The sequence below is a fragment of the Emys orbicularis genome, chromosome 5, assembly GCF_028017835.1.
Source record: "Emys orbicularis isolate rEmyOrb1 chromosome 5, rEmyOrb1.hap1, whole genome shotgun sequence".
NCBI lineage: Eukaryota > Metazoa > Chordata > Testudines > Emydidae > Emys > Emys orbicularis.
In genome coordinates, this window is record NC_088687.1 from 72,504,418 (window position 1) to 72,776,086 (window position 271,669).

At 43.1% G+C, this 271,669-nt stretch overlaps 1 protein-coding gene across 1 annotated transcript; it reads right to left on the reverse strand.

Annotated features, from left to right (window-relative positions):
- Positions 1–8,358: 8,358 nt before the first annotated feature.
- SH3RF1 (SH3 domain containing ring finger 1) lies at positions 8,359–174,845 on the reverse strand. Its single transcript, XM_065405235.1, has 11 exons — positions 174,459–174,845; positions 93,920–94,195; positions 92,347–92,442; positions 78,909–79,211; positions 76,985–77,095; positions 58,544–58,698; positions 55,348–55,518; positions 54,902–55,161; positions 42,296–42,654; positions 32,323–32,663; positions 8,359–8,527 (listed from the first exon to the last, which is right to left on the reverse strand). Exons 1-11 carry the CDS (start codon positions 174,843–174,845, stop codon positions 8,359–8,361), a joined length of 2,628 nt encoding a protein of 875 aa, XP_065261307.1.
- Positions 174,846–271,669: the final 96,824 nt, after the last annotated feature.

Here is a 271,669-nt window from a genome sequence, read left to right on the forward strand (position 1 = left end):
CAGGCTGGGAAGAAAGGACAGTTACCTGTTCCGTAACTGGCGTTCTTCAAGATGTGTTGCTCAGGTGTATTCCACATTAGGTGTGCGTGCTCACCACGTGCACCGATGCTGGAAGTTTTTCCCTTAGCAGTACCCGTACCGGGGGAGCGCCGCTGCGACCCCTAGAGTGGCGCCTCTATAGCGCTATAAGGGGAGCTGCGCACTCCCCCCACCTCGGTTCCTTCTTGCCGGACAACTCCGACAGAGGGGAAGGAGGGCGGGTTGTGGAATACACCTGAGCAACACATCTCGAAGAACGCCAGTTACGGAACAGGTAACTGTCCTTTCTTCTTCGAGTGATTGCTCATGTGTATTCCACATTAGGTGACTCCAAGCTATATCTGATGGAGGCGGGTAGGAGTTTAAGGGTTTTCGGGATGCAGTACCGCCCTACCAAACCCAACGTCATCCCTCGCATGGGAAATGATCGCATAATGCGAAGAGAACGTGTGGACAGAGGACCACGTGGCAGCCCTACAGATGTCTAGGATCGGGACGTGGGTTACATAGGCAGCCGACGAGGCCTGAGCTCTCGTTGAATGTGCCCTGACGATCAGTGGCGGGGGAACCTTTGCCAGGTCATAGCACGTGCGTATGCACGAGGTGATCCAGCGGGAAAGGCGCTGGGTGGAAATTGGTTTCCCCCTCGTACGCTTGGCCGACGCAGTGAACAGTTGCGAGGATTTCCGGAATGGCTTGGTCCGGTCGAGGTAGAAGGCCAGCGCTCTACGCACATCGAGCGTGTGCAGGCGACGTTCCTCGTTGGAGGAATGGGGCTTAGGGCAGAGCACTGGGAGGAAAATGTCCTGTTCCATATGGAAGGCGGAGACCACCTTTGGAAGGAATGTGGGGTGTGGGCGGAGTTGGACCTTATCCTTGTGGAAGACCGTATATGGGGGTTCCGAGGTCAAAGCCCTGAGGTCTGAGACGTGTTGGGCTGATGTGATAGCTACAAGGAATGCTACCTTCCATGACTGGTGAGACCAGGATCACATGGCCAAGGGTTCAAAAGAAAGTCCCGTGAGACGGGATAACACTAGGTTTAGGTCCCATTGCAGAACGGGGGACCTAACGTATAGGAATGAATGATCCAGGCCTCTTAGAAAGCGGGAGGTCATAGTATGAGAAAAAACCGATTGACCGATATGGCCGCCAAGTGCACCCTGACAGAGGTGGGAGCTAGCCCTTGAGTCCTAACGGACAGGAGGTAATCAAGGATGATCTGGAGCGGTGCGGACAATGGGGAGGTACCCCGCTCCGCCGCCTACCTAGAGAATCTGGACCACTTTGCCAGGTACGTCCGCTGTGTGGACGGCTTTCTGCTTTCCAGCAGAACTCGTTTGACGTCCTCCGAACACCTCCCCTCCTCCTCATCTAACCATTGAGCAACCACGCTGTCAAGTGGAGCGTGGCTAGGTTGGGATGGAGGAGGCGGCCCCCTTCTTGGGAGAGGAGGTCCGGGCAAAGCGGCAGCCTCTGCGGGGGGGCCGCTAAGAGGTGCAAGAGGGTCCCGTACCAGTGTTGTCGGGCCCAATCTGGGGCTATGAGGATAACCCGCATCCTGTCTGTTTTTACTTTTTGCAGGACCTTGTCGATCAGGGGGAAGGGGAGGAAGGCATAGAAGAGTTGGCCTGACCACTGAAGGAGGAAGGCATCCGAGATCGCCCCCTTCCCCACTCCTCCCCTGGAGCAGAACTGGAGGCAGTGCCAGTTCTAATCGGTTGCAAAGAGGTCAACCCGGGGAATTCCCCACTCTCAAAAGAGGAGTGTGACCTCCGAGTGGAGCGATCACTCGTACTGGTGAGAGAAAACCCTGCTGAGACGATTGGCTCACACGTTGCGGACGCCGGGCAGGTGAAAGGCTCACAGGGAGATATTGTGGGCTATACAGAATTCCCATAGGCTCAGGGCTTCCAGGCATAGGGCGGAGGAATGAGTCCCGCCTTGCCTGTTGATGTAGTACATGGCAGCGGTGTTGTCCGTAAGGACTCTGACCACCTTCCCTTGAAGGTGCATGCTGAAGGCTATGCACGCAAACCGTATCGCCCTGAGCTCCCTGACATTTATGTGGAGGGACAAGTCCGAGGCCGACCATCTCCCTTGGGTTTGGACATTCCCTGTATGAGCTCCCCATCCCAGATCCGAGGCATCTGACACCAGGTCTAATGACGGGGAGGGTTCCCGGAAGGGGACCCCTTGCAGCATGTTGCTAGGGAGGGACCACCATTGTAGGGAGGCAACCACCTGGGGCGGTACCATGACGACCATGGCCAGCCCGTCTCGTGCCTGGGAGTACTGAGAGGCCAGCCAGAGCTGGAGGGGCCTCATTCTGAGCCTGGCATGGCAGACTACATACGTGCATGCCGCCATGTGCCCGAGTATCTGAAGGCACGCCCTTGCCGTTGTCACGGGGAAGGCCGTGACCAAGGCGATGAGGTCCCTGAGGGTCTCTAACCTGCCCAGAGGAAGAGAGGCTGTGGCCCTTAAGGAGTCCAGCATTGCCCCAATGAATTCTATACGCTGAACTGGGACTAACATAGCCCCAAGCCCACTCTTAACTACTCGAAAGACTACTAGAAGAAACTGTACCACTAAGGTCAACTATAGAAGCTGCAGCAAGGCTGGAGCAAGATGTTCCGACTACCTTCACTGGCGGCAAGAAGGAACTGAGGGTGGGGGGAGTGGGCAGCTCCCCTTATAGCGCTATAGAGGCGCCACTCTAGGGGTCGCAGCGGCGCTCCCCCAGTACGGGTACTGCTAAGGGAAAAACTTTGGGCACCGGTGCACGCGGCGAGCATGCACACCTAAAGTGGAATACACCTGAGCAATCACTCGAAGAAGAACCTTTGATTCTACTTCTCAGAGGTTGTTTTTAGAAATATATCCAATAAATAAAAGTAATAAAGAAGAGATGTGAGCAGATGGAGAGGTATATTTGAGACTCATCAACAGAGAAGTAGTAATGAACTATAAGAACAGATGAGGTCACTTGGTGAGGAAAGAGTACTCTTATGTGACCTTGGAACACATTGGGTTGGGCAAAATTTGGAAATGTGGCTCCTAGGTAGCTATGGAATCCTGCAGCAGATAGAGGAAGCTTTTCTTCTCTATGTATGAGGAACAGTTGTGGGTGTTATTTATTTAGGTTGAGCCCAAAGATAGAGTCCATCATCCATAGCCCATGACTATGCTATAAATAACCACTATAGTCACCTATTTTAAAATCCTCATGAAAGTTGACAGGAAATTAACCATAACAAAAAAATCACATTCACAAGTAACGTTAAAGGTTTAACTAACCACAAAAGCTGGAAAACTCAGTGCTGAAATTTTCATTCTCAATCTGACATGTTGTGTCTTAAGTAGTACAGGAAGTTCTCCAAACAGCAAGTGATCTTCTCTTAATCAAGTGCTGCATTTCCATGACTATGAAAGAAAGCTAGAGCAGCTACCTTATTTCTGACTTTCCTGATTTTAGGGAGATCATTGAATATACATTAAATAAGAAAACTAAATTCATCTGTAAAACCTGGTCTGTTCTACTAGGATAGTTATGTAAAGTTTCACCCTCTCATGACATCCTTAAATGCCATGTATAAAATAAATAATTTTAAGGCTTGAATTTTTATTTGCACAAAAATGACATTAGAGATTTATTAAGCACTAATGAGCCAAATGTGTTCCTAATGCAATATTTCACAGCAAGGGCTTGCTTTTGCTTCAGCTGCAAGAAAAGAAAAACTTAACATGTATTGTACATCCACTGTAAAGCCTAATTCCATATTCTTTTTGGTGATATAAATTAAGGAGGACTTTTTCTTTATTAAAAAAAATAGGGGCCGTGGCCTGGAGTTGATTACAACACACAAACCAAACACAAACCCTAGTCTGTGCCCACTTATTGCATGCCCCAATTAGTTTGGTTTATTTATCCCTTGAACTAATGTGGTATAATGTGCCTCTCGTGTTCAAATTATGCAAATAGGGTGGGGATCCACAGTAATTTATCAAATGCACCGGAGAGAAGGGGGAGAAAAGAACTTGTTTTTCTAAGACTAAGCAATTTATAAGACAAAAAACAACAACAACAACAAAACAGACAATATCTCAATTTGGTTCCAATGCAAAGAAATCAAACAGGAAGACTGTGCCGTATGTAGTGCAGCTCCCATATGGATCATGGTACTTAAATGGGAAGTAATATCCAAATATCTCAGAACAGCACTCTGAAACCCTCAAAGGTAAAAAGGAGCACTCATCATGAGTGAAGTCAAAGTGAACTGTTTGACATTAGGCAAGGCAATTTGGCCATCCTGAGACTACTCTGCATAAAAGAGAAGGAAAACAAAAAATGCTTATACTAAGCATCAGACCATTGCAGATTATGATACAGTTATTGCTGCAGGCAAAGGTAGGGCAGGCATATTGTTAATCTGTGGCATTGAGAGTAGACAGCTCATGGTAAAGCTTGGTGCTAAACCACAGCCAGACAGGGGGTTTGTATTGCACTTTGTTCAAGGAAATGCATACCATAGAATGCATATCATACCCCCTTCCCTTTACCCTCTCATCCTTCAAGCCATCCCTAAAACTGAGGTCCCCATCTCATGTTCTCTTCTAGCTCCTTCTCATTTGTCTCAACACCATTCCATCTTGCCTCTCTTCCCTCTTCTCTACTCATTCCCTCTCTACCTTTTCTCAACCAGTCTCTTACCATAGACAGTCCCTTTTACATTAAAACATACTCCTTTCCCCTCTACCCTGAATATAAAACAATCCCTCTCCATTTGCCTAAAGCGTATATTACATTTTAAGATCTGTATAGCTATTAAGTCATGTAAACAGAATTAGCAGTAACTATTAAATATGGGTTGAAATTCCATCCCATATTTGTAATTATCTGTACATTTTCAATGTCCAAAGGGCAGAACAGCATGCAAGGTAAACATTTGTCAAGTTGCGTGGGGGGATATTTATAGACAAAATTAGAAAGTGCATGCATACAGTCAGATTAAGACACTCAGAGCTGAATAGACTACTGATGAAGAGTGTGCATTGATTTCATTGAGTTGCACCTACTTACACCAGTGATTAATATTGCTCTGACTGTAAATAACATTCACTTCTCTGTAATAACATTGTGGTGATAAATTCATAACAAAGCAGACAAATCACATTATTTTGTCAGTATGATTTGGGTACATAATTTCTTCAAATGCTTCTAAAAATGGAGAGATATGCTGGTCTGACCTCCCTCATTCACACATATACAAAACAATGTTAACTTCCTCTTTTCTTGTGGTTTTAGACACTGAATTTTGCAATAAAGTCCAAAAGAATTCCTGCTGTTGTAATCTGAAAATGACTATCCAAATATACCAGACACTTATCCTTCCAGGGAAACACTTTACTATTCATATGTACCTGATGATACTCTGCCAGTCTTAAACTGATGTAATTAGACATGTTCAGCTTCACCTGGAAATCTTCTTGTGGTGAGATTATTGACAAAATCATCAATATGGAAAAGATCAATCAGGTCATCTAGTCCTCCCTGCTGCTACATCATTATATTTTTCTGAACTTCCCCTTGAAATGCATCTTATGGTATATGAATAATTTTTTTCTTTATAAACACACACATCCACCTGTGAATTCTGAAATTAAGTTTTGTTAGTTTTATTTGTAAACTTGTTATAAGTAATTTCTATTTAATTTTTGCATACACTTTCTGCTTAAGCTGTTTGCTAAGAAAATATTTATTAGGAATAGAAGCTTAACACAGTAAATCAATACTTAACATTTCCTGGACCACAAAGATAGACACACAATATTTTACAAAAATTCTTTATGGAATTACACAAAACATATGCACAGGGTTTGTCTGTTTTTACGCTGACTTAATCCCGAAAAACAAAAGCCAACCCTACAAAGATCACAAGAAAGGCATGATAAACTGCATTTTTAATCATTGTTGCACTGTTGTGTAACAAGCCCTTGTTACAAAACATTAATTTAGTGTCTTTAAAAAGTCAATAGAAAATGTATTTAATCTAACAGAACTAGTAACAGCTGATATTTTAACTGACTTTACACCTTATGAATAGAGGTACTTTAGTCACAAAGTATGGAGAGTAGAGAGCTAGAAAAAAAAAAAGGTTTTTTTTAAACCTTTAGTAGTCTTTTTTTTTTTTTAAATATAAAATGCACTAATTTCCCAAAATAAGAATATTTTGACACATTAGTGTCAATTTATGCTGATGAAAGCTGATGACAGCTTCTTCCTAACTAAAGTTCATTTCACAAAACCTTAATATATTACATGAATATTCAAGTAAATTATTTAAAAATATTTAAAAAGCACAAGAATTGAATTGTACAGTGTTTCATACAGATGGTTAGCTTAGGAATGTTGTCATTTCCAGCTATATATATTTATAGATATTTATTTTTAAGACCATCATGACACTACCTGATATTGCAAGAAATCCTTACGGTTAATGTTTATTATTCTTCCATTTGTAATTTATAACATTAAAATTTCAGTTGCATTTTAATCAGAAGTTATGCCAACGATTTAATTCATCACCAGCTAGTATATTCCTTTCTGTGTGTTGCACAACATAACATCACACTGCTGGCCCCACTTTGTGAGATGCTGAACATCCTCAACTTCCATTGACTTTTATGGGAATTGATGGTGTTTAGTACCTTACAAGTGAGAGCAATGAAACCATTATAATTAAGCAACAGTAAAAAAGACAAGCTCAGCTGGATGCTGTCCCAGCTATATGCTGTGGGTTCACCAGCATCAAACCTCTCACAAAACCCATAAAGAGTAAAAGTAGTGTTCTCCTTGCAGGATTTCTTCTTTATACCTATCATCTGGAGTGATGTAAAAATGTTTTATTATTGACTCAAACACTGGGCACCTACTGTGTTGAGAGTGAGTCACTCACTAGTCTTGGTCAGTGGATTTTGGACTACAACAGAATTCTGGTTTACTTAATATCCCCTGCAATGGGCAAATTCCAGAGCAAAATAACCCACAACAGGAAATTGGAATTAAAAATACAAATCATGCACAGTTTACATTACTGTGAGACTTCAGTAATACATGCAAGACAATGAAAAAGTCAGAATGTATCAAAGTAGCAACAGTTAAAAATTTAGCAAAGTTTTCACAGTGTCTCTTTACAGCCTTTTACTTTAACACAAGTGCATCACTTACCATCACTATTGCTCAAACATTTTAAAATGTCTCCTGGCCATGCAGATCACTTTGAAAAAAAAACAAAAAAAACCCAAAGCAAATTATATTTCTTAGGCATTTTTAGCCATTGAATACAACTTGAATTTTACTCAAATTTTCAACCCTAGGAAATAAGTCGCTGTTAGCAAACTAGAAGTGTTTCCCAAATATAATTTGTTCTACTGTTGAGCTTTAACATTCGTTTTATCTCAGTTACATCCTGAGAGTACTAAATGCCCAAAGAACTAGCCAAATATGCAAAGTTAAACTTTGTTCAGCTATCCAAATTCTTGGACAAACAGAACCTACAGGGAATTTCTTATTGGCATCCTCTCAATTTCTTCCTTCCCATCCTTCAGATTGTTGAGGTTTATTCAGTTGCACTGTTATGCCTTTGCCTTCCAGAAATGTTACACTGCTTGGGCAGTTATTAAGGAATAGAATTAGACTCAAGAACAACTGATATATTCTGTCCTAAGTAAAAAACCACACAATTCCATTTTTCCCCCCAGTTTGCAATTTCAGTTTGACACCACAACTCAACATTAACCCATAAAACAAAGACTAATTCCACTGTCATACACAGTGGGAAAAAAAGTCAGGAGGAAAAATGGGAGGCTCTATGTTAGAGATAATCACTCACTCATAAGGAGAGAATCCAGCTTCCCCTTAGCTACCATTTCATAAATTAATAATTTGTTAAAATCATAATCACAAGAATTTAGCTATTACACAAAATTCAAGTTTTAAAGAAAGAATAAATTAGTTACAGCCTTGTAAACAATGGTTCATTTGTGTAACATTTTTGAAGAAAAAAGAGTTCCCCTGTATAATAAATGAGACAGTACAAGGCACACATTACACTTAAGAATCCAAAGTGATAAAAATAGCAGATGCCTTCATCATCTTTGTTCGCTTGCAATTGTGCTATAGAACACTGGAGAAATATATATAATTTTGTTTATATTACAGTCATTTGAAAGTCTTCCATGACTGCACTCTTTTTGCTAATATATTTGTGCTATTTTATAGTGTAGTGTGATTTGCATCTGTTGAAAAGGATCTTCTCAGATGTTTTCTACAAAGCTGCCAGGGAAAAGGCCAGTTTTTCCATTTCGTTGCAGTGTGCCTTTGAACCAGCCATCCTCACGTTTTTTGTGTACAAAAACAATGTCCCCTTCCTTAAGTTCAAGTTCTGCTTCACTCTGAGGAGGATAGGAGACCACAACCCTGTATCTGTACAATAAAAAAGCATTTTAGTTTAGGATTTTTTACAAAATATTGCACTGTTTACAAAAAAGTTCCTATACATGTTACAACTTATCAGAACAGGAAGCTTCCTGGAACTACACCTCTACCCCGATATAACGCAACATGATATAACATGAATTCAGATATAACGCGGTAAAGCAGCATTCCGGGAGAGAGGGGGGGGCTGCACACTCCAGTGGATCAAAGCAAGTTCGATATAACGTGGTTTCACCTATAACGCGGTAAGATTTTTTGGCTCCCGAGGACAGCGTTATATCGGGGTAGAGGTGTAGTTACAGAGCTCATAAGAACTGAAAAATAAACGTATCCTGGACAGAAAATAACAGAATGTTAACATAAGGAATCCAAGTCAAATGTACATAAAATACCTCTTATGGTCTTTCATTAAGATCCCTGTAAAAATATATAAGGGGGTTATGACAGGCAATGGGAAAGAAATGTAAACACATTTTTGGATATATATGTGCTGTCTTCTTCCAGCTACAGTTACTTAACAATAATCAGACTTAAAAATTGCACAGCAGTAACTGTACTTCATTTTCCAATTGCATGATCATGTTGTGACATATTTTAAAAGAGTAACTAACAAGACATGTACTTGCTTGCATGTTTATTATTTTTGTCTTTCTAGATGATAAGATCTTCAGAGTAAGAAGCGTGCTACCTTATTTGTTTAGACAGTGCCTAGCATGTTTTGGGGCTACTGTAACACAAATAATAAATTATTACTGTACATAACGTGTAGATCAGCATTTTCCTCTGGCATATGGACTGTTGAAGATAAACATTTTCTTCAAATACCATAAGAAAAAAGCTCTAATTATCTCACTGTAATATAAAATTAATACTCTTACACTCACAAGTTACATACCAAATTAAAAACATTTCCTAAAACTCACTTTCTCCCAAATCTGTTTAAAGCACATATAGGACCATTCAGCCATCTTGGGCTATGTCTATACTATACATCACTGATAGCGGTATGTAACATATGTAAGGTGACCATATTTCCTACAGTAAAAATGGGACACCCCCTCCCCTGGGGCTGAGCATCCGAGCCCTGTGCTGCCTGCAGCTGGGGCTGCCCGCCCCCAAGCTCCATGACACCCGTGGCTAGGGCTGGACGTATGGCCACCCTAAGCATACTTGTAGCTACATGCTGCAGTGAAAGGCAGGGTGCATCCACATTGCGGAGTGGAGCTACATAAGTCAGTGAAAGACTCTGGCAGAGAGCAGACAGCAGGGGAGGGCTCCCGCAGGGTGGGGGGGGAGGCAGCAGGACACTACACTGCTAAAAACAGCAGTGTAGACAAGGAGGTACAGCTTGGGCAAGTGGAGAATCATGCAGGGTATGTTATCAGGTACTTACCCACACCCTTCTTACTCTTCTTGCCTAAGCTGTGCCTTGTGGTCTACGCTGTTATTTATACCTGTCTCAAAGGGGACTACGTGTGTATGTACGTTACACACTGCTGAAAGAAGTATGCAGTGTAGACATACCCTTACAGTAGTTCCAGTTCAAAAAGGCCTACAATTTAGATCTGTTACAACTTTGCAGACAGCTGTGCTTCTAATCTCTGTCAGTTTCACAGGACTGTTTTGTACTCCAACCCTATCTATACAATTCATGTCCTCATGTTAAAGTCAGATACAACTATAGCCCATCACTGAATGCAGAACTCTCAATCTTCCAGTTTAAAAATAGCTAAGTGCACTACTAGGCCATATGTTTGGCAAAAAGCATCTGGAATTTCCAGCAAAAATAAATAGAATTTGCAACCATAAAGACTATTAAATAGAAATACAATAATATGTTAAAGGTCTGACAAACAGAAAATGCCAAAATATTCAGAGTAAAGATGAAATACCTGCAACAACCCACCTTGTTATGTTTAATAGCCACAGCATAAGGACTAATTTGACAAGCAATACACTATATGCTACATCACTGTAAGAGAGAGACTCATGTTACCTGTATGCTATTTGTCTGAGTATATTTTATTCTTTTTTTAAAAAAGCTAAACAAAAAAGAAAAACCACTGAAGGAGCTTTATTATATATAAACTAAATATATGGATACAGTCAAAATATTCAGGGACATGTACCAGCACAGTAGACATTTTTTAAAGTCTTTTGGCAAAGTTTTACTGCTTTAAATAAAAACTTGTATGTGGTGAAGATCATATTAGGAATTAATCACTTGTCAAATTTTATTTATATACTGATTTAATAAATCAAAGCTATCTTTGAGTTATAGCAACCCAAAATGGTTCTGTTAGAACACTGCAGATTTATTGTATTAGTACTTGGATTATATAAAATTTGCCAAACCAATTTTGTGGTACAGTTTGGGAAAACAATTGCTTTGGATGCGACCACATATGCCATATTTGTAACTGGAGCACATTTTCATTGTTAAGTTATAACCCGCTGGCAAAACAGGCTTAAAATAGAAACTCTAATGAAGTTTTAACCAGAGCAAGATTACCAGGTGCAGCTAAGAGAAAGTTTCAGGGTGGATAAAAATCAATACTTTAAAAAAAATAAAAATAAAAATAAAAATAAATCAGATTTTTTTAAAATTTAAATCGGATTTTTTGATAAAATGCTTTTTGAGGAAAAAGCCTATCTAAAGATAGTTTTAATTAAGATACATTATACCTCAAAGATATCTCATCATGGAATAGGGATTATAAATTCTAATTCTATAGTATGAGACAATATATTCATGTAATGTGTAAGAAAAGTTTTATAAATGAGTTCCAATAGTTCATGGATTAGGGACCCAATCTCATGGAGTTCCAGGGGATTCTGTATAGATTATTTAGGTTATTTAGGAGATGCTTAGTTTTGCAGTTCTCAAACTGTGGATTTGTGTCTCCAGAGATAACAGCAAAAATGTTTTTAAACAAATAAATGAGGTGAGAAATAACAGACCTCAACGCTATCGTCCCTCTGCAAATTTGTGTACACAGAGTCAATCCCTTACCTCTCCCTAAAAGTGCAAAGTTTCAAAAAGTTCAATGAATAGAAGATCGTTGGGGGCGGAATAGATCTGGACAAGGAGAAGAAGTCTGGACCCAAATGTGAGAAGGGAGGGACAGGCAGTAGAAACAAAAGTGAAACTGTTTGAGCAGCATATTCCAGAAGTCTTGAGGTCTTTCTGAGTGTAGCCTTCATTGATTTGAGATCTACCATACCATTCTCTCACTAGAAGGGAAAACATATAATGGCAGCAGGCTGTAAAAGAGACCTAGTTTGGGAATATTTTAATGAAGTTCCTCTACCTGTGGGTAAAACAGGCATGCGTGCAAAATGCAAACAGTGCAACAAAGAAATGCAAGGCCTGGGTGCCCGACTGAAACTACATCCTGAGAAGTGTTCCTTCTCAGGAGGAAGCTACGTTGAAGATGATGAAAGGAACATGTCTGAACATGCAGGATCTTCAGGTTGATAAACTTTTTTGTTTCATACTTCTTTCTTAAGGACTGCCTGTCTTCCTTCTGGACTATTCTTGAATTCTCATGTTTGAGCAAAAAATATAGTAGTTACTCTATGGTACTATCATTTTAGATGCAGTTGTGATAAAAAATAAATAGCTGAAATAGGCAGATCTTCCTTTTACAATTTCACCTTTTAAGTAGTACTGAGCGTCAGTGAATGCAACGAGTAATACTAAATGAGCACTATGGTAATAATAATTAAATAACTGCATTGACTTATTTTGTTTAGGAGAATCCATCCTCAACATACAGGATTCTGAAGACTATCCGCCTTCAAGAGCACCACCATTTTCTATAGTTTCAGAGTTATCTGCCAATAATAATGTTTCAGTCACGTCTTGTATATCACATAGCCACAGTATATCACCTGTAGCAAAAAGAAAAAAAAAAATCTGCAAATGTATCCAAGATTAGAAGAATTTATTTAGAAGAGAGTGAAGAGAGTCCTAAGCTAATAACATACGGTTGCAGTGCTCATTTGATGCATCTCCTAGCCAAAGAATTCAGTGTTCCAGAAATAAAGATTAATGTTGTTAAAATTGCAAAATACTTCTGTAACAACCACTTAGCAGCAGCTGCTCTGAAAAAAGTGAGCGGAACCAAGATAACTCTCCCACAAGACGTGCGATGGAATTCAGTAGTGGACTGTTTTGAGTACTATATCTAGAACTGGCCTAATCTGATGACAGTTTGTGAACAAAATTGTGAAAAAACAGATGGCACTGCCACAGCCAAAGTTCTCAACATTGGCTTTAAGAAAAATGTTGAACACATGCTGAATACCCTGAAGCCTATTTCTGTAGCCTTGAACAAAATGCAGGGAAACAGATGTTTTATTGCTGACGCTGTTGAAATTTGGAAGGAACTGAGTGAGATCTTAAAAAGAGAAATATGCAATGAGAGAGTTAAATTACAAGCATTAAAAAAACGAAGGGGACAAGCACTATCTCCAGCTCATTTTCTTGCAAATATTCTCAATATTCGGTACCAGGGTCAAACCTTAACTGCTGAAGAAGAGGAGTTGGCTATGATATGGACATCCAGCAATCATCCCTCCATAATGCCAACTATAATAAACTTCAGAGCTAAGGGTGAACCATTCAAGAAATATATGTTTGCTGATGATATTTTAAAGAAAGTCACACCAGTGAACTGGTGGAAGTCACTTAAGCACTTGGATTCAGAGACAGTTGAAGTGATAATCTCACTTTTAACAGCAGTAGCTTCTGCCGGCGTAGAAAGAATATTTTCTTCCTTTGGACTAATTCATTCCAAATTGAGAAATCGTTTGGGACCTGAAAAAGCAGGAAAGCTTGTTTTTCTTTTCCAGATTATGAACAAACAGGAAAATGAAGGTGAAGACAACTGAGAGTATGTCTACACTACGAAATTAGGTCGAATTAATAGAAGCCGGTTTTATAGAAATCGGTTGTATATAGCTGATTGTGTGTCCTTACATAAAATGCTCTAAGTGCTCTAGTCGGCGGACCGCGTCCACAGTACCGAGGCTAGCGTCGACTTCCGGAGCATTGCACTATGGGTAGCTATCCCACAGTCCCCGCAGTCTCCGCTGCCCATTCGAATTCTGGGTTGAGATCCCAATGCCCGAATGATGCAAAACAGTGTCGCGGGGGGTTCTGGGTACATGTCGTCAGGCCCCTCCCCCTCCATCAGAGCAACGGCAGACAATAGATTCGCGCCTTTTTATCTGGGTTACCTGTGCTGACAACATACCACGGCAAGCATGGAGCCCGCTCAGCTCAGCTCACCGTCACCATATGTCATCTGGGTGCCGGCAGACGTGGGACTGCATTGCTACACAGCAGCAGCAGCTAACTGCCTTTTGGCGGTAGACGGTGCAGCATGACTGGTAGCCTTCATCGGCGATCTGGGTGCTGGCAGCCGTGGGGCTGGCAGCCGTAGGGCTGCATTGCACCAGCCTTTTGCCTTCTGGCAGTAGATGGTGTATTACGACTGGTAACTGTAGTCTTTTCCTATTACAAGTTGAATCATCGCACGTTAGCAGAGTCTTCCCTGAGCAGCAGATCGTGCAATAGGCCTGAAGGCCATCGTCATCATACAGGAAAAATGTGGCTATCAGTCTTAGTACACTAACTGCCAAGCGCCCAGTATTTGCTGCCAAGCACCCAGAAGATGCCGAGGGCTATCAGTCATGCTGCACCGTCGTCTTAAGATGTAAAAAATAGATTTGTTCTGTATTCATTTGCTTCCCCCTCCCTCCGTCAAATCAACGGCCTGCTAAACCCAGGCTTTTGAGTTCAATCTTTGGGGGGGGCCATTCTGTGTGACAGTTGTTTGTGTTTCTCCCTGATGCACAGCCACCTTTGTTGATTTTAATTCCCTGTACCTGTACGCCATGTCATCACTCGCCCCTCCCTCCCTCCCTCCCTCCCTCCCCTGGTCCGTCAGATACTAGTTTCGCGCCTTTTTTCAGACCAGACGCCATAGCTAGCACTGGGATCATGGAGCCCGCTCAGATCACCGCGGCAATTATGAGCACTATGAACAGCACGCGCATTGTCCTGGAGTATATGCAGAGCCAGAACATGCCAAAGCAAAACCAGGACCAGCCGAGGAGGCGATTGCAGCGCGGCGATGAGAGTGATGAGGAAATTGACATGGACATAGACCTCTCACAAGGCATAGGCCCCAGCAATGTGGAAATCATGGTGTTACTGGGGCAGGTTCATGCTGTGGAACGCCGATTCTGGGCCCGGGAAACAAGCACAGACTGGTTGGACCACATCGTGCTGCAGGTGTGGGACGATTCCCAGTGGCTGCGAAACTTTCGCATGCGTAAGGGCACTTTCATGGAACTTTGTGACTTGCTTTCCCCTGCCCTGAAGCGCCAGAATACCAGAATGAGAGCAGCCCTCACAGTTGAGAAGCGAGTGGCGATAGCCCTGTGGAAGCTTGCAACGCCAGACAGCTACCGGTCAGTCGGGAATCAATTTGGAGTGGGCAAATCTACTGTGGGGGCTGCTGTGATCCAAGTTGCCAGGGCAATGAAAGACCTGGTGATATCAAGGGTAGTGACTCTGGGAAACTTGCAGGCCATAGTGGATGGCTTTGCTGCAATGGGATTCCCAAACTGTGGTGGGGCGATAGACGGAACCCATATCCCTATCTTGTCACCGGAGCACCAAGCCACCGAGTACATAAACCGCAAGGGGTACTTTTCAATGCTGCTGCAAGCCCTGGTGGATCACAAGGGACATTTCACCAACATCAACGTGGGATGGCCGGGAAAGGTACATGATGCTCGCGTCTTCAGGCACTCTGGTCTGTTTCGAAAGCTGGAGGAAGGGACTTTCTTCCCGGACCAGAAAATAACCGTTGGGGATGTTGAAATGCCTATCGTGATCCTTGGGGACCCAGCCTACCCCTTAATGCCATGGCTCATGAAGCCGTACACAGGCAGCCTGACAGGAGTCAGGACCTGTTCAACTATAGGCTGAGCAAGTGCCGAATGGTGGTGGAATGTGCATTTGGACGTTTAAAAGCGCGCTGGCGCAGCTTACTGACTCACTCAGACCTTAGCGAAAAGAATATCCCCATTGTTATTGCTGCTTGCTGTGCGCTCCACAATATCTGTGAGAGTAAGGGGGAGACATTTATGGCGGGGTGGGAGGTTGAGGCAAATCGCCTGGCCGCTGATTACGCGCAGCCAGACACCAGGGCGGTTAGAAGAGCACAGCAGGGCGCGGTGCACATCAGAGAAGCTTTGAAAACGAGTTTTGTGACTGGCCAGGCTACGGTGTGAAACTTCTGTTTGTTTCTCCTTGATGAACCCTCCGCCCCCCCACCCGGTTCACTCTACTTCCCTGTAAGCCAACCACCCCACCCTCCCCTTCCCCCTTCGAGCACCGCTTGCAGAGGCAATAAAGTCATTGTTACTTCACATTCATGCATTCTTTATTAATTCATCACACAACTAGGGGGATAATTGCAAAGGTAGCCCGGGATGGGTGGGGGAGGAGGGAAGGAAAAGGACACACTGCCGTTTAAAACTTTAACTCTTATTGAAGGCCAGCCTTCTGATGCTAGGGCAATCATCTGGGGTGGAGTGACTGGGTGGCCGGAGGCCCCGCCACCGTGTTCTTGGGCGTCTGGGTGAGGAGGCTATGGAACTTGGGGAGGAGGGCTGTTGGTTACACGGGGCTGTAGTGGCGGTCTCTGCTCCTGCTGCCTTTCCTGCAGCTCAACCATACGCTGGAGCATATCAGTTTGATGCTCCAGCAGCCGGAGCATCGACTCTTGCCTTCTGTCTGCAAGCTGACGCCACCTATCATTTTCAGCCCGCGATTCAGCACGCCACCTCTCCTCTCGTTCATATTGTGCTTTTCTGTAATCAGTCATTGACTGCCTCCACGTATTCTGCTGTGCTCTGTCAGCGTGGCAGGACATCTGTAGCTCTGTGAACATGTCATCACGCGTCCTACGTTTTCTCTTTCTAATCTTCACTAGCCTCTGTGAAGGAGAAACATTTGCAGCTGGTGGAGGAGAAGGGAGAGGTGGTTAAAAAAGACACATTTTAGAGAACAATGGGTACACTCTTTCACGTTAAATTTTGCTGTTCACATTACACAGCACATGTGCTTTCGTTACAAGGTCGCATTTTTCCTCTTATATTGAGGGCCTGCCGGTTTGGTGTGAGAGATCACTCACGCAGTGCCAGGCCACAGATTTCAGCTTGCAGGCAGCCATGGTAAGACACAGTCTTTTGGCTTTTTTAACCTTCTTAACATGTGGGAATGGTTTCAAACAGTAGTGCTCTCATTTCCCATACCAAGCACCCGTTGGGTTGGCCATTTAAAATGGGTTTGCAATGTAAAAGGAGGGGCTGCGGTTTCAGGGTTAACATGCAGCACAAACCCAACTAACTCCCCTCCCCCACACACCCAATTCTCTGGGATGATCACTTCACCCCTCCCCCCCACCGCGTGGCTAACAGCGGGGAATATTTCTGTTCAGCAGAGCAGGAACGGGCACCTCTGAATGTCCCCTTAATAAAATTGCCCCATTTCAACCAGGTGACCGTGAATGATATCACTCTCCTGAGGATAACAAAGAGCGATAAGGAATGGATGTTGTCTGCATGCCAGCAAACACCGGGACCATACGCTGCCATGCTTTGTTATGCAATGATTCCAGACTACGTGCTACTGGCCTGGCGTGGTAAAGTGTCCTACCATGGCGGACGGGATAAGGCAGCCCACCCCAGAAACCTTTTGCAAAGGCTTTGGGAGTACATCCAGGAGAGTTTTCTGGAGATGTCCCTGGAGCATTTCCGCTCCATCCCCATACACGTTAACAGACTTTTCCAGTAGCTGTACTGGCCGCGATTGCCAGGGCAAATTAATCATTAATCATTAAACACGCTTGCTTTTAAACCATGTGTAATATTTACAAAGGTACACTCACCAGAGGTCCCCTGTGTGCCCTCAGGGTCTGGGAGCACGCCTTGGGTGAGTTCGGGGGTTACTGGTTCCAGGTCCAGGGTGATAAACATATCCTGGATGTTGGGGAAACCAGTTTCTCCGCTTCCTTGCGGCTGTGAGCTATCTACATTTTCTCCATCCTCATCTTCCTTGTACCCCGAACCCGCTTCCCTGTGTGTTTCTCCAGTGAAGGAGTCATAGCACACGGTTGGGGTAGTGGTGGCTGCACCCCCTAGAATGGCATGCAGCTCCGCGTAGAAGCGGCATGTTTGCGGCTCTGCCCCGGACCTTCCGTTTGCTTCTCTGGCTTTGTGGTAGGCTTGCCTTAGCTCCTTAATTTTCACGCGGCACTGCTGTGCGTCCCTGTTATGGCCTCTGTCCTTCATGGCCTTGGAGACCTTTTCTAATATTTTGCCATTTCGTTTACTGCTTCGGAGTTCAGCTAGCACTGATTCGTCTCCCCATATGGCGAGCAGATCCCGTACCTCCCGTTCCGTCCATGCTGGAGCTCTTTTGCGATCCTGGGACTCCATCATGGTTACCTGTGCTGATGAGCTCTGCGTGGTCACCTGTGCTCTCCACGCTGAGCAAACAGGAAATGAAATTCAAACGTTCGCGGGGCTTTTCCTGTCTACCTGGCCAGTGCATCTGAGTTGAGAGTGCTGTCCAGAGCGGTCACAATGAAGCACTGTGGGATAGCTCCCGGAGGCCAATAACGTCGAATTCCGTCCCCACTACCCCAATTCCGACCCCCTAAGGCCGATTTTATCGCTAATCCCCTCGTCGGAGGTGGAGTAAAGAAACCGGTTTAAAGGGCCCTTTAAGTCGAAAGAAAGGGCTTCGTCGTGTGAACGTGTCCAGGCTTAATTCGATTTAACGCGGCTAAAGTCGACCTAAACTCGTAGTGTAGACCAGGCCTGAGTTAGCTGCAGAAGCCAATATTTTAAGTTTCTCATGTTGACCTGCCTGATATAGTCAAATTAATTTTTGTGTTTTTTTAAATATTTAACTATTTTAGTTAAAAACAATTTTAACAAAAACAAACCTGATTTTAAAAAATTTGAATGTTTAACTAAATTCAAAAATTCATATGCTTGTTTTGTTAAAATATTATATGTTTGTTGTTGAAGAAAAAAACCCAGAATACATAACGTTGTTGTTTTAGTTAAATAAAACAATTTAAATATCTGTCTCGTGATGTTCTCCTCCTAATACAGCACGGCAAGAAAATCCTCCAAATATTAATGATTAACCTGTTGAATTGGACATAGTTCACCTTCCAATGACTTCATAAATATCTGCTTCAATTACCTTTGGTAAATGAAATAACCAAACAATCATTCATTTTCTGATATAGCTGTAAAACTAATCTGAAAAGTTTTCAAAATAAATCACTTTAAAAATGTACAGTGTGTACCTTCTAAAAATGAAACTTACATCTATCTCTGAGTTTTGAAGAATATGTATTAACGTTATAACAACCAACAAGAATGAACTTTTATGTAGAAATCCATGATTAAATTGAGTCTTCCTGACTAGTGATTTAAATCCACCCTGGAAAGTTTCATAAAGAAAAGTATTCAGTCAGGCTAAAAAGTACCACAGGTTTATGCATTACCTTTCACTTCTGTCAACTTGGGTTCAAATCATGGCTTATGACACTGTGACCCAGGAACCTCTTGCTGCCAACTGGCAGAGAGCACAGGGATGCGTAGAGTTTTACTGGGATCCCCTGGTTTGGATATATGCATAATAATTCACTAAAGGGTGGCATGTGAGGTCTTTACTGAGAGCTAGTAGCCCACTAGTCATGATAATAATTGCAAAATGTATGTAGAGATAATATTTAAGCAATTGTGTCTATATTGAAAACATGTTCTTAAGGCAGGTAATCAGATTATCTCCCTGTCTGGTCATTGTGTATTGTGTCCCCCAGTGCATGGCCCTACTTGCATTCTGAGACAGATGCTGATTAAGAGATTGCAAAATCTATAAGAAAGGAATATACAGGAAAAAACAACCTACAGGGGGCATCCTGCTTCTGAACAACAACAATGGATTGTTTGGAAATATATGTAGTGCAAACAGGAACCCTGGATTAGGGCTGTCGATTAATCACAGTTAACTCACGCGATTAAATAAAAAAAATTAATCATGATTACTCACAGTTTTAATCGCACTGTTAAACAATAGAATACCAATTCAAATTTATTACATATTTTGGATGTTTTTCTACATTTTCATATATATTGTATTCTGTGTTGTAATTGAAATCAAAGTGTATATTATTCTTGATTACATATATTTGCACTGTAAAAGATAAAAGAAATAGTATTTTTCAATTCACCGCATACAAGTACTGTAGTGCAATCTCTGTGTGGTGAAAGTGCAACTTACAAATGTAGATTTTTTTTGTTACATTTACCGGAGATAATGCTGCCCTCTTCTTATTTACAATGTCACCAGAATGTGAGAACAGGCATTTGCATGGCACTTTTGTAGCCGGCACTGCAAAGTATTTATGTGCCAGATATGCTAAACATTCATATGCCCCTTCATGCTTCAGCCACCATTCCAGAGAACATGCTTCCATGCTGATGATGCTTGTTAAAAAAATTATGCATTAATTAAATTTGTGACTGAACTCCGTGGGGGGAGAATTGTATGTGCCCTGCTCTGTTTTACCCACATTCTACCATATATTGCATGTTATAGCAGTCTTGGATAATGACCCACCACATGTTGTTCATTTTAAGAACACATTCACTGCAGATTTGACAAAATGCAAAGAAGGTACTAATCTGAGATAGCTACAGCACTCGACCCAAGGTTTAAGAATCTGAAGTGCCTTCCAAAATCTCAGAGTGACGAGGCGTGGAGCATGCTTTCAAAAGTATTAAAAGAGCAACACTGCGATGAGGAAACTACTGAACCCGAACCACCAAAAAAGAAAAATCAACCTGTGCAAGTACTTGTAATCAAAAATAAAGTGAGCACTGTACACTTTGTATTCTGTGTTGTAATTGAAATGAATATATTTGAAAATGTAGAAAACATCCAAAAATATTTAAATAAATGGTATTCTATTATTAACAGTGCGATTAATCGCAATTCATTTTTTTAATCATGCAATTAATCGTGATTAATTTTTTTAATCGCTTGACAGACCTACCCTGGATCTTTCACCAAGGAGGCAAGCTGAGAATGTGACTTTTCCCCATGAACAGAAGATCACAGCCAAGCCTGGCTGTAAAATTTTGGGAAGACTTTGGTTGTGCATTGCTCTATAAGACAAGAAAGTACCTAGTTAAGTAACTCTAGGTTCTAGAATGTGGGTTATGATTCTATTTTATATGTAATAATTTTTTCCAATACATCTACATGTCATCACTTGAATCTCTATACCTTGTTAAATAAACTTTTATTTGTTTTCACCATAAATGTATCTAAGTGTTGTGTGTTAAACAGACTGTGGTGTGAGGTGTAACTGGTATGCTGGGGTGGATTGCTTCTTGGAAGCAGCAAATCTGTAACTACTATAAGGCTTATAGTCGACACCCCTCAGCGACACAGTTATACCAACCTAACTCCTGGTATAGACAGTGCTATATTGCTGGGAGGGCTTTTCCCATTCACTAGAATCATAGAATATCAGGGTTGGAAGGGACCTCAGGAGGTCATCTAGGCTAATCCCCAGACATATTTTTGCCGCAGACCCCTAAACGGCCCCCTCAAGGATTGAACTCACAACCCTGGGTTTAGCAGGCCAATGCTCAAACCCCTGAGCTATCCCTCCCCCCATAAAAAGGTTATGTCAGGAGTGGGATTTGACATAGCTACCACCTCTTGGGGACGTGGAATTATCTATGCCAACAGGAGAAGCCTTCCTGTTCATTTATGTAGCATCTACAACCTTTTAAGTGTAGACAAGCCATGAGTGTCAACAGGGGCGGGACACTCCGGGGAGACACTCAGAAGGCTCAGGGGTTGGAATGTGTCTATCGCTAATCTGTAGAGAGATAGCCGGGCCTGCGTAGGCCTAGAGGGGTGGGCTTGTGTTGCCAGTGGCCAGTGAAGCTGGGGAGCTGACCCTCACCAGGAAGTCAAGGATTCCTCACGCTAAGGGCAGGTGGTAGTGAGGTACTTCACAACCCTGGGTACTCCTAGGAAGCATCACAGACATAACAAGAGAACATTTGTTTATGGACACATTTCCACTAGGGAAAATGATAAGCTGTAAGCTACTTCGCACGAATGGCAGGCTCTGCTCAAGTTAAATATTTAATCATCTATGAAATACTTGTTAATTTTTAAGACTTCTTGATGTCCAACTACACTGTGTCAACTGGTTCACCCCATCAGTTCGTTGTCAATTCCTTGAAGAAATTAATTACATTTGTTAAAAGTGATCTCCCCTTTGGAAAAGTATGTCTACTTTAATGTGTTTGAACCCTTCCAAGTGTTGTCCTAATGCCTGTCCCTGTTCAATAACTCTAAAATCTTTCCCAGTTTGAAAGCCAGAGTTACAGGTCTGTGGTACCCTGGGTCTCCATTGGTCCCTTTTTAAATTATGGCTGTTATATTAGTTTGCTTCCAGCCTGTGAATATCTCTTCTGTTGTGAATGAAGGGTCTGATGTGTTTTAATTCATTCTCTACTATAATTAGAATTTTGGAATATGAGCAATCTGGTCCTGGGACCTGACTTAATTTGCCCTTTAAACACTGTCCCCTGCTTCCCTTCCCAACCCGTTTCTTTGTTACATTTCCTTTCCTTCTTTTTTTTTTTTCTGACCCCCTTAGGGAAATTTATCTGTTTCTGGAATGTCTTCATCATTCTCTTAATCAGTCAATGATGAAAAATCTTTTAAACTTCCCAGAAACATGCAACCTGTCATACATTTCCCTTCAACGTCCCTAAAAGAGCTTGTTTCATTTCACAGTCTTCATGGCACTTTGTATTTGTGAAATATTTTTGTCTTCACAGTTTTTCTGTCCTCTTTTCATTTGCAATATTGACATTCCTGATCTTTTCTAAATCTCTACGGTCAGCATCATAAGAAAAAAAGAAATTTCTTGCATCTTTTCTCTCTACCGCCCAATTTATTACTGTGTTTCATTAGCCATAAAACATGGATCTACCTCCAAGCTAACTGTACCAGATTTTTTTGGCAATATTATCTGTACCCCTCTGTTTTCTGAATCAGTAATCTTATATCCAAATAGATAAATGTCCCACTTTCTCACATGCAAGAAAACAGGACAAAGATGATATTGCTATTATAAGTTAACATCATACAAATTTATTAAGCTTTATTTTCAATTCCCACCAACTGAGGCCAAAATCTTGGTTCTGCTAATTATTTGACACCCCTTCATGGCTCACCCCTGCCCCACTGTCTCGAATAACTTCCTCCCAATCAGTCCTTAAATGGGGTTCTTGACTCCCTCTATGGATATCAACTCCCCTCAGGAGCTGACTAATTCCTCAACAGTTTTCTACATTGTCAGACCTGCTCTTACATCCTTAGTGAAAACTGTTGCCAGCTAAGGTCGCTTTGTATGTTCAGAAAGTTGATGTCACACCAGTCATTTTGTGGCGAATAAAATGACTGGAGCCACTTTAATCACAGAACAAAATTACTGCTGTCCTGCACTGCATCTGGATGAAAGAGTTTGCTTGTATTATAATTTGGGATATGCAGTGACGTGTATTTGAGTTCAAGATCAGGCCTTTTTCACCACTGCAGGATCTGTGAGTTTGTAATTATAGTACTCTAAAACTTACTTAACCCATCCGTCCCATAAAAAAATTGGACACTGAAATTCCGCTTTAACTTTTAAAGAAAATATTGGCAAGTAACTAAAACAAAATTCTGCTGACTAAATTAAATTCTCTTTGTATTTATACCAGGGTACAACATGGCTTCCCTGAAATAAGCCTTGCTAAAACAGCAAGAAAACTATTTCGGGGATTCTGTTTTGTGGGTTTTTTTTAATAAGCAGGAAAATGATGCACCTGAAGGAACTGTGTTAGTCTGAGAGAAACAGCAGTGTACAGCATCGGTGAGGTACTTGTGCCTCACTCCCCGCCTTAAAGTGCAGCGGAGTGGAAAAAGGAGATTTATTACCCACAGTAAAGCCTGTGGACAGGGACACAGCACGGTCTAAAGCATTTCATTAGGAGACAGAAACTCCTGAATATCATTCCAAACTCTGTCACAAACTTGCAGCAAGGCTTGGCAAAGTCACTTAACCTCTTTGTGTCCCAAGGTTGGTCTACACTACAAAGTTAGGTCAGCTGAACTACATCACTCAGGGCTGTGAAAAAATTTCACACCCTGGGCAATGCAATTAAGCTGACCTAAGCTGCAGAGAAGACAGTGCTAGGTTGACAGAAGAATTCTTCCGTTTACCTAGCTACTGCCTTGTGAGGGAGGTAGATTTACTACAGTGACTGAAGAACCCCTTCTGTCACTGTAGTGTCTACACTGCAGCAGCGCAGCTGTGCCATGGAAGTGTTTCTAGTATAGACATACCTTCAATTCCTTCCAGATTTAAATGAAAGATACATGAAGGTGCATGTACCACTGACCTAATTAAGTGGGACCAATTTGTCTACCAAAGTAGACCAATTTGTCATTTTGAGGATTCATATGTGGAGCATCTGTGAAAGGGTTGGAGGGAAAAAACGGTTACTAGGGTAGGTCTTCACTACGGGGGGGGGGGTCGATATAAGATACGCCAATTCAGCTACGCGAATAGCGTAGCTGAATTCGACGTATCGGAGCCGACTTACCCTGCTGTGAGGACGGCGGCAAAATCGACCTCCGCGGCTCCCAGTCGACGGCGCTTACTCCCACCTCCGCTGGTGGAGTAAGAGCGTCGATTCGGGGATCGATTGTCGCGTCCCGACGAGACGCGATAATTCGATCCCCGAGAGATCAATTTCTACCCGCCGATTCAGGCGGGTAGTGTAGACCTAGCCTCACTTTCTCATAACTGTTGTTCTTCAAGATGTGTTGTTCATGTCCTTTCCAATCAGGTGTGTGCGCGCACGAAGGTGCACAGTACCCAGACGATTTTTCCCTGGCAGCAACCATAGGGTCTGTCTGGGCGCCCTCTGGAGTCGTGCCTTCATGGCGCTCAATATTGGACCAGGTTGAGGTCCCAGGATGGGACAGGCTGTTGGACGTGAGGGTACAGTCTGTCGAGTCCTTTTAAAAATCGGGTGACCACAGGATTAGCAAACACCGAGCGCCCCCCCCCCACCCGGACGGAAGGCCGATATGGCGGCTAAGTGCACCCTTATTGAAGACAACGAAAGCCCCTGCTGCTTCAGATGGAGGAGGTAGCCCAGAATGAGCAGCACTGTGTCAGAAGGTCTGGGAAGAGTGGAAGGGTGACCGGGGCTTCCACGGACAGGTCTAGGAGAGATGTGTACCAGTACTGATGGGGCATGCTGGAGCTATCAATATAACCTGTGTTCGTTCCCTCTGGATCTTGAGGAGTATCTTGTGAACGAGTGGTATGGGCGGAAAGGCATGTAGGAGACAACCTCCCAGTGGAGGAGAAACGCGTGCGCCCTGGAGCCTGGGCTATGATTCTGAAAGGAACAACTTTTTGTTGTGTTGCGTGGCGAATAGGTCTATCTGAAACATTGAAATCGTGACATCCAGGTGAAGGGATCACTTGTGGTCACGAAACGACCTGCTGAGGTGGTCTGCCAGCTCATTCTGTACCCCTCGGAGGTACGACGCTTGCAGGTGTATTGAATGTTCTACAGAGAAGTCCCACAGCATGAGGACTTCCTGGCACAGGGGAGAGGAGTGTGCACCCCCCGTTTGTTGATATAGAACATTGCCATGGTGTTGTCCATCATGACTGATAGACATTGTCCCATTAAGTATGCTCTCAGTTCTCTGACGTTGACGTGGCGAGCCAGATCCGCCTGAGACCAAAGACCTTGAGTCCTGTGTTCTCCTTGATGTGCTTCCCCAGCCCACGTCTGATGCATCCGTCCCTAGAGAGAGGGACAGCTGCGGACTGGCGAAGGGGATCCCGGAGCATACCTCCTGAGGGTCGAGCCACCACGGGAGGGAGTTGAGGACCGAGCGAGGTAGGGTCACTATCCTGTCCAGGCTGTCTTTAGCCAGGTGGTACACTGATGCCAGCCATGACTGAAGAGGTCGAAGTCTGAGTGGCATGCTGCACCACGTAGGTACAAGCCGCCATGTGGCCCAGAAGCTTCAGGCAGTTTCTTGCTGTGGTGGTGGGAAACTGTCTGAGGCCTCGAATGGTATCGGTCAGGGCCTGAAACCTGGCTTGAGGCAGATATGCCCTGGCCTGGGTCAAGTCCAATACTGCCCCTATAAACTCTATCCTCTGAACGGGGGACAGAGTGGACTTTGCTTTGTTTAAAAGGAGACCCAGGTTTACGAAGGTGGCTCTGATAAATTTGACCTGAGCCTCCACTTGGGTCTTGGAGCGGCCATTAATCAGCCATTCTTCAAGGTAAGGAAACACCTGAACCTGGTGCCTGTGCAGAAATGCAGCGACGACTGCCATACAGTTGGTGAAAACCCGAGGTGCTGCTGACAGGCCGAACGGGAGGACTGTGAATTGATAGTGGGTGTTGTTCACCACGAACCTGAGGTACTTCTTGTGGGGCTGAGTGATCGCAATATTAAAGTATGCATCTTACAAGTTGAGGGCGGCATACCAGTCTGCTGGATCCAATGAGGGAATGATGGAGGCCAGAGAGACCATGTGAAACTTGAGTTTCTTTATAAACTTGTTGAGTTCCTGCAGGTCCAGGATGGGCCTGAGGCCACCTTTGGCTTTCGGTATTAGGAAATACCGGGAGTAAAAACCATCGCCCCAGTGCTCCTGAGGAACCTCCTCCACTGCCGCTAGAGAGAGGAGCGACTGCACTTCCTGGATAAGGAGTTGTTAGTGAGAAGAGTCCCAGAAGAGGGACGGGAAAGGGGGGTAGAAGGGTGGGAGGCCACAGAATTGGATGGAGTATCCCCTCTCTACAGTGCCGAGCACCCATCGGTCTGAGGTAATAAGGGACCATGCACGGTAGAAAGGAGATAGTCAGGACAAGAAGGTAAGGCGGGGTGGATCCATTTCCAGGTGTGATACACCGTCCTTGACCATGCCTTCAACAGGCAGGCTTAGGTCCCGAAGATGGCTTTGGTTGTCCCAAGCCCTGGCCAGAAGGTTGACGCGGCCTTCTACTGCCACTTCCGTTCCACCTTCTGGAGCCATCCTGGTGGTTCTGCTGACCGAACCTCTGAATGGGCTGCGGCCGGAAGTGTCTCTGCTGAGTAGAAGGCATGCAGAGTCCCAGGGACCTGAGGGTGGCTCTGGAGTCCTTCAGGCTGTTTAGCTTTTTGTCTGTCTTTTCCGAAAACAGAGTCTCACCTTCGAAAGGCAGGTCCTGTATGGTTTGTTGGACCTCAAAGGGGAGACCTGAGACCTGGAGCCACGAGCACCTTCTCATGGCTACACCCCTGGCCATGACTCTAGTGGCAGCGTCTGCCCCATCAAGCGCTGCTTGCAGAGATGCCCTGGAGATCAATCTCCCCCGCTCAACCAAAGCCGAGAGTTCAGCCTGGGAGTCCGAGGGAAGTAACTCTGTAAAGGTAGCCAATGCCGAGCAGGTATTGTAGGCATACCTGCTGACGATGGCCTGTTGGTTGGAAATGCGGAGTTGCAGTCCCCCCGTGGTGCGTACTTTCTGCCCGAATAGGTCCAGTTTTTTTGTGTCCCTATTCTTGGGGTAAGGGCCCTGGAAACGCTGCCTCTCTCGCTGGTTAGCAGCGTCCACCTCCAGAGAGTCAGGTTGTGGGTGAGCGTATAGATGTTCATAGCCCTTGGAGGGCACAAAGTACTGCCGTTCATTGTGCTTGGCGGTAGGCGCCAGAGAGGCTGGGGTCTGCCACAGGGTCTTGGTCATGCCAGTGATAGTTTTGATTAGTGGTAAAGCGATACAGGAAGGGCCCAAAGTGGCCACGATGTCCACCATAGGGTCTGCATCATCTACAACTTCCTCCGCCTTAATGCCCAGACCCTGTGCGACCTGGCGCAGCAACTGCTGCTACACCCCGGAGTCTTTCAGAGCTGGGGCAATAGCAGCGTCTACAAGCGCCTCATCTGGGGAAGATGAGGAGGAGGAGGCCACCAAGGGAGGTGGTTGCTCGCTTCCATCCCTGTCGGAGGGATCACTTGAGCTGGTGGGGACAGTGGTGGGATGGTCTGGTCTCAGCGCCGTGAAAGGCGCAGGCACAGCCGTCGATGCCAGCCCCCACTCCAGTGCCGGCGGTGCTGTCTGATGGTGTGTCTGCGCCATGGTGGTAATCAACGTCAGTGCAGGCAGCGTCGATAATGGCGCCGGCGGCGTAGTTGGTGCCAAAGGCGCGGTTGGTGCCGTAACCTGAGCTGTTGACACCTCCGGAGTCGAGGACATTATCAAAGGCAGCACCGCAGTTGGCGCCGATGTCGGCAACAGTGCCACGGTTGCTGGCATCGACGCCGGAGGTAACTGCTCAGCCGCTGGACGTGGTGGGACAAAGGTTGCAGACGTGACTGAAGCAGCACCCAAGCGAGATCCTCGGCTCCGACCCTGAGCTTGGTGGAAAGCCCATGGAGTGCAGAAGGGCCACTGTGCTAGGTTCTGCCATTGAGGGGCCCACTGCATCGGCTGGGACCTCCTGTGGTGCCTTGAGCTTGATCTTCTGATCCTGCTGTAGTCGGAGCGGTACGAGTCCGACTCTGATTTGGAAGTCTCTGAATTCGAGGACCAGGGTGGCGCTGCACCTCTCAATATGGAGCGTCGGGAGCCTGGGGACCGACTGCGCTCCCTGGATGGAGGCGCTGGCGTCTGTGGTTGCCGAGGTGATGGGGAGCGGCGCGACATCATAACCAGCTTTCCCTTTGACTGCACAGTGTGGGATGGAGCCTGCAGTGACTACGCCTTCTCCTGCCTCGGGGGCGAGAGTGGTGCCAAGAGTCTGAGCAGGTCCTGTGCTGCCTCAAATGCTTCAGGAATGGACGAAAGCGGCAGGCTCTCCAAGGGGTTCGGCGAGTGGGATGGGCCTGGACTCAACTGCCTCACTTGGGCAGAAGTCGACGTGGCTGCTCCCTGAGTCTTGGAGCTGTGGCCCGACTGTGGTGCCACTGATGGCTGGTCTCTGGATCTAGGCAAAGGGGATCAGCCTCTTTCGACCCTCTTCTTCTTCTGCACTGGTGATTGGGACCAGTGCCGAAGGCTGGAGTGTCCCCGAGACGCTCCATGACAGTGCCTAAAGTCCTTGGCTGGGTCTTTCTTCGGCGCCTGGTCTCTTGAAGATGGCGCTGGCGTGCTAAAGAAGACGTGCTGATGGTGGGATCCCTGGCACTGGGGTCTGACTGCAGTCGAAGAGCTGCCTCCAGGAGGAGGATTTTAAACCGCTGCTCTCTCTTTCAGTGTTCTTGGTTGGAATTCACAGCAGTCTTTTTGGTGACCCTCGCCCAGACACCATAAACAGGAGATGTGTGTGGGGGTCATTTTTTGGCATTTGCACTGTCCTTGCAGGTCTTGAAGCCCGGGACTGTGGCATGCCCCAGTTGCAACAAATAAGGGGAAGAAATGGGGGGAAATCCCCATAAATGAAACTTACAACTGACTAACTAACTATACTAAACTACACTATCTGAATAAACAAGGTGAGTACAACAGGAATCGAACTGCTAAGTCATTTGTCAGAGCAAGAGCAAGGGAAGTTCCAGCAACTGTCACTGGCGGTAGGAAGGAACTGAGGGGGCGGCAGGACTCTACATTGAGCGCCATGAAGGCGTGACTCCAGGGGGCGCCCAGGCTGACCCTATCATTGCTGCTAGGGAAAAATCTTCTGGCTACTGTGCACATGCGTGTTCACACACCTGATTGGACTCAACATGAACAAGCACTCAAAGAAGTAGTCTCATTTCTGTCACTTCCTTCCCAGGGACAGCTAGGGATGCCAAAGCAAGCAGGGTTGTCTGCAAACCCTCACCATGTAGGTTTGATTTGGTTTGATGCCAAGTGTGCTGAACCACTTACTCTTTATGAATGCAATATTTAATTTCTCTCTCTCTAATTGTACAGTTGGTTGTTGTTGTTTTAAACCATTTCTTTCTGTAGGATAGATGGGAAAAGTTTCCTGGCGTAATTAAAGTGTATAGTCTTAGTGTATGTAAAAGCTATGGATTTACAGTGGGAGTTTATTACTGTGCCTTTAAGCAAGGCACATCTATTGGGAAATCTGATTAAAACATAAATAGTAACATTTTCAAAAAGGAGTCTAAGTCCCATTTATCAAAAGTGGCTATGGCTATGTCTACACTAGACATGTTACCACAGCACAACTACGTCACTGCAGCTACGTCACCGTAGACACTTGCTACAACAACGGAAGGGGTTTGTCCAACCTTGTAGTTAATCCATCCCCTCAAGAGGCAGTAGCTAAATTGACAGAAACATTCTTGCGTTGACCTATCGGAGTGTACATTAGACTTTGCAATGGCTTAACTAGGTCTCTTGAGGGAGTGAATTTTTCATACCTCTGAGCTATGTCGATATGTTGACCTAAGTTTTAGGCATAGACCTGGTCTGAGGCACTTAGGAGCATAACTTTGTAATGTAGACCAGGCCTAAGTCTCACTGAAAGTCTTGGGCACTTCTGATAATTTTACCCCAAAGCCTAGGTCTTTTTAAAACAGCTTGGCACCTGGGATTGGAATTGTAAACCAGAAGAAAGTATGATCTTGCTGGATATTCCACTGTTTATTACATTTTGGTTTTGTTTGTTTTATCTTCAAGAATACATTTTCTTCCTTTTTTGTTAAACATGTTATTGTATCAACAATTTAGTTCTCCCCAGTCATCCAGTTCTCCTCACAAGGTAACAATTTACCGACTTCACGGAGGGTTTAGAAAGTTTAATTAAAGCTTGTCAAATACTCTGAAGACTTCAAGTGCAATGTAAGCGATGTATTCTTATGAAATAGCGAACAAGTACCCTGACCTAGAGCAATGGAAACATCTGACTAGAGCAGCCAGAGAGAGGGAGAAATTAACCCTTCAAAAGAAGGGACAATGAGAAATCAGTATAAAGGTTGAAACTTCATTTAAAGTACATTTGATGAAAGATAATAAATGTATGATTGGAAGGGGCATGGTTTTGGGATAGCAGTTTAGTCTGGTACCAATTATAGAATAAGAGTACATAAGATTAGATAGGATCTTTCTAAAATGTGTTATTTAATGTAAATATTAATTTAAAAAAATGTTCAGCATTGTATTCCATGAGTTAGCTTTGAGAACAGAGGACAATGATGTTTTTGGAAAACCTGCATTTGGAGAACCACTTAGGCCCATGAAAAATATCTACTTGAGACATGGAATGAGTTTGGTGTGATTTTCAGATTAAGATACATTACTGTTCCATGTAGATTTAGGAGAAATTAGAATGAAAGGATGTGATTTTAAAACAGTTTAAAAATGTATCTATTTATATTCTAACAGAAAAATGTAAATCTACCTTTGAATCATGTATGAAATAGACATTTTTATGGATTCAAGTTACACAGAATAAATAATTACCTCTTCACAAATTTAACTGTGTGATTAAGACAGAAGCCAGACAACAGAAGAAATGGGAACTTGTAGACCACCAGGTAATGTGTATTGTTTTTAGTAGCCTACAATCAATGGGGCTCTGTGTAGACACAGTGGCATGCCCGCATGTAGTGAATTACAGGATCAGGTCAAAGCTTAAAATTATACACAGACAGTGAAGCATTTACTACCAAACATCAATTATTTCCCCCAACATTGGCTAACACCATTGGAGTTTGCATTAAGACAAGTTTTCATTCCTAGAACTATTAATCAAATACTGCAACTATATTATATTTTTTCTAGATGTTACAGAAATAGGTAGGTACGGGTGTCTCAAAGGAGAAGATACCCTATGTCACTGGTGCAATATTAGCACAAATAGTGTGAGGGAAATAAAAACGGACAGTATTCTAGCACTGGAAAAGCCTCTACTCACTTCATAGCCATTGGGTAATATTGAGACCCCAGAAGTGTGAAGCTATGGGGGTATATTGTGGTAAAGTGGAGGGCGTGAATTAAGAATGACAGGGATTCAGAGTAACTAGCGAGGATTTTCAGAATCTAGATAGTTTTGTGCATTTTTGGAGCTACTGCCCAGAGGAAGAGATTCAGAGTCACAGTAGTAGGACATTAGGGCAATGATAATACCTTGCAACAGCTTATTAACACGTTTCCGGCTTAAGTCTATTCACAAGCAAGGACCTGATCCCGCAAAGACTTATACTGAACTTTACGCACTATTAATAATGGGACTATTCATAGTGATAAAGTTAAGCATATACATAAGTTATCTGTCAAGGTTTTTATACTTTGCCCTCCACTATAGTATCTGAGTGCTTATAGGTCCCAGAATCTTTAAATAATGTAAAGAAAGTAAAAATATATATGTATTAGAGCCAGTTGATAAACTGAGAAAAAAATATCAAGATTTTTTTTTTAAACATCATTGGAATTTTTAAAAAAATCAAAACATTATGAATGGCTTTACAGTTTGTTAAAAATCCAGAAAAAAACCCCATGAAAACTGTCAAATTTTTTTGTTAAAATTTTCAAAATGTAAACAAAATTTTGAATAATTTCTGCCAGCTCTAATAAATATTGTTGAATGCTGCCGGTTCATCTCAGTTTAGCCATATGCGATGATTTACCTTTCACAAACAACAGGCCTGGATTCATTCTGGACTGAGCCCAATGAGGAACATGGCTGCCGGGGGGGAGGTGCTATAGGAATACTGGAATCCAAAGAACTTGTTTTCCGATGCAGAGTCTCCTGTGCTAGTGCTGCTGCAGAGATTTCATTGTCCACAGGACAGGATCCAGCTCTGCCATGGCTGACAGCTGATGGAACCTCAGGCCCTACTGCGCCCTGCAGGGCCATCTCTACAGCTGCTTGCTCAACCTCCAGAGTTGGTGATGATGGAGGTGACACTCGGGGCTTGCGTTTGGTAGATGCTCCAGAAAGCAACTTCAGCAAACCTTTTTTTTCTTTCTGTTAAGCAAAAATAAAGAGTATAAATTAAAGTCATTTTAAAACAAGAGATATTTGGAGGACAATGACGAGCTGAAATACAGTTTTTTAAAATATATGGTCATTTTGATCTCAGAGGACTGAGTTAACAAGGACAGATACTTTGAGACCTCCACAAAGTCATCATTTTGATTTAATCTAGCAAACTAAGTAGAGTTATAAATTGTTTCCATTAAATAAATGCCTTTGGCTGCAAAAATTACTAGAGAAAGAAATGTCTTTTTCTAATTTCTGCTGTAAGAATACAGTACTGGTTTTTTAGTAACCAAAAAGGAAAAACACTTATGCTGCAAAGGAATGTATGCACCTTCACTCAAGCAAGACCACAAATGGGCTAAACTCCTTCACTTAGCTGAGAAAAATAACCCAGTCAAGTAATCTGCACCACAGCCTGTAGTTTGTACGAGTGCCTCCAATTTTTCCTCCCTTATTCCCCATACAGGGGATCTCGAATGGTTAGCAGAATTTTGCCAGGAGGGGAATTGTTTGCGTTTTGTATCCTTGTTACAAGGAAGAACTGTAAACATTATTTTTACTTGCTCAGACAGAAACCCCTGAAGACTACAGAATCGTAGAAACGTAGAGATAGAAAGGACCTCAAGAAGTCATCAAGTGCAGCTTCTTGCTCTGAGGCAGGACCAAGTAAACCTAGACCATCCCTGACAGGTGCTTGTCCAATCTGTTCTTATATAATCTCCAATTACGGGGATTCCACAACCTCCCTTGGCAGCCTATTCCAGATCTTAACTACCCTTATAGTTAGAAAGTTTTACCTAAAATCTAACCTAAATCTCTCTTGCAGTAGATTAAGACCATTACTTCATGTCCTATGTTCAATGGACATGGAAAACAATTGATTACTATCCTCTTTATAACACTGGTCTACAATTTTTGATAAGTCGTCTGCTTCAGAGATAAAATGTGCTATTTATTATGTATTTTGATGTGCTGAATTCAAATATGACAATTAAAACAACTGATTGGCTACTGTTTCTAAGATATTTAAGTTTTTACATTTTATGTCTATGTATATTGTGTAGATAGTAGAGTTTTAATCATAAATTGTAAACTTAGGTCTTTTCATGTGTTTATGGTTGCTTTACATGATAATATTTCACCTGTCCTGTTTATGTAACACTTTAAAAATCAGCAAAAGGGTTATATAAATAAAATTTATTATGAAACAAAAGGCAAAAAACTATTCTGTACATAGTTTAGTCCTATTCAGTGTCTACTCGGTGCTTCTTGGCTTGTCTCTTGTATTCATTAAATGGAGCATCTCTTGTCACTGTCCAGCAATAGTCTGCAAGCATTGATGGGCTCCATTTGCCCTGATAGCGTTTCTCCATTGTTGCAATGTCCTGGTGAAATCGCTCGCCGTGCTCGTCGCTCACTGCTCCGCAGTTCGGTGGAAAAAAATCTAGATGAGAGTGCAAAAAATGTATCTTTAGTGACATGTTGCAACCAAGGCTTTTGTATGCCTTGAGGAGGTTTTCCACCAACAACCTGTAGTTGTCTGCCTTGTTGTTTCTGAGAAAATTTATTGCCACTAACTGGAAGGCTTTCCATGCCGTCTTTTCCTTGCCACGCAGTGCATGGTCAAATGCATCATTTCGAAGAAGTTCACGAATCTGAGGACCAACAAAGACACCTTCCTTTATCTTAGCTTCACTTAACCTTGGAAATTTTCCACCGAGGTACTTGAAAGCTGCTTGTGTTTTGTCAATGGCCTTGACAAAGTTCTTCATCAGACCCAGCTTGATGTGTAAGGGTGGTAACAAAATCTTCCTTGATTCAACAAGTGGTGGATGCTGAATACTTTTCCTCCCAGGCTCCAATGACTGTCGGAATGCCAATCTTTCTTGATGTAGTGGGAATCTCTTGCATGACTATCCCATTCGCAGAGAAAACAGCAGTACTTTGTGTATCCAGTCTGCAGACCAAGCAAGAGAGCAACAACCTTCAAATCGCCACAAAGCTGCCACTGATGTTGGTCATAGTTTATGCACCTCAAAAGTTGTTTCATGTTGTCATAGGTTTCTTTCATATGGACTGCATGACCAACTGGAATTGATGGCAAAACATTGCCATTATGCAGTAAAACAGCTTTAAGACTCGTCTTCGATGAATCAATGAACAGTCTCCACTCATCTGGATCGTGAACGATGTTGAGGGCTGCCATCACACCATCGATGTTGTTGCAGGCTACAAGATCACCTTCCATGAAGAAGAATGGGACAAGATCCTTTTGACGGTCACGGAACATGGAAACCCTAACATCACCTGCCAGGAGATTCCACTGCTGTAGTCTGGAGCCCAACAGCTCTGCCTTACTCTTGGGTAGTTCCAAATCCCTGACAAGGTCATTCAGTTCACCTTGTGTTATGAGGTGTGGTTCAGAGGAGGAGGATGGGAGAAAATGTGGGTCCTGTGACATTGATGGTTCAGGACCAGAAGTTTCATCCTCTTCCTCGTCTGACTCAAGTGAGAATGATTCCGGTGCATCAGGAACCGGCAGTCCTTCTCCGTGGGGTACTGGGCGTATAGCTGATGAAATGTTTGGATAATGCACAGTCCACTTTTTCTTCTTTGACACACCTTTCCCAACTGGAGGCACCATGCAGAAGTAACAATTGCTGGTATGATCTGTTGGCTCTCTCCAAATCATTGGCACTGCAAAAGGCAAAGATTTCCTTTTCCTGTTCAACCACTGGCGAAGATTTGTTGCACAAGTGTTGCAGCATATGTGTGGGGCCCACCTCTTGTCCTGATCTCCAATTTTGCAGCCAAAATAAAGGTGATAGGCTTTCTTAACCATAGTGGTTATACTGCGCTTTTGTGATGCAAAAGTCACTTCACCTCAAACATAGCAGAAGTTATCTGCACTGTTCACACAAGTACGAGGCATCTCTGCTCACTTTGGCTAAACAGAAATGTGTCCCTTTGCAAAATCAAACACTGACAAATAAGAGAGCACGACACTGTATGATTTCTAGAGCTGATATAGGGCAATTTGTTCAGCAGAGTGATGTAAGCTTCGTTATGGCTTACATTGCATCATCCATGACTTCTAGGAATAACATGATGCAATTCATATCATGTATGACGCAATACCAGCTTCAGATTGCATCATTCATTGTTTTGCCTAAAAAGCAAGTACTGTCCAAACCCAGTCATAGATTTATTCATAGATCCAGTCAAAGATGTATTTTATTCATTTCTGGTTTAAATTGAGATCCCTTCCCTTTATAACTCACTTATCCTCCGCCATTCCCAAGTCAAGGGTCGTATATACTGACCCAATAGCATATCTTGAAAACTAGAGCCAATCAACAATTTTAAGCATCATTTTCATTCTCAGTGACCCAGAATTAGTAAAGTTTGACTACATTTATTTCAGAAGCATTTTGGCTGTAGAGCAGTGTAACAGCCCTTAATATATCTGAAGACTAAGAGGTCTCCCCTCAGTCTTCTTTTCTACAAAAATAAACATGCACATTTTTTTTAACCTTTCTTGATTGGTCAGGTTTTCTAAACCTTTTCTCATATTGTTGCTCTCCTCTTGACTCTCTCCAATTTGTCCACATCTTTCCTAAGGCCTGGTCTACACTATGAGTTTAATTCGAATTTAGCAGCGTTAAATCGAATTAACCCTGCACCCGTCCACACAACGAAGCCATTTATTTCGAAATAAAGGGCTCTTAAAATCGATTTCTGTACTCCTCCCCGACGAGCGGAGTAGCGCCGAAATCGATATTGTCATTTCGAATTAGAGTTAGTGTGGCCGCAATTCGATGGTATTGGCCTCCGGGAGCTATCCCACAGTACACCATTGTGACCGCTCTGGACAGCAATCTGAACTCGGATGCACTGGCCAGGTAGACAGGAAAAGCCCCGCGAATATTTGAATTTCATTTCCTGTTTGCTCAGGGTGGAGAGCACAGGTGACCACAGAGAGCTCATCAGCACAGGTAACCATGCAGGCCGATAATCGAAAAGGAGCACCAGCATGGACCATACGGGAGGTATTGGATCTGATCGCTATATGGGGAGAGGATTCAGTGCTAGCAGAACTTCGTTCGAAAAGACAAAATGCCAAAACTTTTGAAAAAATCTCCAAGGGCATGATGGAGAGAGGCCACAATAGGGACTCAGAGCAGTGCCGCGTGAAAGTCAAGGAGCTCAGACAAGCCTATCAGAAAACAAAGGAGGCAAACGGTCGCTCCGGGTCAGAGCTGCAGACATGCCGCTTCTACGCTGAGCTGCATGCAATTCTGGGGGGGGCCGCCACCACTACCCCACCTCTGACCGTGGATTCCGAGGCAGGGGTAATCTCATCAGCCACACCTGAGGATTCTGCGGACAGGGAAGAGGAGGAGGACGAGCTTGCGGAGAGGACACAGCACTCCGTTCTCTCCAACAGCCAGGATCTTTTTCTCAGCCTGACTGAAGTACCCTCCCAAGCCAGTACCCAAGACCATGACCCCATGGAAGGGACCTCAGGTGAGTTTGCCTTTTAAAATATAAAACATGGTTTAAAAACAAGTGTTTTTTAATGATTAATTTGCCCTAAGGACTTGGGATGCATTCGGGGCCAGTACAGCTACTGGAAAAGTCTGTTAACGTGTCTGGGGATGGAGCGGAAATCCTCCAGGGACGTCTCCATGAAGCTCTCCTGGAGGTACTCCAAAAGCCTTTGCAGAAGGTTTCTGGGCAGTGCAGCCTTATTCCGTCCTCCATGGTAGGACACTTGACCACGCCATGCTAGTAGCAAGTAATCTGGTATCATTGCATGACAAAGCCTGGCAGCGTATGGTCCCGGTGTTTGCTGGCATTCAAGCAACATCCGTTCTTTATCTCGCTGTGTAATCCTCAGGAGAGTGATATCGCTCATGGTAACCTGGTTGAAATACGGGAATTTAATTAAGGGGACAGAGGTGGCCGTTCCTACTGGGCTGTTTGCCTGTGGCTGAAAAGAAATCCTTCCCTGCAGTTAGCCAAGCGCGGGGAGGGGGGGGGGGAGGGGAGGGAAGGGAAACGCTGAGCTTTTTGCGTTTGGCTAGCAGGGATCTTCCCTGATATCAGCCACGCGGTGGGGGGAGGGGTACAGCAATCATCCCAGATAATTCATGGGGGCGGGCGGGGGGGAGGGGTTAGTTTGGTTTCTGCAGGGATCTTCCCTGATACCAGCCACGCAGTGGGGGGAGGGATAAAGCGATCATCCCAGAGAATTGGATGGGGGGGGGGGTGTTAGTTTGTTTTCTGCTGCTGAAGGTTAACAGGAAAACCACAGCACTCAACGGGCTTTGCTTGGTATGTGGGAAAGGAGGGCGCAGAAGCCGAAAGACAATGGCTTACCATGGCCGCATGCAAGCCGAATTCTGTTGCCCGGACCTGCGTCTGTGATCTCTAACACCAAAGCCACAGGCACTCAATATTAAGATGCAAAATGCGACCTTGTACTGAAATCACATGTGCTATGTAATGTGAATAGTGTTGTTCACCGTGAAAGAGTATAAGCATTATTCTGTAAAATGTATCTTTTTAAAAACTTCTCTCCTTTTTTCCATCCCTCCAGCAGCTGCACATTTTTCAAGCCTCCCTCCTCTGTCCCGAAGGCTATCTCAGATAAGGCGGCGGAGAAAGAGGACGCGAGACGAGATGTTCTCGGAAATAATGGAATGCACCCGCAATGAAAGAGCTCATTTGAATGAGTGGAAGGACACGGTATCTAAGTACAAGAAAGATGCCAGTGAACGTGAGGTCATGAGGGACGCTCGAGATGAGAGGTGGCAGACTGCAACGCTGGGGCTGCTGTGTGATCAAACGGACATGCTCCGGCGTCTGGTGGAGCTTCAGGAACGGCAGCAGGATAACAGAGTGCCACTGCAGCCGCTGTATAACCTACCTCCCCCCTCACCATGTTCCATAGCCTTGTCACCCAGACGTGTAAGAACACGGGGGGGGGGGGGAGGCTCCGTGCACCCTCCCAGTCCACCTCAGTGGACAGCCCAACCAAAAGGCTGTCATTATATTGAATTTTTTCAGTGGCCTTTTACTTCCCTCCTATCCTCCTCCCAAACCCCACCCGGGCTACCTTGTCGGTTCTCTCCCTATGTTTATAATCAATTAATAAAGAATACATGATTTTTAAACGATAGTGACTTTATTTCCTTTAAAAGCAAGCTGTGATTTAAGGGGGGAGGGTGGTTTGCTTACAGGGAATGAGTCAATCAAGGGGGCGGGTTTTCAACAAACAGAACTTTCACACCGTAGCCTGGCCAGTCATGAAACTGGTTTTCAAAGCTTCTCTGATGCGCAGCGCTTCCTGGTGTGAGCTTCTAATCGCCCTGGTGTCTGGCTGCGCATAATCAGCAGCCAGGCGATTTGGCTCAGCCTCCCACCCCGCCATAAAGATCTCCCCCTTACTCTCACAGAGATTGTGAAGCACACAGCAAGCAGCAATAACAATGGGGATATTGGTTTGGCTGAGGTCTGACTGAGTCAGTAACGAGCACCAGCGACCTTTTAAACGCCCAAATGCACATTCTACCACCATTCTGCACTTGCTCAGCCTGTAGTTGAACAGCTCCTGACTCCTGTCCAGGCTGCCTGTGTATGGCTTCATGAGCCATGGCATTAAGGAGTAGGCTGGGTCCCCAAGGATAACTATAGGCATTTCAACATCCCCAACGGTTATTTTCTGGTCCGGGAAGTAAGTCCCTTGCTGCAGCCGTTTAAACAGAGTAGTGTTCCTGAAGACGCGAGCGTCATGAACCCTTCCCGGCCAGTCCACGTTGATGTTGGTGAAACATCCCTTGTGATCCACAAGTGCTTGCAGCATCATTGAAAAGTACCCCTTGCGGTTTACGTACTGGGTACCCTGGTGCTCCGGTGCCAAGATAGGGATATGGGTTCCATCTATCGCCCCACCACAGTTAGGGAATCCCATTGCAGCAAAGCCATCCACTATGACCTGCACATTTCCCAGAGTCACTACCTTTCGTAGCAGCAGCTCGGCGATTGCTTTGGCTACTTGCATCACAGCAGCCCCCACAGTAGATTTGCCCACTCCAGATTGATTCCTGACTGACCGGTAGCTGTCTGGCGTTGCAAGCTTCCACAGGGCTATCGCCACTTGCTTCTCAACTGTGAGGGCTGCTCTCATCTTGGTATTCTGGCGCTTCAGGGCAGGGGAAAGCAAGTCACAAAGTTCCATGAAAGTGCCCTTACGCATGCGAAAGTTTCGCAGCCACTGGGAATCGTCCCACACCTGCAACACTATGCGGTCCCACCAGTCTGTGCTTGTTTCCCGGGCCCAGAATCGGCGTTCCACAGCTATAACCTGCCCCATTAACAGCATGATCTCCAAAGCGCCGGGGCCTGCGGTTTGATAGAATTCCATGTCCATGTCCTCATCACTCTCGCCGCTGTGCTGCTGTAGCCTACTCCTCGCCGCCTGGTTTTGCAGGTTCTGGTTCAGCATAAACTGCACGATAACGCGTGAGGTGTTTACAATGTTCATGACTGCTGTCTTGAGCTGAGCGGGCTCCATGCTTGCCGTGGTAGGACATCTGCACTGTTCACCCAGGAAAAAGGCGCGAAACGGTTGTCTGACGCTGCTTCCCTGGAGAGAGGGGGAGGATATACCCAGAACCACCCGCGACAATGTTTTTGGCCCCATCAGGCATTGGTATCTCAACCCAGAATTCCAATGGGCGGAGGAGACTGCGGGAACTATGGGATAGCTACCCACAGTGCAACGCTCCGGAAATCAACGCTAACCCTGGTACATGGACGCACACTGCCGAATTAATGTGCTTAGTGTGGCCGCATACATTCGACTTTACACAATCTGTTTCCAAAATTCGAATTCTGTAAATTCGGATTAATCTCGTAATGTAGACATACCCTAAGTGTGCCACTCAGAACTGGACACAGTACTCCAGCTGAGGCTCACCAGGGCCAAGCAAAGCGAGACAATTACCTCCCATGTCTTAAATATGACACTCCTGTTACTGGACTAACTTCTGTTGGTGAGAGAGACAAGCTTTTGAGCTTACACAGAGCTCTTCTTCAGGTCTGGGAAACTAAGTCAAAATGTCATTGCTAAATGCAAGGTTTGAACATATTGTTTAGCATAAGTAATTAACACAACATAGCTACAACAACACTTTATACGGCACTCTTGTTAATACACCCCAGAACAAAGTTAGCCTTTTTTGCAACTGCATGACATTGTAGACTCGTTCCATTTGTGATCCACTATAACCCCCAGAGCCTTTTCAGCACTGATTTGTTCACAATGCTTTTGTATTTCTTCCCTTTTTAAAGAGTCTGGCAGTGATCTTCTTACATAAACCCTTTGACTGAATACGTTTAGATATGTATGAGAGAACCCCCAAAACAGTAGATGCTCAATAAAACTTCAGCCTAAAAGACATTTCAGTCTAATCGCAGTTGGCTGCAAATGAAGTAATTACATGAATGCAGAGTACCGGGTATCTCAATTTAAAGGTGAACAACAAAAATGATTAAGGGAAGCAGAGATTAGCCTGTGGGGAAATATTACAACTACTACTTATGTATAAGCTTGACAAAGCAGTACCTGTGAGGAAAAAGTTACAAGACAAATGTCTACAAATGTTTAACCTAGGAGTTAAAAGAAGTGGTCAAAAGGGGTATAAACTACAAATAATATACTACAGTTAAAAGGAAAACTTAGTATATTTTGCTTCAAATGCAGCCTAATAGCAAGATCAATTAGGCAGGAATAACCACTCCCATGGAGAAAGGTGAAAGCTTGACTTTAAAATTGAAAGTGGTACTGGAGAACACTGCAGGGAGCAATTCTGCACGGGGAAGAAAATGGATTAATTGAGAATCTACTCAACACAGAATCTGGAAGAGAGCCGTGCGCCTACGACTGACATTTTAGTTCACTACCTTTTTCTTGTTCAACAGTAATTAAACTTTTCATAAACTTCAATTTTCTCATTTAAGGTATTAACATAATGAGGGAAATGACTAATATTTCACAGGAAAAAAAAAACCTCTGACTTATTTTTTGAAGGAAATTGTACACACTAAATACATATTGATTTTTATTAAATATTAACTTTATTTTATTAGATTGAATAATTTATGTTCCCATAAATTCGTGTTTACAGGCTCACCTATCAACTTACAGAGGCCCACTGATTAGAGTTGCTGACCATGCAAGAGTCCCCTGAAGCATCCAGGAATCAGGTTACAGCTCCAGAAAGAAATACATGAAATATAAAGAATTCCAACAACAGAGCAACTGATCCCTCTGACCTGCAGCAATTCACTTTCCTAATCCTGTATTCTACTCTTTATCCCATAGCAACTCTGCTCCAATATTCACCCACCACCCTAAATTATTCTCACAAGTATGGACTTGTTCTAACATACAGCTATTCAAACGAATGCCCAACTTGCTCAATCTTCCATAAAAGCCCACTGTATGTTACTCCTAAAATCATATAAAGACATGAATATAAGTCTATTTAAAAAGTTCATGTGATAGAAGTGAGACACTGCCTGGGATGCAAATAGAATGCCACGCCCACCTTGCTATCCTTGTCTGGTTTACTGACTGCAGTATTCCCACCAGCTGCTAAAGCATTTTCAGGAGAAGCAGGAGCCCCAGGGTGAACACTCACAGCTCTCCCACTCAGGTCTCCATCCAAAGATGCAGAGGTGATGCTGGAAGAGTTTAAAGAAGCTGCTGCACAAGCCAGTGGAACATTTGATCGGTTGATATTCACAGCAGTGACATAAGCAGCAGCATTTGAAAGCTGAGGCTGGAGCTGCTGGGAAGCAACAGCATGGTGGGGAATGATCACAGCTGCAGGTATAAGGCATGCTGAACTTTGAGCCTGTATCGGCATCACTGCTGCTGTAGGTCTTTCTTGGCTGTGTACTGCAACTAAGATAAGGGGAGGAAATATCATTATCAAAGACATATACACACTGAGACATTAGTCACTGTGATATAACAACTTATTAAAAAAAGCTTCCCTCCCACCATCACCCCTCCAACCATGAAAACTGTAATAGTATATGTGGGTGTTATGACACAGATATCTCAACATTAGATTTACCAAACCAGAACAGAGAAAAAAATTACCTGTACCGAGACTGTTGTTCTAAAAGACGTGGGTGCAGATATATATTCCACTCACATGTGCATGTGCCCAGCATACCAAAGCCTGAGAGCTTTGTCTAGAAGTAACCGTTGGGGCAGCACACATGCTTTCTGGTGCCTCGTAGTGCCTCCCATGGCTATTTAAGGGCAGTGCCACCCTGACCCCCTCAGTACCTTTGCACCAACACAGAAGGGACAGAGGGTGGGTCATGGAATACGTTTGCACCCACATCTCAAAGAACAACAGTTATAGTACAGGTAAGTAACTGCTTTTTCTTCTGCAAGTGGTCGCCGATGTATATTCCACTCAGATGACTCAAGCAAAAACACCAGCAGGTGGGGTTTGGAGTATACTTAAAAATGACCATAGAACTGCCTTTCGAAACCTTGCACCTGATCTAGATGCAGTTATAATAGCACAGTGTGTGATGAAAGTATGCAGTGAACACCAGGTGGCAGCCCTGCAAATGTCCAATATAGATGTGTCATTGAGAAATGCAACTGAAGTTGCTTTGGCCCTGCTCAAATGAGCCACTGGTCTCTGTGGCAGTGTGGCTTGAGCTACCTCATATGCCACTGTAAATGCAAGAAGTAATCCATCTGGAGATGATCTGTGCCGAAATCACCTAACCTCCCGTCCAATCCACACAGGACACAAAAAGTTGAGGTGATGCACTGAATGGTTTAGTCCTTTACAGAAAGAACTCCAATGATCATCTCACATCCAGTGAATGAAGGTGCTGTTCATCTGCATTTGAATGAGGCTTAGGAAAAATATACTTAAGTATATTGTTTGCTTAAGGTAAAACAGTGAAACCACTTTAGACAAAAATTTGGGGTGTGGTCTTAAGGCCAACTTGTCTTTGAAAAACTGTGTATAGGGTAGCCCTGCCATTAGGGTCTGCAGTTCACTTACTCTTCTTGTGGACGTTATGGCAATAAGAAAGGCTGCCTTTTGACAGAGGAAGGAGACAGAACAAGTTGCTAAAGGCTCAGATGGGAGGTCCCATGAGGGCAGCCAGCACAGCGCTAAGCTCCCACAAGGGAACCATTTCTTTATAGGTGGGAAAAGACAGACAATACCTCTTAGAAATCTAAATACCATGGAATGAGGAAAAATTGAATTCCCTTGGATCGGAGGGTAGAATGCGAAACCACCGCTAAGTGGACCCTTCACTGAGCTGAGAGACAGACTTGAGGACTTAAGATCTAACAGGTAATCCAAAATGAATGCGGGCTAGCATCAGCTGGACTCCTTGAGTTAGTGCTCAAACTGAAAATGCTTCCACTTGGAAAATAGGTAGACCTAGTAGAGGGTTTTCTATTATTAAGTAGGACTCATTGAACTGGGTCTGAACATCTTCCTTCCTTCTCATCTAACCATACAGCATCCAAGAGGATGCATCAGTAGGTCAGGAAGAAGGGGAAGAGATCTGGGAGACTGAACAGATAGACTTTTAAGGTCGGAGAACCAACATTGTCTTGGCCAAGCTGGTACAACAAGAATCGGGTTAGCATGATCTAGCTTCAGTTTGTGAATAACTTGAGAGATGAGTGGGACTGGGAGGGAAGCATACACCAGGACTGATCTCCAATTCAAATCACAGATGTCAGTTAAAGATCTTGGATTGAGACTTGATCTGGAGCAAAACTGATGGCACTTCTTGTTGTCCCTTGTAGCAAACAGGTCAACAGACAGAATGCCCCATTCTCTGAAGATGCAGCTCCAAATGCTGCTCTTCAGAGACTACTTATGATTCTGGGAGAAATTCCTGCTGAGGTGATCAGCCATCTGATTCTGAGCCCCCAGTAAGTGTGTGGCTGGATAAGTGATGCCTTCTTTGATGCAAAAGAGTCAAAACTATATTGCTACCTGACAGCGCTGGATGAAGCAGGCTCCTCCCTGCTTGTTCACATAATACATTGTGGTGGTATTGTCCATAAGCAGGTGAACCACTGTGCCCTTGATCGAGCTCAAAAGGTCCAGCATGCATTGTAAATTGCTCAAACTCCAGGATGTTTATATGAAGGGAGCTTCCTATTTTGTCCACAAACCCTAACCTTTCAAAGTCTCTAGATGTGCTCCCCAAACTATTGTGGTGTAGGGTGACCAGATGAGAGGAAGAAAATATTGGGACACATGGGGGGGAGGGGGGTCATCGGCGGAGAAAAAAAAAAAAGGAGTACCGCGAAATATCAGGACAAATATTGGTCGGGACGCGGGACAAACGCCTAGATATCAGGACGGTCCCGATTTTATCAGGACGTCTGGTCCTGATGGGCAAATGAAACATCTTCACATGCATTGACATGATGTGCTCACCACTCTAGGGACTCAACGATCACCAGTGGCACTCAGACAAGCTTGTCTAATGACTGACAACTTGGGAAACAGACTAACTTCAGCAAGTATTGAAGAGAATGAAGACGCAATCTCACATGCTGGACTACTGCAGCCATATGATCTAGTAACAACAGACAAACATGAACCGTAGTTCAAGCGTGAGACTGGAGGGACAGACATAGGTGACGAATTGTCTGAAAACAATAGTTTGGTAGAAAAGTCATTGAACTCAGAGTCCAGTAGGGCTCCAGTGAACTCAATTATTTCTGCTGGAATTAATATTGACTTCCTTTTGTTCAAAATCAGCCCCAGTAAATCAAAGAGATGAAGTGTTAACTGGGCAGGAATGAGGACTAATGCAGTGTCCCAGGCCTCAGCTAGGCTATGCCTACTGTGAGGAGAGGCAGAGGCAAACCTTAAATTTTTAAACTTAACGAATTTCTGGGTTTTCCTTTGTAAAGAACATAAATAATATGAAGTAACATCAAATACTTACTTACGAGAATAATAAACTGTAAATTACCATCACAATAAAATAAATTTGTCAACACCACGCTGTGTCCCCCAAGAGGGAATCGGCTACTTCTCTCCCTGGCTGCAAAGTCTGAATTCACCTCTGGTGTCCCGACTTCACCTCTCTCCAGCCTGGCAACGTTTCTTCATTTGACACTACAAAGAGCCAGACCTCTTTCCAACGGTTCATCTGTGAAAGAGAGTTCTTCACCTGGAGAGCCACACCCACTGACCTACTGCACCCAAACTGCATTCCCTCTGTTAGCGTCCCAGTGGTCAATCTCACTGTTCATACACTCTAGGTCCCTTGTTGCCCGGCTCCTTGTTCTTGGCCCTTCTAGGTACTGGCAAATCCTCTTTTTACCCAGCTCTGCTCTCTTTTAACCTCCTTCTTCAACTGCCTTTCAGCTGCCTCTATGGCACTTTCTGAGTCTTCTCCCCAGCTCGAGCTGCCATCTCATTGGCTATCTCGCTTGCCAGGATAGCATTCTATGCTGCTGCATCATAGCTGCAGGCCCTAATACTACCCATCTTGGTTGAAACTGGAGCAGGTGCTAGTGCTAGGGCCTGGGTTACAACAGTTGTGCTTCAGACTTGTGCCTCAGTAACCAATCATCCAGGTAAGAAAAGACATGAATTCCTATCCTTCTGAGATAGGCTGTCACTACTGTCATGCATTCAGTAAACACACATGGGGCTGATGATAGTCCAAAGGGAAGAACTGTGTATTGATAATATTGACATGCTACTACAAATCTCAAACTTCCTGTTGCTTGGGAAAATTGCCACATGAAAGTAGGCATCCTAAAGACAGATGGCAGCAAACCAGTCATATGCTAATGTGGGGACAATTATAGCTAAGGTTACCACATGGAATCTGATATTTGATGTATGTGTTGAGGCCTTGAAGATCCAGAATGGGTCTCACCTCTCCCTTTGACTTGGGGATCAGGAAGTAATGAGTAGAAGCCCTTTCCCTGATTCTGAAGGGGATCTTCCTCTATAGCTTGTGAAACAAGAGTCTGGATCTGCAGAAGGAGCAGTGACTTGTGAGCGGGGTCTCTGGAAAAAAAAATGGGTCAGGATGGTGGGAAGCGGGGATAGACAGAAATTGGATGGCATACCCAATCCAAAGTGTTTAAGACCTGCTTGTCCATGGTTATTGCTTCCCAAGCACCGTAGAAGTGGGTGAGCCTGTCCCCAAATGGAGGAAATATCATGGGGATAATCACAACTGGAATACTGTCCTCAATAGGAGAGTCAAGTTAATTGCATGCCCAAAGCTGATGAAGAATAGGCCAGTTTGTTGAAATTTGAATCAGAAGACCTTCTCCTTTGTGAGTTATATCTCTTTCTAGAGAAATCCTGCTGTCTAGCCAGATAAGCAGACTGCCAGAAATACTGCTGCTATTGTTGCTGATCTCCATATTGCCATCTCTGACACTGGGTATAAACTCCCATTGAACGTAAAGTAGCCTGAGAGTCTTTAAAAGAATGTAATGTATGCAGGTTACTTACCTGTAACTGGAAGTTCTTCGAGATGTGTGGTCCTTATCTGTATTCCATATGTGGGTATGCATGTGCACCATGTACCCAACTCCAGAAATTCTAACAAGCTGTGTCCGCTGGCCTGCAAATGCACAGTTAATTTTGTGTCCCAGCCAAGGGCACAAGAGGTAGTGTGAGCCAATGTCTCTTCGGTTCTTCTGACCACGAATCCAATCGGATCCAAAACAGAGGGGATGGAGGGAGGGTAATGGAATACAGACAGGGACCATAAAGTTCAAAGAAGTTCCAGCTACAGGTAAATAACCTCCATTTTTTCTTCGAGTGCCGGTGCCTATGTGTATTCCACATATGGGTGATTGACAAGCAATGCTCAGACTGAAGGGCTATGTGAGGAAGCTTGCAGTACTGCAGTTCCCACTGGTGCATCCTGAATATGCACATAGTGTCTAGTGAATGTGTGGATGGCACTCCAAGTGGCTGCTGTTCATATACCTCCTATGGGTACATCCTGCAGGGAAGCTATAGAGATGGCATGTGCCCTCCTGTGTTAGAAGAAGGTGTATGTGCTAATCTGTATCACTTTATGATGCACCCACTTAGAGATTCTCTGAGAGGATATTGCTTGACTTTGCGGCCTTTCTGCTATGGTGAGAAAAAGTCTTGATTTTCTGATAGGTTTGGTCCTTGGCAGATAGAACACCAGGGCATATCTGAGGTTGAGGGAAGGAAGTATTTTCTCTTCAGCAAAAATGTGGGGTTTTGGGAAAAGGACAGATTAGTGGATACTTTGGTTAGCATGGAATTCAGAAATAACCTTGGGGAAGAATTTAGGACAGAGATGAAGGGATACCTTTTCCTTGTGGAAAAAGTGTATCAGGAGGGTCTACCATGAGGGCTCCCAAATCACTCACTCTCCTGGATGAAGTGATAGCAACTAAAAATGCAATTTTCATGGACAGCTGGGAGATGGAGCATGTCAGCTATTGTTCACACGGTGTTCTGGTGAGTGTTGACAGGATGAAATTGAGGTCCCATTGAGATGTAGGTTTGACCACTGGTGGAAAGGTCCTGAGCCCTTCATGAAGAGAGAGAGAGAGAGAGAGAGAGAGTGAGTGTGTGCGCGTGCGTACGTACGTACGTACGTACGTACGTACAGAACATCCATCCACTGGAGGCAGGAAGGCACTAATCACTGTGAGATGGACCCACAGGGAGCTAATGGAAAAGCCTGGGTTTTTAAGAGATAGGAGATCATCGAAAATGATCAGAATATTTGCAATGCCTGGAGAAGGCTTATTACGCTGCATCTAGATAGAGAAACATCTCCATTAAGTTAGACAGCAGGTCCAAGTTGAACCTTTCCTATTTTGGGAAAGAATAGCTTGAATGGGTGTCAAACAAGAGCATTCTACTTCCAATGCCCAACCAAACACCAGACCATGAAATACAGCGAGTCCAGATTGGGGTGTCTGATTTTAATCCCTGTTTCCCTGAGATCTGGAAATGGGAGGAGGTGACATTTTCAGGAGCTCTGGGAAGCAAAATTGCCTACGCCATTTGGTTTCTAGGAAAATGATAATGGCCCCGTCATGACAGACCTTTCTCAGGACCTGTGGTAGCAGGGGAATGGAAGGAAAGGCATATCTGAGATCATTTGTCCATGACAACAAGAGAGCGCCGTCTTGGGAGCCATTGCCCATAGGGGAAGTTTTTGTTCATTTGGGACACAAAGAAATCCCATTGAGGTGTACCCCACTGAGTGAATATTTCACTTGGGACATAGTGGTGAATCTCCCACTTTTGGTCTGCAGAGAAGTGCCTGCTCAGGTGGTCTATTAAAGGGTTCTGAGCACCTGGGAGGTATGTGGCTTAGGGCTTGTCTACACTGGCAAGTTTCTGCGCAGTAAAGCAGCTTTTTGTGCTCAAACCGCAAATATGCACACACTGCAAGCCACTTTGTGCACAGAAACTCCTCAGTTGCAGCACTGCAAAAAAACCACATCGACGAGAGTCATAAGGCTATTTGCACAGAGGCTCCAGTGCTCTATTGCCAGTGTAGACACTTGATTGCTTTCTACGCTGTAATTGGGCTCCGGAGCTGTCTCATAATGCCTCAAGTGACTGCTCTGCTCATTGTTTTGAACTTGGCTGCCCTGGAGACATGCACCCCTCCCCTTTCAAAGCACCGTTTCTGACGGACAGCCGTTGCATGCTGTGCTGATCTGCTCAGGGACACAAAGCAAACCATTAATGTTGAACACAGAGGCAGGTGTGTGTGTGTGTGTGTGTGTGTGTGTGTGTGTGTGTGTGTGTGTGAGTGTGTGTGTGTGTGTGTGTGTGTGTGTGTGTGTGTGTGATATTGCTGTGCAGAGAGCCCAGGGAAGGAGGCGGGGGCTGATGTCGGGGTTTCCCCCTCCCCCTGCCTCAGGATTGGTTGCTTCCTCCCGCTGTCTGAACTTACAAGACAGGATGCTGACACACTCTTTGTCCCCCAAAACACACTGTCTCTCTCCCCCCCCCTCCATACACACACACACACACACTCACTCCCTGTAGGGTGACCAGATAGCAAGTATGGAAAATCAGGACCGGGATGTGGGGGTAATAGGTGCCCATATAAGAAAAAGCCCCGAATATCAGGACTGTCCCTATAAAATCAGGACATCTGGTCAACCTAACTCCCTGTCACACACACTTCCTCCCCCACACTGCAGTTGAAAAGCAGCTGGCAATGTAGTAGGATGCCCATGGAACAATGGGATTGGGAAACCTGCATCATGTGATGCTGTGCCTGCCCCATGAGGCATTTCAAACTGTTCCCGCTAATGTGGATGCGCTCCAGCACCACAAGGAGCACAGCGTGGACACGCAACAGTGGTTTAATTCCAGCGTTTTAATAAAAGTGGTATAACTTGTGGCGCAGAAACTTGCCAGTGTAGACATAGTTAGATAGTGATATGGTTTCTCATGCACCAGTTCCAAAGCCTAATTGCTTTCAGGCAAAAGGGAAGAGATCTTGCTCTACCCTGTTTGCTTATGTAGAAGACCATGGGGATGTTGTCTAACATCACTTGGATATGATGTAAATGTGTAAGTGGAAGAAAGGTTCTGCAAGGCAGGTGGACTGCTCTCAGTTCTAGTATACTGATGTGCACTCTGGCCTCGTTGAGGGTCCTTATGCAATGTGGTTGTTCAGAAGGGAAGTGTCTGTTATGATGGTGACACTGGGACTAGGAGTGTTTAAGGGAACATCCATTCTTACTCTCTCTGGGTTTGATTAACAGGTGAGGGAGGTGATGAATCTGGTGGGAATGGTCACTTTTGTGTTGATATGATCTTTGGTGATAGACTGACCAGAGCCAGGGGTGTAGACATCATAGATGAAGCCTGGCGAACAGCTTCACATCCGAAGAAGTGGGTTGTAGCCCACGAAAGCTTATGCTCTAATAAATTTGTTAGTCTCTAAGGTGCCACAAGTACTCCTGTTATTTTTGCGGATACAGACTAACACGGCTGCTACTCTGAAAGCTTCACATGAGCGCACAAGACCATATGGCTTAAAAGCGAGAGGCATATTCTGATCATAGTTTTTGGTCTGTGAGTAATCTGTGCTTGCAGGATGCTGGAGTGTGTCATACCAATCTAGCCGGCTCCAGGATGACCAGTGCACTGTACTCTCATGGGAAGCCTTGGAGAAAGAGTCCTTGGGCTTAGGAGCTGCAGACTCTGCTCCTAAGCTCATGCTTGGAAGGATGCAGTACGTCTATTGGGTCCTATGTATGGAGGGTCTCCCTTGCCCAGTTCAGAATGGGGCCTCAGCCTTCTTCATAAGGTGTTTCCTTAGACAAAACTCACAAGTTTTGTGCGTTCTTGGTGGAAACAAGACACAAATACTGCACTTAGTAGAAATATGCATATCATCCAAGCCACAGAAGCAACATTGGTGATGGTTGCTCTCAGAGAAGAAGTGAGGGCAAGAGATACAATTCTTCAACCCCGGGACTCTGGGCATAGTCCCTAATTATGGGGAGGGAGTCCCCAGAATGGGGAAAAACAAGCCATACTAACGATAGTACACAGTTATATGGTAATATAAAAACTATGAAGTATAAAAACTGTTTACAAATCTATTTGCAGATTCTATCAAGAGAAAAAGCAGCAGAAATCTGTGGGCACAGGGATTCTGACTCAGGCCATGTGGCAGTAAGAAGGAACTGGCGAGGCATAGGACTGCATTGCCTCTTATGTCCTTGGTCGGGAGCACGAGGAGATCTACTGCGCATGTGTGGGCCAATGGACACTGCTTGTTAGAATTTCTGGACTTGGGTGCATGGCACAGATGCGTATCCATGTATGGAATACACACAGGGACCAGGACTCGGAGAACTCATTTGTTTTCTCATAAAACAAAAACTGATCTTCAAAAGGTAAGTCCTCTAAGCGTTGTTGGACCTCAGGAACTTTGCCAGAGCTAGCTGAGGCCATAATCCTAGAAGTGGTGTTCACCACATCCAGTGCTGACTGTAGTGACATCTTTGCCACTAGATGGCCTTCTGCAATGAAAGCTTTAAACAATTCCCTGAAGGATTTCTAGCAGCTTATCCATAAATTTGGATATAGCCTCCTAATTTACAAAATTATATTTTGATAACAGCACTTGCTGATTAGAAATGTGCATTTGTAAAGACACGGTTGAATTAATTTTCCTTCCCATTAAATCTAACCTCTTTGTCTTTAGGCATGGACTTATACCTCCCTTGTCACAGCCTCTCGCTTGATGCTGTAATGACAAGAGAGTTAGGGGCTGGAGGTGAGTGAAAGCACTTGAAACCCTGCAGAGGAACATAATACCTTTCATCAGTACACTTCGCTGTGGGCAGTAAGGGAGTTAGAGTATGCCACAAAGTCTTCATAGGTTCCAAAAGCACTTCATTTACAGAGAGAGAGCTACCCTTCCTGAAACTGACAGCTGGAGAAGGTCCACCAATGTATGGATGTTCTGCTGAACAAACTCAGCCTAAATGCCCTAGGCTGTAACCATTCACCTCAGGATATCTTGATACAACTTTAAATCCTCTGGCCCAGGAGAAGAGGATTGTGGAATCATTCAGTGAGGAGAAAAAGGAAGGAAGAGAAGATCATCAGCATCAGTCTGTCTGCAGTGTAGGTGGCTCAAAAGGGGAGACTACCAAAGGGACTGGTGACCTTGCCCTGGACTGAGCACATGATCAGGACTTCGCAGATTGAGGAACATCCCAAGGGTTCCAAAGAGGCTACTGAGGATAAGGATATGGCATTGGTGGCCAGCAGGAACTGGGCCAAGAGCCCCTATCCCTACTGCTGGAATAATGCCAATCTCAGTACTGATGGTGATCCCCAGGAAGTCTCAAATATTTTTGAGACTGGTACTTGGAAGGGAAAGGAGAGGTGGAAGATGTCCCCAAACTCAATCTTGAAGAACCTTCCCAGAGCCTGGTGGCAACGGAGGAGCCACTTCAGGTGGAGCAAGCAAACATCCAGCCTCTTCTGAAGCCCAATATGCAGGCCACATCAGTGCCAACACTAGGGTAGCTGGCATCTTGAGTACTGGTTGCGGCACTGCACATATGCTTGGCAATGGAATGGACTTTGGTACTGGAGATGAGGCTGGTACCAATACGTCAGGCTTGGTCTACACCGAAACCATCGTCAGTACTGAAGTCAGTACCTGCCATGATGAGCTTTTAAGTACCGAACAGAAGGCTGAACTCAGCTCTGCATGCTGAGTTTTAAATAGTACTGAAACAGTGCTGGCACAGGGAATACTCTGCAACCAGTCCAGCCAGTGCTTAGTATACAAAAGAAATCACCACAACTGAGTGCCCCTGAATTAATGGAGAGTCAGGAACAGAAAGGCAGAGCAAGTCTGATGCTGCCAGATATGCCAGTGGAACGGAAACAGTCAGTGCTGACATCACCAGATTCAATGAATGTCCCACAGACGATGTTGGAATCAGCAGTATGGTGTCCAATCGTCTTGGTACCAGAGAGGAGCTAGATAGCCTAACTCTGTCCTGTATTCTGAAGGAATCCCTGTGCCAGTCTACGCCTTTTAGTAGAGGAGGAGGAATCTCTCCAAGCTCTAGACTGGCCCAGATCCGTTTTGAGAGTCCTTCTCCTCAGAGGACCAGAGAAAGGAGAACAATTTCTCTTTCTCCTCAGAGAGGAATCAGAATCTGGCCACGCAACAACAACCTGTGCTGGTTCCAAAGTTCTCTGAGGGGCTGGACGATCTGTGGATGCACCCTTCCCCAAAACAGGCCTCATGCCCTGCTCCATAAGGTGTTGCTTCAGGTGCAGGTCTCTAGCCACCTGCATTCTCTTTCTGAGACTTACAAATGGGGCACTTCTGCAAGACACAAACACAGAGTGTGGGGCCACTATTAGGGATAGTCACCCCACATGATGGGCAGTGTTTCAAACCTGTTAAGGGCATCAAACCAGACTAAATCCTACTTAACTAAATTACTACTAACTAGCTAAATACTAAGGGTACATTAAAACTAGCTAAATACACAAGCTCACAGCAAAGCACCATGACAGTAAAGCATGAGACAGATACCACACAGAGCGCTTCAATTCAAGCAGCAGGGAGTGAGAAGGAACTGAAGGGGGTCTAGGTGGCACTGCCCGTAAATAGCCATGGGAGGGGCTATGAAGTCCAGAAAGCATGCGTGCTGCCCCTAAGTGTACTGCTAGGCAAAGTTCTCTGGCCTTGGCATGCTAGAGATTTGCACACCTTAGTGGAATACACATCTGCAACCACTTGAAGAAGAACTAATCCAAGCCCGGTACTCTACCCACTTGCATTGGCCAACATCTGAAATTTCATAGGAAGACTAATAACTGCACCTAGCAAAGCTGTACATGAAATAATCACACAGTGAACAAACCTAGCCACAGTGCAATCCTCCTAGTGGAGTGCAGCTTCCTTCCTTCAGTGTTCTGGAACTTGAAGTTCAGATAGACTTTTGAGGTTGGTTCACATTCTCCTCAAATACCAATCTGCTCTAGTATTTCTGCTACTAGTGACATTTTCAGGCTGCTTATTGGGATCCCTTTGCAACACTATGTAACCACAGCATCTAGTTCTTGATTCCCCTGTTCCCCCCCTTCTTTCAATTTGGGCAGACTGAGTCAACATTGTAGCAATTCGCTCTTACCTGGCTAAGACAGCCATGATTCACAAATCTGATACAGCTCTTCAAACACAGAAGAGCACCTAGGGTAGGAGCCAGATGTCTTTTCTCTCACTTAGGAAAGGAACGGTCACTAAATGATATGTATACTTTAATAGCTCTACTTTAATAGACCGTCTTTGCCTCCCAGCACCCCGACGTCTCCTGTAGTACTATGAAAGCTTCAACAGGGAAGTTTAGGAGAGACAGGGCCTGGCCTGGACTCTGCAGCACCAAATTTTTTTTATTACATTGGATTGGTTTTTCTGCCTTGCATTCATATGAGAACAATAAGTGACTCAGCAATTCCAGAAAGGTGTATTAGAGTTTCAGAAATTATCTGCCGCTTAAAAAAAAATAAAAATCCACATTATCTGACTGACCTCTTGCATCAGTAAATTTCACAGGCTGACTATGTTCGGTGTGAAGCACAAGTTCTTTTTACCTGTTCTAACAGCATTGCGAGCCTGGTTGACGGTCATTTGCCCCGACATATGCATAAGAACCTTGGTTGGTGGACTAGTTTGGATATGTGCTGCAGAAACGACAGCAGTTGGGACCACATTGGAATGGACTGTCATGCTGTTCCCCTGAAGTTTCTGTGATGTTCCACCAGCAGTGGAAGGGCTGACCATGGTCATCACTCGTGCTGTCTGGCCAGCAGTAGACATGGGGACTTTTGCTTGCGAAGCACTTGTCACTGTCCTGCCAAAATTAAAAAGCCCTTTGATTCAATTATTTAAAAAAAAAAAACCCAAAACATAAGTAGTTACTAAAAGGCGATGCTCTTCATATCATTACTGGTTTTAGGTTTAAGTATAACATACAAATCAATGTGAACAACTAGAAACAAAGTAAACTATTCAGACACTTGCTTAAAAAAAATCATACCTTGTGATTGGTGCCACATAATTGCCAGGGAAAACACCAATCTTGCTTGTATGCATGGAGGTTCCTTTGAACCAGCCATCTTGACAACGTTCAAAGACTAAAAACATCTCCCCCTTTCGCAGTTCCAGTTCATCCTCTTTTCGAGGACTGTATGGATATATGGCAATATACCTAGAAGAAAGGAAAGCACATGAATCTCTCTTTATCTAATGTTTCAACTAAGGCTGTCAATTAATCGCAGTTAACTCAAGCAATTTGCTCAAAAGTAATTAACTCAATTTAAAAAATTAATCGCGATTAATCGCAGTTTTAATCGCACTGTTAAACAATAATAGAATATCAATTGAAATTTATTATTAATATTTTGGATGTTTTTCTACATTTTCAAATATATTGATTTCAATTACAACACACAATTCAAAGTGTACAGTGCTCACTTTTTTAAATAAATATTTGAACTGTAAAAAACAAAAGAAATAATATTTTTCTATTCACCTCATACAAGTACTGTAGTGCAATCTCTTTATCGTGAAAGTGCAACTTACAAATGTAGATTTTTTTGTTGTTACATAACTGCACTCAAAAACAAAACAATGTAAAACTTTAGAGCCTACAAGTCCACTCAGTCCTACTTGTTCAGCCAATTGCTAAGACAAACAAGTTTGTTTACCTTTATAGGAGATAATGCTGCCCGCTTCTTATTTACTATGTACTATAAATATTATATTATATATAATACTATATATATTATATTTATATATTATATACTATTTCTTTTATCTTTTTTACAGTGCTAATATTTGTAATCAAAAATAATATAAAGTGAACACTGTACACTTTGTATTCTGTGTTGTACTTGAAATCAATATATTTGAAAATGTGGAAAATATCCCAAAATATTTAAATAAATGCTACTGTATTATTAACAGTGTGATTAAAACTGTGATTTCCATGTTTTTTTAATCTCATGATTAATTGCAATTATTTTTTTTAATTGTTTCACAGCCCTAGTTTAAACATAAAAAGGTACAAAATCACTTTCTTCCACTTTCCTGACTGGGTAAGAATTCAAAGTGAAGGGCAACAATTAAAGACTATAGCATGACAGGTGCTGGGATATCATAACCCCAAGAAATGCCCATGCCATCTAATGACACACCACCAATCATCTGTGGCAACTATAAAAAGAAGTGCTATTAAGGGAAAAGTATTATGTTAAATTTTTAATCAGTTATTATGTGTTCCCTGTTAGTGTATGTTATTAAAATTAATGTACATTAGAAATTAACTGAAAATACGAATTGTAAATTTTGTTATTTACTGTAGTTTCTTTTTCTGGGTTTCCTAGCCATTAAATTCTTCTCCACGCATTCCCCTCCCCCCCCCCGCCTCCCCACTTCTTTTCCTTTCTGTGAGTATTTATACTTGGGAATGAAAGACCAGATTCAGAAATAAACAAAATACTTCTGAATCAACTTTTTCTTTTTAAATCAGAGAACTGGGTCCCTACAGTGCAATTGAAGTGCTGGAGGGAGATGTGCTATGTTGCTGGAAGCTTACGCCTTCAGAGTGGCTGCTGTTTCACTTTTAAAACCCACTTGTTTTCCTCCTGAGAAGCTACAGCTTCATCAACCTTTTACCCCCAATCGGGGATATTGCAGATTATGTATTCCTCATGCCACCTGATCTTAAACCAAACTTTGCACCCTCGATAATCTGTATGTTATTCCCTGATAACCAGAAACTTCTATGCTCAAACTCTGTTCACTATTTTTTTAACATCATCTTAATAAAATTTTTAAAACTATGGAATCATGACTGGGGGAGGAAGGGAGGGAGGAGTGTCAGTCATGTCCTCTCCTTTTCTGCTTCTTTTTTTAAAGATGTATTTTACAACTTCCAAACTTTGCTTTTTGAAAATAAAAATAAAACAGATACTTCTACAATTCTGTGCTGGATATTATTAGGGACATTTCCCAGTACTGCAGGATTTCTTATTGCCATTTTAGAATGGGAGAAACTGTCCGCTCACCACCTTTCTTCTATGCTCTGCACCAGGATAAAATGAAGAGCAAGCTTTTTTTTGTTTGTTTTTTACTTTAAAATATGTGTGTTTATATCAGAACCATGGGAAATAATATCTACACATAGGTTATAGCATTTTTCAAAAATACAAAGGCCCCCTTTTGAAAAAGGGCCCATCACTGCATACACTGGCTGGGAAGTCAACAAATCTTTCCACTCTCATTCTCAGGGATAGACAAAAGAAAGGAAGGAGAAAAGGAGATTTTACAAAATGTTCTCAGTGTTGGCAAAATTGGTCCTATGTGCACTGACTAAATGAAGCGGGTATTTTTGTCCCCTTCCTTCCTATATCAAACCTTTACTGCTTCCACCGGTCCAGCAATTTGTGCAGTCCCTCACCTGCATAATCTACTTTTCCAGATTGCTCATACAATGAAATTTTCAGGAAGAGAGATGTTGTCAGGACCACATGTTATATATAAAATATTTTTCACCTGGCAATATTACTCCTATTTTATTGTATTGGATAACACTAGCTAGCAGCTTTCTGTCTTCGTTCCAAACTGCCACCCAGTAATTAACTTAACTGTAGAATCCTCATTCGAACTGCACTTGTAACCTGCACAGGCAGCCTGACAATGAGATGATAATATAACATGCCAAACAAGATACAATGCTTTCTGTGTTCTAGCATAAATTATTCTACATGGGGATGGTCTTTTGATTCCTTTCATAGTAGATGACATTGAAGAAACTCACTCAGGACATTGCCACTTGTGAATTAGGTAGTCCTCACCCCTAACTCAAGGAAAAGAAAAGTACATTCACTCTCTACATGATGAATATTCCATATATTTGTATTTTATCCACATAATACAATGCAGCAACATGCTATTATATTTACCTATGCTATAAATAGCCTTCAGCATGAAGACTGTTAGGGGAGATCACATATCAACTCCATTGTGTTGCTTTTGTTTCCTAATTATACACACTGCTTTCTGGGAATTTTAGCAGGACTCAGGCCAGCTGGGGAGTCATGAACATGTTCCAATTTATACCTGAAATGACTTGTCTTACTATATTTTCTTCTCCTCTTTCCCCTTCCCTTCACACCTCCCTTCTGCCCACTCCCCAAACTCACAACTGGTAACATTTCAATTTCACTTACACACTTGGTCGAGACTGTGGCCGTAAATGTGGTGTTTGGTCAGTTGTTCCTGATGCAGGCCTTTGTACTACTCCCGAAGAAGGCAGCCCTGAAGATGTTGAAGCAATGATTGTGGCAGACAAAAGAGGTGGTGGCGGAAGGGGGGGATTCATATTCTAGTATTAAAAGAATAAAAAGAGCAAGAGAAAATAGAGTGTGTTAAGATACTGAAAAAAGATCTTTAACAGTAAACTAGTTGAGCACAGCATTCTACCATCGGTTGGTAAGCCATAACTGGACAACTAGGTTTGTCTCTCTTTTTCCAGTTTAAGTTCTTGAATTCACCATAGCCAGTTAAGGAAACAGATAAGCAATTTCCCAGCACAGGGGAAGCTGAAAGTATTGTTTCTAATTATAACAAACAACATTTTCATGAGAATTCTTAACAAGAATCCAGAAGCCTTCCAAGAGGTAGGTTTTACATCCTACTGTTGAATAGACTTCAATCCCTGGTTGTTTTTGTCGCCTGAAGCTGAAATGCAATACACAATTCAGCTGCAGTTCACCCAAAACCACTCCTTCTAGTGGAAAATTCCCTTTGATGTGTGGGCTACAAAAAGCAAGACAATAGTAGACCACAGTCACTGTGCTATTGTTGCCACTTTCATTTATTCTTCTATTTAGAAGTGCCAGCTTTTGAAATTCAGTATTATCAAGACTGGTAATCTTTAACAAGCACACCAATGAAAAGCTGCAGTTCCTTTACAGGCAGATCCTAACGGGGGTTCTGCCTACAGGATTCCATTCCTTTTGAAAATCAATAGAGTAATTGTTACCTTCTGATCTATAAAACCTCAGATAATTCTTTAGGAGCCTGTGTACTGTCACTCTTGGGAAAACAGGCTCACAAAGGGGCACTGTCCCCCCCCCCAAACCCTCTTTCAACCATACCATGTAAGAACTCAAAACAACCCTGCCTCCCTCCTCCCAGTATATGATACAGAAAGCATAAACTATTTTTACCTATCAACTCTACTGTAAAACAATCCCTTAATTTCTAAACAAATTTCTGAACCATTCCATTGTTCATTCAGTTTTGAAGACCCCAAATTAAAAATATACATTGACAAAATGTATTGTATGCCTCTCTGTTCCAATACATCAGCACATAAATATAAATTGCTACCATGACATTCAGAATTAAAATTACATTCAATCAGATTTTTTGGCTGAACACTGATTTGTTAAGTTTCTTCTTTCACATTTTTCTAAGAAAATATTCCTACAAGATGCCGTAGCACCACACATAGTGAGATTATCATCATACTGCATTCAATGTATTAATAAAAGACAATCTTGCACTTTCAGTATTCAATAATGAACTACACGTTCATAGTTTTCAAAACCTAGCAGAAATGGTCACATATCATTCAGCCTTATAAGCACAATATAATTAAAATTTATTCCTCCAAAATGTTTAATAATGGTGTGATCCGTAAGGTAAGCTGTGAAACAGTTATACCTTATTTTCATTTAAATCTTCTTCTGATTATATATACAGCCTTGTGATTTCCAAATAAACCAACTGTACCCAAGACAGAACGTACATGACCTCCCAGAAGAATGTAATATGTGCTATGCTAGCAACAGCTATTTACATTGGCCAGATAATATACATTTAGGATTCTAGACCAGTGAAACAAAAAACCCCAAGGTTTTAAAAAATGTTTGGTACTGGATAACAAAACTATCAAAACTACTTTATATTATTTTTGTTGACAAAGTTATTTATAGTCCAGTTATATAAAGGACAAGAGATCATTTGGAATTTACAAATTCAGTTACTTTCTTAACACTTGAACTGTAACATCCACAGATGTTACAATACCACTGGCATGGAAGTGTATGGTGAGATATCTCTTGTACTTTTTTTGTTCTGTTAATATACTTAATTGCACACTAGTACCATAGTACAGAATCTCTGTTTTGTTTGTTTTTAAATAAAAACAGACCATGGAAAGTACTTTGCTGAAGAAGGTTAATGAAATGAAACTAATGGAGTTCAACACCTTAAGTAACTATGACAACAGTTAGACTGCTGGCATATTGACACAACTGCATATCACACTGACCAATATTGTCTCAGGCCTGGTCTATACTACAAAGTTACGCTGATATAGCTACATCACAAGAATTGCAGGGGTGGTGGGCACATGCTACACCGAAAAAGCCCAGGTGTAGACACAACTATGCTGAAAGAAGAGTGCTTCTGTCAGCAGAGCTAATGTTATTTGGGGAGATGGTATTACCATACTGATAGAAAAACATCTGTCAGCAGACACAGTATCTACAATAGAGGGCTATGCCAGCATAAGCTCCGGAGCATGGACATGGCCTCATTGTTTCCTTGTATCCCCTTTGTCTCCATCTGTTGTTTCTTGACTTAAACTGAAGGTAAATCTAGACTTATGGTGGAGTGTAGAGTACAGACATTGCATGCCCAGCTTGCACGGGTGTAAATAACAGTGTAGATGCTGAGGCATGGCTCAGAATAGATAAGTAGAGTGCCCTCCATGCTTGACTCTTAGGCAATATACCCTACATAGGTCTCTACAAGCCTAAGAAGTACATCAAACATCTACACATATTTTTAGCAATGTAATATCCCACTACCTCCCCACTGCTGGAACCTTTCCCTGCCATATTGAAAGGCTCTGGCAGCAAAGAAAGGCTCTGGTAGGGGGGTGGCAGCGGAGAAAGGCTCCAGCAGCAGGGAAAGGTTCAGGTCTAACAAAATTCCTAAACTATGACCTGAACTACTAACAAAAGCCACACTAATATAATCCCTCATCACTTCTGGTTGTTTTCCCCAGCCTACCAAAATTATCTTCCTTTTATAAAGACTAAACATCAGACAGCTAGCCTCTTATTTATGCCCCCTCCTGCAGAGTTATTCGTACCATTGAATCGGCTGGTTCGACATGAAGGAGATACAGAGCTAAATGTCATTAGCACACTAAAGCATGACAGTCTGTGCTTCCTTACCAGACAGCTTCATATTCAATCACACAAGCTGTGTGTGAGACCAGGATAGAATCCTGCAGTTCCCCCTTTGGGCTAACAAATACCTCTGATTTCCCTCAGAGTCCTCCAAAGTAAAACAATGTGCTACTATTTACTGCAAACTTGTTAACACCACTTCATGTTCAGCAGTATCAAAAGGCAGCAGCATGGACACTGCTGGATAGGAAATCATTGCCCAAACCCACCAATGTAGTTTCAGTTTTATACCAAAATCTAAAGGCAGAATGATCATGAGGCAACCAATATGACGGTGTCACATTACATTTCTCTTCCTCTACTACTTCTGAACGGAATTCTCTCACTCTACTAGTGCAAATTACCTCCTTCAAAACACCTGTTAACCATCTGCATTTTTCAGTGAAAACCATGGCAAGTATCTTTCTACTATTAGAAGTTATACCATACAAATTATACCTAAATTATTATTTTGTTGCTGTTAGTGTGGAGAGAGAGAACTCCTGTTGAATTATCATTCCAGGTACAACTTTTTTAAAACCATATTCTGAATTTCTTTTAGAAACAGTGAAATTATAGGTCTTGTAAATATAAAATTAAATTTTGCCCATGCAGTACAAGTAGTTTACAATGCATGTAGCTATTACTGCCATTTGAAAATTGTCTCATTCCTAATGCTTATCTCTAAGGATTTTCGCCCAAAGTCATAAATTTCACACCTCATAGAACTTTTGGCTTTGGTCAAAACAGCATCCACAACTGGAGTATTACAAAGGGAATAAGAATAGCAGTCCTGACATTCTTTGGACCATATGTGTGTATCACCTTCCAAGACAGGAGAGTGCAACCACTCAATCATAGTAGGGCCTTAAACATGAGCACAGCTACAAGATCCACAGGATCCTTAGCTCCAGGAACTCTCTCAGATTTGTCCTGGAGCCATTTGCTCCCCAGTTCAACCAAGAGGGCTTGTCATACCCTCCCTAGAAAATAAGAGTGCCTCTTATCCTATAGGGGATGGAACAAGACTAACTTTTTCTCCATTAGTCCCCACTGATATATGATAGATACATTGTTTCAGAGATTCTTTAAAGACAGACACTCTTGTTACTTAGAGGAGTTGGTTGGGATTTCCTGTTCTGACTCTTCAGTTCCTCCTCCTTTTTCTTCTCAGCTCAGTTTGTTGTAACATAAAAGGAGCTGTATTAAGTGAACTAAACCTTGTGCCATCTTTGGGTTAGTCCATAGCTAAAACAATAGCCACTACCTCTAAGTAACGTATCAGAAACACGAGCCTGAAATTACTGGGTTGTTTATGGTCATCACAGATGATAACCAGAAACACCAATCAAAGTGTAGCAAAAGTTTTGGGATTAAAGACTCCCTGTTGCGTTCAGATTCCCAAGCAATTTCCATAGTATTCAGAATCAAAGAGGAAAGTTAAAGGGAGAGCCTTAAAAAAAATCAATAAATAAAAATCAGTGAGCTAGTTCCCACTTCTAAATACAAAAAAATAAATTAAGACAGCAATGGTTAACAGGTTGTGAATGTCAAGAACCAACTGCACCTATCACTGATATTAATATTATCCAAGATACCAGGGAGGGTACCTTTCAGACTCATCAGTCCAGAGATGCATAAACATTGTTTACAGATACAAAATCTACCTTATGCAACTCCAAAACAGCCATCTGGAACTGTTAGGATCTGTCTAGCACACTATTACAAATAAGACAGGAGGTTATGAAGCAGGAGAGAAAGGGGAATTTTAAAAGAACTACAGTGCACTCTGTGATCATAGGCTGCTTGATGTGAAGAAGTGTCTATCATCATCTACAGTAAAAGAATACAAGGGCCACAAGACTGCAGCTTGTATACATAAAAAGAATAAAGCTGCCAGCTCACAGTTTCTTCTTACTGAAAATAAGGTAACAAGAAAAAAAACATTAAGAGTCAACAGACTTCAGTGCATACAGCTCAGGACTTCAAAGCAAACAGCAGAGAATAAATTCAGATTCCCCATAGGAATTACATGCCTTGCCTAATCAGGAACCTGGTCAAAAAGAAAGCACTACTAGAGGCTGTGAAAAAATGGTTACTCACCTTTGTAACTGTTGTTCTTTGAGATGTGTTGCTCATATCCATTCCAATTAGGTGTGCGCGCGCCGCGTGCACGATCGTCGGAGAATTTTCTACCCTAGCAACACCCGGTGGGTCAGCTGTGGAGCCCCCTGGAGTGGCGCCTTCATGGCGCTGGATACATACCCCAGCCGACCCAGCGCCTCCTCAGTTCCTTCTTGCCGGCTACTCCGACAGTGGGGAAGGGGGGCAGGTTTGGAATGGATATGAGCAACACATCTCGAAGAACAACAGTTACAAAGGTGAGTAACCGTTTTTTCTTCTTCGAGTGCTTGCTCATATCGATTCCAATTAGGTGACTACCAAGCCTACCTAGGCGGTGGGGTCGGAGTGAAACATCGCTGTGTGCAAAACCGCTGATCCGAATGCAGCATCGTCTCTGGACTGCTGTACAAGCGCATAGTGAGCGGCGAAGGTGTGGATCGATGACCAAACCGCCGCTCTACAAATGTCCTGGATCGGGACATGAGCCAGGAAGGCAGTCGAGGAGGCTTGGGCCCTCGTGGAGTGGGCGGTGAGGCGCGGCGTTGGGGCACCGGCCAGGTCGTAGCAAGCACGAATGCAGGACGTGATCCAAGAGGAGAGCTGCTGCGAGGAGACCGGTAAGCCTTTCATCCGGTCGGCCACTGCAACGAAGAGTTGCGTCATCTTCCTAAATGGTTTCGTACGCTCAATATAGAAAGCAAGGGCCCTGCGTACGTCCAAGGAGTGCATACGCTGGTCTTGACGGGTGGCGTGCGGCTTAGGATGGAAGACCGGGAGAAATATATCTTGGTTCACATGAAAAGCTGATACCACCTTGGGAAGAAAGGCAGGGTGGGGGCGAAGCTGCACCTTGTCTTTATGGAAGACTGTGTATGGAGGCTCAGACGTGAACGCCCTGATTTCAGAAACACGCCTTGCTGAAGTGATGGCTACAAGGAAGGCTGTCTTCCAAGATAGGTAAAGGAGTGAGAAGGTAGCCAATGGCTCGAACGGGGGCCCTGTGAGCTTGGAGAGAACCAGGTTAAGATCCCACGCGGGAACGGGTTGGCGTTGCTGTGGGTACAGTCGGTCTAAGCCCTTGAGGAATCTGATGACCATCGGGTTAGAGAAGACCGAGGAAGCGTGTTCTCCTGGGTGGAACGCCGATATAGTGGCCAGGTGAACCCTGACCGAAGATATCGCCAAGCCCTGCTGTTTTAGGGATAGGAGATATTCAAGTATAAGAGGAATAGACACCTGCAAGGGGGGCGTGTCCCGCTGCTCGCACCAACAGGAGAACCGTTTCCACTTGGCTAAGTAAGTGGTCCGTGTAGAGGGCTTTCTACTTCCCAGCAGAATCTGTTGCACGGAATGTGAGCATCGTAGCTCTGTCCGATTCAGCCATGGAGCATCCACGCTGTAAGGTGGAGCGATTGCAGGTCGGGGTGACAGAGTCGGCCGTGGTCCTGAGAGATCAAGTCTGGGCACAAGGGAAGCGTGATTGGAGTTTGTACCGACAGCTCCAGAAGCGTGGTGTACCAGTGCTGTCTTGGCCAAGCTGGAGCGACTAGAATCATACGTGCCTTGTCTCTGCGTAGCTTGAGCAGCACCCTGTGGACCAGTGGGAATGGAGGGAAAGCGTAGAACAGCTGGTCTCTCCACGATAGGAGGAAAGCATCCAACAGGGAGCCCGGAGATCACCCTTGGAGGGAGCAGAACACGTGGCACTTCCTGTTGGCTTGTGAGGCGAACAGGTCGACCTGGAGAAATCCCCACCTCTGGAAGATGGAATGGATGATATCCGGGCAAATTGACCACTCGTGTGTCTGGAAGGATCTGCTGAGATGGTCCGCTAGAGTGTTCTGGACTCCAGGGAGAAACGATGCCATGAGATGTATCGAGTGGGCAATGCAGAACTCCCACAGACGAATGGCCTCTTGGCATAGGAGAGACGACCGGGCTCCTCCTTGCTTGTTGATGTAGAACATGGCCGTGGTGTTGTCTGTGAGGACTGACACGCAACTGCCATGTAGGAGACTGAGAAATGCCTGACAGGCTAGGCGCACCGCCATCAGCTCTCGAACATTGCCTGTGGGATGCGGTCCACAGGCCCTGGGTATGGTGCTCCCCGAGGTGAGCGCCCCAACCTAGAGATGAAGCGTCCGTGACCAGGTGCAGGGAGGGTTGTGGGGCGTGAAATGGCACTCCTGCGCAAACCGCCTTGTGATCCAGCCACCAGGTGAGAGAGGTCAAGACCGAGTTCGGAACCGTGACCACCATGTTCAGGTTGTCCCGATAAGGATGGTACACCGACGATACCCAGGCCTGAAGTGGGCGAAGCCGAAGTCTGGCATGCCTGGTTACGTAAGTGCAAGAGTCCATGTGTCCCAACAGGCCGAGGCACGTCCTTATTGTGGTGATCGGGAAGACCTGGAGTCCGTGGATGATGTTTGTGATGGTGTGAAACCGAGTGTCTGGCAGAAGAGCTCGGGCAAGTCTGGAGTCTAAGACTGCCCCGATAAACTCTATTCTCTGGGTTGGCTCCAGAGTGGACTTTTCTTTGTTGAGTAGAATGCCTAACTCGTGGAATGTTTGTAGTATTATCTGGACGTGAGCTTGAACTTGCTCCCTGGTGTGGTCGCGCACCAGCCAGTCGTCTAGATACGGGAACACCTGTATCCTTTGTCGACGAAGGTATGCTGCCACGACAGCCATACATTTGGTGAACACTCTCGGAGCCGCGGACAAGCCGAAGGGAAGGACGGCAAATTGGTAATGCACATTGTTTACTACAAATCGAAGGAAGCGCCTGTGTGGGGGGGTAGATTGCTATATGAAAATATGCGTCCTTCATGTCGGGGGCAGCGTACCAGTCCCCAGGATCCAGGGAAGGGATGATGGTCCCCAAGGAGACCATGCGGAACTTCAACTTTACTATGAATTTGTTGAGTCCGCGTAAGTCTAAAATGGGTCGCAGATCCCCTTTTGCTTTGGGGATCAGGAAGTAGCGGGAGTAAAACCCCCTGCCCCTTAACTCTGGCGGAACCTTCTCTATGGCCCCCATAGAGAGGAGCCCAAAAACCTCCTGTGTAAGGAGATGCTCGTGAGAAGGGTCCCTGAAGAGGGACGGGGAGGGGGGGTGAGAGGGGGTGAACGAAGAAAACTGGAGAGCGTATTCCCTCTCCACCGTGCAAAGGACCCAACGGTCCGAGGTTATAAGGGACCAAGCACGGTGGAAACGGGAGAGGCGATCCCGAAAGAAAGGAAATGGATCCTGGGTAGTGGCTGGCACGCCGCTCTCGAGCGCACCTTCAAAAATTTTGCCTAGGTCCTGAAGGTGGTCTAGGAGGGCCATGGTTCTGACCGGGTTGGGGGCCGGTCGACCTCCGTCTACCACCTCGTCCCCGCCTTCTGGGGAAGTCCTGTCTCGGACGAGGAGGAGGAGGGTAGAACCTTTGTGGCTGGGGCCTAAAGGGCCTGCACTTGGGTCCTGGGACATGCATCCCCAGGGAGCGCATGATGGTTCTGGAGTCCTTGAGGCTCTGCAACCGAGAGTCCGTCTTGTCCGAGAACAACCCCTGGCCCTCGAACGGCAGATCTTGCAGGGTCTGCTGCAGTTCTGGCGGTAACCCTGAAACCTGGAGCCAGGAGACGCGTCTCATGGCTATCCCAGACGCTAGTGTCCTGGCGGCAGAGTCCGCTATGTCCAGGGAGGCCTGCAAAGAGGTCCTAGCCACCTTTTTACCTTCCTCCACTAGGGCCCCAAACTCTTCCCTCGAGTCCTGGGGGACCAACTCTTTAAATTTACCCATGGAATTCCATGACTTGTAATTGTACCGACTCAAGAGCGCCTGTTGGTTCGCGGCTCTGAGCTGGAGACCCCCCGCTGAGTAAACCTTGCACCCAAACAAATCGAAGCGTTTGGCGTCCTTCAATTTGGGCGCTGCCGCCTGCTGACCATGACGCTCTCTTGCGTTCACTGAGGAGACTACCAGTGAACACGGCGGAGGGTGTGTATAGAGGTACTCATGGTCTTTAGAGGGGACAAAGTACTTCCTCTCTACACCTCTGGCAGTGGGAGGGATGGAGGCCGGGGTTTGCCATATGGCATTAGCGTTAGCCTGGATCGTACGAATGATGGGCAATGCCACCTTGGTTGGGGCATCAGCTGAGAGGATGCTCACCACCGGGTCCTCCACCTCCACTATCTCCTCAGCCTGTAGGTCCATGTTCCGTGCCACCCTACGCAACAAGTCTTGGTGGGCACGGAGGTCTATTGGAGGTGGGCCTGAGGATGTTGTACCCGCCACCGCCTCATCTGGGGAGGATGAGGACGACGCCTCAGGGGGTAAAGGATCCATATGAGGGTCTGGCTCCAAGGGTCCCTGATGTGCAGGATCCCCTGCACCGGGGTCTGGGGCCTGAGTGGGAGTCGGCACTGGAGCCTCCATGCCCCCTGGGGGAGGACGGGAGATGGTGGCCTCAGGAACCCTGGGCTCAGAGTGTGCCGAGCGAGAGGCCGCTGGTGGAGCCCCTTGAGCTTGGTGATATGCCCATGGGGTCCAGAAAGACCAATGTGCAGGGTCCTGTCTAGGGTCCTCTGCACCCTCCTGCCAATGACCCAAGTCGTCTGCCGCCTGACCCTGAGCAGGGTATGCTGATCGGGAAGCTCCTTCCAATGAGCGAGACGCCGATCTTGAGGGCCAGGGCGGTGCCGAGCGTGGTTGCAGGGGCTCGTCCTGGTATGGTGCCGAGCGGTGCCCGTCCACAGGCGAGCGGTCTCTGCGCCGTGCCGGTGAGCGGTACCGGGATCGAGAATGGTGCCGATGGCCATGGCGGTACCGGGATCCAGATCTGGATCGCGAAGACGAAGACCGTCTGTAGACTCGGTGCCGGGAGCGGCCTCGCGAATGGGAGCGGCGCTCATACCGGTGCCGGGAACTGCGTCTGGACTCCGACCGGTACCGATGCTCAGGTCGGTGCCGAGAAGTAGACCAGTGCCGGGAGGAAGATCTGGGCTGCGAGTACGACCGGCGCCAAGATGAAGATCGGTGCCGGGACTGCGAGCAGCGTCGGGACCTGCTCCGAGACCGGGAGCGGTGCCGCGAGTCCACGCTCGGAGATGGAGGGCGTATAAGGGCAGGCTTGCCCCTGGATTGCACAGCACGAAGGGCATGCGGTGCCGCAGGCTGAGACGGCGCCGGCTCTGTGAGGGCGATGAGGTCTTTTGCCGTTGCAAAAGTCTCCGGTGTAGAAGGGAGACAAGGCTCAACCACAGGACGCAGCGGTGAGCCAGTTCGCACCGGACTCAACGGCCCTACACCCGGTGCCGGAGTCAACGGTGCTGACGATGCCTGCACCCTCAGGCACTCCAAAGCCGAATGCGGCTCTACCACCGGTGCGGGGGGAGCCAGTGCTTGCTGGACGGCAGCGTCCTGGGTCTTGCGGGGTCTTTTATGTCCCGGAGACAGGGAACGGCGCCGAGGGGCTTGCGGTGGATGCGGTGCCGAGGGAGGACGGTGCCGTGGGGCCTTATCCGCGTCTGCTCGCGGTGCAGTACCGGAGGGTGCCGCTGGGGTGCTGCGCACCGAGGCGCTCCGTGCCGGAACTTGGCGCGCCGAAGGAGGATCTGGGCTAAGTGCCGCCTCCATAAGGAGCTGCTTAAGTCTAAACTCCCGCTCCTTTTTGGTCCTGGGCCTGAAAGCCTTGCAGATCTTACACTTGTCCGTCTGGTGAGACTCCCCTAAACACTTCAGACAAGAGTCGTGAGGGTCTCCCGTTGGCATAGGCTTAGCACAGGTCACGCACGGCTTAAAGCCAGGAGCCTTGGGCATGAGCCCGGCTGCGCGCCGGGGGGAAAAAGGGGGGATAATAGCCTCCTTAACCCCAGCTAACTATTTATAACTACAAACTATTAACAACAAACTACTAATCTAAAGAATATAACCAACAACTATCTACAAGAACTAACAAGTAAAGCTAGGGAGAGTGGAGAACAGCTATGCCGCGCTCCACAGTTCCAACGACCGTCACTGGCGGTAAGAAGGAACTGAGGGGGCGCTGGGTCGGCTGGGGTATATATCCAGCGCCATGGAGGCGCCACTCCAAGGGGCTCCACAGCCGACCCACCGGGTGTTGCTAGGGTAGAAAATTCTCCGACGATCGTGCACGCGGTGCGCGCACACCTAATTGGAATCGATATGAGCAAGCACTCGAAGAAGAACCAATGATGTCTCTCCCCATCTGGGTTACACTTACTGCTGTGGTTTAACTCTTATGGGTATTGATGCCAAGGCCTTTGTCAGGCATTTTTGAAGAAACTCCAATATAACTAAAGAAACCGGGTAGTTTTAATGACTTTCACCAACAGCAAAATAAAGTGACTTGCATGTTTGGCAACAAACATGGAGCTACTGGATCTCATAGAATAAAGAAGAGTACTGGTTATGACAGAGGAAAAAACCTTAACACACAACTCTGACAAGTTTCTTGAAATCACAATGTTGAATCACACACTTCTTTTTGAGATTGGGTACCTGAGCCAAAAACAAGACCTACTAGTGGACATCTGCAACGTCTCATCTTGCATGGTACAGATGATTATGGTACTGACTTTGTCTGCCAGTTCTTACAGGTACCCTTGTGAAGGAGAGAAAGAGAAGAATAAAAAGCCCCAAAATTTCAAAGGCATGTTCTGGAATAGCTTGCAGAGAGTGGCAGTAGGTGCAATAGTAGGGCAGCATGGAATTAAAAAAAGATACTAACAAATCTAAGTAGAGACACCTATATCTGGATTTCTCTCCTGGAAGAACTGCTCTGCAGTACTGACTGCACAGTGACTTAAATTCACTGTGAAATGTTTTGTCTCAGAAGATACATTTTTTTATGTCGATAAGATAAAGCTGGATCCAAACACAGAAAACGCACACTAAGTGCCCCTTATCTGAGCTAGGCAACTACTGTTGTGTTGCCTGTACTCACTAGCACTGTCTTCCATATCAAGATGTCTCTAACAGCTGAAAGCACCTTCCTCAGAGTACAGGGCATGGACTAGAGACAAAACTACTAATGTTAGACATATTTACATCAGCAGGACTAGATAACTTGCATCCAAGAGTTCTAAAAGAGCAGGCCAGTAAGCTCTCTGACTGATATAGTTGATTTTTAATAAGTCTTGGAACACTGGGGAAGTTCCAGAGGACTGGAACAAAGCTAATGTTGTATCAATATTTTAAAAAGATAATCAGGATTACCCCACTTAATTATAGACTTGTCAGCCTGACTTCAGTTCCAGGCAAAACAATGCAACAGCTGATATGCAACTTGGTTAATAAAGAATTAAAGGAGGATAATATAACTCATGTCAACTAGTGTATGTTTAAGGAAAATAAATCTTGTCAAACTAAATTTGATATAATTTTAGATGAGACTATTTAATTTGGTCGATAATAGTGTTGATGTAGTATACTTAAAACTTCCGTAAAGCATTTGATTTGGTAAAAATATTTTGATTAAGAAACTGGAATGATACAAAATCAGCAAGGCACATATGAAATGGATTTAAAAACTGGCTGACAGCTCTCGAAATGTATTTGTAAATGGGGAGTCATCATTGAGTTGGTGTGTTTCTAGTAGGGTCCCACAGGGATCAGTAATGTTTTTATCAATGACCTGTCTCAACCTGTGCAAGACAGAGCTTATGCTTGTGGGCTGAGGGAAAAGTTCATAGCCACAGTGCAGTCTCCTTTGGTTGAGCCACAATCAAAAAATTCAGTCTGTAGTTTAGGAGTGCTCTTGGATTAAAGTGAATTAATTCTAAGATCTCACCTAATAGGATTTCTACCATCTCCAGGTGGTTAGAAGACTCAATCCCATCCTGCCAAATGAGGATGTGGCCTCAGTTATTCGCACCTTTGTTGCCTCTCAGCTGAACTACAGCAATGTGGGTATGGCGTCTTCACAACTCAGGAAACTCCAACTGCTACAGAATGCTGCAGTCTCCTCTCAGCAACACTAGCTACCGTGAACACATCAAATTTGTCCCCCACTCCCCACACTGGTTTCCCATAGAAAAATTAAGCAAGATCAAGACCACAGTCCTTATCTTTGAGACATTTTATGGAGTGGACAAAGGGTGCCTAAAAGATCGACTAAAGAAAGCTCTGGGATGAAGATCGTGGTTGACAACTACACTCCTCTGGCAAAACTGAACTCTCAACTATAAGGGTAAAGATTATCTGTGAAGGAGATTGAGCTATTTTGGAGGCTGGCCTAAGACTATGGAAAAAAGGGCCATCACAAACTTCATCACTTTCCGCGTGTCTTTGACCTCACCTTCTAAATTAATTTGATTTTAAAAAATAGTGATTAATCACAGTTTTAATTGCACTGTTAAACAATAATAGAATACCATTTATTTAAATATATTTTGATGTTTTCTACATTTTCAAATACATTGATTTCAATTACAACACAGAATACAAAGTGTACAGTGCTCACTTTATATTATTTTTTATTACAAATATTTGCCCTGTAAAAAAGATAAACAAAAGAAATAGTATTTTTCACCTAACCTCATACATGTACTGTAGTTACAATCATGAAAATGCAACTTACAAATGTAGAATTATTATTATTTTTTTTTACATAACCTCTTCTGAAATGGTGGCCAAAACATGAAGGGGCATACGAATGTTTAGCATATCTGGCACTTTGCAACGCCAGCTATAAAAATGCCATTCAAACACTTGTTCTCACTTTTAGGTGACACTGTAAATAAGAAGCGGGCAGCATTGTTTCAAGTAAATGTAAACAAACTTGTTTGTCTTAGCAACTGGCTTAACAAGAAGTAGGACTGAGTGGATTTGTAGGCTCTAAAGTTTTACATTGTTTTGTTTTTGAGTGCAGTTATGTAACAAAAAAAATATCTACATTTGTAAGGTTCATTTCCACGATAAAGAGATTGCACTACAGTACTTGTATGAGATGAACTGAAAAATACTATTTCTTTAAATTCAAAATGGGAAATGACTGCCTATGAAGGAGTACTGCGGAAAGAGATATGGAGGTCATAGTGGACAACAAGCTAAGTATGAGTCAACAGTGTAACGCTGTTGCAAAAAAACCAAACATCATTCTGGGATATATTAGCAGATGTTTTGTAAGCAAGGCACAAGATGTAATTCTTCCACTCTACTCTGTGCTGATTAGGCCTCAACTGGAGTACTGTGTCCAGTTCTGGGCGCCACATTTCAGGAAAGATGTGGACAACTTGGAGAGAGTCCAGAGAAGAGCAACAAAAATGCTTAAAGGTCTAGAAAACATGACCTATGAGGGAAGATTGAAAAAATTGGGTTTGTTTAGTCTGGAAAAGAGAAGACTGAGAGGGGACATGATAACTGTTTTCAAGTACATAGAAGGTTGTTACAAAGAGGAGGGAGAAAAATTATTCTTAACCTCTGAGGATAGGACAAGAAGCAATGGGCTAAAATTACAGCAAGGGAGGTTTAGGTTGGACATTAGGAAAAACTTCCTAACTGTCAGGGTGGTTAAGCACTGGAATAAATTGCCTTGGGAGGTTATAGAATCTCTATCATTGGAGATTTTTAAGAGCAGGTTAGACAAACACCTGTCAGGGATGGTCTAGATAATACTTAGTCCTGCCATGAGTGCAGGGGACTGGACTAGATGACCTCTCGAGGTCCCTTCCAGTCCTATGATTCTATTTATCTTTTTTACAGTGCAAATATTTGTAATTAAAATAATATAAAGTGAGCACTGTACACATTGTATTCTGTGTTGTAACTGAAATTAATATATTTGAAAATGTAGAAAACATCAAAAATATTTAAATAAATGGTATTCTATTATTAACAGTGCGGCTAAAACTGTGACTAGTCGGGATTAATTTTTTTAATCGAGTTAATTTGTTTTGGGTTCACTGTTTGAGTTAACTGTGACTTACAGCCCATATATCTATATCTATCTATATATTATAATCTTATAATACTATAGAATATAAAAATATTCCCAAAACAAAAACCCTCCACTGCATACACTTCTCCCTCTGGGAGAACAGATGAGAGAACAAAAGCATGACATATATTAATCATGTAACTTTATGCACTACTGGAAGGTGCTCAGATACTACAGTGATGAGAGTGGTGTAAGAATCTTCATAGAATAGAACAGAAGTAGTTAAAAGAATATTATTACTGGTAAAATTTGCAAATGATACAAAGATTGGGGACTGGTAAGTAATGAAGAGGATAGGCACTGGTTCAACATGATCTGGATCTCAACAATCAGCAATTTGTGTTTCAATATGGCCAAATATAAGATCTTACCTTTAGGAACAAAGAATGAAGACCATACTTACAGAATGGGGGGGGGGGGGGAGAGGGGGGCTATCATGGGAAGCAGTGACTTAAAAAGACTCGAGGATCATGTTGGATAATAAACTGAACATGAGCTCTCAATGCAACGCTATGACCAAAAGGACTAACGAGGTCCTTGGATGTACAAAGAAATATCAGATAAGAGTAGAGAGGTTATATTACCTCTGTATTTGGCACAGGTGCACCTACCATTGGAATACTGTGTCCAGTTCTGGTGTCCACAATTCAAGGATGTTGAAAAACTGGAAGAGCCATGAGAATAAGTAAAGGATTGGAAAACATGCCTTATAATGAGAGAAATGCAAGGAGCTGAATTTATTTAGCTTGTATGATGGAATATACTCTGTATTCACATCCTATATGCTACTGTAATAATCTTTGTACAAAGTATGCCTGTAGGTATCATTTGAAAACTCATAATCTGCTGGTCAGTATTGTCCTGGTAAAATATGTGTGGCAACACTGTACGTGAAGTTAAAAGATCCCCCTGTATGGTGTTATTAACACACGTTCCAAACCCCATAGCCCTGCCCAAACAGAAGCTGGCAAACCGATCTGTCCTAAACAAAGAAATGTGTGCTTGCCTTAATTTGCATTTAAGCAGTAAACAGAGTCATCAAGAAGGAAGGGAAGACAAAGGAAGTTCAAACAGGTGAAAAAAACAGCAGGGAATGAGACTCCTGGATCTCAGCTGGAAATTTTTTCAAGAGGGGGACTGAAACTATAAAAAGGAGGGACAAACATCCCATGGCACCTCTTTTTCTTTCCCTGCCCATCGCATTCACTGCACCTGAAGAGAAAAAGAAAGCAGCCACTGGACTCTGTGGGAGAGGTCCTGAGCTAAAGACTTTGGTCAGTAAGACTGCTGAAAGCATGTCATGAGAAAACTTTGCTTTGAATCTATATAGTTTCTTAAGCTAATGAATCTATATAGTTTCTTAAGCTAGGCACCAGTAAGTGTTTTATCTTTATTTTTCTTGTAACTATTTCTCACTTTTATGCCTCATTACTTTCACTTTAAATCTCTCTCTTTGTAGTTAATAAACTTGTTTTATTGTTTTATCTAATCCAGTGTGCTCAAACTGAGGTGCTGGGTGATGTCATTTGGAGTAACAAATTGTGGGCATATTATTCCCTTAAAGGAATAATGGACTTAATATATTTGTACTGTCCAGAAACGGGCTGGGCAGTACAGGACTATCATGGGGTGTATGTACCACATGCTAGCCCAGCAACCAAAGGGTTAATATAGGCACTGCTGATCAGCAGTCTGACAGCAGCTGGGAGAATAAAAGGGCTGGGAAGCAGAAGAGCGGGGAGGCTAACAGAGGAGGAGTGAGCAAACTGGAAAAAGGAATGTCTATGCTAGAGACATGCCCAGGGACAACACCCCTGAAAAGCGACCAACAGATTGAAGAGCCTACAGAGGCCTGAGGGAAGGTAGAAAGGAGCTCAGGGCACTGTCAGAGTTGGTGAATGCTGACTCTCCTTGTCTAGCTTGAAGGCCCTGAACTGGAACCCAGAGGAGTGGGTGGGCCTAAGTTCCATTACCAACCCCCATGATAGATCTGAGAACAGATGGAGTTTCCAGATTCCTGGACACCAAGAATGGACTGACAGCCCTGCTGAGCTGAGTGATCCAGAGCCATGCCCCGTTTGTCCAAGGGGACACTGTTGCACTGACCCTGCCTCATAAGGCCTTACATTTTTGGGGGAAAATATGGGACTGGGAGTGTGTTGGGGTCACCCTGCGATAATTTTTAAGGCTGGTAAGCGCCAAGGTGTGGATGGCTGGCTGCAGAACACTCACAGACATAGCTGGGAGTGACATACATGCTGGAGGCGGTTTGTGAACAGTCTAGGTTGGGGGCCACAGCAGTAAGACATTGTAAAGGGCACTGTAGGTTACAGGGCAGGAGTGATTCAGCTACTCATTAGTCTGGATTGTACCCTGGTATGTCACAACTTGTCAAAGAGAAGGTTAAGGGATAACTTAATCACAGTCTACAAGTGCCTACATAGGGAACAGAAAATTTAAAATAGAGACCTCTTCAATCTGTCAGACAAAGGTATAAAAAGATTCAATGGTTGGAAGTTGAAGATATACAAACTGAGACTAGAAATAATGTGCAAATTTTTAACAGAGAGGGTAATTAAACCATTGGAGCAACTGACAGGGGCTGTTATGGATTCTCCATCACTGGAAATTTTAAAATCAAAATTGGATATTTTTCTAACAGATATGCTCTAGTTCAACCACAGCTATTGGATTTGCAAAAGGAATTAAGTCAGGAAAGGTCTACAGCCTGTTTTATGCAGTGGTCAGACTAAATTATAAGAATGGTCCCTTTTGGCCTTAAAAACGGAATCTCTGAAAACAGGAGAGCTAACAGACTTTGCTGCAAATGCGACTATAGTATTTGATATTCAGAGAGGGCAGACAAGATAATCAAAATAGACTCATTTGATTTAGAAATAGAAGACCCAGGTACAGCAGATAGTTCACGGATTCTTCCATGATAGTTCTGGGTACTGAATGCAGGAAGGACAAAGATCGAGAAGTTGAGGATTCAAGCAAGTTGCTCTTCACGAGACATTTCTTGCCCCTTTTTCTTAGTTTATCTGCTTTCTGACTCATGTTGAGTAAAAATTTTGTTCTCTTGGGAAGGGGCAGGAGTATGCTTCTCATACTTAATCCATAGCAAGGCAGAGCAAGACTGGGGAATGAAAGGCATAGGATGCTGTTCAGGATCTTTAGTGCCAAACTTTTGCCATAGTTCAATGTATGCTACTGCCTATCACAGATTTAATCACATCAAACAACCCAGAAGTTTCTAACTAGTTTACCAGAATTGCAGAAAGGAGAACAACGATGGAGACAAAAGATGCACAAGGAGCCTCAGTTTTGTCAAATGCTACTTACGCCAAGAGCAGCTTGGTAGGTGACCTCAGATGGGAAGGTAAATGAAGGCCCAGTTGTAACCGGGCTGCTAGGGGGCGGGGTCACAATAATCCCTGTGGTACTGATATGAACCTGTCAAAAAAAAGAATGATGTCAGTTTTAGGTAGTTCCTAAAACAATAGATTGTCATGGTAGATTAACCTTTTGATTAATGTACTACCAGCACTCTTCTGTGAATACCATCATCAGCAACTTTAGCTTGTTACTTTGACTTTCTGATAGTAATTTACATAGAATATTTGTATTAGATGACACTGCTCATTTTTCAGGCTCTATATAAGCCAGAAATAATCTTTCAGAAAAATTGGGAGCTATACATGCAACTAACTGGGTAAAAAACACTATATGTTTATTTTTCTCTAAATAGCAGAGAGCAAATGAGTTTAAATATAAAACATTTAATTAGTTTGTAAACTTCATGTGAAATCCTCTCAGCATTTTATAGCTTTCATTAATATATTCTCCCCACAACTGTCAACTTTACAAGTACTGTAATACAGAAGACTGTTCATCAAACACAGTAGTGTGTAATCAAGACTTTAGAGCAGGGGCGGGCAAACTTTTTGGCCTGAGGGCCGCATCGGGTTTTGTAAATTGTATGGCGGGCCGGTTAGGGGAGGGGGTCGTAGCCCGGCCCCCGACCTCCTATCTGCCCCCCCCCCCCGGGACTCCTGCCCCATCCAACCCCCCCCCGTTCCCTGACGGCCCCGCTGGGACCCCTACCGCATCCACACACCCTCGCTCCTTGGCCCCTGACTGCCCCTGGCCCCCACCGCCCCATCCAACCCCTCCTCTCACTCCTGATGGTGCCCCCAGGACACCTGCCCCATCCAACCACCCCTTCTCCCTGTCCCCTGACTGCCCTCGGAACACCTGCCTCTGACTGCCCCCTGCCGCCCCATCCAACCCCCCCCTCCTTCCTGACTGCCCCCCCTCCCAGGACCCCTGCCCCCATTCAACCCCATCTCCCCCCCCCGACCACCATCCACACCCCCACCCTCTGACCACCACACCAAACTCCCCTGTCCTCTATCCAATCCCCCCTGCTCTCTGCCCCCTTACCGCGCTGCCTGGAGCACCGGTGGCTGGCGGCACTACAATCGTGCCGCCCAGCTAGAGCTGGGCCACGTTGCTGCCGCCACCACACACAGCACAGAGCAGCGGGTCAGGCCGGGCTCTGCAGCTGCGCTGCCCCAGGAGCTCACAGTCCCGCCACCCAGAGCATTGCGCCGGCGGCAGAGCGAGCAAGCTGAGGCTGCGGGGGAGGAGGGACAGCAGGGGAGGGGCTGTGGGTGAGCCTCCTGGGCCAGGAGCTCGGGGGCCAAGCAGGACAGTCCTGTGGGCCACATCCGGTTTGCCCACCCCTGCTTTAGAGGAACACTCGAGGTTTTTAAAAAATAGAATCAGATATAATCTAAAACTCTCCCTTATCAGTATCAGAAATGACATCAGAGATTGTTCAAAGTCCAAGAGTTTCTGTAGTCAAATTTATCTTTTACCATGTATGCTCTTTGTTAATTTTCAGTATTTTATTCAATTTGGAGAACAAAAATTAAACTGACTAGTCTAGTTTCTGGTTTCCATATATTATAATAAATCTGCTGATGGTTTTCTTTTATTTACAGAACTTCAACAGAATGCTTAAACTGAAAAACCTTTCTATTCACAACACAGTAGGCTTTGCAAACAAAAAACAAACAAACAAACAAACAATCTCCCCAAACCCCTGAATTTGGAGCCTAACCTAGTTGAAAACATCCCTTTACATATAATGTATTACATATGTTTAGTCTGAAAGGATCAGAAGCCTTTATTATGACAAAAATGCTTTAGAATATTCATTAAAATGTATGAAATGTTTTGTATTTAATTTCAGGTAGCTTACCTGAGAAGGAGCACTGCAGGAGAGGCCTGTCAGTTCACTTATACGGGCAGCCGCTGTGGGGTTACTGGAACTGATGAGGACAGGAGGACTAATTTCCATCGAGTGACGGTTTTGAGAAGACTGCGAGGACTTGTTGGACATGGTAAGGGAGGTAAAGGAGTGCCGTTTTTTGGTGTTCTTCTTTGTATCAGTGTGCTTTTGGACTGAATTGTTGTGGGATGCCCCCGAGGTACCTTCTCCAGAGTCAACAGCAGAACCTGAGGACTTATCCAACTCTATAAGCTGCTTGGCTGCTGTATTAAACTGCAAAACAACCAACACATTAAGAAACGATTTTAGAAATCTTTAATTTAAGAAAAATAATTAAGTAGTTGACTGGACAGAGGAAACACTTCTAGACTTTACTTTTATTCATAAATAAGAATCAAACTGAAAACTATGGAATTCAGAACTCTTTATGATGTACTAACTCACTCTATAACTAGATGTCCTACAGGTACAAGTCTTTCACTATAACCTACTTAAGTGAAGTTTGATATGGTCCCGGTGAATGTCCATTCCACAGTAAGACTTTTGAGCTTTTCCAAAGAGATGTGACACAAGCCTGAAGACCTAATGCTTTTGTGGTCACTTCTGCTAATGGATTTCACAACTCTTGCATGTTTGATTAGCATCAGCAGTAATAAAAGCAACAGACTTTTTGTTTTAATTTATCCATAATTTATCCATTAATATCTTGTCCATTATGATAAATTACATTATATTATGTAGGCAACTAAATCCTGTCTCTGCAATAAAGAAGTAAAGAATCTTAGGCATTTTAATCTTCTGACAGTCAGCAGATTAACACTAGATAAAATAAAATAAAATAAAATAAAATTTAGAAGGGTAAGAGTTTATTCTTCATAAAACCATGTTAACAACTGCCAGGAAATTCTATTTATAGCTTTAAACTGTTGTAAGAAACAGTGTAGGGAGACACATTCATTCATGAACTAAAGTACATCAATACAAGTAGACAGCAAGTGCTTCTTTAGACATATTAATCCACATTAAAAATAATGCCCATTTTTAACGTGAATAACCTCTATTTGGAAAATTTGTTTGTATTTTGCGGGGGAGGAGCGATTTTTTTCATGAAGAACCAATTAAGAACAATCAAGAGGAAAATATAGGATAGCTTACTAAGGAGTCACTGTTTTTTTAACCTCAGCATAGTCTTTTCTTTATTTACCTTAGCCATTTTCCTGGGAGTTATAAGACTCCTGCTATGTTTAGGGGAAGTTTAAAAAATGCTTTATTTCACCAAAACCTCACTATATAATTATTGTATTATTTGTATTCTGGCAGCCCCCACACTGAGCTAGGTGCTGTCCACACAAAGGAAGCCAGCCCATGCCCTGAACAGTTTACAATCTAAGAAGATAAGTACTATACAAAAGGTGGGAGACAGGGATAAAACATACTGTTAAAATAGTGTGCGCGTGTAAATGTGTGTACAAATATGCCCGTATTTGTATACATATACAGACTTCATTAACAAAAATTAACTATCCCCAACTGCCTTCTACTTTAGCCAGTATTAGTTGGCAAATTTCATGTAGACTTCATAATACAAATGGGTCTTCAACTGGGATTTGAAGGATCCGTTCAGGGAGGAAACTCAATGCCAGCGGGAGTGTGTAGAAAACCCCCCCACAAATGTGGGAGAAACAGACAAATGGGGGTAAAGGCTGGAATTGCCAGAGTAGTGGAGGATTGACATAAAAACAGACAAAAGCAGATAAGCAGGAAAGGGCAGAGTTGTGCAATGCCTGGAAGGCAAGGACAAAAGATTTGAACTTAATGCCATGGAAAGGGGAAGTCAGAGGAGGCATTCAAAAAGAGTGGGATGACGTGGCCAGTGCAATAATCCTGAAGATGATTTTAGTGTTTGGAATGGAGTAGAGAAGAGCAATATGAGTTTCACAGAAGGCACAGGATTAAACAACATGGTGGCAAACATTTCCAAGACCTGTGTATACTACAACTTCCCGTTGCTACCACTGGTGGTGAATTATACCTTTCGAAGACTGTTAGTGCAGGCAAGGCCAAAAATAACCTAGTGCAGTTCCTGTTCCATTGTAGAAAGAGACTAACCATAATGGTTATACACACAGCTCTGCCAATGAATTTTCAAAACCGTGCTCCTTATTTAGTATTGAGATTGAACATTTTATAAAAAGATTAAAACCATGTTTTTAAGACGCTAAGGGAAACATTTTATGCTAATTTATTATTGAGCTTTAAGTTGATTAAATTCCAGATATGTGGGCTGGAGGACACAAAGCAAGAAAAAAATGTTAACAAGAAGCTGAAGAAAATTGCTCTGACACTTGAATTCTCATGGTTCTATCCTGCAGACTGAATAAGTAGCTAGGCACTGTGAGGATTAGACATACTGCAGATTTGGTACTCCTATCCATTTTATTCTTCCATCTCAGATTAAAATTCTTCCTATCATTCACAAGAATATGCACATCCTAGCTCCTAGGAAAACATGTTTTACATAATGGCAACGACAGTTTAAGTTTCCATCCATTTCTATTCCCTGTCTGCAATGTATGTAATAAAGATTTTGTTCCCAGATGACCCAGAATTACAGAAAGAAAACCAATACTTCATTTACAAAGCAAGAATCACCTATTGGGGAAGAGCAATTAAATGAGTGAAAGGCTTACCCAAGGGTCTCAAAATCCACTGCGAAAAGCTCCCTCAGGTAACTGTTCCACTTAATTATGTTTGTTTACTTTCTGAAACTAATAATGCCTGCAGGATCTGCTTCCGCTATACACAGGGAACCCCAAATTAGAGAAAGATTTTGGCATGTTTATGTGATTAATCCAAGTTTAGTCAAGCATAAGGAATCTGCTGAACTCTCTTAGGCAGGGAAACAAACACGAAAGAGTATCAGAGGGGTAGCCGTGTTAGTCTGGATCTGTAAAAAGCAACAGAGAGTCCTGTGGCACCTTTAAGACTAACAGATGTATTGGAGCATAAGCTTTCATGGGTGAATACCCACTTCGTCAGACGCATGTAATGGAAATTTCCAGAGGCAGGTATAAATATGCAGGCAAGAATCAGTCTGGAGATAACGAGGTTAGTTCAATCAGGGAGTGTGAGGTCCTCTGCTAGCAGTTGAGGTGTGAACACCAAGGGAGGAGAAACTGCTTTTGTAGTTGGCTAGCCATTCACAGTCTTTGTTTAATCCTGATCTGATGGTGTCAAATTTGCAAATGAACTGAAGCTCAGCAGTTTCTCTTTGGAGTCTGGTCCTGAAGTTTTTTTGCTGTAAGATGGCTACCTTTACATCTGCTATCGTGTGGCCAGGGAGGTTGAAGTGTTCTCCTACAGGTTCTCCACACGAAAGAGTGGCATATAGGCTAAACAGTGGAATGCACTGCTTATTGGCCTTTCCTTCAAAAGGAACTGGAGACAGTAACAGTTGCAGAGTATAGTTGCTCATTTCTTCCTTGGGATAGGAAAGGGAGAGCTCATCAGATCTGCTCTCTTGTGTGCATGAGCTTCAGACACATCAGAGGATCAGTGAAGCATATATCCCCACCCCTAACTACAAAGCACAAGGAAATAAGCTGTACCACATTTATGTTCCATTTATTAGTTCCCTCTTCTCAACCTCAACTACCTGTCATCTACCACCCACAGCCCACCTTCAACCTGAATACTAATGGCACACGAACTCTGACTCAGCATTAGGCTGGGGCTAAGTCTCTCTCGGTCAAGGATCCTTGATTGTGAAATTCCCATACAGGCTACTTTTAGGGCACACTTCAAGACCCATTTATTTCACTTGGCTTATCTATTTGGAGGACACTCTTTTCAATGTGAATGTAAAGAAGGTTATTTAAAATGAATACTTCTCTTTAAATAAATTTGACATGTACCAGAGTATGATTTTTCCATTAAGAACATGAAGTGCTCTTTTTGAAAGCAATGAAAAACATTGACTTTTGCATAATTTTTCCATTGTACATTCCAGGCTGACAAGACAAGTGAAGGCAAGTTTATATAAAACGTTTCATTCAACTGTTCTTGATTTAATATTACTAGAAGAGACTCTAATTTCCCCCCCAACACTATAATTAAGACTACTTTGTCTAATGGTGATTGACAGCAAGTCTAGCCTAATAAATGCAAGATTTCAAAAAGTACTGAGTCAGGAATTCAAGCTCCCTAAAGGAATGGAGATAATTAAAAAATGAAACATGTTTTGAACTACTTTTTTTGATGGTTTGGGGCTAGGGCGGGAAGAAGAGGGTTAGTAAGGAACATGACTGATTTGGTAGGTAAATCTTGAGTTCTCACTGACTAAACTCACAAACTGAAGGATGGATGCAATGCTACGAAATTATACTATCTTCTTAAAATTCTACCAAAATGAACATTTCACTTGTATTGTTAATACTTGTATGTTTTGTGCATTTGGTATAGATTCCCTTTTTAAAAGACTACTGGTGGATTATTGTAAGAATGCTTGCCATTCATTCCACTGCAGTTTCAACAGGGTACTGCACATTACAGAAATTTGAAAATAATATTTTCCTCTCTATATGCCCTATAACTGAAAAGTGTTTCCCAAAAAGCTCTATACTCCATTATATGTGCCCACTTTACTTTCTAGCTGTTACTGGAGACTTAAAAAATCTTTAGATTTGGAGGAAAATGTATGTGGATTTCATTAATTGTTGAAGAAAGAAAGAAAGATCAAATGTGGAGTTTATTTAGGAATGTACATTGTACTCAGCACTATAGTCTATGCATACTGATTGGTCTTGACTGGATAACTTTGGTGTTCTGATTACTCTTCTGAATTGAAAGTTTTTTTATAAGAAGACATAAAATCAAAAAAGTTATGAAACTAAACACACAATTCTAGGCTCAAAAATAACTTTTCCCCTTCAATGTGCAAGAAAGTAGTTTAGTTGTTTTTAATGTGCAGTAAAGAGGAATCTGATATTAGTGGTCACCACATGTAGCAATTATTAAGCTACAATGAACAAATCTTACTTTTCAAAAGCCAGTGCTTACATTTACCTCTGTAGCAAGCAGTGATTTAAAAAAAAAAAAAAATTGGTGCAAGGTTCAAATTGAAATTTTTTTTGTTTTGTTTTCTTTGATGTTTTCAGAGGCAAGAAAGAATTTCAGTGCAATTTATCTACAGTTAAAAAATGTAACAGCTTGGGTGAGACCCAATTACAACATGACTGGACACCCTTGCCATTAAAACACTTCTCAGAATTGATTTACTCTTTGCTTTTATATCATAAGTTTAATTTTGCAAAATTAATCAGATATAAATGATCCAAAAGAGTGGAATAGAGTGCCCCAAATTTAACCATGTAACAACCATGTCTTCTAATACATTTACTGGTGAAAACTTGGTCCCATTATAGTCAACAGAAGTTTTTCCATTGACTTCAGTGGAGACAGGATTTCACCCTATGTCTGCACAATACGAACAAACCAATGGTGTTTATATAAATAAAAACAACAGAAATCCCATTATAGCACTAATTACACCTCAGTTATTGGTTTCAGACACTTGTTTGTAAAACTGGGTGCAAATAAAACCATTCCTATTTCTCCAAAAAGGACGTTGACTGAGCGAACAGCCTTTGTTGTGAAAGATGCCTAGGATCTGGAGGTTTTGACATTTTAAGCACAAAAGCAAATGTCCAAAAATATGTATTTATGTTGCATACATTAGTGTCTTGAAAGAAGCTGTTATATTCTGTCATAATATTAATAATATTAAAGTTTAACATAATTTTGTTTGTATCAATCACCTAAACCTTTTAAAGTGATATGAGAATTGTTATATAATCCAAGAAAAAAAGTAATTCAAGGTGAAGGCTAACAGCTTTCTGCACATCCCACTGCTCCTCATTATACCACATTTTGGATCAATTCATGCTGTAACATGCCATAGGCCAGAACCTGCAAGACCCTGAACATCTTCTGTGATATGTTCAGCATCCTCAACTCCCATCTGACTTTAGTTTGCTTACCATATAACAGTAATAATAATGATGAATATATAAAACACTCTCACAGAGACCGTCTGAGAACTGTGCAACAGTTAAAATAAAAGAAACAATTAAAACATCATAAAACAAATACTATGAAAACACAAGAGACAACTTTTTTTAAAAAGAGGGCAGGGCAAGGGAATGGCTAATACAAGGGACAAAAAATGCGATCAACATAGAAAAACCCACTGGGAAAGAAAAGTTTTCAATTATTTATAGACTAACAAATTTATTAGAGCATAAGCTTTCGTGGGCTACAACCCACTTCTTCGGATGCATATAGCTATATGCATCCGAAGAAGTGGGTTGTAGCCCACGAAAGCTTATGCTCTAATAAATTTGTTAGTCTCTAAGGTGCCACAAGTACTCCTGTTATTTTTGCGGATACAGACTAACACGGCTGCTACTCTGAAACCTGTCAATTATTTATGTAAGTTAGATAAGGGATGGGTGGAAGTAGATATCCAGGTACAGCAAATACCATATGCTAAAGGCCATCAGAAAGACTTTGTCATAAGCTGATCTGAGTGTGATGGTAGAAATTGACTGGTATTAGAGAAGACACACCCACCTGGCCAAAGCTCGTGGATATCTCTTGAATACAGACAGATAGACTTCTCAATTAGTGCAGGTTAAAGTTCATTATTTATTTGACAGAAAGGCTGAGAACACCTCAAAAGCAAATGTTAGGGAAAATACAAGTACTCAAATGTGCTAAGTTTGAAGTTTACAATTATGTAGTTAGATCTAAGATGCTCCTGGATATACAGTTCGTAGCTGTGGCCAAGATTTTCTATCTTTCATAGGCAGGAAGGTGATATCTTTTCTTTTGGATGGTCTCTTCACTACAATTATTGTTGTTTTTCCTCCCCTCAAGATCAGACTGCAACAACATACTCTGTGTGGAGTGACACATTAGAACTATTCAGAACTTAAACTAGTGTAGAATGTAGGAACCTACTTGTTACAGAAGGATAATCTTAGTTTCTTGGGGTTAAGGCACTGGACTGTGAAAAAACGATTACTCATCTTGTTCTTCGAGATGTGTTGTTCATGTCCATTCCAATCAGGTGTGTGCGCGCTCACGTGCACGGTAGCTGGAAGATTTTTCCCCTAGCAGCATCCGTTGGCCTGGGCGTCCCCTAGAGTCGCGCCTTCCTGGCGCTCAATATAGAGCCCTGTCGATCCGCCACCCCCTCAGTTCCTTCTTGCCAGCTACTCTGACAGAGGGGTAGGAGAGTGGGTATTGGAATGGACATGAACAACATATCTCAAAGAACAAGAGTTATGAGAAGTTGAGAAACTTTTTTTTCCCCCTTCGAATGCTTGTTCATGTCGATTCCAATCAGGTGACTCACAAGCCCAAATTTAGGTGGTGGGGTCGGAGTTGTCCACTGATTGGAGTACTGCTCGTTCGAAGGCCGCATCGTCTCTGACCTGCTGGATAATCGCATAGTGCATGGCGAAAGTATGGATGGAGGACCACGTCACTGCTCTGCAGATTTCCTAAGTGGGAACCTGCGCGTGGAACGCTTTTGATGAAGCCTGCGCCCTGGTGGAGTGCACAGTGATTGGAGGTCCGGGAACCCCTGCCAGGTTGTAGCACTCATGAATACAGGATGCTATCCATGACGAGTTGCGTTGTGACAATACCAGCAGACCTTTCATTCTGTCCACCACTGCCACGAATAACTGGACCGATTTTCTGAATGGTTTTGTTCCCTCGATGTAAAAGGCTAGTGACCTGCAGACATCCAGAGAGTAGAGTCTCTGTTCCCTGCTGCTGGAATGAGGCTTAGGGTAGAACACGGGGAGAAAAATGTCCTGGTTAATGTGAATCTGTGACACAACCTTTGGGAGGAAAGCAGGATGAGGTCTGAGCTGAACCTTATAGAACACAGTGTAGGGAGGCTCTGATGTTAGGGCCCTGAGCTCAGACACCCTCCTGGCTGATGTTATCGCTACCAGGAACGCCACCTTGTAAGAGAGGTACAGCAGGGACCATGTCACCAACGGTTCAAAGGGTGGTCCCATGAGCCTAGAGAGGACCAGGTTGAGGAGGTCCCAGGTGGGGACAGGCTGACGGACGTGAGGGTACAGTCTGTCGAGTCCTTTTAAAAATCCGCTGACCATAGGGTTAGTAAACACTGAGCGGCCCCTCGCACCCAGATGGCAGGCCGATATGGCGACTAAGTGCACCCTTACTGAATACAACGAAAGCCCTTGCTGCTTCAGATGGAGGAGGTAGTCCAAAATGAGCAGCACTGAGGCTAGCATCAGGGTCGAATGGCGCTGCGCCGACCAAATTGAAAATTTCTTCCACTTGGCAAGGTAGGTGGCTCTCGTAGAGGATTTCCTGCTGCCAAAGTGGACTGGTCTGACTTGGTCTGAAGAGGAAAGCTCCATCGAGTTCAACCATGGAGCTTCCACGCCATGAGGTGAAGTGAGTCAAGGTTCGGATGTTCAAGACAACCGTGATCTTGCGTCAGAAGGTCTGGGAAGAGTGGAAGGGTGACCAGGGATTCCACTGACATGTCTAGGAGAGATGTGTACCAGTGCTGTGAGGGACAATCTGGTGCTATCAGTATGACCTGAGCTCCTTCCCTCCAGATCTTGAGGAGTACCTTGTGAACAAGTGGTATGGATGGAAAGGTGTAAAAGAGATGGCCTCCCCATGAAAGGAGGAACGTGTCCACTCGGGAGCCCAGGCTGAGATTCTGGAAGGAGCAGAACTGCTGGCACTTCCTGTTGTGTCGCGTGGCAAATAGGTCTATCTGGGGAAAGCCCCACCTCTGGAAGATTGAGACCACGATGTCCGGGCGAAGGGACCACTCGTAGGCGTGAAACAACCTGCTGAGGTGATCCACCAGCTCTTTCTGTACCCCGGGGAGGTATGACGCTTCCAGGTGTATTGAATGTTTCACACAGAAGTCCCACAGCATGAGGGCTTCCTGGCACAGGGAAGAGGAGCATGCACCCCCAGTTTGTTGATATAGCACATTGCTGTTGTATTGTCCATCATAACTGATACACAATGTCCCATTAAGTGTTCACAGGAGGTCTGGCATGCCAGGCGCATCGCTTTCAGCTCTCTGACGTTGATGTGGAAAGCCAGGTCTGCCTGAGACCAGAGACCTTGGGTCCTGCGGTCTCCCAGATGAGCTCCCCGAGCCAAGTCTGATGCATCCGTCACTAGCGACTGAGACAGCTCTGGAGTGGCGAAGGGAACCTCTGAGCACACCTCCTGAGGGTTGAGCCACCACAGGAGGGAGTCGATGACTGGGCGAGGCAGGGTTATGATCCTGTCCAAGCTGTCCCGGCCTGGGCGATACACTGACGCGAACCACGACTGAAGGCCGCCTTTGGCTTTCGGTATAAGGAAATACCAGAAATAAAAACCCTCGCCCCTGTGCTCCTGAGGAATCTCCTCTACTGCCCTCAGAGATAGGAGCGACTGCACCTCCTGGATACAGAGCTGCTTGTGAGAAGGGTCCCTGAAGAGGGACATGGAAGGGCGGGAGGGCACGGAATTAGATGGAGTATCCCCTCTCTACCGTGCAAAGCATCCAACGGTCCGAGGTGATACGGGACCATGCATGGTAGAAAGGGGATAGTCGGGATGAGAAGGTAAGGTGGGGTGGATCCAGTTGGGGATCTGGTACACCATCCTTGACAGCACCTTCAAAAGGCCTGTTTTGGCCCAGAGGTTGGTTTAGGTTGGTCAGAGCCCTGGCCTGAGGACAGGTGAAGTTGCCTTCTGCCATTCCTGTTCCTCCTCCATGAGCTGTCCTGACGGTTCTGCAGATGGTAGAACCGTGGAGGAGGTTGTGGCCTAAAATGTTTATGCCGTGTAGCTGGAGTATGGAGGCCCAGCGATTTGAGAATGGCTCTTGAATCCTTCAGGCTCTGCAGCATTTTACCTGTCTTTTCGGAAAACAGACCTGAAAGGGAGGTTCTGAATCATTTGTTGGAGCTCCTATGGCAAGCCTGAGACTTGGAGCCAGGAGCCCCACCTCATAGCTATGCCTGTGGTCATCACACAAGTAGCTGCATCCTCTGCATCCGGTGCGGCTTTTAGCGAAGCCCTGGAAATGAGCTTCCCTTCCTCCATGAGAGCTGAAAACTTGGCGCAGGAGTCCTGCGGCAACAGCGCCGCAAAATTAGCCATTGCCCTGCATGTGTTGAAGCAGTACCTGCTGACAATGGCCTGCTGACTTGAAATGCGCAGTTGTAAGCCTCCAGCGGAGTAGACCTTTCTCCCATAAAGGTCAAGCCTTTTCGCCTCCTGATTCATCGGGGAGGGTCGATGGAAGCCCTGACGCTCACGTTGGTTGGCAGCATCGACCACAAGTGAGTCAGGTGTGGGATGCGTGTATAAATGCTGATAACCATTGGATGGCACAAAGTAGCGTCTTTCGTTGCTCTTAGCCATAGGGGGCAACAAGGCTGGGGTCTGCCACAGAGTTTTCGTGGTGTCAGAGATGATCTTTATGAGGGCCAGGGCAATAGGAGCAAGTCCAGAGGGGGCGAGGATGTCCACCATTGGATTTGCATCATCCACTACCTCCTCCGCCTGAATGCCCAGGCCCGGGGCAACCATTCACAACAATTGCTGCAGAACCCTGTTGTCCTCCTGGGCCGGGGCTGTCGCCGTGTCATCGGCGCTGATGTCATCCTCAACGCCGGAATGGCCGTTGGTGCCAGAGTCTACGCCAGTGCTGGAGTCGACGCTGTCGCCGGTGCCAGGGCTGCCAGGATCCCTGAGCCCGGTTGCGCCGGAGGCATCGAGATGATAGCACAGGGTGGTAATGGGTCTACCCCCGTGGTACTGGCGGGGGTACAAACAAGGCCGAGGCCTCTGACGTCACCCTGGAACGAGACCCTTGGCTGAGACCTTTGCTCTGATGAAAAGCCCAGGAAGTCCAAAAAGGCTATTGTGATGGGGGCTGCCACTGGGTCATGGTGCCGGGAGGTGGACCATCTGCTCCTACTCCTCCGGGACCGATAGGAGCCCGACTCCGAAGTGTCTGAAAACGATGACTTCGGGAGAGTGGCACTTCTAGGCACTGAGCTTTCGCGCCAAGGGCTCAGGGATCGGCATGGCTACTGAATGTGCTCCAGTGTCAGGAAGTGGCGTGCTGGGGTCGGAGATCGGCGGGCCATTATAGCAGGCTTTCCCCTTGAAGGAGCCTGGGGAATGACCGGTGCCAACAACCTGTCCCATCTGGAAGGAGAGAAAGGTGCCGAGAGGTGAAGCAGTTCTTGGGCCGCCTCAAATGCCTCGGGTGTCGAAGGGAGGTGTAGCTCATGGCTTGGGCTTGGCGAGCGAGGAGGGTCTGGACTCAACCGCCCTTCCACGAGGGCAGGAGTCAGCGCAACCGACACCAGCGGAGCAGCACTAGTGTGGCCTGACATGGTTCTCACAGCAGCAGACTCCTTAGGCCTAGCATGGGGAGCGTGAACCCTCTCCGGCCTCTTCTTCTTTTGTGGCACCGGCGATTGCGAACGGTGCCTGCGTGCGGCATGTGAGCTGTGAGTGGAGCCGGGACAGTGCCGTGAGTCCTTATCCTTACCCAGCACCAGTGCTCATGCTGATGGTGCTGGAGAGCTCTGCACTGAGGAGGAGGTACTCAGTGCAGGGTCTGTCGACCCAGGGTCGGACTGGGGGAGGAGTGCTGCCTCCATCAACAGGACCTTCAGGTGCTGCTCTCTATCTTTTATAGTCCTGGGCCGAAAGGTCTTACAAATGGCACAATGATCCTTCTGATGGCCCTCTCCTAAACACCTTAGACACGAGATGAGGATTGCTTCTGGGCATACTTGCTGCAGGCTTTGAAGCCTGGAGACCCCAGCATGCCCCGGTGTCGGGAGAGCGTAGGAGGGGATTCCTCCCCCCCCCACCCAAAAGGAAACTTATCTAACACTAACGAACTACTATCTATTAACGAACAATGGAAAACTAATGGAGAACAATGTAAGAAACTGCTAAATGCACCTGTCGAGGCAAGAGCACAGGAAAGTTCCAGCTAACCGTCACTGGCGGTAAGAAGGAACTGATGGGGTGGCGGGTCGACAGGGCTCTATATTGAGCGCCATGAAGGTACGACTCCAGGGGGCACCCAGGCTGACCTGACAGATGTTGCTAGGGGAAAAATCTTCCGGCTACCATGCACGCACACACCTGATTGGAATTGACATGAACAAGCACTCAAACAAGAACTAGGAGTTACATGGTGCTGCCATATTCTGTGTAACTTTATGTGAATTACTTAACCCATGCCTCAGTTTCCCTGTCTGTAAAATGGAGATAATACTCACAGGGGTATTGAGAAGCTAAGTTCTTGAATTAATGTGAACTGCTCAGATACTACAGTGGTGAGTACCATAGAAAAGCTAATGTATAAATAAATGAAATTAAGCAGTGACGTGGGCCCAATTCCCTGCTGAGTCACAGACTTCCTCTGTGTACTTGGGCACATCACTTAACCTCTCATTTCCGCATCTGTAATATGGGAATAACATTTCTTTTCTCCCACCCTCTGTCTGCTCTACGTAGACTGTAAGGTCTTCACAGCAAGGAGTATGTTTTATCATGTGTATATACCAGCTTAGCACAATGGGGTCTTAATGTCAGTTGAGATCTCCAGGCACTTCTGCAATACAAACAATGATTATTACACCAGTGCTCCATAGCCTGTACTGGTTGCATTATGATTTTTGGCTGGAATTTCAGGTGTTGGCTTTGTCCTATGAAGTCTTAACTGGTTTGGGCCTATATACCCAAGAAACCACCTCTCTCCCTGTTCAAACTTACCACATTTGCAACCAGCGACACTCTCAGCTCCAAGGTCTGAAAGAGAGATTTCAGGCTGTTTTACATAAAGGGTTCTCAACTTTGAAATTCACTCCCTTGTTTGGTCCACAATAGCCTAAATTTGCTGACCTTCAATGATGCTCATTTACTTAGGTGTGGTGGGGCATTAGGGAGAAAGGGAAGCTTATTTTATACCTGATTCATTCATTTTTTCTATTTTGTGAGCAAGTGTTGGTTGGGAAGGCGCCTCGCAGGACACACAAGAAGGCAAAGTCCCTGCCTCAAAGGGTTTACAATGTAATATTAAATGTGATATAATGAACAAAGGCAACAAACAGTAGGGAGAGAAAATGGTCAGGATGCGCATTCATTGCATCAGCAAGTTTATGAGGTTACTCAGTTTACTCATGTACATATATTGGATTAATATTATATGTTTTAGAATTATCGTCAGCATTTACAGTTTTAGAAAGACATATTTATTTTAAGTACTTTTCTTATGAGGCTTATTATAGGATGGCACAACTTTACTCACCTCAACATACGAAATGGGAAATATCCCTATCTTGTCAGCCAGCATTCCTTCAGCCCAATTTTCATCTACTCGGCGAATCACAGTCAGCACATCGTCCTGTACACACATGAAGTAATTGTAACTCCCAGCTCAAATTAAGCTATTCATTTAATTTCTCTCCACAACACAAGCATCATCAGACAAAGGGGTACATGAGGAAGAATTCTATAGAAGGAGCTTCATTTTCACAATGTGAACCTGAAGTTTTTGGAATTAAAATAATTTCCAGTAGAGCTTCCTCATCTTGGTTAAGTCCTGCACAACAGCCCAAGAACTAATCTCAGTCAGTTATTTTGGCTTCTCCTGAGCAAAAAACTGCCTGCTGTGCCAACTCTAGTGTATTCCATCAATCCCTGAATTGAGTCTCAAACTCTTCTTACTTATAAGCTAGCTTGTTGCCCTCTGTTCCTAGCTGTTGCTTTTCTATTCATGTAAGAACATTAGCAAACTTAGAAAACATAACTGACATCTCCATTGAAATACAGAGTTTTAGTTTTAAGCATGGTTGCAAAGAAGGTGTTATTTGCTCATTAAACTTATTTTGCCCTAGAAACATCATTAACTTACATTTCATTGAAAGACTCAGAAGTGCCAGGAAACACTTGCACTGATATAAAATTGAAGATTACAAACAATGCACACACTACTTAAAAATCAAAGCTGCAATGCAATATAATAACTAGGCTAATTATCCTTAGGAGCACTAACATTTTGTTCAGTAAAAGCTATTTTCTGTTCATATGTAGTTGCACCGGTCTCGTAAGAAGGAGAGCTCAATATTTAAGGCCTCCTACTTCTATAGTTTCAGGTGCCCTTTGCATTTTTAATAGTTGAGGGCTGTAAAGACATCTAACGAGTTCACATGTCTGATCTTGTAACATTTTTTGTGCTGTCAGGCAAAATTAATGTACTATAAATTTGTAGGCAACTGAAAAAACCAGCCCCAAGCTATGGTTGAGTGTCTTTTAAGAGTACTCTTCATAATCCTAGTATTCCTATTAAAATTTCACATCATTTCATACCTTTTAAGACAGAAAAATAACTCAAATAGGAACAAAAGGAATTGACTCTTTTCCAAAAGGCAATTTTTATCCTTATGTAGTGACACAAAGCTTGTGGTTAGTATTAAAAATGTCCTGGATTAAACGAAAACTTGACAATTAGTATGAACTCTGACAACTAAAAATAAGTGAAAGTTTCCTCTGGACTGGGAATGCTTAAAATTCACAATTCAGACTCTCTCTCAAATTCAGAATGTATATTAAAGCAGTTAAAAAAACTGCGCTCTCAATTTCGACAGTGAAATCCTGAGAGGGGAAACAATGTCTGTGGTTTAAGTGCGGAAAAGAAGTGCTATATATTGAAGAAATGTCCTGTGAACTTACATATCCTTGGCTTCTTAACATATCAGAGCTATAGAAGAATGTATAGGCAAGACTTTTAGAACAGAAACAATATAAGATATTCTAAGTCAATGAATAATTATTCAAAGAAAATCCTCTCTTTTTTAGAAGTCAGTTCTACATGTTTTTACCTTTGAAAATGGCAAACAGTCTTTGTCTGCTTCCTTGTCTTTCACTTCAAAGTCATAAAGTGCTTTGCACTGAGGCGGAGGTTGAGGTAAAGGTTTAATAATCTGAACGAAGTTGGTAGGAAAAAAGCCATGGATGCCATTGACTTCTCCGTGGTACCAATTTTCATCCACTTGCCGACGTAAAATGATGATGTCACCCTTATTGAATTTAAGATCTCCGGGTTCTTTTCCCTCATAGGTATACAATGCTTTGGCACACGGTAACTGAGGTATACCCTAAAGAAGAAAAATACTAAAATTAGTATTTTATCTGTACATAGGTGTGATAATGCTGTCCAAACATTTGAAAAGTGCTTTGAGATTGCTAGATTAAAAGAATTACACCTCTACCTCGATATAACGCGACCCGATATAACACGAATTCAGATATAACGCGGTAAAGCAGTGCTCCGGGGGAGCGGGGCTGCGCACTCCGGTGGATCAAAGCAAGTTCAATATAACGCGGTTTCACCTATAACACGGTAAGATTTTTTGGCTCCCGAGGACAGCGTTCTATCGAGGTAGAGGTGTATATAATAAAGCACAGTTTATTATCTACAATAAAACTATGGTCAATTTTTACACTACTGATTCTAACAGAATTTCAATATGCTAAGTTAAAGAGTTAAATGTTCTAGCATAATGAGTTTGAGGGAAAAATATAACTTATCCCTCAACAAAAATTGTGGTCAATATACAAATCATTTTTTTTGCAAGAATTCAGCACTAAAGCAGCTTGCAGTGAATCAGAGTCATTAACAGCCAGTACTCTGAAGATTAGAAATAATAATGAGTTTTCAAAGACTCAAAAAAACATAATTTGGCCAGAATTTTACAAAATAAATAAAGCAAGTATTTTTGTTTGCAGGCAACTAATGTGAATCTGTCCAGCACTAAAGCAGAACATTTAACATTAGATTTGTTACCCTGCAGCTGGATTTTCTTCTTCTTCTCTTGGTTGAATTCACACAGCAATTACGAATTTGATACGTTTCAGAGTAGCAGCCGTGATAGTCTGTATCCGCAAAAAGAACAGGAGTACTTGTAGCACCTTAGAGACTAACAAATTTATTTGAGCATAAGCTCTCGTGGGCTACAACCCACTTCCGATGAGCATCTGATGAAGTGGGTTGTAGCCCACGAAAGCTTATGCTCAAATAAATTTGTTAGTCTCTAAGGTGCCACAAGTACTCCTGTTCTTTTTGCAAATTTGATATGTATTCATTCTATACATTAAGAGTTTTTAAAAGCACGATTTTGTAACAGGAGACTTTTTTCAGGGCAAAATCCATTTGAACAGACAAAATCATAAATTCACTGGCATGCATAGTATAATAAAGGATGATATTTCAGACTTAGTTGTATTTCAGCATTATTGGGTTAATGCAAAAAAATGTGGAAAGCCTGCATGCACTTATCTGAAAAAAACTGTCACTAAACTGTCACTAACCTGGCTTCCCCACTCAAACCACTCCAAAATCTTTTTGAATTTCATAGACTTATAGAACTGAAGGGCTGCAAGGGGCCTTGAGAGGTCATCTAATCCTTTCCACTGTGCTGAGGGAGGACCCTGCAGACCTAGACCTGACAGGTGTTTGTTAACCTGTTCTTAAAAACCTCCAATGATGGGGATACCACAACCTCCCTTGATAACCCATTCCAGAGCTTAACTACTCTTATAGTTAGAAAGCTTTTTCTAATATCTAACCTATATCTCCCTTGCTGTAGACTAAGCCTGTTACTTCTTCTCCTACCTTCAGTGGGCCTGATAATTAATCACCATCCTCTTTATAACAGCCCTTAACATACCTGAAGACTGATCAGGTTCCCCCTCAGTCTTCTTTTCTCAAGACTAAACATGCCCAGTTTTTTTTTTTTTTTTTTTTTTTTTTTTACTTTTCCTTATAGGTCAGGTTTTTTCCAACTTTTCCATTGTTGTTGCTCTCCTCTGGACCCAACCTGTCCACATCCTTCTTAAAGTGTGGAGCCCAAAACTGAACACAGTACTCCAGCCAAGGCCTCACCAATGCTGAGTAGACACAAGAATGACCTCCCCATGTCTTAGATATGGCAATCATGTTAATACACTCCAGAATTATATTAGCCTTTTTCACATTGTTGACTCATACTCAATTTGTGAATCAGTATAATCCCCAAATCCTTTTTTAGAGCTTTGGACTTGTTCTCACTGTATGTATGTGAACTTGGAGAGTGAAATTACACATTTAGCTTTTGTTTTCAGCTCCCTCACATTTTTTTACATCAGTTTTCCCTCTCTTACTGAGAAACTCTTAAGACAGGTGACCATTCTGTGTCTATTCGTTGGATGATTTATGTAAAATTACCTCACCTGGAGAGCCATCCCTTGATACACTGTGCAGAGAAGGAATATTGTCACTTAACAGAGGCATTCCCTGATATAACAAACAACTTCATAATATCAATCAGAATTCAGAAGTTGCACATGGACAGTTTCCCCATATCATCACAACAACCATATTACAATTAAACAGAAACACAAAACCAAAAACACCCCCACCATGTCCAAAATACACTGAGATGCAATATTTAGAAACTCAGAAGAAAGCATTCTTGAATAGATCTTTCAAGAAATCTGAACACACCTAAACTGCAAAAATAGTTAATCTATGATAAATTAATTTACTATATTAAGGTTAATGCATATTCTTTGTACTCAGGTAGTTTGACCCAAGTATTAGTTTTCTCACTACTACTAATCACTGAAGAGTGTTTCTAAAATTCAAGTGGCAAATATTCCTCTCCTCCCCTATCTCGCCCCCCTCTGCCCTCCCACTCAACAGTGGTTGTGCTGAAATCATGTCTTGGTAATTGCAACTGACTCATTAATTTAACATTATTTAATTGGATTGCTCAGGATATTGGAACTATGAATCATATACTACAGAGTGTATCAAAGGCTAATGCAAATTAATCTGCAATCAAACATCTGGCTATGTTTTTTGTATGATGTTCCTTTTCAATGAAACTCAAAGACTTAGTGGGCCAGTTTGTACGTCAAGTTTCTCAAAAGGAGGTTTCCCACATTGGATAAAATGGATTCTACTCTATAATTTCAAAAAGAACAAAGTTCAATGAACTAAGTTCTTGTTCTCACTCAGACAGCCAGTGATTAAGGATAAATGGTTAAACGACTCGGAAGAGTAATAAAGCAAATGCCTTTTCCTTCTGTAACATCTGAAGGATAAAGTCAGAACAATTGGTTTTGATTGCACAGCACTATTCCTTTGAGTGTAATATATCAACGGCCCACCAGGGCACTATAACCAGATTCCTCTCATATGGATGATCTGAGATCCAAGTCACGGCTGAGGCCTTTTTGGCCTTTGCCTTTAACAACCTTTACGAACTGCTGCCTACCCTCTAAACTCTCAGAGGTTGTTCATCAGGCTACAGAGCTCTGAAGATCTGCTGAGCCAGAGTTTGCATTTCACTGAGTCTTTCACATGGCTAAACATGAAAGGAGGGCTTAAGAAAAAAAATCTCTGCAGTCTACCCATACGTTTGCAGCTGCCATTTACCCCTACCAGCAAAAAAGAAAATAGTCTTAAATGCATTTTAATTTTTTTTTTTTAAGATACTGTACCTAATACAGGTTTCTTACTGTTATTGCCTCAGGTTTTTTTAAAATAACAATATCTGAATTTCTACGCTATAGTTTATATTATACAAACTATTTTAATTATTTTTAACCAAGACAGTAAAATGGACATTACATGTACCCAAGCCTTTAAAGCAAAGGGAAAAAGAAGTAATCTAAGGCAATACATAACAAATACAAACAGAAACTTTACGACATCATAAAAAGACTCCTATCATATGCTATTTGTATTTGTTATGTATTGTCTGAGAGAGAGAGAGAGAATAAAATCTTGAATAGTAAAACCTCTCTGGCAGAGGCTCCCTCTCCAACCTCATATATTTTGTCTATAGAACCTACAGGTTCACAGATTTTCCACTTTTATATTTACCCCATCTTTCTTAAGTCATCTTATCTTTACCTTTACTCTTAGCTACCATTTTTAAATTGATAATTGGCAATTGTATGTTCCTTTTATAACCTTAAAGCAAGCTATACTCAAAACTTTGTCAGTATAATAATTAGAGGTGTGATTTTTATGGCATTTCTATATGGGCAAAATCCCCAGTGTAGGTGCAGTTATAACAAGATAAAACTGGTTTTGTCAGTATAGATTGTTTCACTTGGGGAAGCAGAATAAGCTATACTGGCAAAAGCAGCATTTTTCTGGTATAAGCTGTGTCTACAGTAGGAGGTTTTACCAGTATTGCTATTCCAGTAGAGCTATGCCAGCAAACCTTTTCTAGCATAGACCCGGCCTTAGTGGCTCCTTCCTATCCACACTATCTTGCTCAAGTAAACCTGAAACTTTGTCTCTAGCTCGGGGTGGGCAAACTTTTTGACCCGAGGGCCACATCTGGGTGGGGAAATTGCATGCAAAGCCATGAATGTAGGGCTGAGGCAGGGGGTTGGGGTGCGGGAGGGAGTGAGGGGTGTGGGATGGGATGCGGGACGGAGTGCGGTGTGCAGGAAGGGGCTCAGGGCAAGGGGTTCAGGTGCAGGAGGGGTGCTGGGTGTAAGAGGGGGCTCAGGGTTGGGGTGCAACGGGGGCTCAGGGCAGGAGGTTGAGGTGCAGGAGGGGTTCAGGGTGCGGGCTCCAGCCTGGCGCCGCTTACCTGGAGTGGCTCCAGGGTGGCAGCAGCGTGCAGCGGGGCTAAGGCTGGCTCCCTGCCTCCCCTGGCCCCACACTGCTCCCAGAAGTGGCCGGCACCACGTCCCTGCGGCCCCTGGGGATGGGGGGAGGCGGGGGGCAAAGGGTTCTGTGTGCTGCCCTTGCCTGCAGGTACCTCCCCCGAAGCTCCCATTGGCTGCAGTTCCCCGTTCCTGGCCAATGGGAGCTGCGGGGGGGGGGTGGTGCCTGCAGGCAAGGGCAGCACTTGGAGCCCTCTGCTCCCCTTCCCCCTCCCCCGGGGCCACAGGTACATGGCCGCTTCCAGGAGCGGCACGGGGCCCGCAGTGCCATAGGGCCCGCGGTGCCACGGGGGTGGCAATTCCACATGCCGTATCCAAAGCCTTATCCAAAGCCTGATCCCCTGCTCCAGCTCCTTCAACAAAATGCCTGACAAATAGTAGTGCTTTTCTTGAGCATTCTTACCACACCAGTCTTTTTTATCTACTCTGTTCTTGACTCAGATCTTCCACGTGCCTCCTCTTTCCATAACCTTGGACTGATCATTGACTTTAAACTTTTTCCTTCCCCATTTCCTATATGTGCAAGTGTGCCTATCACCATCTTAATACACTATTAATATACAAGTTGCCTATCAGCAACTTAATACACTATCAATCAACACCTCTGATAACTGACCAACGTAAGGTACCCTTCTCTGTGACTATTGTACGTCGTTTCTCTATGATCACCAAACAAAAATTTGGCAAAGAGTGGGGAAAAGTCATGAAAGGTTTGTGAATATTTTCCCCATGTTTTTAACCAGTTCTACAGAAATGTGTAGGAGTCTTAAGGAGTGCAAATTTCTTTGGACACTACTTTGATTACCGTTACTGTGTTTAACAGAAGTAACTCTATTAGCAAGTACAGAAAAAAAATGACTAGAAAATGGAGACTACTTGTCTTAATGAAAAAATAATTGTAAATCAGGTGAGACCTGGTTTGAAGCTCTAGGTTAATTTAATCAAAATTCGTATCTGTATGGCTATTTAAATTCTCAAATGGTGCACAGCAGTCAGTCATTTGTGGAAAGCCTAGTTTAGAAAAAAGTAGGAGGCAGCATAAGAAATAAACAAATAAAAACCAACCCCATTGGCCAGTTTTTTAAAGGAGCTGAGCTCCTGCAGCTCCAATCAATGAAAACTGTAGCTGACCGCTATCTTTGAAAATCAGGCATTGTTTATTATTACGCAGTTCAGATAAAGAAAAGTCTCAATGATTGCTGGTTAAAATTTCTGTGTAGGGCTGATGGGATTCTTAGTTCCACCTAACCTGATTCTTCAAAGTAAATAATAAAATTTCTCTATGTTTGTGTTCCAGTATACCACTGCATTTGACAACTTATACCACTAACTTTAAATGTAATGTGGATGTGACATACAGAAATGCTATTTCTTGGCCGCCATCACCTGACATGGCACAGGGTTACAAAAGTTAAATTCTCTCATCACATGACAGGCGTCAGCATCCATGGATTCCTGTGGCTAGATGACATTACAGGTCTGATTGCCACACACACACTATTATCAGTTAACTTGGCTCTTGATAGCGTCAGAGGAACTCCATGACATAGGATATCTAGGGGTTCCCTAACACAAGGATAGACACTCTCCCTGCAGATAAAAGGAACTGATTTCACTGAGTCAGGGATGCACTTTAATGGGGGGAATCATGGTCTGAAGTTGTGAGGTCAATTCTCCCTGTCCTGACTTACAGATGTGATATCTGCAGTGTAGCTAGGATATCAGTTTGCCAAAGCCCTGTGTTGTTCTGTTTGCCTCTGCTGCATCTGATATGCATGGAAAAGTCTTGCTACCATTTCTCCCTGGCTGGACTCAGAAAGGGAATGTCAGTCTACACTACAGACTTCAACTGGTGTAGCCACATCAGTTAGGGGGTGTGAAGAGGTATGATCCCATGCCAACATAGTTGTGTTGGCAGAACCCCCTAACATAGATGCCGTTATACCAACATTACTGAGTTTTTACTGTTTTGCTCATGGGAAGAGGTTTAACATACTGGTACAAAGCATAGCTCTGCCAGAATAACTGTGCCACACTAGGAGTGCTTTGCTGATATAGCACACTGGTAAAGTGCACCTAGTGTAGACATAGCCAAAGTTTGCCAAATACAATTATGAAAAAGCCTGTGGCCCAAAGGTGTTTTGGAAGTAAAAGTTAGCCATTAAAGATATGAAGGCATCTGAAGGCACTTCAGAATTTGCTACATGAAGGCTTAAGAATCAAACCTCCTATTTCACTAGGAGGGTAGTGAAGCACTGGAATGGGTTACCTAAGGAGGTGGTGGAATCTCCATCCATAGAGGTTTTTAAGGCCCACCTTGACAAAGCCCTGGCTGGGATGATTTAGTTGGGGTTGGTCCTGCTTTGAGCATGGGGTTTGACTAGATGACCTCCTGAGGTCTCTTCCAATCCTAATCTTCTATGATTCTATGAAAATGAGGGTATGGCTACTTGTCAAGCTGGAGGGGTAATTTCCAGGTCAAGTAGATGTATGCACACTAGTTTTGACTGAGCTAGTGCATTAAAAATAAAAGTGTAGCCATGGTGGCATAGGCAGCAGGATGGGCTACCTGCCCCAAGTACAATCCCACCAGGGAACCTAGCTACTTATTTGGGCAGCTAGCCTATCTCACGACCTTCGCCACCGTGGCTATGCTTCTGTTTTTAGCATACTACTTGAAGCAAAGCTATCGTGTGCACATCTCCCGAGCTGGAAATTACTGCTTCAAGTGTTGATGTACCCTGAACGTCATAGCAGTTTAGAGGAATGCTCAGTTATAGAAGCCTTTTACACTGTGGCCAGCTCAACAGCTTTCCACACTATAACTACATTTTTGTTTATTTAAAAATAAATAAATGAGCTTCCACAGAAGGCCAGCCTCACTGATTAGCCCACCAGAGAGCCAGATTTCTCCACTATATAAAGGATTCTGCAGTTTTGAGAGGCACAGAAACTTTTGGACACTTTCCACTAAAATCAGCCTCACAACCCACACCATACAAAGCAGAAAGATTGGGGCAGGGGAGTAGAACGGAAATAAGTTACATATCTCTCGTAATATTTTATTTCATTACTTTCACTTCTGCCAAATAAAATTACTATGGTCACTGTGCAAAAATTGCCCTTTAAAAGACCACCACCACTGGATCCAAAAATCACATTTTATACATGGTAAGGACTAAGCAGGAAATTTTCAAAGGCACAAAGGGGAGTTAGGTGCCTAAATCCCACTGATGTTTCAGTGGGGAAGCCAACGAGTTAGATGCTTAACTCCAATTTGTTAATTTGAAAAAGTGATCCCCAAATCACTACTTACTACAACATCCTTTTGCTTTGAAATACAATCCTTTACAAGAATATAAAAGCAACCCTAAAGCGTATTTTGAGTAGAGCTAAGGTCCTCAAACACTAACTCTTTTCAACAGCAAAGTATATTTGCTTTGAAAGTCTGTTACAGTGAAAGTCATAACTTGAGTCCAAGGATGGCCACTGCCATTCTGTCCAGTGTCACATAGGTGGGAGTAAAACTTGACCATAGCCTGTTATACCGCCTCACCCAGAACACCTGAAAATGAAGATTTCTTCCTGTACTGCCTCGATATGAAAACTATTGGGGAACTTCCTGGGGAGCAGCCACTTCGGTCCTTTGTACATTTGTACTGGCCCTGGTGTTTGCTCCAGTTGATACTTCTCTGCAGTCTGGGGGCACAGCCACCACACACAGCTTGTTGACATCATGTTGAAATTTGGTATAATTAATGGCTGTCTGAACTATACACCAACCTCCGGTCTGTATGCACACATGGCTCTGCCAGATCTTTGACGAGATGCCATTACTGTTACATCTGCTTGGAAAGTGGCAAGAGATGAAACCAACCTATTACAGCTAGTTAATTGATGCCCCATTCTCAGACAGAAAACAACAAGCTGCCCCAACTCAAAGGGCTGCTCATATTCTGGAGAGGAATCTCACTCCTGTAGCGTGGGCTGTTACACCACAGCTGATCACTCAACACCCCTTTGCTACGGCAGTTAACTCAATCATAAGCAAGAGTGCTACAGGCCCTTTACCATGCATGGATGATCAGTGTCTGTCATGCCTGGGATGTGAGCAGTCTGACCTAGCAGTCGGAGCAGGAGTCTGGAGTCAGGCTGGATCAGATACCAGGGGGTCAGAGTCCGAGACAGGCCAGAGGGCAAACCAGGAGTCATGTGTCAGGAGGCAAGCAGGGTCAGGTTACCAGGAGATCAGCACCAGGTAGTAGGAGCAGTTATTGCAGGGGGATTCAGTCCTAAGCAGAAAGAACCCAGTTGCACGGACAACTTCCTGTTCATGTGCTGAGTTTAAATAGGAGATGTGGACCATTCAGGACACCCAGTGAGTGTTCCATCAATCAGCTCAAGGAACTAGGTCATCTGTCAGAGTCCAGCTCCTATTGTGACAACAGTTAGTAGGTCATTGGGTGGCAGGTTGGAACTTACTAGCTTTGCAGGCATTATTACACTGTCACTGGCGAGCTGTGTGACCTCTAGTATGTCACCTAACCTCTCTGGGTTTTTCAAAAGTTGTCAATTTTGGTCTAACTCTGCATCCAAAGGAGTTAGTGGTAAAACCCCTACTGACATCTGTTTTGAAAATCTCATCCTCTCTCACTTTCCCCATTTATAAAATGGGAATCCACATATAAAAAATTGAAATAATACAAACTTATATCTCAGGAAAGGTGTGAAGCCTAAATCATTAATGTTTGCAAAGGGCTTTGAGTTGCTTGGATGGATACTTGGCAAAGCTATGAGCAACAGCTATTGTGTTGTTTGCACAATCAGAAAGACAGGGCTGCACTGGTTTTTCATTTAGCCTGCCCAGTGTGATCTATCTTACAACCAAAAGGGCCAGTAACAATTTTTGAAAGAAGTAGATCCAAGAATGATTTGAACGTGGAGATGGAAATGGTTGTATATAAAGCACAAAAAAATTTTGTTATATAAAACGAATACATCTAAATTAACAGTCTCTCAATGAACTGGAAAAGAGTCTGAAATTATCATACCAAGTGATTTGCCAGTGTGATTTATGTAATTACTGGATCATTCCAGCACCCACGATATTACCAACGACCAGAGGCTATTTTTCCATTTTGCACACACAAACATTTTCAAAGAAATGCAGTTGCACTGCAATAACCCTGCAAGTGCTACTAACAACTGTTCCTTCCACCACAAAGGTTCGGCAGGGAGTTAAATGCATCATTACTAATTTGCTGAGGATGATAAATACTGCCGTACATGTATCTAAGCATCATTCAATTTTTCTGGACAATTTTTACCTCCATACTAGAACTGCAAACTTTAAAAAACCTGACCACAGAAAGCGTACAAAGATTTTGAAATAATTATCATATAGGGAGGCCATAGTAGATTGTTTCCCAAAACCACTTCTTCCCTGCCCATCCCATAGCCTTCCTATTCATTTGTACATTTTTATTTTAGTTGCCACATGAACTAGAAATAATACATGCCTTCTATATCTGTTGTGAAGATCCCCTTCTACTACTGCCACAGCTCTCAGATACCCTATGTATTTCTGGCACTTGGTCTCCCTGTCAAAACCATCCATGCTAGCTTACAAACAGCTAAACAACTACTACATATATGGGATGCAAGCTACCCTCGCCCTAAAATCCAGATACGACTGTATCTTGAATGTTAGTCTTCACACAGAGACCTGAAAGTAATATTGCTGTGTCCTTATACATTTTTTTGTGATAAACCCTTCTGCTCTTCTGTCAGCTTTAGAATGTCAACTCCTTGAGGTAGAGGCAGGGCTGTCTGCTGAATGTATAGCCCAATGTCAGTGATCAATAAAAGAGTCACATGTTCAGTGTCTTCTATGATATAACTTTGCTAAGAGTGTAAGTTACATTAGGAAGACTTAACATAATTTTTTTCAATTTAAAAAACAACAAAACAGCTTTGCTGCCTGACACAAAGATTGGGTTTCAGACAAGCAACTTTAAATCGGCCTTGGGAAAGTGAAATGTCACTTTCTCAAACATGAACCCTTTGTGCTGACTGCACCCACTAGTCAGTCTAAGACCGGTGGGGGGCATCTGATGCTATACATTCACACTTGTTTCTTGCCACTGCTACAGTACGACACCTTGTCATGCACCATGCTGATTAGATCTCATTAATCACGGGACTGTTGCTGGAGCACGGAACCACCCTATAAGGGCTTTGTGAGCTCCCTTTTATTCCCACCTTCTAATGTTAGCCTTTATGGTATTAAAAAAAAAAAAAGGAGCAGAAGACTTAAATAGAGAGAGGAAATAAAGGTGAATTTATCTGTCCTCTGTATGATGGCTCCCTGCTCTAGTGGGGGTCCCCTGGTTGATGTGATCCAGCCACTACATATGTTGCAGAGATTCCCACCAGCTGTCACTTGAAATTGAAATCTGTGCTGCTGAGTATGTGGATTACAGCAGTATGGTGTTTTGTGAATGTCCTGTTGAATGAATATTTTTTCTTCACTATGACTTTGCTGAAGGTTATAATAAGGTCCATCTATGCAGATGGTAACTATTGAGGCCACTGTTCAGTTCATAGGGCAGATGGGCTGATAATATCCATAAACAAAGCACAGATTTATTTAATTCTATTTATACTGGGAGGGTGAGTGGGATAGAGTGGTGTCATGCCTATTTTACCAAGGTACTCACGGGACCACGGGATCTGTAGCTTAAAGAAGGATGGCTGATGGGACAGAAGATGGTGTTTCTGCAGCATAGTTGTCTTTGGCTGATTACCACTGATAAACTTCATAAAAATGCATTTTGTAAGAAGTAATTTGAAAGAGCTAGAGTTTGCTCCATGCATGAAAGGAGACAGAGTAAGTTCCAGGTGTAAGAAAATGTATGGAAAAAGGGCAAAGATGAGAGTGGCAGAAGAACTCAAAGATGTGGGTAGGCTGGAAGCTTAGGTAGATTCAAGTGAGAAAATGGAGGAGAAGGAAGACATGAGAGGAGATACAACCATGAGCAAACTCTCACAGAGCTTTAAATAACAATGTAAAGTTTGAACGTGATGCAAAAAGTAAGAGGAAGCCACTGGAAGTCTTTGAACAAGGGAGTGAATTGGTTCGAGTCGTGTGAAAAAAGGTCTCTGTAGTCTCTCTAACTTGCTGTTGCTGAGAGTGGGGGAAGAGGGGAGGTAGGGAGTAGGGTTGCCAACTTTGGTTGGATGAATTCCTGGAGATTTCATCACATGACATAATCTTTAATTAAAGATTATTCTTTAATTCCTGGAGACTCCCGGACAATCCTGGAGGATTGACAACCCTAGAAGGGAGGCCTACAGAAGAGGAGGTTGCAGTATTCCAAGGAACACTATCAAGGATGACAGGACAAAATTTTATCTACAGTAGCTTAAGCATTATATATTTTATTTTCCATTGTCTTTGAAAGTTAATTTATTCCCCTCAAAAGCCTGCAACAACCAAAATTAAAGGAACATTGTCAACTTGAAAAAAAATTGTTCTTGTCTGAATTTGCTTTTTAAAACCAAACTTTGTTATAAAATAACTGCTGAGATTTCAATAACTTAAAGAGGAAAAGTCTCCTCCGTTTCTTTACTGTGGGCAGAGTCATTTTTGCTATTTTATTAATGACCAGTTGCACTTCCTGCCTCTTACACTAGTATAACAATATTGTGACAGACTGACCATATCCCAAAATATACTGAACAAACTTTAGGGAATTAAGATCAGTTATTGATAGGGTCCTACCAAAATCACGGCCATGAAAAACATGTCACGGACCGTGAAATCAGACCTCCTCCTGTGAAATCTAGCTATTGGAGGAGACGGGAGGAGCAGAAATAAGGGTGCCTCAGCCTGGGGCTCCTACCGTGCCCCCAGCTCCAACTGCTAGTCCCCTCCAGCCTGGGAGGGCCAGGACTTACTCTCCCCCTGCACAGCTGCTTTCGGGGGGTAGATCAGACCCACCTTCAAAAACCTAGCCCAGCTGCAGGAAGCTCCGGGGTTGCTGCCCAGTCATGGAGCTTCCTGCAACCCCATTATGTTGCCAGAGATGGAGATGGGTCTGATCTCCTCCCCCTTCCAGTCCCCACCCCCGCTGCTGGGAGCACCCTGCAGCTGGAGTAGGTACCTAGAAGTGGGTCTGATCTCTGAAGTGGCCATGCAAGGGAAGTACCTCTGGGAACATCCTGCAGCTGCAGTTAGCTCCGGGGTTGCTGCCTTCAGAGCCCAGCTCTGAAGGCAGCACAGAAATGAGAGTGGCAATCCCTCGACCCCCCCTACAATAGCTTTTGGGGGGAAAAACCCCAACCACTTTTGGGTCAGGACCCTCATGGTTACACCACCATGAAATTTCACATGTAAACATCTGAAAACGTGAAATTGACTAATTTTCAGATCCTATAGCTGTGAAATTGACCAGAATGAACCCTGAATGTGATAAGGCCTTACCTATTGAGTCAAGTTCAACCTTACTGCATTAGGGTTTACACCTTTGGAGTAGAGTCTATTAAAAATACAATTGTGTATGTGTTATTATGGAATTGTATGTACCGTCTCTAGTAGGGAGGGGGGAATGCAGGGTCAGTTATCAGCCATTGAAGCCCCCTGGGGGAGATATGCATATACTAGTTCAAACTGGATTGTTCAGAGACCCACAAAGACAAGACTTTCGGATACAAAGCCTGAGTTTAGACTGATTCGTGGTCTTCTTCCTGATCCAGCAAATGGACAAGTCCATGGACAGCCACAATCCTTAGGGGAGGATTGCAAGGACCTAGCCTACTGGGGCCTCTTAAGACTGTGTGCTTCTTCTGAGCTGAAGCTCTGATGAACTGGTAACCATAAAGAAACCCCTAGTGGGGATGATGACTGGTAAGCTTATTAGAATATGTGCAGGTTCTTTTATTGTTTTTAATGTTTTCTCTGTCATGCTTTTTACCTTAAGAATAAAGGAGACGTGCATAGGAAGTGTTACATGATAACATATCTGTAGCAATCACTCTGTTATCAGTCTCTGAAGAGAAGAGAAGCACATCTGTTTAGGCAGACTGTCTTTGCTGGGAAATACACAGTGAAGGCAGGAAACTGTTCAGCCTGGAGATACCCTAGTCAGAAAGAAGAGAGATTTGTATCTCCACCCAGGAGAAGCAACAGCTGGGGAGCTGGAAGCCTGAGTGTGTGTCCCCTTGCTGGATCACTGAAGGAAAATACAGGTGCAGTTGCCCTTAGCTGTGACAAACATTGCTCACAAGATCACTGATCTAGGGGGCAAGGGGGAATATGTAAATTCTTTGCCAGACCGCCAGGTTAAGAGGGGGTTAACGAGAAAAATAGAAGGAAAGCTCTTGCTAATTCAAGTTTGGGATCCAGGAACATGCCTTTTTCTGGGACCCATGCCTGAGACTGGGAGTTACAGGAGCTTGGTAGTGATAGTCAGGGAAGTCCCAGTCTTTCCTCATGAGACATCTGCATGGAGACATGGTTGTGGGGTGGGATTGTCTTCATTCCCTTGGAGTCCCTCTTGGAACAAAGTTAACATTACAGTGAAGTACAGAGCTAGAAAAACCCACTTGCCTATTGTGGAGAGGAAAAGTTGCAAATTTTAGCTCTCATTACTTTATACATAAATGTACATACTCTATGTGCATAGAATAAATGACACGCTCCATTTGATATTTATTATTTCTTGTTCTTTGAATTCCCTATGCTTCAAAGTGAGAGACTGCTTGAAATAAAATTTTGTTTGAACACATTTTATGGTATTCTACTTCAAGCAGCTGGTTGGCCTTTTGAAAAGGCAACTAATTCTAACTGAATTACGTATTTCCCCTCAAATATACATTCCTGTGCACTCATTATAACAAAAGACTAGGTGAACACAGAAGAGTGTTATATTGACGTTTTTTCCTTGTGCAGAACAGTTCAAATTTGCACCTTACACGAAGGTCAGCCAGGCTGTAAAACCATTACTCCATTTCCAGGCTAAGATAATCCTTCTGTGGGAAGCTGCTAAAGCAGACTCAGATCTGGTACTGTATATTGAAACAGTGTACTACATTCCAGTCATTCTAATAAATCTTTCTTGCACTACTCAAAAGGGCATAATTGAGCCTGGGGATATTAGTGTGTGAGAACACAACTTAACTGTATAGGGCTCAGAGCATGCCATGGGCTCCTCATGTCTATAATGATATGACGACAACTCAGCCATCACTATCGTGTAACACTTTCAAAACGTAGCCTTTTTAATAATCAGTTTTTAAAAAGAAAAGGTTTGTTAATTTTATGCAAGAAGAAGGCAAAAACACTACTTTAAAAAAATCAGAAGTTTGGATTAACAAAAGGAATGATCAGCAAAAAAATGCTTTCTTGACCTCCAGGAAGGATTGTCAAAATATTTCCAAGTAAAAAACCCTGATTGATATCCCATTAATTTATTAAAATCCAAATAGTAATCTTGATTAAATACATTAATATTACAACACTCCATTACCTCAACTTGTAGTAACTTGCATCTGTTCACCATTCTCTCAGTAAAGTAATACTTCCTTTGAACCAGATTCTGCTCATTTTATGTTGATTAGTATCTTACTCCATGAACAATTCCAGTGATTTCAACGTACCACTCAACCTCATTAAGGCTGGCAGAATCTAGCTTTTATATTTTTCTTAAATATGTTGCCATTTTCTGGTCTGTCCAATAGGCTCAACTGGATCACGATGTTTATGTTTTACCATAACAGTTAGTTCAAATACTTCAGTCATGTCACTTAATTTTTCTCATCCTTGTAATGCTATAGCACAGGTCTGAGCAGGGGAGATGTGCACAGTGGGTAGATAAAGCAGAGGTAGGTACTGCAGAACACATCTGAACAGAAGTGTTATAAAACTTTTCCTACTTCCTTTCAAATTTTACCTGTTTCCAAACAAGATTTTCAGTGTCACATCTGAACAAGGGTAAAAAAGTGATGTGAAAAAGGAAGCTTACATTCAAGAGAAGGGCTTGTTGTCTGTTCCTGCTATAGAAAAATCACAAAAGCTTAGTTCCTGAGACAGCCTGCTCAGTTTGCACTGCTTACATAAATACTGATCCTACAGTTCATTTCAAATGCTGACATTTTTTGTAACTGCCTAATTTATGTAAACAGAACAGATCCACACTGCCACCAAAACTAGAAACTATTTTAACTACTTAAAAAAAAGTTTTTCACCAGCTATGTTTGTAGTACTCCTGAAAGAAGATGAATTTTTAAAAAGAACAATTAGTATGCAGTTCTAACAGATTAAATTTCTCTGTTTACAGATACTTTCATCTGGGATTTTCTTCTTTGATTAGACAGACAGCCTCATACTGCACTTAAATAGCCTCAAAATAGTAGACATTAATTATAATATGGTATTTCAGTCTTTCAACATCATCTGGACAAGTGCTTCCTCCTTTACACAAACACAAGTTCTCTCACTGCAGAAGGCAGTTCTTGTCATTTTTAGCATTTTGTCAGACAAGTTCTCCTAAAGGTTTCCCCCCCCCCCCATGCCATCAGAGAGTTTGGTGCTCTCTTCATAAAATAATTTACATCTGAAATATAGGTCACTGTTGCATTCAGAAGCTCCAAAATTATATTTACCAAACTGTACACTCTGTTCAAGAAATATTTAATACATTTTTATTCTCAAACTGTACACAGAAATAAGGATGAAGGGGGCAACTCTCTTCTTCTTGGCTGTGACCAAGGCACAAATGAGACATTGAACGGGAGAACCAACTAAAAGCATAATTTTTCCTGTTGCAATAGGCAGTTAAAAATATGATCCATCACACTTAATCTGTATTATCTTGTTCACAAAGCCAGATGTACTTATATTTTTCTTGTACTTGTTCATACAACAGAAAAAAGTTTATAACCCTAATGAATGACACTTGAGTGCTGTAGGTTCTGGTCAAGCGCAGCATGATGAAATGGTTTAATCAACAGTCTGTTTTTTCTTGGAAAAGGTTATTACAGCTTGTGCGTAACTATGAAACAAAGAGAGAAACAGGTTACTCACCCTAATGGAGTCTTTTTACCCTTTCAAAGGTGTTCCCTTAGCACTGAATGTCCTCTTAAGATGAAACATGATTGAACATACTTTGGGTATACACTCCTGTAGCCAGGGTGGTTTGGTCAAACAAAAACCTGTAGTGCGATTTAGAAGGGACCCTCCTCAGCACTGGAGACTGATAGATCTAGTAGAGGTGTTGACTGAGGAGTCGGGAAGTACACTGTCAATTACAAGGGGGGCATTCTGGAGCATCCAAATATTACTTATGATTGCCCAGATTTGTTCCTTTTGAATGGTGTGTATTTACCTATATTGGTTACAGTATTTAACTTACTCATATTATTTGGTTCCAGTAATAGCAGAAGGCTGTGTGTGTGGTGGGATGCCAACCAAACAGCTCCTGGTGAATGCTGATTTTGAAGAATGGAAATTTAATTGCTGTTTGAGTTTGGACAGAAGGTAGGGAGAGGTACTTCTCTCTCAGAATTGTGGGATTCGGTGTAGAGTGGGGATTGAAAGACTCACTAGCAGAGATGGGCTGGAGTCTATCTCCATGGTGGCTCTATCTTGATGCTGATGGAATAGGTCTTGTGGTTCAAACTGCGTATTGTTCCCTGGGTGGCCAGATAGCATCGCTATCTGGATAGCTCTTTTGACATGGGTGTCTGCTAATCAGAACAGATTGTAGCTCATGTTAAGGTGGAGCAGCTACAGTCACAATTTTCTGCAAAAACTCTTTCCCACCTTCATTTGTTTACATTGTTTTTTATTTATTAAAGTTATGACCTTTGTGCCATAAACTATTTTTAACTTGTGAGGGTGTTGGTTTTTGGTTTTTTTTTTTGTTGTTTGTGGGTTTTTTCGGGGGGGGGGGAGGGCAGGGAGGAGAATTCCCTGGACCATATAAACAGATACCACCCCTTATCCCCAGTTTGCTTGCTGGAAGGATAGATAGTGAGTTCATTAGCTTTCCTAAAAGGTATGGTCCTAAAAATGTTAATATTTCAGGATGCACAGAGCATACTCAATATGATTGTGTTTATATGGCTCCATTAGTAAGTCATTACTCATTCAGGGCTTTAGATTAATCTCAAAACGTAGTGATAATCTGACAATTTTAAGAAAAAATGGAACTGTGAAGTTTCAGTTTTACAAAGAACTTGTAACCTCTAAGAATGGTAAATTAAGCCCCCAGCTTTTCCATCCACATGATGACTAATTAAAATGTTTTGTATTTAGATATTTCATTTTACATGAGTCCCAGAAGGCTGAAAAATGGAACACCCCAGTGCTCTCAACACTTTCTGTGAAGCAATAAAATGTTTCTCACTACAGTAAGTAAACTCTGAAACTTTAAGAAAAGGTACCAGCACTGTATTCAGACCTCTTCTAAAACCTGTTCTCACCAGATAATGAAATGGCTTGAATAAAATGACTTACGACTAGAATGAACTAAGGACTAGAAAATTTTCTGAAGGAAACATTCTGACCCTGCATTGGAAGGAAGATGCCCAAACAGATTTTGTGCACCTTTAATTTTTCTGACTACTCTTCATAAGTGTCTATAAATTCTCATTGACAAATTCTAGCATTTGCACCTCTTGTCTTTGAATTTTCTAGGAAGCAGAGTATTAATTATCATTCTGACATTAATAGTGAGTGGACAGAACAGCTAGACCCTGAGAATTTGTTTGAGAAAACCACTTGTCTGAAGTACTTATTTCTAATTTGAAAAAAAAGTATTTAATTCTACTACCCAACTGTGATGCATGACAATGAGAGACTGAAGCTAAAACAGGTTAAGGACTAAAAGTTGAAGGCTCTTTATCCCTCTCTCTGAACTACTGATTCTACCAAAGTTTTTGGGATCTCCCTCAAAAACAGAACTGAGCAGTGCTACCTTAATCTCCTCTATTTACCCATGTGTTGTGCCAATACCAGCATGGACATGAACTGTACCTCATGATAGAGTACTCCTTGGTCCATGCCTGTGACCAGGACTCCTAAATGGGCTTAAGCTCCACACCCTATTTTAGTACCTCTCTTCAGAGCAAGAAAGCTTGTTTATTTCTTGGTTGGCTGTGTGAATTTCCTCAAAATAGTAAAAGATCAAAAGGATTTTAATTAAAAACAAGATTTATTAGAAAAAAGAAAATTATATTAAAATAAAAATAGATAAGGTAAATTGGGTAACACCTTTATTTAAATAAAACACAAATTTATAAATCAGTACTTTAATCAAGTATGCACTTAGATTACCATCTTCATTCTTAGATGTAAGTCCCTAAGGTGCTTTTGCCATCTCTCCTGAACACTGCAGCCTCTCAGAAGCCCAGCTCTACTGTCAATGGCTCACTTTCCCCTCTTGCAGTTTCTCCCCTCCTTGTTTTACTTTGAGCAGCTTTCAAGTAAAAGGTGTGATTTTGCCCATTAGCATTCCAGAGGTAAAAAATATCCTTTGTAATTAGCATACTAACAAAGGTATTTACACTATTTTGGGAGGGGATATAATCCACTTATCCATAACTATGGTTTGTTCTTACATTATTCAGTATTATATAAAAATTTTCTTAAGTGTTGTCAATCTCCTGTATACTTTACAGAGTTTAAGGCAAGGAAGTACCATTAGATCATCTAATCTGTATATGACAAGCCATTAAATTTCACTGAGTTACCCCCCCCCCCCCCCCGAATCCAGTAACTTGCATTTGGCTAAAGAATATCTTCCAGAAAGACATCCAGTCTTGATATGAAGACTCCACCACTTCCCTTTGCAGTTTGAGCCAATGGCTAAACAGCCTCACTGTGCTTTATTTCTGAATTGAATTTGTCTGGCTTCATTTTCTAGCCACTGGTTCTTGTCACACATTTCTCTGCTAAAGTGGAGAGCCCGTTATAACTCAGGGTACGTCTTCACTACCCGCCGTATTGGTGGGTAGCAATCGATTTATCCGGGATCGATATATCGCATCTCGTTAAGACGCGATATATCGATCCCCGAACGCGCTCACCGTCGACTCCGGAACTCCACCAGAGCGAGCGGCGGTAGCGCAGTCGACGGGGGAGCCGCGGCCATCGATCCCGCGCCGTCCGGACCCCAGGTAATTCGATCCAAGATACTTCGACTTCAGCTATGCTATTCGCGTAGCTGAAGTTGCGTATCTTGGATCAATCCCCCCCCCCCCCCAGTGTAGACCGGCCCTCAGTATTTACGTTCCATGAAGGTACTAATTCATTGTAACTGAGTCACTCCTCAATCTTCTTTTTGATATGATTAACAAGTTGAGTTCTTTATATCTCCCACTGTAAGGCATTTTTTCCAGCCCTTAAATAATTTTGGGGGCTCTTCTGTGCACCCTCTCCAGTTTTTCAACATCCTTTTTAAAATGTGAACACCAGAACTAGATGCAGTATTCCAGCCTCAGTCTTACCAGTGCCATGCACAGAGAATATTAACTCACTACTCCTACTCACAACTCCTCCATTTATATATCCAAGATCACATTAGCTCTTTTTGCCACAGCATCACAATGAAAACTCATGTTCAGTTGTTTGTCCACTCTGACCCCTAAAATCCTTTTAAGAGTCTCTTCTCTACAGGATACAGTCCCCCATTCTGTAGGTATAGCCTGTATTTCTTGTTCCTATATGCAAAACTTTGCATTTGGCTATATTAAACCATTTTCTGTTTGAAAGAGTACAGATTACCAAGTGATCCAGGTCACTCTGTAGGACTGCCCTGTCCTTACCATTATTTACCATTCCACCAATCTGTGTGTCATTCACAAATTTTATCAGCAGTTATTTTATATTTTGTTCCAGGTCACTGTGGAACATGTTGAATAGCATCAGACTTGGCACCCATCCCTGCAGAACCCTACCAGAAACATGCTCATGTGATGATTCCCCACCGATGACTATTTTCTTACTTTTTGAGATCCATTTATTGTTTGCTTTATTGATAGTGTACAGTGCTAATTATTAATCATTGGGTACTAAGTCAAATGTCTTACAAAAGTCTAAGTATATTACATCTACGCAGTTATCTTTATCAATCAAACTTGTAAACTCATCAAAGAATGAAGTCAGGTTTGTTTGACAAGATCTATTTTCCATAAAACCATTCTGTCTGGCATTAATTATATTCTTATCCTTTAATTCTTTATTAACTGAATCCCATATCGGCTTTCCCTTTATTCTGCCTGGGACCAACGTCAGACTAACTGGCCTATAGTTACCTAGATCATCCTGCTTCCCCATTCTGAATAGCAGCACCACATTAGCTTTCCTCCAATCTTCTGGAATTTCCACAGTATTGCAAGATTTATTAAAAATCATCAGTGAGCCACAGATCTCCTCAGCCAGCTTCTTTAGAAATCTTGGGTGAAACTTATTTGGTCCTCCAGATTTAAAAAAAAGGATTCCTAAATATATGCTGTTTAGCATCCTCCTTGGTTACTACTGACTGGGAAAAAGAACAGGAGTACTTGTGGCACCTTAGAGACTAACAAATTTATTTGAGCATAAGCTTTTGTGGGCTACAGCTCACTTCATCATCTTTATATACTAAGTATATGCTTTCCAAATATACAACACTTCTGCATTCCAGCATTGTCATTAACAACAATTTTACCATCTCCATCTAGTAACAGGCCTAAACCATTGCTAAGATATCTTTTGTTCCTAAATATTTATATTCCTTATTGTCCTAAGCCCTGCTGGCCGTGGATTTTCCCTGATATCTTAAGTTCCCCTTATCAATTTTCTATCCCTCATAACTTCTAATTTATTTTGATTACTATATTTCCCCCTTTTCCCCATTTGTTATATATTCAATTATTTAATACGTGTTCTAGAATCAACATTTCACTTGTCTGTAAATTGCAGCAAGAACTAAGATTATACCTGCCTATGTAGGATGAGACAAACTGTTTCTAAAGTATGCATCCACGTCACAGTTTCTTCAGGGACCTCAAAAACTATGAAGTTGCTAGACACATTCCTGATATCCTGTCTCAATACTGGTCAGGCATTAGTGTGATTTGGTTTGTGTTTCCCGGATTTACAGGTTTTAGGTGGGAAGCCTATGACAGATACAGAGGCAGCAGTGATAGTGACCCAAGCAGTGAAAGACACAATGAAGATGACTGGATGTGGAAGCTGTGGCATGTACATTATCCTGGAGGGGGTACCTGAAAAGAGTTTCGTCTGCATGACGTGCCGCCTGATAGAGTTGATGGAAGAAAAGATCCGAGGATTGGAGATGAAGGTGGAAACTCTGGTTGAGTTTAGAAGGGGGTTTGAGCAGATGATGGAACAAAGACATGAGGAGTCTGAAGGGAAAAGCTCAGACTTGCAGATGGAAGCAGGACCAAAGAACTCTGAGGGGAGACTGCTGGGTGAGGAAAGTGGACAGTGGAAGCATGTGACTAAGAGAACCAGGCAGAGGAAAAGATTGCTAGTGAAGGAGAAATAGAGCTCAGGAACAGGTTTGCGGAGTTGGAAAATAAAGAAGGGGCACAGCAGGTGGTCGCTGAAGGTGAGAGGGCAAGGAAGAAGAGAAGAGCAGCTAGTCCTATAGGAAGAGGGGAAGAGTCAATGGAGATACCACCACCAAATATGAGCCCCAGGAGGATACGGGATGGGTGGCGGACGATTGCAAGGGAGAATAGGAATCGAGAGGACTTGCAGCCAGAGGGAACAGGGGATAGACCGGAGAATCATCACCAGGAAAAGGCAGGTCTACGTGATTGGGGACTCCTCACTGAGAAGAATATACAGGCCTGTAATCAGAGCTGATCCAGAGAAGAGAAGGGTGTGCTGTCTGCCAGGTGCTAACATACGGGATGTGGACCTTAGGCTGAAGTGGATACTAACGGGAGCGGGAAAGAATCCACTGATTGTCCTTCATGTGGGAACAAATGATACGGCTAGATTCTCACTGGAACGTATCAAGGGAGACTATGCCAGGCTGGGGAAGATGCTTAAGGAAATCGAGGCTCAGGTGAGCTTCAGTGGGATTCTGCCTGTTCCTAGAGAAGGGCAACAAAAGTGTAACAAGATTATGATGATCAACAGATGGCTCAGGCAGTGGTACTATAAGGAGGGCTTTCAGATGTATGGCCACTGGGAGGCATTCATGGACAGAGGACTGTTCTCTTGGGATGGACTTCACCTGAGTAGGGAGGGAAATAGACTTCTAGGATGGAGGCTGGCACAACTGATTAAGAGAGCTTTAAACTAGGAATTGGGGGGGGGGAGATGGTTGGGAGATGTCCAGGTAATCTCCACGCTGGATTTTAACATTGAGAAGGAAGGAAATGAAGTAAGAAAGGATACAGCCGTGGGTAGGAGAATGGCCATAAGGAGGAAGGGTAGTGTAGATACCAGTCTAATAGGTGATACTGGAGGTAGAAGGACTGGGCCTAATCGGGTAAAGAATGTGAGCGAAGCCAAACAGCAAAAATCAAGATGTTTGTACACCAATGCGAGGACCCCAGGTAACAAAATGGAGGAACTAGAGTTACTGGTGCAGGAAGTGAAACCAGATATTATAGGGATAACAGAAACATGGTGGAATAGTAGTCATGACTGGAATACAGGTATCGAAGGGTATGTGCTATTTAGGAAAGACAGAAATAAAGGCAAAGGTGGTGGAGTAGCATTGTATATCAATGATGAGGTAGACTGTAAAGAAATAAGAAGGGATGGAATGGATAAGACAGAGTCTGTCTGGGCAAAAATTACATTGGGGAAGAAAGCTACTAGAGCCTCCCCTGGGATAGTGCTTGGGGTGTGCTATGGACCACCGGGATCTGATTTGGATATGGATAGAGACCTCTTTAAACGTTTTTAATGAAGTAAATACTAATGGGAATTGTGTGATCATGGGAGACTAACTTCCCAGATACAGACTGGAGGACAAGTGCTAGTAATAATAATAGGGCTCAGATTTTCCTGGATGTGATAGCTGATGGATTCCTTCACCAAGTAGTTGCTGAACCAACAAGAGAGATGCCATTTTAGATTTGGTTTTGGTGAGTAGTGAGGACCTCATAGAAGAAATGGTTGTAGGGGACAACCTTGGTTCGAGCGATCATGAGCTAATTCAGTTTAAACTAAATGGAAGGATAAACAAAAATAGATCTGTAACTAGGGTTTTTGATTTCAAAAGGGCTAACTTTAAAAAATTAAGGAAATTAGTTAGGGAAGTGGATTGGACTGACGAACTTGTGGATCTAAAGGTGGAGGAGGCCTGGAATTACTTCAAGTCAAAGCTGCAGAAACTATCAGAAGCCTGCATTCCAAGAAAGGGGAAAAAATTCATAGGCAGGAATTGTAGACCAAGCTGGATGAGCAAGCATCTCAGAGAGGTGATTACGAAAAAGCAGAAAGCCTACATGGAGTGGAAGATGGGAGTGATCAGCAAGGAAAGCTACCTTATTGAGGTCAGAACATGTAGGGATTAAGTGAGAAAGGCCAAAAGCCTTGTAGAGTTGGACCTTGCAAAGGGAATTAAAACCAATAGTAAAAGGTTCTATAGCCATATAAATAAGGAGAAAACAAAGAAAGAAGAAGTGGGACCGCTAAACACTGAGGATGGAGTGGAGGTTAAGGATAATCTAGGCATGGCCCAATATCTAAACAAATACTTTGCCTCAGTCTTTAATGAGGCTAATGAGGAACTTAGGGATAATGGTAGGATGACAAATGGGAATGAGGATATGGAGGTAGATATTACCACATCCGAGGTAGAAGCCAAACTCGAACAGCTTAATGGGACTAAATCGGGGGGCCCAGATAATCTTCATCCAAGAATATTAAAGGAACTGGCACATGAAATTGCTAGCCCATTAGCAAGAATTTTTAATGAATCTGTAAACTCAGGGGTTGTACCGTATGACTGGAGAATTGCTAATATAGTTCCTATTTTTAAGAAAGGGAAAAAAAGTGATCCGGGTAACTACAGGCCTGTTAGTTTGACATCTGTAGTATGGAAAAAATTTTGAAGGAGAAAGTACCGTATATACTCGTTCATAAGCCGTATATTTTTTGTAAAAAAGTGACGCATCAAAGAGCGGGGGTCGGCTTATAAACGGGTCTACGCCAAAATTTGATGATTTTAAACTCTATGGAATCATTGAATTGAATATCTAATACATTGTCGTTTTGTTTACCTGGAGCGTCTGCAGGCATGAAGCCCCTCAGCTCCCTGTGGCCCATTGGCTGGGAACGGCGAACCGCGGCCACAGGGAGCTGAGGGGCTCCATGCCTGCAGACGCTCCAAGTAAACAAAATGTCCCGACCCACCAGCGGCTTACCCTGACGGGCCAGGAGCCAAAGTTTGCCAACCCCTGAAATATAGGGTCGGCTTATGAAAGGGTCATACAGGTTTTTTTGCCATTTTTACTTATCCATCTTGGGGGGGGGGGTGTCAGATTATAAACGAACGGGCTAATGAACGAGTATATACGGTAGTTAAGGACATTGAGGTCAATGGTAATTGGGACAAAATACAACATGGTTTTACAAAAGGTAGATCGTGCCAAACCAACCTGATCTCCTTCTTTGAGAAGGTAACAGATCTTTTAGACAAAGGAAACACAGTGGATCTAATTTACCTCGATTTCAGTAAGGCATTTGATATGGTTCCACATATGGGGAATTATTAGCTAGTTGGTAAAGATGGGGATCAATATGAAAATTGAAAGGTGGATAAGGAACTGGTTAAAGGGGAGACTACAACGGGTGGTACTGAAAGGTGAACTGTCAGGCTGGAGGGAGGTTACTAGTGGAGTTCTTCAGGGATCGGTTTTGGGACCAATCTTATTTAATCCTTTTATTACTGACCTTGGCACAAAAAGTGGGAATGTACTAATAAAGTTTGCTGATGACACAAAACTGGGAGGTATTGCCAATTCAGAGAAGGACCGGGATATCATACAGGAAGATCTGGATGACCTTGTAGACTGGAATAATACTAATAGGATGAAATTTAACAGTGAAAAGTCCAAGGGATTAATAACAAGAATTTTTGTTATAAACTGGGGACGCATCAGTTGGAAGTAACAGAGAAGGAGAAGGACCTCGGAGTATTGGTTGATCACAGGATGACTATGAGCCACCAATGTGATATGGCCGTGAAAAAAAGCTAATGCAGTCTTGGGATGCATCAGGTGAGGTATTTCCAGTAGAGATAAGGAGGTGTTAGTACCGTTATACAAGGCACTGGTGAGACTTCATCTGGAATACTGTGTGCAGTTCTGGTCTCCCATGTTTAAGAAGGATGAATTCAAACTGGAACAGGTACAGAGAAGGGCTACTAGGATGATCCGAGGAATGGAAAACCTGTCTTATGAAAGGAGACTTTAAGAACTTGGCTTGTTTAGCCTAACCAAAAGAAGGCTGAGGGGAGATACGATTGCTCGCTATAAATAAATCAGAGGAATAAATACCAGGGAGGGAGAGGAATTATTTAAGCTCAGTACCAATGTGGACACAAGAATAAATGGATATAAACTGGCCATCAGGAAGTTTAGACTTGAAATTAGAGGAAGATTTCTAACCATCAGAGGAGTGAAGTTCTGGAACAGCCTTCTAAGGGGAGCAGTGGGGGCAAAAGACATATCTGGCTTCAAGAATAAGCTTGATAAATTTATGGAGGGGATGGTTTGATGGGATAGCCTAATTTTGGCAATTAATTGGTTTTTGACTATTAGCGGTAAATATGCCCAATGGCCTGTGATGGGATGTTAAATGGGGTGGGATCTGAGTTACTACAGAGAATTCTTTCCTGGGAGTCTGGCTGGTGAGTCTTGCTCACATGCTCAGAGTTTAACTGATCGCCATATTTGGGGTTGGGAAGGAATTTTCCTCCAGGGCAGATTGGAAGAGGCCCTGGGGGGTTTTCACCATCCTCTGCAGCGTGGGGCATGGGTCACTTGCTGGTGGATTCTCTGCACCGTAAAGTCTTTAAACCACAATTGGAGGACTTCAATAGCTCAGACATAGGTTAGGGGTTTGATACAGGGGTGGGTGGGTGAGATTCTGTGGCCTACGTTGTGCAGGAAGTCAGACTAGACAATCATAATGGTCCTTTCTGACCTTAAAGTCTATGATTCTACTTATCTTGCCTTTTTACTATAAATACAAATCTAAACTACAAAAATGCAGAGTATTACAACATTCTTCCTTCTCAAACCACCCAGGCATACAATTCCATACTTCTCATTAATCATCTACAAATTACAGCTTTAATTGTACAAATACATCAGATTACCTGAAAGAAATCAAACATTTTGTCCGAAACTTAAAGTCTTAGACATTAATTTAACAAATTAAACTTAGTTTAAATTTCCACATATGCTTATTAAATGACTAGCTTTGTGTAGAAGAGGCCAGACTTGGCAAGAGGATTTCTTCAATGCTCCTTGCATCTATATTTTTTAATCTGCTTCAAGCTTTCATCTGGGATTATTAAACACATGCTCTTTTCTTGCCTAATTTTTTGGTGCCTTTGTCACTAAGGAAATAGTTTATTAACATATCACTTGTAGCTGACTTTTTCAATGGAATTATTTGGGCACACTGACATTTTAACAGCTCAGATACTGTAGTACAACGCGCCCCTCCCCTCAAAATGGAGAGAGAACATTGTGAGGATGCAATTAAACTGTCTTGTGCTAGTAAAAATAACTTAGGTTTAAATGTTTTTTCTGAACAGAGCATTAACCAGTTAGAATAAAAGCTTTTCCAGATGTGTAGGATGAAGCATATTTTGGTTTTCATAATTCTGTCTACAGCCAATGCAAGCTTCAAGTGCCTCTGTATAAATGTTACTTGAACACAACAATTCCAGATATTCTTTCCAGATAATTCAATCACCTTTTATAACAGTTACCTGCAATTAGTCAAATACGTGTACTAAAACTATCTGCAGGTAATGCTGACAGACTACCAGTATACCCAATCACATAAAACTCTTCCATTTCGTAATGGAAAGACCAGACATGAATCTTAACTAATACTACTGTACAGAAGAAAAACATCCATCATAATAGAATACACTTATCAACCTAAATGCTCTACATTCGCTCAGAATTTCCTTGCTTTTGTCTTTTTAAATCAGAATATTCATTTTACTTTAACATAGTAAAGTTATAATAGTAATAAATTTAAAATAAACCTTTAGAGGGTGTTTCAAAAGTATCCAATTCTTTTAGTTTATAAGTATCATTATTAGTGTTCAAGTACACACTAATAGTGAACATTTCTGAACAGTTTGGATGATAACCCCCTGCTCTTTGATCATGACTATCAGAAAAAAATCCCATTTTGGATGAAAGCTTCCAATCCTTGGTATTTGGCCAAAAGGAAATTTTTTTCTTTGCTGTCTGAATTCTGCAAGAGAGAGAAGAGAACATTTTCCCCATTCAAAAAAAGTATGAATGTTTTACACACACATACTTCAATAAACATCTCAGCTTTGAAACCAGATCCATAACTACTCCTCATTGAAGAGTACAGTTGATCTGAGAGCCTCCACAGGTTGGAAGGCAGATCTAGATAGATCTTAGACCTGCAAGGTGCTGAGGGTCCATCAATACTCACTAAACTCAACAGGAGTTGAGGCATTCAGCATTTCACAGGATTAGGTCCTTAAAGAGGAGGAGGATTCTTGATGCATTAGAATATAATGAGTCCACCAGATCATTTATGGTACAAAATACACTATAACCACTCTACTCTATCAAGTTTTCTACAAATGTATCTGGAGGCTTTTAGATTTGCAGCTCATGTACCTGAGACTGTTCTTCTGAGATGTTATGTTCTATTAGGTCAGAGTGGTTACAGAATCCATGCAGCAAGTCCACATGCTAAAAACACCAGACAGACTATGATGGCCTTTTCTAAACTGTTACATTCTATTATGTTAGTGATGGTAGAGACTATGAGTAGAAAATCCACATACTTACAATTCTTCTGAAAATTGACTACTTCCTTGATTTCAAGCTCCTTCTTTAAAAATAGCACACACTCACCACTGCCCCCAAAAAACCCACACGGGACACAATCCTGCTTCTTCCACTGAAGTCAGTTGCCAAACATCCACTGACTTCAGTTGGAAAAGGATGGGGTCTATGGCTAACATTATGATCAAGCTTCCATTTTCATTTTTTTTTTAAAGTTGTTGAGTTATAGAGAAGGGTTTACTAAACTATTTGCTTTAAATTAGCCTAGAATTTTTGCACTTCTCTATTAAAACAGTATTTTTATTTTTTAATTTCATATTGTGCAAACAAAGTGATTGCAAGAATGAGAATGATACATTTTGGACTCAACCAATATTTGTACTGCCCACTAAACCTGTAAATAAAAATAATAATTCAAAAATGAGAGACCCTTAACTATAGTGGCAGACATGATTGCACTAATTAATGTGTAACAATACATTTTCTAATCTCTAATCCTTTGAAATCAGTCTAATAAAATGCACTTTGAAGAAAAAATAAGATTGAATATAACATTTTGACATAGGACTCTATTTGGCTGTGAAAAAAAGAAAGCAGAACTATTAAATTTTATCCTCTCACAGCCAAAGTAAATCAACATGTTGCCTTTAATCTAATTTTCTACTTCTTATAATTTATTCATATGTATATGGTCATACAACTAGATCTACTTGCAAACCTCAACGAGGCAATTTAAAAACTGAACTTTTGTCCTTTGAAGTGAAGGATAAGAAGATTTCTTATCTCTGTGTCTTTTTAAAAAAAATAAAAAGGTCTATAATGACATTATTTCAATAATAAGGATTTTACCTTCTGCAGATATTGGATATATGTTGAACTACAAGAAAATTTAATTACAATATAAATATGGGTGTATGAGATCCTCATGAATATAGACACAAATATGAGTCAATATCTCTCATTTCCTTTCTGTAAACAGTTCTTTTTCCTAGTCAATATAACTACAGATTATACTAGTGGTTTCCAAGATCTTCAGAACTCAGTTTCCTCTTAAATTACTGGCATAATTAGTACTAACATCTTTTAATAGCACTAACACCTTCTAATCTCTCTTTACACACCTTTCTGACTCAGTTTACAGATGGACAAGAGAAAAAAATACTTTAACTTATAAAAATACTAGTTTAATCCTCAAAGGCTGGCATTTTCTGCAATGTCTACTAAACAGATTCTTCATGAAGATATGTATATGTTCAGTAGTTAATTCATTCCAACAAGAGGCAAAGATGATTCTGCATGGGTCCATCTTATTACTGGCCCTTTAAAAATATTATCTGGTATTTGTTCAAAATTATAGTTTATTTCACTCTACGGAAATTACTTCTATTTCCACATGACTAGGTAGATTTAATCTTAATTAAGGAAATTAAATTATCTTGAAAAGGCAAACATAACCACAACAAACAATATTCCATGTCCAGTATATGAATTTCATTTAAAGTGAATGACAAATCAAATTTCTGATGATTTTAGCACATAATTATCATTATAAAATAACGGTTAGAAATTAATATGTTCCTTCCAAATGCTAGCCAAAACCAGGTCTCTCTGTCCTAGTTTCTTGCTCTTAGCGATGATGGGGTACAATGCTGCAGACACACAGCAGGTTGACCGAAGTGCAGCACTGACAGAAAGACCAATCAGATAGTGATCAGATAGCATCTGAGCAAACCAGGAAGGTGATCAGGGAAATTTAAGAATCTGACAGGATTACTGAAGACCTGATTTTGGTGAATTCAAGGTTGGAAAAAGGATAGAGGATATATATCTATATATATACACCCAGGAGAAGGGCTGGTGACAAGATGCATTGTAACAACAACAACATCATAAGACATTCAGTTATCTTTAGTTCTCTGCAACCTGAGAAAAAGAGGCATTAGTATGAGTTATCAAGCCAGTAAACTAATCACAGATCAGAAATCTGACTGCAGAATCAAACACAGATCACATAATAATTTGTTTTACTAACTGAAATGAGTTGGACTGACAAGTTTCCGGATCTGTGTGCGCCAGACAACTGGCCTGACTGTTCTTTAGACTGGATGACCCTTTATACAAAGAAAAAAAAAAAAAAAAAAACAATAACCAAGAAAGAAGTCCTTAATGTAATCTCACATCGTTCAGATACAGCAGTTGACTAATAGCATGAGAAGCTCCCTGTTTGGGGACGGGAGAAAAAAGGTACTATAGTAGGGTTGTTTCTTCACCCTATTGGTGGTGTTATTGGATCTGAAGTGAACAATTCTATAGGAAAGGAAGAAAAAAAAATCAGAAAAGCTAGCCTGCAACTTAACTAGCAAGACAAATTTAAATCTAACAAAACATGAATCAGTTTTCCACTTCTTTTTTCATGTCCAGGTTTTTCCCTCAAGTAAGTTATATACTGTATCTCACTCACTCTCACACACTAAGGTTGCAAAGTCAAGCACTTAAAATTAGGAAATATCAGAATTAAGGTTGTCTACGCAACTTTAATTCAGCCCCCTTGTCTATTTGCTTTATGATACAGTTTTTAACTACATAATCACATACTATTTTTTCCAAAAGGCCCCTGACTCATTCAGTGCACAGAATGGACTCTCTCATTTAACAAGCAGTTATTCAATTCAGAAGGGTTAATGAGATTCTTGAATGTACAAACAAGGCAATACTGAGGAAGAGTAGGCAGATTATACTTCTGTATTTGGTACTAGTGCGATCGCTACTGGAATACTGTGTCCAGTTTTGAATTCTAAAATCAAGAAGGTTGAAAAATTGGAGATGGTTCAGAGAAGAGCCACGAGAATAATTAAAGGACTGGAAAAAATGCCCTATAGAAAAAGACTCAAGCAGCTCAATCTATTTAATTTAACAAAGAGAAGGTTGTGAGGTGACTTGACCACATTTTTTAAGTACCTACATGGAGAACAAACCCCACTCCATAACAAAACATACAACATACAACACAACACAACACAACACAACATAAAATAGTGCCCGGATCTGGATCAGACACAGTCCATAACAGTCCAGAGCTGCAATTGCAGGCAAAATCCTGCTCATCTCTGGGCTAGAGCCCAGATAGAATCTTTGGGGAATGTAGCTGCTAAAATCTAAGAAGTCTCTATTGAACATATCCGAATTGCAGTTTTTAAAAAAATGTATAACTTGGCCAAATCTGGGTGAATTTTCATGGGAATGGCAAAAGATACTTCCCTCATGGAAATGCTAACCCACTACAAAATTGCAAGTCCCTGTGACAAAGCATAGGGGGCCCAGAGCATTTCAGAGAAAAGGTCACCAGATTTTTTTTTACATAGGAAAAACAACCTATTTTTTCCTAGCCCATTCTCAGGAATAGCTCAGTTGCTTTGGCTGAAGTTTATGGCTAAAGTGTGGTACAATTAAAGGCAAGTGAAAGGGGTCTTATAATAGAAACCATGAGGCAGCCTAAATAATACATAGTGCTACCAATTCCAACTATTATAAAGGCTGACTGCTGCAAGATATTATCATTCCAGCTTGCTTTTTGTAAGCTGTCATTCCTGTTTTGTAAGCTGTTGCTTCTTTAATATGTTTGATTTTACCAGAATGGCTGCTGAAATGTTTTAGTTTACTACTAATTAGATCTACTTCATTAAAGAAAAGGAAGAGGTATTTTGAAACAAACACACAAAATATAAAAATATGTTCATCATTATATTAGATACAACTTTAACCCTGAATTAAATGAAGGCCATAATTTTGAAGAGTGAGATTCTAATTCCATATTTTCAGCACCTCAATAAAAGTGATGAAAGGAAGTGCAGGTATAAAGCCCTTTAAAAAAAAAAAGGCCATTTTAATACAATTGCCTATATTAAAGGTTACTTGAAATTAAAGGTAAAAATTCCTAAAGAGTTTAATTGATTTAGGAGCCAAAGCCCCATTTTTAAATGTCTTAGGTAGTTAGAACCTAAGTTTCATTTAAAGACAACGGGACATAAAAGCTTAAGTCTCTTTTGAAAATGGGCCTTAAGTTCTTTTGGAAACTTTTTTTGGGGGAAAACAGGGAGGGGGGGCATATATTAACATGAAACAATATTTGGATCACAAGACACTGGCCTGTAGGAAGGCCACATTCGGCACTGCTGTCAGCTTCACCCATATAGTTACGTTTGTAAATAGATAAGATTGAAAAAATCTGTTTTGCAAATTTATTTTCTTGTGTTGGAAGCCCAACAGTGATCATGATAACAAGTATTAAAACATTATAAAAGAACATGGTCACACTAAATGGACCATTCAGATCCATTAGATCCAATATCTTCAAATTCTGACAGACTGTTTTGAAGTCTGACTATTACCAAGGATTACAGTATTTCTGAAGTTGGCAACTGTAAATGGGAAAGCTAATGCCTGTCAGCCTAGCTGTTTTATGCATACTGTTTATATATTAGCATTTCAAAGGATTTATTAATTAGAAATCAAAATTACCACCAGATGTTTAACTCATAGAAGCAACTGTGCCCGTTATTTGAAAACTGTCAGATTTCTGCCACCAAATCTAAAAAAAACGGATAAGTGCTTTGATAAAACACCTAATGTGATAGTAAATGCATAACTTACAATCACTTGAAAACTACTATTTTAAATAGGGTTGCCAACTTTCTACTCACACAATCCGAACACCCTTGCCCCGCCCCTTCTCCAAAGCCCCACCCCCACTCACTCCATCCCCCCTCCGTCACTCGCTCTCCCCACCCTCACTCACTCGCTCATTTTCAGTCTGGCTCAGGGGGCTGGGGTGCAAGAGGAGGTGAGGGCTCCGGCTGGGGGTGCGGACTCTGGGGTGGGGCCAGAAATGAGGAGTTCAGAGTGTAGGAGGGGGCTCCAGGCTGAGACAGTGGGTTGGGATGCAAGAGGGGGGGAGGGCTCCAGGATGGGGCCAGGGATGAGGGGTTGGGGTACAGGAGGGGGCTCCGGGCTGGGGGGTTCAGAGTGTGGGAGGGGGTTGAAGTGCGGGGGGGGGGAGTGAGGGCTCTGGCTGGAGGTGCAGACTCTGGGGTGGGGCTGGGGGTGAGGGGTTTGGGGTCCAAGAGGGTGCTCCAGGCTGGGACTGAGGGGTTCAGAGCGCGGGAGGGGGATTAGGGCTGGGGAAGCAGGTTGGGGCGCGGGGGGCGGGGGAGTGAGGGCTCCTGCTGGGGGTGCAGGCTCTGGGGTGGGGCTGGGGGATTTGGGGTGCAGGAGGGTGCTCTGGGCTGGGATCGAGGGGTTCGGAGGGTGGGAGTGGGATCAGGGCTGGGGCCCAGGAGGGGGTCAGCAGTGCAGGCTCCAGGCAGCGCTTACCTCAAGCAGCATGTCCCCACGCCAGCTCCTACGCAGAGGCACGGCCATGTGGCTAAGCGCACTGGCTGCCCTGTCCGCAGGTGCCGCTCCTGCAACTCCCATTGGCTGCAGTTCCCGGCCAATGGGAGCTGCGGGGGTGGCGCCTGGGGTGGGGGCAGTGTGTGGAGCCCCCTGGCTGCCCCTACACCTGGGAGCTGGAGGGGGGACATGCCGGCTGCTTCCCAGGAGCCGCGCAGTGCAGAGGCTAGGAGGGAGCCTGCCAGCCCCACTGCGTGGTGCCACCAACCTGACAGTCAACAGCCCGGTCAGCGGTGCTGATTGGAGCCGCCAGGATCCCTTTTAGACCGTGTGTTCCGGTCGAAAACCGGACACCTGGTCACCCTAATTTTAAATCACAGTGTATGCTTTAAAAATACTCAAACTTTATATATAAACATTTCCATTTTTATGTCACAGGCAATGCTATATAAAGTAATTTAGGGGAATATAAAGTACTAGTTTAAATAAAAACTATAGTTCAATGGTTTTTGTCCATTTAATTCATGAGGATGTTTATATATACTTTTAAAAAAAATTCAACAAAAAATAGTATCCTAATGCCATTAGTTAAAATAACCCTAATTACATATTACCCCAAACCAATTGTAATTTATGCCTACATGTCACCTGTTTTAAAAAGGGCAGCAGGGGACAAGGAAACAGATACCATATGTTGTTTAAAAAAAAAAGCTTCTGAACATTTTTCTTGTACAACAGACCATGAAAGCTCCACAAATAGCAGTAAGGTTCATTGAGTAGATATAAATTCTAAAGACTGTACTGAACTCTCCAGCTTCTCACCCACTCTATATTTTTGAGCATACAAAAATCAAAATAAAGTTAAGCTTTAAGACTTGTCCCATAATATCAGAATATAAACAGAACATTCACTGCTACAGGAACAAATAGCAGTACTTACTAAAATCCTGACATGCAACATACTATTAGCAATTTGATTGGAAAATGAGAAAAGGAATGACCTAGAAAGGGCCACTTTGCAAGGTGTGTACTGGGTGTCTTGCGGACACAAGAAGAAGACTGCATGCTTCGGTGTTTCACCTGGTGAGGATATACAGTTCTCCATTATTAGCTCTTAGAACAGTGTGTAGTTAATATACTATGCAAACCGCAATATGCAGGTCCAACATGGATAGCTTACCCTCATGTAAACGTTTCTAAGGTTCTGTAGATTTAACAGATGTGTTAATAGCTGAGTGCCTATTAATAGAGAAGCTCATTTAGCATTTTAATGGGGTTGGTTTTTGTTTTGTTCCATTTAGATTTACTTGTTACAGGAATCTAGGCTCTTAAGAAGAAAATATGCTCTTTTGTTGGCCTTCATTTTTCTCCAAGACAATAGCTGCTACTGTCCAGAGTTCAAATGACCTTTGCCCTGTCTCCTATTTTGTTTCCCTTAGGAATGTCATTCATCCTTTTGTAACATATTTCAACTCATTATTGCCTTATTTTCTTCTACCACTTTTGTTCTATTCTTTAAAAAAAGAAAATACTCTCTCTTAAAAGGCAAAGGAAATAGTTACTGTCTGACAGAATAGTCAATGACTTTAAATGCCTAACTTTGTTGATTTTTTACTCCAACTCAGCCTGAAACAATTTGACCACAAATCTACCACAAATATACAAAGTGAATTCAACTAGTGGTTTAACATGCCCGGTTTAAAAATAATAGAATATATCACATTAAAATATATAAAAAAAAAAACATTTAACAGAGAAAAATATTTCAATTTTTTCCTATCTCCATTAACATTCAATTATGTTTTTTGTAAGGAGGGGAAGAATATGTGACATGCCACATAAACACCCATTTTACTTAGAAACTATCAGTTTGTTTAAGACTTAAGCCGTCTCTACACAAAGAAGTGTTCACAAAATATTTCTATCATTGCTGACTAGTTCTTCAGCTGCACTGAGCTTGCAGAACAAGCAAGTTTAATCAGTACAGTACTGAAAAAAGCTTCCACAATCAGAGAACTCCTGCAGCAGGAATCCCAGTGTTCCTAACACTAATGTAGACGAGCCATGTTAGCAATGGTGGGTATTCTTTAATAATTCCCTAGAGTAGCCAGGCATATGACAGGCATTTAATATCCAGTTGCTTTGAAAATTTTACTTTAAAAGTACTTAAGTCCCATTGACTTTCAAATTTCATAAGTACTGTACATCTTAGATCACACACTGTAACCTTAATTCTACCCCCAGTGGATGCCAGCCTTCAATGACCCACTTGAGCTACACTTAGTGCACAACTCTTTACATAGTCTTTACTCAAACTACCCTTTCCCAACACAATCAACTACTACACACTGCATGTCCACTACTAATGCTGGGAGGTGGGGTGGACAAAATAATCTGTTAAAGCCATGTGGGCAGAATGGCAAAAAATGGGGTTAAGGTTGTGGCATATGGTACCTCTTTCCTTGGCCATGATCACCAGTACAAGAGTAGTTAAGAGGTTAATAAGAACATTTGCAAATATCAAGATTCGTATAGTATCTCAAACTGCAATATTCATAATTTAAAAGTTTTAAAGTCCCTGGAACCTTATGTATAAAAAGCATAACATGGAAACATACTGACTCTGACCTCTTTTAAGTGCATGTGCACTGAAGTGTTTAAAAATGAACATTCAGCATCCCCCTACCTACCAAAAAAATAAATAGAAATTCTTATGACAAAAGCATCAAAGCTGCACAAAATATATTGCTAGCTAGACAATGCTGTCCAGACTGCTAGATTTTACGTGCTGTCAAGAGAATATAAGCACAAGATCGGTCAACCAAACAAGATGGAATTTTAAAATCACTACAGGAAAAACATGTTTCTAGAGGAAATGGATCAAGAGGCACTGAAGGGATAGTTAAGAGTACATTTGTTTTTGTGAAGCAGTGTCCCTTGAAGCAACAATATTTCTTCCCTCCTTCTTTTAGTTCACCAAATACTTCCCCTAGTGTTTCATGGTAGCAAGTAAATTCTTTCTATTCCTTTTCCTCCTGTTTCCCTGCCTACAAAGGCCTGTTATTTCATGTTTCACTGCTGAAAATTGTCAGCAACAACATTAAACATTACTATTATCTTGTATGGGTTTTCTCACACACACTTATCTTATTTAGTGAAGTTATTTCCACACCATTCAAAGCTCCATGTTGCAGAAAACTGGTGTCCTTCCTTTCGGACTTTTCAAAAATATCTTTAAGAGCATATGGTAGGTTGAAAGTTGTGTTTGTTTCTTCTTTATCCTTTTTCTTTTCTGTTTCCTTCAATCTTGTGTAGGCAAAGTACCATTCACCATGGGCTTTGACTACTCAACTAGTTCAGTCTCAAATAACCTTGCTAGCGGGTTCCTGCTGTTAAGAAACTAAGATAGTTTTCACCAGTGGATTTTCTGATCAGATAATATTTTTGTTTTTAAAAATAATAAGGACAAAGATGAACTCAGGTAACCATTTAACAGTTCGCAGAATGGTATTTATCCTACTTTTCTTAACATTGCATTTTTTCCTCCTATTTAAAAACAATCAGTTCTCTTTTGCCTTCCTGTTGATTATTCAGGTAGGTAATCTCATCTACTTTCTCACATTTTCTCCTATCCATGAGACTGCAAAAAAAAAAAACCAAGAGAGCAAGCTAAAAAAGGGAAGTGGTTCCATTTACGCACAAACATTCTAACTACTGTGTTTGGGGGATGGGGGACTACACAAGACCTTGAGATTATTTTAGATTTAACCTTTTAGCTAAAATAATTTAAAGCCAAAGCCACTTCAGAATAGAAGCAGAGAATGGCCTAACAAACATCATATGCATCTTCTCTGCAGCTGAAGTGTCAGCAATAAAGAAACTGCTGTTCTGCAAGTCTTTCTTCTGGAAAACTGTTGCTGCATTTTAGTACTATGATATTAAATGTAATCCACTCTCTTTGAAGCTATTATTCACTTTCTGAGACTAACAGGCACATTAAAATATCTTTAAATTATAGCAACAGATTTTACATTGTAAACTTTATATTAAATTTTCAAGTTTTACCATAGACACATATCTATGAGCTAATGTGAGCTAATCAAGCATAAACTGTGTGTGGGTTGCATCTCCCCTTAAAACTAACAGTAAAGTCTTACTGGCTAGCCAGAATAAAGCTTAAATCCTTCAGGCATGAAGATCAAGAAAAAGTGTGCTCCTTTTGAATAATATTACATTTCACAAACTCTGTTACCGACTATATGCTACGGCTGTCTTCTGCCAGAAATGAATTATGTTTCACCTCCTCCTCCAGAAAATAATTTCTTTCCTCTGGTATTTATTTTTCAAAAAAATTAAGGTGGAGAGGGACTGCACAATCCCAAGCAGCAACCCACTGTTAGTCATTCTAAAATTCAGAAATTCACACCAAACAAATAATTAGAAGTTACCACTAGTAATTGCCCTCACTACCTTCCCACTTAATTTATTAGATTGCAAAATCTGCAAGCAATTAACGTGTTTTATCATCAATAAGCTATTCAAGGCAAGGACCATGCCTACCATAATGTCTAACAATAGAGGGCGTTTGGGTACTACTGAAATACAAATGAACAAACAATACAACTAAAACACAGCATTTCTACTTATGAAGAAATTTGACTATGGAACTGACTTCAGTTTGGCTTATTCACGTACTGAAGTTGGTTTCTTTTTTGGAGAAAGAAACTGTTCTGCTGGGCAGATGAATAAATATGATGTATTGTGTCATTCCAAACAATTCTACTATAGTTAAATGTTTAAAATTTGAATCCTGAAAAAATTAACTAACTTCAGTCCTGTCTACTAATTGTTCCAGATAACGAGTGAACAAATGGAACAAGACTAGCAAGCAAGCAGTCAGGCTACAAGAAAGTATTAGGAGGGCTATAAATTGCAAAATGTATATTTTATTATTTTTTTGTTTTAAACCCTGCCCTTCACTCTTGATTTACTTTATGATTTTAACTGAGAGGGAGTTTTTAATTTTCTGATTGCTTAAATTCACTAAATTAAAAAAAACCCACTGATTTCAGATAGGATACAGTTTTTATATTTTGGGGAGGAGGTTTGTTTTGTTTTTTGTACCTCAGTTTGCGGGAAAGTTTAAATACAACTTGATTTTAAACAAAATCAGAGTTGCTAATTAGATGTTGAAGCTCACGGTTTACATTTTCTGTAGCAAATTTTGCCTATAACAACTCAAAACATTGCTCTTTTCCCTATATATTCATAATTCCTAATAAGATTAATATCAGAAGCTAACAATTAGACCTCATCAGATTACCCAAAGCTTTATAAATTTTAGCACTATCATATGATTAACAGCAGAGAAAGAGGACGACATTTCCTGTGTTTGGCTTTTTCTGACAGCCTTTGTGGACAGAACTCAGAATAGCATCTCAAAGCACCACATCTGAATAGCAAAATGAGTGTCTAAGACAAAACATGCTAGACAATCAACCTGCTGTTCTTTCATAATGCTGTCACGGATTTGGATCCACTTTCAAAATCTGGATTCCACAGCAACGAAATCAGAAAATTCCCACAACTACTGCTTTCTATCTTCAATCATAAAAATGCAGCATTAAACTCTACATTAAACAGACTGTTAACCAAAATTTTGTTCAAAGTATAATAAGAGAATTCAAGAGGCATCCAACTTGAGAAATGATGCATATATGTGTTTTAAAAAGTGGATTTTTTATAACTGAAGATGACAGTACAATTGATGCACTGTCCTGACTGCTATAATTCGATTGTGTAAGCATTTCCACATTTAACTCCACATTCTGTTGCTTTCACCTTTTGCCTGGATTTTTTCTAGTCATGCTCTCAGCATAAAGGTTCAATTTTGTTAATTTGCTTTGGTTTTTGTTTGTGGGTGTGGTGGTTTTGTTTGTTTGTTTTTTGTCAGAGCAAACACACTTTGGCAGGCATTAAGTGTGGAAAAGAAATACTTTCACTATTATAAAAATAAATCTTGGTTGATTATGTTGTAAAACACTGTTAGTATCTAAACAACTGGGGCCAAACATTGCAATAATCCTCACTGAAGTGAAGTGCCTTTGAGTATTCTGGGGAATTGAGTTTGATTTAACTGAATCACGAGCCATTTAAACAAATCGCACTCGGCACACACAGTATGTTTTGCAAGGAATTCTCACTATGCTCATAAAATGCTCAGCTGAGGAAGGTCACTCTGAATGTACACACAGCTAATTTTAATAAATACTAACAAAAGGCACACAGTCAATAAGGGAAGGGGATTGCCAGCTCTTCTTGCAAAGTAGAAATGCTCAGCTCTTAAGGTTTGCAAGCAAATTATTCTCTCCTGAAGACTTGGTGAAGTATATATGGGGCTTCATCCTGCAGATCTTGAAAGTGCATGAGATGGTTTTAAAGTGGTGCTCACCAAATATTTCCACATTTGGATTTTTCCTATTTTTTTTCTTTATCTTAAAAATACTGTGTAACTTAGGAAATGCCATCCCAAATTAAATGAAGAAAATGTTAAGATTGTATAGCTAAACACTCAAAAGTCAGAAAATGAAATTATGGCTGCGTACACAAACTTGCCTCTGTCCCATAATTTAATAGTATGTGATCACATTATTTTTCAAACAATAGTAGAAATGGTTACTTACTGTAACTGTGGTTCTTCGAAATGTGATGCAAACATGTATTCCACTTAGGTGCGTGCATACTCAGAGCATCAGAGCTGAGCTGAAGAATTTTGTCTAGAAGTACCCATAGAGGGGCGGGGCTTTTGCCTCGCGGCCATAGCCCCACCCTTGGTTAAATGAGGAAGCGCAGCCCCGACCTCCCCCTCTGTTCGTGCGCACCAAACGCCCATAGACAAGACTCTGATGCAAAGGGGACAGAAGGTGGGTCGTGAAATACTCATCTGAATCACATCTTGAAGAACCATATAGTTACAGTAAGTAACCATTTCTTCTTTGAGTAGATGCAGCCGTTTATTCCACTTAGGTGACTCACAAGCAGTACCCATTGGAGGTGGGGGTCGGAATCTATTTAAACAAGCACTGCAGGACTGCCTTCCTAAAGTCTGTGTCAGCGCTGGATGCTGCAGTAACGGTAAAGTGGTTTGTAAAAGTATGTATCGACAACCATGTGACAACGCTAGAAATATCCAATATTGAGATGTCACTTAAGAACGCTATTGACGTAGCTTGTGCTATCATAGAATGAGCTCACACCCAGAGGGTGCAGCCACAGCTATTATGCATGCAGTCTGGATGCAGAAAGTTATCCACTTAGAGATCATCTGTGAGAAGACTTCCAGTCCTTTCATATGGTCTGCATTAGACACAAACAGAGGAAGCGAAGCCGAAAGGGTTTAGTCCTGTCCAGATAAAAGGCCAGATATCGTCTGACTTCTAATGTGTGAAGACACTGCTCCTCCAGTGATGAATGCGGCTTAAGGAAAAAACACAGGCAAATATAACGCCTGGTTTAAATGAAATTGAGAGATGACTTTAGACACAGATTTCGGGTGCAGCCACAATGTCACTTTGTCTTTGGAGAACTGCATGTATGAAAGCTCTGTCATTAAAACCCGCAACTCTCACAGTCTCCTCACAGATGTTATCACCACAGGAAATGCAGTTTTTTGATATGAGAGAGAGGAAAGGGACAGGATGCCAGAGGCTCAAACAGAGGTCTCATCAGCGCCACTAACCATTTTAAGGTTCCACAAGGGAACCAGTTTTCACACCAGTAGATGGAGACGAAGGATTCCCTTTAAAAATCTCGCCTCCATGGTACTCGAAAATACCAATCTTCCATGGATGGGTGGATAAAAAGCACAAGGCCTGACAACGGAAGATGCAGCAACTACTCCAAGATATCTTGGATACTGGCGAGCTTAAGAGTGCGACCTCTGTGACCGAGGAGCATCCCAAAGATTCCATGGAGATCACTAGGCATAAGGATAGGGCATTGGTGGCCAGTAGGCACCAGTCCAGGGGCCCCTGTCCCAACTGCTAAATGAGTGCCAATCCTGGTGCTCAGGGTACTCCATAAATGGCCCCTGATGTGGGTCAGGTGATGGAAAGCAGGAGGAGGAAGAGTCCGACCTCGACACCATGGAGCCTTGGTTTCCAGGGATAAAGGTGGAGCCAATCCTTAGGGGGCGAGTAACCAGTTTGATTCATCCGTCACCCAAAATAAAGAAGGGACTGGTATGGTGGAAATGGTACCACTGGGACCAAGTACACCTACATTGACCCTGAAAGTCAGCAAAGGCACCAAAGTAGCTGACGGTGCTGAAGTGGAGGGTGTGAGAGACACCATGGTAACATCAGTGGTACTGAATGCAACAGTGTTGAGGAGGTGGTCCCTTTCTCTGATCCCAGCAACAACCCTGCTTCCACAGACTGCAGAAGGGGAACACTGGGGTGCAGTCTCAATGGGCCCAAAGGTTCAGCAGCCCATCCAGCCAACAGTACAATGATGTAGCCCTGGCAGTTATGGATCAAGGGAGAGGTCGGGACGAAAAGGCAGAGACATAGCTGGCTGGTAAGCCGCTGGTGTGGAAACAGTCAGTGCCAGCATCATCCTCATCGGAACCAGACTCAACGGATGCCCCGGGGCCAGAACCAGAGTTGCTGGTACTTCTGTTATTCACTCCCTTCCTTATAATTAGTCACTTAAGTTTTATGTTTTATAGCTAAACCCAATTTACTGATCTGTTGTTATACATATTTTAACAGTATAATTACCTGCTTCATATACACATGGACTACTTTTAAGACCTGTTTCCAGTACTTTATTCACTTTATTGATTTCCTGGTTAAACTTTCACCCTGTGAAGCACATTTCACAGTTAATAAGTGAAACATAAATGAATTTAGTAAGCCTTTTCTAGAATATTGTATCCTTCGTGGAATCTATTTTTCTCTACCTAAACCTAAATTCATCATTTATATTGCAGTGGCACTAGAGATGCCATCACAGAATCATATAAGTGTGGGACTGGAAAGGACCTCAATAGGTTATCTAGTACAGTCCCCTGCACTCAACGCAGGACTACATAATAACTGGAGCATTCCTGACAGTTGTTTGCCTAACCTGTTCTTAAAAACCTCCAATGATGGAGATTGGACAACCTCTCTAGGCAATTTGTTCCAGTGCTTAACTACCCTGATAGTTAGGAAGTTTTTCCTAATGTCCAACCTAAACCTCCCTTGCTGCAATTTTAGCCCATTGCTTCTTGTCCTATCCTCAGAAGTTAAGGTAGCTGCCCTGCAGATCTCTTGGATTCGTGGCACCTGTGCCAGGAAGGCCGCTGATGATGCCTGTACCCTAGTCGAGTGTGCCATTATGCTCGCCGGTGGATGCACCTCCACCAGCTCATTGCAGTATCAGATGCAGGCCGTAATCCATGACAAAATCCTCTGAGTAGACACTGGACGACCTTTCATCTTTTCTGCCACCGCAACGAACAATTGTGCTGACTTACGGAACGGCTTTGTTCTCTCCAAATAGAAGGCCAGCGCCCTCCTGAGATCCCGGGTGTATAGTCTGCATTCCTCACCCGATGCATGAGGCTTTGGAAAGAAGGCGGGTAATATATGTCCTGACCAGTATGAAAATGGGCAACGACCTTGGGCAGAAATGCCAGGTGCAGACGCAGCTGGACCTTGTCTTTGTAGAAGACTGTATAGGGTGGCTCCGAAGTAAGTGACCTGATCTCAGACACCCTGCAGGCCAACGTTATCGCAACCAGGAACAAAACCTTCCAGGAGACAGCATGAAGCCAGAGGCTCAAAGGGAGAACCCATGAGCCTCAACAGCACAAGATTCAGGTCCCGGGAGGGACCGGATACCAGACGTGTGAATAGTGACACTCCAGACCTTTTAAAACCATGCCGTCATGGTGTGGGTGAAGATCAACCTGTCTTGGAACGGAGGCTGGAAAGCCAAAACGGCAGCCAGGTGGATCTTGATCCATGAGAGGGACAAATCCTGGAGTTTAAGGTGCAACCATAGAATGTCCTGCAGCAGGGCCTGCTCGGCCCAAATATGCCGTTCTGAGGCCCAGAGTGAACCTTTTCCATTTGGCCAGGTAGGCTGCCCTAGTGGAGGGTATAAGACCTGCTGAATACGGGCCGAGCATGCCCATTTGTCCGCGCTTAGCCATACAGTAGCCAAGCCATCAAGTGCAGTGCCGCCAGGTTCGGGTGCAAAAGGCTGCCATGGTTCTGGGACAGCAGATCTGGCCGAAGAGGCAGTTGCAGCGAGGCGGCTTTCAAAAAGCTCAGCAACGTGCCGAACCAGTTCTGGCGAGGCCAGGCGGGGACTATTAGGATAATCCTCGCACTGTCTTGCTTGACCGTCACAAGGACTCTGTGAATCAACGGCACTGGTGGGAAGGCATACACCAGTGCTCCTGACCATGGAATGAGGAAGGCGTCCTGTCCATTCCCCTGATCAAACAGAACATGTGGCATTTCCTGTTCTGCATGGACACAAACAGGTCCACCTGGGGAGTCCCCCACCTCTGGAAGATTATGCTGACCACCTCCAGATGGAGCGACCACTCGTGGTGAGACGAGAAGATCCTGCTGAGGTGATCCACCAAGACGTTCTTGGTTCCTGGTAGGTGCATGACTATCAGCTGAATGGCATGCCGCACACAAAAGTCCCAAAGTCAGATAGCTTCTTGACAAAGAGTCGAGGACCTGGCACCACCCTGCCTGTTGATGTAATACATTGCAGGGGTATTGTCCATCAGGACCTGCACAACCTTGCCCTTCAGGTGGGGCAAGAAAGGCCAAGCGAACTGCTCTGAACTCCCTGACATTGATATGGAGGGCCAGATTATCCCGCAGCCAGTGGCCCTAGGTGCTCAGCTTGCTCAAGTTGGCTCCCCATCCCAGGTCTGAGGCATCAGAGACCAGGGTCAGCGACAGGGACAGGGTCGCGAAGGGGACTCCCTTCAACACCGACCCTGAGTTCAACCACCAACCCAAGGGTGGAGGGATAGCTCAGTGGTTTGAGCATTGGCCTGCTAAACCCAGGGTTGAGAGTTCAATCCTTGAGGGGGCCACTTAGGGATCTGGGGCAAAATCAGTACTTGGTCCTGCTAGTGAAGGCAGGGGGCTGGACTCGATGACCTTTCAAGGTCCCTTCCAGTTCTAGGAGATGGGATATCTCCATTTAAAAATAAATAAATAAATAAATAAAAATAATAACGTGGTCCGGCATCCTGACTACCCGGTCCAGGTCGTGCCTGTTCAGACCAAAGCCAGCCACGCTTGCAGAGGCTGGAGATGGAGCCGAGCATGGCTGACAGGTGTGGGCCATGGTGAGCGGGCGGTCCCTTATATGGGAGATAAGGTCTGACATGACCTGAAAATGCACTTCCCAAAGGAAGGCCCTGGCTCGCATGGAGTCAAGGACTGCTCCAATGAACTCTATGTGCTGGATGGGCGTTAAGATGGATTTTTTTATGTTTATTAACAGGCCCAGATCGCAGCATATGGAACACACCAGATCGAGGCTGCTTTGCACTTGCTCTCAAAACTTGCCCTTGATAAGCCAGTCGTAGAAATACGGGAACACCTGGACCCCTCAGCGTCTCAGGTAAGCCGCCACTGGCACCATACATTTTGTGAACACCCTCGGGGCTGATGAGAGGCCAAAGGGCAGTGCCATGAATTGAAAATGGCATCCTCCCACTATGAAACGGAGGATGCGCCTGTGACCCGGGAATATGGAAACAAGCGTCTTTTAATTCGAGGGCAGCATAACAGTCTCCCAGATTAGTTTTCTCTCCCTTATCAAGAATTCCTACACAAATCACAGATAGGTGTTCAGTTTTTAAATTAACCAGTTTATTATTACACATACCCTCAAATGTACTACTGTTTATTCATTAACAGTTCCTTCATCTAATCTCACCAACATTTTAGATTACCTGACATAGTAAGATTACCACATTCTTTAGAAACAATATAACCTGATGATATTTACAAGCGGTATGGACTTTTGCTTTTGAATTAGTCTTATGTTATTTCATTTAGAAAAAGAGCCTAGTACACTTTGGATACAGTTCTGAATTCAAAATGAAAGGATCCTGGCAGTATTACAAAAAGTCCTTGCAATTACTCTATTTTCCTGAGCCCCATTCTGTGATGTATTGTTAGCTACATTTTATATATAAAACACAGTAGGAAAGGCAATCCAATATTTTACATGTACCAACCCAATTAAAGCAAAACTACAGAATTTTATTCTAAATAGTCAATCACAATGATTTTTAACCTTTTTTTAGAAAAAGGATTTGGAATTTAAAAAAAAATTAAAAAGTTCAATAAGATAAAAAGAACAGGAGTACTTGTGGCACCTTAGAGACTAACGAATTTATTTGAGCATAAGCTTTCGTGGGCTACAGCCTACTTCATCGGATGCATAAAATGGAACACACAGAGAGAAGATATTTATACATACAGAGAACATGAAAAGGTGGGAGTAGCCATACCAACTGTAAGAGGCCAATCAATTGAGATGAGCTATCATCAGCAGGAGAGAGAAAAAAACCTTTGAAGTGATAATCGAGATGACCCATAGAAGGTGTGAGGATATTTTAACGTATTTTAACATGAGGAAATACATTCAATTAGTGTAATGACCCAACCATTCCCAGTCTCTGTTCAAACCTAAGTTAATTGTATCTAATTTCCATATTAATTCAAGTTCAGCAGTCTCTCTTTGGAGTACGTTTTTGAAGTTTTTTTGTTGCAAAATAGCCACCTTCAGGTCTGTCACTGAGTGGTTAGAGAGATTGAAGTGTTCTCCCACTGGTTTTTTGAATGTTATGATTCCTGATGTCAGATTTGTGTCCCTTTATTCTTTTGCGTAGAGACTGTTCTGTTTGGCCAATGTATATGGCAGAGGGGCATTGCTGGATAAAAAATTGACTTTGGCTATATTTTTGAATTTAGGGCATGTTTTAGGAATATAGTTGATGTACTTCTTCCCCCCCACCCCCCATTGTCATCTTTGTTTCAGATTTTTTAAAAGACATCCTCTGAAATGCCTCTTAATTATTGTGTCTTTCCTTTTGGTTGAATAAACCGCTATTCTGCCCAAGAAACATAATGACAACCATTCTTTACAGACACCATGGAACTGGAATGTATTATGATGCATCTTAGAGGAAAAGGACAGTTCATTACAAAAAATGTATTTTTTTGTATTTTCATTGGACATTGTGTGTGTGTACGTACACATACACGTACAGATTGAGTTCAACAGCAACTTAGCGTTAATTACAGTTCTTTGTAGTCTTTATACAGTTTCTGGATTTTTCATCAGAACAACCAATTTTGTTTCTACATTTCCAATCCCCATCCCATTCTTGAGACATATTGTGCAGACAACACAATTAGGAAAACATCTTGATAGGTATTTGGGCTGTCCTCTTACCACTGCCTAGTTAATGTTTGCTTTTGATCAACACTATGGACAAGGCAAAAGAAGCCCCATGACTGAAAGCCACATTCTGTGTTCCATGGAACCACACACAGCAAGTTGATGCAGGACTGAAACCTTGCTGCAGTTGCCTTATTATAAGGTGAAGTCCTGACAGGGAATCTAAGCTGTTAGCTCTGAGGACAGGGGAAAGCATCCTAATGAGCAACTACACTAGAAAAAAATTAAATCCAAATAAATATATGAAAAGGCACCTACTCCAGGGTCTAGGTGCACGAGTACTTTATTAATACAATTAAAACTCTGCAACTTTAAATGATTAGTTCAACAGGAACTCAACCTGCCAGACACCTACAAAAACTCCTTTCCGCCCCTTCATCATCTGGAGGTATACCCTCAGCCTTCTCCAAAAACCCAGTCAAACAGATGTCTTTTGCAGTGTGCCTGGAAGGACACAAAGGGTTAGTCTACACTGGCAATGCGAAAGCGCTGCTGCGGCAGCACTTTAACGTGGCTTGTGTGGTCGTGGCAGAGAGCTCTCGCGGCACTCAAAAAAACCCACCTCCATGAGGGCTGCGGCTCCCAGTGCTGGTGCACTGTCTACACTGGCGCTTGACAGTGCTGAAACTTGCTGCGCTCAGGGGGGTGTTTTTTCACATCCCCGAGCGAAAAAGTTGCAGCACTGTAAACTGTCAGTGTAGACAAGCCCAAAATGTTGGCTATTTCAGACTTGTACTGAAACTCCACCAGTACTAGCAATGGAGGGAGTATTACTATAGAGCAGATGCCAATATGTTTTATCACTGTGCCATCTAGATTTGCTCTGATCAGTGTTAGGTAAAAATGCCAGTGGCTAGCCTACAACAATGCTCTGCTTCCACCATTGTTAGCCTGGTTATGACAATGGTGGGAGAATTATCAGAGTAAATACAGCCTTGCTGGAAATTGCTGCAATAACCATACTAATTATTCTAGAGTAGATAACATCCTAGGGAGTTCAAGCCAACCCATCAACCTTTTTTGTGTGTGCTCTACTTATCATTTACAATTCAAAAATCCAAACACTTAAATACGACAATAAAATAGTTGCCACCTGCAAAGCAAATTGCAACAAAGCCACGAGTTTAGAAACCACTGTGGCTAAGAATACACAAAATGTCACCCCCAGCTTTTTAGAAAACAGAAGATGTAATAAAAACAAGCAGCACACAAGGAGTCATTTGTAGAAAAAATGGTTACTCGCCTTTGGTAAATGTTGTTCTTCGAGGTGTGTTGTTCATGTCTATTCCAATCAGGTGTGTGCGCGCACATGTGCACGTTGGCTGGAAGAATTTTCCCCTTAGTAGCATCCGTTGGGTCGGCCTGGGCGCCCCCTGGAGTCACGCCCTCATGGCGCCTAATATGTAGCCCTGCCGACCTGCCACACCTTCAGTTCCTTCTTGCCGGCTACTCCGACAGAGGGGTACAAGGGTGGGTATTGGAATGGACATGAACAACACATCTCGAAGAACAACAGTTACGAAAGGTGAGTAACCGTTTTTTCTTCTTCAAGTACTTGTTCATGTTGATTCCAATCAGGTGACTCCCAAGCAAATTTAGGAGGTAGGGTCGGAGCTGTCCACGGATTGGAATACTGCTCTACCAAAGGCCGCATCATCTCTGGCCTGCCTAGTAATCGCATAGTGCGCGGTGAAAGCGTGTATCCATGAGCACGTCGCCACCCTGCAGATTTCTGGGTGGGGACTCGAGCCAGGAATGCTGATGATGAAGCGTGCGTCCTTGTAGTGTGCACCATTATTGGGGGCGCTGGAATCCCTGCTAGATTGTCGCACTCTGTAATGCAGGCCACAATCCATGATGAAATGCGCTGGGACGAAATAGGCTGACCCTTCATCCTGTCCGCTACTGCCACAAAGAGCTGTACTGACTTACTGAACGGTTTCGTCCTCTCGATGTAAAAGGCCAGCACTCCGGACGTCAAGAGTGTGGAGCCTCTGCTCTCTGATACTCAAATGAGGTATAGGGTAGAAAACTGGGAGGAAAATGTCTTGGTTGATGTGGAACTGCGACCCAACCTTCAGTAGGAAGGCTGGATTGGGTCTGAGCTGAACCTTGTCCTTAAAAAATACGGTGTAGGGCGGCTCCAACGTTAAGAGTCCTGAGCTCAGACACCCTCCGGGCTGAACTTATCGCCACCAGGAACATGACCTTGTAAGAAAGGTAGAAAAGGGAGCATGTTGCTAAAGGCTCAAAGGGATGCCTCATGAGCCTAGAGAGGACCAAGTTGAGGTCCCAAGCAGGAACCGGTTGGCGGACGTGCAGGTACAACCTGTCAAGGCCCTTCAGGAAGCAGCTGACCTTAGGGTTAGCAAAAACCAAATGTCCCTGTACCTCCTGACGGAAAGCCGAGATGGCAGCTAGGTGCACTCTTATAGAAGACAAGGAGAGACCTTCCTGCTTCAAGTGGAGAAGATAATCCAAAATCTGGGGCACTGAGGCTAGTGCCAGGGGCAAGTCACGCTGTGCTGACCAGATTGAAAATCTCTTCCACTTGACCAGGTACGTGGCCCTAGTGGAGGGTTTCCTACTGCTGAGAAGGACCTGTCTGACTTGTTCTGAACAGGAGAGCTCGAACAGATTCAGCCATGGAGCCTCCATGCTGTGAGATGGAGCGACTGCAGGTTCGGGTGCTGGAGACGCCCGTGATCTTGAGTGAGAAGGTCCAGGAAGAGCAGCAACGTAATCGGGGCTCCCACGGACATGTCTAGGAGAGATGTGTACCAATGCTGGCGCGGCCAGGCCAGTGCTATGAGAATGACTTGAGTACGGTCTCTGCGCATCTTGAGCAGGACCTTGTGGACGAGCGGGATGGGCGGGAAGGCGTATAGAAGCAGTCCCCCCCAATGGAGGAGGAACACGTCCGCTGTGGAGCCCGGACTGTGATTCTGGAAGGAGCAGAACAGCTGACACTTCCTGTTGCATCGCGTGGCGAAGAGGTCGATCAGAGGACAGCCCCATCTCTGGAAGACTGAACGCACAACGACCGAATGAAGGGACCACTCGTGGCTGTGAAATAACCTGCTGAGGCAGTCTGCCAGCTCGTTCTGGACCCCGGGAAGGTATGACACCTGTAGATCGACTAAGTGTTCTATACAAAAGTCTCATAGCCTGAGAGCTTCTTGGCACAGGGGAGAGGAGCGTGCACCCCTGTTTGTTGATATAGAACATCGCAGTTGTATTGTCCATCATGACTGATACACATCAACCTGCTAGATAAGGGCAGAATGACCGACACGCTAGGCGTACTGCCCTGAGCTCCCTGACATTGATATGAAGATGGAGATCTGTCTGCAACCAGAGGCCCTGAGTCCTGTGGTCCCCTAGATGAGCTCCTCATCCCAAATCTGATGCGTCCGTCACCAGCACTAGGGATGGCTGTAAAGCAGCGAAGGAAACTCCTGAGCATACCTGCTGAACGTCCGATCACTACCGGAGCGAGGCGAGGCTAGGGCGAGGCAGGGTCACGATCCTGTCCAAGCTGTCCCTGGCAGGTCTGTACACTGACGCAAGCCGCGGATGAAGCCTGAGTCTGGCGTGTCGTACCACATATGTACAGGCTGCCATGTGCCTGAGAAGCTTCAGGCAATTTCTCGCGGTGGTGGTGGGGAACTGCATGAGTCCCTGGATCATGGTGTTGAGGGCCTGGAATCTCGCCTGTGGGAGGAATGCTCTGGCTTGAGTTGAGTCCAGTACCGCCCCTATGGACTCTATCCTCTGGACTGGGGACAGAGTCAATTTGGCTTCGTTCAGTAGCAGGCCTAGATTCTCGAAGGTGGCTCTGCTAAATGCCACCTGAGCTTCCACCTGAGCCCTGGAGCGGTCTTTGATCAGCCAGTCATCGAGGTACGGAAACACCTGTACCTGATGTCTCTGCAGAAAGGCAGCGACGACTGCCATGCACTTGGTGAGTACTCGAGGTGCTGCTGACAGACCGAACGGTAGGACAGTAAATTGGTAATGGGAACCATTGATCACAAACCTGAGGAACTTTCTGTGGTTGTGCGCGACTGCTGTGTGAAAATACGTGCCCTTCAAGTTGAGGGCAGCATATGGGTCTGCTGGATCCAAGGAAGGGACGATGGAGCCCAGGGACATCATGCGGAACCTAAGTTTCCTCATGAACTTGTTGGGGTCGTGCAGGTCCAGGATAGGCCTGAGGCCGCCTTTGGCCTTCGGTATTAGGAAATAGCGGGAAACCCTCACCCCTGTGCTCCAGTGGAACCTCCTCCACTGCCCCTAGTGCTAGGAGTGACTGCACCTCCTGAATGAGAAGTTGCTTGTGAGAAGGGTCCCTGAAGAGGGACGGGGAAGGGGGGTGGAAGGGCGGGAAGGCACAGAATTGGATGGAGTATCCCCTCTCTACTGTGCGAAGCACCCTGTGGTCCAAGGTTATACAGGACCATACATGGTAGAAAGGGGACAGTTGGGAAGAAAAGGTAAGGTGGGGTACATCCAGTCTCTGATCTGGTGCGCCATCCTCAACCTCACCTTCAAAAGGCTGGTTTAGGGCCAGAGGGCGGTTTGGGCTGGCATTGATTAGTGGAGGGGTGTTGCTTCCTCCTGCCGCTCCAGTTCCTCCTCCGAGAACTGTCCTGGCAGTTCTGCTGCTGGAACCTTTGAGGAGGTTGTGGGCGGAAGTGTCTCTGCTGTGTGGCGGGGCTATGCAAGCCCAAGGATCTGAGGGTGGCTCAGGAGTCTTTTAGGCTGTGGAGCCGTTTGTCCGTCTTCTCTGAAAACAGAGTCTCACACTCAAACGGGAGGTCCTGAATGGTTTGCTGAACCTCGTAGGGCAACCCTTGCAGCCAGGCCCCCCGCTGCATAGCCACCCCTGTCGCCATCACTCTCGTGGCAGCGTCTGCAGCGTCTAAAGCTGCCTGGGAGGGGACCCGGGAGACTAAGTTCCCTTCTTCCATCAAGGCGGTGTACTCCGACCGAGAATCCAAAGGGATAAGCTCCGTGAACTTTGCCATTGCTGCACAGGTGTTATAAGAGTATCTGCTCACAATGGCCTGTTGGTTAGCAATACAGAGCTGCAAACCACCAGCAGAGTAGACCTTTCTACCCACAAGGTCTAGGCGTTTAGCGTCCCTATTCTTTGGGGAAGGACCTTGGAAGCCCTGTCTCTCCCGCTGCTTAGCCGCATCTACCACCAGTGAGCCCAGAGGCGGGTAGAAATACAGATGCTCAAAGCCTCTGGAGGGCACGAAATACCACCACTCATTGCATTTGGCAGTGGGTGGCAGGGATGCCGGCATCTGCCACAGGGTCTTAGTGGTGTCCACAACGTCTTTATGAGGGGCAATGCTACCCGTGAAGGTCCCGAGGGTGCTAGGATGTCCACCATGGGATCCGCCTCCTCTACCACCTCCTCAGCCTTGATGCCGAGACCCTGAGCAGCCCTGCAGAGCAACTGCTGTAGGACTCTGTTGTCCGACTCTGCTGTCCTCTAACGCAGGAGCTATGGCTGTCCCTGCCAATGCTTAGTTCGGCGATGAGGAGGAGGAAGCGTGTGTCGGTAGTGGAAGCTCCCTACCATCTGCCCCAGAGGGGTCACGTGACTCCCGTGGCAGCACTGGAGGAAGTGGTGCTGATGACGGTGCCGGGGCCATAGGCATCATAACAGGCGTCGGCATCAGTCTCACAGGAGGGAGCTGCGTCTACATGCTCACAGGAGCTGCCGGGGTCGGGGAGCCCAATGCCGACATCGATACTGGGGCCATAGTTGCCTGCATCAAGGTCGACATCGACAACGGTGCAGGCGTGGGAGACGGGTGCGTCGACGCCATGAAGGCCAGTGCCGAAGTTGGAGCCGACCACAGTGCCGCAGTTGACGATGGGGCCAGAAGCAAAGGCGTCGGGACCGTAGGCGCCGAGGGCAGATGCACAGTGGAAGGTGGTACGAAAGTAGCAAAGGCCACTGAAGATGTTTCTGAAGGTGGGCCCCGGGTTCCTCCTTGGCCCTGGTGATGAGCCCAGGGGGTCCAGAAGGGCCACTGAGGCGGGTTCTGCCACTGCGGAGGCCACGCCTGATGCTCTCTTCTGTCTCTACCGACCTCGCTCTATGACTTCTGCTCCTACCCGAGTGATAGGAGGAGTGGCCCACCTGGGGTCACACAACTCGTGGCTTAGCCGGAGAAGAATGATCATCAGGCTTTTTCTTCTTTTGAGGCACCGGCGAGTGGGAGTGGTGCCTACTGTCAGACGGGCCCCGTGAAGAGCCAGGGCGGTGCCAACCGTCCCTGGAGGACTCCTTCCTCAGCGCCAAACTCGCTGACAGTGCTGGGGCACTCTGCATCAAGGACGGTGCCGTAGGGGTCGGGTGTCTCGAGCCCGGGTCGGAGTGGGGGTGTAGGGCTGCCTCCATGAGGATCACCTTGAGCCGCTGTTCCCTTTCTTTAAGTGTTCTCGGGCAGAACTCGCAGCAAATCTTACAACAATCTTTCTGATGGGTCTCCCCCAGGCACTGTAGACATGACGAGTGCGGGTCACTTTTTGGTATGCGCTTGGCGCAGGCCACGCAGTTCTTGAAACCCGGGGACCACGGCATGCCACAGCGCCGGGACCGGAGTGTGGGGGGGGAGAAATCCCCAACAAACACTATTAGTACACAAACTGTACTAAACTAATACCTCGAACACTAACTATATACAACAGAACAGAGAAGAAACTTGCTAAGAAAGAGCCAAGGGAAGTTCCAGCCACTGTCACTGGCGGTAAGGAGGAATTGAAGGGGTGGCGGGTCGGCAGGGCTATATATTAGTCGCCATGAGGGTGCAACTCCAGGGGGCGCCCAGGCCGACCCGACGCATGCTGCCAAGGGAAAAATCTTCCTGCCAACGTGCACGTGCACGCGCACACACCTGATTGGAATCGACATGAACAAGCACTCTAAGAAGAACAGTTACAGTTCAACAGAATCATAATTCTGACTTTTTACCTTGATTTTGAATTCTCAACAACACTACAGTGTTTGTGTAGCTTTAGTTCTTTAATTTTCTTGGGTGTTAGAAACTAGCATTTGACTGTGCATGACCAATACATTTCAACGCAAGTTCTAGTATTCAGTTCAAACTGTTTGCCCTCTGCATGCACTGCAATCTAAAGGATTCAAAAATTAATATTCTATTTCTGGCACCCCAGCTGGTAGGATATACTTGACACTGGGCTGCTTCAGGTGACATCTTTAAAGCAGGAAAAGTAGAAATTTGAGTTGAAGAAAATGGCAGAGTAGGAAAACCTTGCCAGGATGCAGGAAAGATCAAGAGATGCGTATGGCTACATAGAGACACATACACTACTCCTGTGCATGTAAGCGCCTATAATCTGAGTGCAATTATAATTGCTAAGAGGATAATATAGCCACCATATTAACTTTCACTCATTCATCACTTTTTTAAATAGAACATTTTTTTTTCAAACTTAGTAAAAGATCAAGGGTTATAAACATAGCAAGTCTGAAGTTTTAAATCCAAAGTTACTGAGCTCAAAAGAAAATATTTTAATGAAAGTGCTTTAGCTAGTGAAAAGTCATCATTTATTCATGCGCTGATAAAAACAACTAAATGATTGGAATAATTTACCATGGGTCATACTGGAGTCTCCATCACTGACAAATTTTAAAATCAAGATTGGATGCTATACTCTCAGAATTTTGGGGGAGAAGTTCTCCAGCTTGTGTCAGACAGGAAGTAAGACTAGATGATCACAATGGTCCCTTCTGGCTTTGGAATCTATCAATTCTCTTCAAACTCAAAAAAAATATATAAAAAAATAAAAAAAATCCATCAGAAAAATGTTCATCCCAAAAGATGTTTCTAGAATACCACATTACTTACAGGGGCATAAACTGAAATTTTTCCATTAAAAACTCCCTCACAAACATGAACCAAATTTCAAACATTTTAAGTAACCAGAACCACACTTGTACAAATATTATTCTCTTATGCATTTCTTTATTTTTAAGTAAAAAACCCCCAGATATCTTCATTTACTAAGTATTCAATACTACGCTCACATTGAATGTGAACCTTTACCAAAAAAAAAAAAAAAGATCATGACACGGTCTTACAGAGATTTATGCGCGTGCACACACACACACACACACACACACACTCTCTCTCTCTCTCTCACACACACACACACACACACACACACACACACCCCTTCACATTTAGCCATCATCATCTTCTCCATTTTCCTCGTTACATTTATCACCAGGCTTGAGTTTTCCACGTGTGTTCTCCAGAGTAGGTACTGTGACACACTGTACCCCAAGTGACACCCTGCTCCCCATCTGTACCCCATGTTCAACACTTTTATATGGTTATGATATATTTTGTACAAAGCGTGCCTTGTGTCCTGTTAACATGTGTGTATCATCACTGTATATGGAGTTATGAGATTATATGTTTGTTACTGGAACATGCTGAGAGTCCGGGGAACACTCACAGACTAGGTCATTAAAGATAACAAAAGTATTGTAAACAAAGGCCTTGAATGTTATCCCTGAAGATGCTTCAAATGTCACATACACAGACGGTGCAAGCAAGAAATTTACAATTCACCTGAAAGACTCTTCAAATCTCATGTACCCCACAGACTGATTGTCCGCCCTCGGCAGGGGGTATTCTTCAAGGAGAGGAGGGAGTGTACAAAAATAAGAGACAATAGCTTCCCCATTACCTCTCCTCCCCCATCTCGACATATGGAAGCAAGACTGTTTGGAAAATAAAGAGAAGCATCATTGAACTATGGGAGGGATGGTCCTGGGCTGAAAGGAGACAGTATTGCAGCTTATGATGATGAGACAACCACTTTTGCTTTTAGAACTATTAGCCCTGGAAAAATTTAGGAAGTAGATTGCAATTTTATTTTTTTTCCCTTTTGTAACCAATTCTGACTTTTATGCCTTTATCAATTATAGTCACTTAAAATCTATCTTTTTCTAGTTAATAAACTTGTTTTAATGTTTTATCTAAAACAGTATGTTTTGGTTGGAGTATCTTGGAATTCTCTGTTCAGGTTGACAGAGACTGTGGCCTGATCATTTCCTTTGATAAAATGATGAACTAATTAATGAGCTTACTCTCATCAAGGGGGTCTTGAGCAGTGTAAGAGGCATATTTCTGGGGTGCCAGGCTGGTGCCCATTGATTTAATTTTTAAAAATCTGGAAACACCTCCATAACAAATGAGCTTGGATGATTATGTACAAACCTTTCTGATAGGTGTGAAGAGCTTTCTACAAAACTAAGAACACAACAGCTGATGTCTTCCTACCCAGACTGGTATCTCAAGACATTTTTGTGGATTCAAGAATCCACTGTAAAATATCTGACCCCTTCATTGTACCACCCCTGAAGTCTCTTCTATTTTTATTATATAACTGGGATCAACATACTTGAAGCCATAACTTTTCCTTGGGTTAAGACCAGTGCACATATACCAGGATCACAGGGAGGAAAGGAAAAACAACCCTTGTTAGTAACAGTAACTTTATAAGCAACTACAATAAACTAGTGTGTACAGCCTGTATAATAAAACATATTACGCGGACGGAATGATGTACGAATGTAATAGAGTCCTCAGAGGCCAGATGATCTAGTGGGTAATGCACCCAGTTTTCAGGCTCGCCTTCCACCAAGAAGGACATTCAGTCCAGTTCCTAACCCTTGTATGGGGCTTAGCTTTACCTCAGGGGTTTTCTATATCCTTATCCACTTGTTACTAGAGGAAGAGTGGGGTGGAAATGAGGCTTATGTCCCTCTGTAGCAAAGGCAGTTGGAAGGGGAGCCCAAGCCCTCCCACTCCATTGGGCTCAGCCCAGGGCCCTATGAGAGCCAACAATGTCCGGCACCTTAGAGTGCCCTTGGAGTTACTCCCCAGGTCACTTCCTACCATCCATCTCCCGTCATGGCTCCTAGTCCAATATAAGGCAACAACAACAACAACAAAAAGACAACCTTCAGCCCCAACTGGGTTCAACAGGTAGTCTTCCTCCTCACAAGTAGGCTCCTTTGGTACCCTTGTTCAGGAGCCCTCAAGGTAGGTCTGTCTTCTCCACAGCCTCTTCTAAGCTGAGTTGCTCTCTTTTAAGCTTGCTATCCAACTGGAGCATGCTCTGTAGGGGCAGTGCTACCTGAGCCCAGTATTGTCCTTTAACCCTTCGGGCCCAGTGTGGGGTTTATACATCCATCACAATGAGATAACATTGCATGAATTAAGCAGATCACATCAATTCACATACGCCACCAAGGACATTATACCATTCTTTCCTGAGTATTTTTCATATGTCTCATTCCAGGTCAAAGAAACTTTTACGTCATGTATACCATAAATTGTCTATAGCATGTGTCTTTTTCCTGAATATCTAACTCTCTCACACCACTGACTTGAAATGATCCCCAGAATCAACTAAGGTATGAGCACATTACTTTGCAGTTTATCAGTAAAAATTATAATATGGAATACCTGTATCAGAGTAAATATTTGAGGTCTTATTTACATGAGAAAGTTGGACTGGTTTAATTAAAGGTGTTATTTTACATCAATATAGTTAAACTGGTGCAAATCTTCTGTGAAGGGATTCTTAATTTGGTTTAAGACTGGCTTATTTCAGTTTAGCTTAATTCAGTTGGAAACAGGTTTAAAACCAATTTAAATTCAACTAGTGCAACTTTCTCTTGTAGACAAAGCTGGATAGTTCTGTTCTGAGAACATAATTTTGAAAGGATTGTGTATTAAAATATTCATAGAATCTTAAGACTGGAAGGGACCTCGAGAGGTCACCTAGTCCAGTCCCCTGCACTCATGGCAGGTCCAAGTATTATCTAGACCATCCCTGACAGGTGTTTGTCTAACCTGCTCTTAAAAATTTCCAATGATGGAGTTTCCACAACCTCCCTAGGCAATTTATTCCAGTGCTTAACCACCCCGACAGTTAGGAACTTTTTCCTAATGGCCAACCTAAGCCTCCCTTGCTGAAATTTAAGTCCATTGCTTCTTGTCCTGTCCTCAGAGATTAAGAAAAACAATTTTTCTCCCTCCTCCTTGTAACAACCTTTTACGTACTTAAAAACTATGATCATGACCCACCCCCCCCAGTCTTCTCTTTTCCAGACTAAACAAACCCAATTTTTTCACTCTTCCCTCACAGGTCATGTTTTCTAGACCTTTAATTATTTTTATTGCTCTTCTCTGGATTCTCTCCAATTTGTCCACATCCTTCCTGAAATGTGGCACCCAGAACTGGACACAATACTCCAGTTGAGGCCTAATCAGCGCAGAGTAGAGTGGAAGAATTACTTCATGTCTTGCTTACAACACTTCTGCTAATACATCCCAGAATGATGATTGCTTTTTTTGCAACAGAGTTACACTGTTGACTCATATTTAGCTTGTGGTCCACTATGACCCCCAGATCCCTTTCCTCAGTACTCCTTCCTAGGCAGTCATTTCCCATTTTGTATGTGTGTAACTGATTGTTCCTTCCGAAGTGGAGTACTTTGCATTTGTCCGTATTTCATACTATTTACTTCAGACGGTCCAGATCATTTTGAATTTTAATCCTATCCTCCAAAGCACTTGCAACCCTTTCTTTCTGTAAAGAAAAAGTAATAAATGCTAATGATTATTATTATTGCCATGAAGGATATTTAAGAAAAGTAACTCATTTTAAAACCTGTACTAAATTGTCAAGATATACAGAAGAGGAAAAGTTTATTGCTTGAATCAAGTTGTACCAAATACAAAGAAACAGACGGCCAACAGGTATTTAAAATAAGATATGGAACCTCAAACATCTCTCTCACTCTTTATTAGCATCACTCTGACATCTTTTGAAAGCACTTAATTCAAAGAAAAGAAAAAAATTCATAGGTCTTAGTACAACCCAGGGTACTGCTGTCCCTTGGTGTGAGGAGTCACCCAATATTCAGGGCCTTGCCAGGTTGTTTCCAATACAAGGAGGAATTGTTTATACGAGTCAAGTATATTCTTTGGTGCAATCTTATTTACAGAGGATGTATACAAAGTCCTGTTTCCCTGAACACAAAAGGAACAACAAGAGGAGGAAGTTTCCTTGCTCACAATTTCCAAGCCTGCCTTGCCAGCAAATCTTTGCCCTAAGAACCTCTGTTTCTGCTCCCTCTCAGGGTTATGTTCACAACTTCTTCTGTCCGCAGTCCCTTTTCTCTCTCTTTCTCCTGCTGATACATGGACACAGGTGCAACTAATCTATGCCCTACATTTTCAATGAGCCGCCAAGAGAAACCCCTCAGTTCACAAAGCTTGGCTTAGCTTCTGCTCAGGCTCCTGCCATGTTTGCTTGTGACTTGGGCAATGGCTCCTATTGTTCCAACTATCGCTACAAAAAGGGACATTTAACTATCCTTCCTTTACCCTAAATGAAGGGTGCTTAGTACACCCATAGACTTTAACAAGGTCAGTGATTCCTGGAAGTCATTGACACATCCAGCTTAACAGTATCATAACTTCCACAGTACACTTTGACAATGAATTGCAAAACTGCATTTCTACTTCTAATGCTATAAGACCTATATGAAGAAATATAAATGCAATGGGTATTTATATAAGACCCTCTTGGATGGATTGCTTCAAGTAAAATCTAACATGCTGAATAGAAAAATTAGTCAAATTATGTTTTAAACAAAATTCAGTATACTTCAAATGCCAAGTTCATTCATTTAGTATTGCTACAAAATATCCATATTCATTTACCTGTATAAAACTCAACTGTCATAGCTGAAAAGAAAACCATGACTTCGGCAGCAGCTGAACACACAACTTAAACAGCAGTGGTTGAGAGTGCACCTAAAACAACTGTATCACAATGCTATTGATGACACTTCCACTTGAACTCCTTGAACTCTGCAATTGCAGTTTGATGGTCTGTCATTCTTATAATACAACGGGTTTTTACTAAAGGAGAAATATATATTTTACCAATAGTTTCATAACCTTGACTCTAGCATTTATCTATCTACACCTTTTTCACAAAATTAAAAATGGGGAAAGCTAGTATTTTTAAGCAAACCCATTTATGCTCAAAATGTTGGAAAATTAGTAGAGCCAGTTTGCTTTGAGCTTACCTTAAATAATAACTCTTACAAATATCTACTAACATTCCAGCTTTGTGGACAGTAGGAATCCAATAGTAGGATCCAAATTTTCAGCAAATGGAGCCCAATATTTTTTGTTCCCAACTGCACCCAGTAACATTTGAAGTAGATGATGTTTAAAGGGAAAGAATCCATGGCATTTCTAAATGAGATTGCAGCAAATATGCAGGCCCAGGGGGCATAGTCATCTGTTTAAGCATGACGCTGCTTTTTCAACACGATTAGACATCTAACTGCTTCCCCAAACAGAATCAATCAAAACAATTCATTAGGATTTGTTTTAAAAGCATGGTTTGTACTATTTGGTTCTCCTTTTCCTATGGCTCAAATTGCCAAAGGCAGACTTATTAGCAAATGTTTTTAGCAAATGTTTTTCAAAGTTAAAGACGGCCACAAAATACTGCTATGTAGAAATACTTTAAAAGTGTAAGGTATGCCTAACAGTTATTATATATAATATCCGTATTAGTATTACTAGGGCCCTACCAAATGAACGGCCATGAAAAACGCGTCACGGACCGTGAAATCTGGTCTTTTGTATGCTTTTACCCTATACTATAGAGATTTCACAGGGGAGACCAGCATTTCTCAAATTGGGGGTCCTCACCCAAAAGGGAGTTGCAGGAGGGTCACAAGGTTATTTTAGGGAGGTCGCAGTATTGCCACCTTTACCTCTGCACTGCCTTCAGAGCTGGGCGGCTGGAGAGTGGCGGCTGTTGGCCAAGAGTTCAGCTCTGAAGGCAGCACAGTGCCAGCAGCAGTGTAGAAGTAAGAGTGGCAATACCATACCATGACACCCTTACTTCTGCGCTGCTGTTGGCAGCGGCTCTACCTTTAGAGCTGGGCTCCCACCCAGCGACCGCCACTCTCCAGCTGCCCAGCTCTGAAGGCAGCACCGCCACCAGCAGCAGTGCAGAAATAAGGGTAGCAGAGCCGCAATCCCCCTACAATAACCTTGCAACCCCCACCCCACAAACACACACAATTCCTTTTTGAGTCAGGATCTCTACCATTACAACATCGTGAAATTTCAGATTTAAATAGCTGATGATATGAAATTTATGATTTTAAAAATCCTATGACAGTGAAATTGACCAAAATGTGAATTTGGTAGGGCCCTAATTATTAGCCCTGTTTGAGCCACTAATATTTATTAATATAACCAAATTTAGGGTCCAGTCCTCCAAGTTGACCCTACTGCACCTATGTGCAGTCACACTGAAATCAGCAGTGCTTCATATAGATGCAGGAGTCAGGTCTTCCTGTGTGTATTAATTCACAGAATTGAGCCTTCGAGTACCACAAATTCAAATTCTCTCTCCTAATGCAAGTGTAAAAATGGTGTTAATAATAATAATAAAAGAAATAAAAATAATTTTATTCTTATTTAGAGTTGCCTATCCCAGCTCTGCCACAGTTAGCAACAGTAGTAGTCTCAAGCCTGGATAAAAGAGGAGGGTTCTGCAGTTGGGTTTGCAACCCACTCAGATAAAACCTTACTGCAACAGACAGTTCAGTTAAACCAATACTTGAAGACAGTAGGTGCAAATGGGGCTCAAAACCATGTATGACAGTGAAAGCCAAAAGGAAGCTGAGGTCTCTAGATATGGAATCCTGATGATCAAACCTGTAACAAGAATAGGCATGTGGAATGTATATATTTTGTATAGTACAGGAAAGTTGGCACAGATCACATAAGAAATTAAAAAATACTATATAAACATACTTGGCAACAGTGAGACAGATGAACAGGGAGTGGCAAGATGATGCTACAATCTTATAAGCAGGAGGAAGAATGCACAAAAGATGTTTAGGAATTATGCTGGATAATATCACACAGCAAAGACTCTGTTGGCTTGGGAGCCAAAGAACAACAGAACACTATCACCCAGGCTGCAAACAAGATATGTCAAATGCTACAATAATCCAAGCATATGCACCAACAAATGCAGCATGCAACAATGAAAAGCATACATTCTACAAGCAGGTGTAGCAAGTATTGGATGATGTGCCCAACCATAACATCAAGCTGATAATAGGTGAGTTCAATGCCATGTTACAACTTAAACTCAAAAATATGAGGATATCAGACAAAACGAGTGTTATAGCATTAGAGAAGTTCAAGGACAAAGAAAAGAAGTGCAAATCAGATTCCAGATTGCACTTAACAATCGTTCCAGCGTTTTATAGGACCAAGCTGATGAAAGTCTGGAAGAAAGATGGTCAATGATAGTCAAGACAGCAGAGGAAAAAGTGGACCACTGAAGAGGGTGAAAGAAAGATTCATGGATTGCATCTGAAACATGGACAGCAACCGATGAGTGGAAAGACAAAAAGGGAACAGTGCAAGACAGGCAGTTAGAGACAGATGTAAGATACAGAGAAAAGGACAAAAATAAAAATTAGATGCAGGCAAAATAGAAATGTCTGGTTCAGGTGAAGGCTGCAAAGTCAGAAGCAGCAACACAGAGGAGAAATTTGAAGCAGCTATAGTGAAAGACCTCACAGAAAGAATAAGACACAGCTGATGACTATCAGGAACTCTCATGGACAGATGCTGAAAATGCATGAAAAGCCAGATGATGGAAAGAACATTTCTATTCCATATTAAATTGTCTAGAGCCAATGATCATGTGCAGGTTCTAGAGAAATGTCAATGCTAAGTTAAAAATATGAGAGGGACCAGTAACATCCGACAAAATTAAAGACGACATCAAAATCCTCAAACAGGGGAAATCTCCTGGGGTTGACAGAATTCAAGCAGACATACCAAAAGCTGGAGGTGAAATTCTGATTGAGCAGCTAACAAATTTCTGTAATAAAATATGGGTGAAAGAACAAATGCCATAGGACTGGAAAGGTGGCACTGCCAAAAAAGAGTGATCTTAGGGTTTGTCTTCACTACTGGGGTAAGTCTATCCAAGTTACTCTACTCCAGCTACGTGAATAATGTAGCTGGAGTCGACATAACTTAGGTCAACTTACCCCGGTGTCTTCACGGCGCTGCGTTGACGGGAGACGCTGTCCGGTTGACTTACTTTACTCTTCTCGGAGAGGTGGAGTACTGGGGTCAACCGAAGAGCGCTCTGCCATCGATTTATCAGGTCTTCACTAAAGCTGTTAAATTGACACTCACTGCATCGATTGCAGCAGCCTTGTTTTCCCAGTAGTGAAGACAAGCCCTTAAGTGCCCTAACTGAAGAGGTATTGTACTGCTAACAATCCTGGACAAAGTATTGGCTACCGTTACGCTGAATAGAATAAAGAAGGTAGTGGATGAAATATTACCAGAACAAACAGGGTTCCATACAGGTACATAATGTTGTTTCCTATTTAAATACATAGGACAAATTATTAAATAATTATAAATAAAAAATACTGGTTGTATAAGAAAAAATGTGTATGCTAACTGTTTGTTTTTCCCCTAACCAGCTAAAATTAACTTTGGTCTAGTTTTCCCCCTTCCCTCTCTTTTTTTGTGTGTGTTAACTAGGGGTGTGCACCATGATGCAATCACGGAGGTGTGATTTTTTTCATTTTTGCCTTAAAAAACAACCAGCTTTAATCGTACGTTATGCATAAAAATGAGAGAGAAGGTTTATTTACCTCACTAAATAAAAGGATATATACCATGAGCCATAATTAAAAATAAGTTTGCAACTAGGCTCTTCTTTCTGGGTGCAGAGACAGCAGTATGAAAAAAAGAAAAACATTGCTTAAAAACAGGTATGTAAAGGACAGTAAAGGAAGTAAAGGACAGACAGCAGGAGCACATGTGTTTCAGAACATAAAATGTTGATCAATGTGCAGTTTGTGTAACAGACCACCCTGAACCTTTTGAAAGCTTTAACTTTCATGTAAAATTTTGAGCTATTTTCAGACCCATATCCAATCCTATGTTCAGTGAGATGTACAATTCTGTGTACAAATGCCAAAGACTCTCTCTTCCAATTGTACTAGTCACTCAAGTGGTTCTTATGAAAATATTTCCATTTATTTGTAAAAGTGTATTAGGGATGTAAAACGTTAATCGGTAAAGCATTAGGCCCCCAGCCCTGCCGACCCACCTCAGCCCCTCTCCCTTTAATTGGTTATCCGTTTAAACTATTACAATTCTGTTTAAACGGTTAACTTTTAAAACGATATTTACATCGCTAAAGTGTATGGAATTGTACAAACCACATTCCTGGGAAATTTAATCCTCGAAAGACAGGTCTCCCATACAGTGTTTCATAGAAAGTTGAGCTGCAGTGAGCTAAACTGGAAATGCAGTGAAAATACTCCTGCAAGTATGCTTAGAGAACCTAGGCCACAACCTCCATTTTATTTTTATGTAGGACTAGATTCAAATGTACATTCTCTAAAGTTGTGACTCTCTCCAGTAAGCCATAAGGAATGTTTCCATCCTTGTATGGCCACTGCAGAGTGCAAAGTGACCTGGGAGAAAGAAAAACTGATTCAAGATAATGTGGAAGCAGGATGCTAGAAAATGTTACAAAGCCAGGGTCATCATTTAATGCATGTTTTCCTCACTTCTTTGGGTATCCTTTTCACAATAATAAAATCCAAGTTAATGCAAGCAACTTCAAGGTGCCTAGAACTACATTGTATTGTCTCTTCATTCTATGCATTACATAAAGTACGTTTGAGCTGCTTTTTAGATGAAATCCAACTAGAACATAACCTATGGCTGCTGTAAGAGTTATATAAATGATTTCCAATAGTACTTTACATTTTTGTAACACCTTTCAGCAAAGAATTTCAAAGCACTTTAAGGATTAATTCATTTAATTCTCTATATACCTTCAAGGAGAACTCTTCACCTTCCTCACAAGGGAAATGCAGAGGTTTAAAAGTACATAGAATATTATACAATATTTTAAAACAGGAAGATTACTGCACATAATTAAATATAATGGGGGAATCTAGCTAGTCATTTGAGTATAAGTTAACTAGAGTTAACTCATATTGTTGTAATCTACTATCCACCTAACTCTGCCCCTTCAGTCTTCCTATAAGATTTTGATTCCTGGCTCTCTTCTTCTTGCAGTCTCCTATACTAATCCTCGGTGACCTCACCTCCATGTTGATGATACATCTGGCCCCTTATCTGCCAGATTCCTTGCCCTCACCTCTTTACTTGACCTACAGCCCTGGTTCAATACTTCCAATCACCACAAGGGCCATTCATTTGACTTGGTCTTCACCAAGTATTTCTCTCTCTTTCTCTCCAATTTCTCCGTTGCTGAGTTCTCCCTCTCCAACTGTAACTGGATCATTTTCAGCATTGCTCATCAGCCCCTCCACCTTCCCTGCAGTAACTCTACTTTTCCAAGACTGACAATCCATCAACATTGATAACTTTGTTTGCTCTCAGCCCTCTCCTCCATTTCTTCCATCGAAATGGTTGTTGATTCTCTTCATGCTTTACTCTTCTGAGACCTTAACTCTTTTCTCTCCCATCACAAGGTCCACCCTACCACCACTTAGCCTTGGCTCACTCCCAACATAGGCTTCCTCCACTCCTACTTTCACTCTGCAAGAGCATCTCTTGTGGAAGTCCCCTGACCAGACTGACTTCCTCCACTACAAATTAATTCTCTCATTCTTCAGTTCTGCAGTATACCTAGCTAAATAACTAACTCAACTGAATCCCATCCCCACATTCCCACTTTTTCACCAACTCTTAACTCACTCCTCCAATGCTCCCCTGCCCTGTCTGCACAGGATCCCATCAGTTTCTTCCAAGAGAAAATTGTCAAAATATACTGTGACCTTCCCCCTTTACCTACTACAACTCTCTCCTCCTCCCCACTTGTCATAGATACAGAAGTTTCTTGATTGCTCTACTCTTCTAACCCCATCAATTGCCCCAGTGATCCCATCCTATCCCCTGATCTCTCTCATGTCCACACTTATCCCTTTCCTTATTCTTCTTCTTGACCTCTTACTTTCCACTGGTACTAAACAAACATGTTTTCATCTCTTCCATATTAAAAATACCCATCCTTCACCTCACTTGCCTCTTCAACTGCCACCCATCTCCTTTCTCCCTTTCATCTTTAAACTCATTTAATGTGTTGTCTACAGTTGCTGTCTGGAGTTCTTCTCCAATTGCATCCTAGACCTTTTCCAATCCAGCTTCTGCTCCTTGCACTGCCTTGAAGCCACTTTCGCCAAAGTCTCTAATGACCTATTCTAGCCAAATCTTCTTCCTCCTTCACCAGTCGGCCACCTTCGACACTGTCAAAAATGCTCTTCTCTTCTTGAAATCTTGTCCTTCCTTGGCTTCCATGACACTGTCTTCTGATTCTCCTCTTCCCTCTCTGTAACTGCTCCTTTAGCATGCCATTTGAAGGACCCTCCTCAAACCCTGCCCCCAACTTTCTGTGGAGGTTCTACAGGGTTCTGTCCTTGGTCCTCTTCTCTCCCCCAACTACACATTATCTTTGGGTAATCTAATCCATAAATACAAATTCAACCATGTTTGGCTGAAGATACACACCCACAATTGGTCAATTCAGTCCGTAGTCCAAGAGTACCCTTCGATTTCTTGCTGATGCTGAGTTCCCACATAGCAACATGGACAAGTAACTCTTTTGTACCAGCTCTGATTGACTAGGAGACTCCATTCCTTATTTCGAACAATGTTTTCACTATTAGGTTTTGCAAAATTTTATTTCTAAAGAACCTACATTTTGGACAAAATCTGATCTGAGTGTGCCCCTTTAGTGAGCACAATATACATGTATATATATGCAAAGCTACAGATCTGACCAATTATGATCACTAAAGAGATAATTAGGTTAGATTAGATGGAGTAAGAAAAGTGATGTAAGTGACAAATAGCAGGCCAAAAGCAAGTATGATATGTTGCTTAGCATAACTAAGTCCTAGTTTGACATGAGTAGCTTGATATAAAAAACTAAGTGGAGAGTGACAGCAAGTCACAAGATTAAGATTAGTCATAGGAAAGTTGATTGGTATGAAGGGTGAAACCGCAAATAAAGGTTACTGGTATTTTAGGATAAGCTTAGGGAATAAGTATAACCAAAATTATAGATATTAACCACAAATACCATGGCAATTATTTGATGTAAATGCTAATAAATTGGATGTAAATAATTAATTAACCTACAGAAATTGGGGAAGCTCAACAAAAGCTGAGTGTGGACGTTCAGATAAGGAGAAAAGATCTGAAAACCTCATGAATATGTATAAAATACAGGGGGCATCAATGTAACACATTATAAAAGATGTTACCCAGCCTGTGTGCTGAGAGACACACCACGATGATGACTATCTACTAATATTTGAAACTTTATCACCCTCCTACTTTGGAGTTTCCCCAAGGGATGATCTGAGTAATCCAAGTACAGGACATTCTATATTCGCTCTCTCTGATTTGCTATATTGCAGTGCGCATGATTGTGTTTGTCTTGTTAGCAAAATGCTAAATTATAGTTAACTTTAACTTGTTGGTCTTGTAAATGAAACTGCTAATAAAAACACTGAATTGTTTCTTGTGTGCTCCTCAAAGTCCACATTCTAATGACAACCTCATATTGTAGCCGATCTGGGGCTGAACATTCTTCTCAGACCACTGCAAACTAAATAAAAGTTAACCTTAAAACTACAGATTAGGCTACAGATCCTAGGTTTCATATCTTTCATCTTTCTGTAGCACAATAATCCTTAACAACATGCTGAGTCATTGGTCAGGCACTAACTTTAACCCCTTATCTACACTAACCTTTTCATTCACATTTTCCCCTATTCCAGCACCATGAGAAGTATCTCTGGTGGGAGCTCTAGTGTGGAAAAGGTACCAGTGACTGCCAGCATTTTTACCCATTGTGTCATCTAGACTTCCTCTAAACAGGGTTAAACACTACACTGATACAAAACCACTGACACCTGGTCTATACCACAACTTCCACCATTGCTATCACTGGTAAAATGATAAATTTTAAGAAAAATATCACCATAGGGACTCCAGAAAGCAGCCTACAGAGTCAACATCTTTTCCTGTAGCACAACATTGTAGCATGGCTAAAGGCTTGTTAACTTACAAAGGTTATGCATTTAAAACTTGCTTTAAGTTAAAAAGGGTGTTTTTTTTTTTAAATGGCTTAACTGTGCTAGTATGGATAGGGATTCACAGACTCCTCTAAAGACCTACCACCACTCCAGTAACATTAGAGCCACAGGATTCGCCCGATTGTTTGTATGTGGAAAGAAAAGAAAAAGAAGGCATGCAATAGTATGGCATTTTTATTTAAATATTGAGAGAGAGAGAGATGCCCACCAGATGAAGTTGATTTTATTTTATTATTTGCAAACTCAAAGATCCAGTGTAAAAGCTACATCTACTTCAAAACCATATTACTATCCTAGTACCTTTGTCTTTACTGTGTTTATTTAAAATAAGCTTCTAGAACAGCTATGCCCTACTTATGTCAAATTAGATACTCATCTGATATTCTTTGAATACCTTTTTTATCCTTAGACTTCCTTGATAAAAAAAACAAAACTAAAACTGTCTCAACTTTTCAGTTTTTCTACACCAGATATAAATAGGAAAATGCATCTTATACTGTGTGTACTTAAACAATCAAGTTAGTATATTGGTGAGAAATAACTGGGAGCTGTTGTTTCAAATTATTCAATATTGATGTTCTTACATCTATGCTTAAACAAGAGGACCAGTCTCCTTTCCTTTATATAAAAAAATTGGAAGTCTTGTAGTAGTGAATAGGGTTTTTTTAGAGAATATTTGTGAATTTATGGTTCACAGAACCTGCACAAAATGGCTTTAATTATTGAAAAAGCTTTTAATATACATTTTAAACTTCTTTTGGGGGATGTGACAAATGGAATGTGAAGGGTGCAGCATCCATTTCCCTCTTATAAAAAGGAACAACATACCCAGAGCAAAGTGACCTCACCTGTAAGAAATGAATCAGTGACATAGAACAAAGGTGGTTTCTCCTACAAAAGAACACCATCTGTACAGAAAACTGCTCCATTGCTCTTGAATGCTTCAGGTATATGCAGCCCAGTGGACATTTTTACTGTCTTAGGCTTGGTTTGTTTTTATTTTTAGCAGCAGATTAAAAATCTGGGTAACTACAAAGAGAGAAAGGCACATCTATTTATTTCTAAATATTCTTCAAATTATGACCTTTTATCAAAATGTACTTATGCATAACAAAAATGTCTGTATTGGAGATTATTCAACTTTACTTCACACGTCTGCATGAGTAATGAATGTGGTATATTGTATGTGAACTCTCAACTTTAGAGTCTAAAGAATCACACACATTTATAAAGTGCAAAGGGCAGACAAACACATGCCAACTAAGAGCTCATATATCAAAATAAACCCATTTTCATATTTTAAAGTCATATTCAACCTTTCAGCTGATTAGATATAGTCAAAGCACCTTTTCAAACATTATCAATGCATCATGTGAAAAAAGTCTTATGGCCATTTTGGAAGCACTTGCAAGATGTATGCTGTTTCAATTTTCAGACTACACAAATGTCTATTTTTTGCGGATATAAACAGTTGATCTAAATCTGAAAACCCATGACTTAAACAAGAATTGGTTTTCTTTAGTACTGCTAAAAGTATGTACATAGATTTCCACAATAATTTAACTTCTGATAATAGTGTTGCAGTCATGAGTCATGCCATGAGTGCTGCAGTCACAAGTTGCTTGAGGAAGATGGGTGAGTGGCCATTTTATTTTCTACACTCTACAGTATCAGACGTTCACCCTCTAGAGATTAGTATATTCTGATAATTGGACTGGATAATTCCAAAGCTCCTAGAAAACCAATTTCTATTTAACCAATAACTATTTTGAGAGATTCACATCCTGTCAAACAGGATAGGTTTCCCCTTGAAGAGAAAGTCAGGCATAACAAACAAACAAAAAAAGAACAGGATGAAGAAACAAAATATGCAATACAGACAAAAATATTAAACAACGTTAACTCTATACAGCGCTTTTCATCCATACAACAGTTGACACCACCCTCTAAATTTTACTGGGAGGCTCCCATATCCATCTACTGAAACACCAAGAAACAAAAACATACTCTGCTTATTTTATCAATTATTAATAATGTTTATTGTGTTAGAGCATAAGGACCACCATACATGGGTCCCCATTGTACTAGGATCTGTACAAACACAGAATAGCAAACAGTACCTTTCCAAAGAGCTTACAGGTTGAATAGACAAGAAACACAAGGTAGAAAAAAAGAAATAACATAACAGATTGAACAACGTGATGACAGCAACCTTCATGTTATTTCTATGATTTTTTAAATGTATTTATTTTGGTGGGTTTAGTTAGGAGGGGATAAAACTAAATGAAAAGTGAAGAGAGAGGGGAAATTGAAAGGAAGGGGATGAAGGGGACAGGGCAAGGAAGAAAAGTGTAAGAGGGGGCAAGTTAAGAGTAAAGGTAAAGTTAAGAGAGAGTTGATACAAACAGCCAATCAGCACAGGGCAGAGAAAGTTCAGTCAAAACTGTAGAAAGTTTTCTGAATGTCTGAAGGTCTCTGCTTTGGCTGCTTCTGCAGCTCCTCTTAAAAAGGTGGTTTCTGGATAGTTCCTCTTTGCAGTTTTTTTCCAAGGCCACATGGGGGTAAGGGTTGAGGCACCACCCAGGACCCAGAGTGTGTGTGTTGGGGGGGGGGGGGGTGTCTCCCTTGCACAATTCTGGGTGCGGTGGCATAGATGGCATTGGGTAAGCACCATTTTTCTCCCTCACCCCCAGTGCATCAGTCTCTGCTTTGGTTGCTTCTGCCACTGCTCCTACAGCTATACACATTTTGAAATAAGAGGTACCAAACAAAAGCTACACACCACACATAAAATAACTCACTCAATTACATGACTAACTGGTATTTTACCAGTCTCTTGTCAATCCAGGTATTTTAATAGTGCCTAAATTCTATGGTAATAAGCAAAAACACAGAAAGGTTATTTTTACAAAATGTCCCTTTCATGGATATGTTTAAAGTATAACTTTTAAATCTCCTTTTTGATAGTGACACTTTTTTTCTGAATGTTCAAAACTTTTTGTACAGAGCAGTAACCACACTTGCCAATTTATTGCACCTGCTTTTACCAAAAATACTATTTCATGTCAGTCTAAACTATTTCCTGTTTCACAGAAGCTCTTGATATAGTCTCGAGAGATAGAGAAATACTAAGATAATGAATAAGACAGCCAGTGAGATGTGCTTGTTCAGGCAACAGAATCTGTCCAGTGATATCCAGAAAAACAATTTATCAACAACAAAGATATAATGTTTTTGAATATAACGTACACAGTATGTTATTTTCAAACAAAATAACCTGCATTGTGAAGTTACGCTAAAAAATTACTTCAGAACTTAACTGTCTTCTAAATGATTGGGTAACACTAATTATTCAGCTGTTTCAACAAGAAAGTACTAATTAAGACTAGCAGACGGTTCAAGTTTGCTATCAAGAGTCAAAATATATGAATAAAACCTTTCTGTATTAGCAGTAGCATTCATAGTACACCTCTACCTCGATATAACGCGACCCGATATAACATGAATTCGGATATAACACGGTAAAGCAGCGCTCCGGGGGGGGCGGGGCTGTGCACTCCGGTGGATCAAAGCAAGTTCGATATAATGCGGTTTCACCTATAATGCGGTAAGATTTTTTGGCTCCTGAGGACATTATATCGGGGTAGAGGTGTATATATTTTTTCTTTATTCATTTTCAAAAAAACAATGATCTATCACTACTAGTACTGCAGTCAGACACAAATTTCTCAAGCCAAAAAATATAGTAGCTTCTAAAGATTAAAAAAAAAAAAAAAAAAAAAAAGTCTGCCTCTCCCTTGCTGAGCTATTTATCTAATTTACTATTAATTGTCCAAAACCAATGTGAAATCCCTCCAATGATTTAACACAAGCCATAGGACAATCCTTGGCACAGAAAATGTACTGTGAACATCTCTCTGAAGCAATCTGTAAATTACACTGAAATTTAATCTGAACATTGAATGTGTGAACTGTGTTTACTAACGTAGTGCCCAGTGGCCCCAATTTGGAAAGTAAGATGCAATCCCTGCCCCACAAAGCATAACAAGCTAAACAATGAGTCAGACAATAGAAGTATTATTCCTATTTATAGATGAGAAACAGAGGCACAAAGAAACCTGAGTACTTGTGCAAGGTTATAAAGGAAGTATGTGTCAGACCAAGGAATTGAATCTAGAAGTTCTGAATGCCAGTCCACTGGCATAGCATAAAGATCATTTCCCTCTCCTCCTCCTTTGCATAGTTATTTAGAAAACACACAGTGACAACACAAGAGACAGTTGATTAATCTGCTACATATACCACTGTCACTAAAGTATAATCGAATATAACATGACGAAGAATTGTTATACAGAAACAGTTAAAATATTATCTTACTCAATTTCAGAATTCATAAATACCTAACAAGCAACCTTAAGAGAAATATACTGTTTTTACTCTTTTTAAGAGCATGTGAGAAAGAAAAGTAGGCATATATTGGTAAACAGAATCTTGTCAAATGTTCTGTAATTTTCATTTCTGAATGTTTATGTACATCTGTCACAGCCTCCTTTAAATTATAACTTGGACACACTGCAGCTTTGTCCCTACCCCATCATACACCCCGCACATTCTAAAACACACACACACACACACACTATGAACACCCAAATTATTTAGGCTGCAAAGTCACACACTCAAAAGTTAGGAAATACCAAATTTATGGTTGCTTGTGTAACCTAAACTCTGTCCTGTTGCGGAACCAAAATCTGCACTGAATGAGGCAAGTGTCCTGTGGAAAAACATTGTATATAATCTTGCAATTGAAGACTATCATAATGCATGTGTGCTTGGGGAGGCGGGGGGATTAATGTTGCATGAACAACCAGAAATCAGGCATTTCCTAAATTTCAAGCACTTTGCCACCTAAACAACATTATTTTAATGTAGTTTTTTTAATGTGATTTCCTAGGATATTCTTTTTAAAAGAAATAGGCAAAAACAAATTATATTATGTACAATATAACCTCCCCTCCTCCCTGCAAACTTGTGTCATTATCAGGGTTTGACGCCTGGGCATTCAGAATAGTCATCTACCACAGGACCAAGGTGGACAAAAATCAATGATTTAAAAAAAATAAATAAAAAAAAATAAAAGATTTTTTTGATAAAATGCTTTTTGAGGAAAAAACCTATCCAAAGATAGTTTTAATTAAGATACATTATAGCTCAAACATATCTCATCATGGAATAGGGATTATAAATTCAGAGATGCTTAGTTTTGCAGTTCTCAGACTGTGGATTTGTGTCTCCAGAGATAACATGCTTGTTAATAGCAAAAATGTTTTTAAATAAATAAATATATATAGAGAGAGGTAAGAAATAACAGACCTCAACCCTATTGTCCCTCTGCAAATTTGTGTGCACAGAGTCAATCCCTTACCTCTCTCTAAAAGTGCAAAGTTTCAAAAAGTTCAATGAATAGAAGACTGTTGGGGGCTGAATAGATCTGGACAAGGAGAAGAAGTCTGGAGATAAATGTGAGAAGGGAGGGACAGGCAGTAGAAACAAAAGTGAAACTGTTTGAGCAGCATAGTCCAGAAGTCTTGAGGTCTTTCTGAGTGTAGCCTTCATTGATTTGAGATCTATCATACCATTTTCTCACTAGAAGGGAAAACCTATAATGGCAACAGGCAAGAAATATATGTTTGCTGATGATGTTTTAAAGGAAGTCACGCCAGTGAACTGGTGGAAGTCCCTTAAACACTTGGGCTTGGTCTACACTTACCCCCCAATTCGAACTAAGGTACGCAACTTCAGCTACGTGAATAACGTAGCTGAAGTTCGAAGTACCTTAGTTCGAACTTACCTCGGTCCACACGCGGCAGGCAGGCTCCCCCGTCGACGCCGCGGTACTCCTCTCGTCTAGCTGGAGTACCGCAGTCGACGGCGATCACTTCCTGGTTCGACTTATCCCGTCCAGACAAGACGCGATAAGTCGAACCCAGAACTTCGATTCCCAGCCGCCGAACTAGCGGCTGGGTGTAGACATACCCTTGGATTCAGAGACAGTTGAAGTGATAATCTCACTTTTAACAGCAGTAGCTTCTTCTGCCAGTGTAGAAAGAATATTTTCTTCCTTTGGACTAATTCATTCCAAATTGAGAAATTATTTGGAACCTGAAAAAGCAGGAAAGCTTGTTTTTCTTTTCCAGATTATGAACAAACAGGAAAATGAAGGTGAAGACGACTGAGTTAGCTGCAGAAGCCAATATTTTAAGTTTCTCATGTTGACCTGGCTGACATAGTCAATTTAATTTTTGTGGTTTTTTAAAAAAAATTTCATTTAACTATTTTAGTTAAAAACAATTTTAACAAAAACAAACCTGATTTTAAAAAACTAAATTCAAAAATGCATATGCTGTTTTGTTAAAATGTTATATGTTTGCTGTTGAAGAAAAAAATCCAGAATATATAACATTGTTGTTTTAGTTAAATAAAACAATTTAAAAATCTGTCTCGTGATGTTCTCCTCCTAATACAGCATGGCAAGAAAATCCTCCAAATCATAGAATCATAGAATATCAGGGTTGGAAGGGACCTCAAGAGGTCATCTAGTCCAACCCCCTGCTCAAAGCAGGACTGCTCAAATAATGATTAACCTGTTGAACTAGAGATAGCTCACCTCCCAATGACTTCATAAATATCTGCTTCAATTACCTTTGCAAAGTAAATGAAATAACCAAACAATCATTCATTTTCTGATATAGCTGTAAAACTAATCTGAAACGTTTTCAAAATAAGTCACTTACAAATGTATAGTGTATACCTTCTAAAAATGAAACCTAAATCTATCTCTGAGTTGTGAAGAATATGTATTAAGGTTATAACAACAAGAATGCACTTTTATGTAGAAATCCATGTTTAAATCAAGTCTTCCTGAGTAGTGATTTAAATCATGATTTAAATCAAATCCATCCTGCACAGGACTAAATTATATTAGCTGGCAGAATAAGAAAGCGGTTATACAGGAAGGAGGGGTGCATGGTTTGCTGGTGTCGTGTACTGAGTGCAACTAGCTGTCAGGGAAGCCCAGACTGGCCCGCACACCCTGAGTCTTTCCTCCCGACCTCCCAGAAAGCGAAGGGCTCCCTCACTATGTGGTGCCCCCAGAGGGGGAAATGGGGATGCTGGGCCGTGTGCCATTCCCAGAGAGTGTGATTGGGAGGGAGATCCTCGCCTCACTCTCCTCCCTCCCTTGCAGCTCCAGCAGCTCCCAGGCATTCTCAGTGTAGCATGTGCTGCTGATGCTTTGGCAATGGTATGGGCCCAGCACTTCAGAATGTTTGTGTTCATTATTATTTTAGCATGCTGCCAAAATTTTCCTGAAGAACACAAGAGAGAACGGAAATGATAGGGTTTAATTTAATACTTTATAGCTCAGCTAAACCTGAATGAAACTTAATGGGACAAACAAAAGGTACTTCTGCATCTAAGAGCTTTACTGCTGGTGAAATTCAAAGAGTTGCTGCAAATAACTGTGACGTCAGAACGTGTCAAAAAAAAAAAATTTCCCTAAGAACAGAAATCTACAGGCAACTAAACATAGGAGATCACGAACAGATCTTCCAACAACAGCATTTTCATTGCCTGCTAGTTTTCAGAATGTTCCTTGTCCCACAATATGGAGAATACAAAGACCAGTGCTCCCAGACTGCCATGCAGATACCCCTCCATTTTCAAATAAAACAGCACCTTTTCTGTTGGCTACAGGGTAAATGTTACTCACAGGCATGTGATATGTTATAGTGGAAATATAGCAACAAACTTTAGCTAAGGCTATAGTCTCCACCAGGAAAATGGTTAAAATAGAAATACCTTGGAGAATGAAGAAAGGAGCGTGTGTACATATGTATTATGCATACAAAAATTCAAGAAACTTTTTTAAAATTATATAAAGTGAAAAAATGTTTTTGAAGTGTTTATATTCCCTGAAACATCTCCAGTCCTTCCCAACTGCTGCTATAAAGACCAGTTTCAGATTCTTGCAAATGAAAACTAACTAAAAACTGTTGATAGACTTCTTAACAATCTGCAACTGTTCTCAAAATTATGTTCGTATCATGAATCTTGTAGAAGCTCAGTACATTTTTTTTGCTTATTGCACAATGTGTTCATATACACAAAAAGAATGCAGTACACAGCACTGTGTAATAAAAGGGCTAGCAATTCCACAGCCACTGACACAGTTCAGGAATTCATGCAACAGTACATGACATACCTTTTCTGAAAAATAAAACATCTTCTGAAAGGGCATGTATTGGTTTAATATTTCCTTAAGGTACAAGCGGAATGTTTTATGACTTGGCAATCCTCACCTACATTCACTTCATTTAATTTAAGAGCAACATTCGTTTATTAGTTCCCCTTTAGCAAAATTTCATAGCTCAACAAATCTACTGATTCTGCCACTCATCTTGAAAGCCTCTTCTACACCCAATGTCCAGTAAAGAAACCATCTGATACATTTGTAGCGCAGCCACCCCTATTTTACAGTTCTTAACACAACTGCTGCATTCAGCTTAAAATTGTAGCAACAAAAATTGCCATTTCCTATTTTTTGTTGATAGATTTTCTGCGCTCTCTCACTCTACTTTTGTTCTTTAATTCTTTTGATGAAGAAGTTAGGTAGCTGCTCCCTTCACAAAACAAGCACCTGATTTTCATGTTCCTCCCCTCCACCAAAAGAGTCTCGACAGGCCGGAATGGGTAAGTGGTTGTGGGTCACCCTTCCCCACCCCCACACCAAAGATAAAACAGGAATGTCTATATTATGGCCTTAGATCTCTGGAAAAAGATGTGCGCAGCATATTGTAAATGTTCAAGTCTGCTGTTAATGTTCATTCAATGTCAGTTAACTACATGAGGGAACCACATGGCCACAATTCTACTGGCACATGGTATAACATAACTAATAAACTGATGCAACATGCCATATGTTATCAGTTTCTGCTCTGCACAACATGGAAACACAAATGTTGCACATCATCAGAATACTGTAGTACATTTAAACCTAGAGAATTCAAAAGGGAATATTCAATATTAATTTTCCCATAAACCTGAGAAGTTATGAAGAGTACCTGAATAAGTTCACAGCACATTTATATTTCATCAATCTTACATTTTTAAAAAGGTAATAATTTCTATAAAGTATGTGTTTAGAAAGCTCTAAAGGATAACACGTACTGAAATTATACTGGTATTTTGTATTTTTGCAATTGAAGATTTTTGCTAGCTGCTGGAGGTAATGTTAAATTGCTATGGGGGTTCTGGGAGAGGTTGAGGGCCTTTTTGTAACTGCTATTATTTCTTCACAAAGTTCAGTTTTTAAACAAAAATTGATGTACCCTTTTGGATATTTTTACCCCATCAATATCTGCACTTATTACTGACATACTCAATACAAGTCATTAGACCAGGGGTTCTCAAACTGGGGGTTGGGACCCCTCAGGGGGTCGTGAGGTTATTATATGGGGAGTCGCAAGCTGTCAGCCTCCAACCCAAAGCCCACTTTACATCCAGCATTTATAATGGTGGTGTTAAACATATAAAAAAGTGTTTTTAATTTATAAGGGGGGGGTCGCATTGAGAGGCTTGCTATGTGAAAGGGGTCACCAGTACAAAAGTTTGAGAACCACTGCATTAGACACTTTACAGAGAATGACATGACAAATTACTTTTTTAAATTTCTAAAGAAAATTGTAGTGTGAATATTAGAATATAAAGGCCAAAATATAAAACCTGGTGGAAGAATCCATACATTTTATATTCTCGACACAGTTTGACGTATGTGATGTACATAAGTGGCATCTGAGAAATACCAGTAATTCAGGTAAGCAGTAATTATTTAAGTTATCCAGTGCAAGTCATTGATTCCTTAGCCACAAAGAAAAGTAAATATATAGATGTTTTACCTGAGGTAAAGAATAGCTCTCTAAAATTAATACTTGCATCTCTTTCTTCAACTTCATCAGGCCATTTCTCAAAATACAATGCATTCTTCAAACAGGTAAAGCACTTAAATTATTAAGCCAATTTCATTTCATACCCAGAAGCTCTGCATGTACAAGTTTCATTAAATGTGCCACAAAAGCTTTTAAAAGAAGCTAATCTGGTCTGTCATTAGATAAAACAAAGATGGGTCAAATCAGCTCATAAAATGATCTCAATTTCTGGTTCTAGAAAAAATCATAATAAATGAAGCTATTGAAGTTTTGAGTATAAGGCATGAAAGAGTCTACAAGTTGAATGAATCCCAAGAAGAAACAGAAGCAAAAGGTACGAGCCAATAAGCTCAATTCTCAGTGCACGGATTTCATACATAAAAAACAAGTTAAAATATTATCATACAGAGATATTAAATACGATAATCAAGAGAATTTTCCATGTACTCACCAATACAACACTTCCTAATAATTGAACTTTAGCTAATCTATCTACTTTACTGAAAACGAAACAGAAAACTTGCATGAATATGATCCTTATGGTACTAATCAAAAGTAAAATAATGAAAAAAAAATCAAAAGGAAGTAGCCAACCCATTAAGTGACAGAACAATTTATGAAAGATAGTTAGAAAATCTGCCTTTTTAAAAATAAAGTGAAAAAGTAGAGAGAAATTATCAACCACCACCAATTCTAGGGTTCTGAGATAGAGGTGAAATCCTAGCTCCACTAAAGTCAATGGCAAAATCCCCATTGACTTCAATGAGGCAAGAATTTCCCCCTAAGAGCTAAACAACCATTATAGAAAATTTATGAAAATCTGATTGCAATACTTGTTCTTACAGAAAAATCAATAGAACATAGAGCAACCTAGAATAAAATCAATTTCTAGTGTTAGAGTTAACGAGTAGCAAACAATTTAAAATATTCTTAGCAAAACTGAATAATTGTTCATTATGCAACCAATCAATTCATACAAACTGTCTTGTTCAAGTTATTTAGCTTCCTCTTTAGTGTCAATGGGAATATTAAGGGCCTGTGCTGGTTTTCTTCCCCCTGAACTACTTTAAATTCAACAATTAAGAGTTTTAAACTGAAAAATGCATCCTACCTTTTGGCTATAAACATTTTCCCCAGCAATCAGTAACTAGCAATATAAATAAATGAAGACTAAAGCCAAGAGTATATAATATAAGAATGTGATAAATATTGACCTTTTCCCTGGAAATGTGCTAGCAACAGTCGCTCAAAGCTTTTGTTACACAGAAAAATTGGTTTAAATCATAACTGTGAATGAACAGATACTATTTTGCTTTTGCAGAGGACCCATTTGATTGCCCTTTTTTAACCCCTGAAGCAACAAATGTTGTTATTCAACTGTTCTGAAAGAGTCTAGAAAGAGATATAATTGCAACAACAACAAAACAAACTGCTACCTGTAGGTATGACTTATCATTTATAGTGGATACTTACCCTAACAGGGGGACTCCGTGCTTGTACTCTTTGCTGCTGTCCACCTTGCGAGCTCTGTGGGTCTTTTGAACCACAAGTAGCAACAGTGCTGCTCTGGGCTCTTAATGCATTTGTGCAACTAGTCCCACCACCAGTGCCAGGTTTCCAGGGCCTTTGCTTGATGCCATCCAGTAGTCTAACCAGTAGAATATTACTGGGAAGTTCATCAACACTGCAATCAACTAAAGTCCTACATTCTGGGCAACGAAGCTCATTTCGAGAACTCACGATGCCCAGCAAACAACGTTTGCAAAATGTGTGTTGGCAAGGCAAGACTTTTGCAGAAGCATCAAGACGTTCTAAGCAAACAGGACACTCCAACAGATCCAACAAAGCCGATTCATCCATTTTTATCTAATTTACCAAAAAATAAACTTTTGCAAAATTCATATCTGTTCTGAGTACTTAAAGGGACTCATGTTACATCCATGCCTCTTCAGACTTTGCTCTGAAATTGTTTAGAAAACAAAGAAAAAGAACAAAGCATTAATAATCTGGAAAAAATAATTAGCTTTTTTAAAATGAGTCCACAAAAATATTTCCTCTAACAAGATTTCTGCACTAAGCAACATGAAAAATTAAAAGATCTCCAGTCTAATTCAAGACAAATCCCTACAGATATTCAGTTTGTGGATAAATGTTTAATAATAATTTAAAACATATAGCTAAAAGTTTTCTGTAAATATGAACAATTTATGAAAGGCAATAACAACAGAGAATTATCTCTGGTCATCATAGTGGCAATCTTATCTACATTAGTGAGCTACTTAGCTCAAGCATGGTGATCAAGAGTAACAATTAAGGTTTTAAACTGCAGTTCTGTCTGCTTTTAACTGCTAACTATCTTCAATATTCTTAAACCATTTTAGAGTTTAATAAGTTTGTCCTTGTAGGATAGATTAATAAATGACTGTGGAAAACACACTTAATAGACAAATTTATATTTTTTACAATTTGTTTATTATTAGACAGATCTGCCCTTTCCATAATGAAAACAAACAAAAGAGAATAAAAATAAGACTGATTCTGCAAGCTGTTCTACAGGACTAAAGAGTCCACCACCAGAGAGTAGTTAGCAGGGTCAGGTGTAAGTCTAGAATGAGCTAAAAAAAAATCTAAGTTGTCAAGTTTTTGAGAAGCAAAAGAGGAAGGGTTTTGTTTTGTTTTTTGTTTGTTTGTTTGAGCATTTTAGTCTTGAAAACAGAAACTAATTCACAAGCTTTTAAGTTTACTGAAGAAGTTGACAAAATGATAGATTGCAGTGCTGGTATTATATCCAAGAAGTGCCACAAAACTATTACCAAAATAATTTTATGGTGTATTGAGTGCTGGAATACTGGTAGTAAAACATGAATGCAATGTATCCAGTAACAGGAGCAAAGGCAACATGCCACCACCAGGAAGCTCACCAAGGACACTCAACAAGAAAATCACTTATTTCGCTCATAATCCTTCACTGCTACATACATATATAATATGTATACATAGAGATTTACACTCTCTCTCTCCCTCCTCTCCCCTCCTCCCAAACTTTTTGAGTGGCTAGCTGGTCACAGAAAGCTTCCAGTAACTGATGCTAAGAAACACAGCTGTTTGGTGTAATACTACTAGACACATAATATAGGTTTTTATTATTTGCATGGGGCTTCTCTAGAGTTCACTGTGAGGCTAGCGGGAGAGAGAGACACAAAACGGACACACACAATCTGTCTCAGGAACAGAGTTAAAAATTACTTTCAAAATTTATTTCAGGCCTGGAGAATATTCACTTTTCATACAAGACATATGAGTATAGGATATATTACATACATCTGCACATACAACATTAATAACCTTATTCTCTGGATTTTGTTATGAAAGTTATAGTTACTTAGATATTTCCGGAGATAAAATATATTTTATTACACACATATACATGGCAGGAACGCTATATATTTGGCACATATTTGTGCATGTGTACCTCTGTTCCATGTATGGGGGAGGATACATAGTGGGGAGGAGAGGTGATACACCCTGGCGGGGGGGGGGGAGAACACTCTTGGCAAGTGACATTGTTTCTGTGGAGGAAGGACACACTTGGGGGAGCAATATATCACTGCCTGTGGATGGCAGATACACTGCCTCCTGTCTCTGAGGGCATGTGGTGATGTATCCGGGGGGGGGGGGGGGCGCTGATACCTTCTATCAGGAGGAGTGATATTGTATCCATGTATGGGGGGGGGGGGTGTGCATGAGTGGCATGAGGGTGCATCCCTGTCTGGGGTATATGGGTGTGACTGGGTTGGGGAGGGGGACGGGACGGACATCGTATCCCTATGGGAGGGAAAGGACACTGTGTCTAGGCGGAGGCAGTGTATCCCTGTCTAGGAAGGAGGTGACAGTCCGGGTGGGGTGGAACTGTACTCACATCTGGAAAGGGGCATCACAGGGTCCCTGGGAGACAGTACTCCACCAGCGTCTGGGGAGGGGGTGACAGATCCAGGGAGGGGGTGGCAGCGCTAGGGACTCGGGGGTGTGGTGGCACCGCACCCCGTCTGGGGAGAGGGTGACACGGACTCGGGGGGGTGGCACCGTCTGGGAGAGGGGCGACAGTCCCTAGGGCCGCTGTCCCAGAGGGTGAGGCTGTCACACCACCTGGGGGCTCCGCAGGGCCCTCTCCGCCCTCTCTCAGGGGCCCTGCAGGGAGCTGGGCTCAGCTGCACCGCCAGCCGGACCCCTCCGATCCAGACCCTCCCGCCGCGGCGAGCGGGGCAGGGGCGCCGTCACTCACCATTTCGCTGCAGCGCTCCCCTCTTTGTTCCCGGGAGTAGCCGCCGCCGCCGCGCTCTCCCCGCTTGTCTCTCTCCCGACGCGGCACCGAGGAGCCTCCTCCTCACCCCCTCCCCGAGCGGGACTGACGCGGGGGGCGGCACCGCAACGCCCCGCAGAGAGAGCCGGGCTCGGGGCTGGAGGAGGCGGCCCTGGGGGTGGAGCCCGCCCCGCCCGGCGAGCTGGCGGAGCCGACTCCGCCTGGTACCCCGGGGGGTGGGGGGTAAGAGCAACAAGCGGGGAACTAGGCACCAGACCCCGGCTCCAAAGCCCCCCAGCCCTTCACACCGGCGCAGCCCCGCTCCCGCCACGCCAGGTACCGCCTGGGGAAACCAACCGCCGCGTACAGTCAGTGCAGAGCCTGAGCAGCGAGCGCCCCCGGCCCTGCGCCCCGCAGGTAAAACTCCCGCCTCGCCCAGGCGCACAGCTCAGGCGGCCTCCCACCCCGCCCATCTCGGGAGCGAGCCCCGGAACTAGGGGAAGGTGGGAGAGGCTCGGTACAACGCTACAGCCGCGCTCAGGGGCTGAGCCGCTCCGTGCCGGAAGGGAGGCACTTTCCACTCCAGTAACCAAGCGGGAGGTAGACACGGCCTCGGGGAATGAGCAATGAAAAGCCTTTTCCCGCTAACGCAGTGAGGCAAGCTGCTGAGAGACAGTATTGTGGTGGGTACTAACCTGCCACTCAGTCAGAAAATGACAATAGCAAAGGAACTCACGGAACAAAACCCCAACCCCTGATACAGTCAGGCAGCATGTGGCAACCTGCTAGTGCGACAGGTTGGACACACTACCTAACCTAAGAGCACTGTGAAAGCTGGCTAGGGCAGTTCCCTTAAATGCCCAGCTACCTTCAGACATTTACCTGTGATAAAGTTACTACACCTGGAACTGGGACTTCAGCCTGAACTGCTGATAGGAACGGGAGGATTAGGGTGATACCTGGGAAACTAGGATGAGGTTAGGGAGTCCGTGGGAGGCGTTCCAGCCCGAGGGAAGGTTTATGGCACCAACCTCTGAAACAAGATACTGTCTCCTCTTTACCTCTCTGCATCAGTCTGGATAATAAAGACAAGTGTATCACAAAGAGATAAACCCCAGTGTGTGTGCACGTCTGTCAGTAAGGAAAAATAAAATGGAATTTTTTAAATTAATGTTACTAGGTTAAATAACCTGAGGTTAAATAAACTCTCCATATTGTGTATTTCCTCCAACACACACCTCACACTCTAAACACATTGAGGATTCAGAATGCTGAGTGGTTCTCTCACAGGAAGCTTGCCTGTAAAATATTTCTAAACAATTAACTATAACCAAAATAAAAAAGGAAACAAAGTTTGAGGCTTCCATAAAATCAGATATCACGTGAAAACAGAAAAGCATTGATTTTTTTAAACCAAAACAAGAACATGAAGATTGTGATATGAAGGAGGAGATTCCAAGTTTTAAATTACTGTGATTGCCTCGATGCAATAAGGAACCCCCCCCAGGGACCTATTGTGCCTAGGTTTGGGAGATATATCTTTAATTTTTTTGTTAGTTTTTATTGGCTTCTGGTGCAACCTTAAAATTTAAATGTATTTTTGCAAGTCAGTTTCATAGGGTTCCCCGCCCCGCCCCCCCCAAAATCACATCCGACAATTCCTAGGACTTTTTTAATTGCCTTTTACACAAAATATTTAGTTACCCAATACTCAAATGACAGGAAACAATGATTACTGTAACATTTCTGAATACACACAATAATACTGAATAGAACACATTTAATTTTGTTATTATAAATGCTAAACACCATGTACATGTACACTATTAATTAAAAAACACCTACAGATGCTCCCCAAGTTACGTAAACCCAACGTACACAAATCTGAGTTTACGGAAAAAGTTCCATAAGCTAGAAATAGGAGGTTTTGTAGGTTTTTTGTGCAATGGTCAGAAATACGTTTCCGACTTACGCAAAATTCAAGTTACGCAAGGCGTTCCGGAACGCTTGCGTAAGTCGGGGAGCGTCTGTATTCAATTGTTATTGTGCTAAACTAGATCAAACAGTGGGGTCTTGTCCATAACTGGGGCTCCGAGGTACAACTGTAATAAATATAAGCAATAATAATATAGAAGAGCAGAATAAACAACACATTTAGGAATATTCTATCTCACCATTGTTTCTCCTCCTGTCCCACCACCATAACAAAAAAGGAAGAGGATCATCAACAGATTAAAATATTGGCTCCTATTATATCTGCTATAATGAAGTGCATCCCACAATCAGACTTCTTTATCAACCATAACTTTCTCAAAAGATCCTTTTCAAGGTAAAATGTTGAATAGTACCATCGTACTGAGCTTTCTTAGTATTTAATAGTTTGTAGGCAACATAGCTGCAGTTTTGTAAACAGTTTGTTATTGCAATAAGGACATTGATGTTCAGGAAGGCATGCAAGAGAAGTGAGGTGAAAGTTCAGAGAAGCAGGAAGGAGGATCTCCTATTTATTTGTTTGTATCAGGACTGTTGCTCCAATACATTATAAGTAAAGTATCTAAAATATTAACACATCTTGATATATTAGCTAAAGTTATAAAGAGCCTCACACAGAAGAGCTGTCATACATAAAGATAATACAATAATTCATGAACAGCAGTTATGCAAGAGATAATTTTCAAACAAATGTACGGAATGAACTGGCTAGTGTGTGTACCACTGCCCTCTGTTGGACAAATTGCACAATTCAGACCTGCTGGTGTCAATAGAAGCACTCCAGGTTGATAACCAAGTATAGATGACAGTGGCATTTGGATCATTGTATTTATGTATTACACAGTCTGTATAATTCCCACCTTCTGTCCAAAGCAGTCAGCCACTCTCCTTTCGTTCTGTCATTTCTACTCTGATGGATGAAGAGGCTGCTTATTGTGTTAAGAACTTTGTTTTGGAAGCACTTGGGCATGTGAATATGAGTGGTATTGCAGTGATTGTAAGGGGACATTGTAAGTTATTAGTATTATGCCTTTTGGTAGCAGATTTTGGAGCATGGCAAGTCAATTTTACATTTGGAACAGAAATCAGTGACGAAGCATCAAGTATATTTATGTAATTTGTGTATTGACAAAATGTGCTCAAGTCTTGTTTCCTTAAACAGAGATGGTAATAAACTACACCCAGACAACTCCCATTCACAGAAACCTCACATAAGGCACTACTACCCTGTTCCATGGAGAGCAGCCTCTGTCTCTCTCCAGAACTCTCAAACAAATCAAGACAAATCCAACTGCTTAAACACATTCTTTGTCCCTTTTCTTCCCTCAGCTGAGACAAGAGATTCTTTCCCTCTGCCTCCAAGCTGTGGAAATAGTTCCCACTGAGTACTGTTGTAATAATTGGTCCTACAAATTTACCGTAATTGTGAGCTCAACAGTAAAAAGTAAGTGAAAGTTTATAAGCCCTATAATAACAAATATTGATGGTAAAGGGTATGAAAGGGAGACCGACTTAATTAGTCCAAACAAAAAGGCCTACTGATATAACTCAAGGACTGTGTTAATGCCATGCATGGTAAACAAGAAAAGGGGAACCAGACATCAGTGAACCAAATTTCATGCATCAGAAACTAGGCCTAATTGGTGAACAAAATAATGAGGGGATGGGCTATTCTGCCTCATGTTTAATGGTGTTTGCGCCAGGATACTGAGCAGACTGAGGTCTCTCAATTCCAAACCCCAAACCTTATTTAACACTATTTAATCTTGGACAGTGATTGAGTTACATTAACACATTTGACCCACATATTCCATTTAAGTCAATACATCAGTGCAGAAGAAGCAGATTTTACTCCAAGTACACTTTCTGGTTGCCAAAAAGAAGGGTGGGTGGAGGCCAATTCTTGATCTCAGAATGCTGATTATCTTCATCATGGTGCAGAAATTCAAGATGGCAACATTCACAGATACTATTCTATTCCTGAATCTGGGAGACTATTTTGAGATCTGTGACCTTCAAGAAGCATACTTACATATCATGCTACATCTCTCTCACAAGAGATTCCTATGCTTTGTCATTGGTTAGGAGTCGAACCACTATCAGTATCAAGTCCTTCTTTTTGACTCTCTACCACCCCTACAATGTTTACAAAAGTTATCACGATAGTTGCTATACAGCTTTACCAATGGGAAGTAATCATTTTCTCCTATCTCAGCAATTGGTGTTCCTACATCAAAGTTCAAACAGCAGTAAAGAACACTGTCTCTCTCACATGCTCAGCCTTCAACTCAATACTGCAAAGTCCTCCCTCTTACCTCTGCAATGGATAGAGTTTATAGGGGCCATTCTCTACACCACGACATCCAGAACCTATCTATGAGAGGACAGATTTCTCATTCAAACACAGTTAGTCGCACAAGTTCAAGTGAGCCCACAGATCACTGCCAGATGGTGCCTGCAGCTGCTCGTGCATGTGACAGCATTTACCTTCACATTACATGCCCACTTTTACCTACAGTGCTTCCAAGCCTGGCTTAGGACAGTTTATACTCCCAACAAAGACAGCCTGAAAAAATTACTCTCTGCTCCCAGCCTCGTGCTAGATCTCTCTTGACTGGTGGAAGAATCTGGACAAGGTGTGCTCAGGAATTCCCTTCAACTATCCCATTTCAGACTCGTCTCTCCTAGGATGGGGAGCACATTGACAGTATAATGCTATCCAGGACAGATGGTCCACCAGGAGTCTGTCCTACATTCTGGAGCTCAGAGCCAGGAGATACACTTGCCGCCATATCCGATCCTGTGATGGAAAGTCAACCCACCTGCATAATGAGAGACAACAGGGCCAGTATGTACTGCATAAATCGACAAGGCTAAGCGAGATCCCCTTCCTCTGTTCAAATGCAATCAGGTTATAGAATTGGTGCATAGCCCATTGAATCCTTATTATTTGCCTGGCCTCTAAAATACTATAGCTGATGACCTCAGCAGTCACTTCACTCAAGATCACAAGTGGATATTTGACAGATTCATTCTCAGGCAAATATTGCTTACCTGGTGTTTTCCAAACATACACCACCTCACCAGCACTATCAACCGGAAATGTGCAAAATTCTTGTCAAGGGGATGTCTTGGTCACCATTCCTGGGGAAGGGGGGTTGACTTTCTCCTATCTTGATTAAGAAGTCTCCTAGATGCCTTCCCTCCAACGCTGCTAATCCTCATGGTTCTAAACAAAATTAGACAGGACAAAGCCTTGGTCATCTTTATCACACCAATATGGCTAAAACAAGTGTAGTTTGTTTACCTACTTTACCTCTTCTCCCAGCCAGCCATCAATCTCCTGCTGATGCCCAGTCTCTTCACTCAGGATTCGGGGAATGTTTGTGACCCCACCCAACCTGAACACACTATGACTCAGAGCTTGGATGGCTCTCAGGGTTAGGACTCTCCTGTTCTAGAGAATTCAAGAAGTCCTGTTGAACAAGAAGAGAATCCACCAAGAAAACTTACCTTCCGAAATAGAAAAGATTTTACCACTGGTGTAATCACCATTGCCTATTTCCTTTCAACTCTCCTATCTTGGAGGTACTAGAACAGTGGTTCTCAACCTTTCCAGACTCCTGTACCGCTTTGAGGAGTCTGATTTGTCTTGTGTACCAACTTTCACCTCACTTAAAAACTACTTGCTTACAAAATCAGAGAATAATACAAAAGTGTCACAGCACACGGTTACTGAAAAATTGCTTACTTTCTCATTTTACCATATAATTATAAAATAAATCAATTGGAACATAAATATTGTTCTTACATTTCAGTGAATAGTATATAAAGCAGTATAAACAAGTCATTGCCTGTATGAAATGTTAGTTTGTACAGACTTCGCTAGTGCTTTTTCTGTAGTCTGTTGTAAAACTAGGCAAATATCTAGATGAGTTGATATACCCCCTGGAAGACCTCTGCATACCCCTAGGGGTACATGTACCCCTGATTGAGAACCACTGTTCTAAAATATCTTTTCATTCTGAAGCAAGGAGTCTCTCTTTGACCTCCACTAAAGTTCACCCAGTAGCATTCATAGCATTTCATTCTCCCTTAGAAAGTTTCTTGCTATTTGCTCACCCTACAACTTCCAGATTCATCAAATTGTCATTGAACCTCTTCCTGAATGTCAGAGAACCCACTGCAACTTGCAAATTGAACTTAGTTCTTAATTTTCGGATGAAACCTCCCTTTGAACACTAGCTACTTGTATCCTTTTAAACCTTTTAATGAAAATTGAATTTTTAGTGGCAATTACCTCTTCTTAAAGAGTTAAGGGATGACTGCCCCTTTCCATGGTCTTCTTCAAGGATAAGGTATCCCTTGAATCACACCTATGGTTCTTACCCAGAGTTATCTTGGACTTGCATATCAATCAGACAATTCATCTGATAGTTTTCCACCCTAAACTTCATCAGACTAGGGTGGATGCTGCCTTTCACACCCTAAATGTTAGTAGAGTGCTAAAATATTATTGGGACAGAACTAAATCTTTTTGAGTTTCTCCAAGGCTATTTGTGTCCATCGCACACAGAGTTAAAGGGACACCAATTTCCACCCAGAGACTTTCTAAGTGGGTGTTTGGCTGCATCCTCTCCTGCTATGCAGCTGGTAAACTGCCATGCCCTTCTAGGGTCATAGCCCATACTACCAGAGCTCAGTCCACATCTGTTGCCCTTTTGAAATCTGCAAAGCTGCCACATGGGCTTCAGTTCACACCTTCTTGAGGCACTAGGCCTTAGTGCATACCTCTAGAGTTGACGCTACCTTTAGTTCTGCAAACAGTTCTAGATCCATCTCCTTCAGAGCATACTGCTCAGGGGTCACCACAAGCGAGCACCCATAGGGAAACTACTCAAAGAAGAAGGGATTATTCTCCTTGGCCAGTAACTGGAGTTCTTTGAGATGCATCGCCCTGTGGGTGCTCCGCTACCCACCCTCCTTCAGAGTCTCATCTCCATCAGACTGTGCCATAGAGAAGGAACCGCGTCCATTGCAGCCCTATATGCCCTCATTGCAGGGCATGAGGATAGCTAGAGCGCATGCATGGGCCAAATGTGCTCTGCTGCCGAAAACCTCTGATCAAAGGTGCATGCACACCTCAAGTGGAGAACCTATAGGAACAAACATCTCAAAGAATTCCAGTTACTCTACAAGGTGAGTAAGCGCTCCTTCCTAGTTATGATAGTTTACTTGTGTGTTATGCAATGAGCTATTTGGATGTATAGGGTGACACAGTCTGTGCCTTAAAAAGACCTTAAAAATCTATGAAGACAGCGGGTAGCAGAAAGGAATACAGAATACAAGTAAGTGGACAGGGTGGTGACTGGCATATTGGGCTAATTCTGCTTTAAAAAAAAAAAAAATTATATATAATTTTTTTTTTTTTATATATATATATATATACACATACACACACACACACCCCCCCCCTCTATCCCGATATAATGCTGTCCTCGGGAGCCAAATCTTACCGTGTTATAGGTGAAACTGCATTATATCAAACTTGCTTTGATCCGCCGGAGTGTGCAGCCCTGCCCCCCCGGAGCACTACTTTAACTGCGTTATATCCAAATTCGTGTTATATCAGGTCGCGTTATATCGGGGTAGAGGTGTATATATAAATATTTATCCCCAGCTGCCATTAATTCCTTTTCTGTTCTGTTAACTGCCACTATTATTGTTAGTTTAAAAAGAATAGACTATTGCCTTTACATTTTTAGTCATAAAAAAAAAAAAAAAAACCTTTCCCTGTTTATTAAGGAAATAATGACTGACTTAAGCTCAAAGAAGCTAGGAAATTCAGTGTCAAGATTTCAAAGGAACTCTTCAGTCAGGGAAAAAATGCATGTAGCTCACATCATTATGCCTCCTATGGAGGGAGCATTATTTTATTTTATTATTATGTCTGTTGGGACATATTTGTATATTTAATTTACTGTTGGACCAGATTGAGGAATCTATTAAGATAGTTATTGTGATAATTAAATTAGATAAGGGTCCCCAGAGCATGAAAAGGGCATGTAAATTTCACAAATGTCCAAAAAAAAAAAAAAAAAAAAAGGAGAATACCACAATACTGGATGCTGCTCCAAACCAGTAGGAAAATAGAGTTAGAAACTGTGGCAGGGGCTAGAAAATAAAACTAATATTGTGTTAACCTAAACACTCACTCAGTAATGAGCCATCCCAGCAATCGGATGACAAAACAAGAGTAAACTTCCAGGCTATAATTTCCTTTTAGTACCTTAATTTCTTATTTTCACAAGAGATTTGAACAGGCAGACACCTGTTTTGACCATAAATAGAGTTACATAGCATTGAACAAGGTAGTTGTAGCCAGAACACCAGGTCTTCTGGGACACTAAAAAAGGGACAGGCCATAACTTACTTTTGGTACTTTTATTTTTCATTTCCAAAAAGGTTTTTGCTAGGCTATGAAGTGTTCTGAAAACATATATTAGAAATCCTTCGATACAGATCCATTTGTGCTGCTGCAATCACTGTTCAGAAGGGGCTTAGCATGTTATGGGTGCTGTGGGAGTCTTAACTCAGACTTTCCATGACTTTTGTGTGTTCAAGACAGAAACAATGCTATTTTAATATAGTTTTCTGTATTTATTTGGCAAATGCTCGTGTCAATTTAATAATATTTAAAAGCACAAAATTTGCTTCCCATAGGACATGTCAAGAGGTGATGTTTTCCTGAGCAAGGAAGGGAGAGGGGTTGAAACCATGGCCTTCCCGCATGCTGCTTTTAATTTTTTTCTTCATCTGACTACCGCTGAGCCAGTCACTGTTTCCCAAGCTTGCATTAGAAAGGGAGAGCAAGAGAACGTGAAAGTGATACAGTAAGGGATGGGAGCCAGAGACGGAGAGTTGGCCTCCCTGCTGTTCCAGTTAATATTCCTTTTTTTTCCTGGTTGACTAATTCTATGCCCAATAAATAGTAAAACTTGAGTCACAGAAAGTGTGTTCATTAGAAAATCTATTCTCCAACTAAAAAACTAAGGATCAAACTTATTTTCCTAGTACACCCGAAATCCCACATTCTTATTATAAAAAAATAATTTGCACTTCTGCAATGTTTTCTGTCCAAAGATCAGAAAGCATGTTACAAACATTGGTATGCATAGCTATCCCAAACAAGGTGAGCACAGATCAGACCCTTGGGTTTTTAGGACACTAAAAACCAATCAGGTTCTTAAAAGAAGAACTTTATTATAAAGAAAAAAGTAAAAGAAGCACCTCTGTAAAATCAGGATAGAAGGTCATTTTACAGGGTAATAAAAAGATTTAAAACACAGAGGATTCCCCTCTAGGCTCAACTTCAAAGTTACAAAACAGAAATAAACCTCCCTCTTAGCACAGGGAAAATTCACAAGGTAAAATGAAAGATAATCTAACATTTCCTTGCTATTACTTACAGTTTCTGTAATTTTAGATGTATCATTTCAGTAGGAGCTGGGTTACCTGCTTGGTCTCTCTCTTTGTCCCAAGAGGGAACAAAAACAAAGAGCACAAACAAAACCTCCTCCCCTCAACCCCAATTTGAAAGTATCTTCTTTCCCCATTGGTCCTTCTGGTCAGGTGCCAACTAGGTTAATTGAACTGATTAACCCCTTACAGGTAAGTGATTCTGTACCTCTGGCCGGGAGGGATTTGACATTACTGCATACATAAATATAAAGGGAAGGGTAACCTTTATGAAACCTACCTTTCATAACTGTTGTTCTTCGAGATGTGTTGCTCATGTCCATTCCGTTTTAGGTGTGCATGTGCCTCCGAGCACAGTCGTCAGAGATTTTTGCTCTCCTGATGTCCAGAGAGTGCAATCTACGCTCCTCTTCAGACTTATGAAGCTTTGGGAAGAAGACTGGCAAGAATATGTCCTGGCTCACGTGAAACAACCTTGGGTAGGAAAGCTGGGTGCAGCTGCAGGTGGACTTTGTCCTTGAAAAACACCATATAGGGTGGCTCCAAGGTAAGCGCCCTAATCTCAGAGACCCTACGAGCAGATGTTATTGCTACCAGGAATGACACCTTCCAGGAGAGAAGAAGAAAACAGGAAGCCAATGGCTCGAATGGGGCACCCATGAGCTGTGCCAGCACTAGATTCAGGTCTCAAGGAGGGATGGGGTCCTGGACATGGGGATAGAGTCACTCAGACCCTTCAAGAACCGGACTGTCATGTCGTGAGTGAAGACCAAGCTGCCCTGGACTGGAGGGTGAAAGACTGATATAATGGCCAAGTGGACCTTAATTGATGAAAGGGATAAGCCCTGGAGCTTAAGATGTAGAAGGTAGTCCAGGATTGATTGCAGCGAGGCCTGCTCAGGCCTAATACCCTGGTCCAAGGCCCAGCACATGAACCGTTTCCATTTGGCCAGGGAGGTTGCCCTGGTAGAGGGCTTCCTGCTGCCTGACAGTACCTGGGACATGGGCCGAGCACTCTTGCTCTTCTGCATTTAACCATGTGGCAGCCAAGCCAGCAGGTGCAGCACCACCAGGTTCAGGTGCAGAAGACTACCGTGGTTCTGGGACAGCAAATCTGGCCAGAGAAGCAGCTGCAGCGGGGCCACCACCAAGAGGTCCAGCAGTGTGCCAAACCAGTGCTGGCGAGGCCAAACTGGGGCTATTAGGATTACCTTTGCCCTGTCCTGTTTGATCTTCATGAGCACTCTGTCTATTAACGGCACCAGCGGGAAGGTATACATCAGAGCCCCCGACCACAGGAATAATGAAGGCATCTGACAGGGTGCCTCTGTTGATCCCCCAAATCAAGCAAAATGCGTGGGATTTCCTGTTCTGACAAGTCGCAAACAAGTCCACTGAGGAGTTCCCCACCTTTGGAAGATCACACTGACTACATCGGGATAGAGTGACCATTCATGGCAAGACGAGAAGGTCCTGCTGAGGTGATCTGCTAGTATGTTCCTGGTCCCCGGGAGGCCACGAGATGAATGGCATGCTGCACACAGAAGTCCCAGAGCTGGAGAGCTTTCTGGCAAAGGGCTGTCAATCTGGCTCCGCACTGCTTGTTGATATAAAACATTGCAGCAGTGTTGTCCATCAGGACTTGTACCACCTTGCCCTTCAAGTGGGACCAGAAAGCGCGGCAGGCCAAACGAACTGCTCTGAGCTCCCTGATATTTATGTGGCGGGAGCGACTGTCCCATGATCAGCGACCTTGCATGCTGAGCTCAACCTCAAGCCCAGGCCCAAGGCATCGCCAACCAGGGTCAGCAACAAGGCCAGGGCCGTGAAGGGAACCTCCTCCAACACTGATTTGGGGTCCAACTACCATTCCAGTGACAACCGGATGTGGTCCGGCATCTGATTACCAGGTCTAGATCATGCCTGTTGCAGGTGTAGACCTGACGTCAGCTACACTTGCGGCAGCCGGAGATGGAGCCGGGCATGACGGACCACGTAAGTACAAGCTGCCATGTGACCTAACCACCTCAGGCAGGAGCGGGCGGTAGTGAGTGGGTGGCCCCTTATATGGGAGATCTAGTCCAACATGGCTCGGAAATGGGCCTCCAGAAGGAAGGCTCTTGCCTGCGTGGAGTTGAGGACCGCCCCTATGAACTCTATCCCTTGCACCAGTTTCTTTTAGTTTACTAATAGGCCCAGGTCGTGACAGGTAGAAGACACCAGATCAAGACTTCTCTGCACTTGATCCTGTGATCTGCCCTTGATGAGCCAATCATCGAGATAAGGATAGACTTGGACCCCTCAACATCTCCAGTAAGCAGCTACCGGGGCCATGTATTTTGTGGCCAATGAGAGACCAAAGGGCAGTGCCATAAATTGGAAACGATGCTGGCCCACCATAAAACAGAGAAACGTCTGTGTCCTTGGAAGAGGGAAATACAAAATCAAGTGTCTTTCAAGTCAAGAGCAGTGTACCAGTCTCCTGGATCCAGGGAGGGAATGACGGAGACCAGGGAGACCATGCGGAACTTCAACTTTTTGAGATATTTGTTGAGTCGCCACAGGTCCAGAATGGGTCTTAGGCCCTCTTTTGCTTTTGGGATTAGAAAATAGCAGGAGTAGAGCCTTTTCCCCTCATTTCACAAGGGTCCTCCTCTCCTCCCCCAACTGCAGGAGGTTGTTGACCTCCTGAACGAGGAGTTACTCGTGAGAATGGTCCCTGAAGAGGGACAGGGAAGGGGGATGGGGTGGGGTGAGGTGTGGCCAAGAATTGTAGAGTGTAGCCCAGAAATACAATTTCTAGTACCCAATGGTCAGAGGTGACCCATGACCAGGCCGAACAGTAGGGACGAAGACGGTTGAGAAAAGAATGAGGCGCTTCTGGACCCCGTGATGTTTTGCCAGGCCAAGTTGTGTGGGTGAGTGGGAGGAGGAAGGGCGGCGACAACTAAAACTCGTGTCCCTATCCCTTCTCCTTTCAGACCCCTGTTAAGATTGCCACAGCCTTGGCGATGGGAGTGGCCAGAACTGCTTCCTTGCTGACTGAGGCATATGGAGACCCAGCAAGCGGAAGGTGGCCCAAGTGTCCTTTAGCCCATACAGCCTCGCATCTTTCCAACCCCATCAAACGGGAGGTCCTAGATTGAGGACTGCATCTCCTGGGACAAGCCCTCAGTCTCAGGCCAAGAACTGCACCTCATGACCACTGCTGAAGCGACCAGCCTGGCCGTCGAATCAGCTACATCCCACACCATTTGGAGGGAGCACTGTGCCTCTGTAATACCCTCCTAAATAATGGCCCCAAATTCTTGGGCTAAGTCCTGGGGTAGGGAGTCCCATAAGTTAAAGTTATATCTCCCCAAAAGAGCCTAGTGGTTTGCGACCCTGAACTGAAGGCTGGCCGTGGAATAAAATTTCCTTCAAAAAATCCTCTTGGCCTCATTGCTGCTGGCGGTAACTCTGACTTCAGAGCTGGGCTCCCGGCCAGCAGCCACGACTCTCAAGCTGCCCAGCTCTGAAGGCAGGGCCGCTGCCAGCAGCAGTACTGCAACCCCCCCTACAATAACCTTGTGACCACCCCACAACTCCTTTTTGGGCCAGGATCCCTACAATTATACCATGAAATTTCAGATTTAAATAGGTGAAATCATGGAATTTACCATTTTTAAAATCCTATGACCGTGAAATTAACCAAGCTCAAGAGTCCCAGTCTTTTTAATCCCTGTTCAATACCCCTAATCATTTTTGTTGCCCTTCTCTGCACCTTTTCCAATTCCAATATACCTTTCTAGAGATGGGGCAACCAGATATGCACACAGTATTCAAGATGTGGGTGTACCAAGGATTTATATAGAGGCATTATGACATTTTCTGTCTTGTCATCTATCCCTTTCAGCAGCTGAATGTACACCAAAAAGATAGGATGCAGCATACCCAGAAACTTGAGAAGTAGGAGGGTAATTTTGAAACTCAGAAAAGGTGATTGTAGGATGTGTGTATCATTTGAAAATGGTTTACATTAGGAACATGCTTACAGCATCTTATTCCTTAGAGGAAAAATAAACGTTTATAGCTTATCTTAAGGTATTTATATTATCATCATATCTAAGTGCATCACATTTGTCAGTGTATAGAAATACATTCCATGTGTAGTACGGAATATTAGCATCTCCATTTACAGATGGGGAACTGAGACACAAAGTTTAAGACTCAGATTTTAAAGCTATTTAGGTGTTGCTGTGCTTAGTATCACAAATCCAACTGATTTAGAAGCCTAAATCTCATTTTCAAAAGGGATTTTGGTGTTTAGGATTCTAAATTCCATCATCAAAACAGTTGTTATACCATTATACAAATAGGTAAACATTATGGCAAAGAGGTTGACTGAGCAGTGCAAGCTACCATAACAATGAGTGAGTGATAGAGCAAGAAATGGACCCATTACCCACAAATTGAACTATTTTCAGGTTTAGTGTAAAGGAGAAGGTTGTATGTGCTTGCAATGCTGTCTAAACAGGTTACCAGCTCTGTGACGCAGACAGACCAGCTCAGATGAGAGCAACAGGACAATTCACTTATGTATGTATATCAAACAAATGCTAAAAGGTCATATGTTCAAGCCAATTCACTTGTTAGAATAGAACAAAGGGGGATGTTATCACATTACAATTTACTTGACAGGTGCCCAGTAATTACATTTGTTTAAATGCATGAAAGCTAGTGAAATGGTAATGTTATTGTCTTCACCAATCTGTTTCCTGTGATTGCTATCCTGTACTTAATTAGATTTAAATTGAAATATGTGTTAGCGTTTAGATGTAAATGTACTTGATATGTAACACTGCATGAAAACTAATGAAGAATTGTTTCTGGCTATCACATTGTGTTTATATTATGTTTACCCATGCAAGATTGGAGTGTTGGAAATGTAAATGAAGAAGGTTGCTGACTTCAAAGCAAGAGCCATTGTTTCATTCAATGGGGTTCACAGTCCCAGTCTGAATTTCCTAATCTTCATCAGCAAAGGAAGCACCCAGATGGGTCAAGAGGCTTGTCAGCTTGCCTTATGTGAGCCTGATCTATAAATACTGATTCAATTGAATGATTCTGCATCTCTGGACTGATGAATTCTGACAGGGTGGAATTCTGAGTGGTTGGACCAAGATCCCTAGAGCCATTCTAGGTAACCCTGAGAGACTATTGAAAACCCCGCAAATTACTACCCCTCTGCCTTCATATTGGACTTACAAAGTTTGATTCACCTGTAATGTATTTTAGCTGCTTTAACCTTTCAATAACTCATTTCTTTTTCTTAACTAATAAATCTTTAGTTTAGTTTATTAAAGGAATTGACTTCAGCATTGTCTTTGGGGAGATCTGGAGGATTCTCTGCACCTTGAGGTCTTTAAACCAGTATTTGAGGACTTCAATAACTCAGGCATATGTTAGGGATTTGTTACAGGAATGGGTGGGTGAGATTCTGTGGCTTGCGTTGTGCAGGAGGTCAGACTAGATGATCATAATGGTCCCTTCTGACCTTAAGGTCTATGAGATCTGAAGTATACCTTGACCTGGGGTAAGTGACTGGCTCTCTTGGGCTGGGAGTAACCAAATGTGTGATGGTTTTTGCTTTTAATAACCTTTCATAATTAAGTCCAGTTTGTCTGAATGGTAATATAGGCTGAAGTGTCTGGGGACTGACTGTGGATCCATGGTAAGCTAGTATAATGATCCAGGAGCATACAGTTGTTGCTGGTTTGATTAAATCTAATTATAGAATATACCTCCAGTTTGGGGGTGTCTACCCTGTTTTCTGAGAGTCTGACCTGAAATTGTCTCAGCTGTGACCCGTTCTGGACATCCTGACAATGTTAAGTAAGTTAAGTTGCATGCTATTTTTCACACCTGGGTGGTGGGTTACGTGCATATTTTCCTTATGCAAAATGCATCTTTGTTTTCCTTTCAGTGCTCAGCTCATGGCCCATCTTTAAGCAATACAAACACATGGTAGCAGTGGAGGTGGAGACTGGCACTTTTCAATACAATACCAGGGATGTAAGATGACAAACAGGATTACTGGTAAGAGACTGCTTCCCCCCCCCCCCCCACCCCCTGACCACTATGGTGTGGTTCAGAATTATATAAGATTGTACCTGATCACACAGCAAGGGTCTGTATCTATGGATTCCATGGGTACTGTTCCATGGGAACTACGGCTACTGCTGTTTAGTGGCAAACATGAACACTTCTGCTGGAGTGTTGAATACCGTGATACAGTTCATGGGCAGTACTTTAACTTCCTTTTCTGTGACCCAGCTGTTTAACAGAGACAAGCAAGTTTTAGTTTTTGTTAGCATTTTATTCCCATGAATGATCAACTATGCTACTTCTAAGAATGTACTGGAAATGAACAACTGGCCTTTGAGTTGGACCCCAGCCATAAGGGCATAGCTAGTTTAGCAGGAAATTACATCAATTTAATAGTTGGATTCATTTTAAATGCCTTGGAGGCACTTTAGTATGAGAGATGAGGGTGTTTAAAAGTATCTGAGGAACAGCTAAGTAGGATGCTTTGTGTCCTCTCTAATCACTAAATACTTTAGACACTTCTGCTTTGGGAATATAACTCCCTCAAATGCAGAACATTCCTCTGTGTTAGTCTTGACCTCTGACACTATCTGCTAACCGTAGAGCTTTTATGAAGGAAGCCTGAAGCAACTATCTATACTAGTCCCAGTGTTTCAATATCATCCTTAAAAAGACAAGAAAATGCATTTCTAACATGACTGTGGGGAAGGATCTAAAAGCAAGAATGGCTATCCTGTTTAACATGTTCATGAAATGTGATTTAAGCTAATGTTTTAAGCCACAAATCACCTACAATTAAATAATCTATCTTACCAAAATTATAGTAATTTTATTGAGGCTATTTCATTTACTAGATGTATTTTTTGATTCTTGGAAATCATGACAAGTTCAATTCAGCAATTATGATTAAGTGGTCTTACCTCCATCCCTGTATGAACATTTTAGGTTCTACTTCAATGATTTCGACAGTTCAGAGTAGTAGTATTTTCCCCTTACTTTCCTCTTCCCTTGTTCATACATATTTGCATGATCTCCATGCAGCATCCCCTAGTTCCATAATATATGGGGGCAGGACAGCATTCTGCTTATATATGCTGTCCCTATCTCAGAGTTGCCCAATTTGGGAGAACTGCATCAAATATAGTATTGTGTTTATTGGCACCCAGATGGTGTAAGAGAAGTTAAAATGTGTACCAGTAAGCTAAGCACTGCATGTTTGTAGAAGCATGTTGTTTAATATCAGCCACAACATTATTCAGTTTTAATTATAACAGGTTTCTTTGACCACTGCAAAATGTGTTTTCTCTTCTGTGTTACAGCCTTAATGGACTATATTTTAAAAAATTACAATGAAGTGTACCAAAGTACAGTATATTGCATGCTTAATTTAAAGCAAGTATTAGGAATACTTTAATTACAAAACTAACCAAGGGCAAAGGGTATCATCTGAGCACCGTGACAGGAGCTTTAGCAGCTCAATTACAGTTAAAGTTCCTCTAGAAGCTTTTTAATATAGTGGATCATTTCTCTTGCAAACAAGCATGGAAAACATCCCTGCCAGAAGTCTGACTATGATCAAAAATTTCCATCACCAGTGTCCAAGGTTCGTTTGTAAATTTTAGAAGGAAGGCAGTTGAGAACATCCATATAGAGCAAACATACAATATGCAGGCAGAGTAGGGAGAGAGCCAGCCTAAAGGGGCATGAGAAGCTAGAACATGAATTATTGACAAATGGTGTTATACATTACAGGAATACAAAACCTTGTAAAGAACACTGTAAATTTGATGTGTGGATTTTGTTTTCGTTAACTGACTTCTTATCATAAAAGCTCTGAAACTTTGGCTGGCTACTTTGAATCTGATCAGATTATCTGGCAACATGTATCACTAGTATTTATGTGTGTATGTATATTATATAGAAACTTGCCTTTCAAAGTATATTTTAAATTTTAATTCTAAATTATTAGAATACCACCTAGAGGCTCCAACCAAGATCAGAGATCCCAATGTGCTGTGCTTAGATATAGTAAGAGACAGTCCCTACAAACTGAGGAGGAATGGAAAGTTTCTTACCTGATAATTTTCTTTCTCCTAGCAACATCTCCCACAATTCTGATACATATGGGCTATTCCTTTCCTGTCTGCAGTTTCTGGAGGTGATTCAAAGTTGCAGCACACCCTATGCTAGCTATGACCCCTTCCACTGCTTGCTACCAGATGATTCATTCCAAAGCAGTGAAAAAACTCTTAGAAAATGATTAGCAACAATAATACTAAGTACATACAGTAGGCCACTGCCTATGTGATAAAAATAAAATGCTGCCCCATGGCTGTGAAGCCATTCAGGCCGGATACAATTGTGGGAGATGCTGCTAGCAGAAAGGAAATTAGCTGGTAAGAAATTTTCCATTCTGCAGCCCAGGGTCTTTCCCACAATTCTAGTATACATGAGAAGTAGCAAGCAGTGAACAGGTGTAGGGAGGGATAAAAAAAATGAACATAAGTTCTAGAAAAAATGAACAGTAAGGTGGCAAAAGCTGTAGACAATACAAAATTACTCAAGATAGTGAAGTCCAAAACTGACTGCAAAGAGTCACAAAGGGTTCTCACTAAATGGGAAGAGACTGTCTAGGAAGGAGTACGTCAGAAAGGGATCTAGGGGTTATAGTGGACCACAAGCGAAATATGAGTCAACAGTGTGATGCTGTTGCAAAAAAAAGCAAACATAATGCTGGGATGCATTAACAGGTGTGTTGTGAGCAAGACACAAGAAGTCATTCCTCCGCTCTACTCTGCGCTAGTTAGGCCTCAACTGGAATATTGTGTCCAGTTCTGGGCACCGCATTTCAAGAAAAGATGTGGAGAAATTGGAGAGGGTACAGAGAAGAGCAACAAGAATGATTAAAGGTCTAGAGAACATGACCTATGAAGGAAGGCTGAAAGAATTGGGTTTGTTTAGTTTGGAAAAGAGAAGACAGAGGGGACATGATAGCAGTTTTCAGGTATCTAAAAGGGTGTCATAAGGAGGAGGGAGAAAACTTGTTCATCTTAGCCTCTAAGGATAGAACAAGAAGCAATGGGCTTAAACTGCAGCAAGGGAGGTTTAGGTTGGACATTAGGAAAAAGTTCTTAACTGTCAGGGTGGTTAAACACTGGAATAAATTGCCTAGGGAGGTTGTGGAATCTCCATCTCTGGAGATATTTAAGAGTAGGTTAGATAAATGTCTATCAGGGATGGTCTAGACAGTATTTGGTCCTGCCATGGACTCGATGACCTCTCAAGGTCCCTTCCAGCCCTAGAATCTATGAATGAATCTATGAATCTGCTCAATGTGTAATAGCAGTAGAAAAAAAGCTAACAATGTTAGGAACCATTAGGAAAGGAATAGATAATAAGACAGAAAATATCTTAATACCACTATATAAATCACCCACACTTTGAATACTATGTGCAGTTCTGGTAACCCTATCTCAAAAAATATTTATTAGAATTGGAAAAGATACAGACAATGGCAACAAAAATTGGGGGCATAGAAGATTAAAAAGACTGGGACTATTCATTTCCGAAGAGAGTCAACTAAGTGGGGGGGGGGGGGGGGGGGGGTTATGATAGAGGTCTATAAAATCATGAATGGTGTGGAAAAAGTGAATAGGGAAATGTTATTTACTCCTTCACATAACTTAATCAAGTAGCCCCTATTTCTTGTGTTCACAGGCAGCAGATTTAAAACAAACATAAGGAAGTACTTCTTCACACAATGCAGAGTCAACTTGTGGAACTCACTGCCAGGGGATGTTGTGAAGGCCAAAAGTATAACTGGGGTCAAAAAAAGAATTAGATAAGTTCATGGAGGATAGGTCCATTAGTAGTTCTTAGCCAAGATGGTCAGGGATGCAACCCCTTGTTCTAAATGTTCCTAAACCTCCACTTTCCAGAAGCTGGGAATGGACAACAAAGGATGGATCACTTGAAATTGCCCTGTTTTGTTCATTTCCTCTGACGAATCTGGCACAGGATACTGGATTAGATGGACCACAGTTATGACCCAGTATGGCCATTATTTTCTTGAGATATCAGGAAGGAACACACACCCCTTTTTGAACTGCTGAAATGGCAAAGTTATGTTACCACCTGCAGCACCTTCCTAGCAAAGAGGCCTTGGTGGAAACAGGAAGTCCGTCTTATAATGTATGACAGTGGTGTTAGCCAAATGACTGCTCTGCAGATTTCTGCAGTGGAAGCACACACTCTTTTGGCCCATGAGGTTGCCAGGGATCATGCACCTTGACTCCTTCTTGAATAGGTGCACTGGATAGCTTGCATGCCTCAACAGTGCATAGTCTGTTTCATCTAGTAAGGGATAGCTTGGATACTGTAAGCCCTTAGCACCTCAAGATGAAAGGAAATGAACAGGGAGCCATTTTGGATTCTGTATGCTTGTTATAAGTTTTCAGTGCTCTTCTGACATCTAGAGTGTGCCACTGCTTCTTGGTTGGGGCTCTGGTGCTGGACAGAATGAAGGCAGTCAGAAGCTCAAGGGCATCGATGGGTGGTTAAGGCTTTCAACATCAGTGATAGGTCACACTTAGGGAAGATCTGCAATCTGGCCAGTCTGATTGCTCTGAGAAATCTGGATACCTGAGCATTCTGACAAGGAGTCAGAGGATCCTGCAAATAGTACACTTCTGAGGACAGATATTTGGCATGCTATAGTGCTGGGCTGAAGGCCCTTATCCGCATCTTCCTGATGGAAGTCTGGAGTGGTCAGAATCCCAGGAGCCCTTGGATCTGTGATGCGCGCTTTGCACAACAAACTGAACTTGGTCCCCATGGAGGAGTAGGTTTTTTGCATGACAATTCTCCTGGAGGAGAGCAGAGTCCTGATCACATTGAAAGATAGGCCAAGTGTAGCTAATGCTTTCCTTTCAGTAGCCAGGCTGTCACTTGAAGCCTATCTGCATCTGACTGAGGAGTGAGACTTGGGAAAATAATGTCTGGTCTTGTCAGAAGCTAAAATTGTGCTTCCAGATTCAGTTTTATCAGATCAGAAAACCACTCTCTCCTTGGTCGATATAGAATTACCACTGTCACCCTTGCTTCTTCTCACATTATCTTTTGGACCATCTTCCCTAGGAAAGGGAAGGGGGGGAATGCGTACAGAGGGACTTTTGGTTATCTGTGCAGTAGAGCATCTGTCCTTATGGACTTGGTGTCTGCTTCCCAAATGAAGAATTTTGACTGTTTTTCATTCTTGTGATTGGCAAAGAGGTCAACTGAGGGGAGACAGCAACAGAGGGTCCTGTGGCACCTTTAAGACTAACAGAAGTATTGGGAGCATAAGCTTTCGTGGGTAAGAACCTCACTTCTTCAGATGGCATCTGAAGAAGTGAGGTTCTTACCCACGAAAGCTTATGCTCCCAATACTTCTGTTAGTCTTAAAGGTGCCACAGGACCCTCTGTTGCTTTTTACAGATTCAGACTAACACGGCTACCCCTCTGAGGGGAGACAATGTCTGAAAGACAGAATGAAGACTTCCTGGTTCAAGCATAATTTTGAATAGTTGACTTTGCATCTGCAGAGCCAGCCTGCCATTTGGTTCATCTCTCTTTTCACATGTATTGTCTTTAGGAAGTGAGAGTCTTGTCTGCCCATTCCATTGTCTCCATCGCTTCTCCATGTAGAGCTACCTTCCTTGTACCCACTTTTTGGTTGTTTATGTATGCAACCAAGGGGCCATGTTGCATAGCTGGACCAAGATGCCTTCTAGGGAGCTCTGGAATCTCAGTAGAGATAGTTTGATAATTGTGAGCTCCAAGAGCTTGATGCTATGGTTCTTGCCCTGGAGCTCTAGCTACCTTACATCATTCTGGGTCCCAAGAAGGGCTCACCCTCCCTTCAGACAGGTGTCTGTTGTGAGAACCTGCAGGACTAGAGGGCATATGGGAAGACCGCTGCTGACATTCTCTGGGACTGTCCATCATCTTAGGGGATTCAGCACATGGTTGGGAACTAGTACCTGGTCTTGCATTTGCTCCAGGGAATGGTCCCATACTCCCAGAATAGAGACCTGGAGACACCTGATATGTGACCTCTCCCATGTGTGAAATCAGCAGGCCCAGTTTTTAGAGATACTGAGCTATGGTTGGCCTCATGGATTTGTCCAGCATGGATATCAGATCCTGGATTTTCTGGAATCTGTCTAGTGATGGGTAGATATGTCACCAAAGTATCTACCTCCACTACCAGGTGAATGAAGTTTATGAAGGGTAATCAAGGAGCTTTTCCTAGAGTTATTGCAAAGCCATGTGCTTGGAGGCAATCCAGAGTCTGGTTGTGGCACTGCATACTGTGGCCTGTGAGCTGTGCCCTGCTGTGACTACCACCAGCTAGTTAAGGCTCGGGGTATGATAGGTGGATCAGAAAGAAGAGTCTTTGTTACACTAAAGATTTTGTTGGTTTGGAGGAAAATTCATCTCGGTTTTCTTGGAAGCTTCTACTCCAGATTTTTCTGCCCTGGTGTTGGTAGCAACCAATGGATTGCTGTGCTGGGTTTAACAGAGGATTGAGGCCTCTCTGCAGTCTCAGGCTACATCTACACTACAGGGGGGGGTCGATTTAAGATATGCAAATTCAACTACGCGAATAGCTTAGCTGAATTCGATGTATCAGATCCGACTTACCCTGTTGTGAGGACGGCGGCAAAATCGACTGCCGCGGCTCCCAGTCGACGGCGCTTACTCCCACCTCTGCTGGTGGAGTAAGCGCGTCGATTCGGGGATCGATTGTCGCGTCCTGACGAGACGCGATAAGTCGATCCCCAAGAGATCGATTTCTACCCGCCGATTCAGGCGGGTAGTGTAGACCTAGCCTCAGCTATTGATTTCTCTAATGTTTCCCTCAATAGTTCCTCACCCATAAGTTTGGATGCACTAGATATCCAGAGAGGCTGAATGATTGCTATTCATAGGTGTAACATGACATCATTGTAGCCACCAAGTTAGAATCCATTACTTGTCACAAATCACATCAATGGTTTCACCAAGACAAGGCCCAAGACATCTCACTTCAAGCAAGGGTCATATTCCTAGATATGTTTACCCCAAAGTAAGCTTTCCCACTAAGTATATGAAAAAAACTTTGCTCTGAACAGATATTGCTGAGGCTTTGAAATTGCTGTGCAGTGAATCATCACTCTTATGGTCTATGGTGTCTTGGAAAGAAGTCCCCTTCTGAAGGTATGACTGTCTTTCACTGGTGGAGCTACTGTTGCACTAACCTTAGGCTCCCAAAAATTTATGGAATTTCTTTGTTTATATAACATTTTAATTTAACATTTGGTTTAATCAGGTGTCCCTATTTGGATCTTATGATGCCCTCAAAGGAGACAACAGGAAAACAGCTCATAATAATGCAGGAGGAAAAATATTTTATTATTAATATTAATACATTCCTTGCAGCCCACTGACTGATATTGTCTTGGAAAAGTTCGGTAGGTGGTGATGGTGGTTGTTGCATGTGTGATACGTCTTTCCCTGGCTGCATACAGGAAGAGATAGTATACAATTCAGCCTCGTCTGGAGGCCACGTAACCGAGGACTCAACTGTGAAAGTAGCTTGTTAATGCTCCCAGGAGCCTGAAAGGCTACCTGCTTGCTTCCCCAGGCTGGCTAAAACCCACTGTAGGAGTAACCTACTATTACTTGGAGCTTTACTCAGGAAATCAGGATCATTTTGAACATGGAAAGGGATTTATCATTCACCCCTCTGTAATCTCATGAAGGTGCAGCTCCATGGGGAGTGAATCCTCACGAGCCTCCATTCTGATCACAGGCTGCTTGAAGTGCACAAGGCTTTAGAGTGGAGTCAGCAGGTGGTGGGAGGGCGGAGGGGTGACAGAGCTCCTTTCCCTGGCAGCCCAAGAGTTTATGATTGATTATCAAGAGGCACAATTCCCATTCTTCTGCTGCCTCAAATCTTACCCCTTTCCCTGGCATAGCAACAGTCTTTGGACTGCAGGCCAGACAAACTCAATTTTCATTAGGCTGCAGTGTCACAGGCTTTTCTGCATGCCCAGACATGCTACAGGGTGAGGGTGGGGTGGTGACTGCTGAGAAAGACACTCTGTAGGAAATAAACCCTTGCAACTCAGGGCCAGAAGGCAAAGGTGAAGGGGTTTAACCCCTGATTTTCACCCCACTTGCTCATTAACAATAGTAATAACGGCCTCACAAAGGATGCACTTGCTTTTGCCTTTTTGGGACCCGGACTCTCCAGGTTTTGCAGGAAGCCCTGTGCCCTAGCAGAGATAGGGGCGGCTGGGTGAAGATTGGGCTTTTTTTTTTTTTTTTTTTTAAATCTTCTGCTGAGCTTGAGTAAGCCGCTTCAGACACAGAGCTCCTTTTGATTTTTTTCCCCAGCAATTGCAGAAACAGGGCAGGGGAGCTTGCCAGGGAGGTACTGCACCAGAGGCTTCGGGTGTCTGTAACCACCATGCTGATGTGATCCCTGACCAGGAGGAGGCAAAGAGGCTTGAAACACAAGCAAAACACTAACTGCCCCCAAAATGGTTAAAAATAACATCTAAAAGAGAAGGACGGGAGCAAACTGAACCACCACTGGACTACCGCGGTGGACGAAGAAGATCTGGCAGCTAGCAGGAGAAGACATGGCTAACACAGGCTGAGCTGCATCTTTGAACTATCACAGGAAACTGCATGCAGGAGGGGAATAGCCGACATCAAAGTAATGGGAGATGCTAGAGAGATTGGTGATCAGCAATTATTTAATTTCTCTGGTAACTGAAGTTAGTTGGCATTATACTTCTAAGATCAGATGTGCAATAATTAACCAAGGTTTTATTGTTTAACAAATGCTTCTGAGGAGCCTCAATCCCGCACACTTTAATTACAATGAGAACATTTGATTTCAGAAAGGCACTAGAAAGAATGAAACTATATTGTTGATCTCACTACAGCATTTGGTATAATTTCAAAAACTCAGAAATTGTATAATCTACCCACCTAAATTAATCCATGTTGATTTTAAGAGTGGCTGTGGAAGATTCATTAATGATAAGACCTCAGCACAGGAAATTATAAAGTGAGGAAACGCAAACTTCAGGGCTAGGACTACTTTTGTTCTCTATTAATCTAGAGGGAGATGTAAAGTTAAGCCATGAATACATTTTTCCAGCACCACTAGAATCTGAGGGTCAGCAAATACAGAATACAACCAAACTGCAAAATAAGAGTAAGAATAGTGGGCTGCATGCAACAGTATTAATTTTAAAACAAATGGATGTAGCATGATGCAAATAAGAAAGGATTTAAATTTAGCAAATTATGACAGAATAGTGGCTTTCCAAACTAGTTTGGTGAGTGTGTTACCACACATAACAGGCAGCATGGGAGAAGGTGCAAGGGTGCTTGTGGGAGAAGTAAAAAACATGCTATCAAGTACTGGCATAGCAGAGAAGGCAGAATAACCTAAGGCATAAAAATGGGTAAGTAGGGAGAAGAGATGTGAAGAGCTTGAATGGTAATATCAAGAAACTTGAACTTGAGATGGTGAAAGGGGGACCCAGTGGAGGGACTCAAAAGAGGTGACAAAATAATGTGCCCGGAAGATATTTTAGCAGCAATGTTTTAAAAGGACGTGAGTTGGGAGCAAAATCCATGTTAGGAAAGCCTGAGATGAGGCGACTGTAGAAGTCAAGGTGAAGATGAGAACCTGGACAAGGTTTTAGGTGTGGATAAAGCAAAAAGGCAGGATCGTGAAGACACTGCAGGAAGAAGCCTGGATGTCTGAGGCTTGAGAGAGTGTGGAACTGAAGATATCACCCAGTTTTATTTGGGAAAAGTACAATGCTTGGTGTGGACAGAAAAGCATAGCTATTAGAATGCAGTTCGGACAACCTGGCATCAGATCCATCAACATCTTAGTTCCAACAGTAGCTACAGTGCAAGCCACTGCAAAAGCAGTGAACTTGCATTTTCTACTGGCAAGTGTGTCTTCAACAGCAAGATGTATTTACAGGGAAGTATATTACAGATTTCATAGTAGAGAGAAACAACTGAGTCAACTATCCAAAGCCACTTCTCTCCCCTCCCCCTCCCGCCCCCAAAAAACAAATTGTCATTGTAATTGTTTTCTGTTGAGTCACAGAAGGCAGGCAGTGGGTATGTTTGTATTATCTGAAAAATCTTTTAACTCACATTATTTCAAAAATTAAGAAAGAGGATAGCGTAATGATCTCAACCTCTGGTTTGAAATACCTAGGCTTTTTGGAAACATTGGTTGAAATCCTAACAGGAGAGAATCAGCCCTTTCATTCTTTAGTGGTAGATAAAGGAGTTTCCTGCAGTTCACTGTATGTGGAAGTCTTTTAGATAAGGTCTTATGACATAGGTCCTAACTCCTCTGCATAGGCAATGAAGATCTCAATACCTTTTTGGGGGCTGGGTTGGGGGAGGGGCATGTAAAAGTAGGGATTTCTCAAAGTTGTTGGCCCAAGTTTTCACCCCCCAGACAGTCGAACAATGTAAAGTACAGCACTTGGAAGCTGCTGTTAGATGTAGTGGCATTTCAGTGGTATTGCCAGTGTATAGTTTGTAAAGAGGTTATAAATTAAAGTTCTTTACAATTAGTAGACATTAAAAAACCATAAAACATTTTGCACAAAATAATATTGTCCAGAATTTCACATGGTGCTTTACATTTTGTCCAATCTCATACAGAAGTAGTAAAGCATCCCTTTTTGGCTTATAGCATCGATTATTAATGTAACAATTCTTTATGCCCAATGTAAACAGAAAATGAGGATTTGGGATATTTTGTTTTTAAATCCCTTTACTGTAGTATTTTCTTAAAAAGTAGAAATGGAGGATTTGTAACTTGATGATTTCCTTTCTAGAGCTGACCATTTCACTCTTCTGTGAGTCTAGGGCTGTGTCTATAAATACTGAAGTCAGTTTAATGGGGCTATGGACGTTTTTCCGTAACTGGTGTTCTTCGGGATGTGTTGCTCATGGCCACTCAACTTAGGTGCGTGTGCTCACCATATGCACCGGTGCCAGAAGTTTTTCCCTCAGCAGTATCCATAGGAGGACTGGCTCTGGCTCCCCCTGGAGTGGTGCGCATATGCCGCAGCATATAGGGCACCACCAGCCCCCTCCACGCTCAGTTCCTTCTTGCTAGAAACTCTGACAGTGGGGAAGGAGGGCGGGTTGTGGAATGGACATGAGCAACACATCTCTAAGAACACCAGTTACAGAAAAAAATAACTGTCTTTTCTTGTTCAAGTGATTGCTCATGTCCATTCAACTTAGGTGACTCCAAGCAGTACCCATGGAGGTGAGTAAGGAGTTCACGGACATGAAGATTGCAACACAGCTCTGCTGAACCAAGCATTGTCCTTGGCCTCCTGAGTGATGGCATAGTGGGCCATGAATGCGTGCATGGAGGACCACGTTGCGGCTTTACAGATGTCCGGGATTGGAATGTGTGCCAAGCGGCCGCCGAGGATGCCTGCGCTCTAGTCAAGTGGGCTCTAATGATCGGCAGTGGCGGGGTCCTTGCCAGCTCGTAAAAAGCCCTTATGGCAAGAGGTGATCCAGTTAGAAATCCTCTGCGTGAACACCAGGAGGCCTTTCATCCTATCAGCTTTAGAGATGAAAAGCTGATTCGACCTATGGAAAGGCTTTGTCTGATCTAGATAGAAAGCCAGGGTCCTTCTTATGTCCAAAGCATGGAGGCGTCTCTCTTCACTAGCCTCATGGGGCTTAGGGCAGAAGACCGGAAGGAAGATGTCCTGGCACATGTGGAAAGTGGACACCACCTTGGGAAGGAAGGCCGGGTGGGGCCAGAGCTGGACCTTGTCCTTATAGAAGACCGAGTACAGCGGTTCTGAGGTCAGGACACGCAGCACGGAAACTCGCCTTGCCGATGTCACTGCCACCAGGAAAGCTATCTTCCATGATAGGTGAGATAGGGAGTGCGAGGCCAACGACTCAAAGGGCGGGCCTGTGAGCCTAGACAGAACCAAGTTGAGATCCCACTGAGGGACCAAACTTGAGGAAAAAGTCTCTCGAGACCTCTGAGGAACCTGACAGTCATGTCATGGGAGAACACGGTCTGCCCCTGGACGGGTAGATTAAAGGCGGAGTTGGCCGCCAGATGCACCTTGATAGAGGAGTGTGCCAGGCCCTCGTTCCTCAAATGAAGCAGGTAGTTTAAGATCGACTGCACCAAAGAATGCAAAGGGGAGATGCCCCGTTCGGTTGCCCAGTGGGAAAACTTCGTCCACTTTGCCAGGTAGGTCTGTCTAGTGGAGGGTTTTGTACTTCCCAGGAGGACCTGCTGGACCCCCTCCGAACAGGTCCATTCCTCAGGGTTCAGCCACGCAGTATCCACAACGCAAGGTGGAGAGACGCGAGGATGGGGTGCAAGAGGTGACCGTGGTCCTGTGACAGCAGGTATGGTCAGTCCGGCAGGGGCCACGGGGGGACCGCTGCCAAGCTCAATAGCATGCCAAACCAATGTTGGCGCGGCCACCCTGGAGCGATCATGATAACCCGCATCTTGTCCCTCTTGATTTTTGCTAGGATCTTGCTGATGAGCAGAATCAGAGGGAACACGTACATCAGGCTTCCTGCCCACGGCAGGAGGAAGGCATCGGAGAGGGAGCCCTTGCTCAGACCCTATCTGGAGCAGAACTGGTGGCACTTCCTGTTCTGCCTGGTGGCAAACAAATCCTCTTGGGGAGTTCCCCACCTCTGGAAGGTCGTGCTGGCTACCTGCAAGTGGCGCACCCACTCGTGGTGAGAGGAGAAGTCCCTGCTTCGGTGATCTGCTAGCATGTTCCTGGCACCCGGAAGGTGACACGCTTCTAGATGGATTGCGTGGCTGATGCAGAATTCCCAGAGACGGAGTGCATCTTGGCAGAGGGCCGAGGATCGTGCTCCGCCTTGCCTGTTGATGTAGAACATCAAGGCTGTGTTGTCTGTGAGGACTCTGACCACTTTGCCCAATAGGTGAGGTAGGAAGACTGCGCATGCGCTGTGCACCACCCTGAGCTCTTTGACATTTATGTGTAGCGTTGATTCCCCTGGGGACCACATACCTTGGGTTTGGAGGGTGCCGAGGTGTGCCCCCCAGCTGAGGTCCGCGGCATCCGAAACCAACTCAACTGAGTGAGGAGTGCTGATGAAGGAAACGCCTTCCAGGATTTTCCCGGGGTCGGCCCACCATCGCAGCAAGGTAAGTATCATTGCAGGGATGGTAACCACCTTCTCAAGGTGGTCCCTGGACTGGGAGTAGACCGTTGCCAGCTATTGCTTCAGGCATCGCATATGTACATGCTGCCATGTGACCTAGTAGGTGCAGGCAAACCTGGACGTGGTCAGGGGAAATGCGGAGACTTCCGCGATAAGGTCAGTCAGTCTCCTGAATCTCTCCAGTGGCAGGGATGCTCTGGCAGAGGTTGAGTCGAGCACCGCTCTGATGAAGTCTATCCTCTGTACCGGAACCAACGTGGATTTTTTGTCGTTCACCAACAGGCCAAGGCAAAGGCACATGGCCAGTAGCACCACAACATCCCCTTGGACCTGGAGTTGCCCTTGACAAGCCAGTCGTCAGGGACAGGTAGATCTGGATACCCCCGACATCTGAGGTAAGCCACCACCATCCATGTGCACTTGGTAAATACCCGCGGTGCTGTCAGTAGGCCAAACGGAAGGACCGTGAACTGACGGTGGTCGGGACGTACTGTGAACCAGAGGAAGCATCTGTGTCCCTCGAAGATGGCAATGTGAAAGTACACATCTTTCAGACCGAGGGCGGCATACCAGTCTCCCAGATCCAGGGAGGGGATGATAGAGGCCAGGGAGACCATGCGGAACTTCATTTTCACTGAGGAGCAGTTCAAGCCCCACAGGTCTACTATGGGCCGCAGACCACCCTTGGCTTTGGAGATTAAAAAGTATCAGGAATAGAATCCCTTGTTCCTGTACTCCACAGGAACTACCTCCACTGCACCCAGCTGCAGTAGACCCTCTACCTCCTGCGTGAAAAGATTCTCATGAGAAGGGTCCCTGAAGAGGGATGGGGAGGTGGGTTGGGAAGGGGGGGGGTAGAAAGTAACTGAAGAGTGTAACCCTGTGCCACCATATTGAGGACCCATCAGTTCGATGTTATAGACGCCCACACAGGGAGTAAGGAAGAAAGGTGATTGGTAAATAGAGGGGAGGAAGAATCTGGGAAACAGTCCGTTAGGTCACCCTCGGGTGTAACCTCAAAACAGGCGCTTGCCTGTCTGCTTACTGCGGGTCGAGCCCGACTAGGATGTAGATGGGGGTTGGTGGCCAGGGCGCCTCTTGTAGCCCCTGGATTTTTTGGTGGGGAAGCTCCTGGCATGGGCAGCTCCCCTGGTTGTGAGGCTGCTACAGCTTAAACCGCTTGCGGGAAGGGCCGGGGACGTACAGGCACAGTGTTTTCAGGATCGTGCGGGAATCTTTCAAGCCATGGAGTTTATTGTCCGTCTGTTCTGTGAACAGGGCCTGCCTGTCAAAAGGGAGGTGTTGCATTGACTGCTGAGCCTCTGAGGAAAGACCAGAGAGGAGCAGCCAACCAGATGGCCGATGCCATGGTATGGGCAGTGGTGTCCGCCGTGTCTGACGCTGCCTAGAGAGCTGCTCTGGCTGCAGTCGAGCTGTCATCCAGGATCGCCCGGAACTCCTTCCTAGAAGCCTCAGGAAGGGCGCTCTCCAACTTGGTCATGGCCTGCCACATATTAAAATCATAGCAGCCTAGTAGGGCCTGAGGGTTGGCCACCGGCAACTGTTGACTGGAGGATGAATAAACTTTATGCCCACACAAGTCTAGTCTCCTGGAGTCTTCACTCTTAGGGGTAGCCCCAGATTGACCGTGTCTCTCCCTGTAGTTGACTTGCTCTACCACTAAGGAATTGGGAGCAGGATGGGTATAAACGTATTCATGACCCTTGAATGGCATGAAGTACTTGCGCTCTGCCCTATTGGAGATTGGAGGAAAGGAGGAGGGGGTTTGCCAGAGGGCCTTTGTAATCTTTGCAACCCCCTTATGTAGGGGCAAAGCTACCCTGGCCGGGGCTACGGGGCAGAGAACATCAAAGAGGGAGTCCGCGGGCTCCTCTAACTCCTCCACCTGGAGGCCCAGCTTGGCGGCGACCCTCTAACAGCTCCTGATGTGCCTTAGCATCATCCTGGGGAACCGGTGGAGGGTTCTCCTGTCTGGCGATGACAAGGAGGAAGCCAGTACCAAGAGGTCCTCCACAAGCAGAGATGGTCCGGCGGCTTGCTCGCCCACTTCCTCCTGTGCCTGTAGCTGGAGGGGGGCAGGAGAGGGAGGTAGCCGATCTCTCCAAAGCTCTGGATACCGAGCAGGAGGCCTGAGTGAATCCCCATTGGTTTCCTGGGTACCACTGTGCCAGCCACGTAGCCGGCTGTGGTGCTGTCAATGTAGGTATTGGAGCTTGTCCTGCAGCTAGGGAACCTCACTCTGAACCTGAGCTAGATCCCGAGTGGTAGCTCCCCTGTGACCAAGACTGGGCTGAGTAGTGGCTCTGTCCCAATCAGTACTGGCCACTCCTCCCGGAGTTGGATCTGGCTGACCTCGAAGAGTGCCTGGACCGGCGGATCCGCAATGGCCCCGGGCCAGCGATCTACGCCTCACGCTTAATGTGGAGTGGGACCGGGAACCAGAGCGGGCTTGGTGTCATGAAGATGCAGCTGCATGCAGTGACGCCGCCCTGGGGGATTGGCGACGGTACCGTCGGTCCCTTGACCTGTCCCTGGAGTGGTACCAGTGCTGTGGAGATTCTGGGCGCCAACTCCGAAACTCCTGCTGCAGGGCACATGCCTCCAGATGTCTGCACCTGGTTACCGGCGAGCCACACCTCGAGCCTATCATTGTCAGACACGTGTCGGCTGCAAGAGGGCGATCGTTGGCCAGACCTCCCCTGCAAAGGGAAGCGTTGCCGTAGAGGTGGAGATTGTGGTGGACCAAATGCAGGTTTACACCATGACCGGGGCCCCGCAGGGGCCAGAGTGGGCAGCACCAGGAGGGACAATCTCTCGTGCCACTTGGAGCGTCTCCAGCTTGGATAGTACCCGGGACCAGAGGCTCTGACAATATGTCCTGAATCAGAACGCCTTTGCCTGGTAGATTGATGGTCCCCATGCTGGAAGCAGTCGTGGAGAACTCTCTTTCTGCTGCTCTTAAAAGTTTCTTTGCATACGAAGCACCTCTTGGCTTTCAGCTTGCTAGGTTTGGCCTACTCTGCTCTGGTGGGGGAAAGGAGTGAAGAAATTGAGGAAAGAAGCTCAAAACTCAGTTTGCAGTAAATAGGAATTTTGAGTGCACAGGGCTTAAGGATCAGACCCACAGTGGACTAATTTTTTATTTTTATTTTTTTCTACAATGGAAAGTCATTGCAAAATTAGATCCTCAACAAGCGATCTTTTCCCTTAAATAATTTTAGGCTCAGAACTTACTGGGACTTAAAGAGTGTTTCTTTAAATAAATTGCCATAACTTACATTCAAAATACTACACATGCTATGGACAACCTCCTCTTATAATTGCCTGGGGTTTTATGTTAATTGCCAACCAAGTATTTAAACAATTGACATAAAAATTTCATTATTCTACACAGACTGAAATCTGCAAACATTGGTATTGATCCTCTTCTAGTGTACAAATAGACAGATTAATAGTTTTTAAAATGTGGAGAGATTGATTTTTCCCACACTTGAATAATATTCTTATTTGCTATTTCATGCAAACTTAAATTAGCTCTTGAGGGATTTAGGAGAACTCAGAATTGGTTGGAAGGCCTTAAGATTATTCTCTTTTTTAAATGTGAAAAATATGCATGTATTCTGCACAAACAGTTAACTGATAAAAGTACTATCATCTTAAAAGCTTGTATTCCACTCAGTATGGCCAAACTTACTTCCTACTCTTATAGGAAGCAAGCCATGCCTAGTGTAGGTTGTGTGTGAGAAGTAACACACATTTAAGTGAAATTCTGGTTCCACTGAAGTCAATAGCAAAATTTCCGTTGACGTCACTGGGCTAGGATTTCATCTCAGGAATTTTGTGGAAGTTCAAGATTCTAGAACAAAAGCATCCAACAGCCAATTTGATGTATATTTGTGGTCTAAATGGCATATTCAGAAGAATCTGGGATTTTTTTTTAAATCTTGTTTCTAAACAATTACAAAGATAACGTTGAAAATATGAACTAGAACCAGTGTCAAAGAGTGCATCTGAGTCTGCAGACAGCTTGAAACAATGAATTTAAAAGGTGCGAGTTCCCCCATTCCCAATTAATTTTTTTGTACAGTTATCTCTATAGACATTTGAAATGTCAAGCTTAACTGCTTCACTGTTGATCATTTTAGTTGACAAAATGGGGAAGAGGAAGAGAATAAAGCCTGGAGGGAAGAACAGAGTTGTTGCAGAAAGTGAAATGCAGAGGGAATAAAAAAAAAACATGTAGTGAAGACAAAGGGTATGTCTACACTACGAGAGTAGTTCGATTTTACTTAAATTGAATTAGTGGAACTGATATTACAAAGTCGAACGTGTGTATCCACACTAAGAACAGTAATTCGACTGTGTGAGTCCACACTAACGGGGCAAGCGTCGACATTGGAAGCGGTGCACTGTGGGCAGTTATCCCACAGTTCCCACAGTCCCCGCTGCCCATTGGAATTCTGGGTCGAGCCCCCAATGCCTGCTGGGGGAAAAAATGTGTCGAGGGTGGTTTTGGGTAACTGCCGTCATTCAACCGTCACTCCCACCCTCCCTCCCTGAAAGCGCTGGCGGGCAACCAGTTCGCGCACTTTTCTGGTGAGTGACAGCGCAGACGCCACAGCACTGCGAGCATGGAGCCCGCTGCGACGATCACTGCAGTTATGGCCGTTGTCAACACCTCGCACCTTATCATCCACCTTTTTCAGAGGCAGATGCTGAGAAATCGGGCGAGGAGGCTACGGCAGCGCGGTGAGGACGTTAAGTCTAAGAGTGGCACAGACCTCTCGCAAAGCACGGGACCCCGCGCCGTGGATATCATGGTGGCAATGGGTCATGTTGATGCTGTGGAACGGCGATTCTGGGCCCGGGAAACAAGCACGGACTGGTGGGACCGCATAGTGCTGCAGGTCTGGGATGAATCACAGTGGCTGCGAAACTTTCGCATGCGTAAGGGAACTTCCCTGGAACTTTGTGAGTTGCTGTCCCCTGCCCTGAAGTGCAAGGACACCCGGATGCGAGCAGCCCTGACTGTCCAGAAGCGAGTGGCCATAGCCCTCTGGAAGCTTGCAACGCCAGACAGCTACCGGTCAGTCGCGAACCACTTTGGCGTGGGCAAATCTACCGTGGGGGTTGCTGTGATGCAAGTAGCCAACGCAATCATTGAGCTACTGCTCTCAAAGGTAGTGACCCTGGGAAACGTGCAGGTCATCATAGATGGCTTCACCGCGATGGGATTCCCAAACTGCGGTGGGGCTATAGATGGAACTCACATCCCTATCCTGGGACCGGACCACCAGGCCAGCCAGTACATTAACAGAAAGGGCTACTTTTTAATGGTCCTGCAAGCACTGGTGGACCATAGGGGACATTTTACCAACATCAACGTCGGATGGCCGGGTAAGGTTCATGACGCTCGTGTTTTCAGGAACTCTGGTCTGTTTAGACGGCTGCAGGAAGGTATTTACTTCCCGGACCACAAAGTAACTGTTGGGGATGTGGAGATGCCTATAGTGATCCTCGGGGACCCAGCCTACCCGCTAATGCCCTGGCTCATGAAGCCCTATACAGGCGCCCTGGACACTGAAAAAGAACTCTTCGACTACCGGCTGAGCAAGTGCAGAATGGTGGTGGAGTGTGCTTTTGGACGTCTCAAGGGGAGATGGAGAAGCTTACTGACTTGCTCTGATCTCAGCGAAACCAATATCCCCATTGTTATTGCAGCTTGCTGTGTGCTCCACAATCTCTGTGAGAGCAAGGGGGAGACGTTTATGGCGGGGTGGGAGGTTGAGGCACATCGCCTGGCTGCTGATTTCGCCCAGCCAGACAGCCGGGCGATTAGAAGAGCCCAGCGGGACGCGCTGTGCATCCAGGAGGCTTTGAAAGCTAGGTTCCACAGTGAGCAGGGTAACCTGTGACTATTAAGTTTGTTTAAAGAGAAGCTGAACCTGCCCCCGTTTCTTTACCCAGTTAATGTTGACTGTCCTCTCCAGTTACATACCCCCTTCACCCCGTTTCCCCCCTTCCAACACACCTTTAAAAATAAAATAAATGGAACTTTGTTCATTAACACTGTTTTCTTTATTAAGGGTTTCGTGGTAAAGGGTTGAAACTGGGACGCAGACTGTGGTGGGGAGCGGGCGTAGTGATGGAAAGAACGCTTCTAAACTCGAGGAATGACAGGCTCCTGCTCCTAGAGCGGTCCACAGTGGTGGACTGGTTGTTTCAACGGAGCCTGCCACCCCTCCTTTTCGGGACTCTGTGTGTGGGGGCTATGTGACTTTGTGGTGGGGGAGGACGGTTACAGATCCCCTGCTGCATGGCTCTGTCATCCAGGCTAAGGACCGCTGCATAAGATCTGTAAGCGCCCTCCCCCGCCACAAACTCACATAGCCCCCCCACACAGAACATGAAAACCACCTCCCAGACTGACCAGGGTGCCTAGTGACTGCAATGTGTGTGTGACCTGCTGCTGAACCTGCCCCCGTGTCTGTACCCTGGTAAAGGTGACTGTCCTCTCCAATTACCAACCCCCTTTCCCCCCTTCAAACACACTCTCCTCTAAAAGAACCTGACGGAAACAGTAATTAAAAGAAACGTATTTTTTATTAACAACTACACAGGTAGGGGATGACACTGGGACGGGGGCTTGGGTGAGGTGCTTTTGGAGTGAAGGAAAGGACTTATCAAAACTTTGGGAATGAGAGCCGTCTGGTACTTGAGCAGTCTGCAGGGTGGAGTGACTGTTTTCACGGCCCCTGCCGCCCCTCCTTCTTGGGACTTTGGGTGAGGTGGGGGGATGAGACTTTGTGGCGGGGGAGGGCGGTTAGAGAGAGACTGCAGCGGGGCTCTGACCTCCTGCCTCCGGTCCTGCAGAACATCTACAAGGCGCCAGAGCGTGTCCGTTTGCTCCCTCATTAGTCCAAGCAGCGTTTGAGTCGCCTGCTGGTCTTCCTGCCGCCACCTGTCCTCCCGTTTGCTGTGTGATCGCTGGTATTGCGACATGTTCTCCCTCCACTGGGTCTGCTGTGCCGCCTCAGCTCGGGAGCAGCCCATAAGTTCGGAGAACATCTCGTCCTGTGTCCTTCTCTTTCGGTGCCTAATCTGCGCCAGCCTCTGGGAGGGGGATGCCGGGGTAGGTCGGGAGATACTCGCAGCTGTGGGATGGGAAAAAGGGAGTGAATTCCTCACAAAGATACATTTTTGTGAACAATGAACATAGCCTTTCTCTGTGAACAAGACCATGCACAGCACCTATCACATGCGCACTCAGGACAAGGTCGAATTTTCGGCCTTCCCATTCACTGCCTGGGGTCTTGGAGCACAGATCACACAAGCGGGGCAGGACAGCGGAATTCGGGTAGCAGGCGGACATGGTAAGCCGTAGACTTTTGGCTGCTGAAAGCTTAATTTATAGCAGTGCCCTCCTTTCACGTTCAAAGCAATGCCCCTAGCGTTGGCCAGTTCCTGCTGCCGGCAATCCGGCCAGCATGAACTCTGCCCCTGTCCCACCCCTCTCGCGGCTGTCCCCGGGAAAGATCCCTGTATGCTGCCCCTGTCCCACCTCCACCGCGTGGCTGTAAACCGCCGGTTACAGTTATGTAAAGGAACAGACAATCAGTCCCAATACTAACATTCCCCTAATTTAAAGCAGGTCACCATGAGTGATATCACTCTGATGAGGATTTCGGACACTGAGAAAGACCGCATGCTGCGTGAATGCCAGCAAAAACCGGGGCCATATGCGGCCATGCTGTGCGAGGCACTGATCCCGGAGTACTTGCTGATAGCCTGGCGCGGAAAAGTTTCCTACCATGGAGGACGCAATAAGACCGCTCTCCCCAGGAACCTCATGCAAAGGCTTTCAAATTACCTCCAGGAGAGCTTCGTGGAGATGTCCCAGGAGGATTTCTGCTCTATCCCCGGACATATTGACCTAATTTTCCAGTAGCTGCACTGGCAAGGACTAAAAAGTAGAGCGCCTAGGGCAAACTAATCATGAAAAACCGGACATTTTGAGATACTTTTGCAGTCGTTGCACTGGCAAGGACTAAAAAGTTAAGCGCCTAGGGCAAAGTAATCTTGAAAAACCCATTGTTAATATTCCATTCCTGTTCTGTTCAAAATAAACGTTTACATGTTTAAAACACTTACCGACTGATCCTTCCCCTGATTCAGTGTCACGGTTAAAGCCTTGGGAGGGTTGGTAGGGGATCTCCGTGACGGTGATGAAAAGATCCTGGATGTCGGGGAAATCAGCGTTGTAAGCGCTGTCGACTGCCTCGTCCTCCTCATCTCCTTCCTCATCTTCCCCGTCCGTGAACATCTCCGAGGAAGCGGCCATCGACAATACCCCATCGTCAGAGTCCACGGTCAGTGGTGGGGTAGTGGTGGCGGCCGCACCTAAAATGGAATGCAGTGCCTCGTAGAAACAGCATGTCTGGGGCTGGGATCCGGAGCGTCCGTTTGCCGCTTTGGTCTTCTGGTAGCCTTGTCTCAGGTCCTTGATTTTCACGCGGCACTGCGATGCATCCCGGCTGTATCCTCTCTCTGTCATGGCTTTGGAGATCTTCTCGTAGATCTTCGCATTCCGTTTTTTCGATCGCAGCTCTGAAAGCACGGACTCATCGCCCCACACAGCGATCAGATCCAAGACTTCCCGATCAGTCCATGCTGGGGCCCTCTTTCTATTCTGCGATTGCATGGTCACCTCTGCTGGAGAGCTCTGCATCGTTGCCAGTGCTGCTGAGCTCGCCACGATGTCCAAACAGGAAATGAGATTCAAACTGGCCAGACAGGAAAAGGAATTCAAATTTTCCCGGGGCATTTCCTATGTGGCTGGTCAGAGCATCGGAGCTCAGACTGCTGTCCAGAGCGTCAACAGAGTGGTGCACTGTGGGATAGCTCCCGGAGCTATTAGCGTCGAATTCCATCCACACCTACCCTAATTCGACATGGCCATGTCGAATTTAGCGCTACTCCCCTCGTCAGGGAGGAGTACAGAAATCAATTTAAAGAGACCTCTATGTCGAACTAAATAGCTTCGTTGTGTGGACGGGTGCAGGGTTAATTCGATTTAACACTGCTAAATTCGACAACCTCCTAGTGTAGACCAGGCCAAAGAGAAACACAGAAAAGATGGGGAAAGAAGAGAAACACAAGAAAGGAAGAGCATGGATCGTAAAGGTGAAGTTAGTATTGTCTGATTCAGTAGAAAAATTAAGGTACTGAATAAATAATAACTGAAAGTTTAGGTAATACATCACAACCATTTACCTCTGATCTTTGTACAAATCTCCCACTGACATCAGTGGGATCTGATCACTGTGGATTCCTAAATTTATAACTCAGCTAAGGGAACAATGGATTTTGACCCTCTTCCTCCAATTAATTTGACACTCTGGTTCTAAAACATGTAAAGAAACAAACAATTCCACAGAAGCAAAAAGTATTTAACATTGTTTTACCCCCTACCCCCTGCAATGGGCAAGAAAGGAATTTTTAATAGTAATAATACCATAAAAATAAACAGTTATACAAAAATCAAGTATTTATTTATGAAGATTAGAAATAATGTACACATTAACTTTCACTTAGTGCTAAAATAATTTGACTTTTAAATTATTCCAACTGAGATTGCTATTACTCAGGGTTTGAAAATCCATCTCTCTCCAATAGGGTAACTGAAAATTATAAGTTTCATTTGATCTGTAATACTTGACCTGTTGTACACACAGACTAGTAACACTTTCTAGTCATTGTCTCTGGGGGGAAAAAACCACACCTTATTTTGCCAGTATGGTGCTCCCTCTGACAGAGGAACAGAGTACAGGGAAAATCTAGGTTTATATTGTCCTGGGAAATCACACAACAAATCATCAGTGTCAAAATGACAACAGTAACACGGTATTTAAGTTTTTAACACAGATAAATTATCCCATTTTGTTTTTCTCTGTGTGGCAGGAGGGGGGGAAAAGAGCAGCCTTAACTTTTGCACAGCTTTATAGTTAGAGAAGGTAGCAAAATTTGAAGTAGTAATGTCTCTGCTAGAAAGATTATGGCAGAAACTCTCCAGTTCCAAATGAATTCCATTACTCCTTTGAAAAAAAAAATTAACTTTTTTCAATGATATGATAAAGACCAGTTTGCCTCAATTTGAAAAAACTATTAAGATAGTTTAGGTGACACTGGTTAAAAAGTGACAAATTGAAACTTCAACATGCTACCAGTTTTATTCTAAAAAATGTGAAATATTCAAACTTGGGCCACTGATACAATGTGATTATTTAAATACAGTCTAACTGGTCTACTGAAAATGAAATACAATCTTTAGTAGGGATAAATAGAATTATTTTTAGTGTGTAAGTGAAGAGCTAGAAGCAGGTATTTTCAAAACATGGTAATCCTTTTAACTCCTTACACCTAACAGCCAACAGTTAATATGGCAAGGCCTCTATTACATGATAAATCTATCTTGATTTAAAAAAACAAACATCTTCTGGGCCATCCTCTGTATACTTTGGTTGAAATTTTTAAGATAAAGTGTAATTTCTGCAGCACGTAACTTTAAAAATGAGGAAACATAAAAGGAAATACATAAACATCTCATCTGAAATATAGGCATGTTTTTCCATCTTCATGCAATCAGCATGCTTTTCTTATGTCTCCCACTTTCCTGCTCCTTATTCAGTTATTACATTTTCCATTGTAACTCGCAATTCTGCTGTACAGAATCCAGACACCTACATATCACACTTCCCGAGTCAGATTTATTCATCATTATCTGAGGAGAGGGGGAAAAAAGACAAGTTTAGCAGATTCAGTAAAACTTAATAAGATAAATAGTTAAGTAAGCAACCATATATGATAAAAATTCTATTACAAAATAAGATTGAAATGAACTTTAATTTTTTTTTTTTTTTTTTTTTTTAAAACAGATTTCAAAACAACACTGAAAGCACTATGCATACAAGCCTGTAAAGCAAAAAACATTACATCTTTACTGGACTAATAAACTTCTTAAGATTCTTGCATTCTATATGGCCTGTTCAACTTAAGCTGTTATCACAATGAAATCCTTTCACTACTAAGAAAGGAGAGATTACTCACCCTGTGTAGTAATTGGAGTTCTTCAAGATGCATGTCCCTATGGGTATTGCACTTCAAATGTGCACATGCCCTTGAGCCTTTGATAGGAAATTTTTGGTAGTAGTGCCCATTAAGCCAACACATGTGCCCTTCACATCCTTGTGCCCCCAAACCGAGGATATAAAGCATTGCATGGGCAAACCGGCCTCAGTTCCTTCTCTATCACAAAGCTCCACTAGGGATGATATGAATCAAAGGGGAAGGAGGAGGGGTAGTGGAGCACCACTTGGCGGACACATCTTGAAGAACTCTAGTTATTGCACAAGGTAAGTAATCGCTCCTTCTTCTATTACATCCCTATGGGTGCTCCACTTCAGGTGACTCCAGTACAGTACCTCCCTAAGGAGGAGGGAGCTTCGGGGCAGAGTTCAGGACTGAAGAGACAATTGCATTGATCCTGCAGCATCTGATCTAGCAGTATTACCCAAAACCATAGTGCACCTACTTTCTCCAAGCATATGTCCAGGTTTCAGCCCTGCAGATTTCAGCAACTGGAACATATTTGAGAAGCTACGGATGTAGACTGTCATCTTGTAGAATGAGCTATCACTCTAGGGGAAGGTTGAGCATCAGCCAACTCATACCAAGTTATATAAATATAACCAGAGATCCATCTTGAGAGACTCTGCATGGAGACTGGCGATCACTGAAATCTGTCTGCAATAGACACAAAAAACCTAGGAGATTTTTCTAAAGTGTCTAGTTCTATCCAGGTAAAAGGCTAACAGCCTCCTCACATTTAAGGTATGGAAAGAAGTTTCTTATCTAGTCTGATGTGGCTTGGGAAAGTAACTGGAAGGTGAATGGCCTGATTAATATGAAATTCAGAAGAAACCTTAGATAAAAATGTTTTGGATGGAGTCAAAGTAACACCTTTTTGTAGAGAACTCTGTGAATAGAGGGTTTTCCATTAGAGCCCCCAGTTCCCTGACCCTAAGGGCAGAGGTGATGGCCACCAAGAAGGCTGTCTTCACAGGTAAGAAGGAGCACATAGCTAGTAACTCGAAAGGATGTTTCATGAGGCAATTAACAACAAGAATCTCTAGCTGGTGGGCTGAGATTCACTAGACCTCTCAGAAATCTCACTATGATGGGATCGATGAAGATCGAAAAACCTTCTAATGGAGAGTGAAAAGCTGGAATTGCTGCTAAGTGAACCCTGATGGAACTCTCAAAAAATACCAGTCTTTTCAATTCTAACAAGTAATCCGAGACTCTGGAAAGATAAGAATGGGCAGGTGAAAGCTTTCACCTATTACACCAAAGATATGTCCATTTCTGGAGGTAATTATGGCTTATAGATTCCTTTCTACTATTCATTAATACCTGTTGCACTTCTAATGAACAGGAAATCTCTAACCTTGAGAACCACTGAGAAGCCATGCAAGGAGCCGCAGAACCTCCAGGTTGGGATGAAGTGTCTGACCAGCATTCTGAGACAACAGATGGGTAAGAGGTAAGTTGGATGAGATAAGGATACCAAACCTGTCTTAGCCAAGGTGGAGCAATCAAAATGATTACCATGCGGTCTTGCTTGATCTTGTTGAGAACCTTTAGAAGCAATGGTGGTGATGGTGGATGCGCTTAAAAAGAGGCCTCCCTGTTCATGAAATGAGACTGGCATCTCCTAGAGATTAAGGCTCAAAACCTGCCCTGGAACAGAATTTGTTGCACTTCGTATTGGCTGCTGGGGCAAAAAGATGGACCTCTGGGAATCCCCAAGCTAAGAATAGTCTTTTGAGGACTTAGGTGTCTAGCTCCCATTTGTAATTTATGGAGCAATGTCTGCAGAGGTCATTCACCATGGTGTTTTTATACCGGGCAGTTCAGCTGAGATGGACTATATTGTTGGCTATGCACCAATTCCAGAGTTTTATCACTTTGGTGCAGAGAGAGGGGAATGTGTCTCTCCCTGACAATAGATATAATACATGCAGGCCATGCTGTCTGTCATTATCTTGATTGAATTGGCTCTTATTAGAAGGAGAAAATGAATATTTCTGACTGCTCTCAACTCCAGAAAGTTGATGCGGAAGAGCTGTTCTTGCAGTGACCATTTGCCCTGAATTGTGTGGGGTCCCAGCTGTGTCCCGTATCTCAAGAATAATGCATCTGATGTTATCATGACAGTAGAGCGATTTTGGATAAATGTGGCTCTGGCACGGATATTCACAGGGTCTTCCCATCAGTTGAGTGACTGCAGAATCCACTGGGTAACAAATACAAGCTTGTCCAGACTGTGCTTGTTCAGTCTGTAGACCATCCAAAGCCATCACTGGAGACACCGAAGATGTAACCTGGCATGCTGAAATACAAAATACAAGCTGCTATGTGCCCCAGCAGTTGAAGACAGTTTCTTACCAACAATTGGGGAATGCACTGAAGTCTTGAGATGAGATTCTTGAGGGTGAGAAATCTGTTGGAAGGGAGACAAGCCCTGCCTGCCAACACATCCAGAAAACCTTCGATAAAATTTAGACACTGAAGTGGTATCAAAATGGACTTCTTGAGATTGACCTGGAGGCCTAGGCTGCAGAATTGGGATTGTATCACCTGTACCGCTGATAATACTTTCCGATAAGGTCTGCCTTGAACAACTAATTGCCTGGATAGGAGAAGATGATTATGTCTCCATGATGAAGGTGTACGGCTGACTGCTATAACCTTTGAGAATATCCTTGGGGCCAAGGAGAGGCCAAAAAGGAGCACCTGGTACTGGTAATGGTCATGGTTCAACAGGAATAGAAGAAACCTCTTGTAAGAAGGTTGGAATGCCACATGAAAATATATTCCTGTAGGCTGAAAGTCATAAACCAACCTCCAAAATCTAGAGAGGAAATTATGCCTGCAAGGGTCACAATCCTGAATTATTTTGTTTCACATATTTGTTCAGATGTCTGAGGTCTAGCATTGGTCTCCATCCTCTGTTCTTTTTGGAAACCAGAACGTACTTTGAGTAGAATCCCTTTCCCTTGTGCTACACAGGAACCGGTTTTATGGCTCCTAAACACAGAAGAGAGGCAATCTCTTGTGTCAACAATTAATCATGAGATAGGTAGCTGAAAAGGGATGGGGTGGCGGGCAAGGGATGGAATTGAAATGAAATGGTGTAACCAGATGTTATGGTTTCCAATATCTATTTGTCCGATGTTATGTTCTCTCATGCAGCTTAAAATTGAGAAAGACGGTATCCAAAAGGGGGATTGACTGTAGGACGGAATAGCAGTAAGACCTGTTGACTAATCGGTTGAGACTCCAGTCCAAGCCATCAAAACTGGTGCTTAGAATATGCGAATGGTGGGACGAAGTAGCTGTGGCAGAAGCTGGCTTCTTCGAATATCTAGGTCTCTTGGTTGGTAACTCAGGTGGCCTATGGAAGTTAGAAAAATGGTGTAGAAGAGACCTCTGAAATCTTGAGACATGCTAAACCTTCTTTTGTTCACAGGTGTATAGATCCCGAGGGATTTGAGCATGGTCCTTAAGTCCCTCAGAGGGTGAAGAAAGTCAGTGGTAGACTTGGCAAATAGTTTGGTGGCTGTCAAAAGGAATGTCTTCAACAGTACTCTGAACCTCACTAGGGAAACCCAACAGCTGCCACCAAGATTCTCATCGCATCACAGTCATGGTGGTTATGAACTGTGCTGCAGCATAAGCAGCATCTAAGGAGGCATGTCTGTAATTATATTTTTGCCAAAAGTTGACCTTCCTGATGCTCAGCTGGAAAGTGTTGAATAAGAGAATTAAACTTGTAGTTTAAATAATCATATTTTGACATAAACACCTGGTGGTTTGCAACCTGAAACTGTAATGTGGCCGAGGAGTAAGACTTACAACCAAAGGGGTCAAGTCTCTTGTGGTCTTTGGAGTAAAGGGCAAACTTAGAATTGTATTGCCTACCTTATCCATTGATGGCCTCCACTACCAAAAGGTATAGGGCAGAAAATAAAAACTCAGAATCCTTGAGTGGGACATAGTACGTTTTAGCTGCATATTTACAAGTAGGTGGTGTGGTAACTGAAGTCTGCCAGATAATCTTAGTAGGCTCTGGCAAAGTTCATTGACAAGGGCGGTCACCCACATATAGGCTGAGCTGTGCAAAACATCCAGGAGTTTATGGTTAGAATTCTGGACCTCCTCCAATGGAATCTGAAGCATATTGGCAACATATTTCATCAGCTGAAGTCATCCGCCATGGAAGATAGTGAAGGCATGATGGCTTCATCAGGCAATGACGACAAAATATTAATAGCAGGTGTCACCTCTTTGTCAGCCCTTGCCTCCTGCTCCTCAAAAGTCTCCCCTCCCGTTTGGGAAGGTGAGAGAGGAGGTTGAGAAGAATGACATTGTGTATGCTCCCTTTGGAAGTGAGTAGATGCTGACCTAAACTGGAAGAGGTAAATTGCCAGAGGATCCCAACAAGGCCACTGAGGGAGGGTCCAAAGGGCATAGGGAAAGATATCAACCACTGGTCATACTCAGAGGGTAGGAGTTGAGGTCTTGTTTCTTCCATAGAGTCGGTACATATGGGCAAATTATGCCTCCTAGAATATACAGAACCCTTTACTAAAATTTAAGAGTCAGAGTCCTCCTCAACATATTCAGGGGGAGGTGAGAACAGGTGGGTGGGTGGATGTGGGGTGTGAGTGTGAGTGTGAGTAAAATGGCCTCAATGACAGATGTGGAGTTGGTGATTCAGCAGATTGTTGTACTCCAAGATGACCGGTTCGGTTAAGTAACAGAGATTCTGGCTTAGTGGAGACATGGAGGTTTTTAGCATATCTAAACTCTTTTGGCACCAGTGGTATATAGATAAGAATTAGATGATGAAGGCCACCTTCGGTACCGATGGTACAGAACCCATATGCCTGATTTGACCCAGATCTCTCTCATACTCCATTGGTACCGATGCAGAAGTACAGGATGATGGTATAGGTATCAAAGGGATAACAGTCTGATAACACAAATCTCTTTCAGGCAGAACCTCTAGTAGCCTGGGTTCGGCTATTTATTTCTTCATCTCCCTCATTTCTGCTCTGATCCATATATGCTCCAGAGCTAAATAACCAACTTTACCTTTAGGAGCATATCTGTGATTAGCTACAAAAGGAATGTTCATAGTAATCAAAAATGTTCAATGTGAGAAATCTGATAAATTTCCTTAGCTACTATTTGCTGTAAGGATTAATTTTTTTCAATATCCTTTGTGAATTTTAATTTTAATCCAAGTAATTAATGCAATAATGAGTTTAAAACTGTTTGTTTTAGAAAAAATATTATTAATGTCAGAGACTACTACAAATGAGATTATCCAGGTAGGAGAATATAATACAGAAATAGTATGCAATTGCAGTAAAGTGTTAAGAACATTACCTTCCTGATAGGCTCCATCTGCCATCACTAAATGAAGAATCTTGGCATACAGATGTTTATATTCATTTCCCAGAATATTCTGAACTATTGTTGAACAAATATCAATATTCTCGTCTTCATCTTCATGTATTGCCTATAAGAGTAGACAATGCAAGTGGTCCAATTTAAAATTTGAAGTGATCATAAAGTGAAACAATTTACAAATTTATAAAAAGAATCGTGGATTAGCACAAAACATTTATCTTTTAGGTCACATAGAATGAAATTTTCTGTATTAGCATTAATATGCTGAACAGAATACAAAGAGGAATGTTCATAAATTCTAGTCACATAACACTATGCAGCAATAAGCAACTCAAGGTAGATTGATCTATTTTTCACTTAGAGCACTCCACAAACCTTTATTTTATCATAAACTTCAATGAATTTATCAAAGCCTATTTCCCGCTCCAGATTATATCTCAACTCTTCCAAATGGCTGAAGACACTGTCATATGCTTCACATTCACTGGCAATATCCCCATCACTGTTGTCTAGGAAAAGAAAATACAACAGGAGAAAATTCAAAGTTTAATCCCAGTTCAGTTCTGAATATATTGCTTCCATGTACCTGAACTTTTGAAGTCCACCCAGACCTTTGAATCAAATTGAAGGCAGTTCACCTCAAGAGTGTGCCACATGCTACCACACATTCACAACAGCACTGAGACACTAATTAAAAGCAGTAATAGACCCTTTCTCCTTTGGATGGTCTGAAGAAACTGTGAGGAAAGAAGGTGAATGAATGTGGCTCTGTGGAACCAATACAGTCGGAGTGATGTTATGTAGCTGTCTTCTCCATACACCCCACGCTGTAGATTAACCAGCAGTAACAATTCACAACAATTCAATAAAACAGCTGTCCCAAAGCAGACATCTGACTTAATCTTGGCACTGATACAGAATTGCTGGGTAAAGTTCCACGTAACCACTCCATAAATTTCAAAGATGGGTCTAAAACACCATGGTAGGTTGCAAAAGCCTACAAAACAAGTCCTTAATCTGGCATCTAATCTTCCATCTGCAGATAAAGATTTGATATAAAGAATTATCTGTTTGGATTCCTTCTGTGCTAACGTAGGTGCTTCTCGAACCACAATAAATTTAGGTGGCTTCTGGGAAGACCCAGTCGTAATTTAGGTAACTCCCAAATTCTCACTTCACATCCTGATTTGGTAGCAAAATTAGCCCATGTGTGCCCTAGTGTGTAGGGAAGAAAAACAGATGGACTTTGCACATAGTGAAGACAAGTCATGTTTTTAAACTTGTTAGCTGGTCATGGTCAACCCAAGTGGGAGCTTAGAATGAACCACAACCAGATAAAATATATATTTTTAAAGTATTATTTGCCTGGCCTGCACAAGATAGAAATTATTATTTTAAATCCTGTTAGCCAACACATTTTAAAAACAATTTATTTTTTGAGTCGAGAGATAACCTAAGAGAATTAGCGTACGAGAGATGAGCTATTAAGCACGAGTGAGCTTCCAAGCCTTATTAAGGAATTTCTTTACATTAAGGACACCAAGATAATACCTCATCTACGGAAAACCACATGCTATCTGGTCAGAAACCAACAATTCAGAGACCTTTCAACAGGAGTAGGAAACAGGAACAGCAAATGTGTCTTCACTTTCTCTATTGCTCTGTACACGTTAAGCAGCATTTTTATATACAGTAGAACCTCAGAGTTATGAACACCTCAGGAATGAAGGTTGTTCGTAACTCTGAACAAAATGTTATGGTTGTTTTCAAAAGTTTACAACTGAACATTGACTTAATACAGCTTTGAAACTTTACTATACAGAAGAAAAATGCTGCTTCCAATGAAACAAGCAGAGGATCAGTTTCCTTCCCTTTTTTTAGTAGTTTATGTTTAACACAGTACTATACTGTATTTGCTTTTTTTTTTTTTTCGTCTCTGCTGCTGCCTGATTGCATACTTCCGGTTCCAAATGAGGTGTGTGGTTGACCAGTCAGTTCGTAACGCTGAGGTTCTACTCTAACAGATTAATAAAATGTACCCATCCACTGATTTAGGCAGAACATATACAATCTTTATCATTAAGGGATGATTTTCAAAGATGGGTACCTAATTGTCCTAAGTCTCCCCCTAAAACAACATGCATGCAACCCTTGGGTTCACTTCTGACAACAGCTCAGAGATCTGTGCAACATGGTGGATGGACTTCGAGAGGAGATTTGTGTTTCCAATTTAATGTAGGGAGCACATACCTATTATTGTGCATTTTTTAAAATTGCCAATAGAAACCCGGCAGTACCGTCATAAAGCTTACATTAACAAATTTTGCAAAGTAGGTAGCATTGTCTAGTAGTTAAAACCCAGAAATCTCAACTTCCAGGACCAAATTTTAATTGCCAGTTCTACCACTAACGCTTTCCATGACTGTGGTAAATTACAGTCTTGACCAAATTACAAGCTTAATCCAGTATTGCCAACCTAAAGTGTTCAAAAATCATAAGCTTACCTTCAAATCATGACATCTTTAAAGCACTATATTATACGGGGTTTTTTTGCCCTCTGGATTTTGAGCATGTAGGAGTTGTGTTTTCAAGCTTTTCTCTGTATCATAAGGTCTAAAAAACTTTTTTTTTTTTCATTAAAAATGAAAGCTAAGATTCTCATGAAATAATGCCCCAGCTCCTGGAGTCATGTTAAGAAGACACCAATAGTGAGAGACTTGTGATAAAAATTCAAGAGTGTGCAACACTTAATTACCTGTAAAATGGGGATATCTATAGAGACAAGTGGGAACTAGGAGGAGAAAAGAAGTAGTAGTTTGTGAGGCTCATTTAATTTCTAGAAAAGCCTTTGAGATCTCTCATAAAAAGGTACTAATTATAAATCGAAGTAGTATACTACAAGGACATCACATATCTTTGGTTTGTTGAGACGTACCCTACATCAATCCAAGAATGATAGAGATCTATACAACCTCATTTCTTGAATACGGTTATGCTTTTACACTTACATAAATTATACTATATTCCCACACAACGTAGAACTCATTAAAATTCATTAATTTATTCTGACCACTTTCTAAATTTTCATGTTTGCCTTTTTAAGCAGTACTAAAATATTCAGCTTTTAACCAGAATTTTAGAACCTAAAGTGTAAGATTAAGACTTTAGCACAGCATTTTATGCTGCTATCATCACATCCTAAAAGCAGCAAGGTAATGGGATTTTCTGAAACTTACTAAATCATATTTTCAGTTCCACTGCATTAATAGATATTTCTAGTAATGGCAAGGTTGAAAAATCTCATGTCTCTTGTATGCTTTATCCTAATGCAGCTTCTCATTTACTCCAGTCACACCAGCTAATATTCCCTGTTCACATTTATGTGACACAATCATACACAGTAGGTGGAAAAAGATTATGTGAGCAGTACATAGTCTTGGACCTTTCCTGAAGGTAACAGTTCTAGATAACAAAGTTACTTCATACTCTTTTGTAATCACTGTCCACCGAAGACTAAACATTTCCCTTCAACACTGGTTATATGCTATGACCCTAAATAAAATCTAATCATAATATGATTTTTCCAAGTTTTGCAATAAAATTAAGCTTAATTCTGTATAATGTCTTTTATACAGACTGTATGCTAAAGCCCTTCATAGAATTGTTACTGAATTCTGTATTTATATCACTAACATCAGTAAGAGAAATTACAAGTAACAAAGTTTATACCTGACTGCCATTCTTCATTAAGTACACTTTCACTGCTGGGGTTGTTGTCATCCTCATCATCCAGCTCTGTACCATTTGTTATGCGTGCTGCAGTATCTGCCTTTAAGGTTGACAACTCCTCTTCACTGAATTCCTCACTAGGCTGCTCCCTAAGTAACTGTTCCATCGAGGCCTGAAGCGCCCGCAAGTCTGTATCTGCCTCACCAAATGTACTGGGAGAAGAGAAATATACACAAATAATATATAAAGGTAACACCATCCAGACAGTTCTCAAGTTCCCCTAAATCTGAACCAAAATGTTTAGGCATATTCTTTGAAAGAGGGTGATATTTCCCCTCCTTATCTTAGGTAGAAAGGTCATTCCAAACCTTATACTTGTGTGGCAGTTAGACTATGACACTGGCAAATGATACATTACCATTTTTTCTTAAAGAAAACATCTTGCATTCACTTAGACTGATGGGCTCTCTCTCTTTTGCAGCTTGAATACAATGAATAGCAAGAGCCTGCCCTTTGAGCTGGGAGCAGTCATGGCAGAATTCCCATTCTGAGACATCTGAGAGGATCATCTTGCAGATGGAGCATTGCTAGGTCTTTGGGTTGCTCCATTTGGCCTGTCCCACACCACAATGAAGTGTGTGGGAGAAGAAGGGAAACAGCTCGGCATTAGTTCTGTCTCATGAATAAAGCCCTTAAGTTTTGGGCCACTAAGCAGAAGGAGAGTGGGGGGGAAAAAAGGTTTCTCTCACTGCTGCCCCCAAATTAAGATAGCAATGGATAAAGCAGGATTGCTGTACCACTGCTCAGTTTGTTTGCTGGAGTGAGAAACTGGGGTAAGGATGAAAGGGAAGCAAACAAGTCCTAGAGCCCCATGGACAATGTGAATTGCCTCTGACATTTTCAGAAATAGAAGGGCAAACCAGCTGTCTCTCGCTGAGGAAGAAGCCAGGATACAGAGTTACACTTATCCTGAGTGAACCTTCACTGTAATAGTACAACTTAATTTGCCATGGTGGTAAGGTACCTGATAAGCAGTGACAGTACCACATCTGTTTTCTATACCTATATAATACACTACAAAACACCCCAGTCTTGGAAGAATACATTTAGACTGTAAAATATATAGAAGTAATTAAATTTAGAAGCAGCTCATGACAGTAACTTATTGAACCGTTTTTAAATTGTAAGAGACTTAGCAGAATATTTTCCACAAGTCTTCAGCCTCTGGTGGTATTTTATGCTTTGCCATAACTTATGTTCAAACTGAAGTTTCATTGAAACAATTTGATACATTTGGTTTTCTTGAAGACAGTGTTCCCCACAGCTAAAAGGCCAGCACATTCGTTTCCCCAGAACGCACCCACTGTCCCCAATTAGGAATGCAGCTTGGCTATGTTTATTCTATTACTATTTGTACCACCTAGGAGCCTTAGTCACAGGATCCCACTGTGCTAGGCACTGTACACACTGAACAAAAAGATGGCCCCAGTATAAGACAAGTGTGATGATCTGTACTTCGGGGGAACACCCTACACCCCCATGTTCATCCTTGTAAAATGATTGTGTGGTATCCAATGCAAAATTTGTCATGTCGGGTGTCTTCAGACGGCTCATGATGCACTGAGCATTATTGTTACAGTAATGTTATAGGTTATAATTTCATGTATGTAGTTATGAGGCTGAAAACGTATCCTCATGGCTTAAAATAAGCCCAGGCAAAAACTCTCCAAGAGCGGAGAGGCAGTTCACACCTCATCAGGGCAGGTATGGGACAAACCCAGCCCAGCCTCACAGGAACAAAAGGGTGCTGGCTTAGGCAGCAACAAAAGACTCTCGAGGGAGTCACCCCCCTTCCTTTGGTCAGTTTGGAAATGCAATGAGGTAAAGCTCACCAGACTCTGAAAGGGGGAGGGGGCAAAGCCAAGAGGGAAGAAAGGACATGATAAAAGGGGAGACATTTGCCATGCTCTCTTTCTCTTCCACCTACATCTACAGACACCACACCAAGTGACTGAAGTGCTGATCAAAGGGGAGAGCTTGGCTGAAGAGCAACCAGCATCTAAATTTGTAAGGGCATTGAAGGTGTTAAGATCAGCTTAGAATGTGTTTTGCTTTTATTTCATTTGACCAAATCTGACTTGTTATGCTTTGACTTATAATCACTTAAAATCTATCTTTGTAGTTAATACATTTGTTTGTTTATTCTACCTGAAACAGTGCATTTGGTTTGAAGCGTGATAGAGACTCCCCTTGGGATAACAAGCCTGGTGCATATTAATTTCTTTGTTAAACTGACAAACTCATATAAACTTGCAGAGTCCAGCGGGCATAACTGGACACTGCAAGACGGAGGTTCCTAGGGTTGTGTCTGGGACCGGAGGTACTGGCTAATGTCATTCAGTTGCACAATCCAAGGAGCAGCTTACATGCCAGAGGCTGAGCATGAACATCCCGGGAGTGGGAGTTCTCACAGCAGAGCAGGGTAAGGCTGGCTCCCAGAGTCAAGGACTGGAGTGACCTAGCAGATCACTAGTCCAGATAACACCAGAGGGAAACGTCACAACAAGACACAACAGATAGAGAATACAAGGAAACAATATTGGTCAGCATGATAGGCAGTGGTCTCAGCACACCAGCATCCTAACTATTAAGTTTTTTGTAGGAGTCACAGCAAAGGAGGATTCTGAGGTAACTTTGCAGATGTTTACATCCAAGCATGGAGAGGCAGCATGGGAGAAAGCACAAAGGTGCTTATTTGAAAATTTAACAAGTGGGACAATTGAAGGCAGGAGGCAACATCTTGATAGGGAATGAAAAATGATAGGCAGAGTGGAAATAGGCTGTGAAGGGCCTTGTAAGTGAAGACAAACCCTGTATAACTGATCAGGTGGTGAGACACAAAAAGTTATCTTTAAAAATTGGAAGTCAAATTCTACTGAGAAAAATAGAAAGGAACAAACTCTGGCAAGTCAAATGTAAACATATAATTAGACAAGCCAAAAAAGAATTTGAAGAGCAACTAGCAAAAGATACAAAAACTAACAGCAAAAATATTTGTAAGTACATCAGAAGCAGGAAGACTACCAAACAATAAGTGGAGCCATTAAAGGAGCACACAAGGAAGACAAGACCATTGTGGAGAAGCTAAATTAATTCTTTGCATCAGTCTTCACTGCAGAGGATGTGAAGGAGATTCCCATATCTGAGCCATTCTTTTTAAGTGACTAATCTGAGGAACTGTTGCAGATTGAGTTGTTGGTGGTGGTTTTGGAACAAATTGATAAAATTAAACAGAAATAAGTCACCAGGACCACATGGTATTCACCTAAGAGTTCTGAAGGAACTCAAATATGATACTGCAGAGCTACTTACTATGGTATGTAACCTACCACTTAATTCAGCCTCTATACCAGATGTAATGTCTATTTTTTAAGAAAGGCTCCCGATGTGACCCTGGAAATTACAGGCCAGTAAGACTAATTTCAGTACCAGGCAAATTGGTTTAAACTATCAAATAAATTATCAGACTAATAGCTGAACATGATTGTTGGTACTCCTGGAGAAAATCTGTGCCACTATGGTGCAGCAGAAAAATGCTCCCTCCCCACAAATTCCCTTTGCTTCCTTGCAGAAAATGATTCCTGTGAGGAAGCAAAGAGAAACTGCACCAGTACTCAACTCACCCCTCCTCAGCAGCTCAAACTAGGGTTGCCAGATGTCCAGTTTTCAACCAGAACACCCGGAAAAGGGACCCTGGCGGCTCCTGTCAGCATCGCTGACCGGGCCGATAAATGTCCGGTTGCAGTGAAGGCAGGCTCCCTACCTGGCTCCACACCACTCCTGGAAGAGGTGACATATCCCTCTGGCTCCTAGGTGCAGGGATAGCCAGGGAGGCTCCCACCGCGAGCACTGGCTCCGAAGCTCCCATTGGCTGGGAATGTGACCAATGGGAGCTGCGTCTATGGCTGGGGGTGGTGCGCAGAGCCCCTTCGTCGCCCCTGCACTTAGGAGCAGAAGGGACATGTCGCCACTTTCAGGAACTGCCGGAGGTGAGCACCACCCGGAGCCCGAACCCCCTCCTGTGCCCCAATCCCCTGCCCAGCCCCGTACTGCACCCAAGCTCCCTACCGGAGCCCGCACCCCAACCCCTTGCCCCAGCCTGAACTCCAAATCCCTCGGCCCCAGGCCAGAGTCCCTTCCTTCACTCCAACCTCCTGCCCAATAAGAAGGAGTGAGTGAGGATGGAGTGAGCGATGGGCGGGGCCTCGGGGAAGGGGCGTGGCTGGGGCATTCAGTTTTCTGCAAACAAAGTTGGCATCCCTAGCACAGACGTGTCTGTTCGGGCAGCTGGGGAAGAGAGGTAAATCACTCGGGCGGGGAGGGGTCTGGTCCTGGTCATCCAGGGACATTACCAGCTGGGGGGTGTGGGGGAGAGGGAGGAAGAGGACGACAGAGATGGAGTTCCCCCTCCCTCTCCTCCTTCCCTGCATGGAACAGACGGGGCTGGTCAGATCAAGCCCCAGAAACTTTCCCTGGCTGCAGGAAGCTTGGCACCGCCAGGGGAGGAGGGGGCGGAGGAGAAGGATGACAGTAGGAGGCTCAGCATTGGGATCGGGGGGGAGGGGGGGCGAACAGCTTCTTGTACAGTGACCCCTCCCCCACCTGCGCACCCAGAACCCCTCCCCCCAAGCTCCCTCCACATCAGGAGCCCCCCCCACCCAGAAACCCCTCGCACCCCCTCTGCATCAGGAGCCCCCCTCACTCAGAACCCCCCTACCAAGCCCCCCAAATCCTCACCCCACGAGCCTCAGCCCCTGCATCAGGAGCTCCCCATACCCAGGACCCCCCCACTGAGTCCCAACCAGCTATACCATGACCACCCTCAGCCCCACTCCCCCAGCTCCCCCCCCACACTGAGCCCCAACCACCTTCACCTGGACTCCCCAGCAGAGTCCTATTCCGCCTCCACCCAGACCCCCCCACCCAGACTGTGCCACACAGAACCCTGGTACTCTTGAGGGAATTCTGCACCAAAAAAATTGAACAAATTTAAAATTCTGCATATTTTAATTGTCAAAACAACAGAAACAACAATATAATCACACCATTTTCAATTATTTTGGTAATTTATTTCAAAATACTTGTCAGCAAATAATTGAAAATGGCATGATTACATTGTGTTATTTTGACAAATTCAATATGCAGAATTTTAAAATATTGTGGCAGAATTTTAATTTTTTGGCACAGAATTCCCTCAGGAGTATTGTTGGGGAACAGTCAACATGGATTTTGTAAAGGGAAATCATGCCTCATCAATCTGTTAGAATTCTTTGATGGTGTCAACAAACGTGGACAAGGGTAATTTAGTGGCTATTGGGTACTTGGACTTTCTGAAAGTCCTTCACAAGGTCCCTCACCAAAGGCTCTTAAGCAAAGTAAGCAGTCATAAGATAAGAAAGAAGGTCATCTTTGGATCAGTAATTGGTTACAAGACAGGAAACAGTAGGAATAAATGGTCAGTTTTCATAGAGGAAAGAGGTAAACAGTGGGGTTCCCCCCAAAGATCTGGACTGGGACCAGTGCTGTTCAGCATATTCAGAAATGATCTGGAAAAAGGGGTAAACAGGTGGCAAAATTTGCAGAGGATACTAAATTACTTAACTATCTTAAGTCCAAAGCAGACTGTGAAGAATTACAAAGGGATCTCACAAAACTGGGTGACCGGATAAGAAAATAGCAGATGTGCAAATTAATGCACACTGGAAAAAATAATCCCAGCTATACATACAAAGTGATGGGGTCTAAATTAACTGTTACCACTCAAGAAAAAGATCTTGGAGTCATTGCGGATAGTTCTCTGGAAACATCTGCTCAATGTGCAGCAGGAGTGAAAAAAAAGCTAACAATGTTAGTATGTATTCATTTCCTAATAGTTTCTAAAACAGAAAATATGCCATATTCAATGGTATACCCACACCTTGAAAAGGGCATGCAATTTTGCTCACCTCCACTCAAAAAAGATATGTTAGAATTGGGAAAGGTACAGAGAAGGGGTAGGGGAGAAAGATTAGGGGTATCGAACAGCTTCCATATAAGGAGAGATTAAAAAGACAAACTGTTCAACTTGGAAAACAGATGACTAAGGGGAGGGGGGGTTTATTATGGAGGTGTATAAAGTCATGATATGATGTTGAGAAAGCGAATAAGGAAGTGTTATTTATCCCTTTACATAACACAAAAATCAGGGTTCACTCAATGAAATTAATAGGCAGCAAGTTTAAAAGAAACAAAAGGAATTACTTCTTTACACAACACACAGTCAACCTGTGGAACTCATTGCCAGGAGATGTTGTAAAGGCCAAAAGTATTACTGGGTTAAAAAAAGAATTAGACAATTTCATGGAAGATAAGTCCATCAATGGCTATTAGCCAAGATGGTCAGGGACAACTCCATGTTGTGTGTGTCCCCCTAAGCTTCTGACTACCAGAAACCAGGACTGGCAACAGGATAGATCACTCCATTGCACTGTTCAATTCATTCCCTCTGAAGCATCTAGCATTGGGCTAGATGGACCATTAGTCTGATGCAGTATGGCTGTTCTTATGCAACAGAGAAGGGGGAGAGACAAGGTAGCGATGCAAAGAGAAGGCGTGACACAGTAGAAGCAATGGGGAAGGATAATCTTTTCAGCAGCATTCTGGATGCATATGCGTGGGGCAAGATTGCATTTGTCAAAACCACAGTAAACGATGTTGCAGTAATCAAAACACAAGATGATGAGAAACCTAGATGAGATTTTTGGCTCTGTAGGTGGAGAGGAAAGGCTGCATCTTAAATACATTGTGCAGAAAGAATCAACAAGATTTAGACATAACGTGAGCGGACCTACAAAGAGATCCATGTCAAAGATGACACCTAGGTTATCGACCTGAGTGATAGACGGGCAGCTGGTGTTGTCCACGGTGATCAAGAAAGGAAGTTGCAGATAGAATTGCAGTGGGAGGGTTGGGAGGAGAAGAGATTAAAAACCTCTGTTTCAGCCATGTTCTGTTTGAGCTGACAACTAGATATCCACTAGGAGAGGACAAAGAGACAGGCAAAGATTATAGTTTGGACAGAAGGCGACAGGTCTGGAATAGAGAGGTAGATCCATGAATCTTCCACATAGAAATGGTAGTTGAATTTTGTGTTTGCAGATAAGATTACCCAGAGATAAGGTGTAGAGGGAGCAGAGGAGACGACCAAGGACAGAGCTGTATAGGCGATCCTTCAAAGGACATGCTAAAGGAGCAATTAGACAGATCGGAGAAGAACAAGGAGAGGACAGAGCCATGGAAATCAATGGAAGACAAGATTTCAAGAAGAACATGGTCAATTATGTCAAAGGTGGTTGCCAGGTCAAAGAGAACAAGGATGGAGTACTGGGTTCTGAACTTCAACTAGAAAGGAGTAATTAGTGTCAACAAGAGTTTGGTTTTAGTGACATGCAAGGGGCCTGAAAAGCATCTAGGAATGAACTAGAGGAGATGAACTCCAGAAAACAGTTGCTGACAGTGCATTCAATGAGCTTAGAGATGAAAGGAAAAAAGATGGAGTGGTAGTTGGAGAGGCAAGAGGTGTTAAGGGTAGGGTTTTGGTTTTTGTTTAAGATGGGAGAGACTAAAACGTACCTCTCTTTTTTATGCAGTGTTGTTGTAGCCATGTTAGTCCCAGGATATTAGAGATACAAGGTGTGTGAGGTTATATCTTTTATTGGACCAATTTCTGACAAGGTTTTGAGCTACACAGAGCTCTTCCTCATGTCTGGGAAAGGTATTTAGCTGAGACCCCCTGGGTAAAAGGTTGAACAGATAGAATTTGTGCTAATGACTTATGCTAAACTAAGGGACCATTCAAGGACCACTTCACCTAACTACTTATGCTAAACTACCTGTTCCACCTGGTACTTAGGCGTGACACTCTAAGTACCTTTTCCAGACATGAGGAAGAGCTCTGTGTAGCTCGAAACCTTCTCTTTCACGAACAGAAGTTGGTCCAATAAAAGAGATAAAATAGAAGTATAGGTGGATGAGGTTAATAGTTATTTTCTAGTGTATTTCAGTTAAATGAAGAGGTCTTTATATTTTTTGCAGTAGTTGATAAATATTTTATGCTTACATGTCTTCAGAATCAGAATGCCCTTCTTTGACATGCTCATCGTCCATATCCTCTATTTCAAGGTTGTCTTGATGTTGTACATCTGCTACAATGGGAACATCAACTAGTGTTCTGTACAACTTGGAAAGATCTGGGAGTGAACATGTTCTTAACATCTGAAAAGGTCATAAAAAACTTCAGATTAGGATATTCAACAACTAACAAGAAACAGAACTGGAAATTAAAGATCAAATCAAAATAGGAATACCTGTTTTGATGCCCTATTTAAAATATTATATAAAAAAAAAACTCTACACAGTTAGTAAACTAAGTATGGAACATATGAGACTGCATGTTTTGCCTTTCCACTAAAATGGGAAAATGTTCCTTAAGTGTTGAGAAGGTCTGAGAAACTCAGAACACATGTAAACTGATTAATATTCTTTTTATATAAGAGACTGTTCATTCTCTCGCTAATTATCTTTTTAAAAAATAAGAACTTTACTGAGGTAAAAATCTAATTACATTGGACAAATGATATATACATATATTAGGTCAAGTACAGACATTTCCTAAAAAAGTCATTATCAGCTCACTACCATCTTAAAACCACCTCCACAAAACAAATTTCTCAATTAACTTATTAAAACCACCTTGTATAATTAAAATTGGAAGAATTTTTTTAAATGTCAGTTTATTTTGCACTATCTGTGGTGTTTAAGCGGAGCGATGCAAAAGCAAATAAACACAAGTCAATTCAGTTTTTTTAATAGTACATTTCAAGTCAGTTTCATTTAAGTCAGGTTCTCATTCAAGTCAGGTTCTCATTGACAGCAGTGTTTTGGAATGTTAGTGGTAAACAAAGAATATTTATTTGTTTAAAAACATTGATTTTATTGTCAACAGAAATTTAAAAAAAATAGAACAAAGTAATTGTTTGCTCTGTGCTCAAACAAGAAGGATATGGTTCTGATAATTAGGTTTCTAGAAACCATACTGTACATTACACACATTCTTGTTGAAACAAAAGAGGAGGTTACTCACCCTGTGCAGTAACTGACGTTCTTCGAGATGAGTGTCCCTGTGGGTGCTCCACTCCAGGTGTTGGTGCGTCCCTGCGCCTTTGCGCGGAGATTTTTGTAGCAGGACTCGTACCGGCCACGCATGCGCAGAGGCTGCCCCCCCGCTGTGAGTCTAGCTTAATAGTACGCATGCGTGGCCGGTCTCCTCAGTTCCTTCTCTACAACGTAGGCTACCCCAACTCCGAAGTAGAGGGGAGGAGGGTGGGTAGTAGAGCACCCACAGGGACACTCATCTCGAAGAACGTCAGTTACTGCACAGGGTGAGTAACCGCCTCTTAGAGAGAGAGATGTTCCTGTGGGTGCTCCACTCCAGGTGACTTAAAAGCAGTGTGTCTCAAGGAGGTAGGGACTTCGGCTCGGATAGGAATACCGTAGATATACGTTTGGGCAGGGCGGTACTATCAGAGAGAGGGCCTTGAGTAAGGGCATAATGTTTAACAAATGTGTGTTCAGAGGACCAAGTGGCTGCTTTACAGATGTCAGCCAGGGGAACTTTGCGTAAGAAAGCTACAGAGGCAGCCAGAGATCTAGTGGAGTGAGTTCTGATGCCGTCTGGAGATGTAACCTTCTTCATCTGATAGCACAATCGGATGCACTGAGAAATCCAGTTTGAAAGTCTCTGGGTGGAAATAGGAGTCCCTTTGGAACGCTCCGTGATGGAGACAAAGAGTCTAGAAGAATTTCTAAAAGGTTTGGTTCTATCCAAATAGAAGGACAAGGCCCTGCGTACATCTAATGTGTGCATTGTGGCTTCGAACGAGTTGGCACGTGGTTTCGGAAAAAAGGTTGGTAGGTGTATCGGCTCATTAATGTGGAATGATGAATGCACCTTTGGAAGAAATTTAGGGTGCAATCTGAGGGTAACCATGTCCTTGAAAAATAGCGTATATGGTGGGTCTGCCATAAGAGCTGCTATTTCTCCATCCCGTCTGGCAGAGGTAATTGCCACTAAAAATGCTGTTTTTATCAAAAGGTTTAAAAGGGAGCACGTGGCTAGGGGTTCAAATGGTTGTTGAGTTAGGCAAGATAGTACTAAATGAAGGTCCCATGGAATGGTAGGTGGTTTAATGTCTGGGTATAGGGCTTGGAGTCCCTTGAGGAAACGCTTGGTGATTGGATGAGCAAAAACAGAGGTATCATCAATTTTGCCATGAAAGGTTGTAATAAGCAGCTAAATGGACTCTGACGGAGCTGAAAGAAAGGCCAGATCGCTTAAGGTCCAATAGGTAGTCACGTATGAGCGAGAGAGATACCGATGTGGGACAAAGTTGTTAAGCTGAACACCAATGTGTGAATCATTTCCACTTTCGTAGATAAGTGGTGCGAGTAGATTGTGTTCTGCTATGTAGGAGCACTCTTTGAACTTGTTCAGAGCAATCTAGTTCACTTTGGGAGAACCATGTAGGAACCATGCTTTGGAGGTGAAGCATGGACAGGTTGGGGTGGAGAAATCGGCCGTGTTGTTGTGATAGGAGGTTCGGGATGAGAGGCAACGAGATTGGTGGTCAAATAGACATTCTGGTGAGGAACAGAAACCACGGTTGTCTGGGCCACGCCGGGGCAATCAGGATGACCTTGGCACGGTCTGTTCTTATTTTTATCAGGACCCTGTTGAGAACCGGTATCGGGGGAAATGCAGAGAGTAAGTTTCGGTGCCAGGGGATCATGAATGCGTCTCCCAGGGAATGTTTGTCCAGTCCCGCTCTGGAGCAAAAATTGGGACATTTCGTGTTTTTCGCAGTTGCATAAAGGTCTATGGTTGGGTGACCCCATATGCGGACTATGTTGTGAATGGTTTTCTCGTCTATCTCCCATTCGTGATCCCAGGGAAAGCGTCTGCTTAGTTCGTCCGCTGTGGTGTTCATCACTCCGGGAAGATAGGCAGCTGATACCCGGATGTTGTTCGCAAGGCACCAATTCCAGAGCTTCATAGCCTCTGTGCAAAGCAAGTGGGAGCGAGCTCCTTCCTACCTGTTTACATAGAACATGCATGCAATGTTGTCTGTCATTATGCGTACATGGTGATTCCTGATTAGTGGGAGGAAGTGACGGTACGCATTGCGTATAGCTCGAAGTTCTAGGACATTTATGTGCAGAGAGGTTTCGGTTGAAGACCATAGCCCCTGGACTGTGTGGTGAGACATGCGTGCACCCCAGCCTGTCAGAGATGCATCGGTAGTCATTATGAGGGATGGAGCCTCTTGAAGAAAGGGAACTCCAGAGCAGAGGTTGGAGTGAACTGTCCACCACAGTAGAGAATCTTTGACTCGGAAAGGTATGGAGAGTCTTGTTTAGAACGTGCACATTCGGTCTGTAAACCGTGCCCAACCACGCTTGGAAGCACATCATGTAGAGTCGTGCATTTTGGACCACGAAAGTGCACCAGGCCATGTGACCCAGTATTTGTAGACAGTCTCGGACAGTCACCTGGGGACCGTTGCGAAGTTTCGTGGCCAGTAGGCTTATGGAGCTGAAGCGGTCGGGTGGGAGATATGCCAATCCCGTCCTGGAGTCGAGATATGCTCCTATGAACTCCAGATGTTGGGTGGGGCATAATGTGGATTTGTTTTTGTTTATTTGCAGGCTTAGAGATAGGAAACAAGCGACGGTAAGCCGCGTGGATCGGAGAGCTTCGTCGAACGTTGAGGCTTTGAGGAGGCAATCGTCGAGGTAAGGAAATATTACGACCCCTTGTTTCCTGAGGCGGGCAGTGACTACGGCTAGGATCTTGGAAAAAACACGGGGGGCCGTGGACAGTCCGAAGGGGAGAACCCTGTATTGGAAATGTGTTGAGCCAAGGGTAAAACGTAGGAAGCGTCTGTGGGCCGGGTGTATAGTCACATGAAAATAGGCGTCCTGTAGGTCGAGGGCTGAAAACCAATCGCCCTGCTCCAGCGCTGGGATTATGGTGGTGAGAGTAACCATCTTGAACTTTTGCTTTTTGACAAATTTGTTGAGCCGCCTGAGGTCGAGGATTGGTCGCCATCCCCCAGTTTTCTTTTCTGTTAAGAAATAATGGGAGTAAAAACCCTTCCCTTTGTGTCATTCTAATTTCTATTGCTCCCAGTTGAAGGAGATGTTGCACTTCTTGGCGGAGTAGTTGCTCGTGAGAAGGGTCCCTGAAGAGGGATGGGGAGGGTGAGTGGGTGGGAGGCAAGGAGAGGAAGGGGACGGCGTATCCAATTGTAACGACCTCTATAACCCACTTGTTGGAGGTAATGTTCTGCCATTGATGGGAGAATGGTCATAGGCATAGGCGGTGTCCAAAAATAGGTGTGCTGGCTGAAGTGGGAACGCTGTTTTCTAAACCCTTGACTAAGGCTTCAAATCTGCTTATTAGTTGGAGGGGGTTGAGGCGCCCCCGCAGAATTGGGACGACGACGCTGGAATCTCGGTCTCTGGCGTTGCTATTGTTGCTCCTGTGCTCTATGGAAGTGTTGTGTATATGCGGGGTAGCGTGGGCGTTGGTAAGGTTGATATCTATATTGTCGTCTCCTGGTCGTAGGTGTCTGGAGAACTAAGGACCGGAGTGTTGCCCTTGAGTCCTTCATTGAGTGAAGCACGTCGTTCGTGGTGGAAGCGAAAAGTTTTTCACCGTCAAAGGGAAGATCTTCAATGGTACTCTGGACCTCTCAAGGAAAGAGAGAGGAAGAGAGCCAGGAACCTCGGCGCATGACCACTGCTGTGGCGGTCGATCTTGCTGCAGTATTGGCTACATCGAGGGCTGCTTGAAGAGCAGTACGTGATAGGATTTGTCCCTCGGAAACCAGAGCTGTGAATTGTTGTTTTTTTCTGTTCTGGGATGTCATCAATAAAGTCCATGAATTTATTATAGTTTCTGTGGTCATATTTTGCAAGAACTGCAGTATAATTCGCTATACGAAATTGTAACGTTGAGGTTGCATACACTTTACAACCAAAGAGGTCCAAGCGTTTACTTTCCTTGTTGGCCAGGGTGGAGCGGGAATACTGTTGTTTGGTCCTTTGGTTCGCTGCGTCTACCACCAATGAGTTTGGCGCTGGATGGGTAAAAAGGAATTCAGAACCCTTAGAAGGGATGAAGTACTTCCGGTCCGCTTATTTACAGGTAGGTAGGCTTGTAGCTGGAGTCTGCCAGATGGACTTAGCAGGTTCTAAAAGGGCTACGTTGATTGGTAATGGAACCCTAGAGGAAGAAGAGGGCTGTAGGATGTCCATTAACTCATGCTGTTGTTCAGGGACTTCCTCCAAGTTAATTCTCAAGTCACTGGCAACTCTTTTAAAAAGATCTTGGAATTTTGCGTAGTCATCCGATGGTGTTGGAGGAGGGGGAAGTAAGGCTTCCTCAGGCGTTACCTCCAGCTCTACTGTAATAGGAGCAGGACTTGGTTGATCCTGCAAGTGTGACGGTGCTGCCTGGTGTCTTGTGTCATTGGCAGATTCATCAGGTGGTGGTGCTAGACCGGTGTTGCACCTGGTTGAGGTGGAGTAGCGCGTGTGTTCTTGAGGGTACAATGCCCATGGTGCCCAATATTGCCATGGTGGTGGGTAGGGCATAGGTGGTGCCATCCAGGGGTTCACCCCCCAGGGGGCAGGATCCTGAGAATAGGATGAGGTAATTTTTCTATAACCTCTGTTGACTGGGGTCTGGGGATGGGAGTCTTGATACGGTGACAAATCCCCCTGTGGTTCAGTTTCCTCCTCACTGGAGGAAGGCTGTTCAGATCCTGACTCAGCCATTGGAGAGAAATAGGTATTCAGCAGGGGAGACTGCGGGATAGGTGATACAAACAGATCTCTTGCCTGAGTAAATTGAAGCGCTGAGGCTCCTGTGTGAGGTGAAGGCTGTGCAGGAGGAAGTTGCAGTGAGGGACCATTCCTATGAGCCGGGGTTTTGATTCTTGGCTCACTGCCAATCAGCTCCGCAGGTGCCGGTGCCAGGAGGGCAGCATCAGTCTGTAGGGGGTCAGGCAGGTTGTGGAATGTCGGCACCGCATCCGTCGCGGTGCCGAACGGTGCCAGAAGAGAGGCAGGCAGCTGGAAGCCTAAAGCCTCGGCACCGGAGCTTCGCGCCGCAGCCTCAGGCGGGTTTCACGCGGTGCCAGAGGAGCCCGGCTCATCAAAGGTGCTCAGGTGGGGAAGCACAGGCAGGGAAACTGTTGATCTGCCTTAAAAAATCTTGTGCCTCATAACCTTCTTTGGTGCAGAAGGTTGCCCTTTTTTGTATATTTTTTTAGCTTCTTTGAGGCGAGAGGGCTGTGTTGGGCAGCGGAGCTGGAATCAGCGCCTGGGTCCAGAGATTTTTGAAGGAGGAGCAGTTTGAGTCTAAACTCCCTGTCCTTCCGTGCCCTGGAACTAAGTTTGCTGCAGTGGGCACATCTTTGGGGAATGTGGGCTTCCCCCAAACATTGTAAGTGGCCATCTGACAGAGGGATAGCCTCCTTGCATGTAGAACAGCGCTTGAAGCCTGTGGAGCCAGGCATGTCCGAAGCGGCTGCGGCTGACAGGAACAAAATATATATATATTTTTTGTAATAGATAGAAGTGGTAACTAACTATACTAACAACAAACTAACAAAAAACTAACTAACTAGAAGGCAATTGTAACTAGATGAAAGGATTTCTAAACGAGTCTGCTGAGCTCCATCTCAGGCCGGGGACGGTAGAGAAGGAACTGAGGAGACCGGCCATGCATGCGTACTATTAAGCTAGACTCAGGGTGCGGGGGCAGCCTCTGCGCATGTGTGGCCGGTACGAGTACTGCTACAAAAATCTCCGAGCAAAGGCACAGGGACGCACCAACACCTGGAGTGGAGCACCCACAGGGACATCTCTCGAAGAAGAACTCTAAGGCCTACACTATGAAGTTTACCAGAAAAATGGCATTCTGAAAATACAGCCTTGAAATATATCAACACAATTTTGAATCCTCCTGACAAAACCCTGAACTTTTGCTGGTCAAGTTAAACCAGTTCCCCAAGTGACATAAGTACCATTCTATCAGCACAATGACAGTGTGAATGCTGAAGTAGACGTACCAGCAGTACAGTACTCCAGCAACAAGCCCACAATGCAACTGTTTCCACTGCAGTGACCACTCTGATCAAAGAAGTCTGCTGCCCTGGAGTCATAATGACCAGAAGCAACCCCCCTTGTAGGCCTGAGACCTGATCAACACCCCCCACCCCAATATTAAACCAGTCTTGGGTGAAACTGAAAAAAGGAACGTTCTGATGCTGATAAAGTACCCCCACCTCAGGAATGTTCCTAACGAGACTTATAACCACCAAGGTTGTAAAAACGCTGGGAAATTAGGGAGGATACAGAAAGACTCAACAAATGGTAAGATAAGCTCTGATCAGCGTTTTATGCTGACCATCTGGACAAAGGAGACATGGAAGGTAAGTGCAACAGGGACAAGTTTCAATGCCAGGCAAATGGGAAGGAGCTACAGCAGGCTTACCAGGAGACAAAGGAGGGCAACAAAAAGTCTGGAACTGCTCCCAAGAATTGCTGCTATTATGTGGAGCTCAATGCCATTCTGAGGAGGGATTCCTATTATTGACAACAGACACCCATGAGCTCCAGAGGAAGGCACCCCAGAACTGCAGAATAAAAAGGAGCTCACTGAGGAGGGGGACATGGATGATGCACGGGGGATGTGGACGGTACGCAGCCAACTGAGAGCCAGAAGCTCTGACGCCCAGATAGCGAACTAAATCACTGAGGAAGAGGACTCAGAAAGACAGCATTTTTTACTCCCATTTATGTGGCTCTTTAAAAACAAACCATCCAACCAATGAACCACTTTCTCAAGAGCACCAAACATTCCCCCACTCCCTCAAATGGTAGCTGACTGCAGGCAGGCAGGCAGGCAAAGGAATTATATTTTAAAGTAACCAGTTTATTTTAAGAGCATGAACTAGCTGTACTAGGCAAAACCAACAGAATGAAAATGGGGGGCCCAACTTCATTTGAATGTGCAGCTATTTGTCTTTTCACCTCCATGTTGAGCTGACATTCCAAAGGATACGCATTGCAATTGTAGCCATGTTGATCCCAGGATATTAGAGAGACAAGGTGGGTGACGTAACATCTTTTATTGGACCAATTTCTGTTGGCGAGAAAGTTTTCGAGCCACAAAGCTCTTCTTCAGGTCTGGGAAAGGTACTCCAAGCGTTACAGCTAAATGCAAGGTGGAACAGATTGCTAACTACTTATGCTAAACACGTATTCTAAGGGACCATTCAAGACAATGGACAACCCTCAGATATTCCACCCCAAACACTTTGCCAAACTCAAACATTTCATCCTCACCCATAACAACTTTACATTCAAACAAACAACATTTTGTCTAAACCAAACAAACTACGTTTTGTCCAAACCATAAATATAGCCATGGGTGCTAGGATGGGTCCCCAATATGCCAATCTCTTCATGGACCACCTTGAAAAAGAATTTCTGAACAAATGCACCAAAAACCAATGACATACCTAAGACACATTGCTGATATTTTCCTCCTCTGGACAGACTGCGTAAACGCCTTCATAGATGTTCAACAATCACCAGCTAGCTATTAAACTCTCTCTGGAACACTCTCAAACTAGCACCAACTTCCTGGACACTACAATCAGCTTCAATAAAGGAACTCTACCGACAACCATATGCAAGAAACCCACAGATCACCACATCTACCTTCACAGATCCAGTAACTACCCCGCATCCTCCCAAGAAATCAGTTATCTATAGCCAGGCACTCAGATATCACAGAATACGCTTGGAGGAGGACCTCCAGGATATATACCTTAACACACACAAAACCACCTTCACCAAACAAGGACACTCCACCAGAAAAGTAGACTGCATCATGGAACAGGCCACCCAAATACTGCAAGAGAACCTGCTTCAAAAGAGAAATAAACCCCCCTCCAATCACAGACCCCCTAGTTGATACCTACTACCCCACACTGGAACCCATATGGGGTATTAAACAACTACAACCCATACTCGACCCCATCCTGAAATAAAGGTTTCCTGAACCCCCACTATGGCCTTTAAACAACCCCCCCCCCCCCCGCCAACCTCACCAAGCTCATCAGAAGCAAGCTCCCCACAGACCAACTCAAAGGAGCACCAGACCCTGACACAAAAACAGATGCAAAACCTTTAGCCATATCTCCATTGCTACAATGACCAACACCCCACATAACACACCTTTCAAAATCCCTGGATCCTATTCATGCCTATCACAACATGTGGTATATCTCATCCAGTGCCCGAAATGTCTCAACTATGTGGGTGAAACCAGACAATCACTACGCTTTTGAATGAACTCTCAGAGGAAAACGATAAAAGACAAAAAACACCCCATCACCTGTAGGTGAACACTTTTCACAAAGTGATCACTCTATATCTGACCTATCAGTCCACATCCTCAAAGGAAACCTGAACAACACTTTCAGAAGATGAGCCTAGGAGCTGAAATTCATAACTCTGCTAGACACCAAAAATCATGGACTGAACAGACACACTGGATTTAGGGTTTATTACAACAATCTGCAACCCACTAACCCCCTCTTTTTGTCTTATGACTGCAGAGGTATTAACGAGCCACTGTACCTTGAATAGTCCCTTAGAATATGTGCTAACTACTCTGCTAAACAATCTGTTCCACCTTGTGTGGGGGAATAGGCCCGGCTGGCCTCCCTTGCACCGATCAGAACATCGGTGAAGACTCGTCATATAGGTGCGCCCTGCAGGCCACAAGCCTGAACTAGGCTAAGTGACACAGACTCCTGCCAAACTCGGTCAAGGGTCATGACCAGCGGGGGGGGTGGGGGGTGGAGGGGGCAAGGAGGGAAAGAATAAAAAGCCCCAGCAGCAGCACTAATGAAATATGTCCATGGCTGATGAAATATAATAACCGCTTGTGTGAAGCAATAGGTAACTTTAGCTGAATGCAAACTAACTAAATGCAGCTTCTCCTTTGGGTGATCTGTGACCCCCACCGTGATTCCAGCTAAATGCAAGGTAGCCAATCATGGTTCTCTTCTGGGTGCTCTGTGACCTCCCTGAATTTCTAGCTAAATACAAACTGACTAATTAGATACCTTCTTTAGGCGTCCTGTCAACCCCTCCCTGGTACACTGACCATAACGCCCCGGAAGGTACCATGCACTCTTCCGAGAATGTACCCTAGCTGGTGCCAAGTTTTGACTGCATCAGGCTTCTCGAGAAGCCCCCCACCCAATATGCACCCAATTCTCGGAAGAATAATGAGGAAGGTACCGAAAAAAGGGAACAGACCCCAACTCTTTTATTTTCCTATTGATGTATAATTTGTACTATGTTTGCGGTTTGTAAGAATAAAAGCAACCTGCGAGCTGTGATCGTGGGTGTAGTTTCTGACTGCAACCCCCAACGCGTTGGTATGTATTGCAATAAACTGGCCTCAGGCTTGAGTCTGTGAACTAAAATCAATGCATAGATGACCTTTTCCACAACACTTGCGTTTAGCTGTGATGCTCAGAGTATCTTTCCCGAATCTGAAGAAGAGCTCTGTGTGCCTCGAAAGCTTGTCTCTCTCATCAACAAAAGTTGGGTGGGTCTAATAAAAAAATATTACCTCACCCACCTTGTCATTCCAAAGGGCAGTGATACAGCGCTGACAATAGAGGATCGTTAAATCAGGACGTCCTCAATTCAAATAAAAACATCCTAGACAACAGGCTGGCTCCCACCCCGAGGAACCATTTGTCAGTGAAGAGGTTACCTGTAAGGGTTTGATCACTGGAGGAAGCTGATCAAGGAGTCACCTAACAGAGGGGACTGGAAAATATGAAAGAGCAGGGGTTGTTCTACTTTGGGGTCTTTGACATATATTCAGGGTTTTTGTTGTTTTCTAAATGATCTGTATTTTCTTGTGCTTTCTCTCAAGTAAAGAGCAATGATGTTTTAGAATCCTATATACAGACTGTACACATGTGCATGTTATGTGCTAAACCTACCTCGGGCCCCTAAAGAGTTAACCTATGAATCCAGGATGCCTATAAGGGTGGAGTTCTGCGAAGGGGTATCTAAAAGGATGCACAAACTATGGGGAAGTCTGAGAAGTCAGCACTGGGTCCAGGGGCTAGGTGGTTGGACCATGAAGCCTCAGCTCTCAGGAGGAGTGTGTGTGAAGGAACTGCTGAGACTGTTGACATCACCAGGAGTGGAACCTTTGGAGTGGTTGGTCAGGGTGACAGCTGGAGAGTGGAGCTCAAGAGAGGGCAATCTGGGAATTGTAACAGGGCAGTCACAGGGAACTGGGAGTTGGAGGACCAGACAAAAGGTCTAGCTAGATTTACCTGAGAAGTGGGCTAACTAAAGAAAAGTTAGACCTCTGCGGAGGGAGCCTGAAGAGATCTCAGCTTGGTGTCCTTATCCCCAGATACTTCCCACAAAGGCAGATCATGGTGGCCTTTGGAGGGGAGATACTCCTCAGAGAAGGTGAAGGATTCCCAAAGTCATCCCAGTAACTCAACAACAAGGCTTGGTACTGAGAGGTGACATCAGACAAGTTATGGCACACTACGTATGTATATTTGTAAATAAATAAAAAGCTCAAGATAGACTTACATAGACAGGGTAAGATGAGCGGTTTATGTGTATAGAACTATTTTTAAGGCTTCCACTTCCATGTTATATTATATTTGTTCTTACTTAATAAATAAGAATTTATTTTCACTAAATCTAAGCCTCAGCCTGATATGTTGTATTAAGTTATTGAGACACCTGAATGTTGCTTCTTGAAGTGACATTATGTAATAAATTACCACATGCTAGAGTGTAATCTCTTGAGTTTCCAGTCCCTGGGGAGAAAAGGCTAACACCTTTTAACTCTAAGTCTAAAAGAGACAAGGTGAGAGTATTGGATGGTGGCAGCAAATGTACCAGATAAAGTGTCACCAAGTACATGCGTCAGCTGTCCTCCAGAGGGGATCAGGTAATCTCAGGGTGCTAGACAGAAAGCTGCAACCCGAGAGTGTTCCTAAACACCCCAAGCCTAGGGGCAGTACCTGGACACTGTTCAGACTCTGGAGCTTTAAAGCATATGGGGATTCAACATTTGGATTCCCTCAACATTCTGGAGGGAAAGCTCAACTAGATCTGTGACCTGTATTCCTAATGATTTGAGCTTCATGTACATTCCCTGATCACCCAATGTCATGTCAGTACAACATCCATGGTGATCCACCAGTACTTGTAAAACCATGGAAAAGTAGCCTTTTCTCTTTCTCTACTTAGAAAGAAGAGTGTGGGTGGAAGGGCAGGGCACTGATTCAGGGAATTAATCTATTATTTCCTGCAATTGCCCAGAGTCACAACGTTGTGCAGTAGGACACGCTTAAATGGCCTCGCACACCTGGGTGACAACCACTCCCATCATAGGTTTTCCAACACCAAACTGATTTCTCACTGATCAACAGCAATCTAAGGTTACAAGCTTCCAGAGAGTGATTCCCACCTATTTCTTCACTGTCAGAGCAGCTCTTGTTTTGGTGTGTCTGCACTGCAGTGCTGGGAGTTGTTTACCAAGCTCACCCAAGAACCTGGCCTTCCACATCCAAAAGTTCTGAAGCCACTACTGGTCATCCCCAGTTTGCACCATGATTCGATCCCATCACTCAGTGCTCGTTTCACAGGGCCACAACCAGTGCTCCACCATGTGCATCTGGGAAGTAATACCTGCAGCAGCTCACCAGTTTCACTGTTTATATCATCCACTCCTCCTCAGTAATCTCAATATCCCAGCTACACAGCTGGCTACACAGTTGTGGGTCCGCAAATACAAAAAGAGCTCCAACAATCTGTGCAGCTTCTGAGAGTGACATAGCTGAGATTGAAAATCCAGTGTGAAGAAGTAGATTATGGGATGGACAAGAGGGAATTTGAACATTTCTCAGGGAATTGCGGGAGTTAAAGTACACTGAAGAAATTTCCCAAAAGGTGGTGCACTGGTCAGTAGTGTTCGGGACACCAGAATGCGTACCCATAGTACCACAACCAGCTGATGTAACCTGGTGCTGTGAGGAGAGATTGCACCAGCTAAGGCAGCCAAATATTCATAGATTCTAAGACTGGAAGGGACCTCGAGAGGTCATCGAGTCCAGTCCCCTGCCCTCATGAATGCTCTCTTCTTAAAGAGCTAGGTCTGTAGCTATATACTGGCAGAACTTTTCCCAATAAAACTTTCTAGTGTAGATAAGCTCTGGAAAAGATAAGATTTAGTTTAATAAAAGGTAACATTACTGTGTACTTGCCTTTGGATTGTTTGCATCAAACAGGCCAGTAGAGAGCCCAATCAGTAATGAACTTTTGCCTTTCCTTTTTGCTGGCGATACAGATCGTGAACGAGGTGGAAAAGGCTCTTCCAGTGAAGACTGAGCTGACAGAACTGGTGAGGTTGTTGGTATGGCTTGTGGTTGTGGCACCTTCTGGAAAAAGGGTTCAGGTTGCATAGAGTCACTGAGACAAGTGTCTGGGGGTGGTGAGAGAAATAAGGTTACAAATCCATGTAGACAAAAACTCCAAGCCTCTGAGCAACTGGCAACAAGGGTTGAATTAGGATAGTCCAATTATATCATAAAAAGAGTCATATCAGCTAATTTCTACATTTGAGATTCACTTGCTTTAATATATTGTTTTAATTTAAATGGTCAAAAATGTTTATGCTAGGCAATGCAATTCAAGTTTCGCCCCTCCTTTATTTACCAAGACCTTTAAAAACATAGATGCAAAATATTACTAAGTTGCAGTATAAAGATTTTTATTAATCAATATTCAACTTTTGAAAATTGTGTAAGTTGGCCATATGCAAAGAAATAGTTTACAACGTATACTCTGTTGTCATGTTTTTACTTGGTTTCACACTGCTTAACTGTATCTTACAAAACTAAGGTGGTTCATTTTCATTAGTGTAAGGTATATTTGTGAAGGGTATACTGCTTATAGTTTATTACAGAGAAGCTCCCATAAGGAGTTACTGCAAGAAAGTTTTGACCAACCACATTTAATTTGTAAATTACTATATAAAATCTTGTACATTATGTTAAAACCTTAAAGCACAAAAAGTCTAATATATATAGTCTGATGAAATTTAGAAGTGTAATTAGTTGACAGAGTATTTTATCACAATACAAATCTTAATATAGAAACAATCATGTAAAATACTATACATGTTCTGAAATATTCATTTTATGTCAGGGATACCGAATCATCCCTAAAATGTGTGGATAGTGAGAACATATTTGTTTAATAGTATTAACTGTTGCAGCACAGTCCACTCATTCTGATAGTTTTATTTCTACTTTGTCCTGTTCTAGTCTTGTATGCAATATATTATAAGACAAATACCCATTATGGGAAATGTGGAACTAGCTATTAAAAATACAATATTTTGTGTTTGTGTGCGCACCATATAAATTGGAGCCCTAAATTTCATAGGAGCAAAGAATTTCCTTAAAGCTTCCTCTATCCTGGATCTATAAAGGTTTTATTATTATTACTACTACTACTACTTATTATTTTATAGTGGCATAAGTGTACCTGTGCTTCATAGAAGACACTAAAAAGACAGGCCACTTCCCTGAGCAGCTTACTAGATGAAGAAATATAAAAAAATATTTCCAAATCTATGTTTACTCTACCTCCACTAAAAAACACCTAAAGACTTTTTGGGTTTTTTGTTTGTTTTTTCTCTGGTTTTTGTTTGTTTGAAAAATGCAACAGAAACCTCCGTTCTCCCCAAGAGTTTACCAATTTCTGCTGAAATAACCCAGGACGGAGGATGTCCCCTTCAACAGAATGCCAAAGCACAGTGGAAGAAGATACATACACCCCACCTTAACACTAGAAATCCAGATCTAGACAGTCATGCTCCAAGAATGGATGGCATTAGCCATGTAGGGGATGTGCTTAAGAGCATCCAAGTGATACACTAGATAGCCTCCGATAATGTGACTTGTGAAGCCTTGTCTGCAAATTCAACCTGTTCTCCCCAGATGGATGCCCCAGAGCAGGAAACTGATACAAGCATAGAGTGCCAAAATTACCCTGTAGTACCGCTGCCTCTGCTGTCATGGTGGGGACATGTACAACTCCACCTCAGATCAGCATGGATGAATTGAGTGCACAAGGTCAAACCTCATTTGATGGAGGCATTTGCCAAAATAAATAAATAAAGCAGCAACTTGGCCATAAGGGAAGACAAATTAACTCTGTAATTCTTAAAAGGCCCAATCTTAGAGTCTTAATCCTTGCTTATGCTAACTCCCACTGAAGTCAATGGAAGTTGACTCCTAAATTTGTGGGATTTTTAACGGAGAATTTCAGAAATGAGCCCATGGCTGTAAAGAAGTTCTACATCACTGCAGACCTCTGAATTGCATAATGCCCTTAGTGTACCATTCAGTCAAGGAATAGGTTTGTATGTATGAATCAGACACTGCAGTTTCCCTTTTTTCAAAATTGGAACAACTGCTTCAGATAAAAGTCTTAAAGTGATCATCTTCCCGGTGGCTTCTCTTTTGTTTGCTTATATGAAAAAAATATTAGGACAATTAAGAAGAGCAGATATAAAAAACCTGCTTTGATGCTACAGGCATAGCAGATTGTTAACATTCCCCTTTCACCCATTTATTTCTTCCTCTTTGTTTGGATTTAGTCTTTACATTTCATGATACTGACTATCCCTTAGTTGTCTATACATCCCTCCTGCTCCAATTTCTTTAAGTCCCTATGCAGTTGAAATCTTTTGTCCTGTTTATTTGCTACTTTTCCAATTTTGGTGTCATCTGCAAATCTGATTTACACCAACAAGAACACCTAACAAAAGAAGACCTGCAGCAAATCCCAAGGAGACAGAAAGGTGCTTGAGATTTTCAAACTAGTCGGACAAAGGCAATGCAAACCCTAAGAGAGTCCCGGACTGCATTACAGTTTACAGGGCTGTCGTTCTCATAGGCTGACAGCCCCTTCAACATGAAAGGAAGAGTCTGTAGACACCCGGTGAACCCTTGTAGAAGAAATTCTTCTAGCAACTACAGAGAAGGAAGGTTATAATCAGCTAGCAATACTTGAAATTATTAGTAGTTATCCAAGCTAGAGATAAGTATCTTTTTCTAACTTCAGGTCAACAGTGCTTTTACTAATATCTAATGTACAGTGATAAAATCATGGAAAGTATTTTCTGAAAAGAAAAACAATGGCACTTTTTTGGGAAGAAAAAAAGTTTGTTGATTGGGAAGTCCAAGATTTGGCTTTCTTAATCTATCAGCAGAATCCACTTATGAACTTTCTAGAACTACAGAGTGAAAGTGGCAATAGGACAGAACAGATTTGTCTTTTGGATTTAAAAGGTAATACCAATATACTGTATAACCAATGCTACTATTTAAAAAAAAAATTTAGTTGTCTGCTCACTGACCAGCAGAAACTTCATCATGCGGTTGCGCATTATGTGGCATTTCCTTCTCCAAAGCTGCTTCATCACCACCACCATCTTTCTGACAGGCAGTATCTTCCTGTGGCCTACAATTTAAAATCACCATTAATGCAATTCATCTACAGAGAAAATCAGCCAGCCATCAAGGGTAGGTCTACACAGGGATAAAAGCCCTATTACATGGCCGCAGCTGAGTCAGATCTGCTGATTCAGACTCATGTGCTAAAAATTGCTGTGTAGATGTTCGGGTTCGGGCTCTGGTACCCTCCACCCTCACAAGCTCCCAGAGCTCTGGCTCCAGCCCAGCTCAAAATGTCTAGACAGCAATTTTTGATCCCCAGAGCCAGAGTCAGCTGATCCAGGCTAGCCATGGGTTTTTTATCCAGGTGTAGATATACCCCACATTAACAAGACAATTAGAAGCATCAGCACTAAAGCCAAGTATAACATTTTAATTAAGTGAAATATGTAAAGTACTAGTCCGTCAAAACCTAGCTATGGTTTTGAATGGCTCTACAGACAGCGACCAAGAAAAAAAAAGTGAAAATTGTTACTTACTCATTCTCCGTTATTGCTTCCCTTTCTTTAACCCACACATCATGAACAGTGATGATAAATTGGTCACTTTTGCACTTATTTTTTTCAGTTTCTTCCAATATTTCTTCTTCCAAATCATCCAGCTCTAAAGTAAATAAAATCATGATCACAACTAAAGAGCATCACAGTCAGATGCTCAAATGAAAGAAAAGAAAAAAAATCACAAAAATATTTCTTGTCTGAAAAGGTTACATTTACATTCTTGGAGGTTCAGTGACTTCTGGACTTTAACCGAAGACACTTTTGCAGCCCCAAAAGGCACTGCTTTCCAGTAGGTTCCCAAAGCACAGCAGTGCCAGGGTGCCCAACCCACAACTGGGAATATGGAGAGGCCACCTCCAAGGAAAACTCCGCATTTCCTTAATTCTATCCCCAGTATCTCAATTTAACATTACCTACAAGTTTTTGGCATTTAATGTATTAGAACTGTAATAGGACATACTAACTTATTGGTATACATCAAAGTTTTGGCAATTTTTTATTTAAAAAAAGTAATAATCAATTACATTATTTTTAATTCCTTACTGATTAAGACAATGTTTATATTATTTAGAATTAGTAATGAAAATCATACCATCTAGCACAACAGGCCTGGATGGCACTTGGGTGGCATCAAATGCTTGTGACTCCTCTGGTATTGTCCTTTCAGATTCTAGGATACCAACAACTGGAGCTGAAGATTTCTTTCCAATACAAGAAGCAATTTTTACTTCGCTGTTTTCTTTCATTGTTAAGGGCTGAGAACCTTCTTCAGGAACTTCTATAGTATCAAATAATACAAATTTATTATACAATTTTAAAAAGTGAGTGTTATCTGTTTTGGTAATGATAAAGGGTAAACTGTAGAGTTGATAAGCATTTTAAATATAAGCAACTACCCGTACCAAGAGTAAGGAAAACACCGTGTTTACAAACTTTTAAAAAATCATAAAGAGGAAAGGTGAATCTACTATGCTTTAAAAATAGTAACGGGTTTATTTATTACTATTTTCATAATTGCAGGGAAATAAAAAAAACTGTATTTGCCCATAAATGGAACAACTTGCTCTATTAAGTCTGTATGCTTTGGACTAATATAAAATACTATTTTGCAGTATTACAAGTTTTACCAAAGGAATCTTTTTACCTAATCTAAGGAACTGTAAGAGTACAAAGGTTGGAAACATACATGAATTCACATATCCCTGAAAGGATGAAAAGAGATCACAAAAGACACAAAACTGACATTGTTACAAATGACTTTTATGTAAGATGATAATATGATTTATGTGCCTTAATATTATGCCGAATGAATTTTCTGCTTACTTGATTAGGCGAGAATAACTATTGGTATTTAATGATCTACCCAGCACAACTGCAAAAGACAATTAATTGTTGTCAAATCCTAATTCTTAAGATTTATTAAACTTTTACAACCTTAATACACCAATGTACCATTCCAAAAAGTTAGACATATTCAGTTCATTTTAGAGCATGGGATTACATTTAAGAGTTGAAAATTCCAGTACAATTACACTGATTTGTGTCTCTCTGCCAAGACAGCATGGTCCACTGTCTCAGTGGAGAATCACAAGGAAAGAAATTAACAGTAGATGTTGAAACACTATCAGCATCTGGAAGCAGAAGCGGCGAGGGGGGGGGGGGGCGGAAATAAAAATAAAAAGCCAGAGGCCAAAGAACAGAGGGGAAAGATATTAATCCTATCAGAGATAGCTGCTTTGGAAGTGCCAGGATTGATAGGTGAGGAGCTCAATACATTTATCTAATATTAGAACACAAGCGTGCCAAGATACGGGTTTTAAAGAATGACTCCTACTTTTTTGTCCAAACTATTCCACTTTGCCAGACGTCTAATCCTGAATTGAGAGAGACAAGAAGATTATGGTGCTAAATAATAATAGATTTTTATTTGTCCAATGGAGGCTATTCATTTAAACAACAACCAAAAAAACCCCACAGGTCCAGATAGTCTAATATTTTGAAGCAACTTCAAATTTGCTTCAACAAAATTAAATTTCCCGCCTTTCACAGTCCTTTTTAGCATCCTGTTTCTCTGTCAAGTTTCATTTTGTTTCTTTGTATTTATCACAATTGATATATGAGAGTGGGAATGAGGGAGAAGATGAAAGAGGAAGGAACAAACAGGGACAGAATAAATTTCTATTGCTAGGAAGGAGTCCTCAACACAAAAGCAAGTGGTCCGTATTGAACAACAGCTGCTGAAAAGAATTCTGCTGAATAGTGGACTTACGCTCTTGTTAATTAAAATACTACCTGAAAAATAAGTGGCAGTTACTTACCTGTAACTGGAAGTTCTTAGAGATGTGTGTTCCTTATCTGTATTCCCACTGGGGGTTATGCATGCACACCATGCACCTGGAGTCAGAGAATTTGAAACTAGTCTATGTTCATCCACATCTTATGGGGATGCCACAGATGGCAATGAATCATCAGTACCGTCCGGAACCACTGGATCTCATTGTTTATGGGTCTTTTTCTCGTGCCTGTGAGACTTGAAAAGTATTCCATCCCCTTGAGCCAAGCTAGTGGAGGAAGACTTAGTCCCATGCTTATGGGAGTGCTTCCTCATCTCCCGGCTAGATCCCACCCTGGAGTCTCAGGGGGTGGTTCCACCAGCACTGGGGTCAGCCATAGTAGCGGGAAGCGTGCTCCTTGCTGAATCAGACCAATATATTGCGGGGGAGGGCAGGGGTTCCTCTGGCCTGGGTCTGAATGTGGTTTCATGGCAAGTTCCATGAGATGCTTCTGGAGGCTAAGTGCCCAGCCTTCTCAGGCGCAGCTGGGGAAAGACTAGCAAATACTGCACCTGGACATGAATATGATCTTCTCCCAGGCAGCAGAGACAGCATTGGTGGTCACCACTGACCAAGAAGGATCATGGACCAGAGGCACAGAGTCTGAAGCCCAAAATTCTGGTCATAGTGTAGTTCTTGTGCATGGATATGGAGGAGGGTGCAGGGGGGAGGCATGGGTGAAAGCCCAAAGTTTATCTAAAACAATTGCTAAAACTATTAACTTTTAAAACTAAAAGGAAAACAAAACTGGTAAAACTGCTATAAAAAAAAAATCAAACTATTTACAACCATCTTTTAGAAGTGCGTCAGAGCTTAGGACACGAACTTCCGATCCAGACCATGCGCTGCGGAGAAGGAACTGGAGACGCAGTCTGCCCGCCCCACCTTTTATCCCCTTCGATAGAAGCACAAGGCGAGCCAGGCATACGTGCGGACCAATGGACACTTCTTTCAAATTCTGACTCCAGGTGCATGTGAACCCTCAGTGGAATACAATAGGGACCATCACTCGAAGAAGAACTAGCCAAATCATGATATTATATTGTGATAAGTAGTTCAACAGGAAAAAACATTACTCTCATAAGCCCAATGCAAGGTAATTTTCTAACCCTGCAGTTCAGACAACCCGCAATTCCTGCTTACCATTTGTGATAGTTATTTCCTCCAGTAATTCAGTTTGAAGCTGTAACTCTGCTTCTCCCAGTATCTTCAGCACTGAATCAGTAGGGCTTTTGCCCCAAACTTTCCTCTGGGGTTCACCAACATCTAGTTTAATTACCTCCCCCATGGTCTGCCCTGTTGGGAATCATGAAGAACAAATACGTTTATCATCTTTGTTCACAATCCTATAAAATCAAGGAACGACTATGTATATTGCTTTTTATTTTGAACACACGAGCCTATAAAGATAGATCCCTGATTAAATCTAAACATTGGAAGAATCTCTCTCTGGCCACCAGCTTAAAAAGTTTCCCCTGAAATTTCCACTTAATCGTAACAGCAGACCCACCAATATGTTTTAGTCAGAAGGAGTTGGTGTCTTTTTTGTTTGTTAGTTTTCAGTACCTGAGGCAATGTGGGTAAGCCAAACAAAGAGGGGAATTTTCCACAGCCTTTTCAACTGGCTTATGCAGACCTGGACTTCATACCAAGAACTTCACCTCTGCCCCAAGGAACTTGCCTTTTGGGGAAGGAAGGGACAATAGGAACATTTCTTACCCTTATTTTGCAGTCTGTGTCTGCCATTTCAGAAGAAAAGGGGGGGGGGGGGGGAGAGACACAAAGGAAGGTGCTGCCTCAGAAGCCCTCAAACTCTCCAAAAATATTTATTTGAAAATAACTTTGAGAAATGCACCCAACAGAATAAAGAAAATTAGATAAACTCAGTTTAAATAAAAAAAAAAATCTTTTGAAAGGCTCTGCTGCAAAGGGAGACTGAGCCTCCCATTTTATGCATGCTTAAAAGCAGAGGATTTTGCAACATTCTTCCTGAACAGCAGTCCTGCACTTTAGTTTAGAGCCAAAAAATCAGTTGCTAGGGCGAAGGGGAACTCCCACTTTTTAAGACCATCAGACATGGAGGAGACAGAATTTAAGAGCATTAGGCTTGATCAACAATATCAGGAATTCTATCAAGCTTAAACTAAGAAAGGGTCCAACATAAAAAACTAAAATAAAAGTAATAAATGTAAATTGAAAAATTTCTTCTAGTCCTTTTGAGATGGCATACACCCATCAGAAGAAAAAATGGTTACTAACCTTTCGTAACTGTTGTTCTTAAAGATGTGTTGCTCATGTCCATTCCATGCTAGGTGTGTGTGCCGCATGCACAGTTGCCAGAGATTTTCCCCTTAGTGGTATCCCTCAGACTTGTTCTAGTGCCCCCTGGAGCCATGCACATATGCACCGGTATAAGGAGCACCGCTGGCTCTGCACCATCTCACCATTTTTCTTACTGATATTGCCGACAGAGGGGTAGGAAGGTGGGTCATGGAATGGACATGAGCAACACATCTTGAAGAACAACCGTTACAAAAGATTAGTAACTGTTTTTTTTTTTCCTTTGAGTGCGTGGTCATGGCCATTCCATGCTAGGTGACTCAAGCAGTACCCCTTGGAGGTGGGCTTGGAGTTTATGGATGTGCTGATTACAACATCGCTCTTCCGAAACTGGCATCGTCACGGGCCTGCTGGGTGATGGCGTAGTGGGACGCGAAGGTATGGACCGACAATCATATTGTAGCTCTGCAAATGTCCTGGACTGGTACTTGTGAGAGGAATGCTGCTGACGAAGCCTGAGCTCTTGTGGAATGAGCATTAATGATGGCTGGAGGCGGAGCCTTCGCCTGCTCGTAACAAGCCCCGATACAGGCAGATATCCAGGATAAGATTCTTTGGGATGACATTGGCAGCCCTCTCATCTTTCCTGCTACTGCTATAAAGAGTTGTGTAGATTTGCAGAAGGGCTTAGTCCTCTCGTTATAGAAGGCTAGGGCCTGCTAAATGTCTAATGTATGGAACCAATGCTCCTCGGTGGTCTTGTGAGGTTTCAGAAAGAAGACCGAAAGAAAAATGTCCTGGTTGTTGTGGAATTGCGACACCACCTTCGGTAGGAAGGCCGGATGGGGGTGTAGCTGGACCTTGTCCTTGAAGATCACCATATAAAGGGGTTCTGACAACAGGGCTTTGATCTCAGATACCCTTCTGGCTGAGGTGATCGCCAAGAGGAAGGCAACCTTCCAAGAGCGAAGCAGTATGGAACAAGATGCTAGCAGCTCAAATGGAGGCCCCGTGAGCTTTGACAAGACCAGGTTTAAGTCCCATTGTGGAAATCAGTTCATGAACCTGAGGATAGTGTCTTTCCAAGCCCTTGAGAAACCTGATTGTCATCTTGTGGGAGAACACTGATCTGCCCTGCACTGGAGGGTGAAAGGCAGAAATGACTGCCAAGTGAACCTTAATAGATAAGCGCCAGATCTTGATGCTTTAGGTGGAGCAGATAGTCCAAGACAGACTACAGAGAAGACTGGGATGGAGAAAGATTCCGTTCGGAGGCCCAAAAAGTGAAAATGTCTCCACTTAGCCAAGTAGGTGGCCATGGTGGCAGACTTTCTGCTACCTAGCAAGACTTGTCAAAACTTGTTCAGGCAGGCCTGCTCTTCAGAGTTCAGCCACGAAGCAACCAGGCTGGTACAGGTACAAGGAGGCGAGATTCGGGTGAAGCAATTGGCCGTAGTCTTGTGAAATCAAGTCTGGACGGGGTGGGAGCGCAAGTGGAGCTGCCACTGAGAGGTCCAGAAGCTTGCCGAACGAAAGCTGGTGTGGCCATGCCGCAGCTATCAGGATAACCTTCACCTTGTCCCGGTTGATCTTTAGGAGGTCCTTGTAAACCAAGGGGATCAGTGGGAAGGTCTACCCACATACAATAGAGTATCAGGGTTGGAAGGGACCTCAGGAAGTCGTCTAGTCCAATCCCCTGCTCAAAGCAGGACCAATTCCCAACTAAATCATCCCAGCCAGGGCTTTGTCAAGCCTGACCTTAAAAACCTCTAAGGAAGGAGATTCCACCACCTCCCTAGGTAACCCATTCCAGTGCTTCAACACCCTCCTAGTGGAAAAGTTTTTCCTAATATCCAACCTAAACCTCCCCCACTGCAACTTGAGACCATTACTCCTTGTTCTGTCATCTGCTACCACTGAGAACAGTCTAGATCCATCCTCTTTCGAACCCCCTTTCAGGTAACTGAAAGCAGCTATCAAATCCCCCCTCATTCTTCTCTTCTGCAGACTAAACAAACCCAGTTCCCTCAGCCTCTCCTCATAAGTCATGTGCTCCGGCCCCCTAATCATTTTTGTTGCCCTTCGCTGGACTCTTTCCAATTTTTCCACATCCTTCTTGTAGTGTGGGGCCCAAAATTGGACACAGTATTCCAGATGAGACCTCACCAACGTCAAATACAGGGGAATAATCACGTCCCTCGATCTGCTGGCAATGCCCCTACTTATACAGCCCAAAATGCCGTTAGCCTTCTTGGCAACAAGGGCATACTGTCGACTCAGACAGAGGCAGCAGTGGTAGTGATCCAAGCAATGGAAGACACAATGAGGATGACTGGATGTGGAAGCTGCGGCATGTACATGATCCTGGAGGGGGTATCTGAAAAGAGTTTCGTCTGCATGAAGTGCCGCCTGATAGAGCTGATGGAAGAAAAGATCCGAGGATTGGAGATGCAGGTGGAAACTCTGGTTGAGTTTAGAAGGGGGTTTGAGCAGATGATGGAGCAAAGACATGAGGAGGCTGAAGGAAAAAGCTCAGACTTGCAGATGGAAGCAGGACCAAAAAATTCTAAGGGGAGACTGCTGGGTGAGGAAAGTGGACAGTGGAAGCATGTGACTAAGAGAACCCGGCAGAGGAAAAAACTGGCTAGTGAAGGAGAAAAAGAGCTCAGGAACAGGTTTGCAGAGTTGGAAAATGAAGAAGGGGCACAGCAGGTGGTTGCTGAAGGTGAGAGGGCAAGGAAGAAGAGAAGAGCAGCTAGTCCTATAGGAAGAGGGGAAGAGTCAATGGCGATAACATCAAATATGAGCCCCAGGAGGATACGGGATAGGTTGCGGAGGATTGCAAGGGACAATAGAAATCGAGAGGACTTGCAGCCAGAGGGAGCAGGGGATAGACCGGAGAATCGCACTATCACCAGGAAAAGGCAGGTCTACGTGATTGGGGACTCCTTACTGAGAAGAATAGACAGGCCTGTAACTAGAGCTGATCCGGAGAACAGAAAGGTGTGCTGTCTGCCGGGTGCTAAGATACAGGATGTGGACCTCAGGCTGAAAAGGATCCTAACAGGAGCGGGAAAGAATCCACTGATTGTCCTTCATGTGGGAACAAATGACGCAGCTAGATTCTTGCTGGAACGTATCAAGGGAGACTATGCCAGGCTGGGGAAGACGCTTAAGGAAATCGAGGCTCAGATGATCTTCAGTGGGATTCTGCCTGTTCCTAGAGAAGGGCAACAAAGGTGTGACAAGATTATGGCGATCAACAGATGGCTCAGGCAGTGGTGCTATAAGGAGGGCTTTGGGATGTATGGCCACTGGGAAGCATTCATGGACAGAGGACTGTTCTCTTGGGATGGACTTCACCTGAGTAAGGAGGGAGATAGACTTCTAGGATGGAGGCTGGCACAACTGATTAAGAGAGCTTTAAACTAGGAATTTGGGGGATATGGTTGGGAGATGTCCAGGTAATCTCCACGCTGGATTTTAACATTGAGAAGGAAGAAAACAAAGTAAGAAAGGATACAGCCATGGGTATGAGAATGGACATAAGGAGGAAGGGTAGTGTAGATACCAGTCTAATAGGTGATACTGGCGGTAGAATGTCTGTGCCTAATCGGGTAAAGAATGTCAGTGAAGCCAAATGGCAAAAATTAAGATGTTTGTACACTAATGTGAGGAGCCTAGGTAACAAAATGGAGGAACTAGAGCTACTGGTGCAGGAAGTGAAACCAGATATTATAGGGATAACAGAAACATGGTGGAATAGTATCAGGGGGTAGCCATGTTAGTCTGTATCTACAAAAACAAGGAGTCTGGTGGCACCTTAAAGACTAAGGGATTTATTTGGGCATAAGCTTTCGTGGGTAAAAACCTCACTTCTTCGGATGCATAGAGTTACCTAGGGAGGTGGTGGAATCTCCTTCCTTAGAGGTTTTTAAGGTCAGGCTTGACAAAGCCCTGGCTGGGATGATTTAGTTGGGAATTGGTCTATGCATCCGAAGAAGTGAGGTTTTTACCCACGAAAGTTTATGCCCAAATAAATCTGTTAGTCTTTAAGGTGCCACCAGACTCCTTGTTGTTTTTGGTGGAATAGTAGTCATGACTGGAGTACAGGTATTGAAGGCTATGTGCTGTTTAGGAAAGACAGAAATAAAGGCAAAGGTGGTGGAGTAGCATTGTATATCAATGATGAGGTAGACTGTAAAGAAATAAGGAGTCTGTCTGGGCAAAAATCACATTGGGGAAGAAAGCTACTAGAGCCTCCCCTGAGATAGTGCTTGGGGTGTGCTACAGACCGCCGGGATCCGATTTGGATATGGATAGAGACCTCTTTAATGTTTTTAATGAAGTAAACACCCATGGGAATTGTGTGATCATGGGAGACTAACTTCCCAGATATAGACTGGAGGACAAGTGCTAGTAATAACAATAGGGCTCAGATTTTCCTGGATGCGATAGCTGATGGATTCCTTCACCAAGTAGTTGAAGAACCAACAAGAGGGGATGCCATTTTAGATTTGGTTTTGGTGAGTAGTGAGGACCTCATAGAAGAAATGGTTGTAGGGGAGACAACCTTGGTTCGAGTGATCATGACCGAATTCAGTTTAAACTAAATGGAAGGATAAACAAAAATAGATCTGGGACTAGGGTTTTTGATTGTAAAAGGGCTAACTTTAAAGAATTAAGGAAATTAGTTAGGGAAGTGGATTGGACTGACGAACTTGTGGATCTAAAGGCGGAGGAGGCCTGGAATTACTTCAAGTCAAAGCTGCAGAAACTATCAGAAGCCTGCATCCCAAGAAAGGGGAAAAAATTCATAGGCACGAGTTGTAGACCAAGCTGGATGAGGTGATTAAGAAAAAGCAGAACGCTTACAAGGAGTGGAAGATGGGAAGGATCAGCAAGGAAAGCTACCTTATTGAGGTCAGAACATGTAGGGATTAAGTGAGAAAGGCCAAAAGCCATGTAGAGTTGGACCTTGCAAAGGGAATTAAAACCAATAGTAAAAGGTTCTATAGCCATATAAATAAGAAGAAAACAAAGAAAGAAGAAGTGGGACCGCTAAACACTGAGGATGGAGTGGAGGTTAAGGATAATCTAGGCATGGCCCAATATCTAAACAAATACTTTGCCTCAGTCTTTAATGAGGAGCTTACGGATAATGGTAGGATGACAAATGAGGATATGGAGGTAGATATTACCACATCCGAGACAGAAGCCAAACTCGAACAGCTTAATGGGACTAAATCGGGGGGCCCAGATAATCTTCATCCAAGAATATTAAAGGAACTGGCACATGAAATTGCTAGCCCATTAGCAAGAATTTTTAATGAATCTGTAAACTCAGGGGTTGTACCGTACGACTGGAGAATTGCTAATATAGTTACTATTTTTAAGAAAGAAAAAAAAGTGATCCGAGTAACAATAGGCCTGTTAGTTTGACATCTGTAGTATGCAAGGTCTTGGAAAATTTTTTGAAGGAGAAAGTAGTTAAGGACACTGAGGTCAATGGTAATTGGGACAAAACACAACATGGTTTTACAAAAGGTAGATCGTGCCAAACCAACCTGATCTCCTTCTTTGAGAAGGTAACAGATTTTTTTAGACAAAGGAAACGCAGTGGATCTAATTTACCTCGACTTCAGTAAGGAATCTGATACGGTTCCACATCGGGAATTATTAGCTAAATTGGAAAAGATGGGGATCAATATGAAAATTGAAAGGTGGATAAGGAACTGGTTAAAGGGGCGACAACAACAGGTTGTAATGAAAGGTGAACTGTCAGGCTGGAAGGAGGTCACTACGGGAGTTCCTCAGGGATCGGTTTTGGGACCAATCTTATTTAATCTTTTTATTACTGACCTTGGCACGGATGACAAAGCTAGGAGGTATTGCTAATACAGAGAAGGACCGGGATATCATACAGGAAGATCTGGATGACCTCGTAAACTGGAGTAATAGGATGAAATTTAATAATGAAAAGTGCAAGGTCATGCATTTAGGGATTAATAACAAGAATTTTGGTTATAAATTGGGGACACATCAGTTGGAAGTAACAGAGGAGGAGAAGGACCTCGGAGAATTGGTTGATCACAGGATGACTATAAGCCGCCAATGTGATATGGCCGTTAAAAAAGCTAATGTGGTCTTGGGATGCATCAGGCGAGGTATTTCCAGTAAAGATAAGGAGGTGTTAGTACCGTTATACAAGGCACTGGTGAGACTTCATCTGGAATTCTGTGTGCAGTTCTGGTCTCTCATGTTTAAGAAGGATGAATTCAAACTGGAACAGGTACAGAGAAGGGCGACTAGGATGATCCGAGGAATGGAAAACTTGTCTTATGAAAGGAGACTCAAAGAGCTTGGCTTGTTTAGCCTAACCAAAAGAAGGCTGAGGGGAGATATGATTGCTCTTTATAAATATATCACAGGAATAAACATCAGGGAGGGAGAGGAATTATTTAAGCTTAGTACCAATGTGGACACAAGAACAAATGGATATAAACTGGACATTAGGAAGTTTAGACTTGAAATGAGAAAGGTTTCTAACCATTAGAGGAGTGAAGTTCTGGAACAGCCTTTCAAGGGAGTAGTGGGGGCAAAAGACATATCTGGCTTCAAGACTAAGCTTGATAAGTTTATGGAGGGGATGGTATGATGGGATAGCCTAATTTTGGCAATTAATTGATCTTTGATTATTAGCAAGTTAAAATGCCCAATGATCTATGATGGGATGTTAGATGGGGTGGGATCTGAGTTACTACAGGGAATTCTTTCCTGGGTGCTGGCTGGTGAGTCTTGCCCACATGCTCAGGGTTTAACTGATCGCCATATTTGGGGGTCAGGAAGGAATTTTCCTCCAGGGCAGATTGGCAGAGGCCCTGGAGGTTTTTCGCCTTCCTCTGCAACATGAGTCACAGGTCACTTGCTGGAGGATTCTCTGCACCTTGAGGTCTTTAAAACCACGATTTGAGGACTTCAATAACTCAGGCATAGGTTAGGGGTTTGTTACAGGAGTGGGTGGGTGAGATTCGGTGGCCTGCGTTGTGCAGGAGGTCAGACTAGATGATCATAATGGTCCCTTCTGACTTTAAAGTCTATGAGACTCATATCCAGCTTCTCGTCCACTGTAACCCCTAGGTCCTTTTCTGCAGAACTGCTGCCTAGCCATTAGGTCCCTAGTCTGTAGCAGTGCATGGGATTCTTCCGTCCTAAGTGCAGGACTCTGCATTTGTCCTTATTGAACCTCATCAGGTTTCTTTTGGCCCAATCCTCTAATTTGTCTAGGTCCCCCTGTATCCTATCCCTACCCTCCAGCGTATCTACCACTCCCCCCAGTTTAGTGTCATCTGCAAACTTGCTGAGGGTGCAGTCCACGCCATCCTACAGATCATTAATGAAGATATTGAACAAAACCTGCCCCAGGACCGACCCTTGGGGCACTCCGCTTGATACCAGCTGCCAACTAGACATGGAGCCATTGATCACTACCCGTTGAGCCCGACGATCTAGCCAGATTTCTATCCACCTTATAGTCCATTCATCCAGCCCATACTTCTTTAACTTGTCGGCAAGAATACAAGTGGGAAACCGTATCAAAAGCTTTGCTAAAGTCAAGGAATATGACGTCCACTGCTTTCCCCTCATCCACAGAGCCAGTTATCTCGTCATAGAAGGCAATTAGGTTAGTCAGGCATGACTTGCCCTTGGTGAATCCATGCTGACTGTTCCCGATCACTTTCCTCTCCTCTAAGTGCTTCAGAATTGATTCCTTGAGGACCTGCTCCAGGATTTTTCCAGGGACTGGAGATGAGGCTGACTGGCCTGTAGTTCCCCGGATCCTCCTTCTTCCCTTTTTTAAAGATGGGCACTACACATTAGCCTTTTTCCAGTCATCCGGGACCTCCCCCAATCGCCATGAGTTTTCAAAGATAATGGCCAATGGCTCTGCAATATCATCCGCCAACTCCTTTAGCACCATTGGATGCAGCGCATCTGGCACCATGGACTCGTGCTCGTCCAGCTTTTCTAAATAGACCCGAACCACTTCTTTCTCCACAGAGTGCTGGTCACCTCCTCCCCATGCTGTGCTGCCCAGTGCAGTAGTCTGGGAGCTGACCTTGTTCGTGAAGACAGAGGCAAAAAAAGCATTGAGTACATTAGCTTTTTCCACATCCTCTGTCACTAGGTTGCCTCCCTCATTCAGTAAGGGGCCCACACTTTCCTTGACCACCTTCTTGTTGCTAACATACCTGAAGAAACCCTTCTTGTTACTCTTAACATCTCTTGCTAGCTGCAACTCCAAGTGTGATTTGGCCTTCCTGATTTCACTCCTGCATGCCTGAGCAATATTTTCATACTCCTCCCTGGTCATTTGTCCAAGCTTCCACTTCTTGTAAGCTTCTTTTTTGTGTTTAAGATCAGCAAGGATTTCACTGTTAAGCCAAGCTGGTCACCTGCCATATTTACTATTCTTTCTACACATCGGGATGGTTTGTTCCTGCAACCTCAATAAGGATTCTTTAAAATACAGCCAGCTCTCCTGGACTCCTTTCCCCCTCATATTATTCTCCCAGGGGATCCTGCCCATCAGTTCCCTGAGGGAGTCAAAGTCTGATTTTCTGAAGTCCAGGGTCCATATTCTGCTGCTCTCCTTTCTTCCTTGTGTCAGGATCCTGAACTCGACCATCTCATGGTCACTGCCTCCCAGGTTCCCATCCACTTTTGCTTCCCCTACTAATTCTTCCCGGTTTGTGAGCAGCAGGTCAAGAAGAGCTCTGCCCGTAGTTGGTTACTCCAGCACTTGCATCAGGAAATTGTCCCCTACACTTTCCAAAAACTTCCTGGATTGTCTGTGCACCGCTGTATTGCTCTCCCAGCAGATATCACGGTGACTGAAGTCTCCCATGAGAATCAGGGATTGTGATCTAGTAACTTCGGTTAGTTGACGGAAGAAAGCCTCGTCCACCTCATCCCCCTGGTCTGGTGGTCTATAGCAGACTCCCACCACGACATCACTCTTGTTGCTCACACTTCTCAACTTAATCCAGAGACTCTCAGGTTTTTCTGCAGTTTCATACCGGAGCTCTGAACAGTCATACTGCTCTCTTACATACAATGCAACTCCCCCACCTTTTCTGACCTGCCTGTCTTTCCTGAACAGTTTATATCCATCCATGACAGTACTCCAGTCATGTGAGTTATCCCACCAAGTCTCTGTTATTCCAATCACCTCATAATTCCTTGACTGTGCCAGGACTTCCAGTTCTCCCTGCTTGTTTCCCAGGCTTCTTGCATTTGTGTATAGGCACTTAAGGTAACTCGTTGTTTGTCCTGCTTTCTCAATGAGAGGCAGGAGTCCTCCCCTCTTGCGCCCTCCTGCTCGTGCTTCCTCACAGTATCCCACTTCCCCACTTACCTCTGGGCTTTGGTCTCCTTCCCCCAGTGAGCCTAGTTTAAAGCCCTCCTCACTAGGTTAGTCAGCCTGCTTGCGAAGCTGCTCTTCCCTCTCTTCGTTAGGTGGAGCCCGTCTCTGCCTAGCACTCTTCCTTCTTGGAACACCATCCCATGGTCAAAGAATCCAAAGCCTTCTCTCCGACGCCACCTGCGTAGCCATTCGTTGACTTCCATGATTCAACCGTCTCTACCCGGGCCTTTTCCTTCCACAGGGAGGATGGATGAGAACACCACTTGTGCCTCAAACTCCTTTATCCTTCTTCCCAGAGCCACGTAGTCTGAAGTGATCCGCTCAAGGTTATTCTTGGCAGTATCATTGGAGCCCATGTGGAGAAGCAGGAAGGGGTAGTGATCTGAGGGCTTGATGAGTCTCGGCAGTCTGTCACATCGTGAATCCTAGCTCCTGGCAAGAGAGCAGGAAGGCATTGGAGAGGGAGCCCCTGTTGAGCCTGTGCAGCAAACAGAACTGATGGCATTTCCTGTTCTGTCTGGTGGCAAACAAGTCCACCTTGGGAGGCCCCCACTTCTGGAAAACAACACTGGCAACCTCCGGGTGAAGAGACCACTCGAGGTGAGAGGAAAAGGACCTGCTGAGGTGATCCCTCTGTGTGTACTGGGCTCCTTGGAGAAGTGACGCCTTAAGGTGAATGGCATGTTTCATGCACAAGTCTTACAGACTCTTGGCACAGGGCTCAAGATCGAGCTCCTCCCTGCTTGTTGATGTAAAACATCGAGGCCATTTTGTCCGTCAAGACCTGCAGCACCTTGCATGAGATCTGGGAAAGAAACACCTGGCAAGCCAAACATACCACTGAGTTCCCTGACATTTATGTGCAGGGAGAGTTCTTCCTGGGATCAGAGGTTCTGAGACTTTCGAAGTGGGGTCCCGACTTCAGGTCCGATGCACCCAAAACCAAGGTTACCAATGGATATGGGGCAGCAAAAGGTACCCTTTCATTATGGAACCTGGGCCTCTCCACCAACTAAGCAAAGGACAGGCGGCAGAATCATGAATACCGAGTCCAAGTGGTGTCTGCTGGGGAGTAGACTGATTTCAGACACATCTGCAGGGGTCTGAGGCATAACCGTGCATACTGCACCACATAGATACATACCGCCGTGTCACCCAACAGTTTGAGACAACCCAGGTGGTTGTAAGAGGGTGGGTTGCAACCTAGGAGATCAGGTCCGACATAGTTGGGAATCTGGTCTCCAGTAAATAGGCATTGGCCTGGATGGAGTCAAGCACTACCCCGATGAACTCTATTCTCTGAACCAGGACCAAAGTTGACTTTTGTACATTTATTAACAGGCCCCGTGCCTGAAAGGTGGCCTATACTATGCTGATGCTGTGCTGGACTTGAGCCTGTGAGTGGCCTTTGATCAGCCAGTTGTCGAGGTACAGGTAGACTTGTATGCCTAGATGTCTGAGGAAGGCTGCAACCACCATCATACACTTCATGAAAACCCATGGGAGCTGCTGAAAGACCAAAGGGAAGCGCGGTGAATTGGTAGATGACCCACCACAAATTTAAGGAATCTCCTGTGTCTGCGGAAGATGGAAAAGTGGAAATAAGCATCCTTCAAATCAAGGGCAGCGTACCAGTCTCCTGAATCTAAGGGGGGAATGACAACAGCCAGGGAGACCATTTGGAACCTCAGTTTCTTGAGATATGGGTTGGGGCGATGCTGGTCCAGGACGGGCAGTAGACCCCACCTTGGCTTTCGGGATTAGGAAATATTAGGAAGAGCAACAGGTGATCCAAAACAAAACGGGGAATGGATCTGGAGTCAAAACTGGTATGCCATCCTCTGGCATACCTTCAAAAGGCCTGCCTGGCCCCAATGGAGTATCTATGTGAGCCCAACTGGGAAGTTGAGGCAGAAAGGAGGGGCTGACAACATTTATAGCCCTTTCCTTTTCTTTTGTAGGGTTCCTGCCTGGACGGCTCAGGGAATCAGGGAGGCTGCTGGGGCCTAAAATGCTTCCTGGAGGCTGGGGCATCTAAAGGCCCAGGGAGCAAAGCGTGGCCCTCGAGTCTTTGAGACCAGGGAGCTTGGAGTCCATTTATTCAGAGAATAGGGAGGTCTTGGATGGACTGCTGCATCCAAGAGAGGCCAGATGATTGGAGCCAGGAACTGTGCCTCATGGCTGACGCCATCGTTCTGGTTGCTGAGTTGGCAGAATCCAGCACTGCCTGGAGGGAGGTCCTGGCCACAGTCTTCCTCCAGGATCGCCATGAACTCCTGCCTCGACTCCTGTAGCGGGGAGACTAACTTTAGCCATTGAATCCCACAGGTTAAAATTGTACCTCCCCAACAGCGTTGGCGGGTTAGAGATACGTAACTGGATTCTAGATTCTTCCCTCAGAGACCATGGACAGTGCAGTATCCTGCTTCTGCCTCCAGGCAGTGCCGGGGAACCAGTGACTGATGACGTGTCAGAGACCATTGCAAAAGTACCATGGAGAGTTTTCCTCTGGATGGTGCTATCATGGTCTGTGCCATGATGGAGCTCACCACCCCTGGATCCCTTTTATCCCCGGTAGCCTTGGCTGGCAGGGAACTTGCGGGGTAGACGGGATCGGGAGGGACATCAGATTCTTTGCCGCCTGGAAAGCCTCTGGAGTCGAAGAGGCCCACAGGCATGAGGTTCCATGACTGCTCCCTGGAGTCAGAGGTGGATCCCAGACTGGACTTGGAGCTGTGGTAGAGTCGCAGGAGCCAATAGTGGCTCTTGGGAGGACAAGTGGCCTGGTGTGGGTCTGACGATGCCAGCTACGCCCCACTTGTCCCCTTTCGGCACTGGAGACCACCCTCTCTCGGCACGCTGTTTCTTATGTTTCTTCTTTGGCACCAGGGATGGAGAATGGTGCCAGGAGGAGCATGGAACCAATGGAGCACTTCACACAGAAGCCGAACTGCTTGGCGCCTATTCGGAGCTGCTCAGCTCTGAGGCTGGTTTGAAGGCTGCCTCCATGAGGAAGGCCTTCAGACAAATGTTTCTATCTTTTTGAGTGCGTGTTTGAAGCACCTGCATATCTGGCACTTCTCTTAAATCTGAGTTTTCCCAAGGGTCTTTAGACAGCTAGAGTGTGGGTCACTCACAGGCATGGGCTTGCCCGAGCAGGCACACAGCTTGAAGTCAGCCCTAGTGGTGAAAGTCCCTCAATGAGAAGGACCACTATCCACACTATATACACAAACACTTGCAAAGAACTATATACACTAACTACAATAACTATATGATATATGACAGAAAAGTCCAAGCCACTGGGAAAGAAGCCTTGCAAGAGCAGGAGGGATCATTCCAAGCAACCATCACAGGCGGTAAGAAGGAATTGAGAGGGTGCAGAGCCAGCAGAGCCCCTTATACTGCATGCGTGTGCAGCTCCAAGGAGTGCTAGAGCCAGTCCTACGGATAGCACTAAGGGAAAAAATGTCCGACAACTCTGCATGCAGTGTGGGCACACACACCTAGCATGGAATGGACATGAGAAAGCACTCGAAGAAGAATGATAGTTTAACTCTGTGGAGACTGATACTCTGGGCTAGAATTTTAGCCTGTCCAAAGAGGTGGGGCTAAAAGGTAACAAAGAGGCCATAGTGACCAGTATATAAATTGTTTTATAAAAATGATCACAGATCAGAGTCAGATTATATAAACTAAAAATCTATAATTAGGAAACTTTAAGGATTAAAAGTAAAAAAAATGCTATAGCACAGGCCAATATGATATTAAAATGAAAATAAGTGCCTGTACATGAGACCACCAGATGATCAGTTTTAATGGAATGAAATCTGTTTTTTTGGGGTGTACTTGGTAGCTTATTTGAGAAGGAACAATAGGAGGAAATATGCTTCACCATCATATACTGGGACCCAGGAATTTGCCATTACACTGTTTTCCTGATCCTGAAAGATATTCTAAACACACTGAAGAAGGAAGCCAGATGACATCACCAGCTCCACTGGGTTGAATACTGAACAACATCTGAACATCTGAAGTATGAACTGAAGGTTTCTGCTGATATATCCATCACCTCCCTCCAAAAACAAAAATGTGACCAAGGAGGCAAACTAAAAATAATGTTTTAGCCAGATACATAAAAAAGCAAGAGTTTTGCCTGAAAATTTTCCAGCAGCTAAAATGCAAGTGAAAAAGACAGAAACTGCATCTTTGTAGTATCTTTGATACTGTTTCTTTCCTTCTGTAATTTTTTTTGTCTTCTCTTAGAAAGAAACGGGTTCAGATCTGAGTAACAACAAATCATCCTATAACTGAGTCTCTTTTTCCTAACAAAGGCTTTCAATACCATCTAAAATGAAAAGGGTACCATGGAAATTTTAATGGTGAGGTTTTGTTTCACTTTTTAAGTTTTAAATGCCTTAACTGCTTTACCTTCTTATGTATGATTAATAAATGTGTAAAAAGATTCTTGTAGTGATAGTCTGCAATGGGAGTTAGTCAGCATAACTTTATACAAACTCTCAAGCTCAGTTAACTATTTGTTCTAACAGTAGAACTTAACTCCTTTGAGGCAAACTCAATAAAACTAGTTAATCCCTTGACTTGTACATCAATTCTTAACCAAAATAGAACATAGTAGGGATGTCCATTAATCAGTTACTCACACGATTGACTAAAGAAAGTAATCATGATTAATCGCAATGTTAAACAATAGAATACCAATTGTTTTTCTACGTTTTCAAATATATGGATTTCTATTACAACATAGAATACAAAGTGTACAGTGCTCACTTTATATTATTTTTAATTACAAATATTTGCACTGTAAAAATGATAAAGAAATAGTATTTTTCAATTCACCTCATACAAGTACTGTAGTGCACTCTCCTTATCATGAAAGTGCAACTTACAAATGTAGATTTTTTTTTTGTTACATAACTGCACTCAAAAACAAAACAATGTAAAACTTTAGAGCCTACAAGTCCACTCAGTCCTACTTCTTGTTCAGCCAATAGCTAAGACAAACAAGTTTGTTTACATTTAAGGGAGATACTGCTGCCTGCTTCTTGTTTACAATGTCACCAGAAAATGAGAACAGGTGTTCGTATGGCACTGTTGTAGCTGGCATCACAAGGTATTTATGTGCCAGATGCGCTAAAGATTCATATGCCTCTTCATGCTTCAGCCATTGTTCCAGAGGACATGCTTCCATGCTGATGATGCTCATTAAAAAAATAATGCATTAATTAAATTTGTGACTGAACTCCTTGGTGGAGAATTGTGTAGGTCTCCTGTTCTGTTTTACTCGCATTCTGCCATATCTTTCATGTTACAGCAGTCTCAGATGATGACCCAGCATATGTTTGTTTGTTTTTTAAGAACACTTTCACAGCAGATTTGACAAAACGCAAAGAAGGTTTCTAAAAATAGCTACAGCACTTGACCCAATGTTTAAGACTCTGAAGTACCATCCAAAATTTGAGACACACAAGGTGAGAAGCATGCTTTCAGAAGTCTTAACAGAGCAACGCTCCGATGCGGAAACTACAGAACCTGAACCACCAAAAAAGAAAATCAACCTTCTGCTGCTGGCATCTGACTCAGATGATAAAAATGAACATGCGTCAGTCTGCTCTGCTTTGGATCGTTATCGAGCAGAACCCGTCATCTGCATGGTTGAAGCATGAAGGGACATATGAATCTTCAGCGCATCTGGCACATAAGTATCTTGCAACTCCGGCTACAACAGTGCCACGGGAAAGCCTGTTCTCACTTTCATGTGACACTGTAAACAAGAAGCGGGCAGCAATATCTCCTGCAAATTGTAACCAAACTTGTTTATCTGAGCAATTGGCTGAACAAGAAGTAGGACTGAGTAGACTTGTAGGCTCTAAATTTTTACATTGTTTTATTTTTGAATGCAGTTTTTTTGTACATAATTCTACATTTGTTAAG

What these genes read in the sequence shown, in the direction of transcription:
- SH3RF1 (XM_065405235.1), bottom strand. Translation starts at nt 174,845, where the DNA reads ATGGATGAATCGGCTTTGTTGGATCTGTTGGAGTGTCCTGTTTGCTTA. An exon ending in CACGGAGTCCCCCTGTTAGG is followed by an intron (nt 94,196 to 174,458) that starts GTAAGTATCCAC and finishes TTTCTTCTTTAG; the next exon opens with GGTATACCTCAGTTACCGTG. An exon ending in CCTGCAGTGCTCCTTCTCAG is followed by an intron (nt 77,096 to 78,908) that starts GTAAGCTACCTG and finishes TTTTTTTGACAG; the next exon opens with GTTCATATCAGTACCACAGG.